A 211942-nucleotide genomic window follows, 5' to 3' on the forward strand; every position below is an offset into this window, starting at 1 on the left:
AAATTAAAAAAAAAATAACTTTTTAAAAAATTTATATATATATTTTATAATAATACTAAAAAAAAAAAAAAAAAAAAAATAGCATTTTATCCCCAGGTAAGATCTGTTGTTGTTTTGTGTTGTTTTGACTCCAGAGGCGTTGTGGTGTGCCCCAGCAGATGGCTTCAGCTGGGTTGAGCCTGTGCAGGGCCTCTGGCCATGTTTCCTGCATCACATGATGCTTGCAAGGTTCATTTGTAAACAAAGTAACAAGCTCTCCGCCCAGCACAGAGAGAGGGGCAGCAACAATAAGGTACTGAAGATTGTATAGGATATGTAAAGTTTGTCTCATTCAGTATTTCTTCACAGCATTCACTTTTGTTGAAGGATGAAGCTGTCTTAATCTCACTAAAGCCAAGAAAATAACATGCCAGTTAAAATTAATATATTCCCTTGACTTCAGAGAAAATCCTAAGTGGTTATTTTTCTTCATTTACTAAGCCAACACCAAGGAAAAACTCTTGACAGTTTTGGTTATGTGAAAAGTCTTTCTGACTGATCTGGAACCCATGAAGTAGCTTTTGAAGTACTTTGTCCTCTGATGGTTTGACACGTGTTTCATGAACCTCATGAACACATCCATCTCCTTTGAGTACCCAGTATGTGGCCTTGTTTTCCTTCTGCTGTCTTGCTCCATCTACTGGAACCAGTTTTATATGGCATTTTAATGAACAAATAATATGATGGGTATGATCATTTGTTTTTGTTTATACTTTTATTTAAAAAAAAAAATCTTAAAAAAAGCACCCCCAAAAAAACAAACAGACAAACAAACAACAACAACAACAAAAAACAACTCCTAATCCATGCTACAATTGGTTTATATTTGTTTTATAATGAAGTGCATATTTCACACACTGTCTTCCCCTTTTTTTGGACTTTTAAGCAAAGACCTGAAGAAGAGTATTCTTCTATTTTTCCATGTCCTCCTAGATTCACCTCCTCATTGACTTTCTGTGTTTCCAAATTCTTATGAATATCATAGAATCATAGAACCATTTAGATTGGAAAAGGCCACTAAGACCATCAAGTCCATCAAGCCCAACTCTCAACCTAGCAAGTCTACCATTAAACCATGTCCCAAAGCACCACATCTATGTGTCGCTGGATTACCTCCAGGGATGGTAACTCAACTGCTTTCCTGGGCAGCCTATTCCAATGACTTACAACCTTTTCAGTGAAGAAAATATATTGTTTCTCAGATTAGATATAGTAAAAAAAAAAAAATAAGAAGAAAAACAAAACAAACAAACGAAACCTCTCCCAGCATCAACAGAAGGATGTTTTGGGGAATTGGCTGAAATATGAATTCTACTTTGAAAAATCTTATAAAATTCTTAAGTTACATACTTACTATGAAATAATTACAAAGGGGTTCCTGTTAGTTCCTAATTAATATTTTACTAGTCATACATAACTGTAAAGGGTCAGAACAGATAGAAAAGTAGCTAAAGCATTAGACACAAGATGAAAGTTTACATCACACCTGTAAAACTCCAGACAACTTTATTGTCATGTTTGTTTGTATCTTATTTAAGGAAGCACCTACTGTAAACTTTATTTGGGTGGTGTAATAATCCTGTTAGAGAACTGACTTTTTAGGATAGGGCTAATTTTCAGTTTAATTCTTGGACAGAAAATGCCGGAAGTTATCTCTGCATTTGTGTAACCAAAGCCTCCATATTTTTGTTGTTGTTGTTTGTTTGTTTGTCTGTTTTGAGGAATCGCTAAAGAAACAGACTTTACCTTACAGATTCAGATTGGACTTCAATTTCTTCTCTCTTTAAACAGGGAATAGATTGTTCCCCAGTGTATGAATTTCAAGTGAAACTGTAAGACTTCTGGAATATCAATATTTCTGTCAAGTCTTATCTAACATTATCATTAATAGTCAATGCAAGAATAGTGAGTAGACCAAGACATGGTAAATTTAGAAGCACTAACACTAGTGACTCTTTTCCTCTGATCCTGTTGTGATAATTAGAGCTTGAGCAAAAGCTGAGGCTATGGACTTGAACGAGATCCTGATAAGTTCTGAAAAGTGTGTGTCTGTGTTCTGACACACATAAATTCTGAAAAGTCTGTGTGCAGACATCTTAATTCAAACAATAACAGCATTATTCTCACAGATTCATGGAGGTTATTCTCTTGGCTTTTCTGATGAATCTCTTCTTCTTTGGTCCAACTTCCTTTGTTAGTTTCTAGTTTTAAAGGAGCAACTTGGATTCTTAGAATAGTCTTTCCGCAAAATGTAAAAGCCTTTCCAAGTTAATGGATCTCATTGCTTTCCTGTTTATTGGACTTACTGAATTCAAACACTACAACGTGCTAACAGACACTCTGCTACCAGAAGTTACACATCTTACACTCCATACATAGATTTAACTAGATTACAAACCAGTATTCTTAGATTCTTACCCATTTTATGTTATTTATAGCAGCAGCATGTACTGCCTTATCTTTCATCAGAATAGCCTTGTTAAAGTGATTCTTCTTTTAATTCCTAATATATTTAAATTCAAAGAACATGGCTTTCGAAAGTGAACTGTAGTTGAGTCTGTCTTAAATACAAGACATATTTACAGCACAGAGAGTGATAAATGTTCTGAAAATCAGGTTTATTAAAAACATTCCAAACAAGACATCAGTATGAATGTAGGCAAAATTCCTTGTTACTTTTGAAGAGTGATCCAATCTCAGTAAAGCACAAGGTGAAACAGCTTACTGTCCATGTTTTTCATATCATTGATGTGGAAGGACTCACTGAAGATCATAACAATGGAAGAGTTTGCTGTGGATACACATTTTTGCACTGTTGTGACATTTCTGAACCTGAATTTGTTACATTCTGTTGAAAGCTGCATACAGAATTGCATAGGAGAAACTCTTTTATCAAGGGCATACTCAAGTCAAAAGAAAGACTTCCACTGATTCTAGTGAGGTTTGAACCAGGGGATCTTGTCTCAGGTGGCCACATTAGAGACAGACATAATATAATCCCATGATATAAATGATTTTGCTCATTAAAACTGTAGAGCAAGGATGATCAGCAAAAATAGTTCAGAGAATGCAGTATATTTGAATAGAAGAACTGTTGTTAGTGAGTTTCTAAAGAATCAGAAACAGTAAACCTGCAGGAATGACAAGTGGACTGAAAATCTGTATAAATAAACAATTTTTATTAGACAATTATGTATGAGGAAAGTGTAGTACTGGGCTGTCTCAGGAGGTGTTACAGAATCTGCTTAATTTTAACAATTCCATAGGCACTGTGAAGAAAGCAATAAGGCATCCCATTAATTAATGCACTGATCAATAATTTAAAAATCAGTTAATAATTTATTATTGAGTACATTTGCAGATGATGGGAACTGTAGGGAATATTCAGAGTTTTGGTAGTACTGAGCAATTTAGGAGGGGTTTAAACACATTTAGAAGATAACTAAAGTATAACCTTCCATAATAAATAAATAAATAAAATAAAAAGATGCTAGGTTGTACATAAGGCATACAGAATCCATAGTCTTCTCTTCTCTTCTCTTCTCTTCTCTTCTCTTCTCTTCTCTTCTCTTCTCTTCTCTTCTCTTCTCTTCTCTTCTCTTCTCTTCTCTTCTCTTCTCTTCTCTTCTCTTCTCTTCTCTTCTCTTCTCTTCTCTTCTCTTCTCTTCTCTTCTCTTCTCTTCTCTTCTCTTCTCTTCTCTTCTCTTCTCTTCTCTTCTCTTTTCTCTTCTTTTTCCCTAGAAGTATGCCTCCTCCATTGTCTGTGGGTCTTTCAGATGAAACACATATCAATGTACTTTCCTAGGCAAGGTATAGGAGTTTGGGTCTGTGTCTTATCTTCCCTCCTTACCCATGAAGGCACTTTCTAGTGCTATAACTGAAAATCTGATATTACTGGACCTGTGAGATATGTTAACTGGTATATGGTGTGAATAAAGTTATGTACAAGAATAGGTCACAAAACATGGGTTTGTATTTCCTTCTCAAAAGCAAAAAGATTATACCACACGGGGAATAAGGCCATCTATACATAATTAAAGGGTGAGACTGCGTAACTGCAACAGATGTTATATTATCGTAGTAAGAAGAGTTTATTCGTAACAGTAGTAAATATTGTGCTTGTACATTTCCAAGCAATAATTTAACAAACATACTTCCATATAGGCTACCCTTTTCTTCCTGGACTAAATTTCATTAGTTTTGAGTGTCATGAAAGGTTAAATTGTAAAAGAGGTCTAGATAGCAAGATTTTCTACATTCTGAGAAAGCTGAGGATTGAAAAAACAGTGACACCCATTACAATGATATCTCTACAAGTGCTGATACTTTTAAAAGAGGGCAAATATCCATGAAGAAGGCATGACAGAAAGGGATAAGATTCCCATATAGCTTCACTCAATTCCTGCAAGCCTTCTATAAAAGTAGGGCTAGTCACTGTGAAAAGGATCTGATGGATTCTTGAACTAAATGATGTTGAAGTTCACAGCATGATGCAGGAGCAAGAAGTAAAGGCCCCTTCAATCTGGGTCAATTTCTTCTCCTGAAAAACCTAGGAAAGCTCTTTTAAACGACCCTGCACCAACAATCCAAAGGAGAGGCTGTGGTGAATGGAGCAACAACCTCTTTCAGTCATCATAAGCTTCTGCTGGCCATAGAGAGACTGGGAGGTAGAGACTTTACACAGTCTAATAATTATGTCAGATCCATTTATATCCATCTTAAGGCTTTATATTATCCTCATTCCTCTACTTTGTTATTTCCTATTCTCACTGTTCTGGTTAGATGTGCAATTATATACGTTTCTATTAATAACACCAGAAATGAAGCCTAGAGTGTGGGTTTGGTGTTTTGTGACTGTAGTTTTCAGTGTGGCATTAGCTACTTACACACAAAGGGATATAGGTTTTTGTTTGTTTGTTTTTGTTGGAACGGTTGGATGGACTTTTAAAATCTGAACTAAATGTTCACAACACCTATGCACATTTCCTCACTGCTTACTTTTTACCTTTCTTTTGCAGAGATTTTAGCTCATTTTCATTGCTAAAACCAGGAGTCACAATAGCTCACAGGTTTTATTATCACTTTGGGTTTCTACTTACGTCCCTAATCTCTTCTTCCCTAGAGAAGGTCTTTCAATGCATGTCTCTTGAAAAAGTCATTCTTTGCTTGAGACATGACTTATGTTAAGGGGATGCTTTGCAGGTAGATTTACAAGTATCTTTCTGAAAAAAACGGATCAGATAAAGTCATGCTTTGTCCAAAGCAGATAAGTTAGAAACTGGGAATGAATGTAGGCCCAATCAATGATCTACAATTACAGTAGCTGATGAGAAGCAGTGTCAGAAGAATCCAGAGGTTACCATAGAAATGTAACAATGAATACGATCCTTAGGGACTGCACTTGAGTCAAATACAAAATGCGCAGGAATTCTCAGTGAATGAAACTCTCAAGTTTAAGGGAAAAATAGAAACTATATCACAGATAAAGATAATTGAGCAGTCTGTTCTGCTTGTGATATCATAGTAGATCCAATCTGGATATGAGCCATCGTTGCTGCAATGCCTCTTTCCCAACCTTGTTTGGGTGAGATATATAAACCTCAGGAAAACTTTCAGAGCACAAGTGTACATCTGCCTGCTTCTCTAGTTCCTCTTGTCCTAGCAACATGTTATTATCTAGAAACACATTATCATAGCAAACACTTCAGTTGCTTGTTATGGAAATTCTGTGTAACAACAACCTAATACATTCAAGTTTGTGATAGCATTTTTCTGACCATTATTGACTCACTCAGACTTTTTAAAAATACAAAAAGGTATTTCCTGGATGGAGGGAGAATGTACAAAAATGGTTCTATTTTATGAGCCTTAACTCTGACTCTACTGTATCCAACAACCAACTGGAAAAGAGGGTGCCATGTGGCTTGTATACCACATTACAAACCCTGAATGCACTTCCACCAATCTGGGGGAAAAAAAGGAACATCGCAGTATTCCAAAAGTCTGGCAAGTCTGATATTTCTGCTGTTAAAACAACACAACATTTCTCCCCATCTGAAACATTTTGGAGTGAAGAAAATTAATTGTATTTCAGTAAACTAGAGATGTAAACCACAATGTACAGACAGTAACAAAACCTCCAGATCTCACACCGAAATGCCACCTCGTATAAATGAGCACATAGTTATCATTAATATCAGGTACTTGAAACATGAGTGACCCCTTATGGTAAGGGGTCTCTTAATATATGAGACCTTGGAATGTTCAACAGGGCTTGTTCATCCTTTGAAAGTAAAATGTGGCAGTTTTGGAGGAGATATAGTGTTCTCACTTAAGTGTTAATCATAGCAGTGGGTAAACAAGCTTTGTTTCTCACCTAGCAAATTTAAAACAAAACAGAAAAAGTATAATCAATTAGAGATTCAGCTAATTCTAAGTAATGTAAACATCTTAAGCACTCAGTGTCTGGAGGCTAGGTGCTGGACTTCTGCATCCTAAAGCCTAAATGCACAATCTAAGGCATTTATCCGGGTTCCCTCTAGAATGCAGGGAAAGAGGTAGGTGTTCTCAGAGGTGATCCATTCAGATCAGACATCAGTGTTCAGATGGGATGAGTAGCTGGCTGCTGGTGCCTTTCTTTCTCAGGTGAATGCAGAGGGCACCTAAATTTTAATATCTCTATTGTGGTCATACCAAACCCTTGAGCTTCTGCAAGATACAGCATCATGACTTTGTGCTTCGCAAAAATGTTATTCATATGACCACAGGTGACTGTGAGGTTTTCATACTAACAAAGCTTACATTGTATTTAAAAAGAATATTTTCCTGTAATTTTCTACCTATTGCAATCGCTTAGAAACACCATATATATACACTGTTAATAGTTTATATCCAGTACATTATGTCAGGAGCTCTTCAAATCATATGTGTGTATTTGTGTACATATACATATGTTCACAATATGTATTTGAATCACTCTGTGTATTGGAAAAAGGAAAAATGTATTACTACACATTTTGCACATTTACAAGTTGCATTTTTAGTCTTAAACATATTCAGTCAAATTGGAGCTGGACAATCTTCCTAACAAATTATTATTCATTAAAAAAAAAAAGTTTCAGGACAGGGCCAAAACTCTCTCTGAATTCATCTAAAATTCAGCTAATGAGTTTTGACAGGGGAAAAAGGAAAATATTTGGAGACATCACACTTTTGTTTCAACAAAATTAAGCATTTGCAATTTTATTCAAGTTGACATTATCATTTTATAAATTGATATACTAGATAGAAAGGATAAATAACACTAATAAAATAAAGGATAAATAACCGGAATTTCATTTAAAAATGAAATTCCGAAGTTAATTTTTTCACTTCAGCCCACCCTGTAACAGTTCTCCCATTTTCATTCTCTTTAGTTTAGGCACTGAATGAAAAAGACCAATTAATTTCACCTCTCTCATTACATTACGAAATGTTCTCATAGAAAATGAACTTTTCATCTAAGAGAACGAAGCTCTTAGGCTTCAGAAATATATACAATAAATTATAATGCTAAAGAGTGATCATGTTGTATATAATGCCTGAAACTGAAGCACTTCTTTTGTTTTGTGCTTTTTCATGGTTTTGAAAGCTTTGGTGAAAAGACAAAATGAGAGGAAAATCTTTTATCTAAACTCTGAATTTCAAGTCAGACTAGAGACAGAATGTCATGTAAAAGAAATGGATTTTTTTTAGCAAAGATTTATTTTCATTCATAACAGAGTAAAGTTATTCATTAAACGTTGTAGATGAAAGTTTGCTTAGTGAATAAGTCTTTCTTCCAATGAAATAAAGATCTGTAAAATATTTTAGTTTACAGTAAATGCACAACAGCAACTTTTGTTATTTTACATGCAATGTACACAGAGATGTCACATGGTTTACAGGGCTTGATTCCATTCTCAGTTGTCAGCCTCACACTGGTGTTTGTTTAGTCGCATGATTCCTCTTGATACTGGCTGAATTCCAAGTCTAAGTGAGAGGAGAATCAAACATGCTTTTTTTTTTTTTTTTTTTTTTTTTTTTTTTTTTCAGGACAATGAATAACTATGAGCTTTCCTAGTTCTAGCAGCTTTACTTAATTCACATGCATACGTTGTGGCCTCTCTGCTCATTACCACATGCATTCAGGCTCCTGCAAAGCAAAATACAATATATCTGTAGATGGAATTCCTCAGTGATTTTCAGTTCCTTCTTTTCTCACAGCTCCATCCCCTTAACAGCAGCCCCTCATGCTCTACCAAGATAGCACCAAGTAGCAGTGTACATTAGGAAGGCATAAAGACTCCCTGAGACTCGACATGTTTATCAACCATATGGTGACAGCTACAAAACATAAGACCATGCATTGTGTGCACTTTGTTAGGGTTGATCAAATCCACCAAAGAGAGATATTAGGGCAGAACTTTCTACTCTATTCCCCACGTTCCATGGGGTCCTTCTGCTGAGGTCTTTCTGCTGAGACTGCACAAGTGAGGAGAATTTCTGCTTGCCTACCCAGCTCACATGCATCACTACAAGGACCAGTTACAATGTAACCCATGCCCCCTACTAATAAACTCTGAAAATCATGTAGCCCAGATAGCACAGAAAATGTAACAGAGACACTTATATATGGAGTTTTTAAGGAAGAAAAAGAAGCCTCCTTTTTGTTACGTCTCTTCCTTGACTGTCTCTCCTTCCCTTGCTCATGTTGGAATCATATCACACAGTAAATAGGTATCACAGAGGTAAGCATAAAATGCTATCCTTCCCTATGGATTCATACTTCTGTGTGCTGTGAGCTAAAGGAGGCAACGCTGCCTTTCTGACTTCGGTCAAACTGACAGAAGCTGGCAGCTCGGCTTTTTTGGTCTTTGGTCCCACTTTTCTGTTTATGCTTGTCACGTGTGATAAAGCTTTCAATCAGTTTCAGTTTTTCATGTTCTTCCTTCAAGAAAAAGTCAACAAGCACACTTTTCTCTTTTTTGATCTGTTCGCTGATGTCCTTGGGGATGTCAGGTATCATCCAGTCAACCAGAACACTGAGGAACATCACCAAGTTCTGCAAACAGAGCAGTAGACATGAAACAAGAATGAAGGATCCAAAATACTTCCACTAGAGCAAAATCAAACCTTTGCTATAGGTATGAGGTATATACCAAAAACATCTTGCTGAAACCATATAGTATAAAGTCATTGAATATAGCATCAGTTCAGGAAAGAGCTCACATTTCTGCACAACTACCCCTCAGTGGTGAGGCTGAATTAAACACATGCTTCAGTTGGGTTTGAAAAGGGAATGGATTTGGATTCATCAAATTACTAATGGATTAAGTAGCTAAACCTGTGTTATTCCTTACAGGTGTTCAAAGGTGCTCAGTTCTCAACATCAGAGTTGTTGAGACTGGGTTCAGAATCCACTACTGAAGAGCACTGTCAGTGAAATCATCCTCCAACACCCTCATACCCATGTGTTTCCAATGTGGCCTAAGCAGACAGCAGACAACTTCCATTGTCTTTGTGCGCTCAAATACTTCTGTCTGCTGACATATGCTTCTGTCCGCAGCATATGAGCCAGAATTTCAAACCTCAGACATCAATGTCATTGCAGGTGATGGTCATATAACATAGTAGCAGGAAGAAGACTGGGCAAAAAGTTTTGCTTGTTTGTGAAATCTATTGATAAATTATGCCTTCAGGTTTATATTATAATGATAATACTTCAAAAACTGCTGTATTGTGTCATGTCTCTAAATGTGTGAGAACATTTGCTGACAAGGCTACTACTATGAACACTCCATTCCCATATGAGACAATGGAAATAATTAATCAGGGAATGTACTCTGGCAGAACAACAGGCAGACTATTTGAGGTCCAGCATAACCAGTGGCTTCAAATGTTCTTCAGGCAGTGGTGGAAAATTACTGATGTCAGAGCAAAGATTCAGAAGATGGCAATATAAACCAGGCAAGCCTCTCAGACACTCTTAGGAATATTTGGAAGTAGAGAAGAAAAGACAGGCAGATTTCAATATTAGGGGTGGGCCTGATTTGACTGTCAAGGGATACTAGATCAAGAATGAGAGCATAAAGCTTTTTATATTCAGAATCCAAAATATTGATAGCAAATCCCTTATCAATGAACTCTCAATACTTGGGGAGAATTTACTCCACTGACTTGTGGGAAGTGGCAAAAGACCTTGGAATATTTATTAATTCTGTTTATTTCTTGCTTTGGGTAAAGAACTGTGTTTTACAAGCCTACATAGCATTTATGTGCTTTTTACAAGTGATGACTGTGAGTATAATAGTCCACAGAGTCTACTTAACTGAAATGTTTAAGATCCTGTGGCATTTTGGGGATCAGTGCCAGTGCCAGGGGCTAATGCAGGCTGTGGAGCTTCCCTTCCATGCAGGGAGGGAAAATTGAAGAAATATGCTACAGTGCTACAAAAGGACAATCTTTGCTATAGCTTACTGACACTTCAGCCAGCCCAGTAGACCGGGTACAAGCAGATTAATTTGGGTATTTGCAAACATTAAAGCTTGATTGGACCCGGGCTTCTTTGGCACATGCATTTAAATTCATTTATTATAATATTTATGTGAATGAAATTTCAGTAACTCAACAGACTTACCTGAAATAGAATAACAAAAGCCAAGCGAGCAGATAAGACCGCCCAGTACTGTTTAGAAAATTCATACTGATTTGGGGACCAAGGTGGTTCTCTGTAATCTTTAAACCTGTCAATGAAGGCAGCTCAGTTATCACATGATTCCAGCAATATCCTCTTGCACCAATTGCTTTGATTGACATGATTTTTCAATCACAAAATCTAAAGAATTAAATATTCCAGATGTTCCTACTTCAACCCATATTATGAAATGCAGCTCCAGAATTAGAGCTGGACTATTGCCACTGATTTAGCAAGCTTACGCTGGTTTTCACAGTTGTAACCAAAATCAGAACATTGTTCTAATGTTGGAAATTTCCAGATTTTCCCAGATTTAATAATGTGTCCTTTATTTTGCAAATGTTAAACTGATGTCACTGTACAGGGAATAAACTGTTGAAGCTAAAGCATAGATATACATGTAGTCCAAGGCATTGTCAGACCACAGAAAACAAGCATGTATTCATCACACCTAAACTGAGATCAGTTTAGGAAGTAAATCAGCCTACATAATACCTGACTCACACTCTAGTATTTCCTGTCTGCATAAACGACAGGGGGAGCCATGGAAAAAGCACTTCCTCAAAAAAAAAGTTTTCTAGCTTTAGACGGGATAAAAGAAAGCTTTAGTCGTTTGGTGCAAAGACTGGTGCTTTTAGTATTATCATCAATCATTTGGACATAAACAACAGGCTAATAAAACTCACACATGCTCCTAAATTGGAAAGTTTTGCAAATAGCAGGAAATACAGAAAGCAATAAGAAATACAGACAGGAAACACAATAAGAATAATCTGGGGAAATGGAAAATAATTAAAAATAAAACAATTGAAGGGTCTTTGAGAGGATAAAGATTGAAAGCAAATGCAATGAAAATAGCCTGAAGTTTACAGTGGCCAGCAAGTTATAACAAGTTTGAAATATGGCACCAGGACAGTATGACTTGTGGATGTATAAACAAAAGGCATGATGGTGCTGGGAGATATTAGCCCTTCTCTGAACATTCTCAGGTAAAGCCACACCTGGAATGCTGCATTCAGCCATTTAGCTGTGAGTGGGGGAAGGAGGGGGAAGAGATGAGGGGGAGGAAGACAGAGAGAGGAAGAAAAGGGAAGGAGAAGGAGAAGGAGAAGGAGAAGGAGAAGGAGAAGGAGAAGGAGAAGGAGAAGGGGAAGGGGAAGGGGAATGGGGGAAGGGGGGAAGGGGGGAAGGGAGGAAGGGAGGAAGGGAGGAAGGGAGGAAGGGAGGAAGGGAGGAAGGGAGGAAGGGAGGAAGGGAGGAAGGAAGGAAGGAAGGAAGGAAGGAAGGAAGGAAGGAAGGAAGGAAGGAAGGAAGGAAGGAAGGAAGGAAGGAAGGAAGGAAGGAAGGAAGGAAGGAAGGAAGGAAGGAAGGAAGGAAGGAAGGAAGGAAGGAAGGAAGGAAAAAGAGAAATTGAGAAAAGAGAGAGAGAAAGAGAGAAAGAGAGAAAGAGAGAAAGAGAGAAAGAGAGAAAGAGGAACAGAGAAAGAGAGGAAGAGAGAGAGAGAGAGAGAGAGAGAGAGAGAGAGAGAGAAAGAAAGAAAGAAAGAAAGAAAGAAAGAAAGAAAGAAAGAAAGAAAGAAAGAAAGAAAGAAAGAAAGAAAGAAAGAAAGAAAGGAAGGAAGGAAGGAAGGAAGGAAGGAAGGAAGGAAGGAGAGAAATTGAAGGCAGTTCAGCAAAACAATCCAGGGGCTTAAGAGACTGACTCACCAAAGAAGATTAAAGAAGTGCACATGTATTGCTCCATTTTGGTAAGTAACAGCCACAGTTGGACATGATAACCATGCACAAATTGTGCCCTTAGGACTGAAAGGGATAATTTAGTGCTGTTCACAGTGTTTGACTAGGTTTAATGGGATGAAATTAAGAAACAGAAAATCTGTTTTGAATACCACAAAACCCTTCCTGACAGTAAGATTCATTAGACTGCGGAAAAGCCTCCATCAGGGGATAATGGAGAAGGTTCATATATAAAATCTGTCAGCTTCAGTTTGCAGGTGTGCTTACCAAAATTACCTTCAGGTTCTATCCACGTGGTTCTGCATGTTAAATTACACATTTACAAAACCTCCCAAACTCATAACAAATTCAGTCTGAAATGCTGGATGTAATTCTGGGCTGCAGCTTTTGGAGACAAAGTACACAGGGTACGTACAATCTGTGATGCAGAAAGGGAGGAGGAAGAGGAGGAGACAATAACTGTAAATTGGGAGTTATTATTGGAAGCACTGTCTGGGTTTGGTTAGAGCCCAGATAATTTGTTTTGTTCAGTGGGTGCACATGCAGCAGTCCAGTTCTCCTTCCTATCTTTGGTCCTATGCTATGCCTATACTGTAAGATTTCCCCTCTTGCATCCTTTTGTACAACATGGACTTCTACACGTTGCACAAACCAGTGTACCAGGGCTACAGAAAAGGACAGAATCAGTTCCATTGAATTTAATTTGCCTGAACATCAAGGCAAGGAAAAACATTGAGTTTATTGTACATTTTCCTAGCACAATAAATCAATGCCAGTCTTGACAGCAAGCACAGAATCACCTGAAAGGGTCTCCAATGGCGGTGCATTTTCCATTTAATGTACTTGGAGCTTTACAAACTATTCAAGTGTTGAAGGACATCAGATCCCATGAAAATTTCACCTGGCCAAGTGGTACACATAAATCACACTGTGTGAATCAAAATTCAGCAGAACACCAGCAAATGGCTTGTGGTGAAGGGAGATGTTTTCAGAGCTACAGACAAGGTAGCTGGGCTTCAGCCCCACCTCCCTTTTAAATATTCTGTGGAACATGACACTTTAAAGTGCAACAATCATGTCTTTTCTAAACACTAAAGTCTACAGGTTCTGTAGGTAATTTCTTGGGGGGGAGGGGGGAGGTTGGAAGGGAGGGAGTAGGAGGTGTAAGTGAGGATGGACGGAAAGGACCACACATGACTTAGACAAAATTGACCTGCAGCCAGTGTTAATATGCAGATATATTTAACAAGTATTTAGTGTGGAGACAAAGACTGGTAGAAACAATCAGAATTATATGTAAGTGTAACTGCAAATATATCTAAATAAAGTGATATAATGTCCTCAATAAATTGAATACAACATTACTGAATCACAAGGAAGCTGTGCTTCAGCAGTACAGGAATATATAAGAATTATTCAGTGGAATACATTAGAATCCACTATTGATCACTGGGTGTAGATAATATCAATACCAGGGCATTATGAATATTAATTAATCAAAAAAATTAATTTACAAAATATGGAAGTAGAGGAAATCCTCTTTAATGGAATAAGAAAGCTGGAGATGGACTCTTTTTATAGGGAGTACAGTGATAGGACAAGGAGTAATGCATTTAAACCAGAAGAGGGTAGATTTTGATTAGGTATAAGAAATAAATTCTTTAATATGAGGGTGATGAGGCACTGGAACAGGTAACAGGTAGTCCAGAGAAGTTGTGGATGACCCCTGAAGCCAGGTTGCCCAAAGCCAGGTTGCATGGGGCTTTGGGCAACCTGGCCAGGTGGAAGGTGTCCCTGCCCATGGCAGAGGACTTTAGATAATCTTTAAGGTCCCTTCCAACACAAAGCATTCTGTGATTCTGTGATAGATGGAAGAAAACCAAAACACTTTTTTAGCTTTGCAAAAGTTACATGCAAGACAGCATGAGACTGGCACATTACCAACATAGGCACAATGATGAGTCGTAGTATCTGTTACCACTTACATTGTGAAAGAATCTGGTGTTCCCAGCAGAAAGCAGTTCATGGAAATCCTGCAGTCACAAAATTACTGAGTAGCTATGGTTGGAAGGGACCTGTCACGTCCCACCGGCAGGAATATGCAGGGAGTGACTAAGATTTGCAGATCCGCTTAATGTGAACTAAGGTGAGATAACACTCAAGGTATGTGCATAAACATTAACTTTAATAGGAACACGCAGAACAAATAGTCTGTCAATGTTGGCACTCTCACAATTATATCAATCTGAGTTATGCGACTTTATGGGAAATCAAGGTAGGCCTAGCATTTATTGGCATTTTTGAAGGTAGAAAAAATAGAGAGACAGAGAAAGAGAGAGAAAAGGAGAGAAAGATAGAAACATCACCAGTCCTGGATCTAGCATCAAAACTGCTGAAGGGCATAGTTAGTGTAGAGTGATTCCCCATGTGTATTTGTACATGCCTGTATATATTGGCTTTGGCTCTGGGAGTGGTTGAGACCCCAGTATTTTTCCATATCTATTAGGACAAATCAAGAGAAGTGACACCAGACCTCTCCCCATGACCTCCCCCCATCTCTCACAAGGGCCAGTGGTCACCTGGCAACCATCCCTCTGCTGACAGCAAGGTCAGCTGGAGCAGGTTGCTCAGGGACTTGAATGTTCCTAGGAATGAAGACTCTCCAAGCTATTTGGGCAGCCTGTTCCTAAAGAAGTTTTTTACTATGAGGGTGATGAGGCACTGGGACAGGTTGCCCAGAGAAGCTGTGGATGCCCCATCCCTGGAAGTATTTAAGGCCAGGTTGGACAGGGCTTCACGTACTCCATTATCATACCAAATTATAAAAATTAAAAGAACTAAACCAGTAATAATGTCACATAACTTAGCAAGGTTTGCTTTTTTTTTGCCTTCAGCTACACAAGTGCTGTTTTGCTCTGAAAAAATCATTACAACTAATGCTTTGCATCAGATTGGCACTACAGCAATGTTTATTTGGAAGTAGTGTCAAAGAGTTCACAGCATTGTAGAAAATGCTACTCAAAATATTCAAAGAATGTGTTCTGGGTATTCGGTGGGAGAGTTGTTTCTGGCTTGTTATGGTTATTTTTAAGATACCTTAATCTCTGGCAATGCCCGTAAAGAGAAAAATTCAGGCTTATTGTAACCACATTTATCTTCAGAGGTCACAAAAATCTAAGAATAAGAGAGGTCAGCTTGTTCCCAAGATATTTGCCAGAAACAGAAAAACAGATTTTTATTTTTTTTTTCCAGCTTAAGGGACAGTGTTTGCTGCCTGTCTCTTGGGACGCAAGCAAGATACTGCAAAGTTCTGTCCAAAGCTGTGACTTTGGTAAGATCCAAATTGAGGTTGGTGATAATGAGATATGAATGGATATGAATGCTGATTTTTTTCATAATTGTTTCCTGATAAGGGAACAGAAATACTCTCACAGTTGCTTTTCAGTCAGAGTAGTACATGGTCAAACATGTAGTATATGCTTCTTTTTTTGCAATCTATTTATTTATGTATTTTGCTTGGTAGCACAGACATGATATTCTCAGGCAGAGACCGCTTTTATACCTAGTGCAGATTATTTCCTTCTCTCTGTATTTTGCCTCTGTTAAATCCGTGTTACTCTGATGAGCACTTTTCCAAATACACTGGGAGAGTCATACACCATAAGTAGAGGCCAGTGACTGTGACCAGGTAAACAGCTTCAAAGTTAAGGTAAACAGCTGTAAAGTTAAGATAGCAGTCACAGTGACATGGGAGATCCATATTAATAGGGATGTTTGTTAAAGGAAAGCTCATGCTGATTTGATACATTTTTATGAAAAAAAAAAAACACAAGGTTACACTGAGAACCTTAAAACCATATTAGTGATTTCTCATGCAAACTGGAAGTACTCCATAGGTATCTGCATGCTGGTGTTTTCTGCTCTTCCTGAGGAGTAGTAAACTAGATACTCTGAACATATTTTAATGGAAGTTGACCTTTGTTTTCCCAGCCTGAAAAGATGATGCTGAAATATAAGATCTGCAGATGGGTAACAGTGTAGGTTTTAAAGATGGAAAGAGTATATTGAAAACTCATATCTCATAAAGTAAACACCGAGCTTAATAAAGAGAAAGAGCCTGGTTCTAATTAGTGGGAACCCATCTTAAAAAATGAATTCTGCCTTCATTGTCCTTAATGAAAGTTATGTATTTCAGTACAGAAAGGAATTTTTTTTTATTCAAGTCTGTCTAAATTGTTTATTTTGCCTTTTAATGCATGGGAAAAAACATTCTAAGAACCTTCTAAGATAGTGAGAATACTCTGAAAGCTGTACTCTTAAAACCATGTTCTTAAAGACACAAATATTATCAGCTTCCACTTGGAAAATTTTTGTCTGTCAAAAGACCCAAAGAAATAGCTTTGCCTATGCAAACTGTCATTAAAAGCATTTTACCTGCAGAATAAAACATCCTGTGCAAATGGGGAGTTTTCTGGCTGTGTTCCAGCCTTGAGATGACTGACATTGAAGTATGAGAGTGTGTGATTGATGAAGCCATGCATGGTTCCATTTTGACTGTATGCATATTGATACATAAGGCGTGGAATGAAATCAGATGTGACAGCAATTACAAAAGCCTGGGAGACAAAAAAAAAAAAAAAAAAAAAAAAAAAAAGAGGAAGAAACATGGTGAATGTATGCCTAATGTTTTTCAGATTAAGTTAATTCAGGTGATAATTTTCATGTTCAAGTAAGTTTGGAGTGGTGATGAAGTATGAATTAAATGGACAGACCTGATAAAGAATGTGTACTTGTATAAATGCACAGTGACTTGGACTGACAGGACTCACATCTGACATCAGTCATGCTGAAATAAAACTGGTATAGTGAGTGAATCAGACACACAAATATCTAGATCATACCAATAAGAATTCATTAAATTCATTTAAAATGGTATGTTGGTGAATAGCCTGCATCAATATTATTCAGATGCAGTAGAGAAGCAGATTTGGGCATTGAGTATTTTGTCAAACCAAATATGGCCATCTTACATTTCTGTCACTAACAGATATATTAATGGAATCCTCCCTAAATAAAAATGCTCAGAGTTTGTTTGAGACAGGATTAAGTATCCTTAATTAATTAAGGATCATAAATTTTCAAAGTATATTTAGATAAAAGCAAGAAACTGCAAAGTTTTTCTCATTTAGCACAGATCAGTGCTGGAAAGCCTGAAATCTATGCCTCTTATCAACTTTACAGGTATGTACAAGGCCACAGAGATTTCCTACCTTAAATCCTGGAAACAGCCAAGCCATAACTGAACAGTATTCCACCTAAGTCAAACACTTCCACTTCTCTGGAAGCATTATAGTTCTCTGAGTTGTAATGATAGTTTACATACTGCTACAGAATGCTGTTGTGCTGGAAGTGACTGTACCAAGTAAATTGCATAACACATCTGCACAAGTTTCCCCTTCAGTTTTCATAACACAAGTTTCCCTTCAGTAGTGACAACCATCTGTATTTCTTAAGTACTTTGAAATCTAAGAGTCAAAAATCCCATAATATTATGATTAAACTCCTAGGTTTTTGTTTGTTTGTTTGTTTGTTTTGTTTTGTTTTAAGAATATCTTTTTTCTATTTAGTTTTGGTAGCTTGGGAAGTGTGTAAGACAACTCAAAAAAGGCTACTCTTACAGGCAAACTCAATCTGTGGGAGAAATGATGTTTAGAGATATAATCATATTGTAGATATGAAAAAATGCTAATACTTTTTCTTGTAAGGGATTTCTGCTCCTGGAATGCACTAATAGATGTTATGTTTACATCCTTTTCTTTCATATCAGCAATTATAGTAGCAGTGACATAAAAAAGACATGGATATGAATGAGAAGCATATTTTTATCAATTGTCTGAAGTGTTGCCTCTTCAGATCCCATCCATCAGTTGTTTTTATGTGAATTAGTCTTCCTGTCCTACATAACACAAGGATATAGAGAACAAGGTGAGTGGATAGCCCTCTCCTTTGTAATTTAGATCGTTTTACACTTCCACAAGAATAAACTGGATAATTTAGATTTTATTGTATTTTATACCACTTGAGAAATTTAAACATCACTTTTATGTAACTTTGGAGTGACAATATAAGCACCTAAGATCATATTTAGAAACAGGTATAACCAAATACTTACATTAATGATAACTGAAAGCTTTCCAATACCACTCAAAATGTTATACCAAATTCCTGTAAGTGAAAAACAGGACTTGTTAAGATTTTTTTTTTCTCTATATTCAATTCTTGTTGTTCTTATCACTTTAATGACTTTCAGTTGCTTACCTATATCTTTTGCTCTTACTGTGTCTGGCCTCCTTAGTTCAGTAACAAACTTTTTTGCATCAAGTCGGACTTCTATGATGTTGTTCAGAAGAGCAAAGAGTGGTGCCAGAGGGAAGGAGGCAACGAAGAGTGTGACAAAGCCAAACTGGATAACTGGAAGAGAAATATGCATTGTCCTAGGATGTCTTTTGAAAGGAACTGGTAAACACAGCTGACAGCAAATTGTTGGTGAGCTTTGTGGGTGATAACACACATAAAACTCCACTTGGCAACTTGGACAGAGTAATAAATATCACAAAGCAAGGCTATGAAAGAGAGAAAGGTTTGTCACTATGTTTTATGAATGGTTCCAATAATCCTTCTGATCTCTAGCACATCAATACAAGCCAAAGTAAATAATACATTTACTAAAGTACAAAGAGTTCTCTGTGTATTTTTCTGTTGTTCAAGATGCTACTGTTTTTTCTTGTTCTTTTGCCTGTATGGAAAAGGATGCATTAGTAAGCAGGAGGAGGAACTGTACAGTGTGCCAATGTTTCTTTCCAGTTTCCTTTGGAAAATTTTGTGACAATCTGAAAAGAACAAAAACATAATGAATATCTTCATGGATGCATGAGTTTGTGGTGCCATATAGCATTTTCATCCCTATTTGTATCAATGATATACTTCAAAGTTAAAAATCTCCTGCTTGAAGTCCAAGCAAAGGAGACTGTTATTGTCACTTACTTTTTCTTTCTGTTTTGAGGTTTGGATAAGGAACTTTGGAGAAAATAAATAAATAAATAAATAAATCACTGGTTCTAAAGAAAAGTAGTACTGCAATGAAGGAGAGACCTTCTGAGTTCTCTGTGCTTCCCAGAACAATGATGCAACTAGTAAGTCTGGCTTCTTCCACAGATTAATTAAACAAACAAAACAAACGAACAAAACCTCTCTCACTTTGAAGTGGATGGCACATTATCTTGTTCACAGTACTAGTTCACTAGTGTATCTTGTTCACTAGTACCTCAGAGTTCAGCTCACCAGTGATTACATATATGTAATACATATGTATATATATGTATATATATAACTGTATAAATAAAAATACCACATTTTTTTCAGAGTGAATTATGCCTGTTCTCTAGGATATAGGCTGATCTGTCTTTATGCAAACAAATTATCTTCTAAATGGCTAAAGAAACCGATGTCACCCTGCAAAGCACAATGCTGAAGGTGCTTTTTGATGATTTTATATCTTGCAATATATATTCGTGCAATGACGGTGATTTTCTGAAACATCTCAATGCTCTAGAGATACTCAGAATAATGTAGTAAAACAAACAAACAAAAACTGTAAAAACTGTAAAGCAACAGTTTGTATTCTGTAAAACAAACCTTTTGTTTGTTTACTTTTTCTGTAAAACATTTTGTTTGTTTTCTGTAAAACAAACAAACTGCAAACAAAAGAGAGAAACAAGAAAAAACAACAACTAAACCCCCAGTTCCCTCCAGCAAAGCTTCTTCAGCTTTAGAGTGAGTTTGTCCTTAATTCCCTTGTCTTTCAGTGGTATGTTAGGGCACATAGAATCTACCTGATATGGGATTATGGGATAGTCTCATTTGTGTATATTTAGAGTCTGTAAAGGACCACCACTTTTTTTTTTTTCTTTTTTTTAAGAAGTTGCCTAAAAGTCTTTTCTTCAATGGAAATTAGGAGGCTTCAGTAGTGAATGTTACTCATGAGATAGGGTCATTTCATTGCAAAAATGATACATTATTTTAATATGTGAAAAAAAGTGAAAAGGGTTTATTTCTTCAGAAAACAAGGAAGAGTAGAAGAGGAAAAATACACAAAAGTATACTGACCAAATGCAGAGCAATCCCAATAAAATTAAACTAATAAATCTAACTGTAATTTACAGTTCTGAATTAAATAAGCAGCAGTATGAAAAAGGTGTTGCTGTGAGGCAGTATGTATTGTCGCTTCTTTTCCAGGAAATCCCTGTGTCATTCCTCTCCCCACCATGAGAGAGCTGTTGCACTTTTTGTGAAAATCAGGTCTTTTCATAGCACAAGAGTTTTCTGTAAAATCATTTCCTTAGGCACTGTAGTCAGAGCCTACCACTGACTGTTTTCTCCAGTATCTTCTCTTGCATGCATCTTCTTTTGTGTACACAGATTGCAAGTCATCTAATTGATTTTCCCGCTTTTCTCTTACAAATGACAACATATTTGCATAGTAAATTATTATCTCTGCCTGAAATATATATCCTTTTAATTCTGATTCTCATTGCTTTGCGATAAAGAGTGTATCCTAATGTACTCCAAGACAGAGCTTTTTCAAAGCATATGAGCACTCTACCCTTGAAATTATATTTTCCTGAATATTTTACATTCAGAGTCAGGAAAAGGAATTATCAATGATATAAAAACAGGTGTTAGAATAATATCACAAAAACAAAACAAAACAAAATAAAAAACTATGAATGCTTAGCAAAATACATCGCTCCAAAATGCACCTTATTAAATTTTAAGTGAATTTAGCTGGAATAGAGCTGGCAGATTTCTGTTAAAAAAAAAAAAAAAAGGTATTTGCAATATTTTAAGTATAAACCACACACAGATTTGCTTTGATGTTGCTTATTCATTGCCTGGGAAATTTCACTTTATTGTGTTTTTTTTGTTTGTTTGTTTTTGTTTTTTTTTTCAAGTTCATGAGGTATGTTCAAGGTATGCAAAGGTCTTCTGGATAATTGTGTAAATATGTCTTCATAGAAAACTCTGTGCCAGCAATCTTTGTGTGGCCATCTTGAAATCTCTTCAGTGTTCCAGCCTCCTTTTCATGAAAGTGTCAATGATGTAAAAAGCAGACAGAAAAAAAAAAAAGAAAAAAAAAAAAAAGAAAAAAAAAAAAAGAAAAAAAAAAGCCATAATTTAGATGGCCTTGAGTAGCAAATTTGCAATTATTCAAAACAAGCAGCATGTGACCAGCCTCAGCAATTTAATTGTGCTTGTTTAGTTTGGTCAGTATTTATGCAAATAGAAGATATGTCAACATTGTTGCCAAGGTTGCATGGATTAAAAAGAGAAAAATTCCCTTGAGCACAGTTCAGGTCCCAGAATCAACCTAGTTGTATCATGCTGGGGTTCTCCAGATGCCTGTTCAGTCACAGCAGAAACATTTACACTATATTGAGTGCACTTTACACTTTACTGAGTGCCTTCACGAAGACTGTTCCATCAATGACAGCTGATGCCAAGACATCCTATTTTGGGCCAGAATACTTGATGGTAAAAAATATCCTTTTTTACATTAATGCTAATACCACAAGGTCTCCATGCAAAGCTCTTGTAGTGCTTACATATGCACTATGCACAACCCTATGGCCCTACATAGGTGTCCTGCTTGACTTGGGTTGCTATTCTCTGTGCTTTGAGGCAAAATGTTATAGAGACCTGTGCAAGAAGCTAGACCTCTGGACATCCAGCTTTTTTTCAGATTTCATACTTTGGTAGGCCAAACTGGAGACCACACAGATGAACATGACCCAGTCTCATGTCACAAGCTAGTTAACAAAATGACTGAGAGTTGTGCATAAGGGAAATTGAAGAACATGGGCCATAAAGCCATCTCCTAGGGCATTAAAGCAGGAGACTAGATGTGTGGTCAAAGGTGACTTATTGAGACTAAAGGTATGTCAGCATCTTGAGAGAAGGTACAGAGTCGAGGAAAATTCCAGGGTGAGAGGCAGTAGATATACAAAGAATCTGTTCCATGATAGTTCCCTTGTAAACAGACTCTACAACCTTAGATATTGGCAACACCACAGCATCTTGGTGTGTTTACTGTACGAGAAACAGCATTGTGGGTGGAGCAGAGTGAGGACACCACAGCCAGCTCTGTGATATCACCACAGGGTTGGAGAACTTGATGGTACTATGGTGTTGATAAACTGCATAGGCAGCCCTGAGCTGAACTGATAACAAAATCAAGTCCTCTAAGTGAACTTCACTCATAATAATCTCGTTATAATACCAAAGTATTGTACATCAAAACCTTATCTGAATGAAGGTAATTGTTTATAGTTGTTTTGTCTTTTTTCTTACATCTGTATCATATGCCATAGAATTATATGTTACTCTAAGTAAAGAACGGAAAAAGCTCCTCAGAATAAATTTTTCAATATATAATCAAGCCTGGATGAGAAACTAAGGAAAAGGTATAATTTACTACTCTTTAGTAATAAATGTGTGCAATAAGCCTACACACAACAGAATAAGCTGGCATTTTCAAATCCATCCTCATCATAGAGATTATAGAAAAATGCAGTTTTCTCTTCAATGATTTTTTTTTATTTTTATTTTTATTTTTCTGCCTCACACATTGCTTTTTTGATGGCTTTTCCTGCTCAGGGGGAAATCCTTCCAAATCTCTCAGATTAATTCTTATGGTAATCAGTTGCTACAGACTTTGGATCTGATCATTTCCTTCTTAAAATTCAAAACGGAGCTTTGCCATTGCTTTTTAACAGCAGCCAGACGATGAAATCCTTTACTATTATTTCTGTCTGAGAAAAAATGTTTTCAATTAATTACTACATGAACCTTGGACTCTGAGGGGCTAGACTGGAGACAAGACAAATGAATGAAATAAGAATCTGAAAGTCATTCATGATTTTTTTTTTTTCTCAAAAGAAAGGAAAAGACAGTAGTAGTAAAAATTTCACACATCCACATGCATCATTTGAATGGTTTTGGAGATATTTTTTTTTTAATTTTGTTTCATTAGCAATATTTATTGCTCTTCTAAACATCAACTTCTTGCCAATTCCTATCACTGCAGGCTACATGTGTTGTGAACTTGCTACCAGCTGGATGAGGAAATTGCTATACATGATACGTAAGTTGGGAATGCATATGGTCTGGTATATTGGTCTGGGTCAAAAGTCATTGCAGAGTTTTAGCAACAGGAAGTACTTATGACAAATTTGACACATTAACAGTGATAGTTTACATTTCAGGATTCATTGCAAAAAAAAATCTGATCATGTAGAAACACTGAAAATGTCTCTACTTAAGAATGTCTGCTAAGAAATATAAACATATATATCAGTTAATATTATCAAAACAAACCATCATCAGAAATTTCACTGGTGCAAATTAGAACTGTGTGCAGACATGCTATTGACTGACAAGGCACATTCAAGAAAGAAGCTCAGTATGGTCTGCTGACTGAAATCAGATTCAGAGTTGAGGTCACTAACAAAAAGACCTGCAAGAGCTTTCCCCAAAGCAAAACAGAGTTCATTTGTCATGGTAAAATATTGGCCTCTTCCTCCCACACTACTTGTACATGTAAAATGCCTCTGAAGTCAATGGAAGTTTACATGACTTGTAGACTTTAGGTTTTACCCTCTTATTTGTTTTTTAGACTAATATATGACTTTATCTTAAAAACTAAATGCCTTAGTCTCAATTTCCTGCTTAGTCTATGTTATATCAAAGTCAGGTACTTGATTTTTCTGGATTTGCTCTTAGCTATTTTTTTTTCCATTTCATGAACAATAGTTGAAATACAACTTTGTACAAGAGTCAGTATCCATGAAATCATTATTCATACCACTGGATACCCTGAATTTGCTTCGATGTGGTTTTTTTCCACACTGCAGCTGCTCTCAGCCAATTGGTTTAGAACTATTGCAATATAATTCTTCAAGAAAACTATCATTCCAGTTTATGAATAGGAGATTCTGTCTTTGAAAAGCAGACACGTTTTTTTTTTTGCCTCAGATTTCCCAGCTTCATCCTAGCTACCTACTTAGTTATCATTTTAAAGCTTTGGCTTGAGGAAATCCTTGAGCCTTTACTCAAAGACATAAAACACCCTACTGTTACAAGTTGTTAGGCCAAACCCTCAATATATCACCTTTCATAACTAAAAAAGTAAAATGACAAGTGGCCATACTTCATTGGGTATGTCTTTCTTGGACAGAGAGGGCTCTCAGCAAATTCATGGATTTGTGAGTGGGGAGGAGGGCTGAAAAGTGAACAGGCTAGTGGAAAGTACCATTTCCTTTTATTTACTTTTCTGATGACATCTAATGCAAATGATGAGAAACCTTTCTACAGACAAGCAGATTTATTTTGTTTTGGGTTGTAGATCACCCCTGAAGTGGTAGGGATAAGCATGGTGATATAGATGCTGGCTTTGGGACAGCTAGAAATGGCAATCCCAAGGAACAGGATCACCTGTAACTGTTTTAATTTAGGATGATGTTAAACATTCAAATGCAACACAGCCTGTAATTACATATAAAGAGCTGAACACTTTCTACTGCAACATTAGGTAGACTTGTAAAATGCATGACCTGGAAGAAGGTAACACTCCTGGGCACTTCAGCACAGACTAGCTTTAAGACAGAAATGTCTGTAGCCTGAGTGAGTGAGTGAGTGAGTGAGTGAGTGAGTGAGTGAGTGAGTGAAAGAAATTTGGATTGTTCTTTTCCTGCCAACAATTCCCTCTTTCATGTTTGTTGTTCCTCATTCTTGCTGTTAATAGGTTAATCATGGTTAAAGGCACTAGCTTGGTGTTCCCATTAGCCATTACACCTTCTCTCACTTTATAAGTGTAGTGATAGTATCGTTGCTGAAATGGAGTACAGTGACTGCCTGATTTTGCAGAACAAAGTCCAGTGAAAAAATCATTTCAAAATACATTTCTCAATATAAAAATACAGGAGATTAAAAAAACAAACAAACAAACAAACAAACAAAAAGCAGTTAAATCTCATTATCTCTATTACTTTACTATTAATTTAACTAGACCTAAGTGAAGTATTAAAAAAAAAAAAAAAAGGAAAAAAGAAAATAAAAGGAAATACTAGCAGGTTTGAAATGGCCAGTCCAAAATGGAAGTGAGATTGTTATAACAAAAGCTCCTCTACTTTTGACAAACTGTACTTTAAAGCTCATCCTGGAATTGCTCCAACCATCACCTCTCAGACAAGTGGTGTCTCCCCAGGAATAACCTGCCTCATGAGGAAATGCAAAGAGAATATATGACTTCAAGCATGTGAGTGGACCAGAGTTCAGGTCTCCTTCAGAGAGGGCACATGTCAATCCTTTCGATAGAAAGAGTAGATAAGGTGATGACTGCCTGGTGATTAGGGTGGGTACTGAATGACCTGGATTCCAGAGTGTTGGCTTGGTGAGAAGTTTTCTGTGTAGTCTTAAAGATGTCACCCATCTTCAAAAGTTAGAGCATCCTGGAAGAACAAACCTAAATTTACTGAATACCTGGATAGAGATACGTAACCTGGTCATGACTGTCTCTGCATGAAACACTATTATCATCTGTGAGGGAGAATCCAAAGGCCCAGTCTAGAGTTTCTTATTCATATTTTTTTTCATTCCTCATTGAGCAGATAGCCACAGACAGCAGTGAGAGTTTGAATAAAATCTGTGTAAAAGATTGAGAATTAAGTTCTGAAATGGCAGTTAGATATCCCTCTTCCTTTCCTTAATAGCATAACTCTTCTTTTATATCCCGGTATTTTTTAAGCAATTCATAAAATAAGTCTTTCATATGCATTTACTGATTTGTTTCCCTTCACTCCCCCACTCAAATCAAATTTAGAAAAATAGGTAAATGCCCTTCAGAGCAATCTCAGCTGACAGGTTCAGTGCTGAGCTGCACAAACTGCTTCCTGACAGTGTGGGTGGTCTGAATCACTCCACAGTGAATCTGACAGCTGAGTGCAGTGGTATGGACCTGGGGCAACAAGCGGGCTGGGGTGGTGCAGCTTGGGTTTCATGTGCTGCACATTTGTCTGGAATCCCATGGATGAGGCATAGCTTGCCATGGCACACTACAAGGCTCGGTGAGCCATTCTCTTCACTTGATAAACTAATCTCTTGTAAACAAATACTTAGATCAGTAATTCATCCATTCATTTGCAGGGCATCTGCCTAATTATCCTTGAGTGACTGCAGAATGAGGCACTCAACATAGTTTATTATCTAGGCATGAGGGACTAAAATAAAATACAGGCTTAATGTCAAGTGATTTATAACATCAGTAGCTCAGACCCTGATACTACAAGTTATTCCAACAAGGCAGACCTTTGTTTCTAAGTGGTGTGTGTCCTTATCACTGAATCAAGGGTGATCTCCTATATAGACATCTTACAGACATCTTTGAGTCTACTCAACTTATCCAGAAGGAAAAATCATCTTGGGCTGAAGTAATATGTGGAAAAATTCAATTGTAAAGGAGAATTTTTCAGCAAAGTTCGTGTGCAGAGGCAAATAAGGTAATAGAGGTTGCAACACACAGCCAGATCCTAAGGTGAGTTGAAACAACTGAGAGGGAGATGGTGGCAATTGAGGTCTTCTTTACATTTACTTAATGCTACTACATAATATAAGGTTCAGATCCATAAACACATCCATAAAAGATATCTCCAAATCTGCCATTATATAATTTCCCTTTGGAAAGGGAATTCCAAAATCTTACTCATTTCCATGTATTCTGGAGTCAATCCAGTGAAAGGTTCCAAGCTGTAGTCAAGATCCCATTGCTGAGGGTCCTTTGATTGATTGGTGTTCATTTCCTTTGGTTCAGTTCTTCCATCCTTCAGCTTCCTGAAGAGCTTCTTTAACTTCCTGAGGAACAAAAAGTTAGACTGGACCAAGTCTTTTTCCTTTTTTTCCACCTACAGGATCTGGTCTAAATCTTTGCACTGTAAAACTAAATGTATATCAAGTTACTTCAGTATCACACAGGCTTGGTTTGCACCATCCACTTTAGTTATGATGTTTCTTACTGCCACGTGATAGGCTGATGGAAGCAGTTCTTGCTGTGTTCCTCTGTCGAGGGAAGTTACAACACCATAACACTATTATGATGGAGTTGAACCTAGTACTTTTAATACTTTTTTTTTCCCTCTAGATATATGTTGAAAAAGCATCTTTCCAAAGCTCAGGCACCTTGGGCCTAAATACTAGTGATTATTAATACGTCTCCCTCAAGAATGAATAAAAGAAAGAAACAAACAAATAAAATACGAGAAGATAATGTGATACCTTCATACATGTATGTCACATCTAGCACAGGTGTACTTTCCTCTCAATCTGAAACTTGGGAACTTCCATATAGTATACCTTTAAGTATATAAATATTAGTGACTTAAAGTTGTCCCTGTGACCAACAGAAAACACCTGAAGCTCCTCAGGCTCCACTGCTGTTTCAAACCTGAGTATCTTTTTAAATGGGCAAAAGAAAAAGGTTTCGCTTGCAGAACCTTAAAGAAGCACTCTTTACTGAAAATGATGAGACAACTAATAAAAATAATAAAATACATTCCTATGAAATGTCAAGTATAAGCAACATTTGAATTCTACTAGTGGCCTTCGTAACTGGAGAAACATGTTTCCCTTGCAGCTACTTAACAGCCAAACAGCCTTCAAACTAACAGGAGAGATTCATAAGAGAGCTTAAGAGATTCATAAGACAGCAAGATCGGTAGAATTTGTTCTCACAGTTGTTTGTCTTTCCTTTTACACACAAACAAACCTTTATTAGTTTGGATTCAGTAGAAACTATTGGTATAGAAGTCTCACTTGGGATATATGTAGTAGGATTCACTTCAGCACTCAACTAACTATACAGCCCATACTGGAACTCACTGAGGAAGAACGGGAGCTTACTGGAACTCCTTTGCAAGTTTATTCCTAAACTACTAGAAACTACAAAATTATTTAACTACTAAAATCAAACTGTAAAGATTTCACTGAATACTTGTGAAAAAATACACATTTCTAAAATTAACTTTCTTGAGTGAGAGTTTACTGACAACGTAAAAGGCAAAGTATGCAGATCTATGTAGATCCTGAAAAACTTCATCAGCAGTTAGATGCTTTATGTACTTGCACAACTGTGTTATCTTCCTTCAGAGATCTCTCAAAAGAGTTTTAGAAGTTCTAAGTTTTCTTTCAAATGTGCCTTTACTGTGTATAAAGAATGAAACACTAAGCTAGCACAGAACCACTGTTATTGTGAAACTGGGAAATTCCTAATTTTGGTCAGGAAATATTTTTGCTACCTGTGAAATATACATCTTGCCAGATAGCTGTGTTGGTGAGTTTTGGCTGCCCCTGAAGCAGAAAAGCAAAACAGTTTCCTACCATGTAAACAGAAGTTGGTTTTGTCTCACAGATCTCATAGATTAGAAGAGTGCATCTGAAATTCTCATTTTGACAATGTTTTACAGCAACACCAGCCATTTTGGCCAGACTATAAATTACTCACATGGGTGAGTAATTATTTGTGCAAGTACTTCTTTGAACCTAGTAGTAGTATCAATCAATGTCTGACTGAAACAGGGATACAAATTTAATGACACAGACAAATACATGAATTTCATAAATAGTATAATCCCACTGTAAAATTAATCAATTTCTAAAAGAAGAGTAAAGAATTCCCACTGCCCCCAAGGATGGCATTTCAAATTCACAAGCATGGATAACTCCCTGCTATTTTATACATTGAGAAATTCCCATGGATAAATGTAATAGAATGAGATATTTCTTCAAAATCAAAGAAATGAAATACAGTTGAATTAGCACGGAACATCAAGATTTATACTTATTGTATGTCTTCATTTTGCAGATACAGTTTATTTTTCAAGAATGTGCACAACATTATTTTATAGTTCTTCACATATGTACTCTATGAGGGGAAATCCAGAATAACTGCAGTAACATTTTGCCAATAGTGTAAACAGGGCTCCCCCACAAACATGTTTCCCACAGCTTGTGATAAATCCTTTGAATTAGAGCTGTGTGGCTTGGAGACTGGAGTGTAGAGAAAACAGTAGAGGAATTCATTTGCACCTCCAGTTAAACCACTTTCTCAGACCCTATCTTATGCAGCAGGGCAAGGCTACCCAGAAAATATTGCAACTAAGGTCTTTGCAGAGTAGGTTTATTGCTTTATTCCTGAATATACACCAAACTATATAGGAATACTTTGTCACCACATAGCACAAAGCCTTATAGCAGCTTGGAAATAAACGTAGTGACAGCAGAATTTCTACACCAAGTGGTGTTTACAGGACCTAATCAATTTCATCACCAGTCTGGAGAAAATTGGGTTTGTCAGACATTCCTAGGACAGATTTAAATTTGTCAGGCTCTGTCAGTCTCAGAACCACAAAGCTGCACAAATCAATAGATCAACTCCAAATTTTGTTCCAGGTGCAGATGAAGACATAATTCGTAAGTGTGATGCAAACATCATCAGTATTTCAGCAATACACAGGTATGTTGGGGATAAGTAAATAGTTTGTGTACCCAGAACATTCAGTTTACATAGTTTTAATAAACGTGGAGAACATTTAAAATACCTTACAAAAATAACTAGATAGATAGATCCTTACATCATGCAAACTCAGCCATTTCAAGACACTAAAATGTCCTTTCTATACTTCTACTTTGATGGCAATCAAGGAATGTAGTACTCAGAGGGTAGGAGAATCAAAGAATTCCCAGGATGCCTTTCCAGTATATCGCAATTAATTTCCTAATGTGAGGGACTCTCAGGAGAGTGAACAATAAGTTCAAGACAGTGCTAATTTCTGTTCCAATAAAAGGGTATGAGCTATAAATGTCCCTTACATTTCCGTAGACAGATGATATTAAAGAGCATCTAACTGTCATTGTGCAGCAGCTGAGATAAAATTGGGTGTGTTAAAATGTGAAGTCTGTAGATGTGTGATCCAATCCTCTAGTTATAGCACCACAGAGTCAAGTTATGTAGTTTCGTACATACATACAACTCCCCTGCGAACACTGTAACTAAAACAATAGTTGTTGTTTTTATGTTTATTTGGGAATACACTAAATCCAGGACTTAGTTACTCAGAATAATTTTTTAAATTTTCAGTATAAATTATCAGTTTGAGCCAGGCATGAGGAGTGGCTCATTTCAACTTTTTGAGTTAAGCTTTGAAGAACATTCTGATTTTTATTTTGTCATTTAAAAAGGATTAACTAACTAAAAGAAAACCAAACTAATTATTTTCAAATTTTCTACGGAAATGTATTTTAGTGTTGTATACAAGTATGTGAAGTTTCAGATGAAACAGAAATGTGTCAGAAAGTTAAAGGAGCACAGAACAGAGATTTGCACAGGGTTATTCTCCAGCTATACAGTAGTACAGAAAGGAAAATGAGTTTTGCAGAACTTTATAGTTGCACATATGATTGTCTTATTAAAACTGAGTAAGATCTTCAGATGCACTTGTCTGAAATCTGTTTGTAATTACTCAGATCAAAATCTTTAAACAAAGTTGACAGAAAATAATAATCAAGACATGTTTCAGGTTTGATTTCTGCATGCCAGGCAGCCTGACCAGTGAGAAAGAGGAAGGTTTGTCTTTTCAGGGTGAGTCTCTAATGCATTGTGCAGTGATGTCTCTAGTGCTCAAGAGGTACAAGCAGGAAAGTTTTGTGGCACCACTAATAGCCATCTGAATCTGGACAGAGACTGCTGAACTGCCATTATTTCAGGTCTTTTTGCCTGTGAATATCTAAAAGCAAGAAAAATTCAATTCTTGAGACTGAATAGCATGAACAAAGAATGAAGGTAGGATCAAGGAGAAAGAAAACAAAGATTTTATTTTATTTTATTTTTTGTCGGAAGGCTATGTCTAGAGCAGTTAAAATACTACCGCATTTTCTCACAAGAGAATGTCATCAAACTAGTGTGTTAGATAAGAGGTGGGAACATGGCTTAAAGACACTGTAATTTCTAATATAGCTAATAAGCATCCTATTATGAAAGGTAACCACCATCTGAAGAGAGAATAAAATCACTAAAGGAAAACTTTCCATCCATGAAGTGCCTGCAAGCTTTGGAGACCAAAAAAAAAAAAAAAATATATATATATATATATAAAAATAAAAAGGACAAAAATAGAGAAATCAAAAACAGAGGAATGATTCAACAGTTAACCTATTTATATAGTAATGAGAAGTATCAGGATTTGGGTGAGCTGGGAGAAAACATGAAGTTGACTTGGAAAAAATGACAAATGATAAATAACGGTATGTAGAGAGGCTGGAGCAGTAAAGTAGATGTGAGCAAGTTGAATTGGGACAAACACAGGAAAATGATTTTCTTGGCACAAGTTTTTGTGCCTTTGGTGCCTGTGCAGTCCCCACAATGCATCTCCATCAGAACTTGCTGGAAAGATTGGAACTGAGGATCAACTTAGCTATTTCGCAAGACTCTCAGTTAGTAAATGGCCTCGTGCACTGCAAAGATTACCTGTGACAGTTACCAAGAACTGGATTTGAAGTATTTCATGGCAATACCTTCTACAACGGAGATGCAAATGGGAACTCTACATGAACCTAAATGCAAGGAAAGTCAGAAAATCCCCAGAATCCAGATGCCAGAGATGAAGGATTATATATATCGGGTAGTTTTTAAGGTTATCCTTCCAGTTTATGCTTTTACCCGTGCAGCATGCTAGAAAAAAGTGCAGACAGAAAGCTAGATAGAAAAGTGACTAGGTCAAGCAGCTGGAGCACCTATATCTAGAGAAGAGGATGGAAGTGCAGTGACTTAGATTCTTCTGCCCTTGTGTTTAATGTTGCTTTGGGGAAGGAGACCTGAGAGTTCAGAATTTTCTTCAGTCATATTCCTACAGTCTGTTCATATGAGAGAGCTTCTCATTTTAGTGGGCAGAAGGCACAAGAAGAAGGTAGAGGAGGAAGGAAATTGTTCTAATTTCTCATCCTGGTCCATAAATCTATGGCATAGTCACGCTTTGTTGGCCCACTCAGACCTCCTGGATTCCATGGGAACTTCACCTGTGTTTGATATTTATTGACTTCTCAAAAAGATAAAAGAAAAATAAAAGGGGGGAGGGGGGGAGAGGATATACAATTAAATAAGAATAATTTATGAGAAGTGAAATGCAATATTAAAGATAGCAACTATGAAAGGATGCCTTTAAATTGGTTTTATAATCTCTAGATATTTTAATCCAGTGTAGTTAAGAGTATTTTGAAATAAATGATGGAAAGTGATGTTGAATAAAAAGGCCAAAATCATGGGTTCACTGAAGTTGACGGGGGTTTTTCCATTGACTTCAATAAGGCCAGGATTTCACCCTAAAGGTTTATCACCAAGGCCAAAGACACAGAGTGATAAAATAAACACATGGATTTTTTTTTTTATTTTATTTTTTCCACTGAGTTCAGAAATACAGAATAGAAGTAAAGGAGTCTTAAAGGAACTCTAGGTTCAGGCTCCCAAGCCCTGCAGCCTTTTAAGGTCAATTTCTGTGGAAACAGTAAAAGAATTATGGTATGTGACACATCTGAGTGAACCATAGCAAAGTTACATCTGTTAAACTTGTGAATTCCAGCCCCACGCAACATACATTTCAATTCAAAGAGGCTTAACTTTCCATAATTCAAACATTGTTGCATTTACCTAGCTGTTTTGATATTCTTGGATGCAGAAATGGAAAAAGAAATCACGGAAAGGTTTAGAACACTAGAAAGTCACATCTGTCATAGCTGTGGGGCAATTTCTCCAGAAACATCACAAGAAAGGGTAAGGATGTGGTCCAGTGACCCTGCACAATACAGGACTGTCATCTGAAGTTTAACTACATATCTCTTCAGTCAGCACTGATAAACCGGAATGAAGACATCAAATGATGTTTCCCAACTGTCGCAGCCTTTATGCTAGAGACATAATGGATGAGTGTTGCTTGTAAACTCAGCCTATCATGTGCATACTTATTTTTATTTTTTGAGTGAAAGAGGCAGTAAATGGGACTAAGTCATTGTGATCTCCTGTAAACCAATTAAAATGCCCTGAGCTTTATGATAAATAAAATCAGAAACTTTTCTGGAAATAACTGCAGAAACCTACAGATTTCAACAAGGAAGAAAAGTGTTTTGATCTGGGTCATTGTATAATTTAGCAGAGAGATAATAGATGTCTAGAGATGTTCCAGATTTTGAAGAATAAATTGTCATTTATGATAGCCTCTCCGTATGAGTAAGGCTGACTGCAGAACTTGCACTCTAACCACAGTGAAAATCCATGGATACAATGAAAGAATTTGTCTTACTCACTCTGACTCTCGTTCCCTTAAACAGGCACAAAACAAGGGGAGAAAAACAGAGCTGCTAAAACTGGAGAAGAAAAGAGTAATCTATCTTTCTGCCACATGACAGTTTGTCACAGTGCATTGCCTGTGTGAAGGTAAATGTGGAAAATAGAAAGACCCAATGAAAACAATGATATCTTGTGATATCTTGGGAAACAAACAAACAAACAATTGTCCCTACTCTCCCTCTCTCTCTCTCCCTCCCCTCCCCCCCCCCCCCCCCCCCCCCCCCGCCCCAACAAAGAAAACAGTCAAACAAACAAAAACATTAATAGAAAAGAGGTAGAAGAACAGATAGAATAGGATAAAGTAGGAAGCCGGGGCAGAGATTGTATGTTTATCTAAAGATCTTCCACATCTGCTAACAGCAGCATTTATAAATGCAATAGATTGCACATGACACGGTCATGCTAGAACCACTTGTGTAACATACATGTATACGCATGTTTGGAGTCCCTGTTGGTCTGCATATATGTGTCCAGCAGCCCTATGGCCAGCTCTCTGAATGTCTGGCTTATCAATAATCAGTGTGTCTGTGAATGTGTGTATGCAAAGCAGACGAGGTAGAACAAAGTACCATTAAGAAACTAGTCTAAACCAGTAGAATGGTCCATGAACAAATACAAGGCTAGTTCTGATTTAATTAGCTTAATTGGTCAGTAAAGCACAGTGCTCCTCCTGGTATAAACAGGTCTAGTGAGAAGATACACAGATATACACTTGGTTTTCTTGACAATGTAGACAAGCAAATAAAAAACAGATATGTTTATTTCATGATGACAAGATAACATTGTGACTGAAATGAAGTATTTCTCTGGGACGAAGAGGATGAAAGTTTGTTTGCTTTAAAACATTATTCAGTTTTTAAAAATGAGTTCTAAATAGGTTGCTGGCAGCAGGGTGGGGGAGCAAAAATGAGGAGGGAAAAAGGGATAAAATTGTCATATTCTTTCAGTAAGAGTTATAGGCAGGGAACTGAGAAACAATCTGACAGTAGTTTTCCGTTTTGTCTGGATCAGCCTCTGCTTTCATGAATCAAAGATAATAAATACACTATTTCTAACAATATAAAATTCCCATTAAAAAAGTCCAGTAGCCGTAAGTTTTTGGGATACAGGAAAAAAAAATCACACCAGGTTTACGTTGAAAAAGCTTTAAGACTTCAACATGTCAGATATTTTGGGAAAAATTTACCACTCTTCTCAAAACAAACTGCAAACTCCACGAGATGTAGACAGAAAACAGGCCTCCCTAGTGAACTTTGACACAAGAATAATGAAACCATCTATAATCCACATTTGATTTGTTTGGAAAGTTTTTCTGCTCTGTATTTAAACTACTATTAAAAAAAAAAAAATCTTGCCAGGAAAGGGGAGGAAAAGGGCTCATTTTTTAAATAGTTATAATCTTTTAAGCACCACTCATCTTGATTTCTAGTTAGTATCATCAAGGCCTTCTCTAGGGATGTGATCCAAAAGCTACTTACACCAGTGAAAAGATTCTGACTAACTTCTGTGGATTTGAAGCTTGCATCTAAGCCAGACTCTTCACCTAATACAACATTTCACAGACCACTGCCACCAACAAGGATGATTCAGATAACAGAAATAAGAGCAAACCTCCCAAGAGCCAGGAGCTGGACATTCTCAGTGGATTTTTCTGAGATCCCTTTGCCACTGGAGACAAAGAGAGTTTTCTTGATGTATTGAGAGCAGAAGACACTCTGCAGTAAGCATCCTGTGTCAGACAGATGGTGAATAGCTTTACAGAACCTCTCCCATACTCTAGCTCCTGCATCACACAGTGACATAGTGATATGCAGGCATATTAGAAATGTATGAACTTCATCTGTAAACCTGTAAAATAGTCATAGATCAAGTAAAACATTTTAACATCTTTTTTGAGCTATTGCTTTTCTCCACACACTTTCTCGTCCACTTTACACTAATTTGTATTCAATGCTGCTATCCTGAAAGCTTCTCTAAAACTTCCCAAGAGATCTATCATACCTTGCCTGTTTTCCCAGGTTTCTAAAATTAATTTAGATCAATTATTTAATATGTTCAATCATTTTCTTTAAGCCATTTACTGCAGATAGAGCCAATTATTCAACATAAAATACAGCCAGATCATTTCATCACAACCAAAAATGTGATTTATCATCACATTCAATTAGAACCTACTGAAGTCAGTGACAAAAGTCCCATTCAGCTGAATAAGGATCAAGCTGTTAATTTACAGTGCCCTAGGAATAAAGTGTGGCAATGGATAAGGCTGGGATACATACGGGATTCCAATTTCAAACAGATTGTTTTGAATCAGTTGTTTTCCAAGCATAATGATGCTCAGCTGAATACAGAGTTCCATCAAACAGCCTCCTGGTGCACACTGTAATTAAAACAAAACAAAACAACAACAGCAACAAAAACACATGTAGAGTGTGAATGGAGTAAGATAATTTAAAAGTACTGACTTGGAAGAGCCACCAATGTCCATACGAGGCTGCTAATCCTGCCACCAATTTTCTCTGGAGCACTGAACTCGTTGATCATTGCAATTTCAATCCTTAACAAGGTATTTCATCTCTACTCATAAAACCACATTAAGGAAAATATGTGATGCTCTGAAATAACTTATTGTGCCCTGGGGCTACTATATTTCCTTTTAAAATATTTACTATATAATCAATGTAATCAACATAATGCAATATCACCAATAGTCTTCCAACCTGATGTCTCCCAAGGGAGGAGAAAGTCTTCAATCTTGCGAAGACTTATGCTTAAGCTTTGTTGTAAAACCATGAGTAAGTCTGTTGCTTTTCAAGTGAATACCCACAGCAGTTAAAAGGATTTAAAAAAAAAATGTTTACAGGTTTAGCACAACATGGCCATAGCTTTTTAGGCTATTAAAATCATTGAGCTTCTAGTAATCTACAAAATTAAGAACACAAGTTCAAATTCCAGCTCTGCCATAGGTTTCCCAAGGGCTTGGTCAAATCATTTAATGTTTGCACATTAGTGCTCATTTATAAAGCAGAGAAATTGGGATGCTTCACCTAAGACTGTGAGGTGCTTAGAACTGCAGAAAGAGAGAACATACAGCTGCTGCAGAGGGAAAATTTGGATTTTGTCCATTGATGTTGAAAATTTAACATATTGGTAAACTTGTTCTTAACACATTTCCTATTTTTCCCTTTTTGCCTATATTCCACTGAAACACTGTACATGTATCTCTCTGTGTTAATGATTTTTCAGCTTTATTTTCATGTGTACTTACCTCTTCCATTCGATAGCCATCAAACACATATACATAATGACCAGGACGGCCGACAAATCTGAAAGTAATAACAATACATGAAATAAAACAAAAAATGGAAAAAAAAAAAAAACTTTAACAATATAACTGTGTTCTTTTGTTGTTGTTGTTGTTTTGTTTGTTTGGTTTGGTTTGGTTTGGTTTTCATATTAGCTAAAATATATCAGAACTAGATGCTTCAACATGAAGTTTAATAGACTCAAAATCTATGCAACTTCAATTATTTAAAATGATTTCAAAATATTTTCTACCACATCCCAACTAAATCATTTTTGTTAAAAAAATCTGTGTTAAAAAAAAATAAAAATAAATCTCCCTTGAGTAGAGATCACAGACAAAACTGGGAGCACATATCATAAATCACATTCTCTTGCATTTGAGTAATACCCTGAATGGACGGCATTACTTACACACACATACACAGTCAAGGCTCTTATGACTAAACTGAGAGAAACAGTGAAATTAACTTTATTATAGCCATATAAAACAACAACAAAAATAGGTTAAAAAGATAAGTCGGAGATATTTTTCATTAATGTCTTCCTATATTTACAGCTGCTGGTAAAATGTATCATTAATTCTTAAATCAGTAATGCTGAATAGGGTTAGTGAAGTATATAGATTAACGAACTTTACAGCCCCCAAAAGGAACAGAATAATGATATGAAACAGAACCCAGAGGATGTTTTAAAAGTTTTTGCCAAACTTTTAGCAAACAACCATTTTAAGTTTCCCATTCAAAAGCATGTGCAATACTGTGGATAACTGGGTCCCAAAAGACAATGAACCTGAACCCATAGGAAGTCACACTTATATAGCCGGACAGCTGAATTAGCTTTTTGGTCAACCAGATCAGTTGCCAAAATATTCAACTTCCAGTTGACTGTAACTGTTTCTTAATTTAACTTGGGCAAATAGTGAAAAATGTGGAGAAAGTGATAGGGAAAATCGTTCCGTATTTTTAAAACAAATTAGAAAAATATTTTTTTGCTAAATGGTGCTTCAGAAAAAATGTACTAAAATGTGAAAAACACCATCAAAGCAATAGCTTTTGTTGATAAATGCAACTTCTTTCTTTCACCGAAAGGAATTATTTTTTGGGTGTGGATTATTCTTATTAAATAATGAAAGCAATTACATTTCAGAACAATGCTCTTCTTAGAAGAGAGACAGGACAGCACTCAACATCATTCCTTCCCATTCAAGAGCAAAGTTAAGACAATTCTATTTACGATGTTTGTCATAGCTGGTGAAGGTGGTCAGTGCCAGACTTAGGTCATTCTTTGACTGTATTTTTGAACACAGATCCACTTATATAGACATATCTATATACATTAATATCAATACATAAAGGACATTTGTCCTACCTTCCTTTAAAAAAGGCAACATAAAAAATTGGTGCATATGAATTCACAAACTTCAATAGGAATGCCTTCAAAATCAATCTCTCCTCAAAGGCTTTCTCCGTTTTTGGTACCTCTGGGGTAAAAGAAGCAAACCAGAGAAATCAATTAGTAATTATGTAAACATCCATGATATCCTCAAATACAACACTAAACTGCAAACTTCAAATTCATATTGTTTTGTCTTTCATACTTTTCATTTCTGTCAATGCACATTAACTCCTCCACTGTCTGACTCCTTCTGATTCCAGAGAGTCATTCCAAACTTCCAAATGGAAATTAAAGACTCTTTGTTGGAAACATTAATAATGTCAACTTAATGAACTTGATTCTCTGATATGCTTCTGACAGCTTATCCCAAGTTGCTAAGGGCTGTCTATTCAATATGTTGGTGGCAAAAATCAACAGCCGCCCCCCCCCCTCCCCCCCCCCCCCCCAAACCTGCCTGGATCTGAAAATACCTCACATCTCACATCTTTTCTTGTCTCTTTTCCTGCTGAGATACCTGGCCAGACCTTTCTCTGCTTCAGACTATGTCTGCAAAATCTTAGCACAGACCTCTGAATACTCTGACTTCTATTACATTATTCAATGTATAAAACTATTAAATATATTTTATTAATATTATGCATTTATTGATAAAATAGCAATAAAAGAGAAAGAAAGAGAGAAAGAGAGAGAGAGAAAAAAAAGAAAAAGAAAAAGAAAAAGAAAAAGAAAAAGAAAAAGAAAAAGAAAAAGAAAAAGAAAAAGAAAAAGAAAGAAAGAAAGAAAGAAAGAAAGAAAGAAAGAAAGAAAGAAAGAAAGAAAGAAAGAAAGAAAGAAAGAAAGAAAGAAAGAAAGAAAGAAAGAAAGAAAGAAAGAAAGAAAGAAAGAGTGAATCATGGTGTTTATTTAAACCCTAAAGAAACAGCAACATTCTGATAAGTTCCCACAACCCAGCATTATTTGTGATCCTTTCAACCACAAATTCATAAAAGGCCAACACACGGTTTGGTGAGCCCTAAGCTATCATTCATCTACATGTATAGAAATGCTTAATTAAGCCAACAAAAGATTTGAAAAATTTGTAGATGACCCCATATGCTGGATAAATCCTCAGGACAAAATCTCAGGGCAACAGGAACATCCAGTAACAGCAATTCAGTTTTTAAGTTGAAGGAGAAAAGCCCTGGATGTTGCCTTTTACAGAACTCTCACAAAGATGAGATCAGCCACTGGATGAAAATTTGCACACCATATATGGTTCTACAGACTCTCTTAACACTGCACTCCCTCCCCACTCTCAGATATACTATACCATACCAATAGAGGCATGCACAGAATGTGTCCTCCAGCTAGTGGATTCTGCTATACAATAAATGTGTCAAGCCAGAATAGATGCACTAGCAAGAGAGAAAACTTTCAAAAAAACCCAACCCCAATACATATAATATATGGTTGTTTGTGAGCATACTACTCCAAATCTGGGAAGCTGAAACTTTCTAGGTGGAGAATGAGCTGAGACATCTGTGGGATAGATCTTAGTTTGCCAAAGAAATTGCTGCCTTTATAAGGCACTAACACAAGTAGCTTTAATTTTGTCTCCATTTGACTGATCCTTCCTTGATGTTAATGGAGATACAAGTGAGAAAATGAGTCCTAAATCAAGTCTATCACCACATGCTTACTGAAGACATACTGAAGACAACATATTCCACCTGAGAATACCAGGATATTATCCACACTTCTGCTGGTCTGATCTGTAAGAGAGGCACAATAGTGTTCCACCTTGCTGGACCAACAAGAGGTGTGGTGGGTCCTAACGCATCCTGCACTAGCTCTCTGTATTACTTATAACAAAACCATTGTCTTCTTACTTTTTTTTTTTTTTTTTTCCTGAAGTACTGCTTCAGCAGGTATAGAGGCAGATGTGTTAGTCCGAACCTAAAAAGAATGCAACTGATATCATAGGCACCATTACTGTGCTTATAGATGTACTTAATTTTTCACCCAAGCAAAGTATTGAGAATGTTCAGTGTTGAAGTAGAACCCTGTGCGGTCAAGACCTTTTCCTCCAGCCCAACAAACATGTTCCTCAGCTTTTCTATTAACTGCAGTGTGAAAAGAGAATTAAGCATGTTTTACTCTGCTTGGCAAAATGAAAGTTCACAAGGTAAGCATTTATCACCATGAATGCATTGTAATTTTTAAAAAAGTTTGATTGCAGTTGGCATCTGAGCCAAACACTGGAGAAAGCTGTGTGAATGAATCTTCTATCTTACATAATTTGTAGCACTAGAGATTACTCAGACTGGATTCTTCTTAAACAAAACACCTCATGGTTAATTAGGAATGCTGCCTAAATAAAGCTAGCAAGACTGGAATGAAATGCAAAGTGACAGGAGGAGAATAATCTGCAAGTGAGAAAGAAATTCTTGTTTCTTTCACAACTCAGAGTTTTGCACCTTCTCATGGTAGTTTCCTTTTGTGTTTGTCCCACAGAGGTAATGGCAGTGACTTCCACTTCCCAGCTTTTGCTTAGAACCAGCCAAGGAGGAGGAGTCTCAACCTCATCTCTTTCCACACAGCAGTGTCATGCCCTAACCACTGTGCCATTTCTCATCTGGGAAGGTGAAGTGCAGAGGCCAGAATTGCTCAGGTCAAATGAAATTAGCAGCTTTTCACTAGTATGAAACTGAAAATCTGGGCACAATTTTAACCTGAATGATAGGAAACACAAGCTTCCTTAACACACTAGCACAGAGTGTGTTTATGTAATGCTGCTAGATTCTGCCCAAAGCCTGATGCAAAACAGAAACAAACAAATTAACCCCATATGGTGACATTTTTTGAAAATTCTTTGCTTTGGTTTTGTTTCTTTCAAATACTTTTATAATGTAATCTAAACTACCTAGCTCTCATTACTGGTAAAGCCACAGAACCTATTTCAAAAATTCAGGACTGGACCTGTATGATAACTAAAAAACCTTACTTTATGGTGTTCTTCAAAAATAGGACTAAAATAGGTAGTTTCACTTTTGTGAACTTTTGTCTTGAGAATTGAGGATAAGAAACAGAAGTCCTGAGTTCCTAAGGTTTTAACCTGAAGTCTGCTAGATCCAAAAAACTTTACATCACTGTAGCTTTACAGGGATATAATCTAAAATTTTGAATGACTGTGTCAGGTTCCAATTGTAAAAAAAGTTTCCAATTTGGAAGCCTAAGTTTAGACACCCCAAAATTGACAGGCAGAGTACTTACTACAGTTATAGGCTTCTGTGGTTGCTGATTGACTTTCAGTGTTTTGAATAACTGACTTCATGTTCCTAGCCTTTGAAGCATCTAGAATTATAGGTGATGTATAAAAATATGGGAAGCAATATTTAACAATGGATATAAGAATCTCATGTTAGGGCCCTGTCAGTAAACATCTTTAACGTAATTCGTGTTAAAAAAAATAAATAAATAAACAGTCTAAACCTCTCTACTAGTCAAAAGACTGACTTACCTTTAAAAGGCTCAGGTATACATTGCCTGGCTTATTACAATAAAACAACATCAAAAAATCAACCCCCTAACTAACAGATAATATTACAAGAAAAGCCCAGCCCAGACATGTCCCTATAACAGCAGAAAAAACGTTTGAGTGGTAGGGAGTTTGTAAAAATCACAGCAGATAAATAGCATGGGAAGAATTTGCTTTCAAGAGCCAGCAACATCTTTGTAACAATCCACTGACTTTCAGCTCCTAGAGGTAAAACTATATATCAAAATACATACCAGGTCAAAAATTCTCAACTAACTCTAGATAAGTGGATCTTGGCACAGAGCCAGTGCAATGCAGAAATACCAGCTGAGATCCTGGAATTAGCACAGCTGCATTAACATGGCATTATGGCCAGGCTAATTAGTCCTATTAGTGGCACATTGCATGTTGTGGCTTAGACCCCCAGTTTACAGAGGCATGTCTGAACGTCTTACCCCATAGGCCTGAATATTTTCACTGGCACTCTTCAGTGGGAAATATTCCTATTAGAACTTCCTTGAATACTCTCATGTCAATACATGTAATGTACTAATGAGGAATGTGGTGAGATAGCTTTACCAATTTCTGTCAGCCATTTGGCAACAGCTCCATAAATTTCATCAAGTATAAGTATCACAACGAGGTTGATGATGACAGCAGTTGCGGTCACTGTCACTCGAACATTTGACCTGGTTGTCTCATGTGTGCTGAATGACAAAGCTGCTGCTGTAGTAATTCGGTAAACGATCACACCAAACACTGCTGAAAATGTCAGCATAATCTGCAAAGAAATGTACAGAATGATTAGTTTAAGTATGATAGTATTGTTATACTAGCATTTAACAAAAGCATTGATTTATATGTTGGCATATAAATCTATGACTTGGCACTGTGTGGTTATTTCCTTAAGCAACACAATAAAAAGGGGATAATAAAATAAAAATTTGAGAATTCAAAACTGTCTAACAGGGACATAATAAAGAAAATGGAAGCAGAGTTATGAGTTGGCATAAAAAGTCCTGAGAAAGTGGATTTCCTCTGCAGATAAAGCTTCGCACATTATCCATGCAGTAGTGGTGAAACTCAGGTAGCTCAGCTTCAAATGCAGGTTCAAATTCAAGATCTTTTACCTGGCAATAGGTTCGGATGGCTTGGACTGAATGGTGTACATGTATGTGCAGCCAAGGAAGTAGTCACTGCAGAAGTGCCACTTTACTCCCTGATACCAGTTCTCTTTGTGTAACTAATGCCACAAATTCAAGTGTATAAATGTTTTCCTTACTATTCTTGTTTTAAGATAAAGATGGGTTATGAGAGCTCCACTTTACATTTCTGCCCCAGAAATCAGGTGATGTCCTGAGGTCCTTCAGGGGCTAGCTTTGGCCCATGAAATGAGAAAAGTCAGCCCTGCTACTAAAGGTCGTTTTCCCACAAGATAAATTTGACCTTCATAGGGCTATGTGTTCTGATTTAAAATAAATAAATTAATTAATTAAATTAAACAGTAATAAAAAGTAGCCAATTTTCATAGCCATAGCAGGAAAAAAGGAGCAGGTATATTTTTCCCTTTCATTTTTGCCTTTGGCAAGAATTCCAATGTGCATTCATTATTTTAAGTAAAACATCTTGAGGTCCTCAGATGAAAGAGACTACCTAAATGTGAAAGATTAGACCATTGTAATTATTTCAGTGGGCCTAGGGGCCAAGATTCACAGCATGGGTTTAACAAAATTTAGCAGTTCATTTTAATGACCCAGCAATGCTTTATTGAACCTCTGCATATGGGGGGAGGTTGTCTTATGAATGGTACTATAGCAGAAGAACAAGAACAAGAGTCAGAGTTATATTACAGGTTGAAGAAGAAAGCTAGGCATATTTTGTTTTGATAGCAAAATAGTACACATTAAATATAAATATATATTTGGAGAAACTTCTGGAGATATCTTGTAGAATTCACAAATACTTTTTGTGAGAAAACTATAAAAAAATATCTCAAATAAAATAACTTGTTTAGCCTTTTTAAAGAAATGTTTCATTAATTTTAAATGAAATGTAGATCACTGGTGAGTTTTTGCTTTGTGCTAACATTTTTCATTTAAATTCTGGTGTAAAGAAAAAAAAAAATGAACATGAAACACTTTGAATGAAAGCATTTCAAATGGCATAAAGTATTATTTCCTTTCCTCTTGTAGTTTTTGTTGTGTTGAGAAAGCTCTTTCTGTTTTTTCTGCCTATTTTTCTCATTATCTCTACCAAACATACAAACAAAATATACTGTCTGCTCAGCTCTCACTGTGACAGAAGTGGTGCAGGGACCCAAAGATCAGAACTATTACTTAACTTTCCCACTATTTGTTCACAACAGTTGAAGGTAATCTCCCCAGTAATGAGAGAAAACTAAACAGCATCACCTGGCACTAATCTAATCCACCTTTCACCTCTGAAGTCACATTTTTATTTATTTATTTATTTATTTATTTTTTGGGTCACAGATTATTTTTTCTTAATCACTTTCCAAATATTGTTTTTTTCTTCCTCTTTCTCCTTTTTTTTTTTTTTTTTTTTTTTTTTTTTGTCATTTTCACTCTTTTGGTGGACAAGCAAAACCAGCAAAGTAAGATCACATGTATCATTCTGGTATTCCAGAAGCACTAGGGCATCAGGAACTCCTCAGTTGCCTAGATGCTTTTTAACATACACTTAGGTACAGATGGAAAAATACTCCTTTAGAGCCTTCATTTTCTGTGCATCCTGCAACAAAAGAAAATTGAGGGAAACTTGTAGGACCTCACAGTAACTGAGAACATTCCTCTCACTCCCCCAGACAGGCACTGAGGGAGGGGTTCCTATATCTTCATAGAATTCATCCCGTTCCTGAAAATATATCTCTTGCCCAAATTCCCTATGAGAAAGACACTGTTCAGGTGCCTATTTGGGGTTTTGTCGTAGTTGTCAGTTTTCCATCTGGCCAGTTCTATCCCTTACTATGGTAGACAGCTTCTTCACCAAATATTTAAACTTATACTGTCAAAGACTGAATTGCTTAGAAACAGATGTGAAAATTGGCTGCAGAAAAGGTCACCTACTGAGCCTGGTATGAATGAGGACAAACAGGAAAGCATACTAGATCTGAGAAGGAAGCTATAAAACCCTGTGGGCTAGACTGATACCTTCATCCAAGTAGGATAACAATTTAATGTCCGAACAATTCTTTGGCTCCCCAGTGGGACTATTCCAGAGTCAAGTATTATGCCATGTGGGAAGGAATAGGACAGTAGGGTTCAAAAGAAAGAACAGGATGAACTCTTCTACCATGACACTAATTCGTTTTCTTCCTTATTCTGATTGAGCCAAACGCAAGGAACAAAAAGAAAGGCTCCATGCCATCCTACTCTTTTGTATCAGCTACCAACGTTTTTATCACATACTCAGAAATCTTTGCTGCAACATACACCTTCTAAGTGTAGAGTTTATAAACTGTGACATATTTCATTACTAATAACATATAAGCCGAAGTTGTTTATGGCCATCTTGTCCTAGAGACCCTGCTACCATCTGTCTTACTGGGCAAATTCACAAAAAAGACTTGTGAAGTTCTATTCTAAAATCCTTTCAAAAGAGATTGCTTAAATCAATGCAGTCAGCTGAGGTTTTGAGTACAATAAAAGAGATCTGACCAGAATTTAAAGTATCTGTAAGCAAGTAAAATAATAATATAAGCAGGAGTGGAGATTGATTGGGCAAGAGAACCAAACCCATCATTTTTCTCAACCTTCCCTTTTAAAGAAACGAACAGCATGTCTAGCTGAGAAAAGCAAAGAAAAACAAACAAACAAACAAACAGTTCTGCTTGAAAGGATATTCTGCTTGAAAAGGGAGTTTAAGAGTGCACAAAATGAAAAATAAAGAGAAAAAGCTTAAGGTAAGCCTTAACCACTAGCAGCTTCAAGAATTATCAAGGAAACAATCCTATGTAAATTTGGGAGAGGGGCAGAACATGACAACACTGTTCTATTGCAGTATGAGCATCTTTAGGGAAAATACCTATGGATTTATCTGCGATATCCCATTGGCCCAGAAAAGATGGTATTAAACATTAAGCAATCACTTCTGCAGCACTGGAAATTGCAACATTTGTGTGTGTGTGCATGTGCATATCTGTTCCTGATCCTCCTGTGCCTGTGTGGAATATATGTGCACACTCATATATAAACTCAAGATTTTATCATTTATATCGATGTAGTGCTCACAGCCAAAAATATTAGTCTGTGTGAATAATAGCACAGACATTGATGAGACATATTTACTTTCCTTTATGCAATTCTATTGCACAAGCTGAAAGCAAACTTCTAGTCTGGCTTTTCCCAATCACTGTTTAACTAATATAACATAAAAAAAAAGAAAAGTCACATGCACTAAAGAGCAGATTGCAAGCTTCACTTGTGAGAGTGGAGCTGGCTCTCCCTCACCAAGAATTGACTTGAATTTCCTGCATGGTTTATGCATGTAGGTTGGATATTAAGAAAAAAATTATCCACTGAAAGGGTTGTGAAGCATTGGCTGTCCAACGAAGTGGTTGAATCACCATCTTTGGAGGTCTTCCAAAAACATGTAGATATAGAGCTTAGTGACGCGGTTTAATGATTGACATGGCAGTGCTAGGTTGAACTAGATGATCTTAGAGGTCTTTTCCAACCTAAATGATTCCATGATACTATGTATGTGTAGTAGGGGAGGTATATTTCATATACATACTAGGTATATCACTCATATACAGTTGCATGTGTTTACAAAATTTTGAGTGACTGCTGTCTTCCTGAGGCCTGAGCAATCATTTGCTTTTTAGGCAGAACTTCTGAGTGGCATCATCTGGGACCTTGCTTAAAGCAGGGTATTTTTCTTCTCTGCTTTTTCTAACTGAAAATCATTTGCATTTTATTATAAGCCTTAATTTTTGTGCAGGTTTTCACATATTTGGATTAGAATCATTGGAACATCATGCTTATTTCTGTAAAATGTTTTCCTTTTTTGGCTAATGAAGAAAAAAAGGACAAGAAGAAAAAGCATCAAAATTGAAAAGTTACAAGTTCTGAGATTTAAAGTCTCAAAACCAGTTCAAATGTTACCAGCAAAATGGTAATACAGGTTAGAATAAAGCATATACATGTAGACCTTATTTAACTTTAACAAGTCATTCTTTTGCAGGTAGAGTGCTTATGTGGTGCTCTCAACTTTAACCATGTTAAAGTCTCCCTTAAGCATGATTTTAATGTGCTTTCCTGAGTCATAGCCTATATATTTCTGCCCCTGCTTACTGCACCATTTCAGAAAGAGTTATAAAGGTGCAATGTAAAGCTCTAGTTCTTCAGCTCTTGATAGTGACTAGAGAAACTCTGCTAGCTTTCACCTTTTGTAATGGTGTCCGCAATTATTTTTCTAGAATACGTTGAGCATTAGCAAGACATAAGCACCTGCAGTAGAAAACTTACATGTAAACCTGCCCTGGCACAACTTGACACTATTTCCTCTTGTCCTTTCACTTGTTACTTGGGAGAAGAGACTGACATCCACCTCACTACAACCTTTGAGGTAGCTGTAGGGAGTGACAAGGTCTCCCATGGGCCTCTTTTTCCTGGTTAAACAACCCCAACTCCCTAACCACTCCTTCTAAGTCTTGTTCTCTAGACCCTTCACCGGCTTTGTTGCCCTTCCTTGGACATGGTCCAGTACCTTGATATCTTTCTTGTAGCAAAGGGCCCCCAAATTAAAACAGTATTCAGGGTATGGCCTCATCAGAGCTGAGTACAGGAGACAATCACTTCCCTAGTCCTTTATACATTATATACACACACACATATATATATATACATATTTATAAATATGCAAGCATGAATTTGGCTTGAATATGATCGTAAAACATTAAAAAAAAAATGAATTAAATACTCACAGGATATGTGTTGTAGTATATGCAAAGTATAGTAAATTAGAAATACAAAGAATTTATTTATTTATTTATTTATTTATTTTAATTAGTCCCTGAGTAAGTTTCTCAGGTCATAGGTTCATGTGGTACAAACAGACACATTTCACTGCCATTTTATACTGCCTCTGGATGTGAACACATGCTTTCATTCAGTAATTTCTATATCTAGAAGGATAATGGGATCCTTGACAAAGTAATGTAAGGCTTATTAGGCAGGCTTTCCTGTTGCTTCTTACAAAGTCTAGCAGCTTGCTGTTAAAAATTTCTCTAGGAGAATGGTGTCCACACTTTATAGTAGCCTGACCTGCACACCTTATTCTTGTTCCCAGAATGCCACAGTCTTACATGACTACAGTATAGTCCATCACTGCACATGTATTGGACAAATACTTCACAGCAGCATGTTTATTTCACCTATACATCACTTGTTCAGTAGGCTTAATGCTTCTAAATATCAGTCTCACAGAACATACTGAGTACCGTTCATGCAAACAAATAGAGAGTGGGCTTCCATTTATCAGATAATGGAGGATGGAACACAAGTCCTGTGGAGAGGTGGCATCTACCAACAAGATGCTCTTATTACAGCAAGTCATCTAGCCAACAGTCCTCCTATAAGCAGTCTTTGGAAAAAGAGGATAAAGTTGGAGATAGACTTTGAACTCTATGAGTCTTCCTGGTAGGAGACATATTTCTCATGAAATGTAGGATACTACTGTAGCTTTCTGCAGATTTTTAGCATCTTTGAGAGCATTAATTCAAGATTGAATTAAAGAAGCTCATCACAAAGTTTCTCACACCTAATAAATCTGGAGATATACAGATTACTTTACCATGAATAAAATCAGTCCACAGTTTGCTGCATATCCAGGTATACGGTCATTCCAAGTCAGCTTGTCCTTTTCATCCTGTGACAAAACACAAAGATAAAGTAACAAATTTTATGGAAGTGTGCAAGAGGAAATATTAGAGTTAGTAAGATCTGTTAGTGAAAAAAAATGTTCTCAATTCCAGTACTCCTGTTATAGAACTGAAGATAATGAGAAGATTTAGAACACTGCTATTTTAAGGTGAGAAAAAGAGAGGGTAAGATGGTAAATAAGACTATAAACAAAATGTCTGAAAAATAATTAAAAAAAAAAAAGTAACTATGATTTCAATATTTGAAAAAATGTATCTAAGTGTTTCTAAATTTCATAGTATCAGGATTAAGCCTTGAAGATACAACCATTCATTTTAAAGTCCTTCTTGCAAAACTTCAGAAGAATAGTCCTCAACAGAAAGCATAAAAATAATGCTTATGACCATAAAACACAGATTTTTGTCTAATGGCTACATTAGCTGAATGTGGCCACTAAGGTCATTCTTGCAATGACATCCCAATCTTTCTCCTGGTACTTGGTGTATAGAACAGAAAAATTACAAAGGCAAACCTCCTCTGTAATTTTTGCTGCCAGCCTTGTTTTCTTCATGTGCAAATGACATTGTCCTCTTTACTGAACAATTTAAAGCAACTGTGATCAGTAAAATATAGTATGCTTTTACCCTTCCTACCCCATCTCTAGCAATGTGCACATCTAAAGAAGACATTTGAAAATGGGTTTATATAAGAAATACAATTCCTTCCTCTCAAAATAGGGTTCTTAAAATAATAAAAAGCCATTACTTTGTTTAAACGAAACAAAATTTATATAATCAAATTAACAAAGGACTCAGAGCGAGCTGCTGTTTGCATCTCTCTGAATGACCATTGCTATGCCATGGACTCCATTTACACTGGAGTTAACCCAGAGTTGTTCTGAATTTAAATTAATTATATTGGATTAGAATTCAGGTCAAAAGTTTCAAATGAACCATTTCTACTGTGTGATTGTCCTCAGATAAAAATAAAAATCTAGAAGTATTATGCCTCTGTAAAAAGCTTTCCCAAAGTGCCAATAGTACAGTATTATATTCTAATTATAGAAATGTACTCATAGATTTTCTCATGGAGTTTACTGAAATGTGGAATTAGGCTGAAGACTTACTACACAACCATTACCATTTTGATGGTACCTCAAGCAAGTGAGTAGTTGTTCACCACACCCTCTCAGCTCAACTGTTCAGACAAATTAAGCATGTATCCCTTGGGAGGATGCTGGCAGGACAAGATCATAGCAACGCCAAGCAGAAGCATCAATAATTTGGCCCAATGTATAGAGTACATAAAGACTACATACAGAATTAATGGAGTCAACCATTTAGCTGGAAAGTTGCTTTAAAAAGCATTTCTGTGAAAGCACAGATGCATTTCATTTCATTTTGGCATCTACCACTCAGCAATTATACAGGACATAGCGAAGTTCTAAGTTACTATACTTTGACTGGGGCTAAGGGACAATATGTCTAACAATTTCACTATGGGAAAAACAGTAGAGAAGCAAAACAGGAGAATGAGTTGATGTTAGCCAAAATGGTTAAAAGAAAAATATATATATATTTTATAACCATACAGAAGTAGAAGGAGAAAATTGTGATTTATGCAAAAGGTCCAGGAAGAGCCAAAAAAAAAATATTGAAGAAAACTAATTCAAAAATCTCTCTAGCAGTAGGAATGTTGGAGGATGAGAAATCATAATATTAAGCTCAAGTATTCACATATCATGAATTGTGCTCCCCAAATTATGAGTGGCAAAATGGCTAAAGTTTTCAAGCTTTTGTTTGTTTGTTTGTTTGCTTGGTTGTTTTGATTTCTTTTGTTTTGTTTTCCTTGCTCAATATGTCTGGTGATGTTAGATATTTACTGTAGTTTGTAGTTAGGTACAGACAAGATCTACTGACTTTCCAAGTCAAGAAAAACATCACATGCTGAAAGACTCCCGTTAATATCTCAGCCTTTTGGAATACCTTAAGAAGCAGTTGTCCATTATGAAAAAATAGCCAAAACCTCTATTTGCCCTATTTGCTCCTCCTGTGTTTTTTTGTTTTGTTTTCTTTTTTTTTTTTTTTTCTAAGTAATACAAATACAAACCTGGATAGATGCAAGAAGGAAGGAGAAAAACTAGGGAAACAGAAATGATTGGCAAGTACTTTTAGAGATGAGAATCAGAAGTTAAAGTGTACCTAAGCCTGCATTTCTAGGTATTAAGAGACATTAGGTTTAACCCAATTAAGGGTCCAAATATTAGACCTGTCTAAGGTCTGATAACTCCAGTTATCAGACTGTATGTCCTCAGAAAAGTGCTAGGTGTATAGGCACTTAGTGCCACCATCCATTTTGGAAACACTAGGTTTAGCACCTGAATACTTGTTTTAAATAAATCTCTGGTTTCCAAAAGCACTTTGTTCCTGATATCTTCAGTAAAATAAGTTCCTGGAATAAAGATTTAAAAGGATAATTAACTCTTTACATTTCAATTTATTACTGGAGATAACTAAATGGCATACATGTATGATTGTGTCCCAAATATACTGCCTTGCTGAACATGAAGAATATAGTCCTTTCTGTTTTGGGGGATTGACATAAGCTCGCTGTCCATCCTCCTCAACAGAATGGGGGGAGAAAGTAAGATGAAAAAGCCTGTAGGTTGAGATAAATACAGGGAGATCACCTGTCGGTTACCATTACAGCAAAGCAGAGTAGACTTGGGAAAAATTAATTCCATTTATCAATTAAAATAGATTTGGATGGTGCAAAACAAACAAAACTAAAAACATCACCCCTCCACCCTTCTTCCCAGGATCATCTTCATTCTTTTCTCCTCTACATGCCTCTCCAAGTGGTGCAGGAAGGATGTGAAAAGGGGACTATGGGATCCATCCATAACAGCTCCTCTCTGCTGCTCCTTCCTCCTCATACTTTCTCTCTTCTCCAGTGTGGGGTCATCCCATGGGGTGAAACTCCTTCAGAAAACAGCCACCTGCTTCAGCAGGGTATTTTCCACAGTTTGCAGTTCAGTTATCTGATATGGCATGGTACTTTCCACAAACTACAACATCATACCTGCTCCAGTGGCTGGAGCACCTCCTCTGCTTCTGTCTTCTCTCAGTTTAGTGCTAACAGAGCTATTTATCATATATATATATATATATATATATATATATTCACTCTCTATCCTCTGACTCTGTAGCATTTTACCCTTTCCTAAAAACTTTCTTTCTGATGTGCCAAGAATTTCGCTGATGGCTTCATCTGTCTCTTACTGTAGCTGTGTTGGAAGAGGCTGAAACCAGCTATTTCCAGTAAGAGGCAGTCCCTGGCCTCTCCTCAGAGGCCACCTCTGCAGCGCCCCACTGCCAACACTTTGACACCTATGCCCAGTACATCTATGACATTGGTGCAACAGCATAAGGAATATCATATTTGCTTTTGAATACTGAGCAAGGCAATGCAGGTTGAATACAGTTCTCATTCAGAGTGGAATGAAAGACACTGAAAGTGTTTTCCCAGTCTCTTCTTGTAACAGAGGACACAAAGGTGGAAATGAGGAAGAAGGGTGGGTGTAAAGTACTTGTACTTGACAAAGTACAAGTAGATAAAGGAAGGAAGAGAAGGTCGGTATACCACCTGATCAGCTTTCTCTTTCATGCATGAGCTTTCTAAATCTTATACAACATTTTCATGAATTTGCCATCCTCTATAGCACCAAGCCAAAGGGAGAAATGAACATGTCTGAGATATAATGGCATTATGAGAAGTAAGAAGAAGCTGGATGAAAATATTGAGTTACTTAGCATACAGGGCAGAAATAGCAATACCAAATTCTGGAATGATGATCAATGTAGTAGGCAGCAGAATACTACTTTCTGATATAGCTCTTGCAAAAAAATCCAACTCTGTAAATTCTCTTGGTATTTTATATTACACCTGATTTTACTCTCTGGCAATAGTGCCATCTAGCAGTTAAAAGACTGTACTGTGAATTATTAAGAACACTTTGTCTGTAATCAGTGTTACACTTAAACATTGCAGCTAGTACCTATGTTTTATTCTAAACTCGTTGAATTTATTGGTAGATTTCTCATAGGATATAGCACATATCCCATTCTAGTGAATAACATTAATTACGTAACATTTCTTGGATTTTAGACAAGGGCAGAAAAGTTTACCTGAAGGTTAATGAAAACTCATCCAAATAGGCAAGTTATCTGTTTGGAGCAGTTTAAGAGGTGCATATAATTGCTGACATAATACTTTGAACCTGATCACTCAAGTAACAATCTCAATGGCAGATATGTCACACTGGCACATTACCCAAGGGAAACTCTATTGCAGGGAAATATTTACATGAAGACAGAAAACTTTTCAATGCAGCTTATGGTTCTGTGGTAAGCAAGACAAGCCAATAGATAAATTTAAAAATCTTTCCATCAGATACTTTGAATACAATGCTCTATTTGCAGTTGTATTCAAGCACTATCTAGGTTTTGCAGGATGATTTATATACTTATGAGTTACCTAAGTTGGCTAAGATCCAACATGGGCAGCTCTGCATCCTCAGGTGGGCCTCTGAGCTTTGGAAGCCTGGAAATATACTGCACTTGGACAACACCAAGGAGCTTTGCAAAAATAGTTCTATGTTTCTCTGTGAATCAGACCACAGCCAGTTTGCTCAGATCACAACTATTTCAGTTATTTACTTATATTTTCACACAAGAAAAAAACTCCTCAAAACAGGTGTTTCTAACTATCAGCCATGCCAGTTCATTCCGCACTCAGGGAGTAAAGCAACATACTTTATTTCTTTTGCATCCTGCTTAGTAACTCTAGTTTTGCAGTTCAGGCTGTTCACTCAATTGCACCTGGGCAACCTGAATGACTTCACTGGACTTACTCAAGGCTGCAGTAATTGAGTGGAACTTAGTAAAAGATACTCAAGGAAGAACAGAATCCAGGACACCTCTCTCTTGGCTTCATAAGGTCTTGAACAGCCAGAAACAGTAAAATGCTGTAAAATTCTTCATGACAAAATCCAGAAGTTCATCTCTAAGTACACCCAGGAAGCATCAAACAAATAAATGCCATTCTTATATCTGCACTTTTCTTAATAGAAACAAAACATTTAAACTGTGTAAAAATAAATAAGTGTCAAAATAAGCATTTAGTAATAAGAACTGTGGCATCAAATACAGTTCTTAGAGTCATAGGATCATTTAGTTTAGAAGAGACCTCTCAGATCATCATGTCCAACTGTTAACCTAGCACTGCCAAGTATACCATTAAACTGTGTCCCCAAGCACCACATCTACACATCTTTTACATACCTCCAGGGATGGCAACTCAACCACTTCCCTGGACAGCCTATTCCAGTGCTGCACAACCTTTTCAGTTGTCCTGGTTTCAGTTAGAACAGAATTAATTTTCTTCCTAGTAGCTGGTGGAATGCTGTGTTTTGGCTTAGGATGAGAAGAGTGCTGATAACACCCCTATGTTTTTGTTGCAGAGCAGTGCTTATACCAAGCCAAGGACATCTCAGCCTTTCACTCTGTCCTGCCAACAGGCAGGCTGGGGGTGCAGTAAGAGCTGGGAGGGGACAGACCCAGGACAGGTGACCCAAACTAGCCAAAGGGGTATTCCATACCATCTGACGTCATGCTAAATAATATATAGGGGTGGCTAGCCGGGGGGAGGGGGCCGGACTGCTCGGGGTTAGGCTGGGCATCGGTCAGCGGGTGGTGAGCAATTGCATTGTGCATCACTTGTTTGTACATATTATTATTACTTTCCTATTATCACCATTGTATTATTATTATTATTATTATTGTTATTATTATTTTGTTATTATTATTTTCCTGTCTTATTAAACTGTCTTTATCTCAACTCACGGGCTTCACTTTCCATTTCTCTCCCCCGTCCCAGAGAGGGAGGGGGGAGGGTGAGCGAACGGCTGCGTGGTGTTTAGCTGCCGGCCGGGTTAAACCACGACATCAGTGAAGAATATTTTTCCTAATATCCAACCTAAGACTCCCCTGCCACAACTTGAGGCCATTTACACTTATCCTATTGCTTTTGGCATGGGAGAAGAAACCATCTTCCACCTCATTACGACCTCCTTGGGGAAGTTGTAGAGAGCGATGAGGCCTCCCATGGGCCTTGCTTTCTCCAGGTTAAACAACCCCAACTCTCTCAGCCACTCCTCATAAGACTTGTTCTCTAGACCCTTCACCAGTTTTGTTGCCCGTCTATGGACACGCTCCAGCACCCTGGTGTCCTTATTGTAATGAGGGGCCCAAACCTGAACACTGTATTCAGGGTGCTGAGAACAGAGGGACAATCACTTCCCTCGTCCTGCTGGCCACACTTTCTGATACAAGCCAGGATGTTGTTGGCCTTCTTGGTCACCTGATCAAGCAGATTAACACTTGTACACCACTTGATGTCATCTGCAAAGACCCAGCCACACAGATAGTTTTTTACCCAGAAAGCGTACACCCATCCTAGCTGTGAGTAGTCAGTTTCTCCAGGAGAATGCTGTGGGAAACAGTATCAAAAGCTTTACTGAAGTTCAGGTAGACAACATCCACAGCCTTTTCTTCATCCACAAACTGTGTCACCTTGTCATAGAAGAATATCAGGTTAGTCAAACAGCCTTCTGTAAAACCATGCTGACTGGGCCTGGTCACCTGTTTGTCCTGTGTGTGACATGTGATGGTGCTCAAGATAATCAGCTCCATGAGCTTCCCCAGCACCAAGGTCAGACCAGGTCTGTAGTTTTCTGTATCTTCCTTCTGGTCCTTCTTGGACATCACATTTGTTATCTGCCAGTCAACTGGGACCTCCCTGATAGCTAGGACTGCTGATAAATGATGGAAAGTGACTTGGCAAGCACTCTGACAGCTCCCTCAATATCCTTAGGTGGATCCCATCTGGCCCTCATCAATATATGAGTAACACCCAAAATACTACATGTGTATCACAGGCTCAAGATATGGAAAAAAAAAAAAAAAAAAAAAGGTTCTTCTGAAATAAAGCATAAATAAAGCATCCCTGTAAAGCATCCCTTAAAGGTTCTTCTGAAATAAAGCATAAATAAAGCATCCCTGTAAAGCATCCCTTTTGGACAAAATAAATAAATAAATAAGGTGACAGCAAGGAAAAAGGGATACTTCTGAGCTATTTGGAGGTTAAAAGAAGCTAAGATCCAGTGCAGTGCAGGCAGTTTTTGAAAACAGTACATGGCAGGGTGATAACACAAAAGGAGGCATAATTAAGGCACACCAATATTCCTGGAATCTTGCCGTGGCCAACAATGTAATCTAGGAAACTATACAGTTTCATGGGGCTGTTCCATCCTGTACTAGGGCTCCCAGACTTCTGAGAGGAAAGACAGAACTGTTGCCACCCTGACTATAAGCCAGTGCCTGTGCCTACCCCAGTCTGAATCAATCCCATCATGCTTTCATTTTAAGGCTCATTACAGAAGAGAAGATCATTTTGTATTCTTATCTAAAAAGCAATTAAGGAGATTTTAGCAGTAAAGATATCTGGTTTTGAGTAGTGTTTTCTGTTGGTCTTGAACATGGAAAAATGAACAGACAAGACTTGTTTGGAGTCAGCTGAAGGACTTCAAGACCTTAAAAAACTTTATCTGTCTTTGAAACATGCAGAATAGTACTAACACTCTAATAGCTTTCAGTGGGTCTTAATGGATACATCCCAAATTATGTGTGGTAGCAATACAGAAGAGTGAGCTAAGTGTGCAAGTCTCAGTACTGATACTCAGTTCTGTGAAATTAATGGAATTTAAGACTAAACAAAGCTATTATTAAGCATCCAGTCTTAGTCTCCTTTGTAACCAAAGAACTTTCTTCGCATAATTTTTGCTATGAGGCTAATAAATGTGGTTTAATTAACCTTCTTTTTAGCAAATTTCTAATCATAACTTGAGCATTTCTGTGAAGAACAGTCAGTCACGACACTTATTAGGTCATTCCAAATGCTAATTATCCTTGCTGTTGAAAATGTGTGGCTTATTTCCAGGCTGAATTTGCCTATCTTCCAATCTTGGCATTTAGCTGCAAGTTTGCCAGCATCTACTGGCAGAGTTTTGGGCTTGGCTCTAGGGTCTTACAGATGGTGATTAGGGATCCTCTTGGCTTTTCTGCTAGCTTAGGCCACTTAGTCAGAATTTAGTCAATCAGTCAAGCCTACAACTGTGTTTCTTCCTCTTCGATGTGCTTGGAAACAAATCTCCCACAGGCTACAGACCTGCCCTGACATGGGCCACTCATGTGGTTTACACATTACAGATTTTATGAAAGGATGTGGGAGTGGCCAAGGTCCTGTGCCTCGAGATATGTATATGTATATGCCTTCCAAAGGAACAGACATATACCATGATAGGTGAGGATCATACTTCCAGTCATGAAGCACAAAGAAGCCTGGTAGAAAAGAAGACACAAGCTTCTTTTCTGTTAACACTGCAGATGCACTGACAGAATGGAAGAAAGGATCAACTAATCCAAATACTTCCCAGTCCTTACCGGTCTTAACAACTTTCTTCTGAACATTCTCAAAAGTACCAAGTAGTGTGTATAGACAGAGAGAGACACACATATATACATAAATATAAGCATGTGAGTATGTATGTCTATATACATTATATCACATGCATGCAATGAATACCTCGATAAAAGCTAGCTCTGATCATTACATTAGAACTAAAATATGAGCTACAGTTCACAGAAGAAATATATTAGCAATGTTCTACTCCAAGGTATGGTGAATGTGGCCATTTTACCAACCATGATAGTTCTTTTGGAATGAGGGTAAACTGCAACATGCCAACAAGATATCTTACTGATTTTCCATCTCCAGCAATTGTATGTACCTAGGAGATACCTATTAGCTGTAGGATATGTAGACATGTAGGGTTAGAAGACCTCAGAATTGGATACCCATATGGCAACATCACTGAAAATGCTACCTTAATTTCAAAGATAAGAAATCAGTGCTCCTTGAAGTAGTTTCAGGGGAGTGTTTCAAGTTTTATCATTTGCTTAAAAATACTCAAAAAAAGGCTGAAGGTCTGCTGTCACTGTGATTTAAGTTTATAAGGCTAAACTTGTTTAATTTAACTCACTTTAGTTTATTCAGAAATAAAAATGGTTCCTTGTTGTGCTGTATTTGAAACTCACTTTGCTTTTGATAGTTATCTTAAGGTTTCTAGTGGATTGTAGCATATTGTGATCATTATTGTGTAAATGGCAGTAAGGTGTTCAGTCATATCAGTGTTTAAAATCAATTTTGTGATATTTTTATATGGTTTGAGTGAGAACTGGCAGCATTTTTCTTTTTAAGATGACAGTTTTACATATGGCTTTACAAGAATGAACTATTTATGTAAACTTGAAGCCATTCAGAACATTACCAGAAAATTTACACAAACAATATGGATACATCTGTAGTCATAAATATCCATTGTTTATCAATTCTTTTCAAAGATGATTAATAAATCATAGTGAGCCTGATCCAGAGAAGACAAAGGGCCAGATGTACAAATACACTTAGACATCTGGTGAGATTTCCAAAATAACTGACTGACAATGGTACACAAGTTTATCATAGGGAAGACTGCAGTGAAATGCCACAAATTCAGTTCATGGCACAATAGGATATTCTGTCACCTGCTCTATTTTTTTTTTCTTTTTTCTTTTTTCTTTTTTCTTTATTTTTAACTTTTATTCCTGAACTATCTCAAAGATAATGAAATGCTACACATGGATTTAAAATATACTTACACAAATACAGTTACAGGTAGAGTCAAGGAAAACAGTTACTGAACAAACATGTGCCTATCTTAATTTACATAATTAGGTTGATTTAATTTACTTTGATATTGACTAGACACAGACCTATCAAGCACATTAAACAAAGAGTGAAAAAATGAGTGGTTTTGAAAAAAAATCATTTATCAGCAATACTCACTACTTTACTTTGTCCTGGAATTAACTGGATTTGCAACCAGTTAGTACCCTGAAATCCAGTACTCTAATATTCAATCACAGGCTCACGCCTTCTCATGTAAATTGTAAACATCTGATAGACAAGGTTTTTGAGCAATAAATGCAGCACATTTTAGAACAATTTACCCAGCATAATTTTTCAGTATAAAAATAACTTTGTATTAGTCTACATAAGTAATTAGCATTTTAATACCAACTGTGGTTTTAAAACAGTCTCTCTCTGTAATATTATTTTAAGTACAGGAGTATCTTCTCTGTATATATACTTTTAAAGGGCATCAGTCATACAATCAGATACCCAACTGAGGTATCTCTCTCTACTCAACAATTGAGGTATCTCCCTCTAGAATTAAAAAAAGGCTCAAAATGATGTTATCTTGTGCAACTGCAAGTCTGTTCACCTGAGACAGATAATAGTTTACCTGAAATTTATCTATAAAATCACTCATTCATCACCATTATACACTGTAACAAGTTGCTTAACTTGGGCCCTATGGAACTAAGCCAGTTGGCAATTTTGCAATTTGCAAAGCTCAAATTACAATTATTTATGTGGGAGTCTCTTAGTAACATTTAATAGTCTTGTTACTTCACAAAACTGCATGTATTAGTTCCATTAAAGAGAGGGGAACACAATTCAAAAATTTAACTCAGCATATGATTTCAGCTCTGGATGAGAGGTATTTAGTGCTAACCTCTAAAGAAAGATGTCTTTTCTTTCTATATGTTAGTCCGGCCCAACGCTGGGCCAGTGTCCTGAGACATATAAGAACAGATTGAAGGATCAAGTCTGAAATTCTTGCTCCCATGAACTCAGTTGGTTTCATAAAGCTTCCAGTGACTTCAGCAGAGCAAAATCTCACCCCAAGGCTTCAGGAAAGCACACTTAAAATGAGATTCTACATCATCTTACACCATGTGAAGTTATTTATCTGAGCACCAATTTGGAGAAAAAGGCACATGAAACATTACGATTTTCCTTTGGTTGCAATTTCAAATTTAGTTTACACAACCTGTGAATGATTGCACCAAGTGCAGCAGAGTGAGGTGATGTAAACCTCAGTAAGATTATAAATTGACAATGAAACATTCAAGAAGGAAAGGAAACAAAAGGGGGTGTGGTTATTCTAGATTCTTTCCCTGAGTCTAAAGCTTTTATTACCATCTGTAAAATGTTAATGAAGTTTATATTCTAACATTTGAATATGCTATAAAAATTGACAATTCACTCTTGAACACAATTTATAAAGGCAAACTTTTCACATAAATATATGGACAATGTACACAGAACAGTTCTGTGTAAACAACCAATTAATGGACAGCTGGTAGAATAGGGAGAGGAACAAGAACAAAGCAACCTTTATCTCTATCAAAGGTTGCTCCAAAATGAAAATATTTCAGATGTACAGGAGACCTGTGCTTGCACTTTCTACCTGGCTGTTTAAAGATGGACAGTGAAATTTATCAGTGTTCTGTTTTTGACTTATCTCTATATTATATATACATCAACTTGCTGTGAGCACACAAAATTTGCAAGTACCAGGAGGTGGGAAACAGAGACAGCAAATGCATTACACAGATTGAAGGAGAATGAAGGAAAAAGGCATTCACAGAGCCTAGCTTCAGTATAACGGGACTAATTTTTACCTCTGCAGTCATTGTAGAAAGAGGCACTTCCAGAGTCCAATGAGGCTCTTCTTTTGAGCCTGTGACTAAGAAGAATATTTCTGTTGGCTGTTTACAAAGAAAGTCTATAATATGTCTATTAAAGAAAGTCTATAATAATGATATCTGTAATGAATATCTCTGTGTCCTCCAACACACATACAACCTCCTCCCAAAACCCTATACAAGGTGGAAGAGTACAGACTAATAAGAAAGAGATATCAATGAAATACTGGAAGGCAAAGGCAGAAATCACTGATTCATGGATCTGGAAAAGCAATGAGATATACATTCTTGTACTATTAGCATTATCTGTAGACTTTTGAGGACTGTGACTTCGGGGAATTAGAACCATCAGTTTTGCTATCTATTTTAAATTTTCCAAAATGTAAATTCAACAATAAAGTTATTTTTGTAAATTATATCCATTTCGAATATTATAAAAACATCCGCCATTTCTCATGAAGTACAATACTTCCCAGTATACCCATAGCTGGAGTTTCAAACCACCAAATTACAATGCCTGGTCATGTGTTTTTTTTATTGTTTTGTTTTGTTTTGTTTTTGTGTGCTATTGTTTGTTGTTTGTTATTGTTGTTGTTGTTGTTTTTGTTGTTGTTTGTTTCTTTACAAAACAAGGGAGTGGAGAAATCAGACCTATGCTGACTGACAAGCACATCTTAACTGCTTTCCACTAAATTCATACAAGATTGTTAGAAAATCTTCTAGATGGAGAGCAAAAGATCCTTGCACTCTAATTCCAAATACTTTCTGATTTCCAAGCAGGAAAATGACAAATATCCATATAATAGACTGAACTAGGTAGTATTTCTCAAGTAGTACATACATGTCAAAAACACATAGAAAACACACAAAAATCTCTATGAAGCTACTTCCTACCAGCATCCCATCTCATTTGCATTTTTAAAATAGTTTTGTTTGTAGTCGGCAATAAAATGTGGATCTACTGAAAGATGCCTTGAAATTGCTTAGACCCATTTTATATAAAGCAAGCAGGCAGTATTAGAGAAAGTGGAAAACAATGTTTAACATTTGATTCTCTTGAAAATGCTTTCTGATTCTTTACTATCATTAACAAAAAAAGAAGTAGGTGTATCGACAAAATAAATTTGTTGTGTAAATGGAGTCACACACCAGAAAAATGAAAGAGTTGGAAGCAGTGACAATCTATGCATGAAACTGGAATGTGGTATCTAGTCAGACATCAGTACAGTTTGTACTATATTAAACATAATAATAATTCTGAAAGTCATGTCAATTGAGTTTGAAGATGATACTAAATTAGGAGATGCTGTGAATAATGAAGAGGATAGAAATTTAAATACTGGGGTTTTGAGAAGTACAAATAAAAGCATGAAACTGAGAGATTTGAGTAGGACAAGTTAATGCCAATACAACTAGGAATATAATTAGAAACAGTAATAATGCTCAACAGAGGAAAAGTGTTGTTAAATAAATTTTTGGAGCAATGGGTTACAGCCTGAAAATGAATCTAGAGAGAATAGAAATGGTGGTCTTTTATACAAGTGTTACACTTACAAATAGGGAAAAATTTAATGGTTTAAAACATTGTAGTGGGTTTATGTGGCAAGGTTTTGGTAGCAGGGGGCTATAGGGGTGGTTTCTGTGAGAAAGATCTAGAAGCTGCCCCATGTTTGGGAAGGGCCCCGTTGTTTTCCAGAGCTGAGCCAATAAGTGATGTTGTTTGCGCCTCTGTGAGAGCATATTTAAGACAGGGAAAAAAACGCTGCGCCAGACAGCAGCCAGGAGTGAGAGAACAGCCTTGCACGTGCCAAGGTCAGTGTAGAGGGAGGGGGAGAGGTGCTCCAGGCGCCGGAGCAGAAGTCCCCTGCGGCCTGTGGTGAGGACCATGGTGAAGCAGGATGTCCCCCTGCAGCCCATGGAGTACCACGTGGAGCAGGGTTCCATGCTGCAGCCCGTGGAGGAGACCACGGTGGAGCAGGTGGCCCTGCACCGACGGAGGCTGCCGCCTGTGGAAGACCCCTGCCAGAGCAGATTCTGGGCCGGACTTGTAGCCCGTGGAGAGGAGCCCACGCAGGAGCAGGTGACCTGGCAGGAGCTGCTGCCCGTAGGGGAGCCAGGTTGGAGCAGTTTTCTCCTGAGGGATGGACCCCGTGGTACGGACCCATATCTGGAGCAGTTCTGGAAGAGCTGCTGCCTGTGGGAAGCCCACGCCGGATCAGTTCATCAGGGACTGCATCCCGTGGGTGGGACCCCACAGCACAGGGGACGAGAGTGACAGAGAAGGAGCGGCAGAGAAGAAGTGCTGTAGACTGACCATAACCCCCATTCCCCCGTTCCCCTGCGCCGCTCGGGGGGAGGAGGTGGAAGAGGGTAGATGGGGGGAAGGTGCTTTTGGTTTGCTTTTTCCTTTGTTTTCTCACTTCTCTCGCTTGTTAGTTGTAGGCAATAAATCTTACTATCTCCTTATGCCGAGTCTGTTTTGCCCGTTACAATAATTATTGCGTGATTTTCTCATCCTTATCTCAATCCTTGAGCCCTTTTCACATATTTTCTCCCCATTCCTCTTTGAGGAGGGGGAGTGAGAGAGCGGCTGTGGTGGAGCTCAGCTGCCCACTCGAGCAGAACCACGACAAACATGCACAATCCGTATGGGAGTAAATTCAACATACTTTAAATCCACAGACTAAGTAAGACTAATCCACGCACTAAGTGGCATGCAAAAAAAAAAAAAAATCAGGATTCTAATGCATTGGCTTAAATGGCATTCATAAGCAAAGGACCAGGCTGAATTTAGGGCAGTTGTTTACATATGGAAGAGAGCAAGAGAAGTATGGGTTCACAAATACAACTTGGGTGAGGAGAGACCTAAGCTAACCCTACCCATGCTATTCCTAGACCTAAAGAAAGGATGCCTAAGCTGACTGGAAATGATGCCATTGACAAGACCTCTGGAAAGAGTCTTGATCATAATAGGGTGATTTGGGCATTCCTTTTCAATTCAGACATTTGTTCAAAGTTTCCGTACCAAGATGAAGATGTTCTGAACTTTTGGTGTTGTCACAGAAAGTGGATAAAATCCTGTTATTCATAAACTGGATTGTTTAGCTAAGCTGTAGGAACGGTGATAGGAATATACAGGAGAAATAGACACCTTCCTAACAGAGGCAAGGCTACAAGGGAGGCAGAGGTCCTTTCAGGCCTCTCACACAGTTGTGGTTTTTTACATGCACCTTCTACAGTTTTAGTCTGACATGTCTTTTACATCTTGGGTATCACTGGCCTGTGCAAAAGACTCAGAGATCCTACTGCAGAGCACAGAAGAATGTAAAATTGCCACGTAGGCAATGTTGACCTACATCACTTCCTATCCTGACACTGTCCTAACTACATCCCAAATATCCTAAAGTGGGATCCCCTTTACTGTGATGTGCAATTTTGCATTTATGCCCCATGGTATCACCAAATTTCAGCAGTAATTATGAAAAAAAAAAGAGTTTCTTCTGGAAAATGGCTTTTAGTGTGAAGTCATCAATGTAGTATTTCCTCAAAGTTCCCAGAAATATGCAGACTGATCTGCTCATTTGCTGCAACTACTTTGCACTAGTCTGCTGGAAGATTTTCAAGGTAGAGTCTGTCCAACAGAAAATTGCAGGGATTTGTTTGGAATCCTCTGTTGACACAAATCTGATACAAAGGATTCTATTACACGTCCCATTCCTCTGACTAGCATATGGTATGTGGCTGAAATGAAGGTGACAGATACAGCCTAGGCCACCTACATTGCTGGTTTGTCTTTTGATGAATTTTGAGTTAAATGCCCTGTGATTTGGGCAACTAGATCTCTGACAGGCATCCACAGAAATGTAGAAGCTTCATATTTTCATCATATACATACACACAAAACTGTCATGTTCCCCAATAAGATAAAGTAGTACCAAAACAGTCTTCTCAAATAACCTCATTATGCAGTATAGTCAGTCTCTGACCTTTTATTTCAGTCATGATTTAATGGAAGGAAAAGCAGTATGAGGGGAGAGAGAACTCATGTAGAGACCTCACATTGATGCTTCATTCTACAAGTCTAGCCTCCTTCAAAGGTCAAAGGGCTTTCTTTTTATTAACCCTCATTAGAACATGCATTGTTCACTGATATACCTGCAGAGACAAGGGAAGAAGGAAAAAAAACTATAAATATTGGGGAATTCTCTATTATTTGCAGTTTTGAATTCAAGGTTATATACTTTTACATATGCTTTCTATTTGTTCTGTTTCAGTCAGTTGTTACAAATATATTGCAGGAGTCAAATTCAGATTTGTATCAAAATTAAAACCAAAAATAAATAAATTAATTAACTGTTTGTTATATGGGTAAAAAAAGTAAGTGGGGACATAAATTACCATAAAATACCAGGAAGATTCAGATTGATCAAGAAAATCCCTTGAACAGTAAATCCTTCAGTCCTTCAAACAGGCATTGGTAAGGGCCAGGATAACTTTCTATCTTCATCACTGGTATCTTCGTCACTAACTATTTCTAAAAACAGGTTAAAGAAACACCTAGTAAATGTGACACAGGGTACAGCTGGTCCCATTTTCAAGTGGAGTGGGGAAACTAAATGTCTTCTTTGTCTCTTTTCGGAACTTAATTCCTTCATTATTTTTTTTTCTGTAATCCTTTGTGGTTTCAATTAAAATACTCCAAAATTTTTCTATTTATTTTTCTTGTTCTTCAAAAAAATATCAAATGTTTGGTTTTTGGTTGTTTGGTTGATTGTTTTTTTGTTTGTTTTGTTTTGTTTTGTTTTGTTTTGTTTGACTACACTTTCTAAGAAGGAATATGTCCTAATTGTTTTAACTGTTGAAGAGTAGTGGTCTTTGTCCAACTCTTTGTTTTAATTGTGGAAGAGTAGGGGCATGACGTTTCCATTTTTCCACTCACCATGGACATCACCCTACCACCAAGTCTTTTCAGATATGATGGAAAGAGGCTTGGCAACCCCATCAGCCAGTTCCCTTAGGACCCTGGGATTCATGTCATCAGGTCCCACAGACTTGTACCTGTTTAGATTCATCAGGTAGTCTTGAATGTGCTCTTCACTTACAGTGGGTGGGACTTTGATCCCCCAGCCTCTGTTTATGGGTTCAGGGAAATGTAAGACTTGGGAAGCCTGTCTACTAGTGCAGACGGAGGCAAAGAAGTTGCTGAGTACCTCAGCCTTCTCCGTGTCTGTCATTACCAGTTACTCAGATATAGAAACTCACTCTTAATATAAGAAATTAGCCACCTATAATTGCTTACACACTACTATTTTCACCCCTCAGTCTATTTTAACAAAAGTTTAAGGTGCATGGTGGCCCTTGGGGACTCCTCCCACCACCCCAATGCAGCAACCCGAAGGGAGCTGGGTCCTCTCTTGTGCTCTTCCTCAAGGCTGCCACCTCTTGCACAAGGGCTGGCGGATGGGAAAGAAGCACTCACACAACCCCCGAGAATCAGCAAGAGTCTTTATTGCTGGGTGTTTGGTGGCTCTAAGCTAATGCTTGGGATAGAGCCTGAGCAAAGACGAGTAGGGAGCTTTCCGGGCCGTGCTGCAAAGCTGTTGGTGTTCTCTGACAGCACAGAGCAAAGACCTGCCGGGGTAGTCCCAGGTTTGATGTGGCCGAGGTGGATCCACTTCCGTGGGCTCCTCTGCCTCTTCTTGTGGACCCACCTCCACGGGCTCCACAGTGTTAGGCAGGAGGACAAGCCAGTCCTTGCCTGGGACTGCCCACATAGGATGCCTGCCAACAGGAATATTTTCAGGCCACGGTGCCGAACCAGGGGGTCATCCAGTTCCCTGTTTAGGCCCCATGCTGCTCTCCAGTTCATTTCCAGGCATGGATTCAATGCTGCATCTGTTTTACAGCTGTGGCTGGGTCCCACGCTGCATTCTGGTTGACAGGCACCCCTCTGCTCCCCATGGCTCTCAGCCTCACGCTCCTGCCTTCGCTCCAGACCACCACTGTACTGCTGGTTAGGCCCAGGCCCCCTGCTGCTGTATGTCTGAGGGGCTGGCCTGTTCCCCATATTGCTGCAGTGCCAATGGTATTGCTGATACCCGTCTGTGGGCCAGGCAACAGACATCCCACAAGCACTGGTGTCTTTTGTGCCAGAAGTGCCTTCCCTCTGCCCACGACACATCTTCCTGTCAATAGCTGCCATCCTTCTCGGTGCTTCCTCAGACCTCTTCACTGGCCTCACACCGAGGAGGGCTGCTGCTCACCTTGCTCCTTCTCTAGCCTTCTTCCTGCCACGTGTGCTGGCTCTCAGAGGACCGAGTAGCTGAGCAAGTGGCAGGCCAGTGGCAGGGGGGCATCTTTTATAGGGCCTGGGACAAAGGTGGGGCAGCGGTGGCCACTGTGACCTTAGCAAGCCTTCGTGATGCCCAACATGAGTGGTCCAAAGGTAGCTGTGCTAGGAGCAGCCTGGAAGATGCCCTTGTGGAGGAAAGAGGAGGGCTGGGGGGCTGAGGGCCCCTTTTCTGGGGCTGGCTCCCCCAGGCCATTTGGTTTGCCAGAGAGAAAGGCTGCCCCATGCAATCCTGCCTCAACCCATTTTTCTTCAGATCTCCAAAGGTTAGAATCTCTTGTTAACAAAAGAAATTACATGTATTGGATTATTTCATGTATTGTTTACAGACGTTGTGAATTTTCCCCTGGATCTATTAATATTCTCAACTTCAAATATGTAAGCATCTGCAGATTTCATCACAAAGCTGTTTTCCTTTCCTTTGCGCTAGGAGGCTACTCAAATTCTATGAAGCCAGGGAGCTAGAGACACTGGTTGAGCCATCACCTCACAAACCTAGGTTCCCTTTTCTGTGTCAGGGCAATCTAACAGAGCTGTTAACCAATAAATTCCTATCTTCACATGATGTCAGTAGAAAACATAACAGTGCCCTGCCACTTGGCCTCCATATGCGAAGTGTGACCGCCTGAGCTAACAGATATATAATTTGAGAGCTTGACACAGAGAAAGCAAGAAAAACTGACCTGTAGATATTACAGGCAAACAAATATGCCTTCAAATAAGCTGAAGTTCTGAATCAACCTGATCTAAGGGATCCTGTCACTCAATATCAGGCCAAAAAACCAGAAGTGCTAAGTCTATAAAGTCTTGTAACATAGACGCTACTCCAGCAATGAAATGATTGCTCGGAGACCACAGAGCTCCTTCTCTTAAATATAAACTTGGTAACCCTGAAGTTCAGAGCTAGCAATCTCAACCTAACAAGCTACAGTCTATCCAACTCAGCAAACTCACAAAAATTTATCTGGCATCAGCTGAGGAAATAAAGCATGTCTGATACCTCAGACATCATCTCCTCCTGAAAGGACTGTGTTTGCTGAGTAAGCATCCCCTCCATCTTTTACTTCTGAGGGAGCTGAATTCTCCTTTAATTCTATAGTTTTTCACTAGCTCATGACACCTCAGGAACCAAAGAGAGACGCTGAAGTAGATGATGCTCACCTTGAGGGTTTATGAGCACAAAGCATTCCCTTTAAGCCCCACAAACTAAACACACATGCACACACACACACGAGTCAGTTTAATTAGGGAGCTATGGTTTCATGATGGAAATATATTTCTTCTGACTTTGGGAACTTGTTCTCTGGTCTCTTTATGCAAGATAATGCATTCTTTCCCCAGATAAGACTGATAACTAGAGCTAAATCAACTACTGTAAATAAGTAAAGTTCCTTGAGGTCCTGAGGAGATACATAATCCATGCTCTCTTACTTTCCTCTTTTGTTGTTGTTATTGTTGTTCAGTTATGCTACTATCATTTTACATAGTTCATGGAATTGGCACTGCGGAAAATTCACTAACTGTAAATAGAGGGAGGTATTAGAAATGCATCACCTACTGCTTAAAATACATCAATGCAATTTTTCAGATGTTTATAGAAATGCCTAGCTGAACCTATAGGATTATAACAGATCCAAGAATATGTATGTATGTGCATACTAAGATGGAATAATTCCTTCAGTAATAAAGAAATGTCATTTAAGTCTGACTAAGAATGAACAAATTAGCAACAGATTAAGCATCTGGAACCTTTTAAGTAATTTGACTAAATGTGCAGGGCTATTAAGAAAAGATGTATTTTCTTCTATTGGTATTTATGTCTAATATTTATTTCACCATAGATGAGCATCACTGGGCAGCAGAAGAAACAGCCAAAGGAAAACAGTTTTCTTGTTTGCTCAATAAATTAACTATTTGTTCTGTGTTTTAAACAAGATGAATGTTAGAACTTTGCTAACCCTGCCAGGCATCACTTATATGTAGTTGGTCAACTGAATCCTGAAATATTGTTTATAAAGTTTTGGAAGTGATACAACACTGACAGGTTCAAAAGGAGACTACTGAGCTCAGTGAACTCAAACTTTCAAAGGAACATAGTACTTAGGGGACGCCAGAGGCCCACCAAAGTATTTCTACTCCCACTTTACTAGTACTACCTCAAAAAATGGAACCTGACACATCTGAGATAGATGCTCTTCAGAGAAACTACATGAACTCCAACCACACCTACCTCTTTCTCTATTGTCAGTAACTCCAGGGTGGCTAGGTGGCTATTCTACATGCAAAACAAGTTATTCAGAGATTCAGATATTCAGAAATTCAGTATAGATTGCTAACGTTTGAATCTAGAATGTCCTCTGGGGACAATGGGTGGGTGGTGTATTTCCCAGCAATTATAAAAGAAGCTGTCATGATTTCTAGCCCTGGGGATTTCTGCTACTCTAGAAATAACTCAGACACCAATAAGGCACAGAATTTCTGGAGTCCACATTTTCCTGTTCTAGACTTACTCTTTATAGAGAGAAGGGAACTGTAGATATTTCTTCTGCCCTTCATTTCACACAAAGACTTCTCTAGAATGATAAGCAGGCATCCAAGCAGTGATGCCTCCCAGAAAACCTACTGATAACTTTATGTACCTCATTACTTTCTTAGCATTCTTCTTCTGGTCCTATTTCTTCATATATGCTATGTGGCCTCACATGAAAGAATATCCAGCATTCATCTCACTTTTCCCTATCAAATTGTACTTCTTTTTGTGACATCATCTTCTGCCTTTCTTTGTGAAGGTCTCTGTCTTTGTTAGCTCTTTTGTCTGTTATTTCTATTCTTCACAGAATCACAGAAACTCATTCCACTACAACAAACAGGCATTCTACTGCTGTTTATTCTCACTATGGCTCTACACATTTCCATGTTTTTCACCTGCTCTCTTCAAGCATTCATCTTAGACTGGAATCTCTCACTGAGAGGAAAGGTATTTTGACATGGATTTCTACAAAATGTTTTGTTTGTTTCCAAAGTCTCTATTATAATGAATCTTCATGATGGTAGCAAGACTATTACCTTTCTTCTCCTGTAAGCTGGCTGAGATCATAATGAGAAGAACAAAGAAGATATACCAAAGGGTCAATTTCAGTCTTAAAAAGTGATCAAAAGGTCTGTTCTGAAGAGGTGCCAATGAAAAGTTAAGTGTCATACACATTTAAAGGTTAAGAAGAGCAAAAAATTATGTTTGTTTTCTCCAGTGAAAAACAGCATTTCAGGAAAAGAAATAAAAAAATAAAAATAAAAAAAAGTGGGAGACATGTCCCAAATTAGGATGAAAAGCTAAAGTGTTTGTTTTCAAAAGTGTTTTTAATTACTGTGAATCATAAGTTTTACGTCAACAACTTAAAATATTTTGTTTTGAATTATTCTATTTTTAAAAACCCTTTAATATAAATTGCATTTTGAAACAAAAAGACATTTAATAACAGCAGTTGGAAGCTTCTCATTCTATAAAAGTTAAACTAAGATATTCCATTAAAATCAAAACATGTTTTATAAAAGAAAAAAAAAATCAAGTTCTTAATGTTCTTCAAATACTGTACCAAAAGTTGTCTATTGAAGAAAAATATAGGGGGATTTCTGAAGTTTTATGAGTGCCCTATTGTCAATGCTTATCATGCATGCAGTGTGGTGCTGTGTCAAATATCTGTAACTGGTAATGGTAAGATTCTGCATAGTACATACTTGCTGGCAGTGAAGACACAAAAAAGTACATCAGCTCATTTCACTTTGCAAATAAAGCTTGACAGAACTATACATTTTCTTGCAGACATACTGTATTCAATGCATTCCACCCACTTCAACAGATGCTGTCTAAACAAATAGTTCAAAAAGAGATGAGAAACTGTGTGGAATACTGCATCCGAAGTAGTTTCTACCTGAATCCCGGGTCAAATCTCACTGGTGCAGCCAGTACTCACCATATGGAAGGCTCATGCCTTCCAGATTTATGAAAGATTGTCATGTCCTTTACTAGGTCTTCCAAAGGTGGAAGCCCACAACTGCATTCTATTTCATGTTTTTATCTGGATGGAAATGTGATGAGACATTAGGTAATTCTGTTCAACTGTGTCAGATGCTTCATGATGTGTTTACCTTGAAAAGACTGTTTGGTGAGCAGAAAAAGAGTAAGAAGAAGGGACAGAAAACTTTCAAAGACTTTCTCCCAGAATCATGTATGCACAGTGCCAATATACTGAGCAAAAATTTGCCTTTCAAATACAGACATATTTTCTCAGAAAATGTTTCTCAATTTTTATCAGAATAAAAATGTAGCTTCTGCAACAGCACAGAAGCTGTCTGTATTTGTATAGAGAAGCTTGAAAAACACAGCAAAAGGTCAGCCTCATGCAACAGTAATGACCAAGACAAAATATTATGTTTTTATTATACCTACATTCATGTAGTCTTGGAATCACAGATTTTCTTGAGTTGGAAGGGACCCACAAGGATCACTGAGTCCAACTTCTGGCTTCACATAGGACTACTTAAAAATCAGACCAAAGTCTTAAAGTGTTGTCCAAATGCTTCTTGAATTTCAGAAGGCTTGTTGCCATGACCACTTGCTTGGGGAGCCTGTTCCAATGAACACGCTCTCAGAGAACCTTTTCTTAATATCCAACCTGAACCACCCCTGTCACAGCTTCATGCTGTTCCCTTGGGTCCTGTCACTGTCACCAGAGAGAAGAGATCAGCTTGTCTCCCTCTGAAGTGCAGAGCAGAAAAGAACAATCACTTCCCTCTACCAGCTAGCAATGCTGTGCCTGATGCACCCCAGGATATGGTTGGCCCTTTTGGCTGCCAGGTGACACTGCTTTCTCATATTCAACTAGCTGTCAACCAAAACCCCTAAATTCCTTTCCATGGAGCTGCTCTCCAGCCTCTTGTCTCCAGTCTGTACATATATCCTGGCTTGCCCCAACTCAGGTGAAGAATCCAGTGCTTACTCTTGTTAAACTTCATGTGATTGGAGATTACCCAGCCTTCTAATCTGTCTGCAAGATTTCTCTGCAAGGTCTCTACACCCCTGAGGGAGTCAACAGTTTCTCCTAATTCAGTATCATCTGCAAACTTACTTAGTGTGCATTTGAGTCCTGTGTCCAGATTATTTATAAAAACATTAAAGAGAACTGGCCCCAGAATGGAGGCCTGAGGAATCCCAGTTGTGCCTGGCCACCAGCCTGATGCCTGATCCATCAGCCAACTATTCACCCACCATATTGTATAACTGTCTAACTGTATGCTGGACATTTTGTGCAGAAGGACATTGATAGAAACAGTATAAAAAGCTCTGCAGAAATACAAAAAAGATCACATCTACTGCTTTCCTTTGGTCAACCAAATGGGTAATCTTGTCATAAAAGGAAATTAAGTTCATTAAAATGTTCCCCTCATGAACTTTTGTTGGCTATGACCAATGCCTGCACTGTCTTTCAAGTGTTGTTTAATAGCTCCCACCATAATCTTCCCTATAATTTTACCAGGCAATGAAGTGAGACTGACCAACCTATTAAGAAAAAAAAAATTAAAAAATTGCCAAATGTTTGCAATTACAGAGTGAAGACACATATGGTGATAAAGCATCAATAGAAGAGTCAAGCCATAACATATGAATTCTGAGTCATAACACTGTTTTGAGAGAACTGGAACTCCTGTGCTTAACTTCAGTTGTTTTGAATAGGTATCTGTTTCATGTAGTACACAATATTTAATAATTCAACCATTAATGCAATTGAGTTCAATTTTAGTTGAACTCAGAATGTCCTGACTGTTCGGTAGGTCACTCAAGATAAAATCGTGTTCAATCGCAATCACTGATACAGCTCATAGGGAACAGCTTGAAGCAAATTCAAGATCTGAAGGGCCACATCATGCTATTCCATAAGCAGATATGCAGAATACTCCTTTGTGTCTCAACCATGTTTCTTTCCATGCATGACAGTCCAGAAAAGGAGAAAGACAGCAATTCACTTGGCTGATGCTTTCATTCTCTGGCATACTTTGTGTCAGATCCTGTTATGTTACAGTCTGTGGGATTTAGATTCCTAGTGAATTCCGTGCATAGAAGAGGATTTACACTTTGCCTATTTCCAGTTCACCATTCGGCCATTATATAGACAGATAAGCACAGAATAATACTATTAATCTGAAAACATCTACTTGATTCACTGAGTGATAAAATGAGGGAAAATGACCTCAACTTGTGCCAGGGGAGGTTTAGGCTGGATATTAGGAGAAATTTCTTTACTGAAAGAGTTGTGCAGCATTGCAATAGGCTGTCCAGAGAAGTAGTTCAGTCACCATCCCTAGAGGTCTTCAAGAAACATGTAGATTTGGAATTTAGTAGCATGGTTTAGTGGTGGAATTTAGTACTAGCTTAAAGGTTGGACTAGATGATCTTAGAGGTCTTTTCCAACCTGAATGATTCTATGATTCTATGACATTTTTATGTTTGCAGAGTTAGCAGAATCTGTAGCCTAAAATAACAATTAGCCCTCTGAAAAACCTCTGCTGCAGATCTCATATGCATCATAATACTTGATACATTTCATGATCTTTTGGAAGAAGGACTAGCATGCCTTGTCTGAAACAAGTTTTTAGTCCAAACTTAATAGTTTGATAACAATTGCATTAATAAAGAAATGTACCCTGTGCCTAATGCTTGACAGAGGAAAGGTATAGTCAGCAAAACACTAACTCTAATAAGTCTCTTTTCATAATGTAAGCTAGTTGCTCATCAATCTGCAAAATCATTGCATTTCTCGATTGTACTAGATTTGCTTTTGCTTCTTGCCTAAAGGGCAAGAAGCCCTTATTAAGGCACAAGTCAAAGAACTGAGCTGTTTAACACCTCTGCAAAGTATTTTCAGTAGACAAAGAAACATACAGAGTGCTTGAGCACAGGATGAGTCTCCACAGCATCATTACATATTGGGGAAGAGGCAAGAAGCTGGTGAGAGGTTTGCCCTTATAAAGAAATGACCATGATAAGGTCATTACACTGAAGTATAACTAAGCAATCACCAAATAGTTTTTCACAGCTCTTATCAGCTACAGGCAGGACTTCTCTGAGTCAGTTAAGCATGGATTTAGAAGAATCTGAAATGAGAACAGCAAGAAAGACCAGCATCTGACACAGAAATGTAGTATTAGAAAATGCAAGTTTTCAAAAATGTCAAGTCACTTTTCCAAAACATTATCAATTTTGACTTTATTGATTTTTGGTTTACTTTCCTTCTGGTATTGAGTTTTCACTGTTTCTCACATTTTCTACCACATCAGGATATCTAGAAAGGAACAAATTAGCAAAATGATGTGATGCTTCTTAACTATTCACATACCTTCAGGAAATAAGTTTTTTTTCAGAGGTATGTAATAAAACCTCAAGAGTTCATATGACTGGAAACTTGTATGAGGATTTTAAAAATACTTATCCTTCATGGACAGGAGATTAGAATACTCCTTGGGTCCTGTGATGCTGCTGACCCAGCAGCTCACTTCACTGCAGTGGCTTTAACAGTGTAGGTCTGATGAATGCTACTGTTGACAGCACTGAAATATCCAATATACTGCTCTCTTCATTCAAGGCTTGAACATAGGCTACAACAGTTATACGTGGCTAAGTAACAGGAAGGGAGTCGGGCCACTGGAGTACATCCTTTCCAAACTGAAGTCTTGAATGGAAAACTATCTTTGTCAATGTGTATCTCACTGTTGTACTGGTGTTACTGGGCTCTGTGTTGCAGTTTGATTTTTGTGTATAATTTTCAGATAATACTATTCAAAGGCTACTTTACCAACTACTGGGCTTTGCCTAGTGAGATGGTCCTTAAAGAGATGAAATGTAAAGTAACTCACACTGATGCCCCTTGCACTGCAGAAATACAAATACATTTGTCTCCTAAAATCAGAGTTGAAGAACGAGGAAAGTTTAATTCTACTTTTGTCTTTTACTCTACATTCACACACTTAGGCAAAACAGAAAATAACTCACAAAGTGCTGGAACTCTAGATACTTTGATCTCCAGTTTAATACTGAGATTACTATGTGCTCCTCTGAGATATGGACAATAGGAAAAGGCTTCTGTCACATCTCCACACACAGGTCCAAGGGCAACACTGTAGTTATTAATACACATCAATTCATTCTGAGTCTGTTCACCCTTACTACTTTAATAAGTGTAAACAGCACACCAGAAACTAAATTTATTCTCTAACATTCCTTTCCTGGTTAAAAATAAATACATAAATAAAAATCTGGGCCATGCAGTGAACTGTTTTCTCTATCTTGTTTTCCATTTTGCAAAAGAGTGCTCTCAAAATCCTTTTTATCTTTGTTACTGCAAGAGCAAACTACTCTGAATAAAGCATCTACAATTGGTTTATATATTCTTTGTAAATATATAATAGCAACAACAACAACAACAAAGAATAGAAAATTTCTTTTGGAATTTTTGTATGTCATTTTCTTGCCAAGCTGTACAATTTAATAATGTTCATTTAGTTTTTAAATGTTCAGGGCTTGGAGGAAACTTCAATTATTCCAAGTTATCATTAGCAGAAGCTTGGGTGGCCAAGCACTGAAACTGAGCTGAACACTCTTGAATATAGAGTTAGACTTGGTCAGTGCTTCTACTTTAGTATTTAAAGTATTACTGAAAGTGAAAACATAATTATAACTGGAATATAAGATGGCCCTTGTTTTCTTTTTGTTGTTTCTGTTTTGTTTTTGTTTGTTTGTTTTTCAAAACTACTTTATTCTGCTTGGAAAAATAATTAAAAATAAAGATCCTTATATTCTTCTTTAGAGCACATGTATATATATTCTTATGTTGACAGGATGGGGATACACCTCTAACAACAAAACTGTTTCTCCTTGATATTCCATTGTATTGATTATAAATGAAGAGAAGGAAATAGTGAACCTCCCCTAAGAAGAATACCATGTGGAAAGAGGCAGGACAAGCATCTCTCTGATAAAAGGGATGGAACATCAAATTAACAGTTACCTAAAACAGAAATCTCTCAGTGTAACAGTGACTGCAAAGAGCAGCTTAAAGGTACCAGAAATCTCAGTGTGACAGTTCACATGTGATACTTGCTATGAAAACTTTTGAGAATCTGTCATTTGGTATAATGCAGAGCAGACGTTTTCTTCCCAAATGAGGAGGCAAATCCCACAGAATACTCTCCAACAGAATCACTTTGCAGCAGTAGGATCACATCAAAAAGTAACTTATTCATGACTTCCGGCTGCCCTATGGAGATCTAACTATCTGACCTAATGCTGTAGCCACAAAAACAATTGCAATATAAAGCAATCATTAACGTGACACTTTATATATGTGTGAGATCTGCAAGATCTGCTCTTTGTAAAACAGTTTGTCTTCTCTTACAATGAGGAGAATAGCATGATCTCATGAGACACAGAATTACTGTGAATGAAAATAAAAAAGCTATCACTGTAATTGATAACATTTTACTGTATTGTGTAAATTAATTGAGATTGTATCATTATCATGCAGACATATGCTAATATCTCTCGCATTACATATACATACTCCTTGACTTCCTTCAATGTGATTGAGCAGAACAAAAGAGGACACATTTAAAAACAGAACCTGGTATAAAAAAGACACAAGGAACTACCAGTCTGAGGACTGTAACCTACTGGCTAAGCACACTAATCCTGGTGCAAGTAACCAAACTTATTTACTTCTATTGTAAGAACATGAAAAAAACATATTTGACACACAGTAAAATAAAATAAAATAAAATAAAATAAAATAAAATAAAATAAAATAAAATAAAATAAAATAAAATAAAATAAAATAAAATAAAAATGAAATACTTTGATGAAAAAAAAAAAAAGTGCTGAAAAAAAATAGTTTCTGAGCCCAACTCCTCTTTCAGATCCCCATATGATTCAAAACTTATGGAATAACCTTTTATTAGAAGAATCACAAAATCCTCTGCACAGCAGAGTTACCTCTCTGAGAGAATACAATTCAGAAAATTGATTTAGGAAATTTTTAGCAATTTGGTATTCTTCTGCCTAAATAACACAAAAGAAGCCTAATTATAAGTTAGCTATTTCAGTCTCATGTGTCTTCTATCTTAATTTAATTATTTAAGAAAAAAATATTTAAGTGATATAATTTTCTAACTATCTAGAATTATGTGTGACAGTCTCGTACCCATCTAGTAGAAAATTACCAACAATCTGCATTTGGCAAATGACAACAAATGAGACCCAAATATAAAATGTCACTAAAACATATCATGTGTATCCAAAACATCTTCTGTGGAACTTTCGATTGCTATCTCTAATTTGACTAGATTTTTATCAGTGAGAGAGCTAATATGGTCAGCATTAGTTTAATTAAGAAAATAAATCTATATATATGTTTTATTCAAACTATTGAACAAAAATATTCAATATTTTGGAAAATATTCTAGAAACAAGAGATCAAAATCTAAAAACGTTGATTCTCATATGTATAAACAAAGTCTAGAAAATTAGAATTCATGTTTTTCTTTTTTTTTTTTTTTTGACATTTTATAATTAAAACCCTTCCCTCAGAACATGAAAACCACAGAACATAAGGCATAAAGTGTATTGTTCATATGTGAAAGAAACCTTCAATACTTATTAAGATTTTTTAATATTTTTTTAATACTGCAACATACACAGTGGGTTTGATTTCAGTTACATGTAAATTAGGACTTCCAGTCAATCTTTGTGAATTACTCCATGTTTATACTACTTTAAAAGATCAAGGTCTTGTTCAAATATGATGGGATATATCATTCAGGAACAGGGTATAACTATTGGAATAATTACAGTTTGTATGTATATATATTATCTATGTTGACAGGAACCTGAAAATTCAGTAAAGACAAAATGTTCCTTGCACTTCTAACCTTCATTACTACTGAAGTTTGTGTTCAGTGGAGAAGTCAGCAGTGGGCTGATCATGTTTGGGAGAAGCAGAAGGAAACTGATAGTGTGCACAAAATACTTAAGCAGAAACATAAATATTTGCCTAAGTGTAAAATACAAACTTTGGCAGAAGCAGGGATCTGGAGACCATATCTATATCCAGATCAGCACATATAAGTACATGTTGTACAAATAACTGTTATTTTCATCTTCTGCTTCCTGCTAAAGAAAATACATGTAAGCTTATTAGTAGCCATTTCTATGATAAATTAGATTTTGCATGAAAGAGTTTTGTGGTATTAAGATGATTGTCTAGTGAAATTTGACACAAATTAATTATGACTTTCACTATTACAAAGACATTACATTTTTTCTAGATATGGGATTTGTCTAATATTCCTCCTACTTCCATCTCCATATCTTTGCAGTTAAATACACAATAACACAAGTAAATTAAAGCAGCACAGAAGTACTGTTGCTTCTGAAAACACTACCTTGTAGTTGCACCTGACTACATATTTGTCATTTTGGGCTAATTTCTACCTTGTCTTTCAATCTTTCTATCATCACTCCTAGCTATAAGCCAATTTCATGTTATTCATTCCTCTCCAACAATTATTATGCACATCTCCACTTGTAAGTTTTATGATTCCCATAGCTATGGCTTCCCCAGGTCCCTACACTTTAAATCATAAACTAATACAGAAAGTTATTTTCATAAATCTCTTGAAGCAGACAGAAACCTATTAACGGGTAAAAATTTACCAAGCAAGGCTTAAAGGGGCTCTCCCATTTACATTATCCATTGAAATTCCTGTGTTCAGTGGTCATGGAAACATGGAAATGCCTAAGTAGTTCTATGTATTCTAACAGCACTGTACCATATCCTACAGATTCCCGTCTTATCAGTAGCACCAAAGGCACATGGGCTCTCTTTCAGCTTCTACTATTTTAAGTTTTCTTCAGATTTACTCTTCTATTCCAGATAGAAATGCAAGTAATAGCCATTCATTAAAATTTAGAAGGGTCTTAAAATTTTCCCATAAGTACAGAGTTACCATTTGTCATGTCAAGCAGGAGTCCTCTACTGTTCCATACAACATTAATGGTTTTATTTCTTTTTCCCAGCCAGTGTTCAATGTAGAATAACACAGAGGATTACATGTTGTTTTTTTTTATTATTATTATTATTATTTTATTTTTTTTCCAAGGAAAATCTGGCTAGGGAGAGATATGCAAGCCAAATCTTAGCAGCATGGTCATGGTCATGGACCATAAACCCTATCATTTTGGTAGCCCGAGGAGAATTATATCCAGTGTAGAAGCAAAGTCAACTCTCTTTCTTCTCCGCATCAGATAAGTAGAAGAACACAACTGCTTATATTCCCCCGGATATCCATAACAGATAAACTGGAAAACAGCACAGCACATGGGAAAAACACTAAAATATTTCTTTCATATTACAGAATCACAGAATTTCTAGGTTGGAAGAGACCTCAAGATCATCGAGTCCAACCTCTGACCTAACACTAACAGTCCCCACTAAACCATATCCCTAAGCTCTACATCTAAACGTCTTTTAAAGACTTCCAGGGATGGTGACTCCACCACTTCCCTGGGCAGCCTGTTCCAATGTCTAACAACCCTTTCGGTAAAGAAGTTCTTCCTAACATCCAACCTAAAACTCCCCCGGCGCAACTTAAGCCCATTCCCCCTCGTCCTGTCACCAGGCACGTGGGAGAACAGACCAACCCCCACCTCACTACAGCCTCCCTTGAGGTACCTATAGAGGGCGATAAGGTCGCCCCTGAGCCTCCTTTTCACCAGGCTGAACAAGCCCAGCTCCCTCAGCCGCTCCTCGTAGGACTTGTTCTCCAGGCCCCTCACCAGCTTCGTCGCCCTTCTCTGAATCCGCTCAAGCACCTCGATGTCCTTCTTGTAGCGAGGGGCCCAAAACTGAACACAGTACTTGAGGTGCGGCCTCACCAGAGCCGAGTACAGGGGGACGATCACCTCCCTAGCCCTGCTGGCCACACTGTTTCTTATGCAAGCCAGGATGCTGTTGGCCTTCTTGGCCACCTGAGCACACTTCTGGCTCATATTCAGCCAACTATCAACCATCACTCCCAGGTCCTTCTCTGCCTGGCAGCTCTCCAACCACTCATCTCCCAGCCTGTAGCTCTGCTTGGGGTTATTGCGCCCCAGGTGGAGGACCCGGCACTTGGCCTTGTTAAACTTCATGCAGTTGACCTCAGCCCATCGGTGCAGCCTATCCAGATCCTCCTGCAGAGCCTTCCTACCCTCAAGCAGATCGACACGCACCTAGCTTGGTGTCATCTGCAAACTTACTGAGGGTGCACTCAATGCCCTTGTCCAGATCATCGATGAAGATATTAAAGAGGACCAGCCCCAGCACCGAGCCGTGGGGAACGCCACTACTGACTGGCCTCCAACTGGGCTTGACTCCATTTACCACGACTCTTTGGGCCCGGCTATCCAGCCAGTTTCTAACCCAACGAAGTGTGCGCCAGTCCAAGCCAAGAGCAGCCAGTTTCTTGAGGAGAATGCTGTGGGAGATGGTGTCAAAAGCCTTGCTGAAGTCAAGGTAGACCACATCCACAGCCTTTCCCTCGTCCACCCAACGCGTCACTTTGTCATAGAAGGAGATCAGGTTCATCAAGCAGGACCTGCCTTTCATAAACCCATGCTAACTGGGACTGATCACCTGCTTGCCCTGCAAGTGCCGCGTGATGACTCTCAAGATAATCTGCTCCATGAGCTTCCCTGGCACTGAGGTCAAACTGACAGGCCTGTAGTTTCCCGGGTCAGTCCTCCGGCCCTTCTTGTAGATGGGCGTCATGTTTGCTAGCCGCCAGTCGACTGGAACCTCCCCTGATAGCCAGGACTGCCACTAAATTATGGAGAGCGGCTTGGCCAGCTCCTCTGCCAGTTCTCTCAGTATCCTTGGGTGGATCCCATCTGGCCCCATCGACTTGCACACATCCAAGTGCCGTACCAGATCACCAACCATTTCTTCATGGATAGTGAGGGCCACATCCTGCTCCCCATCCCCTTCTGCCAGCTCAGGGTACTGGGTATCCAGAGAACAACCGGTATTGCCGCTAAAGACTGAGGCAAAGAAGGCATTAAGCACCTCCTCCTTTTCCTCATCTCTTGTAACTAAGTTTCCCCCCGCATCCAGTAAAGGATGGAGATTCTCCTTAGTCCTCCTTTTTGTGTTGATGTATTTATAAAAACATTTTTCGTTATCTTTAACGGCAGTAGCCAGATTGAGCTCCAGATGAGCTTTGGCCTTCCTAATTTTGTCCCTGCAAAGCCTCGCAACATCCTTATAGTCCTCCTTAGTGGCTTGCCCACTTTTCCAAAGATTATAAACCCTCTTTTTTCTCCTAAGCTCAAGCCACAATTCTCTGTTTAGCCAGGCTGGTCTTCTTCCCCGCCAGCTCGTCTTTGGGCACGTGGGGAAAGACCATTCCTGCGCCATTAAGATTTCCCTCTTGAAGAGCGCCCAGCCTTCTTGGACTCCTCTGCCCTTCAGAACTGCCTCCCAAGGGACTCTAACAACCAGTGTCCTGAGCAGCTCAAAGTCAGCCCTCCGGAAGTCCAATACAGCGGTTTTACTGGTCCCCTTCCTGGCCTTGCCAAGAATAGAGAACTCCACCATTTCGTGGTCACTCTGCCCAAGACAGCTCCCGACAATCACATCCTCCACCAGTCCTTCTCTGTTTGCGAAGACAAGGTCTAGTAGGGTGCCACCCCTGGTAGGCTCACTAACCAGTTGCGTCAGGAAGCTATCTTCCACGCTCTCCAGAAACCTCCTAGACTGCTTTCTCAGGGCTGTGTTGTGCTTCCAGGATATGTCAGGGAAGTTGAAGTCCCCCACGAGAACAAGCGCTGAAGAGTTCGCAACTTCTATCAGCTGCCTGTAGAACTCCTCATCCGTCTCCTCATCCTGGTTCCGCAGTCTATAACAGACCCCGACCAGGACGCTAGCCTTGCTGGCCCCGCTGATCCTAACCCAAAGGGACTCAACCTTGTCATTCCCATAATTATTCCTAAAATATTGAGCTATCTGAAAAGTCTCTTAAGATATAGCAGCCCCAACTGTAAACTACACGTGCCTGACTGCTTATCAGAAATACGCTACCCTCAGCTTACAGGGCGTGGCAAAAACAAGACATAATGGACATTGGTAAAAATCACCTATACTTTTTCATACTCTTAATGGCGTTGATAAAAAATATTAACTTTTTGTTTCACTTCAACAAAAATTTGTTTAGCCTTCAAACAAAGGGAGAAATCTACTTCTGTACACAGGCTCCTCTGGTATCTCTGTTCATGTCCTCCACATTTTGCCACAGAGGACAAAAGAGATTTGACAATTATATTTTATTTAAATACACGAGAAGAAAACAACAGCAACAAAGCCCAACAAATCAGCTGAGTACAATTTGACTAAACGAGTGATACCAATGTGGTGCTTTTGCCAGTGTAAATACTTCAAACTATGGTGATCTCAACAGTTTTTATCTGTGCCATGCCACTCAATAGTGCTGTCCACATCTGTATTGTAGAACAGTATTTTCTCCAGGATAATCTTAGCTCAATTTTATATAGGTAAATCTACATCCTCTATACTCAGAGGTCACATTATAACCAGCAGAAGACAATACTCCCCTTTCAATATCAAGAAATTCCACTGTGTAAAATAGATGAGTTGAACCTGAACTCTAACATGTTAGCCAATCACTTTCATCACCTTGGCAGGAATATCTGAGGAAAAAAAACAAACATTAATACCATGTTAACAACCATCGTAGTTGTCTTCTCAGCTAGCTGGCATACAAGGTGTTAGATAAGAAGCAAGGGTATTTTTGTGAATTCAGTCATAAAACTTTTTCCTAGCCAAAATGTTTAGTTAACTTGGGTTAATATGGCAAATAATTTGGGACCTTTTGGCAAATGTTCATTTACGTAACATACAAAATCACCTAGCTTTCTTGTAGTCTTCACAATAAGTCTGCCTAGGGTCTGAAATATTTAACCAAATACTTGAAGCAAAAGTTCCAACATTAAATTGTACTGTTAATATGAGACTAAATACATGTTTGCAGCATATAAATATGAATGCAAGTTCACTACAAGACCATAAAGATAAAGCAATTGTTTTGCATTGAGCTACAAGTGACAGAAGACTTGTGACAGAAGATAAAGAGAAGGTGAAGTTACTGAATGCCTTCTTTGTCTCTGTCTATAATCCCAGAGGCTCTCCTGAGGAGCCCCATATCCGTGAGGCCCCAGACAAAGAATAAGGGAGGAGTTTGCCTTGGTTGATAAGGGCTGTGTTAAGGACCGATTAAGCAAGCTGGACATCCACAAGTCCATGGGTCTTGATGGATGCATCCGCGGGTACTGAGGGAGCTGGTGGAAGGCATTGCTAGACCACTCTCCATCATCTTTGGTAAGTCATGGGCATCAGCAGAGGTACCTGAGGACTGGAGGAAAGAAAATGTCACTCCTTTCTTCAAAAAGGGAAAGAAAGAGGACCTGGGTAACTATAGACCATTCAGCATCACCTCCATTCCTGGTAGAGTGATGGAACAACTTATCCTTGTCATTGTCTCTAGTCATATCAAGGATAAAAGGGTCATTAGAGGAAGTCAACATGGCTTCACCAAGGGGAAGTCATGCTTGACAAACCTGACAGCCTTTTATGAGTATATAACCTGGTGGATAGATGATGGAAAGGCAGTGGACGTGGTGTATCTTGATTTCAGTAAAGCCTTTGACACCGTCTCCCACAGCATCCTCACAGCTAAACTGAGAAAGTGTTGTCTGGATGATTGGGTAATGAGGTGGACTTTAAACTGTCTGAAGGGAAGAAGCCAGAAGGTTGTGGTTAATGGGACGGAGTCAAGTTGGAGTCCTGTATCTAGTGGAGTTCTTCAAGGGTCGGTACTGGGACCAGCATTGTTTAATATATTCAGTAATGACTTGGATGAGGGAATGGAGCACGTTGCCAGCAAGTTTGCTGATTACACTAACCTGGGAGGAATGGCTGACATGCCAGAAGGAGCTGTGCTGCCATCCAACAGGACTAGACAGGTTGGAGAATTGGTCGAGGAGAAATTTAATGAAATTTAATGAGAGTAAATGTAGAGTCCTGCATCTGGGCAAGAACAACCCCAGACATCAGTATAAGTTGGGGACTGCCTTGCTGAAGAGCAGTGAAGGGGAGAGGGACCTGTGGTCCTGGTGGATAGCTGGATGACCATGAACCAGCACTGTGCCCTTGTGGCCAAGAAGGCCAATGGCATCCTGGGGTGTATCAGAAGGGGTATAGTTAGCAGGTCGAGAGAGGTTCTCCTCCCCCTCTACTCTGCCCTAGTGAGACCACATCTAGAGTATTGTGTCCAGTTCTGGGCCCCTCAGTTCAAGAAGGACAGTGAACTGCTTGAGAGAGTCCAGCTCAGAGCCACAAGGATGATTAAGGGAGTGGAGCATCTCCCTTACGAGGAAAGGCTGAGGGAGCTGGGTCTCTAGCTTGGAGAAGAGGAGACTGAGGGGTGACCTCATTAATGTTTATAAATATGTAAAGGGTGAATGTCAGGAGTAAGGAACCAGGATCTTCTCAGTGACACCCAATGATAGGACAAGGGGCAATGGGTGTAAGCTGGAACATAGGAGGTTCTGCTTAAATATGGAGACAACTTTTTTTACAGTGAGAGTGACAGAACACTGGAAAAGGCTGTCCAGGGGGGTTGTGGAGTCTCCTGATCTGGAGACTTTCAAAACCCACCTGGATGCGTTCCTGGGTGACATAATTTAGGTGTTCCTGCTCCAGCATGGGAATGGACTAGATGATCTTTTAAGGTCTCTTCCAATCCCTAACATTCTGTGATTCTGTGATTCTGTGATACAAATATTGAATGTTCCAACAAAAGTATGTTAGAAACTATTTTATATTTTTAAAAGCTACATATTCAGCCTTAATTAATATTAAATAAGTATTTAGTTATTCAGGCTTAGAATACAGTATAAACCTGGTTTACTTTAAATTTCTGGGGCCTTGGTATAGTCATTGAGCATGTGTTACACAGCCATTCAGTGACAGGATGTTAATGCTACAAACATTATCTTGCAGTAACACTGTCTAACCTTTCCCACAGTAGCATCACCTAAAGGAGTGTTCAGTACAGAAATGGAAAACAAGACTCATTAAGTCATTATATATTGTTTAGCTTCATATTATTTTTCACTTGTACAATCTAAGTGGAATATGATCCTTACAAACTTGTTAATTAATGTCCACTTACAAAAGAAGGTAATTATGCTCTTTAAGATATTTCATTGCCAAAAAATTTTTCACAAAACCAGCTTTGAACATACAGGCATAAAAACTGGTAAGTTACACCATTGCTTCTAAAAACTTCCATATTCTCAGAAACAGCCCTATAAATGAAAGCCATTGAGTAGAAATCTTACTTCAGCAATTTTTTAAGGAAAAACTGAAATCAATACTTTTGAAATCAAATATATATTGATTTTGCGATTTTTCTCTTCAAAAATAAACTGGCTCAATAAACTACATGAACCTCTCTTGAGTCTTGACACAATCTTTAAAACTGTCTGATCTAATTCCTTCCATATTTGGTTAATTTTACTGCTGTGATCAGTGCCTAGTTAGAAAGATTATTCCTGGTAGTAGAAGTATGCACATGCAGAATCCTTTTGAAAATCTTCCCATTTTACTGTTCTTTCTTCTTCATAAGCAGTTTTGGAAGAAAATCTTTAATAGTTATAGCAGCTGTGATATCACTGTCTCTAACAACCTGATTGCAAGTCAGGTGAAGTGAAATACCTTACACTTAGACTTTGGCTACAGAGTAATTCCTACAGAGTAATTACCCTACTAATTAGGGTAAAGACAGTAAATTATAATACATAGATAATTTTGGTTTTAATAACATAAAATCTATTTATAAACAGCTACATTTATCAATGTGGTACGTGTCTACTGTCTAGAATAAAGCTTTCATTAAGGTGCTCTCATGACAGGACTTTGCCTTGCAAGGTTTCTATTTGTAGTTCTCCCTTTGACCTCAGTAAGGGCTCTGGAGAAAGGAATAGCATAATCAAGTCCTTGACCTAATTTTGTAAAATCTTAGTGATATACAACCTAATTAAGGAATACCTCTCCATCCTGTAAGAGCTTTTTACACTCACTATAAAACATATGCTTCCTCACCACATAAAACTTACTCTATGCATTGCTGTCAGTATAAAGTACTGATGTTAGAAATGAGAATGGGATAATTAAATCTACAAGCTACTGCTGATTTAATCATGAAAAGATAATGCTAATTGACCCAAGAACTTTTAGAGTAACATTCAGTCATGCTATTAGCTACACTGTGAAAAACATGGCAATATTGTAATATGTCATTTTTTAAAACCAGAATCTTCCTCATTTGCTGGTACAGTACTTCCCTCAAGTGGTAAATGTATTTCTGCCTGTTTTGAAGTTTTCTGCATGAAATCAAAGCTTCCCAGGTTTACTGAAGCAGTAAAAATGCATGCCTTGTTTCCTAACCATCTGGGATTCTACATTATTACAGATCCAAGATTTTTTTTTTTTCCTGATGGTCTAAGTTGAAAGTGCTTTGTTTCAGATGCGAGGCTTTTTAATTGTCAACCACAGTCCAATCACAGTTAAATTACCATCACATCTCTTTCAGATATATACGGCACATTTCAGAACACAGCAACCCTGCTTCTGTTAAGCTAAACTGCACAAGAGGCATTTCCTCGGTTTTGTCATGAACTTTAGATTCATGCCTCTGGGCTAGAATACACCTCCCAGGTAGAAAACTTTTGGGAACCTAAATTCAGACTGGATCCTCTAGTTAGAGTTCTGTAAATTCAAAATAGACAAAGCCCTGTCCAAGAGTAGAAATACATACATAAATAAATAAAATAAAAATTACTTAAGCTCTGCGTAGTTGGAAATTATAGTTTCTCTTATAGTTTGAGATTTTTGATATTGATAGTCTCCACTTTCACCTACTATCTTATATTTTTCCATGTTGTCAACCAGACCGCTTTTGCACGTTTAAGTACCAGACAGGTACAGAATCATAGAATCAGTCCAGGTTGGAAGGGACCTTGAAAGATCATCTGATCCAGTCTTCTGAGGGAAAAGGGAGCCTAGATGCTATTATCTACCATCCTGTCCAATTGCATATCAAAGGCCTACAGTAATGAGATTCTACCATGTCCCTGGGCTGGTTGTTCCACTGATTGTTTTCACTGTAAAAACATTATTTCTTAAATCAAAACGAAACCTCATCTGGTACATCTTCTACTCTTTGACCTTTGTCTTCTCCATGTGGCTCCTTCTGAAGAGAGAGCTTTCATCTTCTTTGTAGACATCCTTAAAGTAGTGGAATACTGTGATGAGGTCCCCTCTGAGCCTTCTCTTCTCTGGGGTAAAAAGAACATAATTCCTTCAGTTTTTCCTTAGAGGGCATGTTCTCCAGCCCTTTGATCATCTTCATGATCCTCCTTTGGACCCTCTCCATTCTGTCCACATCTTTTTTGAATTGTTGGCACCATAACTGGACACAGTACTCCATGTGCAGCCTTACAAGTGCTAAGTGGAGTAGGATGATCACTTCTGCATTTCTGCTAGTAATGTCTCTACAGATGCAATCCAGGATCTGATTTGCCTTTATTACTGCAGCAGCACACTTCTGACTCATGTTCAGCTTGTTGTCCACCTGGATCCTCACGTTCCTTTCAGCAAGGTTGCTCTCCAGCCACATAGATCCTAGCCTGCAATGCGCTCTTTGGTTATGTCATCTCACATGCTGGACCTTCCTCTTGTCTTTGCTAAACTTTGTACAGTTCTTGCTTGCCCATTCTTCCAGCCTGTTTAGATCTCCGTCCCTTCTGATGCATCCACCTTACCACTGAGTTTAGTGTCATCAATAAACTTGGTGAGGGTGCTTTCAATTCCATCATCAAGACCACTGGTGAAGATGTTGATCAGTGTTGATCCCTAGGGGACCCCATGTGTGATAAACTGCCACCCTGAGTAAAAACCACTAATCACCACCCTCTGAATATGGCCTGTTAGCCAAATTCCTACCTACTAATATGACTCAAAACATATTTTCTGTCTTGGAGACTACCCTGGGAAAAAGCATACTTAAATGCTTCCACAACCACATTTATAAATCTCTTAAACTTGTTTCCTCTTGTGAGGACTGGATTTTTCCACTGTTATATAACCAAATGGACTTGCGCAGGGGAAAAATTCTATGACCATAATACCAATGTGCATTTGCTTTACATATGTATACCTGTAAAAATAGAGGTAAAAGACAACAGAAATGTGTGTTTCTAAGCCCTGTTCATCCACATAAAGTTTCCTTCAATAGCTCAGAGATTTTTCTAGAGAGAGAAATCTTTCTTTCTTATAATGAACGTAAACTTTACCAGTAATCTTCATCAGGAACTTCACCAGGAATTCTCCACCTGGAACTCCACCAGTAACTTCCATTCCATCTGTAATGCAGTCACACACATTACAGATTGTGTGGGCTGTTCAGTATTGTAATTTGACACTCAGCTTGAAATTCATGTAAATGATTCTTCTCAAACTTTGTTTCTAAATGTTTCTAACATACCAAATAAGTCAGGCATAATCTACTTATGTTAAGATAATGAATTGTTTTGTTCCTTTTTTCTCTGCACCTCCATATATTCAACTATTAACTGCTTTAAATTTGATCTGCATCTGGGTATAACACTCAAACAGTGTTCAAATGATGACGACAGCCTGGGTAATTCCTGACACCTTCATATGTGTGTCTGTGTGTGTATGTCAAGATAGTGAGAAGACAGAGGTGGTAACAACTGTGCAATATAACCTAATTTTGACAGAGCTATTAAAAATACTTGTTACAGGATTTGTGATTCAATATGTTTTGTTTTTTTTTTTTTTGGTTTGTTTGTTTGTTTTTCTGAATTGTGGCATCAAGTTTACATGGTTCTTCATTTTCTTCTGACTGCATAATACTCTTTGAGCTTCTTTAGCTTCCTCAGTTGTATGATTTCCATTTCATCCTTCAGCAGCTGACTTGTGTTTTCTTCCAACTCAATTTGTGCACAGCCAAGGCTAAATATCACAATATCTGTATATATCCCACAGTATCTCTGTAGTCAAAATGTGCAGATATCAAATTGGTAGGTAAACAATAAGGTGGATGAAATATAGTTTGAGTTGCTGGTACAAAGGTTTGGGATCAGTAGTACAAAGTATAACTGGAAGAAGTTTCCTTCAAAGGCTGATACTTGGGCAAATACTATTAGTTATATTTATTAACATCCTGGGTGCTGGTAGTCTAAGCAAGTTTGAAGATTGTATCAACTTGGAGGAAGTGATTCACACACTGGGGAGTGGGGCTACTATTCAGAAAGATCTCAGCAGACTGGAGTAATGCATCAATAGAAACTCATTAAATTCATCAAAGGAATAAAAAAAATCCTGCACTTGGATGGAATGCAGTGGTACAATTTGTGGTCCAAGTAGACAGAAAACAATTTTGGCAAAAATGATCTAGTAGTCCCCCAAGACAACAGTTTGAACACAATTCAGCAGTGCACCCTTTCAGTGAAGAAAGCCAACATAATGGGCTGCATTAGCAACAGTCTTAAGAAGAAAAGGCTAAAGATGTTATTGCTGTAGACAAATGTCTAGTAGGAAGGTACAGGGAAGGCACAGCCAGAATCTTCTTGGAGGCACAGAGTGATACGTTGAAAAGCAACAGACGCAAGTTTCAACAAGGGAAATTCCAATCAGATATCAGAGATGAGAGAAAAGCTTTTCACAATTAGGTCAGTCAAACATTACAGCAGATTTCTGTGTGAAATCTCAGGCTGTGAAATCTCCATCCTTGGAGATTTTCAAAACTTGACTGAACAAAGCCTTAAGCAGTTTATTCTAGTTTCTGACTTGTTTTGAGAGGAAGACTGGAAGATTTCCAGAGATCCAGTCTAACCTATATCATTCTACAACTTTTGTGATTAATTTTAGTACCATAGCTATCTCTAGTAGAAGCCCCACTGAGCTGTTACCCTACCTCCTCATTACTTTTTCTTCTGTGTATATGTGCACATACAAAATTCTTTATAGTTTCTCTCTTTTTTTTCCCATCTCTCTCTCCTTTATTATAATTATTTTTATTTACTTTGCAAAATTTAGCTCAAACTTGACTTTTGGAAATGTTCATTTTCTTCTGCTCTTTCTGTCTACCACAGTATGTTTTTCTTTGTGGAACAATCCCTTTTCCTCCACAATTTTTTAGCATTCTGTTTATTTTCTAAGTCCTGTTTGAAGGAAAATATTCATTAATTTGTCATCTCATTGATCTTCTTCATTAAATCATATGGGACACTTCTATACAAGTGCTTTCTGTCTGCTTGGGAGATGAATTTCAGATAGTTTTTTGCAAATTTGACTTCATGAAACCTGAAGCATTGTCCACATTAAAACCTTAGGCATGTTAAAAGTCTCTAACCACTTCAGAACAGTTAGTTTTGAAAAGATGATTCCTACCTTTCTTCCTATCACTATCATCAGACTAAGGATAACTTAGTTTAAATTTAAGCTAAGTTTAAGTGACTTAGAAAAGTACTTATGGACCCAAATAGGAACCAGAATTAGGGAAGTTCTGACATAGCCAGGTCAGCAATAAATGGCAGTTTTATCAGGTCAATAATAATAGCAAGAATCAAATAAGTAAAGTTTCCTGCATTTAGACAGCACCCTTTCCTTTTTACAAAGGATCAGACTGTGAATTACCTGATCCTGTCTACACACATTTTGAAGGTATACATAAAAACTATACGCTGTACGTTTTATATTTAGCAAATATGTGATGCATGGCATCAAGCCATGTATCATAAAAAACCATTCATAGGGTTGCCACAGTTTGCCACAGGGTTGGTAGAGAAAAACATCTTTTGTGCTGCTCCGTCAAAAATCTCAACTTACATGTTTTCAGGAACCAAAAGAATTCCAGAAACTTTCCATGACAAATATTATCAAGCTAGTATTTGTCCCTTTATACTATTTTTCATGGTCCATAGTACAATTTCCTATCTTTTTCCAGCTAAACAATACTCTAAAATGAATCACTGATATTTAATGAAAGCTAGGGAACTAATCCTGATGCCAAAATTTTCCAGCATTGTTAATATACAAATCTCTTTGTAATACAGGACAAAATACTTCCCTGTCTTTCCATTGCTTTATTCAAAAAAAACGAAAAAAAAAAAAAAAAAATTGTTAAGATTATCAGTTGGATTCTAAAGGCAAACTACATGTGTTGAAGAAAAAAAAAAAAAGAATACACTGCACTGGTATTATCATGACTGAGTTCTTTTGAACATGCTTATGTAATATGCATTGGGAGAGACTTGCTATGCAGATGACATTGCAAGTTAAAGAAGAATAGTAAGGATGTAAACAAAATCCTTCAAGACACTATGAAGCTGAGAGGCCTTGTTATTATCCTCAGGTTTTGCTGTAAGATCTAGTTGGTGTGATTTACATCTTTGCAAAACGTTCTTTTTTCATTCATTAAAAGGCCAACATGCACAGATGTCAGCTGATAAAAATTTAATATACCAAAAGTAAAATCTAACAGCTAATAATCTCAAAAGAGAAAAAAAAAATAAAAATAAAATAAAAGTAGGTTTATTGGTTTATTTTCTTTGATGAATTATTACTTGCATACTATTGTGGTGGTGCATTGATTTGAAATATTTTGAAATATTCATTACTAGTTCTCCACCAGAAGAGAATAGGAGCATCAGTCTCCAATGCCAAACAAATCAGAACAAAAGAAGCAGAGCATAGTAGCTGAGAGAGAGGATGAACATTCTTTATCCTATGCATTTAAAATCTAGCAGAAAACAAAAAGACAACATAAATCCCGCTCTGAGGCACTGTCAAAAAGACAATTCCACAAAGAAGACTGCATTTTAGGTGTGATATATTCTTCCTGCAAACATACTTAAAAAATTCAAGACACAAGAGAACACTGTGAAAGACTTGTGTTTTTTTGTTTTGCTTTGTTTTTAAATATGAATTCTCTTTAGCTGAGTTATCTATAACAACAGATTCTCCTGACAAAGATGCATAATCACAGACAAAAGAAGAGAAGGAATTTTTATATCATAAAGCCTATATTTTTTTCTCCTGTTGTTGCTTCCAAGTCTGGAATAACAATACTGTGGCCTAAATGTCACAAGTGAAACTGGGAATTTTATTTCCAGAGAAGTCTACTACTTTTTCTTTTGTGCATGTGTTAAAGAGGCCTGAGAAGTCAAATGAAGGGCAAGTAATGATTTGTTGTGTTGTTGTTGTTGTTTGTTTTTTGTTTGTTTCTTTTGTTGTTGTTGTTTTTGTTTGTTTCATAAAGCTTTTCAAAACACACTTCCAAGATTTGGGAATTTCTATTCCACTTTACAATAAAATATAAGTATTTGACCTCAAAGTTATCTATAACTCTAGATGGTATGGTTTCCAAAAGTCCTAATTTATGATTTAATTTAAGTTCATAATTCATGTGGGATGCAATTGCCAGTGCAATTTTGACCAAATAAGGGAATGTGGCAAAACCCAGGTGTTCCCCGCTAGGAGCTCATTGTTCCTTCATGACTGCCTCCTCTTCAGCTTTCCATTTTACTGCTCTGTCACACCACATTGATGTACATGCAACCCAGCTAGCTTAGTCATATCTGTAACTATATCTCTGTATATCTGTTACTATAGTTACTATATCTGTAACTATATCAAAATACCTGTTGTCAACCGATAACTATACACATTTTGAAAACAATGGGAGATGTATCCAATAGTAGTCTTTATAAAAGCAGTCACTCACTTTGAGCACCTGCAATTTCTGTCTACCAAACACTGAAAACAAGAATGGAAAACAAAACAAAAAATATATAGTTTGGCTGTAAATGTTTTTCACAGATTTCTGCAAATTCAAGTGGAGCATTAGTACTTGCTGCTTACTTCCTACATTACCCAGGACAAAGGATAGCACTCCAGACAGTGCTCCCTAGGTTGTATCTCTCAAAGTAAATAATTTTCTATTATTTTTATAAGCTATCTAGGCAGAGAGACAACACAGAGTTCCCTCCTTCTTTTGTTTCTGTAGAGAGGAGCACTCAGTCCCATAGTTTATCCTCCCTGTATGTTCTCAATATCAAAAACAGAACCCTGAAAGGTTCTGGAAGGTTAAGGCTGTCCACATGAGCTGTGGATTTTGCAATTACTTATGGGCACAAGAAAGCTGACACTTGATCCCTGGAAATATCCCAACCAGGTCTCTCCAGTGTTCTGCTGTCTGTCGGTCATGTGTGTATGTCCACCCCTCACAGGGCAATAATCACTGGCCAGAGAAAATAAAGGCCAAAACACCCTAAAAAATGTTCTGCTCCGGTTGTTGCCCCTCAGGTCCAAATCTCTGAGAAGAGTTCATTCTTTCAGTCCTAACAAAGAGAAACTTTAGAGATGCTTTTTGTAAAGGCACAGCTGGCCAGATTTTCAAAAGTGCTCAGCTCCCAACAGCTTTTACAATTCTCAGTGGGAACTATCAGCTCTTAAACTCTTTTGAAAACATAGCCATATATAAAATTAAAATGAATTCAATTCAATTTATTCTCTGGCCTGCATTCCTGACAGCTGTAATTAGATAGTTATACCTCAAGCTTGCGGACCAATCAGCGGCATCCTCCTGAAGAACAGTCTAAATGTAGACCCTCTGGGACTTTAGTAGGAATGTGCTCCATGACTGCTGATCTCTACAGTATACCTGGGCTCCACCAACAGCATTGCAATGCATCTGATGGTGACTCAAGGTTTCTATTCCTTATAATACTGCAGCCAAAACTCTTGGCTGGCTTGGCAAGGAAATGCTTTGGCATGCTGTATGGACTCCAATTATTTTTCAGATGAAATAGAGCATAATCCTTAGTGAGTTTCATTGCATACTGCTGCATTGAGCCACTTCTAAGGGCTGTTTCACATTTACCTTGAGTGCATGCAGAGCAGTGGCATATTTGTACAAACCTCCAGGAGCAAAATGGGAAACCTGGAGAAACTGGCTTACAAACTTAGGACCCTCCAGATTTTCAGTGTAGGCTTGCCAAGGTTCATTGTTTAAGTGTCATCTGGCTGGCTGAGTTTCATTTTGCTTGACTGAAATTTCTACTTCTTATACTTTCACCAAAAGCCATCCATGGATTTAAATCAGTCTTTTACCATCAGTATAGTCATTTTCCATACCAAACACTTCTGAATGCAACTAGCTGACTCACTTCCCATCCAAAATGGTCTTGCCATTAGATATCATATGGAAGATGATAGCTCTCCTTGCAAACAGACAACAGCTGGGACTGGTTTCTCACAGTCCTAATGGGTCTGCTGAGCAACTAGGAACTACAAAAGTAAGAAACTCTTTTATTCGTCTAGTAAAAGCCTCATAGCCTTTTGTGCATGCCTTCAAGTGAATATCAGGTAGAATAACTGTGTACCACTAACAATTTGACACCCTGGGGCCTCTTGGCCTTGAATTCTTCGAGGACGTCATAACTGCTTCTTCTATAAGGAAAATGTTTAGACAAATGGAAGTTACTTCTTAAATCTATGGTATTTTGTTCCAGTAGGCACTGCAGCTGCACATGCAACTGAAATGCATTTAATACCACACCCAATTACTTTCTTTTCTCTACAATGGCTATCCCAAAATCCATCCATAATCTGACCCATGAGAGGGGCAACTGGACTTTCAGAATGACTCTAGAGCAAGGATTTAACTTGAGCTTTTAAACCCAGCAGGAAACCTTAAAACAATTGACTAATCTAGCTCTAAATTAAATTCAGTACCACATTGAAACTGTTACTTTCCATGACACACAGATTTTGAAAACAGTATTTCAATTAAATCTCTATTTGACCACTTCAATCAACTATCAAGGAACAAGAATGTGGATTAGACTGTTTAAAACAGTAATAATGGTCAAATACAATCAGTGGTTTTAATATTGCCAAAGAATTAAAAATTCAGTTCTAATGATTCAAGAACTACACAAAATATTAGAGGACTCCTATTTGTGCTGAATGGCCACAACAGAATTTGGCACAGTAGAAGGAAACAGTATGTCACTTACTATTTATTAACATCTTAAGGACCAGAAACTTTGGTCAAATCTTAAACATGCTATTCAATTGGCTTGGAACTGCAAATGGTTGCACTGGAATAGCAAACATAGCTTCATTTTCCATCAGTTAATGAAGCTACCACTCAATTTTAGAAGAAGTCTAATTTAAGCTTTCTGCTTTGCAGTTGTTATAAACTTTAGGAAAAATAAATAAATAAATAAATAAATAAAAGTCAAATTTGTAAAAGACATGACAAACACAATCTAATACCAGCATATGTTACAGCAAGACTCAACATGCATTTTTGAGAGATTGTTCTATACAAGCACATTCTATGCTTCAGTCCAATGGACTACACCAGAAAGCAAGCAGCTCAGGTAAAATATTTGGACACCCAGAAGTTGAAAACTCCAAAATATAATCAGAAATTCATGACAGAAAATTCGAAGCTGAGAAGTTAGTGTTTTAAAAAGTTGTAAGCTGCTAAAAATAGATACAAGTTTTCTGGATGCAACATTAGAAATCCCACTTATAACTAATAGCTTGGATGAAAATTGTATAATACTACAATGGAAAGAAATGAAATACCTAAGGGAAATGCACACACACTTCCTATAAGCATGTTAGTTTTTTTATATTTCCTTATTTCTCAATGTATAGCTTGTGCAATTCCTATGTATAATCTAGGGGTTCAGTTCTGAAGACAATAAGTGCTACTCTCAGCTCCATTGGTTAGTTAATCTTGAAACCATAGAAAAGTAAAGAAAGCTAAACTTTAAAACTGTGAACTATAAACTATAAATAGAAACTATAGAATATAAATTATAAACTATGTTTAGCCAAGCTTATACCAAAATTTATATTTCATACACAGAACATCTTAGGTTCAGTGGGTGTTTCATCATTACAATCAATGATGTGTATCTTCTCTGTCAACTACACTGCTTCAACTTAGCATATCCCTGCAGGTCAGTTTTTGATTTAATCTGAATACTATCGATCTTGCATTTCAATCAGCAGCATGTAAGCAGTCCTCATAACCAATCTGCAGATCTACTCTTCCCTTCAGAACAAAGAGAAACTACTTACAGAAAGTTTAAACCTTTCTTGCAGTGCTTTTAAACCAAGACCAACTATCTAGAGCTTTCTAAAACAGGCTCAGTAAATGTTTACGTACATGCATAAGATTATATACATGCTTAACTTCTTGTAAGGAAGAGATTTGTTGTGGAACAGGAGAGAAGAAGGAACCCATCATACACTTACCCATGAAAAAGTAAATCCAAGATGGAAGGGAAGTATTTAGTCCTAGTGAATAGGTGAAAAATCCATGTTACCAAAAACAAATAAACAAGGGAGTGTGTATGTATAGTAGAGAGAGGTGAGGAAAAATTGCAACCTTTATGACATTGGAGTCACATGCCACATAACTAAACAGTTCTAGGACAAAGTTGGGTTTTGGCACTATTAGTCAAAAAATATACATGTAGTTCTGCTGCTGTGTCAATGCATCATGGCACGGTGGCAAAATCAGTTTAAAATACGTTTGTTGGATCACAGTCTTGCCTTATCAATCTTTTTCTATTGTTTCTTAGGAAAAAAAAAAGGTACATGGAAAAGGGGTGGCATAATGCTATAGCAAGGTTTATTCACCTTTCACTAATTACGTAACTGTGGGTTTTGAATAGTTCAGTCTGTGTCGCTGTAAGCATTGTGGTGATTTCCAAAATAGATAGCAATTAAGTTGATTATATCTGTCATATCTGCTTTTTTCCTCAAAAGCCTTTGGTTATTTTAATTTTCTTATCTTTACTTTTCTGTCCTTAGTTTCTAGCCCTATTTCCAATTCTGCACCTTAATTGCTCAGGTTGATAACACTTTAGCTTCTATGCAAGCCTATTTAGAGTATCTTTGACCACATAGTACAAAATACAAATCCATGGAAAAAAAAAAAAAAAAAAAAAAACTTATTTAAGAAAATCCCAGTGAAATTTTTAAGTGACGCTTAACTGTACACTTCTTTAATTATTCAATCTTGGCCATTCTGTAAGTCAGCTAAAACAGCTATTGTATGCTTATTTTCATCTACAACCTGTTAAAAATTCCAGTCAGCTTTGTGCCTGATTCAGTTTTCCCTGACACTTATTTTGTCTCTCTGAATCTACTCTAGATTTTGCATTTCATAAGGAGAATCTAAAGAGTAAAAGTAGTCTTAAAAGTCTGTGACACTTCCCTGGCTTGGCACTTAGGTGAAAAAGGGGGCTTTATTGTCTTCAACAGTAACCTCACCAGAAAATTGTACTGTAATAAATGAGAGTGGATGAAAGCTTGTCTTTTTAGTACAAGAGCCTTCAAAATGCATAAGAGCAGAGGGGCCAAACTTGGCCGTGTCATTCTTGCTTACATAACTGAACAAGCAAGTTATTTGGTAGCTCAGGCTTGCAGGTCTGGCCTTTCTTTACAGTCTAGAAGATGCCCCATGTTAGACAGGAGACAGTTATAGCTTCTCCGAAAGGGACCTGCTGCTGCCCAGAGTGATGCTGGTTGTGCCTCTGTGAGAGCAGATTTAATACAAGAAAATTCTGCTGTGCAAGAGCATATGAGATAGAGGGGTGAGAAACTAACATATAGACATCAAGGTCAGCGCAGAAGGAGGGCAGGAAGTGCTCTAGACATGGAGCAGAAGTTCACCTGTGGCCTGTGGAAAGGACCCTGGTGGAACAAGTTGTCCCACTGCAGCCCATGGGTCTCATGGCAGAGCAGATCTCCACGCTGCAGCCCATGGAGAGCCCCCACAGGAGCAGGCCCCAGGCCGGAGCTGCATCCCAAGGAGAGGAGCCCACACAAGAGCAGGGGTCTGGGGGCATCTGCCACCCATGGAGAACCTGTGCTGGAGCAGTTTGCTCCTGACAGATGGACCATGTGGGAGCAGTTCTTGAAGAGCTGTTCTTGAAGAGCAGTTCTTGAAGAGCATGTGGGAAGCCCATGGAAGATCAGCCTGGGAAGGTGGTCATCCCATGGGAGGAATCCCACATGGAGCAGGGCAAGAGAATGACCATAAAGGTACATAAGAGATGAAGCATTACAGAGTGACCACAGCCCCCATTCTCCTGTGCCACTTGAGGTAAGAAGGTAGAATAGGACAGATAGGGGGAAGGTGTTTTTAGGTTGCTTTTAGTTCTCACTGTTCTAGTCTGTTAGTTATAGGCAATACATTACATGAATCTCCATTCTGCTGAGTCTGCTTTGCCTGTTATGCTGATTGGTGAGTGATTTCCCTGAGATTTCTTACCCTTGAGCTTGTTTTCATCATATTTTCTTCCCCTGTTCTGCTGAGGAGGGGGAGTGGCAGTGGTTGACCATAGACAGCCATCAGTGTGAAAACACCAGATTGGCCCTGAAGGGATAATGACACACAATGAAGGCCTTTCCATTTTCCGTGAAGAAGAGCAGGAAGGCTTACAGAGCATGCAGGACTCCCTTCTTTCAGGTAGCCACAGACAGAATCTTTTCTCTCTCCTTGGACTGGGTAAGTAGTTGACCTCCTTACTGATAGTGCTCTATGTTTGGTTCACAAAAAAGGTACAATTGGAATTGGGAATGATCACATGAGGGACAGCAAAGAAGAATGGGGACAATGGGGCAGGAAGCACACCAAACACCAGATGCAATATAGTTGCATCACCAACTTACCTTTTTTTTTTTTTAATGCAAGTTCTCATAACCATTTTTTTTCCATTCAGTTTCAGTGAAACATATTGATTTATAACCTTAGAATCTTCTTACTAAGATTAGAATTAGAAATAGAATCTTCTTATTAAACAGATGTCAGTTATTTTCTGTTGCTTTTTAATCAGTATGTTTAAGTACTTTTCAATAAATTGTTTTAACTTCATTTTCAAAGTCTAAATAAAAATTATTTTTTTCAGCTTTTCATTTCAATTTTGCACCTGAGAAAATAACTTTTCATGTGAGCTATCTTTTTTTCTTTTTTGGTCTGATGCTTTTTTGTTGCTGTTTTTTTTTGTTTGGTTGGTTTTTGTTTTGTTTTGTTTAATGTGATTAAGCCTAATTATGTCCAGAACCCTTTACTACTATTTTTTTCATGCTTGCTTTGGATGCAAATTTACAATATTTTTTAGAATTTTTAAATATTAAACCTCTTCAACTCTCAAAGCTCTGTAATCCAGCATACCTTGCTAGTTGATTCATTTCATTTCTCAAAGATGACCTTGTTCTAGAGAACATCATTTATAGGTTATTTTTCATTTATCAGATACAGCATATTTGGATGCCTATACAGGCAACCTGCTCTATGGAAGCTACTTTGGCAGGTGGTTTGGACCTGATGATCTCTTGAGGTCCCTTACAATCCTTACAATTCTGTGATTCTGTGATTCCTTGGTATTTAATGTCAATATTGAGCAGACCTTTTCAAGTGTGTCTCAAGTGTATCTGAAGCAGAATTTTGCTGTTTTGCTTCATGACCAGTGCTGATTTAAAAGCGTGCAGCGATACTTTCGTAAATACTATGTTGTTTGCCTTGCATGAACCCATCAGCTGACAATAGATTAAGTAAAAAGAAAATAAAATCAATAATTTCTTCATGGTCAATGTTTATAGAAAGAAAAGTTATTTGAAATTATTTTAAATGTTTTCTTTATCTGTAAAGACCATTCGTTCTGTATTGCTGGATTTGATAATCTTTCTCCTTAAAATAATGTCCAAGAAGTTCATATCAGTTTTAATTTTCAAGTTATTCAGCATCAGTTTTGTTAAGAGAGAAAAAGTCTCTCTCCACATCAGGAATGATATTTTGCATTGCATTTGAAAGATATCCTTCAGACAACCATAAGTAAATGCAATAGATTTTTTAAATAGTAATTTACAGTAAATAAAACATATTTTTTTTCTGTGTGGAAGGATTGATATTTACTATACTTTATCATTTTCCCAAATCCTAAAAAAGCCTATTAAAATCTCTTTGGCCACTGTATACGAGAGATTCTAAAATCTCTTGGCCACTGTACTTTGCCATATTATCTTTACTTAGTAATGAAAATTAGACAAACAGAAAATACTTGTAGTGCTGAGAAATTATGAGAGGCAAAGTGAGAATATTTAAAAATAAATATTTTGAGGTGAAGCGGAAGAAAAGAATCTATGGAAGGGAAGGAGAGAACTGTAGGAAGGAAGGAAGGAAGGAAGGAAGGAAGGAAGGAAGGAAGGAAGGAAGGAAGGAAGGAAGGAAGGAAGGAACCTAGCAAAGGAGTAAAGAGGGAGTTACTGTAAATGAAAAAACAGATGCAAGAACTGAATTAACTGTGTAGACCCAGAATTTTGGAAAAAAAAAAAAAAAAAAAAAAAGTTTGCCTATCAAGAGGATGACTTTTGTAGTGCATTGACATAAAAACAGAAGTGAAGCTGAATTTTTGATACAGCATTTGTAACACAGTCCAACTGATATTTGAAATATTTTAATATTTTCAAATATTATAGTACAATAATTAATCAAGAATATAGGAATATTTTGAATATAGGAGACAAGTACCAACGTTTTCAAAGAAGTATTTAAGTTGTTTCAAGAAATGAGGCCTGACTTATTTTCCAGGCAATTTGACTCACTAAGAAAACCAAGCACTGAACATGAAAATCAGGTCCAAAAGAAACAAAACAGTGCAACATTTGGTCCAGAAAGTTGACTGTGTTTCACTAAGCCACTGAATTTTATTAGGGAAAGGAAAAATGGTGGCTGGTGTCTGTCAGTTAAGAGACTCCAGACTGATGTTCAAGGAATTGTTCCATTTTAAACCCACCAGGATTTTCTTCACTGTTGCTTGGGAGAAGGGTAGGAAGGATGGGAATTAGACAGACTACCACACCAGTGAGCTGTGGATTTCAAATATGAGACTCATTTTAGCCATATGATTTAAGGTAAATTTGGCAATTAGGCCAAAGATAGCAGTAAAACCTAGAACTGTTCTTGCACGTTGGCATCAAACAGTTGCAGAAGCTTCCTAACATCTTTCTTTGATTCTCTGGTATAATTTCATGGAATTTTTAGAATAGAATAAAAATATGTGATGGGTTGAATTTCTAACAGTTATGTTAAAAAAAGGTGAAATGCCAATTTTATTTATATCATTAGCCATGCACCAGCCTGCAAAGCTACAGAAGGTGTATATCACTGGAATTTCTTCAATTAGTTCATGCATCCAAACCAGCTTTACATTTTCACTGCATAAATAATGGAGTTGAAAGAAGCCATGAATCCAGCATTATGTATTAACAATCCAAAGTCTGCTTTCATTAAATTCACTTGTATGATTCTCAAGTGACATCAACAGGAGAAAAAGATGATTTGAATAACCAGGTAAGAATTCAAGTTTACTTCATTAAATACCATGATGTGATGTGAAGGACCTTCCAAACAGCATGTCATCCTATCTCTAAATTAAGTGTATCGTGAAAATTAGCAGATCAGCAGGCAAGTGTTTTCCAATTAAGCATGGTAATAGCTGTAAAAGTTATGCAGTTCCAACTGGCTTCTTTAGCTGTTTGAATTTGGAGTAAGTGGAATTTCAATTTTCATAGGATGGATACTCAAAGGAATTTAACGTAAATGCCATTTATTTCTTTAAAAATGCAGACAGGATTGCAGTATGCATAAAATAAAAATAAAAAATCTTGGCAACTAGCTCAACTGAATATTGTTTCCATAGCCAATTTATGTAAGATTTGTCCCAAATCTAGTCTTCTGCTTTGACCTTGGAGATTAATAGTATGAAATTTACCCTATAAATATGCTCAGCAGAAAGTAAAAAATACAGTCCAAGATACAGGAGTTTGTCACCAGCACACGGGAAAGGAAAATACTCTAGTTTTTCTTCTTCAACTATCTCCATTAAATTTAAACCCAACAGACTTCTGGAGATTTATTTTTCAGCCTGAGACTTTGCTATAACCCTCTAACCTGTTATTATAGTCTTTCATTGGGTACAACATGATAATAAGTCATCTGCAGTAACTGTAGACTTAAGGACCGATACTTTATTATTTACTCAGGCAGAACTCCTATTAATTTCAAGAACTGATGAATAGAACCTTTAGGAATGAGTTTTTCCATTCAGTTTAATAGGAAAGAGACCTGCTTCATCTTTATTGTTGTCAATAAGAAGCTTAGGCCTCAATTCAAAATAGCACATAATTTGTATCCATATCCAGGACACTGATGCATGTGCTTAACTTTAATTGTTAAGTCCCAGCTACATGATTAAACACAAGCCCTAGAAAGAACGTTTCCTTGAGCCAGAATCTTAATGAGTAACACAAATGAGAAGACCAACAAACAGCAGCCCTGCCTACTCTTGCTTCTAGGTTCAAAGCTCTCTTCTGAAAAAGACCACTAATTTTTATTTTGGCAGAGTCTCGTGACAATTACATACCTTTTTCTTAAAATCCTGGCTCTGATCCACACTGCTTAGCCTTCAACAGATGAATAAAAAGCATCCAATATTCTTAGTTAAACAACCTTTTGATGTCTAGACAGAACAGTGATTTCCTTCACCTGTCTTTTGGAGAGGAGGAATAGAAGGTAAAGGAGCAGGCTGATGTCACTGTAAGTGAAACCCATGTCTGAGCACAGGAAGGAAAAGTAGGTGTTTGGGAACTATCACCATTTGATTAGCAAAAGTGAATCAAACCTCACCAACTGATTGCTTCCTGTGAGAAAATGACTAGACCTGTGGCCAAGAGACCTGTCAATATCATTTGCCTTAACTTCAGCAAAAAACTAGTGGGATGGTCTGGTTCAAAGGATATTGGCTAATAAGTTGTACTTTACCAGAGGCCAGTAACACCTGGAGTACTTCTGGGGTCTGTACTAGGACTGCCCCATCTAACATCTTTAGGGAAGGACCTAGAGGAGGTGATGGAACGCTTGCTTATGTCATTAGACATGGGGGTTGTGGGCAATCAAACTGCTTGAGAGAAGGGCTGCCATCCAGAGGGACCTAGAGACAGGCTTGAAGAACAGGGTTACATGAACTACATGAAATGCAAAGACAAATGCAAAGACTTGCCTTGGGGAGTGAAAACTCCTTGCAGTGAGTGGTACAGTCTCTGCTGAAAAGGCTCTTCAGGTTCTGTGTAGACAGAAAGCTGAATGTGAGCCCGGAGTGTACCCTGGCAGTGAATAACACTGACAGCATACAGCTGTATTAACAGAAACATAGCCAGTGGATCAAGGGAAGTGATAATCTCTGACATCTTAACACTCATTAGACTGCACCTAAAATACTGTGTCCTATTTTGGGCCCTCCAGTAGGAAAAATAAATTGCTAACCTTTATGAGTCCAGCAAAGGGCCCTGGAGAACTTTCTGTGTGAAGAGGCTCAGGACCAAGGCTTGCTGAGTTTGTTTAGCTCTGTCATCAAGAAGACAGAGACAGGTGCCACACAGCAGGGCACAACAAGAGAATGAGGGACAACAGGCATAACCTGAAACAAGAGAAGTTCATGGTAGACAAAATGAAGAACCATGAGGACAGTCAAGCATTGTCCAGAGAGTCTGTGCAGTCTCCATCAGGTTTTCAAAACCCCACTATCCAGTATTATCCATTAGCCTGATTGATCAGGTCTGAATATACCTGACACAGCTTTGAGCAGGAGTTTGAACTAGATAAAATACTAAAATTCTTTCTAACTTGAATTATCCTATGACTGTGTATTTCTAATAAGCATTTTATTTCTTCAAATCAAGGGTTATTGGAAGAGCTCCATCCTTCTGAAGGCTGTTTTTGATTTCAAAGGAATTATAGTACTGGAATATAATTCTAAATACTGAAGCAGAGTACTGTGGCTGTACAGTGAGTTTATTTATTTGATACAAATGAGAAAATCTATTTTAGATTTTCAGAGATGGAAGAGCAAATAAGACATTTTTAGCTCATAGATAATCAAATTCTAAGTCAACAATAGCGAAGAGTTTTGAATATACATCATATATCCCTTACAGTCAAACCACCCACACATCTAAAGAAGAACATACTGAAAGACCATTAGAACAGTCTTTTGAAGACACAAGTTTTGTTTATGAATACTCTGTTGTAAACTGGTGTAACCAAGAACACAAATCAAAATTTAAATAATCAGAATTATAACCATTAGCCTTCAAATTTTGGCTTGATCCAATTAGCCAACCAAATAACAAAACAATAAAGAAAATAAGATCTCTCTTTAAGATTATCATCACAATTGTCCTTATTCACCTCCACTCATTCTACATTTATTATTTATAAAAGTTAATGATACAAAGAATGAGTTGAAAAGGAAAAAAATATAAATTATTACATATTCCTCTTACTATCCCATGTGCTTGGAAAGAAAAGGCATTTGTGAAAATAAAGCAAAGAAAGAGAAAGGCTAGAAAAAATATCATCAAATTTAAGAAATGTTGAATCAAAATTGGTATTTGTACCACATTAATAGTGAGGTCTAATAAATGTTGAAAAATGCTTTTCTCAAATTAGAGATTTGACAAAAACAATTAGAGATTAAAGAACTCTAGGTCTATTCACAGATCTTTTACCATTATGATTGTTCAAATTAATATTTATAAACAATTATCTTGGTTTCTTCTACACAGTTATAGCTAATATACATAAATAAATAAATAAAAGTTTTGTTTTTCTATAGCTAATAGTTAATAATAACAAGGATTTGCTTAATAAAGGGACGGACTCTAACATATGAAGTGTTTTTTGTTGGGGTATTTGCCTATGCAGAACTGGAATCTGAGATATCTACTAGTAGCAGGAAGTACTATTTCATGCCTTGCAATGCTGACAAATTTTAAAATATATTCATAAGGCATTCATTAGCAGCATGCAACTCTATTTTATATTCACCTGTATCATCCTTACATTAGACACCTACCTTTTTCAAACCAGCTTGCTTTAATTCAGCTGTTGATTGAAATGAAATGTTTTGGAAAGAAAGATGACTTTTTTTTTTTCTTTCAGTTAACAGCTGAATTAACAATAATGGATCTTGCCACTTTCATTTTTAAGAAGTAATTAAAACTAAGATAGAATGCCATATTTTGTTATCTCCAGGGTTTGCTCCAAGTAAGGACATGAGACAAGAGACAAGCCCTTTTTTCTATAAGGAAAGTTTTCCTTGAGAAATATGGAATGACTTCTTGGGGTTTCTGCCAAATAAGAAAGATAAGAATATATATGGTGTTTCATCATGTTTGCCAGATCAGCTAGACATTTAATGAAAAGGAGATAGAGCCTGATCCATCTCTCACAGAAATGACAGAAAGGTCTTCTTTCCATCATCTCCAGTGAGAGTTCAATCTAGCCCCATCTGCATGTTTTCAGGCACAAGACCAATTTTCATTTCCTGACCTGGATGTATTTCCATTTGGAACATTAGTATTGCACAGAGAGAGGAACAGCTTATCACAAGATTACAAGTATCCAACACCTTTTATATTTAACATTCTGCAGATAGAGTAACTTTATCCTTTTTGTTAAATATATCTATTCACATCTTCAGTGCTATAGTGTTTTAAACAAGAACAACATCCAAAAAACAAAATTGCTTTATTAAAACAGTTACAGCTGCCTTCTTCCCATGAACATATCATCAAACAAATACATGCACACACACAATGTGAATATTCATCTCTGCTGCAAGGGTAAAGAAAGCTTTTAAGGTATATGAATCTGGAACTAAGTTTTACATTGCAAGGCTTTATTTTCATGACCTCAAAGAATCAAATAATGTTACCGATTTTAAGTCGATTCACTTACACATTTCCAGAGTCTTTCACTTAGAACTTGTCATTTTTCCAAATAAATGTCATAATTTATAAGGACTATCTCTTTATGCATTTGCTACTTAACCTGAGGTATTTCATGCAAATGTTTCAACTCCTTCAGCATTAAATGAATTGTCTTCTGAAACAGGAGAACACTGAGGTATAATTGTAAGAAAAACTTCACACTAACCTTTAGTGAAGTGTTCTGAGTCCTCACATTTTCTTTCCCCTTCTCAGAATAACCAATAAGATATTTGCTAAAACAGCCTGAGCCACACAGGATAGTGCAGGCTAAAATTTTGTTCTCTTCTTACTACTGGAGTCTAAATACTCTAAGTAGTATTTGTATGAAAGCTATACTCTGTAATACAAACCCCATTAAGTAAGCAGTACACTAGATCTGTAATACTTTCTATTTTCAGTCTCAATCAAGCTAATTTGAAATGAATTGCCTTGGTAGAGAGACTCATATTTACTGGCCCTTACAGGTACTGGGTATCTTCCACACTCATTAAAGTTAATGACTTCAACAACAGTGAAAACTGTGTTGACATAGGTTTCCTCTTAATAGGTATTCCCAAGTTATCACTGAAGAGAGTATGAAACTGCTGGTGTTGATTTTCTTCTGCAATCACAACACCAGCACACAACAAAACACTCATCCCTTCATTGTAAAATAATTTTATTAGCTTAACAGGGACTCCTTGTTGCAGTAAGACACGAAAAAAAAATAAAATAAATTGCACTGTACACAGAGATTTCCACATAAAAGCTCAGTTTCTCAACATAAAACTAGTCACATCCTCACCAGAACAGAGGAATTAACATATTGGAAATAAGCCAGTAATTTTATAGAAATAGATGCCTTTATGTAAGCTCTAAGTCAATATTCTCACAATAGCTGTGGCTTTGGCATCGTTTCTACCCCAACAAGCCACAGCTGCTGAACTGGAGACTTCTGACTTCGTACGAGATAAGTAACAAGAAGTTTTAGCCACTGGTGCCAGAGCCTGTTCTTTGATATCAATACAGCAAACTGCAGTTGTTGACCTGTTACACGCAAATGATACACCTCAAAATCACACTAGTTATCTAAAAGTATTCAGGAAAGAACTTCACAAAGACTTATACCATGACATTAGATTGTCAACAAAGACATGATGAAAGCGAGACTTCTCTGAGGCTGAGGCTTATGTGTATTCACATAAAACCAAGAAATTAGGAGGAATGAATTTTTGACCACAGAGACCTCTACTTTGATGCAAGTCCAGTTGCTAGAAAATCTGCACTATTAATATGACAAAGTTCTGTACTCTGGCTTCCACCCAACAAGATGAAAGTATTGAGCCAGAGACCTCACAGAAACCTGTGCCTTGACATTAACATGCCATGCAAAAGCTGCTGAATATTGCAATAAGTAAAACATACAGCCATCTGAAGGAAAAAAAAAGAAAAGATTAAAACCTCTAAAAATTATGTAGAATAACTATTCCAGACTCCAATATTCATCACTTTTAATGCCTAACTTTTCAGGATCTTCCAAAGTGAAATGAAATGGTACATTTCGATGGTTAAACATAACAGTTCAATTAAAGAACTGGGCTTTTCCCTCTTCAGCAGGTCTCACACAAACATTGCTTACATTTATATTATAAGATATTTGAGGTACAAAGTCTGAGCAAGAGACCTTCCAAACTCTGACTAATTTGTTGTTTACTGAAAATAAAAATAACAAAGGGGGCAGGGCAGGGCAGGGAAGGGAAGGGAAGCAAAGGGAAGGGAAGAGAAGGAATCCAAAAATTGATTGCAACAGAATGAATAATCAAATTCAGTGACTGAAAACTGCTCAGAATTTTGGAATACATGTTAGCATTTTGGAGAGAGATGGTGGTGCATGAGTTACAAGATTAATATCTTTCTTAGAGAGTTATCTTAATCAATCCAAATTAAATCTTCTGTCCTATGAATAACTTATTTCTCCCTCCGAGCAACTGTATGATGGCAAATGTCAAAGTGCTTTATTTTTTAATTTTTTTTAAAATGAAATGAATTCAGAAGCTTCAAAAAATCACTAAATGACACAAGAACTGGAATCTATTTTTTTCAAAATTACTTTAGAATTAAATAATACTATAAACTGGGAGTTCTTTCCCTTTGTGATGTCTGAAACGAATTTGTATAGTGCTGAATCTTTAAATTGCTCTTTGGTATGTTGCTGGATCTTCACAATGTTCATCATTTTCCACCTACACTCTTAGAAGAAAGCTAATCATTTAACTCTGCCTCAGGACCGCAAAAGTTTAATATTCTATAGCACCAGGTGCTTACTTATTTCCCAATTTCACTTAACTAAATCAGAAAGAGCTGAATGTCAGCAGCTGCTTTAGCCATCTTTTACCATCTTTGATTCTTCACTAGAAGGCCTAACAAAGTGCTCAGGGTGTAATGGAAGACCTTTCCTGTGTCAGAGAGCTCATACAGCAGAGTCATTCTGTTGTGTCAGAGTCTCTGCTCATATTGGGTCATATCCAAAGCCTTTTAAAGTAATTAATAATCTTTCTATTGTCTTCCGTAGAGTTTGGCTGGTCCATTAAGTGAAAGGTAGTCTTACTGAGATAAATCCTTCACTGGAAACACATCACAGTCTTGATGGTGAGCAGCAGAAGAAAGGGATCGTTATTTCATGTATTGTGAGGCTAAATTTGTTGTACCAAACCTCAAAGCTTATGAGTGCTGATGAACTAGAACTCAAGCAGACATTGGAAGCAGACATTTACAAAAAGACATTGGAGAAAAAAAAAAAAAAAGTGTTTGTACTTAGGTTTGAAATAAGCAGAAAAATCCTAAATGCACTTCGATCTAAAACAATATACTGATTAGTATTCAATCAATTTATCATAGAATCATAGAATGGCTCATGTTGGAAGGGGCCATATAGATCATCCAGTTTCAACTCCCCTGCCGTAGGCAGGGATGCCACCCACTAGATCAGGTTGCTCAGGGTCTCATCTAACTTGCTTTTGAACACCTCCAGGGATGGGGCATCCACAACTTCTCTGGGCAACCTGTTCCAGTGCCTCACCATCCACTGAGTGAAGAATTTCCTCCTAATCTCTAATTTAAATCTCCCCAGTTTATAATAGAAATGCTATAAAAACTGCACAACTGTGTGACTGCAACATGACAAAAGATGTCAGTGTTAATTATGCCACTACAATAAAAGTTGTTTCCATTATTGTCCACAAAGGACTGAAATTCTAGGTCATTGCTACAAGAATTCTTGTGCTGATCATCTTTCTTTTCTAATTGTTCATTGCTCTACAGAGTAGATCCTGAACTACTTTTCAACCGGTGTTCAACTATTTAAGTAAAATGTTTTACTTTGCATAGCTAGCAAAGTCATGACCTTGAAACATATCAGTGGCACTACAAGGCTGCATAGCATAAGATCCAGAGCAAGCAACATACAAGATTGATGAAAAGCACCATAAAGTTTCTTTTGCAAACTGCCAGAGACAGAAAGATAATCACAATATAACAAAACATATCAAAATGTAAGTGAAAAGATAAGCCACATCTTACTTCATTTGGATCTTCCGTTGTCGTGTTTTTATTTTTCAGCTTTTTCTGTAGCAATTTGGTTTCATACTCTGGTCTGGGATGCTCCTAAAAAGTAGAGTTAAAAACAAACAAAAAAACAAAACAAAACAAAACAAAACAAAACAAAACTTGTGATTATGATTAAAATAAATAAATAAATAAATAGATCCTGATTACTTATTCACAATTCAAGCCATGCAGATAAGTCAATACCACAGCACCTTTTGGACTAGGGGGATCACTGCCTAGGGATATGGGATATTTTATGGGATTCAGAGGAAGAGCATTGAGGGATTGCACAGAACTTACTAAGTTTTTTGTTGTTGTTGTTGTTGTTGTTGTTGTTTGTTTGTTTGCTTTGTTTTTTTAGTGGAGTAATCAAATGTGGTGAAAGGAAGGGATCTAGATCACTTGGGAAGGAACTAGTGTGTGAAAATAGAGTGATAATGAGATTAAAAGGGCCAGTCTCATGGAAATAGCTTGCTGTTCTGCATAGGAGTCTGACCACCAGCTACTGGAGCAAGTGCAGATGTGAAAGTATGTGTTGGGCTTGATGATCCTGAAGATATTTTCAAGCATAGATGATTTTATGATTATATGTGGGTGCTAGTGAAGATAAAGCCAGGGTGCCTCACAATCAGGTGAAGTGCCTGGGAACCCAGACGGGCGTAGGTGTCTAGGATAAGAACATGGTTGGAGTTGAACATGGGACCAGGGGACTCCAAGCCAGATGCCAGAGATATCAAAGGATCTAAGGGTCTTTAGTGGCAAGCTCCCTGTGCGTGTGTGTCTTGAAAGGCAGTAACATAGGGAGACTCTGGGGGTCCAAGGGTTATATGTCTGAGTGAGCAGCCAGGGTGAGGCTGTAGCTTCATGGGTGTGTATACTGCTGCCCAGTAAGCCAACAATATCCTGGGCTACATCAAAAGAAGTGTGGCCAGCAAACCGAAGACTGCAATTCTCCCCCTCTACTCTGCTCTTGTGAGACCATATCTGGAGTACTGTGTTCAGCTCTGGGGCCCCCACCACAAGAATGATATGGACCTATTAGAACAAGTCCACAGGAGGGCCACAAAGATAATCAAGGGACTGGAGCACCTCTCCTATGAAGACAGGCTGAAGGAGTTGGTGTTGTTCAGCCTGAAGAAAAGAAGGCTCTGGGGAGACCTCATTGCACCTTCCAGTACCTAAAGGGTGCCCTACAGGAAAACTGGAGAGGCACTCTTTGTCAGGGACTAGAGTGATAGGACAAGGAGTTTTAAATGATTTTAAACTGAAATAGGGTAGATTTAGATTAGATATTAGGAAGGAATTCTTTCCTGAGTGTGGTGAGGCACTGGAACAGGTTGCCCAGAGAGGTTGTGGATCCCCATCCCTGGAAGTGTTCAAGGCCAGGCTGGCTGGGGCCTTAGCCAACCTGATCTAGTGGGTGGCATCCCTACCCACAGCAGGGGGTTTAGAATTAGATGATATTTAAGGTTCCCACCAACATGAACCATTCTATTAAACTAAGATTCTATCTGGGTGCCAGAAACTGGAGAGGCCATCTGAGTCCTGTTACTGAGGGAATCCACACTGAATATATGTATATGCATGTATGTATGCATGTGTATATATATACATTCCCACTGACAGACCTCCATCCTACTCATCCAGAGGGATGAGCAGGATGAGGCCACTGTGTTGTCTGTGTTTGCATGTCTGGTCTGTGTGCCTCTGTGATCTATGTGGCCAGCCATGTATGTACATATACACATTGTGCATATATGTGCTCTGTGTGCATGTGCCTATTGAGAATACATGCTTAGCTTCAATACAGGATGGAGTTGAGGGCACGGAAGTACAGCAGTCTCACATCTCTTGGGCTGTCTCTTGGGCAAATAGCCACATGTGAATAGTCCTTGTCAGTTGTATCTGTTCCGTGTCACAGAAACTAGCTAAAAAATAGTAATCTAATTGTATTTAAAGGTTAAAAGTTTGGGCTGTAATCTAAAGATGTAATTGAGGAAAGCTGAAGATGTGGTGAATGATTTCAGAGATGTCACGGGAAAAATACTCACCACTCAGAGCTTTTTTCAGAAATGCCAGTGTATAAGACTAAAACAACTCACATTCCTCTGTCAACTTATGAGTAACCCACTCACACACATTTCAGATAAGTACCATTGGCCACTGCTCTTATTATAATTAGTATGTATGTCTGTCAGCCTAGGAACAAAATCTGCTTACACTTTTTCATAAATCTGAAAGCAATCTAAAAACAAAAGCAATCTAAAAACTCATAAAAAAAAAATAATCCTGATGGACAATAGAATAGGGATTGCCTCCAACTTCAGCAGTCATCTTGGGGGATATATAGGCTGTTCATTTTCTCCTGTCTGCAACATCTTCACTACCATCTTGAGCATTCTCTGTTGCATCCTAATTCATAGATGTTGTGATTCAATATGTTTTTTATCCTGTTCATATGAAGTTCCTGATGTGCTAAGCAGGTATGTGAACACACTGATATTCAAACAACTGTCTTAAATTAACGTTTCCATATCTTTTTTGAACTCTGTGAAGATGTAATATGCATGTTTGTCTCAAAGGCAGTCTCATGAATGATACTTGCTTTCTACTGCTCCCTGAGAATCTGGTGCTAATGTGGTAGGCTTGTGTGAACTTTTTCTCTAAAGTTCAAGTACTGATATACCAAACATATCTAAAGAAAATGCTAGCATGATGGCTTGTTTTAAATTTAAATTTCATGTACTATTCAGATTAATAAAATATATGCTAGAAGAAAGCAGGAAAGGCTATCAATTTACTCAATCTACACTCAGAAGATTTGTCTTTCAAAGAATGTGATTCTCTCTCACTTTGCATTAAAGTCCTTTTGCATTACTCATGCCTCACATAAAAATCACTACCATAATGAATGTAGTTCAGGGATCACTATAGCACTAATTGTCATCAGGGTCACTGTTGTTATTACTCACAAACTGTTTGGGTGCATGTGGAACTCCGAGAAATAATGAGACACAGGTAATCTGTGACATAACTGAATGTGATTAACAGCAAAAAAATGTTGGCAGACAGGATGGGGAAAGGACAGACAAAAATAAGCATTTAAAAATGCTATTGTCAATTCTTCTTACTTCTATCATGAAGTTTTGAAAGTTTAGGCTAGCTTGTTGATTTGGATCAATTTGTACCACATTTCATTAATTAGGGTTTACAGGTCACATGGAAGAAACATCTTAAGGCTTAAATGAAGAAACAGTGAAGGCATCAGGCATGTATAGGCTACATGCAAGGAGACAGCATGACAAAAGAAGAAAGATTAGTTGAATGAAAGTAAAAGAAGCTAAGGTGATCTAATCTCACTATAGGAGCACATATGAAATTGAACCGACTTCCTTCCTTTTTTGTTATTCTCTGTTAAGCAAAGCATTTTGGGACACCAGGGGCAGCTGACAGAGGCCAGAGCAAATTTTGAAGAATGTCTTGAAAGGAAACAGGGTGAGAAAATTCCATGACAGTGAAGTATAGCATAACTGTAACTTTCTGTTGTTGTTGTTGTCAGTTTTGCTTTAAGTGATTGTTCTGTTCAACTGTTGCTTAAGTTTCCTAGTAATACATTTCAATGTCCTTTTAACTGCATTTCACACACCTACATCAGGATTGGAAAATTAGTTTATCTTTCTTCACTGAATCTGTGAAGTCATTTTACTCTCGACTGAACAGACCACATCACATCCTGGAATACATGTGCCTATACATTCTTTTTATGAGTATATTGCATGAAACAATACTTTATAATATAGATTTAGAGATACTTGATCTTGATTGTGTTCATATATACATGGATGCAAAGGAACAGTTCCACTCTTTTCTGTAAGTGATTCAGAATCTGTTCTTTGCCTGAAAATGGGAAGAGTTCTACAGTCAGGACAATAAGCTAGAAATAGTTGTGATGACTTGAAGAAGGCCAAATGCCCATGTAGGGATAAATATGAATCCCATGATGCTGGAAGTGTGCCAGTACAGCTGTCAGACACTTACTGAAAAACCAGTTGAGCCAACGTACTTTGAGGCCAAATGAGTGCTCAAAGTAGAAAACGATAACTCCCATCCTGAAAACAAAGAGCCAAATCATGAAATTTTTACTCAGATAAAACTCATATTGATATCGTTGGGAATTCTTCCTGAGAATGGTATCCAGGATTTGGATATCAAGCACACAAGATGTATATACACTATACATTGCAAATTAAGGATAATATATATAAATATATATGTATATAAATATATATATAAATAAGGTAATATATATCAAATATACCTTGAATACAGTACGAATATATACAAAGAATGTATCTCTCTTTAAGTTCTCTTTGATTTAGGAAGAAAATAATTGAATTTTACAAAGTGTGCATGACAAACATATATGGATTCCTCATTAAAAATCTAAAACTATCCAAGATTAAAAGTCCAAAGGAGTTGTCACCAAAAAAAAAAAAAAAAAAGCCAACATACTGTTTTGGTTTTTACACCTTAAGAAAAGTCAAAGAAGCACTGAGAACTCATTCAACAGCCTTGTCCTAATATGCTGAATGCAAGCAGAACAGCAAAGCAGTGAACACTGAGAGGAAGGAAGGTATTCACAAATGAGAACTGAAATAACACAGATGCTGCCCCAAAATCAAGATGAAAACTTGAAGTGAATAGAACAGGGAGCCCAGCCATTCTCTATTGCAAGAGGGTTAATTATTACAAATAAAATGTTAAAAAAAAAAAAAAAAACTGTTTCTTATGGTTATGACATAGTGGGGTGGTAAGGGGAAGTCTGAGGAAGAGATTATCTTTTAGACCGAAAAAAAACATTTAGACTAATTTAGTAGTGGGATGTTCATCCAAGGAAAAGTACTTTTATATCTCAGCATGTGTGAATGTATCAATGGTAGTTGCTCACAGCCTTTTTAGACCAGATTATTAGCCCAATAAATTCATTTATTTAAATAATAATAATAATAATAATAACATGCTTGAATAAGTCATTTAACATTATTGTAATTTTGAAGATGTTGAAAAATAAAAGACAGTACAAGCACATTGGAACTCAGCTATCAAAGATGTTTAAAAGTAACACAAAACTGAAGCAGTCAAAAACAAACAAACAAAAAAAGTACGCTTAAGACATATTATAGAAATATATATTGCTTTATAGACAGATAGCTAGATAAATAGATTGACAGAATGCATTTGATTGCTCCTGTAAAGCAGCACCAGTAGTGCTTTGGAGGATTACTTGCAAAACTAAATTTTGAAATGTACCGAGATTTTTAAGTGCCTTTAAGCTAGAACCAAACAACAAAATGCTGCCATTGCAATACCAAGGTATTACACAGTGTGTGAAACCATAACAGGAAATAGCGTCACTATTTTTGTTCAGTATTCATTTTGATTCAAATCAAATTTAAATACTCCTACATTTGTAACTAGAATTTTAAGTGTGAAGCCAGATGCCCCTTCAACAGTATCGAAACTGTTGCTTTAAATCATTTATTCTATGCCTTAAGAAGTCACCACTGAAACAAATATTGCTGACAATAGTGGAGAAAAAAAAATCTTTAAAGCTGGACATTAGCCTATTAAATTGTGGCATCACCCAACATATCAGTGGAATAATTTCGTGTATAGATCTAACTTAAAAAAAAAAAAAATCTTAGAAATTTTAAAATGACTAATGACTCTGCATATTACTGTTATGTTTATTGTTTTTACTTGACCTACAGTAGTATCAAGTAGTTGTAGTCATGGACTAGGACCCTATTCTTTTAGCAAATATGTAAGCATAAAAACCCTTCTCCAGAGAAATGTTCTTACAGAATAGATTGTTTCTCCCTTGGGTTACTGTTTTATTTTCATGTCTAATAATGTGTAACAGTGTGAATACTTGGCTGCAGAGACACTCTTTAGGGGAGCATGTTTATGGAAATTTTTCTCTGTCATTATTTAAGACTGTGTGCACTTTGGATGGATTACAGATTTGTAGTTCTTGCAAAGAGCAATACAATAAACAGTGTAAAGTCCTTTAAAAATTGATATAAAATAGCTGTTGCAGTAATCATAACATTATGGTCTAAGGATTAACTATCCTACAGATTAGCAGGGTTAGTAACCAATTGTTACCTCCAACTAGGACAAGGTATTTTTCTTCTAAGCAAAATCAAATTCACGAGACACTGGGCCTTGAACTTGTCATTGGTCCAAGGCACATTACACAGTGATCCCAAGATATTTAAGGGGAAGGTTGAAACAGATCATTCATGAAAGAGGCAAACAATTCGTGGATTCATCGTATTACAACTGGTCAGATGTCATAGATTTCAGATCTATGATTGCATGGGCAACTAGCTGTCAAAGTTGAAAGCTAAACCAAACTTACAACATAATAAGCTAATGGACTAGTGTAAATGTTACCATCACTGTCTTGCCCTTAGCAGAGGCAGGCAAGTGTATATGAAGAAAGAACATTTTTAGCATGCCAAATATCTGAGTTTCTATCAGTCTGTACCATATTAATAACAATGCCTCATAAATAGCCCAGTTTTTCTGCCACACCTGAAACTCTGCTCCAGGTAATATCAGACTAGATTCTTGTTTACAAAACAGTATTTTCAATTGGCCAATTATGATGTTTGTGGAATTTTCATTTCCCTGGAGTATACTGCCTTTCATCCTCCTCCCTTTCATCCTTTCATCCTGTGCATCTGGAAGCCATGACTTACAGGCAACTCAATTTATGAGATAAAAGCAATATGGCTCTATAGAGAATATAAAGAACTATTTCTAAAATAACCTAAATCATATACATTAGACACATGCTAACAAAAACTTTAAAATATCCAGAATTGAATGGTTCTAGAAAGTGACCAACCTCACCATTTCTCTCTAACCACTGCAATTCCAAACCTTTGTGAACTTTTCAGGTTGAACCATGATCCAGATTAAAGCATTGGCTCATATCTAATGTGAAGAAATACAGATACTATAGCTAATCATAGAATCATAGAACTATAGAATGGCTTGGGTTGGAAGGGACCTTAAAGATCATATTGTTCCAACCTCTCTGCCATAGGCAGGGATGCTACCCACTAGATCAGGTTGGTCAAGGCCCCATCCAACCTGGCTTTGAGCACCTCCAGGGATGGGGAATCCACAGCTTCTCTGGGCAATCTGTTCCAGTGCCTCACTACCCTTATAGTGAAGAATTTTGTCCTGATGGATCTAAGTCCATCCTCTTTTAGTTTAAGACTATTCCTCCTTGTCCTATCATTATCTACCCAAGTAAACAGTTGCACTCCATCTTTTATAAAAGACTCCTTTAAGTACTGAAAGGCCACAGTGAGGTCTCCCCAGAGCCTTCTCTTCTCCAGGCTGAACAGCCCCAGCTCTCTAAGCCTTTCTTCTTAGGAGAGGTGCTCCAGCCCCTCGATCATCTTTGCAGCCCTCCTCTGGATTCACTCTAACAGGTCCACATCTTTCTTGTACTGGGGGCCTCAACTCTGGATGCAGTACGGCAAGTGGGGCCTCACAAGGGCAGAGCAGAGGGGGACAATCACTTCCCTCAATGGGCTGGTCATGCCTCTTTTGATGTAGCCCAGGAAGCTATTGGCCAGAAGGGCCCCAGAAGGGCCCCAGAAGGGCTGAAAGTGCACACTGCTGGCTCATGTCAAGCTTTTCGTCCACCAGAACCCACCAGTCTCTCTTTGCAGGACTGCAGTCAATGAGTTATTCTACCAGGATCTAAACTAGAAATCTATCTTTGACCATTTTTTCAATCTTTTTTTTTTTTTTTCAACTTTACTATTACCTCTTGTTTTTATTTTCTATAAATACCTTAATGACTGGATTAACAGTCAGGAATATTCATGAGAACAACTTATTTGAAGCAAACATAAATGTTGGATTTATAGTCAACAAGTTATAGCTATGACCAAGTTAAATACTTCTTCCACACACACCTGTAGCTAACTTTCATCACCACACAATTACCTGATCACCAGCATGAATCTTGGAGGACAAGCAAGACTGCACTATGGGGCAGTGCATGATAGTAATATGATAGTTGTGTGGAGTAAATTTAGCTTAAGTTGATAGGCAACTGCAACCTGTAGAAGTTGCTTGATACAGGTGAGCTGCTTTAATGTATCATCATTGCTAAAATATGAGCCTAACTCACATATTCTTCCCTCCCCCTGCCCAATGTCCTTATTATACTCCTTTGAAAACATAAGCAATTAACTGTTCCACAAACACTTTCTACTTTATTTCTGGAATTACTTTCCTACAGCTGTAGTCAGTCACAGATGAGACAGCAAAATTAGAGACATGAAAGTGAGGATGCCATTTCTACTTACTGATAGCAGTGTACTATTGAGGCCTTTTAGGCAGTTTCATGCCATGAGTTTAGATCTTCCAAAAAATGACTGAAGAAAATAACTTGGGTGATACAATAATAATAACAATAGTAAAGACAAAGAAAACAAAGAAAAACAAAACCTAGCCTTTTCGTTTTCTTAATTGAGGTAAATACATCCATCCTAGTCAGCTCAGAAAAACAAGAAAAAAAAAGAAAAAAATTAAAAAAAAAAAAAAAAAGAAGAAGAAGGATTTTAGAAGAGAGAATCACATCTCCAACTGAAGGGAGAAGAAGATATTTGATATTCATCTAGAAGCTAGGCCACACACCTGAATTCAGCCACCTGAATCTATATTTTGCATGTATATTTCTTTTATGTCGAATGAAACCAGTTCCCCTTGTTCTATGGAAGGCCCAATGGAATTGGACTAGTTGTCAGACAGCTTTGAAAATCTCATTTCAAGACTTTGAAATGCATTTCTTAATGCACACATATTTTAAAATGCTGTGGTAATCTAAATTAATCATAATCTAAATTAGTGAGAATCCATTATTGTGTGAGGAATTGTTAATGGACTAGGTACAGATCACAAGTTTTTTCACACAAACCTACACATAAAAATGTCAAAACCCTTCTACACTGCAGTGTAGAATGGAAGCAGGAAGGTGAGATCTAAAAAGCCAGTGCTGTTTTACTGATTTAAAGTCAAAATACAAGTTTAGAAAAAGTGTTTATGTTTCCTAAATATTAATTATAGACACGCTATATGTTTTTGAAAGTAATGATAAAGCAAGATTATTCAAAATTTTATTAACAAAAAAAGTCTCATACAACATAACTACATATTCAATAAAGGTGAAATGGATGAAAGTTTTTATAGGCATGATATTTGCAATGACATTGCTCTACTCACAAGTGCCCATATGCATGTGAAAATGAGGCAAACTGAACAAAATAAAAAAGCCTAAAGCAAAACTAAGTAACTGAAATCAATTCTGTCATTCAAAATATTATAAGTTATGAAACTGCATTCATTTTAAACACATAAGTGATTGGCAATTTTGGCTGTCATTAAACAATATCACAAAGTATTGTTCTTCAATTCTTATAGCCTTTCCAAAGTTCAAGCACACTTTCACAAGAGATGCCCACAAGACATGGGCAGGAAGAAACCAACTGAGATTTACTAAGAGCAAGTGCTGCACCTGGGAAGGAACAACCCAAAGTATCAGTACAGGCTGGGGGACGACCTGCTGGAGAGGAGCTCTGAGGAGAAGGACCTGGGGGTCCTGGTGGACGACAGGTTGACCATGAGCCAGCACTGTGCCCTTGTGGCCAAGAGGGCTAATGGGATCCTGGTGTGCATTAAAAGGAGCGTGGCCAGCAGGTCAAGGGAGGTGATTCTCCCCCTCTACTCTGCCCTGGTCAGGCCTCACCTGGAGTACTGTGTCCAGTTCTGGGCTCCCCTGTACAAGAAAGACAGGGATCTCCTGGAAAGAGTCCAGCGGAGGGCCACAAAGATGATACGGGGCCTGGAGCATCTTCCCTACGGAGAAAGGCTAAGAGACCTGGATCTGTTCAGCCTGGAGAAGAGAAGACTGAGAGGGGATCTCCTCAGTGTATATAAATATCTGAGGGGTGGGGGTCAGAAGGATGTAGCCAACCTCTTCTCAGTGGTTTGTGAGATTAGGACAAGGGGCAATGGCTGCAAGTTAGAGCACAGGAAGTTCCGCACTGACGTGCGAAAGAACTTCTTCATGGTGAGGGTGACGGAGCACTGGAACAGGCTGCCTAGGGAGGTTGTGGAGTCTCCTTCTCTGGAGATATTCAAGGCCTGTCCGGATGCCTACCTGGGCAGCCTGCTCTGAGGAACCTGCTTTGGCAGGGGGGTTGGAACCGATGATCTTTTGAGGTCCCTTCCAACCCCTACAGTTCTGTGATTCTGTGATTCTGTGATTTCAGGAATAACTTTCATGGGGTTTAGTACTTTGTGCAGATTGAGAAGAGTCACTTTCCTTCCATGTTATTTTTGTCTGGGTTATTCTTTCTGTGTCGATGACTTTTCATGGGAAAATCATGGAATAAGTAACAATAATCTAGAAATAGAAGGCTTTACAAAAGAATAAATGACATTTAGACATGACAATGACATTTTTCTAGTTCTTTGAAACAAGAGTTTCTTCATACATTTCCACAAAATCTACATATGCAGCTGGGGTTAAAAAAATTGAAGCCTCCACTCTTACACAAGGATTAGAGTAAATTTAAAACTTAAAATGCATTTTAAGCTTAAAGCAAAAAAAGCTCATCCCCTTACAAATAAAAAGTACTTTTCCAGGAAGAAAAAAAAAAACACAAAAAACAAACAAACAAACAAACAAAAAACATAGTAATGTGGTGCTGATTTTGCTGGAGCATCCACTTCAGAGAGGACTGGACTCTAATTACCCCGTTAACCCCAATAGTAGATTAATCTTGAAAGCTGCCACTGTGGCTAATTTATCTAACACTGGATCAGCCCAAGGCATCTTCATCACACATTTTTTTGTTAAGAAAATTTTGAATAATCTTGCTTTATTCATTACTTTCAAAAACATATAGCATGTCTATAATTAATATTTAGGAAACATAAACACTTTTTCTAAACTTGTATTTTGACTTTAAATCAGTAAAACAGCACTGGCTTTTTAGATCTCACCTTCCTGTTTCCATTCTACTCTGCAGTTGCAACTGATCATCAGGTGCAACAGAGCAGGACGGAGTGGAGGAACAATGGGGCTGAGAAAAATAAATGATGGTGTCTGAGAGATACCATTGCATGAGGATAAAATGGGGAGGGGGAGAACCATGGCTTTGGGAGACCTGAAAATTGCAGTAAGAACTTGTGAGACTCTGAGAGTGGAGAAGGTCCACTCTACACCTCCTCATATCCATCTCCCTCAGAACACACATTCCCTTGCAGTACAAGATCCGCTACCCTCATTCCACATCCTTCTTCCACAAAGCCACCTTCCTCTGATGCTTACCTAATCTACAAGAAGCACATTGCTAACAAACCCTGATAACCCACATTTACCTTCTGTGTCATTGTGAAAGAGGAGAAGAGGAAGGAAAGGCATAGAAATGGTCCCTATTATTAAAGGCAGGTATAGTCAGTGCTGGATTAAGATACAGGATGCAGTAGGTCAAGACAGAGAACTATTGGAAAGTAGGATTTTCCTGCCTGTCACACCTTTCCTCTAGCAGTAGTTCTTATTTTCTATTACATACTTTATGACCATACCCTGATCAACAATGAGTGTAGGTCTTCCAACCCCATTCCAGCTGCTGCTCCACTGGTTCCTACTCCAAGCAACTGCCTACCTTTGCACTTACACAGGGAAAGGTGGACATGATAGCCTCCTCTCTGAACTCAGGAGACCACAGGAAGAAAGAATGTATGCCACCCTTAGTGACCCAGCCTTTGAGTGGCCCATCATAACATCCTGAGGATTCAAGTCCACCTATATAAAAGCAAAGATCTTTGAGGGTTCTAGACAAGACAGTTCTGGAAAGAACATAGGAATTCATTAAAACAGAAAATTAATAAAAGAAATGAGAACATGTTGGTATGTCTGTTATAAGAGAAACAAAAGAGGAAAATGAACTAGAGTTCCAGCATACTGTGGCACTTCTATGGATCAACAGTCTTGGAATTTAAAAAAATATATATATAATCATATATCTTTACTAACTTCTTGGCAAACAAAGGAGATATCACCTGCTTTGTTTCTTCTAGTTTACAAATTAAAAGATGTTTAAAGTGTGTCTTCATACATAATTTTTCAATGGTGCAACAGCTGGTACTAAATACTTTCCCCTCAGTCCTGAGGGATAACATCAGTTTTTCAACATTCCTTCCCCAACTGTTCTATTAAAACTCTCAGCCTTCTAAGCATAACACTATTAAATCTAATGTTGAAGGAACTTGTCCAGAAGATCAGGGCTGGTGTGATTATTTTAGCATCATTAAATAATCAGTGTTAACAGCAATTTAATGAAGATGGCAGAGGAATCACTGGGAGGAGTGACAAATCCCAAAAAAAAGAAAATAATATAAAGAGACCAAAAAGACTTGGAAACAGGGGCCCAACAGGAAAATCAGAATAGGAACAGGAAAAATGTGAGATAATACATCTGGAGAAAGTAACCCAAAACATAGGTCTCATTGGTACAAGAAACTTGAGAAGCAGTGAGGATGAAAGGAGAGATTTGAGACAATACAAAATATTGTAGCTACTCATTTCCCCCTAACTATCACTTACCATTTTTCCCAGGGGGGCAATATTGTGAATACACAGCTATTTTATTAGAGTCTGTGTTTCACTCTCCTTTTAAGCAAACAAAAATGCCTTATACTGCCTGTTTTACTAGACAGTATTAGAACTTCAGAAAAGGAGTTTGCTCCTATAACTTGCAAGGTGGAAGACGAGCTTAAAACATCAAATCAATCAGGTCATCAAAAACTATGAAAATTTAGTAGAGAAGATGAAGTTAACCCATGATCCAGTAACAAGAAGAAAACGTATTTAATGTCAGCAAGACTACTTGTTAATTAATTCTATTCTACCTTCCTTATTACCTTAACTTGACCCCATGATAATCCACAGTGTATCTTAAAGTTTTTCATAAGGGTTCAATAAAAACTTTTAAAAAGTCATCAAAAAGCAAGAGGAAATAGACAAGGAAATTGGAGTTCACAAAAAGAGAGAGAGCATTTGACAGAACACAGGTTTTAAACTTAAAATTGTAATTTATCAGACATATTTCTAACAAAAACAGACACCTAAGTTCCTAGCTGTACTGAAACAGTGTAATATCATGACTATTTGAACAACAATAAGGCCTTCAGTCATTGGCATTTCAGTTAGTGTGGACTTTGTTGTCTGACATTCATTTTTCCAAGCTCTGCACCAGATTGTAAGATTTCATCTATTATAATTGCCTTTCCATTCTGGTTTTACACGTGACTTTTGGTAAAATCTGTTCCACCTAAAACAGGAACATACTGGGTTCTAGAAATACAATTTCTGAAGATTTCATGGGAAGCCAGTAGTTTCAACTCCCTACATCATTAATTAGAGTTCTTCAGTATTTCTTCACTCTTTCTTTCACAACTAAAAGAGAGTATAGTCATACCTCTTTCCCTGCTTCATTGATGGCTATATCCCTTATTACACAAACTGGGGAAAAAAAAAAAAAAAAAAGGCAGAACCTGCTTGATTGGATTACACAAACACATATCTATGGCATGACATGCTGAGCACTTCTTTATGATATTTCCAAGGTTTTGTCTGTTTTCATGGTTCTAGTCTTCTTGTTTATTTCTTTTCTTTCCCTCTCCTACTTAGTTATCAGTCATTCAATTACTTTTCAGGCCAATTATCTATTTTACAGTCTAGTACCCAATGCTACCTATTATTTCTGTGGATTTGAGATATAGACACAACAGGCTCTAAGCCTGTACAGCTGCCAGCTGCAAATATGCATCCAAGCCTCAGGGAGTCTGCTTTCTCAGACTGCTGTTGCCAAGATATTTACAAATAACTGCACTAAACTAATCTTTCGTGTGACTCTTTTGAATAAAAGACTTGGCCCAGTGTATTTAGAGAAAGTAATTTTTCTGATTTTTTTTTGTAATCAAGAGTCCACAAATTTACACTGTACACATCTATTTCAATATAATTTTCATGATATACTTATCAGCTCTTCAACTTTTTTGCTCTATTAAGTGATCTTAAGTGTTCCACTGCTACTTCCCTCTAGTCTAACCTGATCAGAGACAATTTTCCATTTTCCAGAATGATATTCAGCAACTGTAAAGGCTTCACTACCTGAAATGATTATCACACTGATGAAAAACAATGCCAATATCTGTCTTAAGGGGAAATTTATCCACATTTTCATGAGTCTAAAAGGTGAACAAAACCTGATAAAACCTGCTGAAGTACCAAGAGGTGGCAAGATAATATTATGCAGCACTTTAGTTTAAGTATGATGTCAGTTCAAGTAATGTGCATTTTGAGCATTACTTTTCACAAAAGAGCTAAATCAGACAGAAAGTGTCCAGAAGGGACAGAACAACAAAAAATACATCTAGAATATAAGATTTAAGAAAAAAGACTGAAAGACCAGAGAGGCCAGTTCATCTAAAAAACTAGAGTGGATGGAGAAATATGATAGTAAGTTGAATTTTGCTGAAAAACAGATTGGGTAGTCTCCTCCCTTTATCTTTGAATGAAAGAACAAGAGAAAACAAACATTTAGCAATGACGAAAGTTAGACATTAGGAAAAGCTTATTATCAGTATGAATAGAATTTCTATCAGTAGTATTAGAATAGATTGCCTAGGGAGGAAGTGAAACATTCACTGATGGATTTCTTTAAGAAAAAATTAGACAAACATCTTTTCATAATGACTTAAGAAGAGTTGATCCTACTGTGCACAAGGGAAGGCCCCTCAAGGTCCATTCCAGCCTTATTTTTATGATTCTACATTCCTAATTCTTCAGCTTGTGCTGAGATGCGTCTGGTACTCCCTCACTTGTCATAAACAAAGGATTCTTGTTGATCCCATAGTTCCTGTACACAAACCTTTAACACTTCAGAGCTCTTCATCACAGGACCTCACAAATCTGTAGATCCATTTTGCAAATACTGAGCAAAACCTTACGATTTTTTACTACAAATTATTAACTTGAAATGTACTACAATCTGCAGGGTTCATCAAGAATACTGCAGAACTGAAAAAAATTTGTTCTCCTTCTTCTTCTGTGATTCTTCTCAGTTTATACTGCAATCAGTACAATCTTGCCATACTCTGAGCTAGCAGTATTACATTCCACACAGGGCAAGCAGCAAATTTTGTTGTGTTGATGCACTCAGTTTTATCATACCTTAAAAACTGTGAGTACTGGTTTATACTATGAGCATTATCCACTTCATCAATGGATAGACAGTAGTGAAAACTTTGAGGCCAAATGCAAAATAAGGCAGGTGGTAGTTACTTAATCAAGTGAAGGAATACTTTGGAGGTCCCCATTATGTTAAAGACAATGCTAAAGCTGCATTTTGGGACAGTGATGGAAGAAAAAGAATTCTGGGCTCTACTGTCTGGTTTGTGTTATTTTTTAATTTTATCAAATAATTATCATCTGAGGAATAGACAAAAGTGGAATAATATCATCATCGTGCTACAACATGAGGTTCATGACTTCGTCTTAGTTTTGTTCTCATTTATTCACACTCTACATTATGTTTGAGGTATTACCATCATTTAATGATTCCATTCTGTGCACTGGCATATAGGCATTTTCAGCAAAGAATGACTTGCTGGCATCTCATAATTCTTTTCAATATTAATTGGTAAAATTAGAGTGCTGGGATATGCGTAATGATTTCCAAAAGGATACATTGGTACTCAAAACTGTATTAGTTATGGTCTTAAGTAAGTAAATAAATAAATAAATAAAAACATAGCTATGAATTGTATCAGACAGGAGAACACACATGAGAAATATAATTATCAGTGCATATCTTCAGATTTAGAATAATTTATACAGTAAATTAGCACAGGGAGAAGAAACTTACTTCTTCTTCCTCCAGTCCAGTTAGATCCCAGAAGTAACTCAGTCTCATCTGTAAACGCTTCCACTGTTCAAGAAACATAGTAGCTTTAAAAATAAAAATAAAAAATAAAAAATAAAATTATAAATCCAATGGACTATTGTGAATGTTTGTGTTACTTGTAAGCACCATCAGCTATTTGAATCCTTTTATGCTAGTTTCATTATAAATACATGCTAAGAAACAGCCAAAAACCTAATTATAAAGAAAGAACGTAGGAAGAGCATGGAAACAGTAATTACTGTCTCTTTACAAACAAAATACAAAAAGAGGCAAAATAGATTGCCCGAAACCACTGGAAAGTTCTTGTCAGGGACTGGAACTGAACCCTAATCTGCTGATATCCACCCCAAAAATGTTGTCTCTCTTAATTTACCATAAGTCATTCTATAACTCATGATTACAAATCATATAATAAAACAAAATCTAGGTCTAAATATTAGTATTTAACACCTTAATTAGATAAAGTGAGTTGCTTGTTTTAGTGTTTCTAATCAGTTGGAAACGTGAAGAAAGTAGGTGTAGCCTGCTCTTGAAATTTGTAGAACATAATGTTATTTTGAAATATATTATAGGGGGACAGTTGAATGGTTTTGCGCTGCAAAAACAGTGATTTTGCCCTAAGGGATTGGCCAGCGGTTCAGTCTCCTTCTTTTCATTTTACATTAATATGAAGGAACGGATGTTGTACTGTTGTCTTGTATTTACAGTCTCCTGACCTTCCTCTCATAATTGCTGTTTCCTCTAGATAGCTCTTTGCCTAGCACCTCATGGTTTATGGACTTTTGGATTTATTAGAAATAACACTTCTTACTCTTGACTTGTGGACACCTATTTTCAGAAAACTATTCCAGTCTTATACCAGTATATATGAAATAATATATGTATATATATCAATTAAGCTATACCCATAAACAACTGTGAGCACTGTTTTCTATTTTCTTATGCTCCATTTCACCTTTTCAGTTGGTGTAAATGGGATTGTGAAAATGGTTGTTTGATCACAGACATATTTTCATCACTTTGAATATATTGTAGATAATTCCACAAGATACAGAACAGTGAAGAATCAGATCCAGCTTCCTTCAACTGCATGTACACTTGATATAAGCTACATGATAACGCCGGGAAGAGTTATAGTGCTATTAAAACAATCTGCCTCTTGCTAGAGAGCATCTATTCCTATAGTTAACTGTGAGCAAATATTTTCTGCACTGGCATCTCCCCATTATTTAAGAAATAAATACCATTTAAACATGGGACTGGCAGTACATTGGAAGTAAATCGAGACATTCAGCAATTAGGTTGTTACCTTTGCTCCTTCCTTACAGAAGAGATAACATTCAAAAGCTATATTTAGAATGTTTTGAAAACTCAAGGGTTTTAAGATATCCTAAATACAAAAACATTTGGTTATTTTATAGAGTGCTATTACTCATTTGATTTTTTCCAATTTCTCAAAAAGACATTTCCATTTTTAGATTTATAAAAACTAATTTGGCTAGATACATAACCAGTACACAGTGTAATAGCATTTCTGAAATCAGGAAATTTGCACTGACTTATACCAGCAGGAAAAACAGCTCCATTATATTCAACTGTCCTTCCCATAAACACATCTGACAGAGGAAAATCAGCATCCCAGAACAACGATGAAATTATTATCAGTTACTTGGCATGACTTTGGCATAGTTATTTGGCATGACTCTGTATTTTGTTAATATGTTCATTTGCTAATAGAATTGCTAGAATCACAATGATAATTTATAAGGTGTCAAGATCAGGTAGAAAAAGCATGATTCCTCTCAACAAACTGGCCATAGTAAGTCATCTGCTTTCTCAGAATGGCAGAAAGCAAGAGAGATGAAAGATTTCTTGTGTCCAGCATCATCACAAAATGAAGCCAGCTCAAATTACCTTACTTTGCTCTTTTAAGTACACAACTGTAAGTCATAAGACATGCCAATTTCCACTTTACTGTGCTATTTCTGACAAAAAAGTATAAAAGCAACATTTATTCAAGATAACGTGAAACAAGTTGATTAGGTGTGTGAATGAGATGCCATTCATTAGAATAAGATCTAGATATAACCACTACACTAAGGAAGCAAATTTAGATGTACTCTAATACTTAATAGGCAAGCTGGACAAAGTTAGTAAAGGATACTGATTTCACTATTTCACTTCGCTGTTCTTTATATATGATGGGCTATATTTTCTTGTGCTGGCAAGCTCAGTTATCATGGTCCCTAAAACAGACTTTTCAAATCTGTGTGAAAGACTGTTTTTATGAGACTACAGCTCAGAAATAATTTTAGTATTCTTAAATGCTTTAAAATATATACATAAATAAACAAACAGTGTACATGGATGTTTTTGTTCCTTTCTGTTTCTTTAGATTCTACTAATCTTAGTGCAAGTATATATTAACAATATCAAGGATATATGAATTTTGTTTTGCACATTGTATTGTTGACATAAGTATAATTGTTTTGGATGAAGCTGGATGAAAATACTTATTGGAATGGATGCAAGTTTACAGTAAAGATTTGGTGTTGGGAAAATGCTATTCAGTTATGTATAAATGAATTGTTAAGTATAAATTAATTGTGTACACAAGATGCCCAAACAGCTACACTGAAACTTGGACAAATCAGTGCATCACAAGCTGCATGACAGCAGGTAAAGTGTGGCCCTTTATTTGCCAATCTACTCTGCAATTGGTAGCAATCTGAAGTAGGAAAATAAGACATTGAGAGAGTCTGTGAATTCATCATTTTTTGCCTTTTCACTGAGTCAAAGTAATTGCTGAATAATTTCCAGGAAGTGGTAAACAAAAACTTATTCTCTACATTATCTGTTCTGTATGCAAATTCCTAAAAATAACTATGCTATCCATACCCAACACCAAACTGTCACTCTTTTCTAAAACAAGCTGTGAAATTTAAATAGGATTGCAGTGTAAACCAGATTGCTGAGAGATGTCTATAGTATGATAATACACTTATTTCATTTCGTATTAAGAATGAAAATTTCCATTTGTAAGCAATGAACAGGGAAATCAAAAATCATTTTACAGTAGCAATCACACCTGTAACTTTCACAATAAACAACATCTAGAGTGAATGAGGACATAGCACCAGCTATGAGACATGTAAGAACATTTTCAGGGCTGAGGTGAGGTCAGAAACAGTAAGAACAATACTAAAATGCGTTCATTAGTGTTTATGAAGTGTTTTGAGATCCTCATTGAGGTAGGGTATTCTTGCCATTAAAGAAAACCAAGCTTGTCTAAACAGAATACCCTAAAAGACTAATAATAATAATAATAATAATAATAATAATAATAATTAATAATAATAATAATAAATATTGCCATTGTTCTCAGAATCATGTAAAGTTTTGATTAATTTAAGTGACTAAGTGGCCCCACATGGAAGTTGTAAAACAGACTGCTGTACCATACCAAACCCCAAACAAATTCCAGCCTCCAAATGCAGAAGGGGTTAAAAGGACTTGCCACTTCAATAGGAAATGAGGGAAAACATGACAAGATTAGAAGTGATATTAAACAAGGAAGTAAAGGGAGAAAGGACAGTTTTCTTCCCTGGACTACCCAACTGATCTCCACTTATTCCAAAGCTTTCTGTTGACAGCAGAAAGCCTTGTAATATTGCTTTCCGCAGTCTCAGCACAGAGAGTAGCCGTCTGAGGCTTGCCAGCTTCATAAAGACATATGCATCACATTCAGTCTATTAATACTCTTATATGTAGAGCTACTACATTTTACTACTATTCATCACAGCTTTCATTTCTACCAACAGTCCAAAAATCAAACTTTGGAAAGACATACTTACCCCAGAGAGCCATGAAGATGGAGAAGAAGACTGTGGCAGGGTTGTCAAATAAGTGGCTAGCTCGAGCTGTAGCACATGCAGAGCTGAGATTCCAGTAATCACAGAACTTGTCACACAGAGGGCACATGGTGAAGGCATTACGTTGGTCACACATCTCTTTACTGTGAATGGTAAGTACATGAGTATTACTACTCAGAAAAGGGGGTATACAGTACTGTTACCAAGCTGCAACTCAGCTGTTAAAAGCTATCTGCAACACATATGGCTTGCAGTTACAGGGAAAAGAAGCCTATCAGCTATGAGAACTCTTTGAGAAACATTGCGAAGTGCTGGAACATTAAAATACCCATAGGCACCTTACCAACAGAAAAGTAATGCAAAACAGCAATCAATTTAATCAATCAATCTACACTGTATTAGTGAATTTGTGAAGACTGCATCACTAAAGATTGAGGTTAACCATACTAAAAGAAGATAATTAAACACAATCAAAGTGGAATTTGCCATTTCTACATTCAGTTACAGGATTCAGTAAAGATCAGATTAAAATGCATGAAAAAGAATTCTGAAGTGGCTGCAAAGGAAATCCTACAGTATAAAATCTGATATGCCCTTGACGAAATACACATTTTTAATATGACAGCACAAAAATCCATGTGAAATACCATAATGCTTTGTGCATTGCAACTGGCCAAGTACCTTCATAAAAGCCAGATCCAGCACCCAGGCATGTTAGTTGTTCTGTGTCATAGACAGATTAAATCTGCAACACCTTTGCAAGGAAGACATGCTAAGTTTTAACATAAACTGACATACACACACTGAATTTAAAAGACACCATCCAAGAGTCTCATTCTTAGTAAAAATATTATATCTCACTTTTGTTTTGAGATTCATCTGTACTCTGCATTTTATTGTATGGGATATTTTTAAAGCAATGGTGTTTACCCATGATAGGGCTTAACACAAATTCTGGTGTTTACCACCATCTGCCACAAGGTTTTGACAGAAGTTCTTCAGGCATGAGCAGTTAGTTATTTTAGGCACACAAATTGATATATTCTAAGGGTATTCAGATACTGTGTGTGTATACATAGTGGATTTAGAAAATGAGATCTTTTTACATTTCAAGGTTCTAAAGTTTCCTCCACTGCTGAGTGCAGATGTGGTATTCTTTGACTGAATAACTCCAGGACAGGACTTCCAGGACAGAGTGCTAACCTAATTTTCAAATTAATAATAAATAAATAAATAAATGAAATGAAATGAAAAGCCATGAATCTTATGAAAACTATAAATCTTACTGCCTTACATATTCAGATGCTAAGCAGTATTTCCTCTCCCTCCTCACTTTGCATTTATGCATTTATGCATTTATCCTCTAGAAAACATGAGATAAAAGACTTTCTTACAGATTTTTAAATCTTTTCTTTAAAGTCATTATTTTAGTTCCTAGTCTAATTTGCTATGTATTTAATCAGTATCTAAAAAGCTTTTAAAACTCATTATCACTATCTCTTTAACAAACCAAATCCCACTTGGCACTCCTGAGTATGTTTTAATTTTTTTCATAAGGCTTATACATGAAAGATCTTCATAGCTGCATGGTCTCAGGTGAACTGACCTGTGCTAAGCTCAATTATCCTTGTCAAGAATGTTATCTAAGGAAAAACTTGCAACATTGTTTCATTGATAGCAAGTGTGTTGTGATTATAGTCGTTTCTATATCGGCTGCCATGAAATAGCATTTTTTCTATGACTCCAAATGAAAAAGAGCTATTTAAACTGTAATATCAATGTTTAATATCATTTGAAATGCACACAGCTGTTTCCAGCTATCATACAGTTAACGATCTCTTCTATTTTTAAAAGCAGTAGAGGGTGCTGCAGATACATCTTTCCATAAATCTCTCTTCAGTTTAAATGTTACCACAAACTTTTCTACAGACAAGTACAGCTCATCATAATTCATTCAGACCAAGCTATGAAAACAAATGTTAACTCCTCTGTGTTGTCATTCATCATTTACTTATCAGCAATAATGTTCTACTGTTGAGTGATCTGCTTTAAAAGTCACCAGTTTGAAAGAATGCCAGAACTGCCACTATGAATGTGACCAGCAGTTCCGCTAAGTCAGTACCCTGTCTCTACCAGGAGTCACCCCCAGACAGTACAGAAGCGCCCTTTTTTTCGCTGAGAAGCAGGCTTTACTGGGCCAAACTGACAGTTTTCATAGAAACACAAAATATCCTGAGTTGGAAGGGACCCAAAAGGATCAAGTCCAGGTCCTGGATCCACACAGGACTACCTAAAAATCAATCCAAAATCATAGTGTTGTCCAAATGCTTCTTCAGCTCTGGTAGGCTTGGTGCCATGACCACTGCCCTGGGGAGCCTGTTCCAGTGCTCGATAACCCTCTCGGTGAAGAATCTTTTCCTAACACCCATTCTGACCCTCCCCTGTTCCAGCTCCATGATGTTTCCTCAGGTCCTGTCGCTGTTCCCAGAGAGCAGTGCTCAGCACCTGCCCCTCCGCTCCCCTCATGAGGGAGCTGCAGGCCACCATGAGGCCTCCCCTCAGTCTGGTCTGCTCTGGGCTGAACAAACCAAGGGACCTCAGCTGCTCCTCATGTTTTGCCCTCTAGACCATTCACCATCTTTGCTGGTCCTCTTTGGACACTCCCTAATAGTTTTATGTCCTTCTTACATTGTGGTGCTCAAAACTGCACACAGTACTCCAGGTGAGGCTGGACCAGACAGAGTAGAGTGAGTTTTGTTATGTAGTATAACTAGTAAAACATCCTAAGGACACACAGTGCATAACATTTTTTGTAATTGCCAAGAAGATGAATTCTGTGGATATCAAACATGCTAAATGTGCTGCATTTTCAAAAGGTTGTGAATACTGCATCACTGCTAATCAGACATGTTAAAAGCAATTATTCTCACTAAGGATTATGACCAGAAAGCAGTCTTATAATTCTCAAGTAGCAAAATATTGATCTCAGTGCTTACCTAGGAATGTCACTCTCTATGGTTATACATCCGTAAAGAAATACAAAAATCCCAACTACTGAAGATGGAATGAGGAATTCTGTGTATAAGCCCAGCCATGCAAAATAAAGTCCTATTTTTTCTCCAAAATACTTTCTGAAAAAGAAGAGGGAAATAAATAAATAAATAAATAAATTTGTCAAGGGGATCATTTTCAAGTGTATTTTGCAGTTTCTTAAAAATTCCTGAAAGTTAAATTGTAATTGTCAAAGATGTGGATGAAAACCCTGAGCATCTTGGAGTCAGTACCATCAAATGAAGTGGGCAATTCAAGCAATTTAAGGCACTCTCTTCCAAGAAGTTAAAGATAGTCCTGTATCATTACAATATGTACTCTAGATCTGCTCAGGAAAGACTGCACCTTTTATATCTCTGAACTGAAATCAGTTAAATATCTCTTGCTTCCATCAAATGTAACAGTGTTTCACCCAAATGTTTAGCAGAAAATGTTAGAAAGGATTTAGTTCTTTAAAAGCTTATCCATATAAGCCATCATTCTTTGCTTCATAAGTCCTCCTAGATTCAATTGGTGAGAGACATGGAAATGAGATCAATGTGAACATACTGACAACATCCTCTAATATCTTTACAGATGAATAATCTTGAATTTCTGTTAAAGCAGGAAGGCTTACTTGCATACTTAGCACTGGCTTTTTAGAAAGAATAAATATTTTTGACAAATGCGCAGACTGTACAGCTGGTTTGAAAAAACAGTTTCTGCTCTGAAGAGCAGTTCATTGTAGATGTTGATAAATATGTGTTAGTACTCAGCCCAACATCTTCATGAATCACACTGAAAGAAGTAAACTAAACATAGATGAAACTCATTGATCATTCCAGAGTACTGTTAGGAGTGATTCCAAACGTTACAAAATACCAAAAACTTCAGAGAGCTCAAGAACTCACAAAGAAAAAATAAAAATCATTAAAATGAGACTAAATTTAGATAAAAGGTAACACAGTTTGAAACATATCACAAGCCAGAGAATAAGACAGAAGACTGCTGGACATAAGACAGTTACACATAGAGCACTCAGACCACGTTGTTGCATTATAATATGTCTAATAAAAGAAAGACTCCTCTGAAAGGTTGGGCATAACCCCATTTTGAGATTGACTATGACTTCACTTACACTAAGAAAATTTTACCCACACTTAGCACTCCTGATTTAAATTATTCCTAACAGAAAATGGTTAAAATTTGATTTTTGCAGGCCTGGGATTTCTGGTAACAGGGAGAGAAAAAAAAATCTACTCTGAAAGAAATTAATAACAAAAAGTCAAGCTTGTAGAGCTGAGCTCAAGTCCATTCAGTGGCACATGCAAAGCTGAAATTTTGTGTTCCAGAAACTAACTCTTAGGGCTAGCCTGCTCCTGCCATAGGACAGAGTGAAAGCACTGAAACCAATGTGGAGAGCCATGCCATGGGGCAATGTTAGAAGCCTCCACAGTCAAATTTCCAGCTCATCTGAAAGAACTAATGGTTCTTTTTTTTTTTTTTTTTTTCCCATGACTATGGTTACTGCTGCTGTTTTCACACCATCACAGCTACAGATAACTTCACATTCCTAGGCTCTCACACAGGAAAGTGGGCAGTGTGGTCATACCTATTTCAGTGTTGCCTTACATGAGTGCCTATATTTTCTTAGGTCCAACAGACCCAGCTTATCCTTTAGGAAGGAGATGTGCAATCCTAAAAGGGAGAACCAAACAAAAGCACTTTAATTTGATACACATACAACATTATCTTCAGTATGATGGGATGCCATAACTTGGAGAAACAGTACAAAACAAAGAAAATTTCAAGATTCTTCTGTGAAAGGAATACAGCCACTATATCTGACATTTACAAGGTTGTCATAAGCAACAGACTATATGAAGTATCAAACAACATGAGTGCAATCATGACAGATTGACTTGAATGGCATTAATGGAATTAGATATGTTATTCTCTTTCATTTTAGGAAGACAACTTGTACAAGTAAAAATGGGAATCAGCATATACCAGTTTAGTAACTCCACATTTATACCACAGCATTGTTTTTAGCTTATAAAATGATAAATTTAAATATTTCTGGTGTAAATATAATCCTAACACTGTGCAGCTGCCCTATAATGTGGCACCTGCCAAGTGATTTTGGATGTCATTTTTAATAGGTAGTTTTACTTTATTTTCAAATTTGTTGGTTTTTTTGAACGTTTCTGAGTATGAAGTGAGGAAGTATATATTGACTGAAAAAAAAACAGAAATAATCAGATGGCTTAAAGCTTTTCTTCAAGACTTCTTTCTGAGTCAGCAAACAACAGAATGCCCTTGGAGCAACACAGGACACCGAGAGACTCAATTTACCCTTATGTTTCCTCCAGTTTGGGAAGTAACATGCCTTGCACTTGGCAGCAGGGCAAACACCACTAAAAATATCCTAACAACATGGGACAATAATGAGAGGGGGTTTATTTTGATTATCTGTCTTCTTTTTCCTTCCTTATTTATAGTAATGAACAATGTGCATAGCTGTTACAGCACTCCAAAGAGGTCAAAGCAGACAAAAATTTGCCCACAATCTTAGCTGTTCTAAACTGCATGTTGATTTAAAAAATGGCCACAAATTAGCATAGAAAGTGTTCAAGAACAAGCAGCACTGGAGTAAAGACCAGCTGACCAAGCTCAATGAAGTTGGAACTTCCTCTGTAATTTTTAAATATTTCAGTGGTATGTATGATCTATAACCTATAAAGCAAAGGGTTGCTATCTGCATCCATGCCAAGAGAAAGTGAGAAAGTGAGAGGAGTTCAACAACATCCTGGCAGTATGGGAAAAAAAAAAAAAAAAAAAAAGCAGTTGCCAAGAAGAAAACTGCACAATGTTCTCTGACTTAACTGTTTTGAAAAAGAAAAATAATTAAGACTGCTGTGCCCAAGCCCAGTCTGTCTATGTGCCAGAAAGTGACTTAATCTAAAGAGAAGCAATGACTGCTTGGAAGCATGACAAATTTAAACCTGAGTTTATTAAGCTAGCAAAACACAGGACACAGACATGCTTCTTCATTTTTGGCATGTCCTGAGACCTGATCTCCCATTGCTCTGAATAGGAGTCAAGCCTGTGCAAACATCCTGTAAGACACCACAAAAGACCAAATTCATCTACTGTAGCTACAGCTGTATTCAGTGATTTCTGGTTCAGACCTTAAGAATACCATAAGGTAGTCTTCTTTTTATCTGCCATCTAAAAATCTCTAAATAAATGCTTACAGGCAGAGTTTTAGAAGGTTTGAAAGCAGTTCACCCCTACTCAAGTCAGGAAGATCATACTTGCAAATTTTAAGGCTGTTTTCTTTTGAAAGAAGGATGCTGAATTTTCTCAGACATGAACATGTTAGCCTCTTACATACTTGAAGCTGATAGGTCAGATCTGTGATACAACATTAGAAAGACAAAAACAGTGGGTCCAGAGGAGGGCCAAAAAGATGAGCAGAGGGTTGGAATGCCTCTTCTATGAAGAAAGACTGAGAAAATTGAGTTTATTTAGCCTAGAGAAGAGAAGGCTTCAGGGAGACCTTAATACAGTCTTCTAGTATGTAAAGAAGGCTTACAGGAAAGACAGGAAAAAATTCTTTATCAGGGAGTGTAGTGATAATCCAAGGAGTAATGGTTTTAAACTAAGAAGTTGCAGTTTTCATTTGGATATAAGGAAGAAGTTATTCATTATGAGGGTGGTGAGGCACTGGAACAAATTGCCCAGAGCACCTGTGGAGGGGTTGCCAGGTTGGCTAGGGCTTTGAGCAACCTGGTCTAGTGGAAGCTGTCACTGCCCATGGCAGGGGAGTTGGAATGACATGATTTTTAAGGTCCCTTCCAACCTCAATCATTCTATGATTCTTATTCCACGATTCCCTATCTGTTGCTTTTTTTGTTGTTGTTTTCATTGTGATCACAGTGCTTTCACATACTAAATTAGATTAAAAGAACTAAACCAATAATAGGGTCACATAACTTAAAGATTTGCTTTTAATTTGCCTTCAGCTACACAAATACTGTTTTGCTCTGAAAAAAATCATTACAGCTAATGCTATGCATCAGATTTGGCATTACAGCAATACTTATTTGGAAGCAGTGTCAAAGACTTCACAATTTTGTAGAAAATGCTGCTCAAAATATTGAAAGAATGTGTTCTAGATGTCCATTGGGAAAGTTGTTTCTGGCTTGTTATGGTTATTTTTAAGACAACTTAACCTCTGTCAATGCCTGTAAAGACCAAAATTCAGGCTTATTATAACCACATTTATCTTCAGAGGGCTATGCCCTCTGCATTGCATAAGTTTGTTTCTACATTATATGTATTCTAAAGTAGAGATGTGTCCTTTGATATACGCATATGCAATAAGGTCAGTAGTTCTCATTTAAAGCTAGGGATAAATGATTTTGATAATGAGTGTGGACTGCTCCTATCAGAAGTAACAGTTAAACATTTTGTTCTGTACATTGTTACATTCTAAGGTGATTTTTTTTGGTGTTTCACTTCAGAAAACTTTTTGAATGCTGGTCAAGTGGCCACCTACCAAGTACTAAGTTCTACTGAGCAAGAGTTATGTCTCCAAATAATGATTCAGCCAAGTCCTCCATAATTCCTTCAGAAGATGAACAAAAGTTTCAGTTTCTCCCAACATCCCAAGATCAAGTTAATAATCAGAAACTATATTGATAAAGCCCAAAGCAAAACAATAACAACAACAGAACTACAGAAAATATACATGTATTCCCTCTCATGCCAGAAATATAATAAGAAGTGCTGGAAAGAGTGCAGTGAAAACGTTTACTCAATTCCCCCTGCTTAGCCCATATAATACTTGAACCAGACTGCAATTCACTTCTTTCTGTCTGGCTGCCAAACTAACATCAAAAAGAGTAACTGATAATTAAACTCTTTGCTTACATGCTGGTCACCGCTTTTATGCCAAGCTGTGCAATATATAAATAGACTAAGACTTGGGGAGGGGGAGAAGAGAGAAGAGAAGAACCCTGAGATTTTAACTCTTCCAAAAAAGTGTGGGATACCTGAATTGTGCATGATACACACTTGAAAGAACTCTGGATTCATTCAGAAACAAAGTTTAAGAAGTAGGAAAATATGCTCTAGACACTATTTCATTTGACTGGGAAATCAGCTCAAAGTTTTTCAGTTTTTTAATTTCCATACCCTATTCTAGGCCAACAGTTATTTTATTTTTGCCATGATTCATTCATGAGCCTCTCCACTGAGTCAATATTTTATATGCAAAACTAAACTGTTTTACAATTATTTATTAAGTATATTATCAAAAGGCACATGTGCTACTTATGCCTTCAAATAAGCCTATTCACAAAAATAGTCCCTAGAATTCTGATGAGTCTGCTCATGGGAGAAAGGACAAGTGGTCTTTTCAAAGTAAGGTTTCATGTCAAAAATCTCTGCTATCAGAGCTAGTTTAAAAGCTTTTTTCACATCTCCAGCTTCCTTATGCCCTCTCTGACCCACAGCTAACCTTCTCAGTTGTGCTAGTGCATTACAAAGTTGAGTATTATTAAAAAAAAAAAAAAAAAAAAAGACAAGCAAAGCCAAAAAAGGCCATATCCACTTCTTCATCAAGCCAGTTCATAGTGTAGGCCTATGAACATCTGTGAAAGACCACTGAAGAAAATAATAGCCTGTGGCAAAAGGTTGGGAACACAATGAACTCCTTTAATGGACTTGGTCAAGAGAAGAAAATCTGCCTTTAAAGTGAAGGTAGAACAACGATTACCCATACAAACACTATTTTCTAGTAGATATTAATCTTAGAACACAGGAGATTTTACATTATTATTGAGATAATAGTTCCCAACACATTGATGTTTCCACCTGAGGTTTTGAAAACTGTACATTTATTTCAGAAACACTGCTGAAGTATAGATAAAACTCCAGTCACTCTAACAGAATCAGAAACAAGACAAAACATTTCTGTGTACCTCACTATTTCACTCCAGGTAGTTACCCATGTACAGATTTTTCTGGACGTGACATTTTTCTCCACTTGAGAACTTTCTCAGGGCAAGATTCAAGCACTTATTGCAACCATGTGGGCCACCTGGGTGGAACTACCCCTCAGCAGCACCACTGAGGCTGCTGTGTATCCAGAGATCCCAGAGATTTCTACCATGTATGTGCCTGACAGCATATATGCACGTATTCTGTCCAGACAGTCTCGGGCAGAAATACATTAGTGTTTAATTCAGATATACAGAGACTGCACTAAATGGAGCAAAATGGAAGCCAAGAGAGTCTCCTTGCAGAAAACGATCCCCCTTGGAACAACTTGCCAGTAGTCCGAGAAACATTTTTATTAAAATTTTAAGAGAATAAGAAAAACAAACAAACAGACAAACAAACAAACAAACAAACAAAAAAACAATGACAGAACTTCAGCTGAATTATAAGGCAGTTGAGTCTCAGGCAAGGAAAAAAAATACAGTAGAAAATACAAATTGTTCAATATGCAGAAAACAATGAAAGGACCCTCTTTCCAAAGTAAGAGCACACGGCGTTGTTTAAGCTGGAGATAAAGCTCAAGACTGTCCAGTAAAGAGTGAATATGAGGGTGAAAATAGTTGATAAACAGTGCAGGAGCCCTGAATCAAACCCCCAAATCTATCTCTAATATTAATGTTTGTGTATGCATCTACAAATATTCATCATTCATTTTGGAATGCTTGGTGAAATTTTTAAGAAATGGATACAAGTTAAGAGCCAAGACATGGCTTTTGATTTCTACAAAAGGCTTCCTATCTGGTATATTTTCTCTTGCAAGTAATGCACTGAATCATCTCCAGTGATTCCTGAATGAGAGTATTTACCAAATACCAAAACTATGATTCTTTTCACCTGAAAGTAGAATGAAAAAGGATGCCAGAAGAGTCATTTAATGAAGTTAACATTTAATTAAAGTTCTCATTTGAAACCATTAGTTAACAAACATTTTCTGTTTCCTCCAAAAGGTACCTGAAGCCTGGAGACAAACCTGACTAAATTACAGATTCTACCAGTTATATTTTCTTATATGGCACTGTGAAATATGTTTTGTGATCCATTATAGGATGAAAAATAAAACGACCAACCAACCAAAAAAAAAAAAAGACAAAATATTGGAACTCCTTAGAGAGCAGACATTTTTAAACTACTGAAATTAACTGTAGGATTATGCTTTCCAACAGTCTCTTGGCTTTTCAGAAATAATCACTATTCAAAACAGTTAAAGGTTACTGGTTAGGGAGAAGGAAGGTGATTTCTGTACAGGCAGGCAATTGTTCAGTTCTCAGATTCTAATGTTTTGAAAATACCCAGGAAAAGTGTATAGAATAAAAATTCAGGATTCAGGTATTAACAGTAATTTAAAATAGCAAAAGATCAAACCTTAGCCTGTAAAGAAATAAAACCGAGACAAGCCACTCACTGAGCTTTGCAGATTTACAATCGTTATTGCTCCCATTCCAAGAAATATTCATAATACAGCTGAGAGAGCATAGTTTGTGGTGATGGATTATAAACTGTAAAAACCCATTGGCTACAGACTGTAATTCCAAGAACAATAGAAGCATAGTAATTATACATGTACTATGACTGAGACAGAAGTCAAGGCTGACTACCTACCAATTGCGTAAGCAAGCAACATGTTGCTGGTTAGTCAGAAGCACTGTAACTGAGTTCCCCATTTGTTACAGGAGAATACAGAACTTCAGTGCTTCCACAGAGTGTTTTTGGACTTGTGAATGTCCTTTGTTGAGTGTTCCTTATGCCTAGAGACCTTTTACTGGAAAGCTACACATGAAGAGAATGTGATATGCAGTAACATTTAAAAAAATAAAAAAAAAAATAATAATAATCCATACAGTTTTTTTGTGTGCAGTACTAGCAGTCCTTAACTTTATGCAGTGTTTGAAAGGATTAAGTGTCTGATTACATTATTCCGTGGATGTCTGGATTTGTCTGTCACATTTTATGCCTGCAAAAGCTCTACATGTCTATGAGACTATGCTATGAAGCCTTTACTTAAGACATACACTTTTAGCAAGAGCAGTAATGCAGTGTATGCCCCAACACTCAGTTTTGAGAACTCATGTAAGACAACCTATGAACTATTATGTCTCCTGATAAATCAGTCAAAACCTGACAAATCAATCAAAAATGTCACTAGCCCTCCAAATCTGGCAAACTCATAATCCAGAACAGGTAGCCTAGCTACTTGAGGCTACTTGAGGCTGAGTCAACACTACAGTGAATCAGTAAAGGTTACCTATGAGGAAGGGAATACAGTTTCACTGCAGAAGCATTTCAGCCCACCAAGCGAGGTTATATGTAAGAACTAAATTTATTCAGTTATACATATCACTTTTTTTTTTTTTCTCTAATAATAAACTCTACATGCTCCCACAAATAAGGAGTAATCTATATAATATGATATAGAGAATCAGCTTTTCTTTTAGACTGGCAGGGAGGTTACCTAGCATTTCTTCCCTGACACGTTTGCTAAGGTTTATACTCAGAACAAGTACAAGGTCACTGATATTCACAGTTTCCTAATCTTTGGTATTCTCCAGGTAATTTCCATGATTTTTATATCATCTAGGTTAACGAAGTTTGAAGCTCAGATACTGACTTCTTTTCATAAATAAATTTAATTTATAATATGTAATATTTCATTAAAGCTGTCTTGCTTTTCAGATTCATATAGGTAGGCCTCACTAGAGCCTCTGAATTAATTTAATGCATTTGCTTTAGATGGCACTATGAATATCACTACTTTCAGATAGACACCATCTAGTGGTTAAAACATAGACATATAATTTTCCAAAAAAGTATAATAAATTATTTGTTAGCCATGATCTTATTGGATAACTTGAGGCAGTCATTCTTTAGACTTTCCTCTTGCAGGTTTGAGACAATAAGAGAGTTATATAAATTTATTTTTTAAATTAAAATTTAGACTGACAGTCCTCAAGACTTCTGAGACTATGACAAATAGGAAAAAAAAATCAAATGCACCCTGCAAGAGTAATTAAATGCATACAAGATGTTTTTCTCATTGTTGTTTCAGCATTTTAACTGCAACTATTTAACCAAGACTACACAGTAATAGTCATCACCTGTTCCATATTGCATTAAAGATGTTTATTTTCTGTTCTCTGTGATAACTGTAGAAGTTCAAATATTTATCACGTTGGAAACCTTCCTTATGTTGGTCTTTTCAGGGAACAATTGTTGCACAGTGCCCAGTCTTAATCTTGTCATCTTGTTTCTGTCAACTGTTGGAAACAGGTTACTGAATCAAACAAAGCTATGGTCTGTTCTAATGAAACTTTTGTATAGATGGTTGGATGTCTCATACAAAAAAGTCTTAATACTGGGGTATACTTTTAAACCAAATGAAAAGGGTTGGTCTTAAACCCTGCTTGGTGTTCAGGAAGTCAGAAAAAGACCTCCTCTCATCCAACATCCCATAGCCAAAAATTCCTACCGTGATTAAGGTGTCAAGAGAGTTTTAAAAGAAAAGCAGAAATGCTACCACTCAATTGCTGTTTTCTTCTCCCTGCAGTTCTCAGACACATTAACTTTTAGATACTTACCAATAATTTTAAGTTTGGATATACAAATTTGTAAGATTTCCTCTTTTGTTTCCAAATGTACCTGCTACCTCTGGCTTTTCCTTCTCCAGTTTAAAAGAACAAACCTTTGTTTCCTGTCAAGTATACTGATGTCAATTCTAAAGATAACAGTTGAATTAGGGCCTATCACTTAATTCCATGAAGAAATATGCTAATATGCTTCTTGCTTTGAAGTTAATACAGCATATAGGCACTAAGCAACTAATTCTAAGACAGTTCTGCACACAGACAAAACAGACTTCTAGCTGCTTACAAAACTGCACAAGCTAAGAGGGAGCCACCAGGAAGCTGCACAGCAATATCTTCAGCCTTCAGAGTCATCCTTTGTATAAGTCCTGATGTAGAAGTGCACATCTTCTGCTGAATCTGGTTTTTGAAAATCCCACAGATGAAATGAGGAATCTGGGTGGTAACAAGGATCTTAGTGCTCAGAAAGTAACCTGAAGCCTGGGAATTATGTTTATCAGAAAGTGGGGATCTGGTTTTCCTCAATATTGCTATACAAACTTAATAGTTTGAAATTCCATCTTACATACAAGCACCAATAAATAAGACCAGGCTCCTGCCAAAACAGAGAACCACTTCCTACAGGACTAGCGAGGACTCAGAAATGTGGAGCTGTATGTAAATCATTTCAATCCATTCACAGGCCTGCACAAAGCAGAACAATATAAGACAAATTCTTCACTGATTTATGCGTCATGAGCATAACTCTCTACTTTGCAAATAACACAGACTGGAGCACTTGTGTGAACCCTGTGATGAGAAGTTCCAAGGATGGAGGGGAAAGTCCCTACAACTGCTGATAAATGTGCCCTTGCATCAAGCATCTAACAAGCAGTCCATTTAATGTGTATATGATATGATGTAAAAGTTCATTCATAAATAAAACAAGTTCATGACTGGTAAAGAGATCACACAGGTGTCAGAAATGGGAGGTCATGAGCGGTAATGAGATCACAGACACTAGAAAGGGGAAAAAATTATAATGATGGAGAAAGTGTTCCTTTCTCAATACCCAGGAATCTGCTACAGGTTCCCATCTCTTCTCACTTCCTCTAGGAAGGTCTCTGCTGGTAAAAACTGGCAAAAAGAACAAAATGAAGGCTGACTGGATGCTGGCATAGTATTTCCTGCTGTACCTAGTGCTGAAATGATGATGAACTGCAAGGTGAACACAACCTATGGTGGGAATAAATCTTTGTTATAGAGTTCCTTGAAACTATAAAAAGATGTTGGAATTGAAGTGCAAGAGGGCAAGAGCAAGAAGATGTGCCCAGGGTACATTCTCAGTAGAGGTTTGGAAAGGAGATGGATGGACTACTGTCAAAATTACTGGTAGAATTCATGGGCATTCTTGTACTTAATGCTATGTTTGTTCAATTTCTGCACTTTCCCAAACTTAAAGCTGCATTCTCCTCCTTTTCCTAATAAAGAGTTCCTTGTATATAGATCCAGCGTCTTTGTGAATGTTGGAGATACATCTGCTGAAGACAGTCAGGGAAGACTTGCATGGTGTTCACATATTTCTGTATGAGAATGGAGTCATTTATCAAGAACTGTTTTTTACTCTCATTACCCACCTGGCAAAAGGGAACCTTCTCCAGGGCCCCATGAATCTGTGCTGTGTCAGAAAAATCCTACAGTAATTTACCAGACTAAGCAGGAAATTACAACACCCTAAACACACTGATGACTACTGCCAGAAAAAAAAGCAAGCTCCCCTCTCCTTCCCCTCTCCTTCAAAGGGAAAGAAACCCTCTCCCCCCGCTCCGCCGAAAATGAGTGCCCCATTGGCACCTAGTGAAGAAAAGAGACTGTAAAAGAATCAAAGACTAAACCTGATGCATGATAGTTTTCCACTGAAAACGCATTTCTGTTAAATAAGCAATCAAACTGCCAGGTAGAGAAAAGCTCAGAATTTTAATAGTGTGCAGACCACATGCTGTAAACGATTTGTTATTGAGAAGGTGGAAAATAACCACCTGATCCAACAGTTGCTTCAGCAGAGAGAACAGTTCATAACATAACTATTCTTCAGGCATTAGCAACTGAGTATTACCCTGCCTAGCTACCATGGTGTTTTCTTTCCTCTCTGCAGCCTTATGGGAGCTAGTGATAGGCATATGACCCTTGCAGGAGGGTGTTAGATGCTCACTATTTTCAGTTGGCTGATTGTATATATAAGGCAGGCCTCATTGCGCTCTGCTTTGAAACCTGGCTTTTAGAGAATATATAAATATTCGCTGAAGATCTGGGAAGTGTAAGACTGACCTGCTGGGTCAGCCAGCCCACCAGTGAGTTATACATGCATCACTCTCCCAAGATATTAGTCTGGACTGATTAGGCTTAGCTTTGAGGTAAGCATTAGAAAGCATTGTTCAACCCCAATCTGAGATAACCACATATCAAAGGTTGCTTTTTACCAAAGTGGCTGCATTGTATAAAAAGTAAAGATTGGACATTTGGTTAGGTTAATTCACAATGATAACAGAAGGGTGACAGGGAAGCAGAGCAAGGAAAATATACAGGAAAAAATGCACTTAGAGGTTAAATAGCCACGGAGTTAACACAATGACTGAGCAACATTTAAGTGTACCTCTGGAATTAGTGAATGCACCACAGACCTTTAATTTCACGTTCCTGCAGTTTCAGGCTTTATGTGGAAAGATGTGTTCTGTCTACAGATATGCAGATGTGGCTACAAAGAGCTGTGGTGATGGAAGCAGTGATTTGGTAATGCATTGACCAGAATGGTTGGCCACAGTTAGGAGAATACTGTATAAAGTATAGATCTTAATTACACTTCTGTAAGGAGCAAACATTTATCTCTAAGACAATAAAACCACTATTTCTGCAGAACTCCCTTCTTTATTTTATCACTCCTTTAAAACTGCTCTATTCTAAGTAGGGCAAGCAGATATACCCATTTTGGTTTTTGTGGTGAAAACTGATGAAAGAATTAAGAAGGAAAAGAGGCAAAATGGTAAAATCACTTTTGGAGTCCAATTGCTTACACTGAACACCACTACACAGGCCCCAAGACAGTGGAAATGAATGCAACAGTATTCAAAACTGAGACAAACAACCTTCTGAATATCAGAGGTCTGTCATTGCTTAAAAAAAAAAAAAAAAAAAAAAATCAGAGAAAGCTACTGAAGCTACTGGCTGCCACGCTTTAAGAAGACAGCATTCAAATGCACAAAGAGAGGGGAACAGATGACTGTTCTGTCAAGAGCTAGTTCAAAATGTACATGCTGCAGTGAAGTCCCAGAATTCATTACAAATAAAGTTAAAACAATTTTCCAGACAAAAGAAACACATAGTTTAAAATAGGAAAGGAGAGATATACTAGGCAGACAGTTTGAGTAAAAAAACTCCAGGGTTTTGATTTACATGCTGTATTCTATAAATAATATTTTGTCTAACACACTTTCCCACTAACTCCTGCAAAAAGAGTTATCTTATACATGATCTTAATCTTTACAATGACCATGTCTTCCCACTTTTAGGCTTTACATCATGGTAAGTATATACAGGCACTTGGAGCTTTGGAAGTAATCATGCAATGGATAATGTAGGTTGTTAGATATAAAGAAGTTAGATGAAGTCCTAGCAATAGGAAATAGAAATGAAAACATGAAAAACGGGATGGGTTTGAAGAAGCTGATGAGCTGGGACCTTAAAGAACTAATATTTGAAAAAACTCCACCACAATTAAAAATACAGCTAGCTGTGCTTGACTTGACACTTTCAAGGGCAGAAAGGCCTTGCAGAGAAATTTTGACAGACTAGAGGGTTGGGCAATCACCAAGTATGAAGTTTAACAAAAGCAAGTGCCAGATCCTGCACCTGGGATGGGGCAATCATTGCTGAATGCACAGACGAGGGGATGAAAGGATGGAGACCAGCCCTGTGGAAAGAGATCTGGAGATTCCTGACAATCACAAGTTGAATATGAGTCAACAGTGTGTTTTGACAGCTGAAAGAGCCAACTGTACCTTGGGGTACATCAAGCACAATGTTGCTAGCCATTGTCCTGCTCTGCATTGGTCCAGCCTCACCATAAGTACTATGGGCAGTTTGGGGCACCACAATATAAGGATATAAAACTATTAGAGAGTGTCCAAAGGAGACCAACAAAGATGGTAAAGGGTCTTGAGAGCAAGACATATGAAGAGTGAATGAAGTCATTTGGATTGTTCAGCTTAGAGAAGAGGAGACTGAGGGGTGAGCTTATAGACAGCCTACAGCTTCCTCATGAGGGGGAGCAGAAAGGCAAGCACTGATCTCTTCTCTCTGGTGACCAGTGAGAGGACACAAAGGAAAGTTCAGGTTGGATATTAGAAAAGGTTCCTTGCTGAGTGGGTGATCTGGCACCGGAACAGGGAAGTGCTCATGGCACCAAGCATGCTGGAGTTGAAAAAAGCATTTGGATAACACTCTAAGATTTTGGTTAAATAAAGTTGTTTTGCTGTAGAATAGAAATATGCAAAACCCTCTGTGTTCTCAACTGGTGAAGCCCTCCTCATTTGCCATTGCATTTAGAATAGAAATCTTAATTTAGGATACAAAATTACTTTCTCCTTGTACCCCAAAGAGATGCATAAAAACAGAGCAAAATACTTTTACTGATAAAGACACAGGAGTGAATGGAACTCTGAGTAAATGCTAAAATGCCCCATCTTTTCTCTTTCCCTCCCTTCCCTTCCCTTCCCTTCCCTTCCCTTCCCTTCCCTTCCCTTCCCTTCCCTTCCCTTCCCTTCCCTTCCCTTCCCTTCCCTTCCCTTCCCTTCCCTCTTTCCCTTCTCTTTTTAATTTCATATTTTTTAAGAACATGAAAATACTCTAAGACTGATTATACAATTAACACTCCCTCAGCATATCAAACCTTAACAAGGACCTCAAATAATCCCAGTTTGTGTCTAGACTGAGTATAACACATACAGATTTTCAAGCTTTGGTGTATAGTCACTTAGAAACCTGTAACCATGGACAGTAGAAAGGTAATGGGAATGATTTATAAGAATTCTACAGTGCCATGTTAGCATAAGCATCTTAGGTTAAAGAATGACTTTCCATTTGTATTCTTAACGAATAAAGGTGAACAGGAATAGTTTAAAAGATCTACATTGTTACAAGTTGTCTTAAAATATTAGATTAAAAAATGTAATTAACTTGAGGATGCAAATATTGTTTAAGCTTATACCCCCATCCCTTCCCTCCACTCCCCAGTACAGAGGTGCAAAAACCTAGCTGCCAAAAGAAAAGGGTGGTAATTTTTCAGGTATATACACTCCAAATCCTAACATTAACTATAGATAAAAAAACACATTTATTTTAGTGGTAGCTGTCAAACTTTCAGTCTAGCAAAGGAAGAAATATAAAAGCAAGAAAAATCAACTCTGAGAAAAGAGAATCAATTACACATCTGGACCTTCTTTCTTTCTCACAGAAGTTTAAACCACAGAACATCTATGAAATCGTACCAGTATAGTGAAACATCATAATGGGGACAGCAAGATACAAATGAAGATGGAGTACAAGCAGATGTGTCTTTGTTTTTAATTCAGCTACTCTGACAGGTCTAGTAACATTTAAGAATTCCTTCTGTCAGTCACAGTTTAACTTAACATTTGTAATATTTACTAAGAACATACCAGGTACTTTAATACTATTTTGAGCTTACCTAGTTCATAGAGTAGCCTAGCCTCAAATAACCAGTAGTGAAAAAGTATGTAACTCTCACACAAAAATATTATGGCAAAAAAGGGGAAATTTTGAAGTCTTGCAGAATTTCATAAAGATCACAGAATCACAGAACCATTAAGGTTGGAAAAGACCTCCAAGACCATCTGGTCCATCCAGCCCCCAAACAGCAAAATTACCCACTAAACCATGTCCCTAAGTACCATATCCAATGTTTTCTTAAACACCCCAAGATGGTGACTCCGCCACCTCCCTGGGCAATCCATTCCAATGCCTGACTACTCTTTCTGAGAACAAATGTCTCCTAATTTCTAACCTGAACCTACCCTGGCACAACGTGAGGCCATTCCCTCTAGTCGTATCACTAGTTATCTGTTTTTAGTCGTATCACTAGTTACCCCCAGCTCCCCACATCTTCCTTTTACGTAGGTATGGAAAGCAATAAGGTCTCCCCTGAGCCTCCTCTTCTCCAGACTAAACAACCCCAGCTGTTCCTCATAGGACTTGTGTTCCAGGTCCTTCACCAGCTTTGTAGCCCTTCTCTGGACACATTCCAAGGTCTCAATGCCCTTCTTGTAGTGAGGGGCCCAAAGCTGAACACAGTACACGAGATGCAGCTTCACCATAGCAAGAGTACAAGGGGACGATCACCTCCATGGTCCTGTTGGCTACGCTATTCCTGATACAAACCAAGATGAGATAGTCTCACTTCCATTTGCCAATATGAAACATGTCACAGTTCAATTTTGCTCATGTTAAGAATGTAATAGTTAAGTCTTTGAAAAACTATGTGCTTTTCAGAACTTTAACTCAAAATATAATTAATATATTTTGTAAAAGTTATTGTTTATCCATATTACTAACACCAGCTTTTGCAGCTAATCACTTAGGTCAGATTGTATAATAAAGACTATCTGGAGTTTGATTATTCAAAAAATAAACACTAAGAAATATCATCTTTCTCAGTTATAAAAATTATCAATAAATATTTTTTTCCGTTGTTTATTTGTTAATATCACAGTTTATTTATTCCAAGACAGTTATCTTATGAAAGATTATTTCCAGCCAGCAGTTTTCACAAACATTTCCCAAATATTTGTTTTGTTCATCTGGTATTTTAGCACACAACAAATACTGTTTATTTGATTCTTTCTTTCCTTTTTTTTGTAGAGGTATCGTGGAAGTTCCTTAAAAAAAAAAAAAAATGGAATTGTTTTGTCTGTATTTAAGCCTAACTTCTATGTTTGATGCATGACCTAAATATTAACATTCAAAATATACCAAACCATTGTGAACACATATGGATATGTTCAGATGAATAAAATTTGTAAAACCAGAATTGAAAAAAAAAATCAAAACTGTCAAATACTTTCATACTGATTCGTGTTGTAAACACTAGCTTCTGATTATACACCAGCATTTGATCACAATCTCCAATAAAAGTTCATTAAGGTAATCTGAAATATTATCCTGAAATGCCTCCAGGATAACATGGTATACAGAAACAAATGCACATTATTGTTTAGTAAAGTAAGCTATCATCAGAACTACAGAAAAACAGTGAGAAATTTTATTTTCAATGATCTGATTGATCCAAGATTTCATTTATTGATGTAACTGCCGGGAACTTTACTAATCTGTATCAGATAAGAATCAGGTCCCTTAGTGTACCATAAATATTGATGTTACCTTATGAGGTCAATAGGCTGAAACTTGTAAAATACTCCATATCTTGCCCATTCTTGATACAGCAACTAAAAAAAAAAAAAAAAAAAAAAAAGAGAGAGAGAGAGAAAAAGAAAGAAAATTAACTTGAAGTAAGTGTTCCCATTTGTTTTTACAAACATTGTCTTAGAGGTAAAATATATGTAGAAAAAAAAAGGTTTTCTGTACTTTGGCATAAAATTCCAAGTTTATTTTCCAGGCAGGTATAGAAGACTCCAACCACACCAGCAATGCAAGAGCATGTATACAAACCTTTTCTCCACATACCTACCTCCTCCAAACAATATTTATTAAATAGTGATGTTAAGAATAAGGACTTAAATGGAAGAAAAAATCTGTGGTCTCATGGAAATCTTTGGAAAGATGCTAGAAATAATTCTACTTACAGAGTCACAATCTTCTATGATGTAATTTATTTAATGGCTGGAATTATACCATAGGTAAGTACAGAGCAGTGTTTCCAGCTACCAGGCAAAGAAACAGAAAGAACTCAAAACCAGTAACTGATATGTAAAAACATAACTAAATGGTAAAAAAATGTGCCAAGGTCTGCTTCTCTTCACAGGTCCTGAGGCTATTATACCTAGTGGACTCCATATAAAAGTCCCTTCTCTCCTCATGGTGCACATGCACACACCAGTTTAAATGGTTACTATTGGGATTTCAGATTCACCCACCACCTACCAACAGCACAAAAGAAGGAACAAATCTTACAGAAATTTCTTACTATGACACAGAAAAAAAAAATCAAGAAAAAAAAATGGTAGGCAATAGGGATAAAAGGAAACATTTTAGAACCTGTTGTATATTTACCACAATACACACAACTACCATAATCAAGGGACTCATGATAGTCTTCATTCTCTGTTTTGTTGCTGTGATCTGTGTGACACAGGCTTGCTGCGCTTTCAAAAAGAAAAAAAAAAGAAACCTTTGACAGTACTTCAGAAGAGGCTGGAAAGGAAATAAGTAATTATGGTATAAAAGTCATCACATTGTTCTGAAACAAAAGTCAGCTGCTGGATAGAAATTCCCATTTGATGAAAAATATGGCAAAAGAGTTAATGTGATAGCAGTACATTTTATAACTGTGTATGCATTTTTTATTAATACAGAAAAGACTTTCAACAATTAAGCTTTCCAGAATTAGATGAAGACCAAAGGTGGCTCAGAGGACACATCAGTTAACAAATGACTATTCACCATGTTTTAACTTTAGAGGAAAATAAAAATCACAGCAGTGCCTTGAAAAAAAAAAGAGAATATTTTCTGGGGAATCACCTGAACTGTTTGTATTCCTTTCACATTTTTATGCTGTGAAAGGTCTAGAGGAAGTCTCAGAAAACATACTCATTTAAAACTATTTCTTAAAGTACAGACTGCATGAAAAAACAAAAAAACAACAACAACAAAAAAAAAACACAATGATGATAAATGAAAGTAAACAAATAGCACCACTATTTATAGATTATGAATCACAATCTATACTTCACAACATGGTGTAGTAATCTATAATACACCATGACTTCACCCAAAAAGACAGATATCAAGCCTTTTGTTCCTATTTTCTGAAAAGTGGAGAGGGCCTAGAAAGAAAGAGTAACATATGAGAGGTAACATCAGTTCCTTTAAAATAAAGCACTGCATCTTTTGTAGTACAATTGGAGTAGCGATGAAATTGTGTCTTAAGAATGAGTTTCTGTGTAGAATCTCTGCTGGTACCCAAGGGACAACCTCACACTTAGTTGCTCTCTTGTTGTGAGCACTAACTGACTGTCCCTTGCTTGTCTCATGGAAATTGTAGTTAATGTGGAGCAACGTAAATACAGAGTTAATACCTTGGAGACCTCTAGTTTTCTGACAGCTTTGGATACAATCAGGCAATAAGTTTAAAAAACGCTGGGGAGGAAGACAAACCAAGAAATACATGCATGCAAATACACAACCAGGTATGTATAGAGTACATTCTGCAGAGAAGTTAAATTAAATATTTGCACTTTTTTTTTCTTTACAGAAACAGCGGAATGGTTCATAGATACTCAAAAGCACTAATTAGACAATAGTCTAATTTGACAACACACTAATTAAACAAGATATAGATTTTTTCATAATGTGCAATATGTGGAACTTATATGCTTAACAGCACCCTAGATTTCAAACCTTAATTCTACCTGTAAAATAGATGCTTAATAAGCATGTTACTATTTATTTTCATTCATAACAGATTATTGCACAATGGAGTTATGTAAGTATGCAAAAGCTGGTGGTGATTTTGGTTACAAAGTACATATAGTTTTTGCAGTTATCAATAGTAGCATCTGTCAGCTAGCAGCACATCATATTTTTTCTAGTGTTTATAATGCCTCTCCTCCCACAGATGCTATGTGAAAGAACTGAATAAATATCAAGGGAGTAATTAAGATCTGGATCCCACAAACATATACCCACCTAATTATTATCATTTGGAATATGGAAATTGGCTTCCAACCATTTGAGGGAATGGAGCTATGCCAATGTGTACTCATTAATGATCCAGCCCAGATTACTTTCTCTTCTTAGATTAAGGAGTTTACCCTACTCTGCTGAAGTAATTGAGAATTCAGCAATGAGATTCAGGGAGTGTAGACTATTAGCATATAGAATATTGCTGTTACAGAGCACAGTCTTACAAAATGCTTTGCACCTGTGGAAAGAAATAATGAAACTACTTTTGATTTTCTTTGGCTTCAGTAGGAGTTGAAGAGGATATGCCAGGCAGCCAGATTGATATTTTCATATGAATACTTGTGGTTACCTAGTTAAAATCACTCCTTGACATTACTCCACAGAATTACTTACAATTTATTTTCATAAAAAATCACATTTTTTATGTTTTTTTTTTTTTTTTGTAATATAGTTTATTGTATGTTACCAGTTTCACTTAAAGCAGTACTTTCTGTAAATTTATAATAACACTTTTCAATCTGCTTCTAATAATCAAGTGATGTTGTTGTAGTACATGTTAAGAATGTAATTCCTAGATATGTAAGAAATTCCTCGTGTATTTCTTTATGTCATACACATTCCTAGTAATGAAAGGTTACAAATTGCCAGTGGGTTACAAGACCAAGTTAGTGTTTATACTCATGGCAAATTATTACCATGTTGCTGTGCAATAACTTTCTTAAAAATATTTTTTCTACAGCAGAAATCACACTAAAACAGGGAAATTCCTTCACCCTAATCAACAGTCTTAGGAAAACAGGGGATTATATTCTCATAGGATGTGACAAAAGTAATGTTTCACAGGGCATTTTCTCCAAAGAAATCCTAATGAGGGTTTTAGTAGGTATTAACCTTTTGTATTATGAACTGGTAAATAAACCTTAATTACTTCTGCTGCGTTATTGACCTAAGTACCTCAGACAGTCTCAGTTCATCATTCTCTGGGTTGATACTACAGACTAGTGAAATGGAAGACATAGATAAGTTTAAATGGACAAAATGAAAAGGGGCAGGAGAAAAAATGCATAAAAATGCCCCCCTTTCCTTCAAACTTGATCAGGGCTTTTCAGGAAATTAAACACTGAGTCTATTAGATTCAGATAGAAAACAGATGATGTTATGCATAGAAATACTACAGCAGATTCAATGGCTAGGCAGCAGAGACATATGTGAATAATCAATGAAATATTTCTGGAAAGAGTCTTTCATGTTTTTAATACTTAACACTTCATAACTGAGTCTAATAGGCATGATAAAAAGAAGGCAGATGAAATGTAACTGGTATGGTGAATACTTTTTCCAGACACTAGTTCTTTTAAACCCTCTTTCCCCCTTTCCCACATTAACCAATCTTTCTCCATTGACTAATGTTTATTTACTTTCTTCTCTCTAAAACTTTTGCTAACCTTGTAAGTGAATAAACCATGGATCTGACTTTCAGTGTCCATTATTGTATCACCATTATCACTTACCCAGAGGCAATTTCTTCATGAACAAAATGTTCAAAACTATAGACATAAGTATACAAGCTTCTCTACAGTTGTTTTTCATCTTTCTATCTTTTTTTTTTATGAAGGTTCAAATAGCAAAATTAAATTGTATATGGTACATTAAGACATCTAGTGGCTGAATGGCACTATTTAACAAAAACTATAAAGAACATTATGTTTTCAAATTTTTACTCACTCAGCATTGGAGAAATCAAATTTACCTGCGTGATCTCCAAACTAATTTTTCACTTCAAATGTTGTTATAATCACCAATTGTTGCAATTACACTCAGAAACTACAGTGAGTATTCTGTCAAATGAATGTGATTTTCTTAAGTCTCCTTCACGCAACAGATTACACATACTAATATGTAATACCACATACTTAAAAACATTTATGAAATTATTTACAAGTCAGCATGAATATATACAATTTAATTTCTAATATTGTAAATATTTTAGGCATTCAAACATTCTCTTTTACTTCATCCTTCCATCTCCCATTTCCCTACAATTTTCCCTCTTCATTTACTATCCTATTGCTTGTATATCAAGGAAAAAATAAGCAAACATTGAAGAACAGTATGGAATGGATCTTAGTGAATTCCATTAATTAACCGTTTCTGCTTATTAGCAAAAGTAGTAAGCATATGTATTAAATATAGTCTGAATTGATCATGCATCCATTTCTCTTTTGCAGATGGTGGGTGATGTACATGTATTTTCAAAAGTCATTTGATAGCAAGAAACTTTTTCTTTACAAGTTAACTGGAAGCAGATTTTTAGAAACTGCATATAATTTAAGTGAATGCACAATCAAATGAACCAGCTCTGGTTTGGTCTAGTAACTATCCATCTATAGTATCGTCTGGTTACATAAACAAAATAATCATATAAGTTATTTGTCAACTATTGCTTTTGCACACAGATTGAAAAATCTTCTCTGTGTCTGCGTAGGAAAACTTGAAGCACTTCAAGATGTAAATATAAAGTTAAATTTACTGAACTACTTCATAAAATAAACTACACAAAAAGTCATACAAACAAATTTAATGTGCAGAACAAAATAAGCATTATAACATATATTACATGCATTTGTAAAAGCATTTATTTGACCGAATGCTGGCTATTTTTTTAATAGCATTTAGGACGTTAATTCACGTTTAGCATATTAAATCTAATATGAAATTAATTTTGCAATGTACTTTACCTTTCTTTCATTCATGTCATCATTTTGGCCTTCATATTCACCCTAGAAAAAGAAAATCATTCAATAACATGTAAAAACATAAAATTGAATAATAGATTGTTCAGCTGTTCCTACATAGTTGATTTTACTTTTGTCACAACATGAAATGTATTTGTGTAAAAGTTTTGATGCTGTAATTACATACTTAAAATGTTAGTATACATTTTCATTGTCATAGGCAATAAACTTTAAGGTTTATGTACTGATAGTGATACCATGTGATACCATGAGTGATACCGTAAGAAAACTAGATTTTTAATTGGATATACATACATCATGAAGTGGGTATGCTGCATCATAAACATTGTTTGCTATTAATGTGTTAATACCTAAAAAAGAAAAAAAAAAATCAACAGCTAGGCACAGTTAAGCAAAAAAAGGATATTACAGATGTAATTTGATGACATTGCATAAGTGAATGAGCTGAAGACATTCAATATAATGTCAAGATGAGTATCTACCAACACAGAAATACTTGGTTATGGAAAATATTTTATCACAGAAAAGCTCATTTCAGTATAATGCTTTTTCTTGAGTGAACTAGTGTGGTAGAGACAGTTTTGACTACTTTCTAATCCTGATTGCAAGGAGGCATGTGACAAAAAAGGAAAATATCTGGGAAGTCCTTCCTGAAGCTCGATAACTATGAGAACCACGAATTCCCACTGACACACACAAACAATAAAATAATTTAAAACAAACAAACAAAAAAAAACCAAAAACTTTCACATAACTTTGTGAGCAGGAAACCCCTACTACTCTCCATCAATTAACGTTGTACCATGTCTAGTTTTCACTGAATCAAGCACTGTTTTTTCTATCCTTCCTCATATAAATACACAAGGTCCATCCATCTTTCTGAGATGACAACCTGTCCTTTTTTTTTATTCAGTTTGTGCTCAACAAATCCATAGTTATGTTGGAAAGATGCTTTCACCAGAAGAAAAAGTGGTGAGTCCTAAAGACTACAAACATGAGGTCTGGTGAAAGATACAGGAACATATAGGGACACAGCACTTCACACTGAACCCATACTACCTCTGAATCCCCAGCTAAAGATTACAGCACCTACATGCTCTTGAGCCTTATGACTAACAGACATTCTGTTTTCAGTACCTGCACGTGATTACAATTCCTCCTTAAGATGAATGTTAAAGTTAAGATCAGCAGTTTATTACAGACTTCCATGCTTTCAATGTCCAGTAAAAAGTACTCATGGAAAAAAAAATCCATAGTTAAAGTATACAACTATTATTCTGAAATGTTTTTGGAAAAATCTCTAGCGAAGAAGCTAGATAGGCATCTCCAATAAATTTCTCCCTTGGTATAGGGAAAAATAACCCTGTCACTACATGCATTAATGTAATTGGGAAATCTTTGTGTTCATTGATCCAAACACGAAGTCAAGCCCTCTACTGAAAGAATTCTGGTTTTAAAAGTTTTCAGAAATTCAGAGTTATACTAGAAACAAATATACCCTCTTTGTAAAACATTATAGAAGTGGGATCAGACACAATAAAATTGTATAAATAATAAAGCTGTAAAAAATCAATAAGCAATTGTCTTTGAAGTGTTGTTACTTTCCTCCTATTGTATTATGATTTCTGAAGACTAAAGACTGCTTAAATAGTTCCAACATCACTGTCCTACTTCCTGTGCAAAATAAATAATGAAAACCTAGAAAAAAATGAATAAAACACAAATGCTTAAAGAGATTCTTAAACTAGTCATGATGAGTGCTCTTAAGACAAGTGAAAAAGGAGAACTTTAGAGACATAAGAAGCATAGAACTTTTGGGAGACGATGTCAGAGGACCAAAACAATTACTGAATTTGGTCAAACACAATGCTTACTAATGTTCAGGCTATTGACCAGAAAGACAGGGAAGACTAAAGGATTAAAATATTTGCTTCATGTGAAATCGAATCTTGAATTAACCTGAGCTTGAAGTGGATCAAACTGCTTTTTCACCTAAGCGTAAAAGAGAGGAAAAGAATGCTTGATGTTGTCTTACCATCTTCCATCTTTTCCTTTTTATTTACTTTTTTTTTTTTAAGGAAACACTAATAATTCCAAATTTAAATGTTTGTTCTGGGCAAAACCAAGTGGTTTTAGCTGATACTAAGTTGATATGAGAGCAGCTTTGTTTTTTCTTTCATATGATTAAAAACTACATATATCTATTTCATGGAATCCTACATTAATCTATTTTCCACTCTAGCTGCTGTACCAATGAAATCTGTTACTGCAGCTTTACTGCAGTGAACTACACCAAAACTCTGCAGGAAACTGGATGCTAATTCTTTGCAAGTATATTATCCTAGGACATTGCGTAAGTGGTCAAGCTTACAGAAGGACTTTCAGAAAACATGCCAGATGAAGAGTAATGTTACCTCTTCAACTCAAGGGAGATACGTGCTTCAATATCACAATGGAAGAAAGGAAAGAGTAATGAAAAGAGAGTAAGTACACCTGTATATATTCTGAACCTCGAGAAAAAAAGAAAAGAAAAAAAAAAAAAACACCAAATATTTCAGGGCTACCCAAAAAATGTCACCCAGTATCTTAAAAACAGTCATAGTTAATTCACTTATTTCACTATTCAGTTCATTGGCATTGTTTTTAAAGAAGTAGTGACAAGAATAATGTGGAAAGATGTATTATTCTATTGAAATATCAAGAAAAATCTGTTCCTGGAAGAAATAATGCAATATATTGGAAATGACATCTGCATATTCAAAAGCAGATCATACTATAATCATATCCCATTTTATAATAACTTGTGAAATGCAAGTTATGTGCCAGACCCTGCATCTGTAAAAATGAAAAGTAAACTCCCATTAGCATGTCCCATCTAAGCTGTGGACCAGAAAGTCTGATTCTATTCCTCAGAAAACACATTTCCTTCATATTTCATCATAAAACACATTTCCTTCAGTGTCTATTTTTTTGTGGAAATGTTCCAGCATACTCTTGTGTTCTGCTAGATAAACAAATACTCAATATGCAATTCCTAAGCAATTCCTTTTAAAACAATATATATAGTTATCTTCCATCCTTACCCATGCTGTTTCTGGCCTTTGTAGATGTGCGCTTCAAAATTTCGTGTACCTGTGGAAAAGGAGAACAGTCATATAACACACAAATTGTCTTTTAATATTCTTTTCCTTGTAGAACTAGCAATGAAATTTAACTTAGCAATTACAGACTTCTGTAGAGATTACTAGTTAAAACCTAATGATTTTATGGCAGTTCATCCTAGTTGGTTTTCTGTCAATAATGTGTAGGTTAAGTCCTGCTACGTCACATCCTTATAAAACTAAGTGAAGTGTAAGGACTTCACGTAGAATGAGTATTTTACACCATAGAAAACCACAAGAGAATCCAACTCTGTAAAAACAAAACAAAACAACAAAAAAATTATCTTCAACATTTGGAAGTATAACTGCAAGATGCCCATACTAGTAATCAGAATATATTCTGTATCTATGAAACCCGAGTATGGATACAGCATGCTGGAGAGCATAACATCCATAAAGAGAAATCCTGCCTCACTAACCTACTGGAGACCTAGCATTATGCCATGAACATGACAAAAGAATTCACATCAAAGATTGCTGGAGATAGTAAACTGCTATATGATTGTTGAGGAGGCACTTTCATGGGAAAAAAAAAAAAAAAAAAAAAAAAAAAAAAACAATCTGCTTAAAGGAAAGGAAGTAGGTAACTTTTAACAATGGTAACTTTTAACTTTTAATGGTAACTTTTAACAATGAGGAGGAGTCAGTAGCATTTCCTGTCATACCATCTCATACTCCCACTGGGCTATATGTATTTCTGGGCAGCTCCAGTAGAATATTTCTTATATACTTATGACTGCTTACTGTTTTGTGGGAAAAGCAAAATTAATAAAGTGATGAAATTAGCAAAGTAATTTCAAAACTCACTATTAAAGTAAACCTCATTCATTATGGGAACTCAATATGTTACTTTCATTTACTTACTATTCGGCTGCGGGTAGCATTGTCAAAAAACGTGTCTTTGTCTCTAATGTTATACCTAAAATTGTTGAGAGACAAAACGATCAGGTACTTTTTCAGAAGATGAAGTATTGAGTAAGACAATATACACAATTTTGATTTAGCATTAACTTACAAACCACAGTAAGGAAGACAAACATGTTTAAAGAAAATGTAAATGAAATATTACAGCGTGATATACTGTACCTTTCAATATCTAAACGATATCCTGAAGACATTCATTCAGAATTCTACTGGGATTGCAATGATGGTTGGCACCATTGAAGAAATATTAACTACTGTACTGTAAAATTACCTTTCTAGTAAGGACAATTTGTCTATTGTTTACAAAGGCAGACATTTTAATCTTTTTTTTAAAAATACCCTTCATGACATTTTGTGGTTATGTTACAAGGTTTTAAATTGCCTAATGCAGATGTCTATTACTCTTTTCCATGTGACTAACCCATCCACATTTCGCTTGATTTAAAATAAAAATTCCACTGCAATTATGTATTCTCTCAAACCTTAAAATCATCATATGTGAAATTAGCCTTCTCATTTTATCCTCTCAATCAAATTTACTTTTATACTATATTAATTAAAATTTTCAGAGAGGACAAAAATGTTACGGTGGTTCATTATATTTATTACTGAATTTTATTTATCAGACATAAATACAAGGAGCCACTATGAGGAAAAAATGAATGTTTAATACCAAACTGGGCCCATAAGTATTACTCCAAGTGAAAGGGCAAATGTCAAGAGTTCCTTATCTGCATATTACTAGCCAAGTTTTAATGACTGTAATAAATGCGTCAAGAGGAAAAGTATTATTGAATTTCTACTTGGTCTTTCTTTTTACAAAACAAGTATCACTATCAAATTAATCAGGAATTTGTTGCTAAATTTTTTACAGTTCAAGCTAAGAACATAAATATTTTATTTCACCACTTCAAGTGCCTTGCTTAGAAGAAGGAAGTAAAACTGACAAAATTCTGAGTAACTTAGATTTCTGTTAATCCTCTGAAACTGAATTCCATGTCAGCATGTTTATTTATTTCAGATATATTTACTCAGGCTTTAATAAATTTAGTTTAATGCAGACATATACTTTTATCACTTGGAAATATTATCCAGGAATAATCTAACAACTTGGAAATTTCTTCACAATTCCCAGAAGTGCTGCAACCTCAATGAATTTCTGAATTGTAATTAAAAAAAAAAAAAAAAAAGTAGAAAAATGACAACAGTAAAATGATGAGTTACAGCTTTCTTCATTGCCCTTCACAATTTGAAGTACTCACAAATATATTTTCTCTCTGGAAAATGGGTAAGACAGGCTTTTCATCTTGGTATTTTCTTGTGGCACCTGGGGCTGCAGAGGTTCAGTCAATTTGCACCATATTTTATTTAACTTTTTGAGAATTCCTCCTTCTTCTTTGATTTCATACATCTGAGTAAATAAAACGTTGTACATTAATGTGACTTGCAATAATACATTAAACTGAAAAAAAAAAAAAAGATACATCTTGTTATACACGTTTAAAGAAATAATTAGAATAAGCACCTTCTCTCAACATATATTCCCATATAATAGCAAGCACATGAATTTGATGAGGGTTTTGGTTCCAAAGAGTCAAGATATTTCCAGGAAAAATAAAAAAATAATAATAATAAAAGCCATCTCAGTGTAGAATTTTTAGTACAAGAAAAGGACTTATTAACTCATTTCAGCTAGGAGCTGCAAGGAAATTACAGAAAAGCAGAGTAATTATTTTGACTTTGTAACTGTAACTGGAAATACAGGGAACAGACAGAGCAGGAAGGGACTTTACTTGCTATACTGCTCAGAGAACTTTTTTTTTCTGGTTAATAATAGATAGCTTGGTCTGACAGAACACACATACACTTGCCATTAAAAGTGAGGATACCAGGCTTGTGGCTCTGTGGTACTTTCAAGTGCAAGAATATAGGTTTTGTTTGTTCAGATTGATGTGTTGTACAAAGAAGCTTCCCAGAGATATGTAGGTATTTTTTTAATTAAATACAGACAACTTTACCAAACCTGTATTTATTTGCAATCTAATTAATAAAATGCACTAAATGAACTTTATGTAACACTTGAAGGAGTCTGTGCCAAAATATTTTTATTATTATTTCAAATAATTGAAATGAAGTTCCTTAAAACTTCATAATTTAAAAATCAGGATCATTGGATATTTTCAACACATTCTGATCTTTTTCCAAGGATTACAGTCATGCTCTTTGGAAGCCTGGACACTCTTAAACCCAATGGTATGATATGGGATTTATTTTCATATTTGAAGGTGTTACAAGGAACGTATCTAGTATATATGAGCATGGAACATTTTGATTCATCAAAATTAACTATTTTTTCTTATTCTGAAGTGTGCATATAGTTAAATTTGCTCAAAAAGCACCTTTTCTCAGACTGCATTTTGTCATGAAACATGTTTTAAAAAATGAACATTAGAAAAGACTTTACTGCAATCAATTCATTACATTTAGAGATGGATACTTTCCACTGAAAATACTTTGTTTATAGTTTCATTGGATATTTGAACAAATAAAAATAACATCACAGAAAATACCAATAGTGCTTTTGCTTTTTAGTAAAAATAGGATTTTCTTTCTGGTGGTTGCTGGCTGAATTTTTCCATTTTTATTTCCAAATTTCCAAAATATAATGTTTCATTTGTTTGAAGTGGATTTTTTCCCCTACAGGACATTCTTCTCCCAACTGTCTTTGATTGCAAAAATATCAAGACAAGAACATAATTTTCATGTCATGCTTTCTGTATTTAACTGGTAGTATTCCATTTCTGCAGTTGAGTTTATAGAAATACTATATAGTCAACAAGAACTGCCAGCTGTCTTCTCCTTAAAGATGCCATATCATCTTTAAGTTTTAGGAGATAATTTATTATCCTAGGATGAATTTTCAGGTAATTTGAGATTTGGCTTCCTTGTTGGTCAGCATACTTCATTTCATCTTTATCTATACACCAATAATAAGTTACAGGTACAAACCTGAATAGTGCTTTCATAACTAACTGCCTGATTGATGACTGCATGTCCATTTGCCCTTTGAATATTTGTTCTACTCATCACTTGAAATGTGTAGCTTTAAAGAAAATGATGCAATTTAAAAGGTATGAAATATACAGGTTAAAAAAAAAAAAAAAAAAAAAAAAAAAAAAACACGAATATGTCAATTTTTAAATGTTAAATAATTTTATATCTATAGGAATAACACACTACCTCCAGCCATAAATGAATAAGAGACATCTACAATTCAGCCTATTTCCACTGCTTTTTCAACACAAGGAGATCCACTTTAAACAACATGCAATTACATACTATGTGCAAATAAAATATTGAAAATCATAGTGAGTCTGTTCTTTTTATCCCATTTGAGAGAACAGCAAGATAATAAAGATGTACTCTTGGGAAAATTCTAAGGAAAATAACATTAAATAAGAATGTTTTCTCAAGAAGATCAATGTGTCTTTTATGCCTTTATGGCCGCCACAGGTGAGCAGGGACATACCCAGCATTGTCTTCAGAGCAATATTAGGGACCCTTTGTGTGTCTCCAATACAACCTTGCTTTTGGTCCCTTCCCCATAAAGGAATGGGACATGGAAAAAAGGAAAAAGAAACATAATTAAATGGCATAAACAAAATTCAGTCTGCTATCCCAGATTTTTTAATGCCAATGAAAGCTATGAATGTGTATAGCCACTAAAAATATGTATCAAAGAGCAGAACATTCTGCAGATTTCAATACACACAGGACATGAAAATTACAACTGATTTGACTATAATGTGGGTAGAATAACAGTGATCCATATGAATTAGAAAATGTGTGAGTATGTGTACAAACAGATGCAGCAGAACAGTTAGTTCCTCAAAAGAGCCCTTTGATTTGCTACAATTTGGAACATTTGTGAACCCCAAACTTACTGGATTTTCAGGCTCTGCTTAAGAATTTGTTGCCTAATTCTTACTTTTCCAACACATGGTACAGATGTTCTGTTCATTATTTTTCCCTTTATTTTGTGAGCATCTTACTGTTTTGTTTTCTTGTTTTTAATTTCATTTGTGGTGTTTGTTTACAGTGCTCTTGCCACAGATGATGGAGTACCAGCAAACAAAATACCAACAGTTTTAGCTCCTCCTAGCCTTCGACTTACCATTCTATGATGAAACATGCACTTTCTATGGCACTACAAATAACATGACAGTTCAGGCAGTTAATTTATTTTCTGTGACCTTTGTTTGAGACAATTCTTGTTTTGTCTATTTACGCCAGGGTGGTTCTATGTATTTAGGGCCCTATGATTTACTGTATTTTTCTCCCATTCAGAAAAGAGAAAAGTACGTTGAGCTGTTTGTCTGTGACTAGAATGGACATTGGAGACTATTAACCCCTGGACAGATCTTAACTTAGGACAATATGATGTCAGCATACCTCAATGAACTAGTTCTCTCCAGAATATTTGCAAAAGACTAGGAGAGGAAAGTTCAAATACAGGAGAAGAAAGGAGAAATGAGCAGGCTCTAGATATGCACAAATGGACAAAAGCTGGGAGGGGATCAAAGACAGGAATCTAATATATATGTGCATTTTTAGAAAGGCCCTATGCATCCATCACTATGCCATAAAGAATAGAGGTACAGTAGCCATCCAAACCCCACCCATTTTCAGAGTCTGATTACAAGTAAAAAGATTTTTCGGTGGGTCAGGGGGTGAATACAATACAGTAAAAGTATATGACTGGCTTAGCCAAATCTCAGACAGTGAAAGATGCTAACACCATGAGATGTGAACAACCTTTGCTGGGTGAAAACTTCTAGGTTAAATATATGTATATGTATATGTATATGTATATGTATATGTATATGTATATGTATATACAAACCACTGTGGAGGAAAACCAACCAACCAAACAAACAAAAAAACTGTCATTAATTCTGATGACATGTAGTGAAGTAAGTGTTCAGTAGTGCAGTTGATGAGTATCACTAACTGTGAGACCAACGCAGTTCCACTGACTTGTTATTTTTAGCCAACACATTAAATCATGGTGGGATCACAAATTTTGGGATATGCTCCACAGGATTTACAGTGTTTGCAAGCAACTCTTTTGAAAGCTATATGAATTCTCAACTACTACAACTGTAAAGAAAATAGTAAACCAACATTGTAACAACAATGGAGCATGTCTAAATTCAGTAAGTCACTGATACCACCAAAACAGGCTGTCTCTCAGCATCCCCAGACTTCAGATAAATCTTAAGGCAATGAACAGCTATCATATTATCTCCCATACTGCACCTCACCTTTGAGGAAAGTTCCTTGACAAAAATCCAAATAGCTACTGCCTTCTCAGCTTCAAACAACTCCTCCTTAAAACTCACCTCTCTCATCACTCTATAGAACACAGTCTTCCAGCTAGCTGCCTTTGGGGCCTTTGAGATCCCTTCTGAAAATCCCATCTTAAATCCACCTCTGAATACTAAATCATCTAAAATAATTAGTAGGGTAAAAGAATAGACATAAAACTAGTTGATAGAAGATGGAATATACTTACCTTTTTAGTAGGCATTTTTATTTTATGGAGCTCTGCTTCTCGGCTAAGTACTTGCCAAGGTGCATGGATACGGACAAAGCTCAATCCTTGGCTCTTATTCTGAAACATGAAGTAGTGAAAATTATGTATTTCAATATTATTGAACAGAATACAGTGATCAAGTTTCAAAATGTCAGGTTCAACTAAATCATATAGCAGTAGGCAATCACATAACCAACTTTAGTTACATCTGGGATTAAAAATGACTTTTTCTTTAAAAGCTTAATCTTCTAATGCTCTAAAAGTAATAAATCTGCCTGCCTGCTTTGTAGCTGTGTGTCTACCATAAAGATGCAAGATTACAGTTCCATATTTTGCAGTCATGTAAACCAGAAAACCCTGAGATATAACTTCCACATTCAGTATTTAGGAAGTTTATTGACTTCATTTTAGTGCCCATCTGAAACAGCAAAGACAAAATATTTCCTCTGCTCTGGGCAATGCTTTAGGCAAACTGTTCTAGTTCAACTATTTCCTGGACACTTCATCAAATCAGTATTTTCTTAAAGGTGATCATATTTACCACCATAAATATCTACAGTTGGAGTAGCATACATAAAAAAATAAATATCGAATTTTATCTTCTAAATAGAGAGGTGAGCCTAGCAAAGGTATGTGTACATAACTGGTTATGCTGTGCAGAAGCAGAAGACTACATAAAATGACCTTTGCTCAGCCAGTTTGCTGTGATCTAGGCTGTCCAGAGAATGCTGTGCTGCTAGCACATCTGAGCTAAACAAAGGGATTCTAAGATCAGAAACAGCACCCCTGGCAAAACCATAAAAATGAAATACAGATATGTTAATACAGACTTCTCAATGCACCTAAGTTTTCTTTTTTCTTTTTTTTTTCTTTTTTTTTTTTTAATCAGTAAATTATTCAGATGAATGCTCATTATTGAAATAATTATAGAATCATAGAATGGCTTGGGTTGGAAGGGACATTAAAGATCATCCAGTTCCATCCCCCTGCCATAGGCAAGGATGCCACCCATTAAATCAGGTTGCTCAGGGCCTCATCTAACACGATCTTGAACACCTCCAAGGAAGGGGTATCCACAACCTCTCTGGGCAACCAGTTCCAGTCCCTCACCACCCACTGAGTGAAGAATTTCCTCCTAATCTTTAATATAAATCTCTCCTCTTTTAGTTTAAAACCATTCTTACTTGTCCTGTCATTATCTGATTGAGCAAAGTCTTTCTCTCCAGGGGGAAAGAGGATAAAAGGGATATATTTTAGGAATGACATGGAAGTGGACAGGAGGAGACTCGAAAGGTGTGATGTAGAGCCAGGAAAGGAATGCTAAGATTAACGGTCTTTGTGTAGCTGTGTGCATATGTGGTGGCTTTACTCAGGTGGGCAGCCAAATTCCACCACAGCTACTCTCATTCCCCCTCCTCAATGGGGAAAGGGGAGAAAACATGACACAAAGGGCTCAAGGGTTGAGATAAGATGGGGAGATAGCTCAACAATTATCGTGACGGGCAACACAGACTCTGAGTAAGGAGATAGTAAGGTTTATTACCTATTACTAACAATCTAGAGAAGTGACAATCAGAGGAAAGAAACCAAAAACACCTTCCCTCCATCCACCCTCTTCCACCTCCTCCCCCTGAGCGGCACAGTGGAACATGGGGATGGGGGCTGCAGCCAGTCCCTGATGCTTCATCTCTGCCACTTCTTCTCAGTCTCTGCCCCTGTTCCATGTGGGGTCTCTCCCACAGGATGCCGTCCTTCCTGAACTGATCCTGCATTGGCTTCCCACAGGCAGCAGTTCTTCAAGAACTGCTCCCACATGGGTCCACACCACAGGGGCCATCCATCAGGAGCACACTGCTCCAACCTGGGATGCCCCCCCCGCCAGGCAGCAGCTCCTGACAGGTCACCTGCTCCTGCATAGTTACTCTCCACAGGCTACAGATCCAGCCCAGAATCTGATCTGTGGGGGTCCTCCACGGGCTGCAGCCTCCATGCTCAGGTCCACCTGCTCCACTGTGGTCTTAAATATGCTCTCACAGAGGCGCAAACAATATCACTTATTGGACCAGCTCTGGTTAATAGCAGGGCCCTTATCTAAGATGGGGTAGTTTCTGGATTCTTCTCACAGAAGCCACCACTATGTGTCCCCCCCAAAACGCTGCCACGTAAACTGTATTTGGTGCTTGGGCATACTGCCACTTTACATTTTCCCACCTGTATGTAGGTAAGAATCAGGACAGACTCCTCCCTTCAGAGGAGCATGAACCTCTATTTGCATTCCCCCCATGTATCTTGAAATCTAGCAGTGAGACAAGAAAAAAATGAGTAAGGATGTACAACTTGATAGAGAACCTAACAATACACCACTGATACACTTGATAGAGAACCTAACGTATACACCATTCATTTGCTGAACGTTTCGTGATGTTTCCTGATTTAAAAAAAGTTAGAAATCCTACTATTCTTTATATTATATTATATTATATTATATTATATTATATTATATTATATTATATTATATTATCTCATATATCTCATCAATGCACTGGGGACATCAGCTTTAAGAGAAGGAATGAAAAAATTACTAGGCATGAGCAGATGTTCTCGTAGTCATTTATTGAAAATGTATTAATAACAGATGAGAGTTTAAATTTCAGTTGGTGAAGATCAGGAGGCTTCTCCTCAGCTTTTGGCTGAAATCAAGCATATGTCCTTTGTCTGAGAGACTACATTCCATATTGGTGAGAAGAGGAACAGTATGATCTAATTGGTACTTTCCACCTCATTCTCATATGACTACACAAATTGCACAGAAATTAGTCAGATAAATTGAGAGTAAATACTATATAAAGAATATGACTTTTATAGGTTTGAACAAAAATATGTTCAAAGTTGTGCTGTTCATGAAGTGGTATCAGATGCTGAAGAATCAGAGACTTAAAATTTTTAAAAGCCTTAAACGTCATCCAAAATAGGACACTAAGATCTTTTTAATAAAGACTAATGTAAAGTCAATAAATTAGGGAAAACAGGACCGTGTGATTCCTGTTGGATAGTAAACAAAAAGTGCAGAAAATAGAACGCTCAATATTTAGTTTGGGATTACTAGAACCATGTTTCTCTCACGTTCCTGTATTTTCCCAACATTAAAAATTATCAAAGAAATTTAACATGAATTTAAAAGCATTGATCCTTTGTTGTATATCTCAGCAGATAAGTCATCCAGCTATCTATCTATAAAAGTACCAAAGAACAATATCAGCTAATCCTCTAGGCTCCTCTCCCTACTTGTCAAGCCTTCACCCAAAGTAGTTCCAGTTTTCTCTTTGCATGCTCTTTTTGTCAATATCATTATGACAACTGGAGACAATCTATTAACTAACTATTCCCAGAAGACTTATTCTATTGCAAACTTTACCAAGAGTTACAACCTGTTTTTCTTATTGCCAAAGTGTATTTATAACTGTCTACTGCAAACATCCACTAAACAGTGTAATTTGGTTACATCACCTGAGAGGATCAAGGTACATGTGTTTGTGAATACAATTCATTATTTGCTATAATGGAATTGAGTCATTCTTCTATTCTGAAAACAACTAATCAGCTTTGCTTATTGATTGTACTCTAGATGTAGCACTAAAGCTACATATTGTGTTAGCTAATGTTATTTTTTGACTGATTTTTTTTTTTTTTTTTTTTTTTGCTACATAATCATTTCCTTTTTCACTTACAGCTGATGTCCCACGGGACTTTATTCTGGGACCTGCATACTCCATTTTTCATCAAATCTATATACCATATTACAGAGCTCTTCAATTAAGTTTCAAGAATGGAAATTTTTCAATAAGTTTGTTCTTAATTATTCAAGATATATACATATGTTGGCTTCTTTTCTATTTGGAAAAGTTGTATTGGACTTTACAATTTCAGTAGGAAAACTCAGTATTAAGATCAAATGGTTGAAAATCTGGAAGATCTGGTTTGTTTTTCAATCAGTACATAAAGAAAAATATGTCAGGTGTTTCTTTCAGTATATCATCTATTCCTAACTATTAAAAGCAAAACTTCAACACTAGTCAGTATTGCATTTTTTTTTCTATCCTATACTGGAAAAGCATAGGCTAAATAAAATGCAAATTTCTCCAAGGAGGCTTTTTATATCTTTCATGCCGTAACAGTAAAATACCTCAGAACCTGCATCAACTACAAGTCTAAGATTTATTGCAAACTTACACCAAGGCTATAGCTGGAAAAAATGTGTTTTAACTATGAAAACTCTCAGACAGATGTATTCTTACCAATTAGAATCATAATTTGACTCATGAAAAATGAAGAAATGATTATTCTGTTTAATTAAAATCTACATGTTATGAAGTGTCTGGCTAGAGAAGCATAAAAGCTAGACTAAGTAAAAAAGCTCTCTCTGTCCCAAAATTTAGATTTGTAATTGAACTTAGGTTTCTACCAAAGTCAGACATCAAGCAAAAAGTTTGACATTCTTAAATTAGTGACATATCCATATTCTGCACCCATTTTGACAGTTACAGTTGTCCAGACATAATGTTGAATACTTTTGAACCACTATAATACAATTACCATACTTTCATTAATATTTGTCTAGATCACAGTTTCTCGATTCCAGACCTTGCAGGGACAAACAGACCATATATCGAGGAGATGAACTATGAAGTATGCTCTATAGAAACTAACATTTGTGAAGAAGTCCTGTTGCTCTATAAAAGCATGGTATGTAAAAGATGGAGTATTGTGTGTCCAGTTCAAAGAATTCTCATAGTGTCATTATTCTGTCAGGTTACTTTTGACTACCACCTCACCTCATTCAGAAAATCCATTTGCCATGTGTCAGACATATCACCTGGGGGTGAAGCATTCTCCACAGTTTTTTTAGACTTCCAATATGAGCTAAAGCACTGTACTCTAAAGGCATTGTATGTCAGCCACAATTCAGACAACAAAAAGTGCAAGAGTAATAAGTACACTCTCATAAAGTTACAGGCTTTTTTGCAATGTTAACATTGCTAGTAGCAACTTTTTTTACATTAAAATTAATTGTTGAATGCTACATTTTACTTAGTGCTTCATATGATTTCCTCATCATGAAATCACTCGTCATTTATCCTATATTAAAGGAATATAGCTATACACAACAAACATATTAAAGGAAAAAAAGTTATTTTAAAGTACTTGACCAAAGAAATAGATTTCTGTTGTGTATCTTATTAAGAAGAAAAGAGAAATACTGGTGGGTAGAAAGAAGCTGAACAGAAGTGATAAACTACTATCTAAAGGAATCCAAGGGAACTGCTAATCTTTCTTATGATTAAATATATATATATATATGAAGTTAAAATGTATAGATTATAAAACCTGAAGAATGTAAACTTCCTTGTTAAAAAGACAAACCACCTGAGCCTTAAACATTTTATCCTTCTGTGATTCTTAAGTAGACAGAAAAATACCAGATACATACAGACAGCAAGTTTCTAATGGCTTCATTTAATATAATCAGACATATTTTGCTGACATTGGTAATACCAGCCACACTACAAAAGCAACAGTGAAACAGTTTATAGACGGGGAAAAACTCGGGTCCCAGTAGCTCAGTAAGAGTAATCATCTTCCCATTTATTCCATCACCTAGGTCAGTCATGTCTGCAAATGTAATTGTTCAAAATCAGTATCTAGTCTCATGATAACACTGGAAACTGAGGCATATAGCACTGATGTGTAACAATGCAAATAAAGCTCAGATTCGTGTCATTATCACAGATCACATACATTTTAAAAAATCTGAGCCAAATACTAAACTGCTGATCCCCTGCATGGGTAGCACATGGTAGAATGACACTGCATTGCCAGATTCATGCAGTGACTGTGAAAACATCTATGTTTTATGCCAAGTGTATTGAATCTCTGTCTGCACAGGGATTGGCATTTTGCTGGTGCTACTCTTTTATATCCAAGATATAAAAACAGTTTATATAAAATATAAATATCAAAGTGTGTGTCGGTTATATTATCAAAAGGAAAGGTAGTGTCAGTGTGAGATGTCAAGACCTAGAATGTCTTGACATAATAACATTAAGATGTCAGTCTGGAGCACTTCCCTACTCATGCTATCTATATGATTATAGGCAAATAATTTACATTCTTTCTGTCACTGGCTAAATGAAGATAATGGAATTCCCCTATATCAAATGAAATTTGTAAAGATAAATATGTTAGAGGTTTTGAGATGCTCAAATAATACAGTTATCAAATGAGAGTGTATATGTATCTTATAATTTTCCCTCAAAAAGCGTAGTTCTTTTACCTTTTGCCAAGTTCCTCCTTTTCTATTTTAATTTCTCTGTAGCATAGATCTACCTTACTGTGTTGCTTTATATCACATAGAATGATGGAACCCTCAGTAATGACTGCCAATTCTCCTGCAACTACATTACAAATAATTAGAAGTGACACAAGTTGTCTCACTCTTGACACACGAGTTACACACAACACAAGTGTAAAGCACAGTCTCGTTCACTAATGGCAAAGGTAAATGCTACTTAGTTTACATGGTTTGGTTTATTTTTAGCTGTTCAACAATATGTTAAGCAGACTTGTTCAAATCTAAATTTCAACTTAAGCAAATCTGCAATAATTTAAACATTTGACAGTCAGCCTTTCTCCTTCTTCATTTCTACCAATGTCAGTGTTAATGTCCTGTTTATTTTACTCTCTTACTCCCCTCTCTGAACATAAACAGTTAAAGAACACACTAGTATGTATAAGCAAAGAACAGAACGCCTTGGAATGAAAGCTCTGGCCAAAGACTTTAAATGAAACTATATAACATTAATTCCTTAGATAAATAACCATGGAATGAAACACTTGACTTTGCATTTCCTTTGCAATGTTTCTTCATGGCATTGCTACTTTTTGAACCAAATTTTTCCAACTCATCTGCAGACAGATAGTGTCTCTGAGTGGAAGATGATACAGGAAGTCTAAAAACACAAGCATGCTTCCCCTGAAGAAGATGGAAATATTTAATGGTACAGTACAGAACAAAAATGAGCTGCTAGAAATTCAAGCACAAATGTAGAATAGATTGTTAACTTTGACAAATAGAAAAAAAAAAAAAAAAAGGCACAGGACTCTACATTACTGCAGCACTCAATGCAGAACCTACCTAGCATTAGGTAACAAATATCTCAGGGTTGTTGTTCATTTTTAATTCTTTCTGAAAGTAGCTGAATGCACATTTTGAATTTTACAATTGATGCATTTTCCTCATTATTTTCCATCTATTTATCCAAGGCTAATAATTACCACAGTAAGAAAAATGTGACTCAACAAGTGAAGCAAAATCTTCCATATTTATTCAGAATAACTTTATTAGCAAATTTCCCCCCTGTCATAGGATCAAATTTCTTGCTGCAAAAACATATCACAAATTAAATACATCTTCTGAGACTGAAGAATACCAGAAATAATAATAAAATGCAAAAGTGAAAAAAAATAAAATAAAAATAAGAACACCCAAATCAGACTTTCTCAGAGGAAGGGAGGAATGTGTCTACTCTACCACCTCCTGTATTTTGGCAGTGTCAATGGAAAAACACATAGTCAGCTGGCCTGGCTACATTTAGTGCCAAATTAGCTAGTAAATAAGCCAATATTCTGTAAAATACATCATACCAAACTAGATTATCAATAATAAAATCAACAAAATTACTGAGGCCAAAGAGTTAACATTAAGAGGGCAAAATGTAATTCCCATTGAAAGAATAAGACATACTGATCTTCACAGAGATTTATACTCCTAAACAATTTTTCCAGATGAATCAGCAAGAGCATGGAAGTCAATCTTTAGACCACATAACAGGCATAACTCCAGATAACTGAAAACTAGAGAAATGGCACATTAAATATTGCTTCATCATTCAATATTTTTTCTGGGATATTAACAAATAATCTAGGAAAGGGAGGATTTAATTTAGTTAGTTAGTTAGTTAGTTGACTTTATTTCATTCATTGGACTAAATTTTGGGAGGGTTTATTTTACTTTAAAAGTGTTAAAAGTAATGCTTGTACAAAGTATTTACCTTACTTATGTTGCCTTATGTTCTTCTAGTCATACACTACAAGACTTCCCAGGATAGTATCACCCACGACGATCTCTCAACAATAATCAGTAGCAGTAAAAGGAATGTTGGCTGTATTTGCAGAGGCTTGAGTGATAGGGGATTAAGATGACAGTAATCAAAGTGGTCAAGTAGGCTTGTATGCAGTCAGGGAATTCAAAACCTCCCTAGACAACTTCAGTGTAAACTGGGAGAGAAGGGGAGGAAGCACTGCACAGTAACATAATGTGGAGACTGTACAAGGCAGCAGGTCCTGGAATGGGTGAATAATTGGTTAAACGGGAAGCAGTGGGGAGCCAGAGTTCCTTCACCACTGAGGAAATTCATTGAAGTTTTTCAGAGTTTGCACTGTACAGTAGCATCAAAAATGACATGACTATGAGTATGTTGAGCACAGAGCTCATTTGTTCATCTTCAAGGGGATACATTAGACTACAAAAGAGAGCAAAAATCCCCAGAAAAACCTTGCTACGACAACTAAATAGGAATCACTGGTAGACTGTGACCCTTCATTCTGGAAAAGAGGAACCTTAAGGAAGGCATCACAAAAGTCTATAAAATCACGTGGTAAGGAGAGGGGGCAATGGACTGCATACTGCCTCTTTCTGGGCAAGAACTGAAGGGCATCAGACAAAACCAGGCTAAACTAGTGGGGGCCAAATTCAAAATAAACAAATGAACATAGACATTCATGCAGTGGGTAGTACCCACAGTCTTGACAAAAGACTGTTGGTGTAAAACCTGGATGAGTTTCCAAGGAAAAACTGGACTAGACATTGGAAGAGAGTTCCACTGAAGGTTACTAGATAAACAAAGTACATCAAGTGGGGAAAATTACGCAAAGTGAAAGTATCTGTAATCGTGAGAACATTATAGAGTAAAATATCATAAGAAGTTGTCCTGTTCCTATTCTTTTCTAAACATTTTCATATTGCAACTGTTAGTGTACTGCACTCAGTCTCAAAAAATATGGTTATTTTATAATAATTTTATAATAAACCACAGATAATAGGAAGGATTTTAGGCCTCTCTTTCTCCCTAGTACCCAATCTTCTACTTCCTACTATCAGCTCTTCTTCAATTAACTGCATAGATAAAACAAATACAGTAAGCAATCTGACTGCTTCACCCTTGGACAGAGTAGAGGCCACTATAACTCACTTTAGTCACAGGGATCACCTGAATGCCAGGTAATAACAGGGTGGTAAATAGCTCTCTGTTTAGTGGTGGAGAGGAACTTTATGGGTGAAGGTGTCTTGGTAGGTATTCACATCATATTTGGGTTCTCTATCACAGCACACCCTGCAATGCATTAAGTCTACAGAGTAATGGAGATTCAAGAGCTGTTGTTAGCTCACAATCTCTCCACTAAATGGTTCTTATATCTTCAGGTTACGCTACAATCTGGTGATTGGTTTATAATAAATAATACAGATTATGATACACTTTCAATTGTCTTCCTTCTGATATTTTAATGAGACTATCAGGCTAAGCTATCTGATGATGTAATTTGGTACAGGCACATAGTTAATGGCTATTTAGATGGGAATGACCAAAGGTTATGACCTAACAATCAAACACCCTCGAGTATGGACTTATTCAGGTTTACTACCAAGGGAAAAAGATGCAAATTAATTCAGAATCTGCAAACACTGACTGAAGGGAGAACAAATCCAGACTAAATTTAACACAAGGATAATGTTTTTAAAGTATTTTATCACTGAGAATTAAGGGCCAGAAATATTTTACTCTTTACCAACCAACCAAAGAAAAGCTGATGACGCTGTTTTGATATGCATCCAAATACTCTGGTTACTTGAGAAAAAACACTTCTCTTTCTGCATAGCACAAGGGAAATTGTTCTGGTCTTGGTAGCTATCAGCAGGAGTAAATAGGAGCAGGTCTGGAGAACAGTATACTCCACACCTGCTTCTGAAAGCTATTTGTCTTTTAAACCTCAAGCTGGTTCCAAAGATATTTCAGATTTGATGACTCAAGATACATCAAGACATGAGAATTGTTTTGAAGGCCACAAGGAACTGTGGGTTATTGCTTATTAGAAAGCATGGAAATTAATTTTAAATTGGGAAAGTGAGTGCTGGAAAATGTTACTATATCTCTCTTTACTACATTTTCACACTCAAAAATCACAACACATGTATAAAAAAACTTTTATATGATGACAATGTTACAATTTAAATTTATTTTAAGCACGTATATTTTAGGGAGTCCATCCCATCTGCCAACTGTAGTACTTGACTGTGGTTAGTGGTGCCTAGATGCATAAGTGTGAGGCAGAACAAAGATTGCAAAGATTACAGTGGCATTTCTTGCACTCCTTCAGTGAGACATCTAAACACAGGTAGAAACATCTCTTCTTCAGTTAAACACACATAATGCAAGGGACCAGACTGCATTTCCAACTGCTCAGCATCAGCAGAGGTACATGTATAATAAAGCCACACTGCCTCAGGGACTGGTTCCTTGCATTTGAGGACTTCCTAGGGAAGCAGTTTCCAAGCAGTGAGGCACTGTCATGTTACAGATGAATTGTAGAACCCAAGCTGATAAGCTCTGCTGGAAACTTCCAGGTTCTGAAGATGATTAGAAGGCAGCAGCAGCAGAATCTGGGCAAATAATAAAGCAAAGAAAAATAATTGCTTGAAACATTGCAGCTGAGCCTGACTTAAGAAGCTTGGCAAACAGTCTGGAAATTGGCATCCAAGAAATACCTTGTTCATAGATGGAAAGTGCAGTATTGTACTATTTCTGGAACTCTAAGCAGCTGTCTCAGCTAACATCATACCTAACCTGGAGATGAAATCTTCCCGCAAGGGGCATGATGATCACTGTTAAAACCAACCACTAAATGGACAATATTAGATTTCTAGAAATGTTAATTAGATGGCACTTTCCAGTGACCTCTGTAGAATTATCAACGGTTTTGAAAAGGGGAGAGGAGGGAAAATGGCAGCCAGTCAAGATTTACAGGTTCCAATTTTTTCATTTTTAACTACAAAAATTGAAGGAGGATTATCCATCAGCTAGTTTGCTTATTTGACCAATCATCTGACTGGTAAAGGGGGAAAAAAAAAAAAAAAAAAAAAAAGAGAGAGAGAAGACAGAGAAAAAAAAAAAAAAAAGAAAAAGAAACCAACAAGCAGACAAACAAACAAAAACACCACCACCACCACAACAAAAAAGTCATCAAATAGTTGTAAATGGAAATTGAGTATTGATTTCTATTATAATTCTCAGAAAATAAACTTGTCTGCAAATGTGATACTGTTCTCATATTTCTGCCACACAGAATAGTATTATCAAGTATTATTTTATGATAAATGTTAAAAATCCAGAAAAGGGAGCCTAATTAACAAAGTTTTGTACACTATGTTAATCTGTGACTTAATAATGGGAAGATATGTTCAGCAACAAAATGTCCAAATTTTGTATAATAAAAGCCAGCTACTAGCAGGAGAGTCCTGCAACATCTGCCTCTTGTTCAGAGGTTAATTATGCTCAAGCCAAATCTTTCTTGTAGGTCAAGTCCTGAAGTCTTTAGAAGTGTCCTGTGATGCATTTACTCTTACATACATGTATATTTGCTTCTATACATCAGGATAGCTATTCATGAATGCTAAGCATTCTGAAACCAATGAAACATAAATGAATTTCTTTATACTATCTCTTTATACTGTGTTATTGGGGGCTACATAATCTAACCATCATTTTTAAAGTCCTGATAGATTCACACACTAAAGTTTGCATCTTAAGAGGGTACTTTAAGTGGGTACTTTAAGAGCATTCACAAACTGAACATACAGGAATTTCTTCCTCTAGCAAAAAAATAAATTAATTAATTAATTAAAAAAAAAAATGTTACATCAAATTTCAATTTTCTCAGTAAGGTGTTCTGCTAAGAACCTTCAGTGAGCTTGAGAAAGATGCTCAGGACGTGATTTCATAACAGAGAATTTGCTACAGTGTCCTCACATCTGGCATCCCTGGGTAAATATTAACATACAAGAACAGTTTAGAGGTGATCTTGCATCAAGTGATGTCACTGAATCTAAGTTTATCAGAAAAGATATAACAGTACGGAGAAAAAAAATTAACTTTTACATATATATATATATAAGTATTATATATATATATAAGGATATATATATATCCTTTTTGGCAGTCTTCAGTAAGCACATCTTTCTCAAGTAAAACCGATGTCTATTTGTTGGGGGGCATCAACAAACCTATTTTTTTTAATACGGATCAGAAGATGGTTTTTGTTCTTGGCATACAGTAGGGAGAATATTCCAAGACCGGAGACTCTGAGTTATTCTGAAAAATTGTGAGCAGAAAAAAAACCAAACTGCTCTCCCACTCTCCCACCACTCTAAAATAAATAAATAAATAAATAAATAGATAAATAGATAAATAGATAAATAGAATCTGAGCTATAATTGGAAAGCAATAAGAAATGACCAGATATGTCAATAAATTAATTGTATATTTTGACTTACTGTAGAAACAATATACAAATTTGCATTCCATTACTACATCTCCTTACTAGCACTACATTACACAAATTTTGTATTTGTGGTCAAGGGTAATTTAAATGTTTTATAATATCTTCAGCTGTGTTCTTTGGTCAGACTCAGATTTCATTTACACAAGTTTGAGAGTATATATAGCATATAGCACCATTTCTTTGTACTCCCGCTGCAATTTATCTTGGCTACTCTATTCTATTTCGTTACTCATCTTTTTGAGGATACATCTTTTTGTTCTGTGTTTACTCAGAAAACACTGTATTCTCATCTGCTGTACACCGCAGCAGTAGTATAATAGCAATAACCACACAGACCCAGATCTGGTTACATAATTTTTGCACGTGATGTTACAACATTAAAAATATAATTTTAAGTTTGGTATTGACTATTAAAAATATTGAGCAGGGCTTTTGCCAAAAAAATCACACATTAATCACAGATAACTGAACAGATGTTTTGACTGAAGAGGCTTTAACTGGAACATTCACACATACACAAATGACCTCCTAATCAGATATTACGACTTTAGAACTATCTTAAATTTCATTTCAACAAAGAGTGTTAAATAAGTATTTGCAACATGTGTTAGCTGTTTTCAAATATTTATAGAGATGGTTTACAGAAAAACAAAACAAAAGTAATTGAAATGTTTCCTTTTGACCAAAAGTACAAACACACATACTTACAATAGTTTATGTAACACTAAAAGACTAAGAAGTACCTTAATTCACCTTAACTCCACACATTAATATATATATACACACATGCATATTATGCATACACACATTGCTATACACATGTATATATATAAACATAAATTTGAGTCCCTTGCTCAAACTCTGACCTTATAGGGAGAGTTCCTATGCATTCAAACCTTCTCACCCATAGTCACATTTGTGTAACTGGGTAGTGAGTTTCTATAGCCAAATAAGCTCCCAAAAAAATAAATCCTCCTGGTTTTAAAGAATGATACATTTTCAGTTGGTTCAGCACGGTGAGTGAGAAACTCCTGGCAGCACTGCAAGACAGAGGAATGTGTAAGGCATGTGCAAGGCACATTACTCAAGGCAGAAAAGAACAGTACAGACTCACATAAACCCTAACAGACCAGCCCACCCTGTCCCATCAGGATGCTTGCAAAATTGAAAAGATCAGCTTTTGTTTGACTCAAATTCACTGTCCAATTTATTATTTATTATCATTATTATTTCCTCTTTTAAATTAAGTATCTGTTTTTGAAGAACATTTAGGCAAATCTCCTCTTAAATCAGCATTTTGAAACAAATCAGAAATGCAGTATTAAAATAATAATAATAATAATAATAATAATAATAATAACAACAACAATAATAACAATAATAAAAAAGGATAAAGCAAACAGTTTGTTTTTCCAAAACATTTTTTTTTCTTCTTCAAATTAATCACTGAATTGGCATGAATTCCCAAATACTTTTGATGGAACATAAATACAATTTCCATTTAAATCTCATTCTAGAACACTGTGCCTGCCTGTAGTGAACAGGCATACCTCAATGTCTGATCACGACATAATTTTCAAACTCAGCTTGTTCCAAAAAAAAGTAATAGTAAGTTTACAGTAGTGCATCTTTTGCCATCAACTGAACAAAACAGATTGGCAAGAAGTATTTAATAACTATATATTTGTATTATATATTTTGTATTTTATTTATGATTAATAACTGGAGATATATCGTTCATAAATAACAGTCTATAACTAGGAGAGTTGTTGCAGGCAGGAATTAAAACAGAAATTTGTTGAGCAGGAAGAAAAGCTGAAGAATTGCAGAGGATGTGTGCAGGAAAAAGAAAAATATAATGAAAAACAGAAGATGTAAAAAGCACACCTGCACAGAGAGCTTTCACTTGTGAGAATTAACTATAAATATTAATACAGGCATGCTGCTAAGAGACGACTTTCTGTTTGGCATTCTCATTTCCCTTAGCATTATTGCACTAATGTACTTGAAAATCCATTTGCCAGTGAAAAGAGTCAGCATCACTTAATTCTCTGGCCTCTACTTACACCTCTACTTTTCTGTCCTTTTGAAGAACACATTTCAACCACAAGGAAATGAAACTGGTAACCAGAACTTTGATGAGTCCAATTTGCCTGGGAGGGCAAGGACAGTCCCCACCAATAGCTTCAGAACCAAAATATCTATTATGTTATATTAAATTGCTTTTCCTATCCTAGTGTAATTAGCAACATATGAGTAATATTTACTTTAAGTTATACTCCTTTTAAAAGCCTGATATTTGACAGCAGTTTTAGATTGTGACATGGGAAAAAAAAAAAAAGACATAGGTATGAATCCTGCTGGCTTTTCAGCCTAGCAGCCAGTCTTCATGCCCCCACAAACCATTCACTTGGTACAAATGACTGCTACAACAAGTACTTTGGGGCACAAAAAGGACAGAAATTCCAGGAATGGTTCACATACAGGAGATAACTCTCGAGTCCCTGTCATTCCATTTCTTAAGGACAACATTATTTTAAAACAAGAGAGAGCAAAAAACAAGAGAGTACACAAAACTTTGTACAGAAGTCTTCAGAGATAAGCAAGATGTCATGACATACGAAGTTCTCATGTACATGGATCAGCAGATGCTTTGGACATTAGGTCTTCACATAGGCCTGTGGCTGATCATAACTGAGGAGCAGGAGGAAAGGATGAAGGATTGCCTTCGTATAGACCAATTAAAGATATGTAGTCATACTGAGGAATGGCAGGATTGATACAGGTATAAGATATAAACATGAAATGGCAGCTGATGATATGTGAGCAAAAATGGAAAATCCTGCACAAGTCAGTGACCTGTGGTGAATAGGCAAGTGGTCCTATGGAAGACTGATGTGAAGACACAGAAACACAGAGGCCAGAAATAGATGAGCAGGTCAAGTGCTGTTGAGGTGAAGCAGTTAGCATGCATTGACCTGTGAAAGCTGAGCAGTGTCATTGGACATACAGAGTAAACGTCATCCAGTGAACTCACAGAGACCAGTGACAACCAAGTAGGCTTGCCAGTGTGTATTGACATGTCCTGCAAAAGCCTGAAATTATGTCTTCACAACAAAGACTATCATATAAATTTTCCTATGTCCCACTATGCAGAGTGTGAACAATTAAGTAATGCAGTAGCCTCCCAATGACCTTCAAGAGGGACATGATCCTTAGGATATTACTTTGTCTTGACTTCCTAAAAGGGTTCTGTGGCAGCTTAACACATGCCAATGTTAAGAAACAGGCAAATAATGATTATTAAAAGTCTGCAAAATGTATGGAATCTAAGGGCTGAAAAAAGAGCATGAATGCCAACAGTTTTCAAAACAGCCATTACCACTTGCAGATAAGTAAGGATAATGGCAGATGAGAAAGGTAAGAAAGTGATATAAAGAATCACACACAAAAAACAAACAAACAAACAAACAAACAAACAAACAAATGTCCTCTAGAACCTACCCTAGAATTAAAACTTTGCTTCAAAGAATTATGAAAGATCAATAGTCCTTCACATCTTATGGACAGTATCAATGGGAGCAGAGTCTGGACTTTAAGTGATCTGGAGAAATCTCCTGAGCATAGGGATGGGATATAAGGCAGGGATATGCTTTCTTCCCATTTGGAAGGGACTAGAAGAAAATAACTGTTGTTAGAACTAGCACTTTTGAAGTGCCAGCTTGGAGCTCAAGCATTTGCAAGACTTTGAATTTACTCTGTATTTCTTAGATTCTTATAAATCTTAGAACAAGATATATTGTTGATATATTGTTTACCAAGCTCCTCTGGAGGAGAAAAATGATGGTCTTCTTCTAGTGTGCTCACTGTCAGTACTAACCTATTGAAAGTAATGGCCACCTCCACATTTTCAGGAGAATACTTCTTAGTGGTGTCTTTATGTTCTCCCTAGAAAGGCTGCTCTTTCCAAAGATAAGAAGGAGTATTAGTCTTTGTAGTTTCATTTTTACCTACCTACAAGGAGATCATTCCCTGTCAAATACCCTTTGTTCCATTGCTTTACCACTAGACTTCTTACAAAATTCCAGTGTACACGAAGAATAGGTCTCAATCATTCTAGTGAGTTCAGTAATAATCTAAAATGATTACAGAGATCAAGGAATTGAAGGAAGAAGAAGGCATTCACTAATTAATTACTTCCTAGATGAGAGAGCTTGAGTATAGCTCTAAAGCAAGCATACATGTATTCATATATAAAACAAACAAACAAAAATAAAAATAAAAACAATTAAAAAATAAAATGATCCTCCATAAAAAAACTAATAAGGTCCATACACCCCTTCAAAACAAATATTTTTGTCTAACTGTTTTGTTTCAGGTGCTACGATCACTGTTATATCAATGCTAACCTGAAATAACTGCACAGGAATCTGCATCTAGCTCTTACATAACTTTGATTGGCCAATCACTATGAGCACATATACTTAAGGGAGACTCACTAGTGTTCACAGAGTCATCATCCATGTGAATCAAGAAGATAACTCACCCCTAAAGGGTAAATTTTCCATGCTGTGCATGGAGATTTAAAAGTCTAACTCAATTAACTTTAATGGGTATTGTGCTGCCTCATGTTATCCTGCTAAAATTTTATTCCCAGTTGCTTGATTTATGCAAAAGTAATTCCCAAGTTGGAACAACAGAAACAAATATGTGACACATTTTTGAACAATCTCTCTTGTTCTAAGATTTATAAGAATTCACAATTAATAGCAAAGTAACTCCTAGCTGCAAGCAATGTAATTATAACATTATATATGGCTTATGTATCACAGTTTTCTTTTTTTAAGAACATAAGCATTAGCAAAACCGTAGTTTATACACAGAATCTCAGACTGGTTAACCTGTAGTTGAAAGTCTTTTCCTTTCCAAAATTCCTCGTCTGGGGTATGTTAAAGGGTTATTATGCTAAATCCCTCTGAGGGACAGTTTCTGCAACAGTGCATACCCTTGGAGACCAGATTATTCTGGAGAAAGAGCAGTGACCTTGGTTCTTAGAAAAACACAAGGGCCCTTCATCTGCATAGACCTGCTGGGTCATCGTAGAGGCAAGGGAGGAACTGTGAGCAATTATCTGAACTCATCACATTATAACCACATAGATACCATCATGGCAGCTATGAATTATGACAGCATTTTTATTTTTTTCTATTTGTATTTAAAAACAAAAACCATAAGTGTAGCTCCTAGCAGACTGAAAACACAGTCTCTTGAAACTATTTTTAAAAGTAAATTTATATAAAAGTAAACTTGTGGAGTCTCCTTCTTTGGAGATATTCAAAGCCTGCCTGGATGCAATCCTGTGTAACATGCTCTAGGTGACCCTGCTTGAGCAGGAAAGATGGACTTGAAGATCTCTGGAGGTCCCTTCCAACCTCAATCATTCTGTGATTCTGTGAGATATTTTATATAAAATATAAAAATATACTTATTTCTGTCTATATATAAAAATGTACATTATTTTTATATCTTTATTCAAATACATAAGATATATAAAGACTATAATTTATCATAGCATACATTATCTATGCTATTATATAATATATATATAAATATTCAAAATACATAATATATGCATTTTATGATATATATTCTGTTATATTTTAGATACTATATTTTTATATATTGTAATATATTATGCATTTTAGAAATTATATTTTATGTACAATATATTACATGTTATAGAAAGGAGATATTTCTATTTTTAAAAATTTTAAAATATTTTTTTCCTAAGAATTATTGTATCATGTAAAATGTGATATTAATATAATTATGACAGTATATTACTATATATACTGTATACTATAGTATTATATAAAATAATCTATATTTAATACTATATATTCTGTACTAAATATGTTTATATATATATACCATACATGTATTATATATATACATATATTGCTTCAGATTCTTGTTGTCTCACAACAATTTGGGTAGTTAAGTAATTTTTGTCTCTTTGAGAGTTCCCCTCCACTAAGTCTGTGCTCATCCACACAAGCTACATTTGAGTACATGGAGCTCAGCACCTACCTAGAACCTAGGTCTAGAAAACATTTCAGAAACTGTTCATGTTGAAGGAGACATTCTGCTTTCTAAGAGTTGATTTCAGTTCCATTGTACTCCTCTATCTTGGCACTGCAATCACTTTGGTTTAGCTGCATAGAAGCTTGACAAAAAAGTTGCTTTGCAACACCATTAAACCATGTGACACTGAGGAATTAGGCTTGTTTATATTAGTACAAAGAATGAACTCAAATACCCATGTTTTCTTTTCTGGTACAAAACAATCCTTGCCACTGGGTACAAGTGGTTTCCCCTCTTTCTGAAAGTGAAAATGACTTTTCTTCTCCTTTAGGCTTAACAGGTTGAAATAAATCCAGTTTTCAAGTGTTATATTATATATGAAAGGGAGGCACTTCAAAATGTACACACCATAAAAAGGTCTAGTTGTACATCTGGAATGGAATAATTCCTTCCCTATAGTGGCTCTCTTCCTTGAGAAATAAGTTCACCTGTCTAGTCATAATGTCATGAGTATCAGACCTTTTAATAGCTTAAATTTGGGCAGAATGACACAGTCATTAGAGTCATCAGTAAAGCAAAAAGACTTAAGGGTGTCCAAAATAGATTAAAAAAAATAATAATAATTCCTCAAGCATGACTCATTTTTATATTATTTTTCCCTGGATCTGCTTGAGGATAGTGAATTCCATCCCCTCGCACCTCACCCTTACAACTGTGGCTTTTTTTGTTTGTTTGTTTGTTTTCCTGTAAGACATACCTGCCTTTCTTCAAAGACTCATTTCAACATTAAGATGCCTCCCAGCATTTTCTCTGCTGGAATCCATTCCCAGCTCCAAGATGGCTGAAGATAGTGAATACTGCTTTATGGCACTTCCTTTTCACAAGTGCTACTATGCCTTTGGCTGATTGGTTGTCTAGTTGGTTGGTTGAGGGTTTACATTTGTTTGTTTTAGGTTTTCCTTTTCATATTCCTGCAGATTTTTTTACTTTCCCTTTGTGACATTCCAGTTTTCATTTCTAACCTCTTTTCTTCCCAGACCCTAGCTAAACCATTCAAGAATATAGCTTGTCACTGTCATACAAACAGACTGGGTTTTGCTCTGGTTTTTGAGTTTAGAGGAAAAACAAACAAACAACAACAATAACAACAAAATCTGGGCTGATGTTTACTATGTATCCAGAAGAAACTTTGGAAAATGACAGCATTTCCATAGCCAGTTGCATTAGAGGCCACAACAGAAGTAGCAGAGATCATGAGATCCACTTTCTAAGAAAGCATTTACTACTACACTTGAAACTGATAATCTTGCAGTGCTGTAAGAAGTCATGGCAACTCTGCTCTGGTTTACTTTGCTCTGGAGGAGAATGTAGTCTCTGTTCACTGGAAGATGAACCCAATTCTCAGCTTTCATAGAGAAACTCAAGAACATACCCTTTTCCCTATTTTTTACAATAACATAAGCAAAATAAATTTATTCCTTCTTGCTGTCCATGTTTTTCTTCTCTGTTTTGGTCTCTGAGACACAGAATTTTCAGACATAGACTGCCCTTTAATCTTTTAATACCGGGCAAAAAATAAACAAACAAACAAACATGAGGGAAGAACAATAAGTCTCCTTCTTATCTTTGGTATTTTATAAAAACATTAATGCATATATTTATAATAACAACATATCAAAACCTACAGTGCTGTATCCAGCCCCATGTAAATTCTGTGTCTCTCACTCATGCAAAGGAGTTGTGTAAGACCCCCCTGGTCTCCTTCACTTGAAGTATGAAAACAGGACTAAGAAGAAATGCCTCTAAATAATAAGAATCATATGGCAGCTAGTCAATCAGCAACCATGCAGAAGTGATCACTCACTTGGTACCAGAAATTCTGTAGGGCTGTTTGTTACTACAGACAGCGTAAGCAGTTGCCTGAGGACAGCAAAATAGAAGAAGGCCCATTTCCCCTACTACTGAATCTCCAAAATTCAAGATTTCTTCTTCTGCCAAAGAACATGTTGAGATACATTGAGCAGCATGTATTGCAGTTGGGGATGTCCTCATCCAACTGTGGAAGCTGCTTCCTCATCCCAATCAACAGTAGCATGCTTTCTGTCCTTCAAGAGGTCAGAAAAACAACAAACCAAGGACCCATATCCCCAAGCTATCTCATATTTTGCTACTTTCTTTTTGGGAAATTGCTATTCAATCTGCACTAGTCTAAATAGCATACAGAAATTATCACTACTTCAACCTCCAAATCTCTTTCACAAGCTCTCTAGTTACTGCAGCATCATCAGTGTAATGGAGTATCCCTCAGGGCTTCCTGTACTTCTCTTCCAGTTGTCTCCATGGATTTAATTTACAGATTAAAATTTCTGCCACAAACAACTAACATAAACTACTGACAATTAAAAAATGTTTTCATGGCTCCACCTGTGAGCAAGCCAAGCAGCTGCTTTTGTTACTTTTTGTCCCCTTTCCTACAAGTGTCATGTTTTCTCCCTGCTATGCCCTAACAGAGATGCATGAGTCTTTTCTGTGTCTTCTCAATCTAGCAGTTTGTAGGAACGGAAGCAGCTCCTCTAGCAGGTGACAGAGCTCAACATAGTACACTTTGTGAAAAGGGAATACAACTTCTGGAGGTTATTGTCATTTCAACCAGGCAAGTCTGGTAGAAATAGAATTCTATAAAGATAAATATGTGTAAAGTACAGTTGCTTCTTGCCCAGATCCCACTGTAAATATCAAATTGTACACCCCAAATCTACAATCATCCAAAATTAGTACCTCAAATTAGTACCATCCAAAATATTAGTACCTCAATTTCTGAACCTGTAGATGATAGACAAGATTTATCACTGCTGGCCCAAGAGCTTCATAAAAATAATTGATAATGTATAAACCCATTTTTGTGCATCCCCTCAATTTTCTCTAAATGCCTTGGAAACAATTTTGACTAATGTACGTAATAGCTGAGCATTAAGTGTCTGGATACTAATTAAAATACACAGAGTGAGTCTATCTGCCTATTAATCTGTCTTTTTATTCACTATAAAATCATTAAAAAACAGCACTCATAATGCAAATTTCTCAGCTTTCACAATACGGTCATTCTACCTAACCAGCTGTTATCACCGATCATTATTTTAATACTGATTGGACCACACTCCATTCCCATGAGGCTACTCCAAAATCCTCTCTAAAGTTGAGATAAAATTTCCCCTTAAATAGTTAATCATCTTGCTGATATTTTCATCATGTCCACTTCACTGTCACTGCAAACCTTGCCTCACCTGTTCAATTTTAATTTTATAATAGCTATGTATTACATTTCAGCCCCATATAAGTAACATACAGGAGCTGAACATGTTTTAGCTAATTAATGCTTCTGTAACTAGAGAAGTTGAAAAATAGCCATCAAATATTTATATAATGGGGACATGAATAGGCCCCCAAAGAAACATTGCCATTCCCTTGTTCAGAGTGCTGTACATGAATACAAAGTCCTAGAGTACAAAGGATCCCTGTCTGCTACCAATGCTATGTTACTCTGCATGCCATCTCATTAGCTTCAGGAAGTGTTCATTAACACAGATAAACATCCTTGATTCATCAAATTTCTCTATTCTCTTATAAATTAATGTAAGCTACTATGTAGCTGTCCTCAGCACTTTAGATGAATGTACATTTTGGAGACAGCTATAACATTCATATTAGATGCCTGATAGATTTCTCAGATGTGCTATGAGCATCAAATACTTTTCTTGGGATTATCTGCAAATCATATTGACAGATTTCAAAAAGAGAGAACATTTTTGTAATTACAACTAAATTAAGCAATACCTCTATGAATAAAGTTTATTTATGCTTTATTTATTTATTTTTTATTTATTTATCTGTATTAATTACAGAAATACCGTAAGGATAGGACCTTCTTAAGAACACCCCCAAATATTCCACTTTGATTCTCTGGAAGGGCAATAAATTCCATTGCACGCAAGTTTGGTGCTTAATTTCTTTTTCTTTCCCTTTTTTTCATTTTCATTCTTTTTCTTCCCTTTTTTTTCATTTTCATTCTTTTTCTTCCCTTTTTTTTCATTTTCATTCTTTTTCTTCTTCCTTTCTATTTTTTCTTTTTCTTTCCTTCCTTTGGAACGTTATTGTTTTGTTTCACCTACTATGGAACATCTTTAATGACTGCAAATGCAACATATACTGTATTCAGTCACAATTATGTATGGCAAAAGCATAATAGGAGAAGAATGAGAAGACACCAGAGACATACCTTGGCATTCTGACAAAGTGGATCATTTTTGAACACACTGAAAATGAAATGTACTTTTCTAAATAACATTTATGAGATTAAAATATCTTTTAACAAGAAAACAATGACAATTTTAAAACCAAGTGTAAATTACCCTTCAAGAAGCTCATCTAACTTGAATTTTTGAAGTACTGTAGTTCAAAACGAGGGTATCTTGTTAAAAGATGCTGGCTGCACTACACTTCCTTAAGATCCTTAGTGTATGCACTTAGGTGGTGCTGTTGACAAGAGCACTACTCATGATGATGATCATGACTTAATTTTTCTACTTAATATTCCAAGGCATGTTTTTATAGTTTTATTAAAGAGAAAAAAAAAAAAAAAAAACTTCACCCAAACAAAGGAAAAATAATAGTGCTGCAGTTTATTACACTCCAGTATTTGGGGGTACTCTTAAGGTGGCCCTATCTTTACGCTATTCTTTGCGTACCTAATGTAGATTTTGGTTTGTGTCATTGGGTGTTAACTAGAGTTTATCTGGAGATGACTCTCATGTCTGTGGCAGCTAATTCACATGGGTAAATGTGACCTGCTAACCTTCCTCTGCAGTTTACAAAAACATGTCAAAGAATTTGGAATCTATCACAAACATCTTGGATAAAGAATTTTACTGTACTTTTAATTGTATTTTACTTTTGAAGGAGAGGAAGCAAATCCTGCAAACACTATGCAGATTAGCATTAAGTGTTTACAGGATATCTATTAGTGGGGTCTATCTTAGACACTAATGTAATACTGTGAAATACAAGCTAGTTAATTCCACAGACTCATGCAGGAAGTTAACACAAGATTTTTTATTTAAATTTGTACTATCAAACAGACCTGTCACAGATACAAACATTTAGATGTAGAGCTTAGGGATATGGTTTAGTGGGGACTGCTAGTGTTAGGTCAGAGGTTGGACTCGATGATCTTGAGGTCTCTTCCAACCTAGAAATTCTGTGATTCTGTGATTATTTTTACTCATAGCCAAGTATGTAAAACAGTAGTTATTTGCTGCTATACTTCTGCAGCAGATTTGATTTATTTATTTATTGCCTCAGTCTTCTCTGGCAATAGCTCCAGCCACACACTGTGGGCCCCAGATATCAAAGCCAGGGACTAGGACAATGATGAACTGTCCACTGGAAGAGATCAGGTTCAAGACCTTCTGAAGAACCTAAAGGTGCACAAGTCCATGGGACCCGATGAAATTCATCCAAAGATCCTGAGGAAAATGGCAAATGAAGTTGTTTTGCCACTGCACATTATATTTGAGAAGTTGTGGCTGTCCAGTGAAGTTCCCACTGATTGCAAAAGGAGAAGCATTTCTATTAAAGGAAAACAGTAAGACCCAGGGAACTACAGGCCAGTCAGTCTCACCTCTGTGACCAGCACGATCATGGAGCAGATTCTCCTGGAAAACATGCTAAGGCACATGGAAAAAAAAGAGGTGATTGGTGAGAGCCAACATGGCTTTACTAAGGGCAGATCCTGCATGACAAATCTGGTGGCCTTCTATGATGGGATTACAGCACTGAAGGATAAGGGAAGAGCAACTGACATCATCTACCTGGATTTGTGCAAAGCATTTGATACTGTCCTGCATGATATCTTTGTCTCTAAGTTGGAGAAACATGGATTTGATGAGCAGACCACTCAGCGGATAAGGAATTGGCTGGATGGTCACGCTCATAGAGTTGTGGTCAATGGCTCAATGCCCAAGTGGAGATCAGTGTTTCTCAGGAGTTGGTATTGGGACCAGCATTAACACTTTTGCTGGTGATTTGCACAGGGGGATTGAGTTTGCCAGTGACACCAAGCTGTGTCATGTGATTGACTTGCTGGAGGGAAGGGATGACATCCAGAGGGATCTGGATAGGCTTGAGAGGTGGGCCTGTGCGAACATCATGAAGTTTAACAAGGCCAGGTGCAAGATCCTACATCTGGGCCAAGGCAATCCCAAGCACAAATACAGGCTGATTGGAAAATGGATAGAAAGTCAACCTTGTGAGAAGGACCTGAGGTCGCTGGAAGACAAGAAGCTTAACATGAGCCATCAATGTATGCTTGTAGCCCAGAAAACCAACTGTATCCTGAGCTGCATAAAAAGAAGAGTGGCCAGCAGGGCAAGGGAGGTAATTCTCTCCCTCTACTCTGCTCCTATTAGACTACACCTACAGCACTGCATTCAGCTCTGGGGCCCCCAGCTCAACAAGGATATGGACCTATTAGAAGAAGTCCACAGGAGTGCCACAAAGGGGCTGGAACACCTCTCCTGTGAAGACAGGCTGAAGGAGTTGGTGTTGTTTAGCCTGAAGAAAAGAAGGCTCTGGAGAGACCTCATTGCGCCTTCCAGTACCTAAAGGGGGGCCTACGGAAAAACTGGGGAGGGACTCTTTGTCAGGGACTGGAGTGAAAGGACAAGAAGAAATTGCTTTAAACTAAAAATAGATAGATTTAAATTAGATATTGGGAAGGAATTCTTTCCTATGAGTGTTGTGAGTCACTGAAATAGGTTTCCCAGAGAAGTTGTGGATGTTCCCATCCCTGGAAGTGCTCAAGGTCAGGCTGGCTGGGGCTTTGGGCAACCTGGTCTGGTGGAAGGTGTCCCTGCCCATGACATGGGGATTGGAATTAAATGATCTTTACGGTCCCTTCCAACCCAACGTATTCTATGATTCTATGATCATATGAATAGCAAATTTCCTTTTCTGCTCTATTATTTCCACCAAATATCAATTCCACATAGCCCTAAATTATGCTAACTCAACTGTTTTTTTCTGGGAACAGGCTATCCTGGACCACTCAAACATTTTTGTTTGAAGATAAGATTATCAACCAAAGAGTTCCTTGGACTGGATCTGCCACTTGTGGTTTCCAACAACACACAAAGACTGAAAGTTAATGGTGGCAGTATCTGTTATATCACATAAATAGAGGCTATGAATCAGGTATGACTTTAATATGGAAGATGGTGAGAAGGTTGTCACATCTCATTAGTGTGGCCCATCATTATGTGTACGCAATGTCACATTAGATGGAGAGAAGATTTAACACATTTACGTGCCAATTGACTTCACTGTGCACTTTGCCTTGTACATGCAAAATATTAATTCAGTTTAACACAGACAACAACAACAAAGGCTATATTAAGAGGCAGAAGAAAACCTTTCTTTGGAGAAAACAACAATAATGATTGACAGAAAATTATAAGGAAGTTGAAAACTAGACACAAATTGCTTAATTGATTTAATAATAACTGAGTTGATACAGAGACAGGCTGTAATCCTACCTATTTTCACATAATGTAAAAAAAGATTAATACTTCCCTCTCCACATGTAAATTACACATCTTCATTCATCTGTTTGCTTCTATTCTTTTACCCAACAAACTGACAATATAAATGAGATTAGTATCAGTCTGTAGTTATTCGGCATTTAAAAACAAAACCATCACATGTTCACAAATATGTCATCCTGGGAAATACCAGTTTTTCAAAAGGATACTTTTAGAAATAGTTTGTTAGATTGTTGTGATGCTATCCTGTGTTCCTAGAGATGTACTTTCTGACATCTAAATAATTTTAGCCTATAAAAGCTGGAAGAATCTCCTTTGAGGTTAGCAGATTGACTAACCCAATGCAAAACATGCTGTGCTTAGTTCCTTTAGGCTAACTGATCTTTTAGTCTTCACAAAGTAGGGCTATTCAGAGACACAGATTAATCTTTCTTCCAACCACAAGATCAGAGGCCATTTGAAGTGGCCTTTAATTTAATGCTAAATCATTAAATTCTGCATCTGCTAAATCAGAATAAACTGTATATTTCTCATTAAATATATCCTTCATGATTTCCACAGTATCAGTAAAAAAGGACAGTGGTCTGATCCATTTTATTCTTCTGTTCAAGCAGTGGGGTTAACAAGAACCATATCTGCACAGGCCCTATAAAAGATTATTTTTTTCATCTGTAGGTCACCTAGAAAGGATAGTGCAGAGATGATACAGCAGATTCCCCTTTTGCCACATCTCTTTCTATTACTGCTGCTTCATGTAAAAGCCGTACTGACACAGAAAAAGAACTAAAAGCCATATGCCTTGGACAGAAAACTAAAAAGGATCATGCATAGTCCCTTCTAGATTCTCTGGAGATCCCAGAGGGAAAAAGCTTCCCCTTTTGATTAGACAGATTTTGTGTCTGTATGGATGCGTGGGCTACAGACATACACATACAGGAATAGAAAAGTGAAGGAATTGAACTTTTTCTAATTTTCAAAATTAAAAATTTTTTACCCATGATAAAAATGCTCAACAAATAATTTCCTTGGAACTTTCCAGTTCATTTACAAAAAGCTTTTTCTCTTCAAAAAGAAAACTGTGACTAAAAAGATTCTTCTCGATCAGATCTTTATGACATCATTTATTACTTTTGTGTTATTTAAGAGTAAACATCATCACCTGGAAGGGATTCAAGCCAGAATTTGAATGCAACTGAACTTTGAGTAAGATAAGGGTCAAATAATCAAATCCAAAGCTCCTGCTAGAGTTGTTAGGCTCTGATGAAATTTAGAACTGAAAAAAAGTCTCCAAAAACAGCTGTTCTCATGGGATTTATGCAATCTGGTTACAAAAAAATATTGCAGTAAGACAGTCATGTGTTAGCAGTATTGAACCTGAACACCAATGCTTAATACAAAAGAATCAGGATCTGAGATCACTTTTTTTCCATTCAGTACAAGGATGGCCCAGCCTGGCTATACAGTGAAATACAACCCAAAGCCACCTGCAACTCAGCAAACAGAACAAGGAAGACAGTAAGAGTCAAAAGGCCTTTCTATTCCTTTTTATTCCTGCCAGTGATTTAATGTGCTCTTGCTATGCTAAGTCAGCTAGTCTCAAATTTTCAGATGCAACCTGTGCGCATTTTGGAAGTGTTTACTGGTTGCACTGAAAGCAATATGAACTACAAGTGCTCAACATCTCTAGAAAGAAGCCATAAAATGTCAAAAACAACATAAAGCACCTAAAGCTAGAACCCAACAAGGACTTTCCTTCAACAGATAGAAATATCTATGGTTTTCAGAAAGACAGTCAAAGAGATAGCACAGAGCTCAATGCAACAGCAAGGGATTTTCCCCATGCTCAGTTCACCAATGGGCTGCAGACTCTTTATATAGTGACAGTTAAGTAATGTAGCCAAAACTTGCAGCAGATATGATTATAGCACTTTGCAGTACCACACACATATGGTGAGAATAAGCACAGTAAAGCCTGGGAGTTCTTCTTCTTCAACTTCTTCTGTTGCAATGTAAAAGCTGTTTGTTTTATACATGGAATGAAGAAAATGACACAAAACTTATGCATAGCTGGAAAGAAGTTAGGATTCAGACTGAAAATGAAATATGAAATGTCCTGACAACACTTTGTATTCCAAGAAATTACTTAAAATAGCTTTTCTTCATTGTAACAATATTGAAATGTAAACACTTCATTTTTTCAAGAAAAATGTGTTTACCACAAGCCATAAGGACATTTAGATAAAGAAATATGTTTTCCACTGGAGTAAGATCAAAATTTCTACTCAACAGTACATTAAATAACCAAGTATTTTTCACATAAGAAGAACTAAGCAATCCTCTCCATCTTCTTCTTGGCCTCACTCCGTATTTTAGACATGTATAAAGCAGCTCATATAATTTACTTCTGAAGATATGAATTCAAAGCTGCAGCGGCAGCATTTGATCAAGGGACATTCAGCTCTGAACTACTCTGATAGTATCAACTACTCTGACAGTAACGGGGTATCGTCAGGATAGGCTCCTTAAACTCACCATAAAATAGATCAAGGATGTCCTACACATAACGTGTAAACCAGGGCAGGAGTAAAGGCAGGCTAGGCTCTGCTCCACAGCCTGTCTCCTGGCCCACCACCATGGCCTGCCCATGCTTACATCCCCTGGGTAGTCATCTCCTGCAACAAGACATCCATTAGCCCCACCAGGTACCCAATACTGTGCAAGAGGCACAGCTTTCCCACTCTTACCTCAGCGTCTTTCTCAATCTCTAGCCCTGCTGCCACCAGGTTGCGTTCATACTCCTCCCTCTGCAGTCGCTTCTCTTCCTCCAGGGTGTCCAGTGGGCCCAGCTCTATCACCTGAGCCCCCAGCAGCTCCTGTGGGATGTGCTGGCCACTGTCTGGATGCAGCTTGAGGCGACCCTTCCTGGTTTCTCCATTTGAAACAACAGTCATGGAGCCTGCCCTGTTCATTGGCTCTGGTGAACTGGCCCCATGCTGGTGCTGGGCAAGGCGTTTTCGGTAGTGGTAGGCTAAAACATAGTCGACCTTCCTCTTGCTATCCCTGAAGTGCATGCCACTCACAGAGTCCACAGCCCCTCCTTGGGTCCCATCCAGGTAATTGTTTATAATCTGAAAGGGAAATACATGAGTATCATGAATTGAAAACCCTGAAGTCCAAGGAGAAGCCAGGCCTAGGGTCTGACAAGCACTTTAAAGCATTAGATGAGCAGAGCAAAAATTGGAGATTAAATGGGGATACGTATGATCCTTGTCCTACGTATGGCCCATACGTATGATACGTATGAAACTTGTACTCTGCAGATCAGATTAAATCACATTGAGCTCTTCTGGCTGTAAACAAATGAGAGTGTCTAAAGACAGTGACCTTATCCAGCACCACGGGATAGCTACCTATCCAACACGTGGGTACAGACGTGCATGCCAATGCTGTCTTTTGGTTTATGTGTAAACAGACTATATAGGATACCACATCATTTTAAAATGGGATTGAGAATTGGGAACAAAGATCACATTACAATTTGGGACATAAAAAAGGATGAGCTGTGGAGCAAAGATGGTCAGGGAACCGAAGCAGGTGACTGCGTGCAGGAGTAAAAAGGGACTGGTTCCAGCTAGAACAAGAAAAAGTTCTTCAAAGTAGTATCAAGGCAAGAAGGCAGGGCTGGACAGAGATGATTTGTCAAATACCAGGGATTAGAGAGAATAAACCCCATGGATAGCTAACAGTTAATGTGTATTTTAATCTATCATGAGAAGAATATGTGACTGAACATATTCTTTACATATTTCTTTACATACTTTACATAATTCTTTCTGCTGTAACATCGCAGAAGGAAATCAACCATAATCATTAAAATTGCCTATGTTCTACTCGCTATTACTGTGGACCATCTCTGCCACCTCATCTCCACTATCCAAAACCTTCTGGCATGAAACTACTTCCATTCTACCACCACCACCCCACCCTACTGGGGACAGCAATTCTGCAGAATCTGTGTTGAACACAAAATTGTTAAAAAGCACCCTTTCTAGCTCAATATTGTATCTTAAAACCCTTCACAGAACTCTACTGTGTCATTTATTAAAGTGACACCAGCACTTAAAAATGGGGAAATACATTCAAGCATATAAATATGGTCAAGCAAATAAATATGATTCAAATCAATGAACCCCTAATTTAATTCCAGCTATTTATGGATCCCATAGGTGGCTATACAAGCAAAATTTTGACAGGTACCAGTTAAGGGTTTCCTTCTCTCCTTACTTCCCCCTCTATTACATGCACCAGTAGTCCTGAATTCAAAGTTAACCAAGCAAATTGTATGGCAGTTTTGGCATTTGTTAACGCAATATGAATATTTGAAGGCTTTAGACATATGTGCATATTGTTAAATACACCAACAGCTCCCAAATTCTTGTTTTTCATTGCTTCTCTTCACATCTCAGTTTCTCACAAAGTAGCTTTCAGTCACCATATCCTTTAATAAATCATTTTTGTATGCATACTTCATCCTTCTTTATTTCATGAAATTATCATCACATAATCTGTTCCACACATTACACATATTACAAACATTATGTGTATAGCATATGTATAGTCCCTTTAGGCACATCTAAACTTACACTCAACAATAGATTCTGGCAAAATATAAAACTGCTCAGGAGATAGCACTTTATTGCAACTCCCCATTTCCTAGTTAGGTCCATTTTCATATAGTACTCACAGGCAGTCCATGCAAACCTTCATGATCCATCTTTGCCACAATGAAGAAAATCCTGTTCCAGATTCCTAGTCTCCCTTCCAGAGAGTTTCACACAATACAGCGCAGAAGTAATGATGTCACCACTGCCTGGTTGCTGGCACAACACAATGCATTAGCTGACTCTAGAGAAAATGAACTCCAAATATCCTCTCCTCTCTTACTGGCAAGCGTGGGCAGAAATAAGATGCTCAAACAAATGCAGAAGAGGGAACAAAGAGGCTGGGAACATGAAAAAACATTAAGAGATTTTCCTGTTTATTACCTGTGTGTAGCCAGCTGCCACAACCCTGCCACCTGAGAGATCACCATAGCAACATTAGATGTTGTTGGAGTTACACAAAATAAAATGAGGAGATACAGTAGTTCCACTCTCCCTGTCTTGTAGACTCTTGCTTATTCCTCCCCAGCCACTCTTGGAAACAAAGTGCCATTCCCCATTATTATGGGTTTCTATTGAACAGAGAATGTCAAAATTCCCACAAAATTCTGTGAAAGCATTTTCTGACCCTAAATATGCAATACTTAGCCTACCATGTCACCTTCTGGCACAAGAAGGCCTTATCAGAGAGAAACACAAATTAAGTAAATTGCAATTTGCAAAACACCACTGAAAAAATTATCAAGATCTTTCTCTCCTTCTCACTGCCCTTGCAGAAATCAGAATCAGTGATCTAAATTACCATTTTCAATCCTAGACTCATTGCTTCTTGATGTTTCCAAGACAAGCAGCCAGTACACCAAGCAATGAGAATATCTGAAAGTAGGATCGGCATTTCATGACAGTTTTATTCTATTCCTCTAATAGCACATATATCACTACAAACATCTCCCAAGAGGTCTCTCTCCTAACAGCTGTGCTGTGAAGACTGCAGCCTCACTATGTTTCCATCTTCCAGTCCAGCTCAAATTAACTCCTAGGTATGTGTTGACCTATGATTTGAAAAAAGATTAGTTTACAAGAACAGTTTAGTCATCAACCTGCAGATCTTTTCATGACCCAGGGTGCCCTGAGCTGGAGGACCATGACAGTGGGAATGATGAACTCCTAACTGACCCTGAACATGTGCTGGATTTGCTGCTCTGCCTGGATCTATACAAGTCTATGGAACCAGATACGATTCATCCCATGGTGATTAAAGAGCTGGCTGTCGTCATCACAGGACCTCTCTCAATTATTTTTCAACACTCTTGGGAATATGGGGAGGTCCCAGTAGACTGGAAGCTGGCAAATGTTGTGCCAATTTTCAAGAAGGGTAAGAAAGAAGACCCTAGCAATTACAGGCCAGTCAGTCTCATGTCAGTGCCTGGTAAAATTATGGAGAAGATGATTCTTGAAGTTATTGAAGCGCACCTGGGGGACAATGTGGTCATTGGTCCCAGCCAACATGGGTTCATGAGGGGTAGGTCCCGCCTAACAAATTTGATTTCCTTTCATGATAAGATCACCCATCTAGTCAATCGAGTCGATCAATCAATCAACCAGCTGATGTGATATTTTTGGACTTCAGCAAGGCTTTTGACACGGTTTCCTATAGGATCCTACTGGACAAAATGTCCAGCATACAACTTAACAAAAACATCATACGATGGGTGAGCAATTGGCTGATGGGCAGGGCTCAAAGGGTTGTGGTAAATGGGGCCACATCTGGCTGGCAGATGATCACTAGTGGAGTCCCTCAAGGCTGCATTTTAGGGCCAATGCTCTTCCATGTTTTTATAAATGATTTGGATATAGGACTAGATGGTGTTTTGAGCAAATTTCCTGATGACACCAAACTTGGAGGAGTTGTGGACTTAGATGAGGGTGGAAAGGCCTTGCAGAGAGATCTAGACAGGCTGGAAAGCTGGGCGATCACCAACCACATGAAGTTTAACAAAAGCAAGTGCCAGGTCCTGCACCCGGGTCGGGGCAACCCTGGCTTTATGCACAGACTTGGTGATGAGATTTTTGAGAGCAGCCCTGCAGAGAGGGATCTGGGGGTTGCAGTTGACAGCAAGTTGAATGCGAGCCAGCAGTGTGCCCTGGCAGCCTGGAGGGCCAACTGTATCCTGGGGTGCATCGAGCACGGCATTGCTAGTTGGTCGAGGGAGGTGATTGTCCCGCTCTACTCTGGGCTGGTGTGGCCTCACCTCGAGTACTGTGTGCAGTTCAGGGCACCACAGTACAAAAAGGGAATTAAACTGTCGGAGAGTGTCCAGAGGAGGGCGACAAAGATGGTGAAGGGCCTAGAGGAGGAGACATATGAGGAGCAGCTGAGGTCACTTGGCCTGTTCAGCCTGGAGAAGAGGAGGCTGAGAGGAGACCTCATTGCGGTCTACAACTTCCTTGGGAGGGGGAGTGGAGAGGCAGGTGACCTATTCTCTGTAAACACCAGTGATAGGACCTGCAGGAATGGTGTTAAGCTGAGGCAGGGTGTCCTGGTTTCAGTTACGACAGAGTTAATTTTCTTCCTAGTAGCTGGTAGAATGCTATGTTTTGTCTTAGGATGAGAAGAGTGCTGATAACACACTGATGTTTTAAGTGTTGCAGAGCAGTGCTTACACCGAGCCAAGGACGTCTCAGCTTCTTGCTCTGTCCTGCCAATGGGCAGGCTGGGGGTACAGCAGGAGCTGGTAGGGGACAGACCCAGGACACCTAACCCAAACTAGCCAAAGGGGTATTCCATACCATCTGACGTCATGCTGAACAATATATAGGGGTGGCTAGCCGGGGGAGGGGGGCGGGACTGCTAAGGGTTAGGCTGGGCATCAGTCAGCGGGGGGTGAGCAATTGCATTGTGCATCACTTGTTTGGTACATATTATTAGTAGCAGTACTATTATCATCATTATTGTTATTATTATTTTCCTGTCTTAATAAACTGTCTTTATCTCAACTCACAGACTTCACTTTCCCATTTTTGTCCCCCATCCCAAAGAGGGAGGGGGGAGGGGGAGTGAACGGCTGTGTGGTGTTTAGCTGCCAGACGGGTTAAACCATGACACAGGGGAAGTTTAGGCTGGACATCAGGAAGAGGTTCTTCACTGAGAGGGTGGTTACACACTGGAACTTCACCAAGCCTGTCTGAATTTAAAAAGTGATTGGACTGTGCACTTAGTCACATGGTCTAAACTTTTGGGTAGACCTGTGCGGTGTCAGGAGTTGGACTTGGTGACCCTTATGGGTCCCTTCCAACTCAGGATATTCTATGATTCTATGACTCTATGAAAGGTATTAGAGGTATGTCAATGAATATAAAATCCTACTTACTGAACTGCTGTAGGACTCCATATGGTTAGCTGCTTCAAAAGATCCATTGACACTGCAGCTGTGCAAGGAAGGATGGTTTTGAGGAACAGTGAGGTATTTGCTGTTGCATGCTGAAAAAGAGTCTCTTGATGATGCTGCCTTCTGTCTGCTCAGACTTGGGTGTGAGGAAGCTAGAGGAAAGTCTGAGAATAAGAGAAATAGCATTACATTAAGAAGGCTTTTGGACAGGTAGTTTCAGGTGCTGAACTTAAGTAAACGGAGAAAGGTGCACGCAACTGCAGAGGAGTAGCAGGTAGTTATGTGAACTGCTGGAGAAGTTGGAACTTGGTTGTTCAACAGGATTTGTACTCCTGCACTTTAGCCACAAGATTAGAAGCTGGAAAATCTGTTCTTTGCAACTAGCCAAGGACCTCCTGCCTGAACATGAGCAAACTGTGTGTTTCAAGTGACTGTACTGCGGTTCTCTTGGAGCTATATTCATGCCAGATGGGAGAAAAATCACTGCAACTGAAGTGAGTCAAGTTTGCTTACAGTTTACAACTAGGCCTGAAGTGGAGTATTTTGGTTCTGGTGTAATGTGAACAAAATTAAGTGCAATCAGGTATAGATAGAAACTTCTGGCTAGCAGTCATTCTCTATTAAAAAGTCTTAAATTTTGGACAAACAATGGTGTGAAATTGTCATGAAGTACATTGAAGTTTATCCCTAAATGTTTTACTTTTAGGGACTAATGTCCTGTTTTGGATGTGTTTCCCATCTCTTTTATTGTCAAATTTCATGGGCACAAGGCAGCATAACTGGGACAGGTTTTTACATGCCATATCCTAATCACTACCACTGCCATCAATAAGCTATATCTGTTGTACAGCAGTGTAGTACAACAGTAGAGTAAAAGAAAAATGTTTGGTCATGGGTAAGAAATGCAGTCAATAGAAGCAGTGACACAGGGAAAGAATGATGATAAAAAGTAAGGGTTACAGAAACTTGTGTAACATACAGATGTTTCATACTCTTTCCCCCTCTAGTGGTGCCATAACTATAAATGGAATCGATTGTTTTTTACCCATAGTTTCTCTGAGACGCTTATTCGGTTCAGAAACTGTGGCTTGGTCTTTGAAGCATTAGTGTTTTCTACCAGAGAGAAGATCCAGGTGGAGCAGACCCATCTGCCCACAGAATTAGCCCCACTACCCCCAAAAAGATAAAAAACCATGCTTCACCAGGAGGTACTTCTGTCTTTCCCAGGAAGAAGAAATAATTGGAATATTCATTGGCTCCCACATATCCAGGGAGACACTACATCCGTGATATCTCTTCTTGCCTTCTTAATAGGCAATCCTAGCAATGCTTCAGTTCTTTTCCCCCACTTCTGCCTTCTGTCTAAGGGGAAAAAAAAAAAGTAGTTTCAACAGTCTAGTATAGCTACTTCCCAGTATGGGAGGAACTGCCCTATGAGATCTGCTGCACTGTGTTAAGACAATATGATTTCCCTCGTGGTGATGGAGACAAGGCAAGAGGAAGGCAGGAATAACTCTCTCACTCAACGTTCATGTGACTGAAGAGTATTTCTTCCACAGTGATGAGCCATCTAACTGGTGGCAGAAGTATCTTGAATTGCATCTCAGGAAAGGAAGAATTGAAGAGATGAATATGCAGGAAACCTACGGAGTTGTGCAGTGATCATCTTCTTCAAATAATTCAAGGAAAATCTAAAAAGATTCATTCTTACTGATTGTGAAAACAGAATTTTGTGTCTCTCATTTGGGGTGGAGAGGGAAAAATTGCTAAAATATGTCTGGAAGTTATATTTTCCTCTTAATTATTGAATCCCTTCCATTTTTTAAGAGTCAAAGGCAAACATTATGTTCTATTGCTAATCTTCTATGCCAGTCTGAATCTACTTACCTGCAATTACGTGCAAAAAGAGAAGCAAGGATTATTTTTAAAAAGGAAATGCTTGAGGGGGGAGGAGTGGCCCCTAAAATTATGATTATTCCTATGATTCCTATCAATAACAAATTAGGGTCCTGCAGCACTTGAACCACTCAATGGATGACTCACCAGTTTTCCTTTTCTGATCTCTAAAGAAGACTCACACTTGTTTTACTTTAATGAAACACATAATGATGCCACAAGGGAAACTCCAAGGCAAATAATTAATAACTGAAGCTTTCATTCCCAAAGGGTAAACATGGTATTTCTCCAGTATTTTCAGTCTAAGCCTGCAATATCTCACAAGACCTTTATATAGTCAATTAAATACTTTTCTTCCTACTCCTTTTAGTTGAGCCTGGGATAAAAAAAAAAAAAAAAAAAAAAAAAAAACAAACATGCAGTCCATTTATAATAAAATGGTTTCATTTCCATTGTGCTTCCTAACCTTCACAAACTGTGTCGCAAACCTGAGGTTAACGTTAGTGAGCAGGTGAAGCCATCAGTGATGTCCAGTCAAAGTAAGTTTTTAGATGGAAATGCAGTTTCTATGTCAGAACCTGGAAGATGCCTTTTCACCCAAAAGTTTTTCATCTTCCCAAATCAAACTGACTGAGCCAAAATGTTTTTCTCTGAACAAATTCCACATTTGACAGTACTTGCCGATAGTACCACAGCTCCTCGGGGGCTTGTACTTCAGATGCTTCCTGACCTTCTACCCTGCAAGCCTTTATGACATCTGGCCTTACATGTTCTCATTCTGTAAATATTCTAGAGGAATTAGTATTGATAGAAACAATCTGTGTGTACATGTGCACGTCTGTATATATACATATATATATTTGTACATAAACAGATGCATATCTTTGAGGTGTGTATGTACACACACAAACACACACCAAAGCTACACCCCAGAGAACAGTGGTGGAGTGAATTCCGCCTGGAAAACAAGTGTTCAAGAACTGCATTTATTTTCAGAAAAATGGCATGGGAACCTTTCCTTTAGTCAAGCTTCTTCAAGTTGCAAATGGCTTACAAGGACACAGTACCTTCTCAACAGAGTTTAAGATGTGCACACCACCAAAAGTGGAAGAACTAAGGAGGATGTCTTAAAGGACCATGCTGCTTGTGAAATATGCAATAAGGAGCCATCCTAATTAGGAGATCTGTATTAATCTTGAGTAACAGCCAATTATCTGAGTAGTCCAGATGGTCAGATTATCATAGACAAAACCTCTGCAGAACATACTGTAAAAGATTTTGGACACTCAGGGCACAGACAGTGGTCTGCTTTTGTTTATCATCCTCTCTTTCCAGTAAAGTATCAGAAATGACTATATTTCTGGGACACCACAGTGAGAAGTGTACTTGTAACTCACATGAAATCCTGTGCAAGGTTGTTCAAAATATCTGCTATTTAGCAGCATTGTTTGGTGAGTTTGTTATTCCTTCCATCCTCCAATGAAATATGAAAATGAATTGGTTTTATTTACTCTTCCTAGATAGCTTGACTTGAATGTGACTTTAAAGAATGTATGTATAAATAAGAAGATTTAACATGGTTATTATATACATGTGTTCTTTAGGTCCCCACTGAACTAATGGCTTCCCACTTCTGAACATGAACATCAAAAGAGACTGATTTCAATACAGCTAATCACACCTGTAAAAGCATGCGAGTATTTTCATCGCACTATGTTTTTTTGTTTGTTTGTTTGTTTTTTGTTTTTGTTTCTTTTAAGCTGCCACCCGTTGTCTCTTCAAATACTCCGAATTGTATAATTTCTCAATTCAAGAGTGACAAGGGAATGCATGCTAATTAATTGAGCCTTGGTCAACCTTAAAGGAAGCAGGATACCTAAGGAAGTTCCTAGGAAAAAATATTTTATGTAAGAAATACATTCTTTTTTCAATATCACTTGAAGGAAAGGTTTCATTACAGGCGATCTAGATTAGCATAGTGTTCTCAAGCTTCTTATTTGAATAAAAGAAGATTCAAGTTTGACCATTAAATTTCAAATATTTGGTATTTCTTCCTTCAGGTTAGTTTAAGATCTATTTAGATGCTTAGCCTTCTTGTGCTTAACTACATGTTAAGCAAAAAATTATCCCCACAACACCATTAGGAAGTTTTCTCTGTAAAGAATATTTATTATTTGATCATATTCTGGAGTCTGGGAGGGAAAGGTCTGAGTGTAAGGCAGAATGTAAAGGGATACACTGAGATACTGATTCCTACCCGAGAGATTCTCATTTCTGAGTGTCCTGGAGGGTCAGGGTGTGACATTTCAAACAATATTAGGACAAGGTCGAGACAGGCAGATGTACCCAGGCTGCCCAAGGCACTAAGCTTTTTAAAGGCATTTTTGCCCTTACCATCTTCAGTTTGAGAGGTACTGTTTAAGTGCTCAAACTGCAGGCTGCAAATTTAGATCTCTCCTCTCTTGGTGAAAACTCAGCTATGGGGAAGAAAATAGGAAGTGGCAAACCTGGGGGGAGGGGAGTATTCTGTTCCTAGCTCCACTTCTTCCTCCCATTGGTTGCACCCCCAGAATTATTCCCCAGGAGTTATAATGCTTGGGGGATATGGCTGGGAGAGTGTGATAAAGGTGAAAAACAGACAATGGATTGTATGGAGCCTACTGCCTACTGTAAGCCTTAGCAGGACTGTTCTTTCTCTGATCTTGTTTTAGCCCTTTTTACTTCTTCCAAGCAACTTCCGCTTCCCAGAAGCTTCCACTGAGTTACTCCTCTCCAGGGTAGTCCACATACACTCTAATCTGAAATGTGCTTTAATTTGCTCCACGATGCATAGTTTTCCTATTAGCTACTGGTGAGAGCATTAGACAATCCGAAAAGCTTTGCCTGTTTTTAATTCCTACAATTCTTAAAAAGCATTAATGGTAGTTTGGAAAACATAATGAAGGGAACCGCTCTCTTTTGTAGTTATGTTGAATTTGGTGGAGTTGTGTGCAAGGAGTAATTCTGGCACAAAATGAGCATCTTCCCATATTACCATGCACTTTGAGAATGTAACGTTTCAAGAAGCTGTTAATAAGCAGTAAGACAGAACATTTTGTCCTAATCCTCTGGCCCTTAGGATGAAAGTATATTCACAGATTCTTTAAAGAATTACTTGCTTAAAGGATAACAACAATACTCATAAAAACATCCTAGGGAAAAGAATGGCAGGGAGCAGCAAGAGTCACCTGCTTCACAGGGTAAGGTGAGCCAGGAGCAGAGTGTGATGGAGCAGAACAGCGAGTGACCCCACTGACAGGGAGTCCAGGTGTAAGAGCAGCAAGTCTGGGTCAGGATCAGGGACAGAGTGATCTGGGTCAGTCACAGCTCAGCAATCCCCCGGAAAGTCATCAGTGACACAGCAAGTCCAAGGCCAAGTCAGGAAGCTGAGCCCTCACCTACAGGTCAGGACCAGACTAACAAAGGTCCAAGATGGAGCACAGATATAGCTGCTGATCAGCTGAGACTTAGCATAAGTGGAGGCCAGCAGTAAAGCCACAGCTTGCAAAAAACTGTTTTTGAGGGAAAGAAGGGGTAGGTCCTCTCTTCTAACTTCCTTCACAACAGCTATGGTCAGTGAGGGAGCTGGATGTTGACTCAGCCAGCTATACTCTTTGACGTGGTAAGCTGAGTATTTAGAGGTGGAATGCACTGGTCCTGAACTGTTGCGAGAAACACTGCAGCACCTCAAACAGACAGGGGCAGGAAAGTGGGAGTTCCTTGCTGGCATGGACCTGCCCAAATAACTCTGGTCACAGACACAAATGTAAAAGCCTGTGATTGCACTCCTTTGGTAGATGCTCATGTACCTTCACTTCTGACATTAGGAACAGGAAGAATGCACCTGAGTTAAAAGAATTGCTCACTCACCTCTAACACACACCATGAGCCTGAGAGTCTTTTAAGGGATGCAAGACTATGAGTCAAGAATGAAGGAAGAAGAACAGAGCTGTGGATAAAGACGTGGGAACCAAACAGTATAAACCAAAACTGGAACTGCTTTGTGAGCTGTTGAATTAACTGAAGACTTAACGGAGCTGTATCTATATAATACAGCTGTGCATACATGCTCACTTTTTTTTTTTTTCTTTTTTCTTCTTTTTGCTTTTCCAAAGCTGTCTCTAAATATAGATATTACAGAAAGTACCTGATTTATCCCACATTACATGTATAACAGAACAAATTCAAACAGTGAAGAAGGATCAGGAATAAAAAAAAGGACATCAGAGGAATGCTACAAAGACTAGCATTAGGCCTTAAATCTAATGGCTGTTTGCACACTGCAATTTAATATATTCAAATAATTTTATAAAGGCAACTGTATGGGAGAACACAAAAATAGCAGGACTCCATGAACTTCAGGATTGTTTGCTGTTCACAACAGAGCTACAAGACCCAGAAACACTAAGACACAATGTCTGGAAACAACAGAGCTCTCATCTGTAACAGTAAACAAATAGCACTACAATATTATCACTGAACAATATTCTAAACTCCTACACTGGGAACTCAAACACAAAAGATTTTACACACTGAGCAGATTTATTCCTTGCATATGGGAACTGAAATCTCAGTGCATTCAGTCATCTCTGAAAAAGGATATTGTCCTCTTCCCCAGTTGCACTGCAATAAGAATAACACAGAGGAAAACAGCAGAGCTCCAGAAAAAGAGATTTGCCTACTGATTTTCTTTTCCACATGAATCACAATGCTGCCCCACAGCTGCACTCCCGAGACTTCTGAAGAAACAAACTGTGTGTCTCTGTGTTTTATCTCTGAGCTGTTTGTATGTAACCTGGGCCACAAACTTTTTTTTTTAAAGGCCCTGAAAGAAGACAAGTTCTTTGAAAGTATTCCTTTTCCTGTTCCCCACCCCCTTTCCATCTATTCAGCTGCATAGGCAGCAATTAACAACAAAGCAGAAAATAAACTTACCAGGTGCATGAGTTTCCATGTTGCCTGGAGGTTTGGCTGGAAGTTGCGACAGAGCTAATAGGATGTGGCTATGCTGATCACATGCACAATCTGCTTCTGCACTGTCTTAAGTTGTGAACAACATTAGCAGCTATTTCTATCCTGGCTTGATCCTTCTTTAAGTAAGCCAGGCCGAAGCTAATTAGCCAGACTTTCTATTTTTCTATTACCCTGTAGAAGAAAGAGAGAGGAAAATGGCAAAACTCCTGTGATCTGAGAGGCCATGGTGATTCTCTACTAGAAGTTCAGCATCTTGTCTTCATGTTCCATAAAACCTCAGCAAGCAACATATTTTGATCTAACTCTGCAAAAGGCAGCAGAGGAGAGGAAGAAAAAGCTAATGCAAAACCAGGGTTCTGTAGCAGCCAGCTCTGTTTGAAAAGCAGTTCTTTCAAGAATTACACTTAAATCCTGGAGGTGGTTTCAGTGAGGAAGAGTGGCTGTGTATCTGCAAAGCTTTACAGTGCTTCAAGGTAGGACGTAAGTGTGGTAACTTTTTTATAAGGCTGTATCTCAGGTACTCAAGTTACCTTACTGCCTGTATGCTGTCTTTCTTGCATGAAATATTCAGGGGATTATCTTGTAATCAACTGTATAGTCAGACTAAGTGATGGATCCTGCTTAGCCTTCAACCTTATATACCAGGAGAAAGGGTTATTCCTGACCTTCTGAGAAAGGACTTACATTTGCTAATGCTAATTGGAGACAGGTGAAATTATTTGAAGTTCAAGTCTTTTTCTTCTTTCAAGCTTATCTGTGACACTACAACAGTCTCTTTAATGCAAGAGGTGGGAATTGATTTGTTCAATGATAATAAAGTACACTGTTTCTGGTGGCTTGTGAATTAAGGTTGCATACTGGGCTATGATCTGCAAGAGTAGCAGATGTCTATATCACAGAGAGAAGTCCTAGTATCTTATGTTAATATCAGAACTTCATTTAGAAACTGCCTTCAGTTACAAAACAAGAAACATCCTGGCTTCCACAGCTTCTGGACTGATTGGTCTAAAACAATTAAATTACAGAAATTAAAAAATAAAAATTTAGAAATTACTCTCAGGTGCTGTGTAAGCTTTCTAGAAGGGAAGATGTTACTTCAAACAGCTTGCACACTAGTCTATGCATACTAGTTTTGAGATTGTATGTCTGATTTTATTTTTTTTTAATTGCATGAGCACCCCATCCATTTGAATAAATGAATCCCACTTTAATCAAATGTCCACAGCTGTTCTCCAGCTACATTTCAGACTTACTTGTTATGGGGCAAGGGCTAACAATGTAGAACTATAGAATACTCCACTGGAAGCATCTGTTGAACTGCTTTTTCGTGTTGATGTTTTATAAGCAATTATTCTACTCCTTGGATAGATAGCAAACCTACTGCTACACTTATCTCAGGGAGAAGGGAATGAAAAGTTGCTGAAAATTATGCAATTTTATATTTATATTTTATTTTGATATTTTATGCTGCATGAACTAAAAGATAAAACAGAAAGGCACACCCACTAATTTTGAGGGAGTATAGGTATGTAGGGCCAGGTTCTACCAGGATCCCTATGGACACAAAGTTCTTCCTACATGGGTTCAAACTATTAGCTCCTATAAGCCATGAGGATGGGTCCATTACAGGTAATACAGTTAGTACAGGTAATAAATAATATACAGAGGAGGCAATAAGATAGGAAGCAATATCCAGCTAGTCAAAAAGGAAATGGGTTTGTTTGGGCGATTTTTGTTTGCCTGTTTGTGTTAGGACATTTTCCAATAAAGAAAATCATATCATCTTTGTGTTTCCTAGGGTATCTGGATACGGTGTTAGCTGATAATGTAAAGCCGGAGCAAATAATGCCAATATAGCAGATTGTGTTTCACCTGCTGTAGAGGCACTTGGAAGTCTGTAAAAGTTAGCAGAGAGATTACATGCCTTTAATAATTAACAAATTTTATAAGATTCCTTCCCAAATCCATTTAATGTTCATGTAAATCTATCTTGTATCATGTTCATCAATCCAACTGGTCTTCTAAAGTGATTAGATGTATTTTCAATCGTTGGTGGAAATGCAAAAACAAAGATATGTAGCTCAAAACAAGACTCGCAAGAAGTATACCCAAGTTAAAAATGATGTCTTTCAAAGCCTGAATTCTGCTGGTAAGTGTTAATTTTACTTTCTGTTGTACAGCATGGTTCTGCTGTTTTGGCATGTTACTACTGTTTGTGTGTACAGCTGTCTACTAAGCAGGCAATTGATTACAGGCCTGAGTTTATTCTTCACTTCTTCTAGGAAAGAATACTGCTGAAAAGAGCAGAGCTGTACTAAAATACAACTGGACTGTGCAGAAGGTAATTGAAACCTGCAGGGAGGAACTCCGAGCCAATTTCTTTACAGACATCACCAGAAAGACAGGTTGCCTGGGGTAGGCTGCCTGAAAAAAGCTTGCTTCTCATACTAGCAGGTGAGGGCCAAAATTCTATGTACTTTCTCAGCCTGTTAAGGGTGCTGCTATAGTATTCCCTTCCTTTTTCTCTTTCTCACTTGTCTGTTCCTATGACAAATTTTCAAGGAAAACACTACTTTGGCCTTATGCACCAAGCACTACAGGACCTTGGCTTTGCTTGTCATAAATAGGTGCTAGACAGACCTGATTAATAACAGCCTTGACCATACAAAAGTCCACAGAACTCTATTCTGTAAGGAAAAAACACTAAGTTCTCATGAGATACATTGTGTGACCACTTTAGTCCATGTACTGGCATAGATGTTTGAAAGCAAAATTGCAGCCAAGCAAGATGACAAAAAGCCATTTAGCGTGGGGCATATTCTTGAATTGGTCTAATGTTTTAATACAGGTCTGTTTGTCCAATTATATTGAACTACAAATGCTATGAGTTTGATCCTATAACCCAGCATTTTTCCAATAAATTACTTGGCTCTCCTCAGGAAAAATGTTAATTGCTTTCATCTGAAAGTAAATATCTTTATTTCAGTTTGTTTCTCCCATGAAACACTTAGACTTTTCTTATTAAATTAGTTTGTCCTTTTTTTTTTTTTTTTTTTTTTTTTTTTTTTTTTCCAGTTGTGATAGAGTTCATTCTATTCCTAGTAGCTGATATGGTGCTGTGTTTTGGATTTAGGATGAGAATAGTACTGATAACACATTGATGTTTTAGTTGTTGCTGAACAGTTCTTAGACCAAGTCAAGGACTTTTCAGCTTCTCATACTGACAGCCAGCAAGGAGGCTGGGGTAGCACAAGGAGCTGGGAGGGGACAGAACCAGGACAACTCACCCAAACTCGACAAAGGGATATTCCATGCCATATGACATTGTGTTGAACAATACAGCTGGGGAAGTTGGCTGGGGTAGCTACTGCTTGGGGATGGGCTGGGCAAAGGTGAGGAGGTGCTGAGCAATTGCATTGTGCATCAATCACTTTATATATTTTTGTTATTATTATTGTTATTAGTATTATAATTTCCCCTTCTTTTTATGTCTTATTAAACTGTCCTTAGCCCATGAATTATTAACTTTTTTTTTTATTCTCTTCCCCATCCCAATAGGGTTGGGAGCAGAGTGAGCAAATGGCTGTGCAGTGCCATTGTGGCTTAACCCGGCAGGCTGCAAAGGACCACATAGCTGTTTGCTAAGCCTCCCCTCCCCTGCAAGTGGGATGGGGGAGAGAATCAGGAGGAAAAAAGGTAAAAGTTCATGGGTTGAGATAAAGACAGTTAAATAGGACAGAAAAGGAAGAGAAATAACAATGATGATGATATTAACAATAATAGAATGTATAAAGGAATTGATGTGCAAGGCAACTGTTCATCACCTAGCAATCAATGCCCAGTCTGTCCAAAAGTAGCAGTTCCCTCTGCCCCTCAGCCACCCACTCCATATTTACTGTTCAGCACGATGTCATATGGCATGGAATATCCCTTTGGCCAGTTTGGGTCAACTGTCCTGGTTCTGTCCCCTCCCAGCTTCTTGTGCACCCCCAGTCTCCTCGCTCACAGGGCTGTATGAAATGCTGAAACGTCCTTGATTCGGTGCAACTACTAAAACATCAGCATGTTATTGACACCATTCTCATCCTAAATCCAAAACATGACACCATACCAGCTACTAGGAGGAAATATAACTGTCTCATAGCCAAAACCACAACGGGTGCCTAGCTACCTGCTGGTTTAAGCCACAACAGAGTTAGAAGTAATTGAAGCAAGAATGTTTGCCTGTTTGTTGGACAGACTTTTAATTGAACACTGTCCATCCACTTTGCTGCTGAAGAAAATGCTAGCTATGCTCATTTGATTTTTCAATGGTTACAGAAAACTGTAGCCCCATCTCTGCTCTGTGGATGTTCTTGTGTGTCCTTCCCATGTGGATAAGCTGGTGCTTGGCTTATACAATTACCTAATTAGAAGGCCTGTCTGAAGCCATGAAGCCTTAGGCTGCAATCCTTTCAGCTTTTGCAAGCTAAGAAATGTCAGTCTGGGTCAAGGCACTAAATGAAAATGAAGGGGCAGCCCAGTGGTGGTAAGCAGAAGAGAACAACATTGTTTTTCACCTTCTATCTACCCCTTTTCTCTAGTCCTCTCTGATGTTTCTCTGATGTTACAGCAGTTGCTCTCTTTCAGCAGTTGCTTATTTGCAGCATCAGATGAATTGCCATGCAGTTGATTACCTGGGGGACCCAAATCCATCTGTCAGGATGCTTAATATCTTGAGGCAGCTATAGCGATGGAGGAAAACTGGTGACAGATCTACTGCAGTAAGTGAGGATGGTGCTAATTAAAACTTGTGTTGCTTTTGTGCTTTGTTTGGTTTTTTGTTTTTTTTTTTTTTTTTCCCTGAGGTTATCATGGATTTATGTGTTTGATCCCCTTTTTAATCCTATGGCAGAATAAACAGACATTCAAGAGCAATATAGGGTGTCTTGAATGAATAATAAGGAAAGAAAGGGCCTGCATGCTATATGTATTGAGTCCACAGCTGAATGGCGAAAGAGGAGGAGCAGGGATCTATCTGGTTCCTCTCTAAAAGGAGTATAACTTGCCTATTAAGTTGAAAGCATAGAGGGAGTTTTTCAAAAGAGAATGCTCTCAGAAGTGATGCTTCCAAAGGCAAACACTCGTGCAGATAAGGAGGTGTTTTGACCCATTTAATCACATGACGTTGGCATTCATGTGAGGAGAAGTGGCTCTTCACCTCAAAACTTTATTCATAGTTACCAGTGAGGCAATGGTGGAAATGCCCTCTGAAATGCCTTCCATATCTATAGATGCAAATGTAAATACTGCACAGAGACAACCTGATTTCCTGAGCTTTTCTGCTAGACTTTTCAGGAGCACTCTTACCCTTCAGGACCTCTATATACACTTTTGATTATTCAAGAAAGATTCTGCTAGATCTAGAGAAACTATGTTTTTTCACCCATAGCCTATTTCTAAGCTTTACAGATTTCATCAAAAAAGTTTGGAAAGTTTAGTGTTGACAACAACCATCTCCCATCTTCCCAGCTGATTTATCAGAAAGGTAACTCAATTCAACAAGAAGTTGGAATATTTCTTGTCTTGCAAAAGGATAAATGGAATAAACAGTTTTTTTCTTTTATACTTTTTTTTTTTTTTAATTAGTATCTCCCATTAAAAGTGCTTGACTGACACTAGATTCCACCAACAACCACCCTCTGGAAATCCTTTTCCCTTCTATATCCTGACCAGACCAAATAGAATTTAAATCCTTATAAATTTATCCCTGTCAGCAGTAAGTAAATTAAATCTGCCACTGTCAATTCCACTTTTGAAAGAACACTAACTT

The 211942-nt window shown here is 37.1% G+C and overlaps 1 protein-coding gene across 1 annotated transcript; it reads right to left on the reverse strand.

Annotated features, from left to right (window-relative positions):
- Positions 1 to 8299: 8299 nt before the first annotated feature.
- On the reverse strand, positions 8300 to 199236 carry ANO2 (anoctamin 2). Its single transcript, XM_082784479.1, has 24 exons — positions 199204 to 199236; positions 193916 to 194299; positions 164800 to 164898; positions 160487 to 160635; positions 159165 to 159219; positions 158223 to 158271; positions 155434 to 155489; positions 155122 to 155163; positions 149903 to 149967; positions 132791 to 132925; positions 129777 to 129937; positions 125884 to 125966; positions 109826 to 109909; positions 49027 to 49101; positions 42790 to 42991; positions 38667 to 38778; positions 37261 to 37318; positions 36272 to 36372; positions 27306 to 27454; positions 18809 to 18961; positions 18663 to 18715; positions 16925 to 17106; positions 10697 to 10802; positions 8300 to 9121 (listed from the first exon to the last, which is right to left on the reverse strand). Exons 1-24 carry the CDS (start codon positions 199222 to 199224, stop codon positions 8840 to 8842), a joined length of 2856 nt encoding a protein of 951 aa, XP_082640605.1. The 5' UTR covers positions 199225 to 199236; the 3' UTR covers positions 8300 to 8839.
- Between the last annotated feature and the right edge of the window lie 12706 nt (positions 199237 to 211942).

The sequence above is a fragment of the Aythya marila genome, assembly GCF_965140915.1.
Source record: "Aythya marila genome assembly, chromosome: 1".
Taxonomy (NCBI): Eukaryota; Metazoa; Chordata; class Aves; order Anseriformes; family Anatidae; genus Aythya; species Aythya marila.

What these genes read in the sequence shown, in the direction of transcription:
- ANO2 (XM_082784479.1), bottom strand. Translation starts at nt 199,224, where the DNA reads ATGGAGTCCTACAGCAGTTCA. An exon ending in CTGGACTGGAGGAAGAAGAA is followed by an intron (nt 109,910 to 125,883) that starts GTAAGTTTCTTC and finishes TCTACTTTTTAG; the next exon opens with GAGCATCCCAGACCAGAGTA. An exon ending in ATGGCTATCGAATGGAAGAG is followed by an intron (nt 36,373 to 37,260) that starts GTAAGTACACAT and finishes TTTTAATTACAG; the next exon opens with TGTGCACCAGGAGGCTGTTT.